The following is a 251,581-nucleotide window of genomic DNA, read 5'->3' as shown; positions in this document are numbered from 1 at the left end:
GCTTTCATGCCCATATGTTTATAGCACCCATATGTTTTTAACAATAGCATTACCTGCAGAAAGCGTCAACACCTGTCTATCCATAAATCTCCACCTCAATCTCACTTCTGCTCACCATACTTAATAGGTACTTTGCCTGAGCAGACTTCCTCCCTCTTTTACAAACAACACTTTGTAATCTGGTTTTTCTGGCTGGGTTGAAAGCATCCACGTGGCAGTGAGCACAAAGGGAATGCTGAAAAAGGATTTGCTACTTCCAGCATCTCCCAGGAGTGGGAAGAGGCATTGGAGATGGTAATTTCTTGCCCTCTCTGGTCCCCTCAGAAGTGACTTTGAAACTGGGACATCTAAACAGGGAACAAGAGTTGTTTATTACTTTTTCCACCTTGCAACATCAGTGCTTGCAATATCCAGGACTTCACAGGAAACACAACAAAGCAAAACAGATGAGGGCTTGAGAGATTTGCTGGAGGAGAAAATATTTTGTTCCTACCTAGGTTCTGCTTATACGTTTGGTATTAAAACATGTCTCTGGTTTTAGTAGAGAGCCTGTTAGCCCTTTAAAATACCAACCCTGGGCATGTGTAAAGGTACTTTAATGAAACAGAAACTCAGAGAACTTCAACTAATACCGTAAGTATGGCCAAAAGCCAAATGATTCTTTTTCGACACATAAAGAAAGTTTGGCTTGGTTAATTCCATATGTGGCCATGGAAAAACAAACAGTAAAACTGAAAGGGAGGTATGAAGCATCCAGCAACTGATCTGGGTGCAGAGAGATCAGAGAAAATCCTTAAGCAATACTCTGGTTATTTTTTTGTTGCATTAACTCCACCTGGATGGTCTTTTTTTTTTTTTTTGTGGACACTTACCCCATTTGCTGGCTTGCTGTTTTATCTGGCTTTTGTGGGCTTTAATGAATTTTTAGCTTTTAGCGAAATGGGAACAGAAAGAAAAACAGCATATCTTTACTGTTTCTTCAGATTTCTTGTTGCAGCAGCCTACCCTTCTAACATGTTATGAAACGGTCATTGTTACAATCAGGTTATGATGAAACCACACAATCTGAATTTTTACATATTCTTTACCTTTCTTTAACAATCTACACGAACCTCTTGCACGTGTTCCAAGGTTCTGAGTTCTTAGTTGGGCTTGACGGGTCTGTTATTGTTAGGAATCCTTACTCTCTTCAAGTTTCAGCATTTAAAGAAAAATATGTTTGATGTTACTACAGCATTTTAGAATGTTCTTTCTCCCAGTACACAGAAACACAGTAGGTAATTTCCAGAATTCGTAAAAGGAATTACAAACCTTCATTGTAATACGAGCCTTCTTTTTACTCAAAAGTGACTGCCAAGTTCTGTCCTGCTGCATATTCAAACTCAGATTAGACAAAGCCTCCTGAAATACTAGAAACAGGATTGAGAAACAGGACAAAGAAGGGCATGTGGACACGTCCACTCTGCTGCATCTTCTCTCTTTATGGAGGGGAACGTCTTCTGTGTGTGTTGGTTTGGCCCTGATTCCTGCTGGGATTTGTATGTGCACTTGGAACAACAACAAAATAATAAAAGCAGTGCTTTAACATTTGGAGGACTGCTAAAGACCCTAAAGGGAGAGTCAAATGATACATTTTTGCGGCACTTTAAGTAAAGGTTTCTGACACTGCAGAAACCTAAATTTTTAATGGAAACTGTGCCTCGGTATTGTAGATCTACTGACAATTAATACATTCAGTATCTTCTCAAAAGCTATTTTCTGTTGTAATGTAAGATCATTTTCACAATATGTTTGTGGGATCTGGCTACTAAAATAATATTTGGTAACACAACAAACTTAATGCAAAAAAAAAAAAAAGTTTGGTGGGATGATTTAAAAGTTCATCAATTATAATTTGGGCACTGTTCTTCAGGAAATAAAAACTTGTTTGGGTAGAAGGGCTTTTGAAATTAAATGACTGATGGGGCTCTTTTTGTTCTTACCCATGCAAAGCCAGTCACTACTCTAAAAGAGGAAGGGACTCAATTCTCTAAGAGGGGAAGGAAGCTGTGGTTTATCTTTTCACATGCCTCTGGAGGAAAATTCACTTTGCTGGAGGACAACACGGATGAGACCTTCCCCAACAGAGCTATCCCCGCTGCCCTGTGTGTGTGACTAGCAAGAAGCAAATTTTCAAAGTGTCACTAAGAGGATGGTAAAAAGAGCAACATTTCAGATTGATGTGGAGCACATCTGGGATTAAAAGAGCTTGTGTGGAGAGGATGGACTTACTGGGGTCTACACCGCTGGCACTTAAAGTCATGAAGAATACGACTGAGCTATAAATTGAAGAGCAGCCATTATGGCGAAGCAGCAGTTTGCCGTGAGCAAAGGCATAGAAATTCTGCTTTTGTTGACTGCAGAAGAGGCTAGAGTACAGAAATAGTGAGTGGAAAATGGACAGAGTGCCTTTTAAATAGGAAATGAGGAAAGAAAGGACACCAACAACAATAAAAATGATACAAAAACAGAGAAAAAAATGAGGGAGGGAAATTTTAGATGAAGACAGTGGCATACCAGGCAGATTGGACATCACAGTACCAGACATAAAATAAATGGAAAACACAAGAGTCACTCTAGCTGTATAAGGTAGGGATTTTTGCCAGTGATCGCTGAGATCGAAGGAACATAGCAAAAGCCCACCAGGTGACACGGGCTCTGCATGGACTGAAATGCTAGCTTTAAGTGTACATTGTGCTGAATCTGCAGAAACAGTACTTTGGGTAACAATCATTGACTCCATTAAATGTAATTTCACAGAGCAGTTGGACAAGGAAGTCATGGGAGAGTCTTTCACTTGGTCCTCATTAGTGAGCAAGATCTTCCACTAGATCTTCCACTTATGGCTGGGGTTGCTGTTCTGGTACTTACATTCAGAATTCCCCAGGTTTAACAAAGTCCAAGCATTACAGCGGCTACACCCAGCTTCAGAAAGAACAGAGATACAGACATGACAAAACTTGTGAAAAGGAAACAGAAAGGAGCAGCTTGAAATGGTAAGGATATGCAGCACAGCTGCTAACGTCTTGAGAAGCACTAAAAGAAAGCAGACACAGGACAGTGTGACCACAAGACAGGCTATCATAAGCAAGAAGTTGAATTCATCTCCAAATGAAAAACCAAAGGCCAGAATCACAAACTGATACATGAAAAGGAAAACACAGTGACAGAGCAATAAAAACCGTGAACAGCACCTAGCAAGAGAAATCAAAGCTAATATTAAATCCTTTCCAGATACATCAAGACCAAGATCAAGACCACTGGAGTCTGGTGGACCAAAGACATCTGCAGAATAAAAGAGAAGAGAGGCCAAAACATTTATAGAGAAAACCACATGACAGGCATATGCATGTACACACTGCAATAAGCAGGTGATTCCTGTACTTGAACCCTTATTTCTGAGAGAGTCAGCAGAGCCTCTGCCTGAACCTGAGCCTATTGAGAACAGCTGGAACCTAAAACATGAGGAGCAGAAATCCCCAGGAAATATGCTAGGCACCTGAGCTTCATAGGGAAGCGTGGGTAAGTAGCTGCTAATGGCAGCATGTAAACTTTCTCTTCAAGCTTTCTCTGAGCACAGAGAGCAGCAGTGTGACACCAATTTCTAAAATTGTTCTGGGGGCAAAAGGGAGGGAGACAAGGTGGATGATGCTGAAGGCCACCAGGACTTTGAACCACGCAAAGTTGCAGAAACAGCAATAAGGGCTAGAATTAGTGTGCAGTTGGATAAATAGGACCTGTTTGGGCAGCGTCAACACATAATCTCTAAACTTAGTATTTACCTTCCAGGCCTCTCAAGTGCTTTTTGACGAGGTCAGCAAACATGTGGACGAAAGCGATCTGGTTGATATGGTCCACCAGAGATTTCTTGGGCAGGATGACAGCTCCTGCTGGGAGAACAGATCAGCAGGCACTCCCAAATGGAACTTGTTGTTTGCTTCTTTCTGCTGATCTGAGGGTGTTCTGCTGTAAAGAAATTATTTATACCTTAGCTTTATCATTACTGAAAGTGAGATTGAAATATCTTTTGTTATTACCCACAGCTTACATGAGGCTGTGCCTTGAACAAGAACTACCTGTCTGTGACTCAACACTTGCAACAAGATAAAGTTTGTGGGTGGACAGTGCATACAAATGAGTTTAGAGAACTTCTACTTGTGCTTGACACTATGGGTAAATCAGAGAGAGACTACGAGAGTACTGCTATCAGCTTTTCATCACTACACAGTAGTTCAGGTGAGCTGGTTTCATGTTATCCTATGCAGAATATGAGAGGGAGAATTCAGAAGCTGAAGATAATGCACAACAGCATAGATCCCTTATGATTCAGATCTGCAGTGCTCTGCCCATGTACTAACCACTAATGAGCTTCTAGACTCTTGACTTTACAGTATATGTTAAGTTACAAAGTCTAATTATACAACATTTGGTAACTCCAGACCTCTGGAGATTATCTAGTGCAACCTCTTGCTTAGAGAGAAGGATCAGCCAGAGCAGGGTGCCCATAGCTGTGTCCAGTCACATTTGCAGTAACTCCAAGAACAGAGACTCCACTGCGTCTCTGGGCAGCCTGCTCCAGCGTCTGACCGGAGTAAGAAGTTTTTTATTTTTAAAAAGAACTTCATGTAATCAGCACAGGTCAACATACATCTTGTACCTTCACGGGAGGCCACTGAGAAGAGTTTAGCTGCCTCTTCCATCACACACCCCAACTCTAGGTATTTAGATGAATTAATAGGATCTCCCTGAGCCTTCTCTTCTCTAGATGAACAGACCCAGCTCTCTCAGCCACTCGTATAGCAAATGTTCCATTCCCTTAATCATCTTTGTGTTTTTTTGCTGGACTTGTTCCACTGAATCCCTATCTTTCCTGTACTGTGGAGTCCAGAGCTGGATCCAGCACTCCAGATGCATCTTCCCAGTGCTGAATAGGATGAATGATCACCCCCCTCAACAACTTGACAATTCTGCATTACAGCAGTCCAGGGTACTGTTGGGTCTTCTTTGTTACAGGACCACATTGCTAGTTCATGTTCAAGCTGGTGTTCTCCAGGACTCCCAAGTTCTTTTCTGTAATGTTACTTCCCAACTATTTGGTCCCCAGCTTAGGGGGAACTTACTTGCATTTGTCAGTGTGTGGGGGTATTACTCCCAAGTGGAGGATTTAGCATTTCCCTTCATTAAACTCTAGGAGATTCATCTTGGTTGATTTGTCCAGTCTGTTGAGATTCCTCTGAATGGTAGCACAGCCATTTCCACATACCAGCCCTCCCAGTTTGCAATTGTCTGCAGACTTGCTGAGAATGCACTCTGGCCCATCATCAAGAACTATTAATGAAGATGTTGAATGTCATTGGTCTCACTATTGACCTTGTGCCACTGATTATCATCTTTTGTGCCTAGCATTTCAATCAGTTTTCAGTTCACCTCACTGTCCACTTGTCCTGTCATCATCTTGTTAATGAAGATGCTATGACAGCACTGAAAGCCTTGCTAAAGCAAGATGATTAACATCCATGTCTCACTCCTCGACCATCAATCTAATTGTTTCATCACAGAAGGCTATCAGGTCTGTCAGGCATGATTTTCCCTTCATATGTCCACACTGACAATTCCCACTCCTCTTTGTATCCTTAATATATTTTGAAATTGGTTCCAGAATTCCTTTCGTTATTAAAAGGGGGACCTTTAAGTATCTGAGGGGGTGGGAAGGGCATAAGAAAGAAGGAGACAGACTCTTGAGATAGGACAAGGAGAAATGATTTCAAACTAATACAGGGGAGATCACAATTGGATATAAGGAAGAAGTTTTTTACAATAAGAGTGGTGAGGCACTGGCACAGGTTTCCCAGAGAGCTATCTCCAGAGACACTCAAGGTCAGCTGGCGGGGCTCTGAGCATCTGATGGAGCTGTAGGTGTCCCTCATCACTTCAGGGGAATTGGACCTGATGACCTTTTAGGGTTCTTTCCAACTCAAACGGTTCTAGGATTATTTACTCCACCACCTTCCCAGGTGTTGAGGTGATGCTGACCGGCCTTGTAGTTGCTCATGTACTCATTTTTCTTGATGTTAAGCCTGATATTTACTTTCTTCCCGTCCTCAGGAACCTCCTCTGATCACTGTGACCTCTCAAAGATACTTGAGAGTATCCTTGCAATGTCATCTGTCCTCAGCACATGTAGATGTAGCCCATTGGTTAGACTATGTTCCCCTTGCACTTAGCACTTGATCTGACAGTCTGAAGTCTTCAGAAAGACAAAGTGCTAGAAGTATAATTATTTTAATTTTTACTCAGGCATGAATATTGAACATAATTTTCATCCTACCTCCGAAACAGAATGATCCAACCTCTGCCTTCAGAAGTAAGTCCTTAAGGCAACAGTAGCTGTATTGGTTAAACTCAAGCATTTATCTTTAACCTTCAGTTTCACATTCTGCTTTTATGACCATGAGAACTGCAAGAGAGGACATGACAGACACTGCAAAGTTGGAATGAGCAAAAGGCAAGCCAAGAATCTTGACTTTAAAAGCAAAAGTTAGTGGAGACTGCAAGTCAGAGTGTATTTTATTCGTCTAGGAAAACATGTTTAAACATAATAATTGGACACAAAATAAAGCATGAACAGTGCTAGAGATCATTTTAAATTGAAGTTGACTTCATCTCATTTTTTAATAAACAATACCAAAGATTTTGAAAGGTTGTTAATGCCTTAATATAACACCATAACAATGCTGTAATTCAACGAGTCTTGGATAGTAATTTCATGTTTTAACCCAATACCAAACTAAAAATACAGCTTCTTCATCCATTTCATTACACCATATTTTAGCTCCTTCCTTTTATTGCTATTATCCTGAATTGAGAGCAAAATTTCTTCAAATTTAGTTTGAAAAAATATCTCCGGAAATTAAATCGACAGACAAATTTTTGGCAAAACATCTATCTCTCTGTCCTTAGAAGCACCTAAACAGTGATGGAATGAAGTACTTCAAACTGTTACTGCAAAGGGGTTTTTCCACTAATAATAAAACACTGATTTTGCAATTTGATTCTTGGAGTCGAGGACTGTTGCTCTGCTGTCATTTGGCCACATGTTTGTTACTGCTACTTTAGCTGCCTAAGCAATGCATGCCCACACATGTCCAAAATTCCACTTGATTTGGTGGTTTGTTTGTTTGTTTTTTCAGCAGGACCCACAACCTAAGGCATCTCACACAACCGGCACTTTACCAGCAGGAGTTGGGGCATTAATTCCTGTCGAAATGCGTGCATTTCGCCTTTGATCTTGAAGCGTACTGTAACGTATTAAGAATCGCATTCTTGATCACTCTGAAAAGGTTGAGCTTCATGCTTTCCAATAACAATACTCTAAGTGTCCATTTTACATAACCAGCTGCAATTTAAATCAGTCCTGGTAGGGACAGGAGACTAAAGCAGCATTCTGGAAAGGGCACGCTTTATAATGACTTCATTTCATCATTTGTAATAGCTGTCAATACACACACAGACAAGTTGCAGCAACGCAACTAGAGTTCCAAATGATGGGCAAGCTCAGAAGGCAAGCTGCTGATCGCCGTATTGCCTGCTGGCTACTTTTGCTAAGCCTGTAATACCACCTACAGCATTAGCAAGTCAAAAATACACACATCTCTGATATTAAAATAATTGTTAAGCAATTCAGCTTTAAACAGCTTGCCTAGCAACAACAAGACTTTTCCCTATCAGTCTGATACCTAAAATGACAATACACTGAATTACGAGGGAACAAAACAAAAATCAGTCCAGCATCACACGTGAGCAGTTAGTTTTAAACAATTACACATTCTGTTACATCTGTTTTGGCACTTGCTTGCTGAGAGCTGACGTCCTGTGCTGCAACCAATGCATCAAGAAGGGAAAGATCTGCAACGGGTCAAGCAAATGGTGGAAGTTGATTCTAAATTTCTTTTCTGACCCCATCTTTGTTTTTTGAGGCAGGATTTTTATTTTCATAATCATTTTTAATGCATCCTTTTCATTTTATAGCTAAGACTGGCCACAAGTTAAGCACAAAATTGCACTGTACTTAAACACTGCCTGTGTTTAACTTCTCCTGTACTCTGTTTGCACAACACCTGCATGTGCTGTGTAGTCACTTCCCCAATAAGGTGGTTCTTTTGTTGTTTTCTTGGTGTCCTTCTTTTTTAAACTTTTTTTTTTTTTAACCTCTTTTTACATTAGGTATCTGAATATTTATCACAGTACTTTCAGAATAACATTTTCTAAAGCAGAGTATAGAGTTCAATGTTCCTCTCCCAGCTTACACCTGTGAAATCTTAGTTTGCGTTATTAAAACATGTCCAGCAGGCTCACAACAGTCTTTTTTCACCTCTACGATTTATATCACACTAAATACCTAACTTCTACTAATTCCCTAACGTAATTCCTGAACATTAGGCTTATGTCAGCCTTGGGACTGCTGAAGTATGCTACAGGGAGAAAATGAGTTCTGGACAGTTACCCATCCTGTGGAATTCGGTCACATATGCAACAAATCATCTCCACCTTTTCCGATATAAATACAAGCCACAGTACTTCTTCTCAGAAGAGATCTACACTACTTTTGATGTTTTCTCAGAATGTTTCTCATGCACAGTTCAATCTACACCTCAGAGGGTTAATACTTAACGAACTGACTTCCCCAGCTGGCTTTGTTCGAAGTGCCGTCATCCTCCCGAATCCAGTCAACATCTATCAGAAACAAAGACCTTAAACAAAACATATTAGGCCTTAGCCTTCTCTTGTGAAGCTTTGGCCTCCAGCCAGAAAATTTTGTTATTTTCTATGCGAGCTTTATTTTTTTTTTTCCCCAAGCAGCAGCTAACGGATCAAAAGACCAATTGCTTTAGGATGCAATCATAAAAATAGTAAACATGAGAACTGACACAGCACTATGCACCTTAGATTAAGCCTTGTTGTGTGTCTGCTGTGGGTGTGTCCTTGTCTTTGGGAACACCTGAGTTGAAGCTTCAGCCTTTTTCAGCTTTCTATTGATTTTCTCTGTCTCTGGATTGAGAAAGAAAACCTTGCAGTGGGGTTTGGGCTCTGAAGGGTTTCTCTTAACCTCTCTGGTTTTGGGAGGTGACACAAGCCACCTTTTTTTTTTTTTTTTTTTTTTTTTGGTACTGTTATATTGACCATCAGGCATCCCAACTCCTGGGTCTGTGAGTAAGCTGGGAACACAAACCAAAACAAATCAGAACAAAGTAAAAGAAACAAAAGCAAAGAAAAAAGTTTGTTTGCATGTATCTCTTTATTTACATTTACTGGTCATTTACTGGTTCTGGGCTTTTGCTTTATTAAGCCATTCACTCCTAGTGAGCAAAATGCCACTCACTTCCTCCATCCTACATGTGGATTTTGGGTTCCCAGGGCAGGCTAGGTGCTTAGCCCAAACCAGCTGCTGTAGTAGGTCAGTGGGATGATTCAGCTGTGCTCATTTCAGAGCTGGCCCTTTCTATCATGAAGTAAGCCACAGATTTAACCAGAGGTGTTCCCCATGCCCCAGCTGTATGAAATTTGCATCCTAAACTCTGGCTAGAAGATAGTAGGATGAGGAATCTGCAGTCACACACACCAATATTTTCAGATCAGGATTACTCATGTTTACCCTGACTGAGCTGAAAGGGACATCCAGCAGCGTTCTGAATCTATTCCCCAGCAGCACTCATGCATTTGTTTATTTCCATACAACAGTTATCAAATTTAGCAGTGCACAGTGCTTTGGCAAGTGCCCCTACCACTCTAGTGAGTGCCTGTTGTACAGCCCAGCTCTACCCATGGTTCTCTTGTATTTCCTGCTGTGCCTTTAGCTGTTTTCTCCTTGCTCTAGCTGTCCCAACTAGCAGCAATAACTGATCCCTGTTCCCCTAATGCTTCTGCTTTCATCAGGGGTCAGTTCTCCTATCTCCCCACACCGGGCTTGGACTCACATTAGACCAAGTGGAAGAGCAATCCGTAAGTGCAGCTGAAACTGAACATCTGCCCTAAGCTTTTCTTAAGAACAAAGCAGATTTAGATGCAAATACCAGTGAAGTCCAAATCATCAACCAGACATGCTCTGGAGGGCCATGGATGGTATAGGACAGGAAAACAGAGCGCACACCACATCCTTCTCTTGCCATACCCAGTGGCCTGCACTCTTGAGGGCTGTACCTCTGGGCCAGGCACCCGGGCAGTGTGTGGTGACAGAGCCAAAGCCTGAGCAAACATTTTGGGTACTGTGTGGGGAGAAGAGCCTCTCTGCTATTTATTCCACACATATTTTAAGAGAAAGGCAGCTAAGGCATCAGTAAGAACACTAGTAATTTGTTCTCTCCAGAGGAAAGCCTGCAGGATGCTCCACTGCATTTTCACCTTTAACTGCAAGACACCTTACAGATTTTATAGTTGTAATGTCCCACACATTGAGCTCCATCTCCAGTATTTACTTTCAAAATAACTTTTAAAAGTAATTCAGTTTGCCTCTTAATGACCCCCAGGACAGAATATGCAGCAGCAGCTGCAACTTTACCTTTTCTCAGGTCTTTCCAGAAAGAATCTTTCTGATGCTGGGGAATTTTACATACTAGAAAGTACAACGTTAGGTCACGTAAATTGGTAGGTGTCAGATTTAAGGTAGGTAACAGGTAAGCAAGCAAGCATCAGCAAAAACTTCCCAAGAGAAACAACTGCAGCTAAAGCAGAATTATTTGCAGTCTGTGACAGGACTGTAACAAATTAAGCCATACGTAACTGGAAACATTATTTTACTTTATGTTAGTTTTTACCTCTCCCACCTCACGGACAGCATGCAGCATTGGGGATCTTGCTTACACACCTGAACGAAGCATCAAGCTCTAGGATGCAGTCCCACATCAAGCGTCAGTGAAGCCGTGCAGCACAAAAATCTGCTGACGAGGTAAGAATCAGTTCTTCCCTCAGCTATGTACATGCCTGCTCTCAGCTCCCAGCAAGGGCTTTTCTGGTGCTTCTCAGCTGCAATACACACAGTGTTTATGGCAGGAGGAAGTAGCAAAGCAGATTTAATCAGGTTATTACTGGGTTCAAAGGTTTATGATCACACTTCAGGAAAAAAAATGGCCTGAGTATATAGCTTGGTGAGATAATTTTCAGTATACGCTGAAGAAAAAAATACAGAATAAACAGAGACATTTTTTCCTACAGTGTGATTAGAACATTCTAATTTCTTAAAATGAAGATCTGTGTTAGAAAATCCAAAGACATACCCAGTCATCAGAAAAATCAATTCAGAGAAAGTTTTCCCCATTTTCCTCTGCTGGCATGCAGAGGAACGTAGATTTTAGCCAGCTATGCATTAACTTTAGTTATCTTGTATCTACAGGTTAGCTGCCTTTCTACTAAAACTATGGTCTGAAGCATTTATTTCCAAGAATCAGAATGGAGAGTTGTCTTGTTGGTTGAGTTTGAGAAAAGAACAACCCAACAAACAAAAATAACCATGGGAAATAGCGGGAACAGCAGCAGAATTCTCACTATTATCCAGCTTCATACTTTCAGAAGTCACTGCAGTTCAGAATCAGGTTATGAATTACCATGGTGCTACCTCCATGCACGCCAGCTTCTAAGATCAGAACCCAAATCACAGTCCTTCTGCAAAGAGATAATGGATATGGAAAGAGATCAGCAGCTCTTAAGGTGTGAACAACATACAGAATTTTGATGCATTCAGCAAATGAGCTTTGAGAAGCCATCATAAGACAGCTTCATAATGTAGCGGGCAGGTTTAAGGGATGCTGACCTCTGCAGGGAGTTGAAATTTGGGAGTTTTGCTGCGCATTTAACTAAACTTCAGAAGGATCCCTAGCAGATCCCTGTGATTTGCAAAGGGCTCACTTTGTCATTTTGTCAGCTCTGTGTGCACCATCTACTGGCCAGACTGGGATTGTGCTTCTGAGCACAAAGCTCTTTGTTAACTCAAACCACGTCAGCGCAGCGAACTGCTCCTGCCAGCGACTTCCTCAAGGGCTGCATCAGATTGTGAGGTCAGTACTGATCCTCAGGGCTTTAAAAAACAACAACAAAAAAAAAACCAAAAAAAAAAACATTCTACTGATTACCCAAAGGAAATATTATTATAGCTCAAGAAGAGTGGTTTTTTTTTGTTTTTGTTTTTGTTTTTTCTCTCTCCAGGATTTTGAACATAGTTGCCAAATGTGTGCAATTTAGCTTTTCATCAAAAAAGCCTGCTTATATATAAATGGTTTGTAGGAAAGGTATGCCACGATTTCATTACAGTGGGTTTATTATTACAAGAGACTGAGGATGCCTGTTGCTGCACTAAAAGGGGGGCAGCGTGATGGAAGAAAAATGTAGGGGGTGGGGGGTCTAAATTAAATTTGTGCAGCAGTGCCCAGGGAAGCAGAGCGGGTTAAGTCGCACACAGTACAAAAAAGCATTTCTTCCCTGCACTCCCTCTGGACTGAGGTGCACATATCTAAAGCAGCCTCATGGCCTCTCATCCTGAGCCAGACTCGGAAGTGTGTGCACACATGCAAAGGCTAGGGAAGAAGGACGGAGGAATGGAGGAAAGCTGTATAGCAGCCAGAAAGCAGCCTGGTGCAAGCTGCCCCTCTCCTAACACTGTAACCTGGGGCAAAGCCTGGGAACTGCTGCTGTGAGACACTAAAGCTGGCAAAAGAAAAAAACCGCAGCCCAAAAAGTTATTATTTATGCTTTAATTTCCTAGCTGAAGTAATACAGTGAACTTCACTGTTGTTACTATCACAGTCACTCATGAAAACATAGCCAAGTACTCTGACCAGGAACGGGACAAGGGATCTTGAGTTAAGGAAAAACAAATGGAAGCTAAGGTAAAATCCATAGAATCATAGAAAAGCCCAGGTGGAAGGGACCTTAAAGGTCACCAGGTTCAACCTCTCACAGGAAAAGGAAGCCTGGATGAGATTGCCTAGCACCATGTCCAACTGCATCTTGAAATCCTACAGTGAATTATCACATCCCCAAGGACAGTATTTCAGTGAGTGATAGTTCTCACTGTAAGATTTTTCTTATATTTAGAACAAGGAATAGGAAGTAATCAGCAATAACATCCTTCAGTGAATAACACCTGCAATTAGAAAAGTTAAATGACAAAAGATTTTAAAATAAACACTTATGACAGTGTTTCTTTGGATCAGTTTCAATGTATGAAAAAAAACACTGCTTGATGTACTTGATGTACTATTCCCTTAATCCAAGATCACCTACATCACAGTCAGTGTTAACATTCTCTATTATGATGTTAGGATTATTTATTATACAACTGTCCGTCAGATATATTAAAATGACTACAACATACTTCAAGGAAAATTGATAAAGTATCCATATCAGGTTGTTTTTTTGTTTTTTTTTTTAAATATACACCTTCATTAACAATGTCAAAATGTGACAGCATATGCATAACTAGGTAACAGCATAATAGCCTGATAAATGCACGTCCTCTGAGACAAAATATTTTACAATTTTGCAAGCAAAAAGCATCCTTCAAGTCACTCTGCTGCAAAAAGGCAACATGTACACTTGTCAGTGAATGCGATGAATGGAAGATGGTTGTTTAGGCTCCTCCAGCTGAAATTTAAACAGGTGAAATTCTTACGGGGAAGGGAGAGTTGGTCACTTTTTTTTGTTATATGCTGATAAGATGCATCTGCAGTCTCTTTAACCACATTTCTGTATCCTGTAAACCAGTATAAAAGTATTCTAGGTATTAAATAATTAAGAAAAATATAGCCTCATACATAGTTATGACATGAAAATACATTTATTTGGTCATGTCTAAAAAATTGCTACATGAAATCTAACTGGAAAGAAGTCATACATTCCCCTGTATGTGCACAAATAAAAACGTTGCATTTGGCCTTGTCTGCTTACTGAATTTTCACAAACATATCTCCATTTTAGGGTTCCTACTAAGTTTGGAATAGAGTGAGTCATCCCACAACAAGCCAACTAACCAACACAACAACATGCACAGCCATTCATAGCAGCTTTTAGAGATGACTAATGGCACGGTTATTCAATACTCAGATAACTCTTTGTGATCAAAAAATTTGACTTTTTTTTTTTCCCCTCCACTTTACAATAGAAATAATTTAGAAGTCCTCCATAAAAGGTTTTGATATTTTCACAGAAGTAACTGGAGTACTGGGTAAAGTGGTGGGAATCCACAGAACCATCCACTGTTGAGAACCGTGAGCTGAATCCGTGGGTCTTGCACAGCCATTAGCCAGGAGAACAACTGACCAGTGAAAGATGGTATCAGAACCATTAGCACCTTGATATAACCAGTGAAAGTGAAATGTGGCTCTTGAGCGTGTGTTACATGGCCTTACAGGACTTGGACAAGGGAGGGCAGCACCCTTTGTCAACTGCAGGTGTGGCTCTCCCTTGTATCATCCTTCTGTGTGGAGAGCAGGGTCTCAGAAGAATATATATAAACACTGCTTGAAGTTGCACTGTAAGTGAACAGTAAAGCAATTTATTACCATAACTTTAACAAGATTTATAGTAATGTTTTTCTTCAGATACTGCTCCAAAGCACCTTTGAAAGAGCCTGATGAGATTCAGTTTCTGAAATGACCAAGGTGAGAGATAACATTGTTTCTCTAGAAGTGCACCAGAAGTATCTTTACTGAATATATTAACTTCAGGACGACAATATCCATACACTACTGTATCTCAAGCATAAGGTATTTCATAATGTAAACTAGCCATCATGGCAGCACTGACACTCCCAACCAAAAGTAACTTTATCTCAGCAAACTTGGAAATCCACCTGCTAAGAATCCACCTTATGAAAAAGTACATTCTATGGATGGAATAGGTATTAGGAAGAACTAGTCCATAAGCCTTGGAGTAGGTTTCAGAGTTCCAGAATTCAAGGACAAGTTTTAACACTGTCTCACGAGCAGCTTTTTTGGTACGAAAACAAAAGCAAAGAGGCCCAAACATCCCAAGGGAAGAAGCTGCATAGAAATGTCCTCTGCCTGGCACGGACATGACTGCTCCACATGAGTGGTTTGAGATTTGTAGTATTGGAATATTTTTAGTTCACAGCTTTTCCCAAAGAAGCCAATTTCCCCATGGCTCTGTGCATTCTCACCACATTCTACTACAAAGCATAAGAGGTTCAAGTGCAGCAGCCCCTGTGTGCTCCCCAATCAGAGTGCAAGGACTCCTCCAGAAGCACATGCCCCGAGTCTCCTGAGAAGGAAGCACAGACCCTCTGCCATCGAGGAAGCCTGGGTCTGGTGCCTGTGAGAGCAGGTGTGACTGGTGCTCAGCTCCTCACTGCTCATTATGAAAACCTTTCGGAAACTTCTCTGCAACAAATTCACAAGGAGGGAAAGAGCTGCGGCTGCTGCTTTGCTGCTCTCTCTGCTCTTCCAGCACCATGTAGACATTCTCACCACCAGCTAAAAGGTGGAGCTGGCCTTGGACAGCAACTGGCTCACAAAAACAAAAACACTGTAGGATACGGAATTTAACACGGAATACAAAACGGCTTGCTTCTCCCCACTGATTAATTGTCATCTTTCTCAAAATCAGAAATGAGAATACTTTCTTCCAGAGCAGGAACATCAGAATTAATCTGTGGAAAATAGGCATTTCTGACCCACAGTATTCTGCTGAAGAATCTGTTGTTCTGTTTGTAGAGGCACCACAGAAAAATGGAAATAGCAGCCAGCATCACCAACGTTACGAGAACAGCCAGAGCAGCAAGTCCAGAGTATGATGCTGAAAGGAAAAAGCAGAGGCTGTTATTACACAAATGCAGTTATAACTGTTTGAGTACAAAAATGCAGATGTTCCACATAAAACACCATTAGTCTTTATATGTCATGCATTTTAAATTAAAATTTTTTCCATTATTAAATGTGATCTCACAAAGTATCACCTCAAAACGTGCTATTGCTCCTTATAAAAAAATTAGAAAGTAAAAAAAAAAAAAAACTTACATTTTTCAGAGGGTTCTGCCGCATTAAGATCTGAAATAGAACCCAGAAACCCCGAATTATCCACAGTACTAGCAAAATTTAGCATATACACTCAGTGTATCACTGATATTCAGAAGACAATCTACTAAAAAACATGCAAGAGCCAGCTGCTCTTTGTTGAACTTTACCCATGTTAATAGGATTACAACTGGTCAAGTAAAATATGACCTAGGCTGCTGCCTGTATAAAATCCCTTAAATTTTGTGGAATATATTAACTGACATCACGGCATAGATGAACAGCAGTATTTACCCACTGCAGAAAGCACATGCATAAGCAGAAGCGTGCAGTTGTGGATGAACCAAGCTATTGAGTCCAGCAGTGATTCTGGCAATTCGAGTGGACTCTCAGAACACTTCAGCTCCCTCACATACGTATCTTCTTACTGCTCACCGGAGTTGCCTGTACCAAGGGCTCTGCTCACATGCACAAGAGAAAGTTTGTCACAGCATGCAGTAACAAAAAAGATGCCCAGGCTCCTCAGAAGGCTACCCTGACTGGTTTGTTTTTCATGGATATTTTCTCTGATAGGAAACAAAAAGACTATTTAAATGAAAACTAAGAGAAACTAAGTGAGCAATAAAGAAAATATAAAACAACGGTTATGAGAACACGATCAGTTCCTTCAATGGAAGCACATACCTGCATCCTTTTTACAAACAAATCCCTTTATTTCTCTGCATGGAGATATTTGCCATACACCATCCGCAGTCCTCAGGCTGATACAGAAATTCCCCTTGAGATGATCAAATTCAGGCTCCCTGATGCCCCAGTTAGAATAATTTAAGGGAGAGCCATCAAACCAGGAAACTGTTTCATCTAAAGGCAGAAGTAATAAATCATTGTAAAACGCCATCGTGTTTTGATAAACATCTGTTTCAGCTGAACTCACCTTCGCATGCATGCTCACAATACTGTACAAAAGCAATGCCAGGCTACTATCCTGTGTGGCTACTATGTTCCTTTCTTTGTTGAATACTTTAAAAACGTACTACATGGTTAACACAGCCTACAGAGCTTCTTTAACATGCCAATAAAGGTACTCATGTACATGCACACATACCGACTATTCAGAATCCTAGTAACAATCACATCTTTTTACTACATTGTAAACAAATAATAAACAGTGAAAACAAGAATCTCAAGAAGTAACAGTATTTTGTAAGATGGTTATAACAGCATTAAAAAAAAAAATAACAATCCTAGATACATTCAGTTATCTTCCACACAAAACTTACTGTCTTTAACATGCAGGACATTCAGCCAAACCATTTTCACAGAATAACCAAAACTGTGCAACTCCTCCAGAATGAAGGCATTTTCATCTTCATCTTCGATAGTTAGAAGATTAGATCCTGCAGATTAAACACAGAACAGATTTTTTTTTTTTTTTTTCCAAACAATTCACACCATTAAAATGTAGCACTGCATTTCAAAAGTTGGTATGGAAAATCTTGTTTGAAAATGTTGAAAAGCCTGCTTATGCTTTATAAGTTCTGAAGTTTGCAACTAATAATACAAAAACTGTTCTCACTTGATTTTAAAACAAGTTTGAATGGGGATAAATGCATTTTATATCTTACACCAGAAAACAGTGTTTTCACAAAGAAAAGACCATTTTTTTTATATACGTTACCTTCAGTTTCATAGTTGGCTTAATGAGCTCCAGTAGTGTTTTCCTGAACCAGAGAAAACTCTTGCTGTGACTTCAGTTATTTCAGAAAATCTGTGTGGTTTTTTTTTTTCATAACTACATCACAATTACATTTCGTAGCTATAAAATAGTCACTTACCTTGATTTCTGCAGACTTCATATGCAGTATCAAAACTTGTGCCCTGCAGAACAGTGTTAAAGCTGTAGCAATTGTTTTTGAATTTGATCCAGGGAACATGTTTTTCTGAACATAAGCCCTTATACTCGATGAGTTTCTTCTCTGTGATAGAAGAAACAGCAAGGCTTTATTGGCACAACAACATACACATTAATATATAACATTCCACATGTTGTTTTGGAATAATGCTAATAAGCACACTATTTAATTTATGTCTCTATTTTTCAAAGAGAAAATCTAGTGGCTGCATATACTTGTAGTAGAACTGCAAAGCAGGTTTTATTTCAGATGAAAAACCTTGCAGGCTTGCAACAGTACTGTAAAGATATTTATCTAACAGTAACATGCACAGGGAGAGAAGCATCATATGGGCACTTAGGGCTACCCAGCATCTCCCAGAGGCTGGGGATTTCCAGGGGCTGCAGAGCTTCTCTCCACAAAGCCGTAAGGATAACTGAATGCCAGATATTAGGGCACAGAGGCAGAGGAGAGCTTCCCGTCAGAATGCAGCACTCAGCCTCTCCACTGTGCAATGTACTGTGCCAAGAGCCTCTCTGACTCAGGTGACTGCCATCATGAGAGCAGGATGCTGACAAGGACTCTGCAGTCCTGGGCTGAGTAGAGCTCCACACCTGAATTCTGCATTCCAAACAACCAACCAACCAACTCAGGTAATGAAGAGCTTTGCAGGAAACAAAATGTATTTTAGGATGCAGGAAAGTATTCTCATCTTTAGAAAAAAAAAAGTTGCAGAGTCTTCCATATGCAATCAGTGAAGATGTGACTCTAACTTTTCACTTTGCTCTAAATGCTTCTCTTTTCCTATTCCACAGTTAACAGCAATAAACTGAATTTACTTCCCTTCATGCTAGTTTGTTAACAATCAGCATTTTTCACAGATAGTATAGCGTTCATTGAAGAGAGAGTTTCCTTACACCTGTTTCTTTCCTACTGTAGAAGTTATTTCAATTTTCACATAGTCTAGACCCGATGCCCAATACTTAATGGGGGGAAAAAAAAATGGCTTCGCAAATAGGAGGTACAGTAAGGAAATAAACCAGTTCTGAAGGAAGCATCATCATTGCTTAACTTCAAATATTAATTTTCCTTTCATATATTGCCACTATTACTATACACATTTGCAGCTGCATAGATGTAAAACAAAACCTGACTGACTTACTTGGCGGCACATGGCAGACTGCTCCTGGCAGAATTTGTTCACAGCTTGTACTCTTCCAGTGCCCTGAGGTATCCATATAAACACAGCTGCCCAAGGCCTGGGACTCATCATCTTCCCAGAAGGTAAACAAGGATCTAGTCCCATCTGACCACTCAAAATTAAGCCCATTCTGCCAAAACAAATTTTAAATTATTTCTGTTAAGTACCATACTTTCCTTTCCAGGAGCATCTTGATCAGAATTCTTTTTACCTTTCTCCTAGTGCTGGGCAATTTTAAAGATTCTCTCAACTTATTTCTAGGAGAACACAAACTACATCTCAACTGCTGTTTTGTATGGTAGCTGAATGTCCGGGTCATTGAGTGTAAGTGATTATTTGGGCCATAAAGCAGCTCAAAATGAAATTTAAATTCAATGCTGACAGAATGCAGAAGAAATTTTTTTTTAGGGTTTTTTTTTTTTTTTTTTTTTTTTTTTTTTAGTATTTTCTATAGCTTTCATTTTTCAATACTTACTGCACCAAACTAGCTCTCATTAGTATCATGCTGCAAAAAAATGGCAAGGAGGCTGATAAAAGCTCAAGTGAGGGTTTAATTTCCAAACATGAACTTCATGTGACTTCTAATGAATGACAAAGCTCAAAGTTTGCTACTGTAAAAACCCAATTTACAACAAAGGATGCACAGACAGTGAAGCCATTACGCACATCTGCGGTGAACAGCCCGATCCAGTGGTTGTATCCCAGCCGATTCACAATGATTGTGAGGAAAGCCTGGTGGTACTGATCTGCAATGCTGACCAGCTCAGCTCCATTTGCCATGCAGGTCTTTAAAGCTGCAGACCATGTCAAATTCCCACGTATTAGCGTATATGTTCTGTTTGCATATTGTAAAGTATCTGGCACAGGGTACATTTCAGACGCATTGACAATATGCCTGGATGTGTCTGTTGAAAACAAGGAGGGTTTATTTTTATTTTTTTATTTTTTAAACCATACAATTCAAAGATAGTTGAAAAACAGCTTCATTTATTCTACACAGTAAGTTTACTCCCATTTTCCTTGCAATTGTGCCTCACGATAAATAATGTCAAACATGGCTGTGGTTTGCAAGAGCCACGTAAGTGCAGACCAAAGCTTGCTGGTTCATCTTATTTATTCAGTTGAGCCTCTTGGGGAGAGCAGCAGGAACTACCGCCTCCTTCAGAGACCTTAACTACAAGGTACAGATAAAGGTCACCACATAAAACCACCACCATGTCCATACAGTCCATTTTGATGTATGTTGCTGAGCACTTTACCATGCCCAGTACTGGAAAAATGCATGAGAAGAAAAGCCAGCCTACACCTGATTGGCCAATTGGCTGTTCACAGAAATGCATCTTCCAAAGTCTTGTCTGATCTGAGACTGCAAATTCAACAAGAGAATATTTTCAACAGAACTATCTCCAGTTTTGCCTTTTGTAATTTCATGTTGTTACTCTGCTTGCAAGGACAGACAATGTGAAATGTAATCTCTAGATCTCTGAGATATGCAACTGAAAGCTCAAAGTTAAGAATCAAATTTAACAGCAAAAGATTTTTTGACAAATTACTTCTACATCACAGCTATTGATTTATTAAATTGTGTAAAGCTAGTCTGCTGAAATAGCAAGTAAAATTGCCTATAAAGATCTTTTTAGCCCCTGGTTTTATAGACACCTATAATAAGCTACTTCTAGATAAAAATAAACTGAACTCAACAAGAGAACAAATGAGAACAGAAGGAAACCAGACCAAATGCTTACCCTGCCTTTTTTGGCAGACAAACCCGTAATTTTTCTCACAGTTTTCTAAGTACCACTTTCCCGTAAAATAAAAATTAGGGTTATTTGATACCAGTGTACAAAGTGGAACTTGTTCTTCAACATAGACGCTGTTATAACGCGGTCTCTGCAATCAACATAGAACCTTACATTAATTGTTAAAGACACCATGTAAAGCAAGGCATAATTATTATATTAAATGTAGAATAATAATTAGGGGAAAGGAACTGCTATAAATTGTTAGGTAGAACAATGAACGTTCCCATAAATACCACTTGGAATAATAGTCTCATAGAAAAAAATGTCACAAACGTGCTCTGAAGAAACTAAAATGTTAACTAAAATACTGACAAACATACCAAGTTAAATATAGTATACTGAAATGTGAAATTCATAATATTACTTTGCTCAAATCTGGTATAGAATATCAACCATATAGCTTAAACTGTGGTGCTTGAGTAGAATTTCAGAAAATGTGACTATAGCCATGTATTGCATAAATAATTGTCTGGATAGTGCCTTTTTTTTAAACCGCTAGCTATACCCATAAGGTTGTGTCCACACTTGTTTGAAGTTGCAAAAATTAAGAGAAGACTAAGTTACTATAACGAGTTAGGCCTTGTGTTTATGACAATCATGAATATTATGGATAAAACAATTTCTCAGTGTCCTTAAAGCCCCCAGAAATACTTACATGCACTACTTCAATGGGAGACCAGTTGGAATACCTTGGAGGATTTTCATTCATCCATTTTTCATAATCATCACCTTGGAAAGCTATCCAAACACTAGTTTTGCGACCAAATAGATTCATTGTTATGAAAGCTGGAAAATGAAACAAGAGTAAAGTATCAAGCATACTTAATTGGTAGCCAGTTAGGGATGGCTGAAGTCTCTTCCAACACATTAAAACGCTGAAAAATGAATTGTCAACCAGTGGTTTTATCTACTTACAAGAAAGTAAAAACATGAAAAGCATTTCATGATCATCCAGCTATAAATTCAGTTAAGATGATTAACTTCAGTTGGATCAGTATCTAGCCCAGTAGAGAAGTCTTCAAGAAATTGCTACAGTAGCTTGAACAACTTAAGCTGGGGTACAACTTCATTCAGGGTACTGACTCATTAAAAAAAGTTTCAGTTTTAGTTGAAAATAAAATTTCTCAAATATAATAGCCAATGAAATTCCTCCCACCTCCAAATAGGTTTTACAAACATATGAAATTCAAACTCAGATTTTTATGAGTAGAGATTATGAACATTCCTGAATATGCTGGTGCTCACACTTCTGACATTCCTAGCCTAGTACTCATGTGCTACGCTATAGATCACATCTTAGTAAAAATGAGATTGTTTTGGCAACAGCCTGCTGTTCTATTCTTTGTATTTCAGGAATAAAGGAGAGAAAAGCATTTACTAGTTTGTTTATAACGTTGCATCCCTGAGTGGAATTTGCATGATTTTTTTCCCTAAACCTGTATATATTATTAAACGTTTCTTCAAAGATGAAATTTTATTTAAGAATATTTTTGGCATTCTACCTTGTTCCAGTTCATCCTCAAGGGAAGCGAGGGACCCATCGTACCTACTGCAGAATGTCTGTGCAGAGTACCAGCTCCTCAGGTGCTCTGGATCCTTTGGAATTTGTATCAAAAAGCACTGTTTCATAAGGAAAAAAAAAATAAAATAGGAGGCTTGTTTTGTTTTTCCTTCCTCTTAAAAGCTTTACCAATTATTAAGATTTAATTATTAATTATTTAATATTTAATTATTTTATTTTTAATGTAATTATTTAATTATTGATAATTAATAAGAGTGTTGGATCCAGAGCCTTAGGCAACGCCCCTTGGTTTAAGTTTATCCTCATAGTGACTGCATTTTAATGCTGGGATAAATGCACTTACTTCAGGGAATATTTCCATTAAGGAATGTACATATTTTAGAGAAGACTGGTGAAATCGCTGCCTTTCAACCTTCAGTTACAAATAGACTTCAGTGTACAATTATCTTTGATTAACAACATTTGAAACCATATCTTTAGGCAGCAATCAGGGAACTGCTGTGTACACCAAAGGGTTAGAGTCTGTTTTTAGGCCAAACAAGACTTAAAACTGTGAAAGTGTCAAAGCCAAGAGACAGCACAGAATAAGCACGATTGTGCATCTGCTATCAAAAAGTCTAGGTAGCTTTTGCATAAATGTATTTCCTGGAACTAAAGTAAAACATTAAAAGCCTAAGGCAATTTCTCTGTGCAAAGCTAATGAACTTCTCTATTACCATATCATTATTCATAAAAATGAGTTCCCTGCTTTCAGAAAGGAAGAAAACCTTCAAATACCAAGTCTTTATCAAGTCCAAATTTTCTGTAATAATGGAATTCATTTTGAATAACTAAGCAGCAGGAAAAAGTGTTTTACTTTAAGTCCAAAGTGTAGCCAGCCCTTAGGACACATTCCTTGTGGATTCCGGTCTTTTGGAATCTCTTTCTCTATTTTCCAAGCATTTTTACGTTTACAAATACAAGGAAGAGAAACAGTACAGTTTTCATCATCCCAGCGTCCTACATAAAAAGAAAAAAAAAAAAAGAAAATCACATTTCAATATTTACTTGAGAACAGAAAAGGACGTTTTCTTAGCTAGCTCGGTTGTTGTGCAGAAAAGTATCCCCTTTATTGGTTAAGTCATGATTCTACAGCTAATATATTTGGACATAACATTTCTGTGCATTTGATGGTCCATGAATCTCATATTTTTACTGACAGTTTGATTTCATTAATCTAAAAACATTCCTCCACATTGAGTCACACAATACATCGCCTATCATCACATATTAAAAAAATCAGTTGAAAAGAAAAGAAAATGTACAGGAATTATACATTCCAGATAAAGTAGTTTGACCCTTTTTCATTGAAAATTGTTGGCAAGACCACTAGGTACTGACATCAAATGCTGTCCTGCTTAGAAGGAAAAATACGTATTTCAGCAGAACACAAAGCACTCAAACTATTGATCAGATCCCCTGTTGGTGGGTGATAGGGTACGCAGAAGTATCATGTAAAACAGAGACTAACTAAAATATCTGTAAGCCTCAAGCTTTTGAAAGTTATGAACCAAAACCCCAAGGTGATGTGTGGGTTAACAAAAATGGTTTTTAGCTTTTGATGCTGGCATTACAAGAGCGTAACTTTGTATTTGTGAGGAGAGATTTTTAAAAAGCTGCATATTTTTTCAAGCAACCTGACACGTTTACCTTATTCTATAAATCACGGATCTTCAGAAAACAGAGACTGAGAAATAAAAAAAAAATCACTGAATCTTGCAGTACTATATACATACATATTTTTTAATTACAGTAGCAAAAGAGAAATCTTTGTGATGATGTAGAGGCTAGCACTATCAGATAACAGAACATGGTACCCAAAATCCCTCAGCAGATTGGCTATGGGATTAAAAATAAGATAGAAACCCAAGTGTTTAAAGTTGTTTCATGATATAAAAACAGTTCTTAAATGGAGGAAAATTTGCTGCTCAGTCCATATGGCTCATTTGGTTACAAGAACTGCGACTGTGAAAACCAGGAATACATTAACATTTTTGCTGTGCCACACAATAGATTCTTAAGAAAGAATAAAGATTCAGGATCACTGGAATATTTATACTTTGATATTAAAATGCTAAATTATTAATGTACTTTTAAGTGCTATTGTCTACTCTTCGAGCAAATTCATGATATCTTAATGTTCTTTTCTTAACCATAAAAGCAGTTAAGCAATCTATAACCACGTAACAGGACTGTATACTTCTTCAAAGCAGTTGAAAACATATAATCTCCTTTGGCCAATAACAACCAATTCACAACTCCTGCAACAAAAAGAAATATAAAATAAACCTGTTTGTGACGAAATGAAGCCACATCTTTTCCCTGGTTTATGCAGATATCGATCTCTGCCTTCATTCCAGTTCTGGTATGTTACTAGTGATTCATCCTTCCAGCTGCACAGAAATGTTGAGAGTGTAGTTACACTTTTCCCTGTTGTGATCTAACAACACAGACCCTATTAAAGGTGTTTTTAATTGGATACAGGGTAGAAAGTGCCCATTTTTCAACTTATTGTTACAACAAACAACCAAACAATCAACATGTTGATAGTCACATCTTTGGCTTAAATCTTTTGTACCCCTTTCACAGAAACAAATGAAGGGTAACATATTCTGAGTGATATTTATACAAGAGCCAAAGTTGTCTTTTGAATATCCAACTTAGTCATCAAACAGTTTTAGTCCATCAAGCTGAATGGCAGCTTGTAAACAAGATGTGCCGAGTACAAATCAGAGCAGCTGAAGCACACTCTTACCGAAATTCATTGCTGATGTTTTCTGCATGCAATCCAATCCACCAGTGAACATCACTATCCGACAACTACAAAAAAATGTTTTGCCATACGTTTTGATAAGAGGGCAACAACAGTTAAACATTAACCAACTCCTAAAAAATCAGGCCCTGCTCATATTCAGATGAATAGTATCTCCTTTGGTTTCTGGTGGAAAACGTGCTAAATCCTGCCTGTCTTAGTTTATGTGACGACTCCCTCCTGACTTCAGCAAGCATGTAAGCAAAACTCAATATAGCCTTCGTTTTCCACTGGATTGCTGATGCACGTTCTGTAAAATGAGACTGTAAACATTGACAGCATATCTGGCCTGGCAATGACTGCAGTCTTAGGCAAGAACTAAGAAAAAATAGATGTTATTAAAATTATGTAGTACAAATATTTCCTTTTAGTATTGAAATGCTACTGGTTTTAATGTTTCCAGAAAATTTTCTATGCAATTTATACTACTTCTTATAGCTCATGTAACAGAGATGAAATTCATGTTGCGAAAGTTCTAGACTTCCAGTCCTAAAAGGCAAAGTATTATGGATAATTCACAGAACTGTTGTCATTTTAACAGTCATTTATTGCTGTTGCATGTCACTGACATGACACTGATTTAAACCATGAACGAACTTTGCTTTCAAGAGTAGTCTCTCAACAGCCACAGTTTGGGGATCTTTTAGAAAGTCAACAAAGGGGAAAAAAAGGTTTCAAATGCACAGGACATCATAAATGCTACCTTATCATTTAAAAGCATTCATTTTTCCTTCAGAAAGAGTGGAATTGCAGAACGTTGAAGCAGCTATGCAGTCCTTAGAGTCAGGACTTTATCAACTAGCAGTATACATGGCAATACCAAATTTAGAATACATATTTCTGATGAAGAATAGCCTAAGAAATGTTGTCTGGTGCGGTATTGACTGGTCCCCGAATTTGGCTTTTTATTCATAGCACTCAGCCTATGGATTACAATTCTTAAAGAAATAGTGAAAAATATGATTTTAAATTCTACATGAAGAAATCTCTATGAAGTTTTCTAACGGCATATTCAAATTTCATCCAGATTGCTGATGATTATCCTTAGACCTGCTTCCACAGGAAATCAGTTAGAAACATTTACGGACACACCTAGCTATACAGGGGAAGGCAGCAGGCTATAAAATATCTCTGTTATATTCTGATATGAAACTCAAAGGAAGTTATCTTAATATAAAATACAAATGGAATAATCTTGGTTTTCTCATCATAAAGCACTACAATACCCACTACTTCAGTTACAAAGCTGCTTTTGAAATACCTCCTGTTAGTAAATATGACTTTAAAGAAGCATTCTAATTTGTTACCTTCTTAATTTTATTTTCAATAAATGCTTGCTCCTCCGCAGAATTTATTGTTGCCATTTCACTACGAAGCCAGACACAAATGAACTCATACGTGTCCCAGTCTGTAGGGTTCACATGGAAAAGATACTCTGCCCCTTGGTAGTATGACCATGGCAGTTCTAGAAGACAAGAAGTATCAAATCCACATGGGTGTAAAATCTCACTGCAGTTCACATTCCTTGCAACACACTTGGCCCACTTCCAGCTACTTGGCACAGGTCAATATTCCACAACTAGTAGCAGAACTATATTTGAGATATTAAATTATGACAACAAATGGAGAACCGAGTAAATTTCAGCTTTACATTATATCCCATGTTGCTGTACTAACAGGGTTTCCTGGACTTGGTAAATACAAAGGCAGTTTCAATGCAACTGAGGACATCAAATTCCTGTGCCTACTACTGACAACATTCCTTTACTTAACAGAAGCAGTATTGTACATTTCAGTGTTTCTAAGCAAGAGCGGCAGATTTTGTTCACCAACAAGTTTCCACAGTGTTACATAATGTAAATTCTGTACCTTAAAATATTTTAGCTATTTTATTTTTAACAATACATCGAATTACACCTCCCAGCAATAATATTTCAAGATGCGAAAAATAAAATTTCCATACCAGCTATGTACCAATCTGGATTCTTTGGTTTAACACCTGCAAAAATAAAGATATTAGATCAAGAATCAAGAAGAGATACTGCTCTGAAATTGCTTTTCTGACACGGTGAGAATTTAATCAAAATCTTGAAGAATGTTGCTATTTTCATCCAGAAACAAAAGAAAGTTAAACACGGAATAAAATAAAAACGGCCATGCTTAATGAACAACATTTTTAGCAACTCTTATAAATCAGAACTTAGTTAACTTCTAACTTATTGCTGATCATTTCTGCCCATGCTATGGCAGACTGTCTGCACAGATCAGTCCTGGTACCTGACCAAATAAACCCAAAAGAAGCCTGTAGCTTTGCCATGATTTCACACAGAAGACCATTGGCAGTCTTTTAGACATTTTTTCTTGTCTCTTCTGAATTACAAGGTAGAGCAACATAAGTTAATTAAGGTTTCACCTTTTGGTATTTTGCATATCCATTCACGCTTTTCATTGCAGTGTGCTGGAAAAACTGTTCTATTTACTTTGAATACACCACAGTTTCTTGAGTCATCTTCAACATACTTGCTCTCCAGAAATGAAGCTACAACCTGAAAACAGCATACTTGTGATCATCACCAACAATTCAAGATTAAGCATTTCAAAATCCTATTACGGACAAAAAGAAAATGTATGAAGATGAATGTACGATAGGAACATGAAATGCAATTTCCAGGCCAGGAAACAGTGAAACCAGTGAAACACCTAAATTATGGTGGTGAAATCCTAAAAATGAGCCCTGTAATCATGTTTTTGTAATGTCTTGTTCAATTTTCCATCTTATATTAGACTCCATCTTCATAAAAAAATAAAATAAAATTTATAGCAATTAAATCTGCCTTTTTTTTTTTTTTTTTTTTTTTTTTTTTTTTTTTTACATGATTAGCAGTGGTTGTCCAAGCCTAACAGCCTTTGTTTTGGTTCAGCACTTGGCATGACTGAACTTTGCACTCGCATTCTGCAATTACTTAAATAACGATGGCAGAGCTGACATTGTTCCTAAAGACTGAAAACCAATTATAGTTTAAAGACTGATCCTTTTGCATAATCCAAAATCCACATGCTTGTTCAGAAAACTTTTAAAATGCATTGTGACACATCTTGGAGTAATCACAACATGCTTTGCAGGAAAGCACAAATCCACAAAACTTTGTAATCCTACCAAATTCCTTCTGCTGTTTTGCAACTCTTCTGTACAGGTGGCTCTAAAGACAATGTAACAATACTACTATTGTAACAATCACTTCATTTAACTGAAGTATGTGGGGAAAAAAAAAAAACCACAACAAAAACCCACAAACCAGAGCTTTGTTGGCCACCATTTATCTGTTCACGACTTATTTTTGGGAACTTAAACTTGAGAAGTTTCTGAAATACACAGTATACAGGTACTTACAGGTGTTCTGTCGGACCACTGCCACGTCCCTCCAGAAAATGGGTTTCTTTTATTAAATCCAATCCAGAACTGTCTCTCTTCTGTCCTGTGATGGAAGCAGAGAAATACTTTAAACAAACTTTCCTTAGCTATTTCATAAATTATTTTTAAGTAGTGCAAACACCCATATTCTTTTTTTTTTTTAAATTCATTATATCATACTACAATGTATTTATTAACATTTTAGTTTCCTTGCAGTAAACTCCTTTTGTTACTGAAACGTTAAGTTATATTTTTAAGAGAATCCGTTGAAAATAGGATTCAAATTGCAGAACCTCCAGTTCATCAGGGGATGTTACCTCATAAGAACATAACTGACATTAAGAGTCATTTGATGCCTACTGCAAAGATCATCTTCAAAAAGAGTCACGGTACAGTGTTGTTATTACACTTCTTTTCACCCATTTCTAAGTTTGTGTTAGTCAATAGTAGTCCCTTTTCAGACACTATTAAAGAACATTCCTTAGAACGTGGGTTATTTTAACAAGGGTTATCTTGAGCATATTAATCTGTAAATGTTACTAAAGCCTATTTACCTATCAAAAATTGTATATAATAAATTGTTTAAAAAAGTCTCTTCATAGACATGGGAAAAACTGGCAAGATGTGCTCCAAAATCTTGACATAATGCTTCTGCTTCACTCCACGTTCTTTTCATCAGAACCTTCTCTCTGTGAAATATCTGCAATAAAATAAACACTGCCATAAATGTGGTTGATTTCAGAGAGCAATAGTTTCAAAAGCCCATAAAAACTAAACATCGCAGCTCTTTCTACAATAAAGTTTATATTTCAAGCACAGTTCTGATTCAAGACTTAAGAATTTCATTCACTTTAAAATGTTATTAAAGGATGGTAACAATTTTTGTTTGCTAAGTAGAAAACGGTGCTTTAGCTAAATACTTCAGAAACAGTGTATTCCTAAAACAACATAGAACCTGAAAAATTTAAAGCACATTTGCCAATTACCTTGTAGCAGTTGAGTAGATTGCCTTCTGACTCCCATCCAAAGTAGCAGGAACTCAAATGTCTTTGAAAAGTAAGTTCAGGTTCTTCATAAGAATTCACTTTTTGCTTGCACAATGACATTGCTTTGAAGTTCTTACAGCTTTTTACCTCCCAATAACCAACAGGGTCCTGCCCTCGCATTGCCACACATCCTCCAGAATGACCTAAAGCACGGAAGCAAGCAGCAAATAAAGCATTTGAATTTTGTGAATTTTTAGTGAAGTGACTGTTTCACAGGCATTGAGTGCAAGGTAAAATCTTGATGAGGTCACAAAGGTAGCAAATTCTGTGGTCAGAGATCAGGTTGTAAACATGTTTTGGATGACATGAGCATATAAAATGAAACAACAAAAGAATCCTTTCAGAAAATGCAGAAAGGAAAACGCAATTTAAAACAGTAATTCAGTGAACTGCAGCAGTAAAGCAACAAATGTAGAAAGAAATTTAAAAGCAATTAGCGAAACAGCATCTTCTTAATATTTATGTCTACATCTTCAGGTATCTCTAAGTGGTTCATGTTTCAAAGGATGAAGAACTTAAATTCTAATCATCTAAAGACTCAAATGTTTGGCCACAACATCACTGGCCACATTTGAATCAATTTTCTACATATTAACTTGCTATTTCATTTTTTCAATTCTTGGAAAGTTTTCTTTGGATTACCATAAAACAAAATCTAATGGCACACCAAGTACCAGCAAAGTAAAGAGGAAGAATTAAAACACAGTGTTCTTATTGCCAGAAATACATCTAAGACAATCTCTGCCCTCTTCTTCTCTTCTTCATAAAAACAGAACTGCAAACTACTTGTAGTGGGAGCGTGTTTCTCCCCACAGGCTTTTTTTTTTTTTTTTTTTTTTTTTTTTTTTAATTCAGCACATGACTCACGTGGCTGATACTTGTTCCAGTTTGTGTAGCTTACAGAGTGATTTTTCCCATCTGTTGTTAGCCAAAAGTATTCTCCTGTGTTGTTAAGGTCTTGCAGTCCTATCCAAAAATAAGTTCTCTCAGATTTTACCACACTACGGATCATGCTGGTAATAAAAGCTTGCTCAAACCTAATAAAACAATCAAGACAAAATGCTTGTTAGTACAGAATAGGTCAACTGGCATTTTGGTGAGTAGATCTCATGAGACGACTTAAAACATCCAAGAAAATTATCTAGAAGTTACTTGATTTTCTTTACAGAACTCTGTGGAAAATTTCACAGATCAGTTTATGATATAGCATAGTTTTTCCTTCCTTTTCTTCTTCCTCAGCCCCCCTGCATTTGGGTGCATTCAAAGCACAGTAGAGAGAGTTCTCCTACGCTCAATGCTAATGCTGCAAGATGCTAAAATATAATATATTCATGATGAAGAGATATAAATTAGAAAATCTTTGTATGAAGAAGAAAAGGTGGCAGGGTCATAATAAGGTACAGAATACAGAAAAGCAAAAGCTTTGCACAGAAGTATCTTATTAGAACTAGACAGAAAAAACAACACTAAGGAATCAGAGCTGAAAAACTCCAAGCACCACCAAAAGGAATCACTTTTACATTCTCAAATTTCTTCATTAAAGCTGTATGAGACATTTAGAGTTTTTCAAATAATATATGTCTCACCCAGTAATCCATTTTTCACTTTAATGTAAAGTATTCAGATGTAATTGGTATAACACAATAAAAAACTAACAACAAGCTTCCTTTGTTGCTCCAACATTAGAAGTGGAAACTAATATAATAAACAGTATTGGCTACATCCACCAAAAATACAATAAAATCAAATAAACAGAAAAATACAGAACACACACTTCCAGCAATGTGCAGTATGCCCTTAGCTCACTGTGAATTTTGAGTTGTAACCACTTAGCTGCCCAGAATTTGTTCTTTATCCTTTTTGTAACAACTATTGCTGCAGCGCAGTATATTACTGCATTTATTGGGCACAATTGTGAAACCATCTAGCAGGCCAAATTCCCACCACTTTAAATCTTTATGTTGTCTTTCCCTAAAATTTTTAGCTATCACCATCTGATTGGTGGTGGTTACAGTACTTCTCTCTTAAATGGGTGTAATGTGATGGAAAATGCAACGACAGCAGAGCAGCAAGGTCCCAGGATTTGCTCAAATGCGACAGCCATGGACAGAAGTAAAGGAAAGAAACTTCTTACCTTCAACCTCAAGTATACAGGGATCTCCAGCAAGATCCCCACACCTCCACTGCCAACCCTTAAATGAGGTCTGGGGAGGGGTGGATCCTGGCCCCCCTCCTTCTGGTCATTCAGTGCATCGCATGTACCTGGGCTCCCCTGGGTTGGCCCTGCCTTCTCACCAGGTGCTCAGTCACTGCTTCAAGCCATGACTTAGCATTACCATTAAAATGTTTGTTTGTTTGTTTTTGCTGTTGTTTTGTGCATTGTTTGTTTTGTTTTGTTTTTTAAAATAATAAATACATATAGGTTTAAGTATGTGTGTAATCTACCTGTAATGGGAATCCAACATATATAGTAAATCATAAACAGACTAGAGAAACTTCAAGCATCTGGACATATGCAGAGAAGAAAGGCTTTGCTGAAGCTGGAATATGGGTAGACAGGAAAAAAAGCAAGTGTAGACAGAGGTCAGATGCTTTTCAAACACTTATTCTCTCCTCCCTATTTGCTGAAGATTCACATAAATGCAAAACTAAATAGAAAGATTCTTAAAACATTACCTGATCTGTATTAAAATTTTATGCATTTTGATAATAAAAGTTAAAAATACTGTAATTTTTCAGTATGGTTTTCCAAGTACATTAATAGAATTTCTTGAGGATGTTACATACCTCTGTATAAATTGTTTTGTTTAGATTCCTGAATGCTCATGTGTGGGCATTGCTATAAATCTAAATTAGACAAAATTGCTTTTTATTAAAATCATTGTCAATTAAAAATAAAGCACATCTTTTTTCTAGCTAATGTTAGTAATTATACTCAATTATCACACAAATATTATTTCATAATGGTAATATCTTTTGCCATGCAACACTTTCTGAAGTTAGAACAGCTCTTGTTAGAAGCATCTTCACGCTGTCTGATAGGATTAACTACCTGTTTGTTACTGATACAAGTGCAGATGGGCAGAAATAACCACTGGAAGCATGTTCAAAACTTCGAGGGGTACTGTCGATTTTGTAACAATATCCACCATGTCTTTCCCATCCCTTAAAAAAAATGAACATTTTTTTATAGATTATTATATAGTACATAGATATTAAAAATTTGATCCGCATTTGTCATTTCTGTCTGTTCATCATTCATAACCCTACAGCCCTCTTCCATGGCTCCAGAGCAGCTCCTCTCAAGGTCCCTAAAAAGTAGGTGAACTTAACAAAATTAAGTTTAAATCCTTAAAATATGGAGAAAAAAAAAAAGAAAAAAAACAACAACGAAAACAACAACAAAAAGAGTTTAATATACACATAACAGTGTTTTTAATGAGTATAGCAAAGATGTGGCAACGTTAAGGCACTTCCTCCACACTTTTTTTTTTTTTCCCCCCATGTTATACTATGAGAGCATTGCTTTGCTGACATAGTTAGGGGTGTATGCCAAGCCTCTAGGCCATCTCTCTGGCATAAAGCATGTAGTAGTACTCAATGGTTTACAGCTGTGTTAACTCACTGCTGATATTGAACACCTGAAGTACAAGGCAAACACTGTCCTGTCACATTCAGTTAAGTTGCCAAAAAAAAAAAGTTACAGCTGCTCTCTCTTCACATGAAAATGGATATATTTACTCCAGAAATATGCTGCCCTTTCATGCAGCAGTTCCTCCCAGATATTCACTTTTCCTCAGCAATCTTCTTCTCTTCTTCCTTTTCAAAATTTTAAAAGAAGAACAGCAACCATTGTGTTCTGATAATACAGAATTAAAATTAGGCATGCTCATGGTTTATCCAATAAGCCAGAACACACTGTCAGAGTGCAGTTTGTCTCACTTCTCGTTATTAATCTCTTATTAATTCATCCACCTCTAGTTATCCAGAAGACCACACCAGGTCCAGTGGGAGCTCTGCCTGCCCCAGTGCCCGTGATATACCTGCCTGGTGCTCCTGCCTGCACATTTTAAATAACCAGCAGACTACGGGAATAAGAAACCACCTCTGTACAGCTCGTCTTGAAGCCACACGGAAAAGACAACCAGGCAGCCTTGTTTTGCCTCTCCCATGAGGGAGCTTGCAAAGAGGAGCAGCAAGGAACCAGCACCAGAAGATGACAACTTTTGCTTAGGAATGTGTTTAATTGCTATCAAAAGCATGCTGGGGAGCCTGAACACAGCTCTGCTGCCCTTTACTGTCATCCTACTTCAGTGCCTGGCAGATGACCAGGCACTGTAACACCAGCTCCTTTGGCTTCATCTGAGAACACCACGTATGCATGCCCAGATGCTCGCTTTGCCAACAGAAATAAACAAACCTGTGTAGGAAATCTTCCCTGTCCGTACATCAACAAGCTGGGGTTTCCCTGACAGAGAGAGGCACCTGCGAGTGAGAAGGGCTCTTCCATGTGGTGGATTCTACAATGGGTGACAAGACAGAGCATAGCAGCTTGTGCTTTGGTGGGGATGTAAAGGTAGTGAGTATTGGGGAAGGAGAGGTTCGAGTATTGACAAAAAAAAAGCCCCTCCTGCACACAGCCTACTCATGGCCTGAGCGCGCTTCCTCCTGGTTCAAACTTTCGACATTGTTACCCTTTGAACAAGTTTCCCCTTCTCATTTACCTGTGCCCTGCTCTTTTTGGCAGGGTAGAGAGGTCAGAAATTGAATTAGCTGTGGGAGAGATTGTGGTACAAACAGTCAGAGCAACAAACCACCTCATCTGGTCTGCAACCACCCAAGTGCTCTGCAGGAGAGCAGGTGGGAAACGGCCAAGCATTTGTTCCCTCTGACTGAAGTTCTCCAGTGAACAAGTGTATTGCATCAAATGAAGCAAACACAGTCATCCTAACCTCCTGGAAATTTAAATTGGAAACAAATGGCAGTGCATAACCTTCCTCAAAAAGCTTTTTTGGTGCCTCAAGTCTGGAGAAAAGAAATTTGACACTAATCTTTATTAAAAATAATAACCATAATTGTGGAGTGACTGGAAGATGGTAAGCTTGCATTCAGGACAAGCACAAGTTGAGAAATTCCAAACTTTAAAGGCTGAGTAATCTGTCACTAAAATTGCATTCAGTGCAAATAAAGAGGAAGCGATGTTTATGGAGACCTCTCCTGCCTCCACTGAATTGTTTCACATGCGGCTCCTCGAGGGACAAACTAACTGAGAAACATTGTTCACATTTACCCTGTTCTGCTCTTCCCCAGACATCATTCGTGGCCACTAGTGGAAGACAGAACATGAGGCTGATGGACCCTTAGTCTAAGCAGAAATCCTGCTCTGTATAAGGCTTTATAGTTTTATTAGCAAATCTCTTAAAAATTCATTTCTATTTGTCTACCACAGCCATAAAGACCAATGTACAATTTAGTTCTAAAGTTATTTTTTGACTCACCAATTAAAGTACAGAAGATCAAAGAAAGTCACCAGCACCAATGCGTTCAGCTCTATACATAGAAGCTCCCAACTTGATTGTCAAACAGCTGGCAATTCCACAGTCTGTTTCAAAAGCTAGTTTAAACAAAATGTCTAAAAGTGCCTAGAGAATCTGACCTTTGCAATGAAATATTTATTGGTGTTAATATCCTGCCAGCTAAGAAAGAAGAATAGTTGACTTGCTAAGGGAAGAAAGTGCTTAGCACTCTTTTGTCTTTGAAAGACAGAAGTGTAGGTTTCTGCTGTAACTTAATATGGATATACTGCAAAAACTCACTCTGCAGAACCACAGAAAATTTTAAGAGTTAGTTCATGTGATGCACAAGTTATAAAATCAACATGAGATAAAAGCTCAGTAATAAAAGATAAGACTATAAAGCTTTGTAAAAATAAACAACTGTGCCTGAGGTCTGAGTCTACCAGCCCTTAAATATGAATGACAGTAAGAGGCTAACAAAGCAAGGGATCAAATGCGAGAAAAAAGAAAAAAAAAAAGAAAAAAGAAAAAATGGATAACTGCATGAAATAAATAGCTGGAGCTGATCTGGAAAATTAGGCCAATAACTTACAACAACATACAAATGGAATGTTAAAAGAGAGTAGTCAAGACAAAAAAATTGAAATAAAACAACTGTCAGTAAGGTTAGAACTGACCTCTTTTGATTAAATGAACGTGACTTTTTTCCTCATTAGAAAGAAATTTATAGAAATCAAGGGACTAATAAGAGGGTTCAGCATATGTTTTTAGTGGGTGCGGAACATCAACAAGCAGAAATTTATCCTGAATAGGAAGCCTGCCAGAGCACACCAAGCTACTCAAGACCAATGGCTTTTAAGTCTCACTCCTGCGAGATACTAAAAGTTCAAGTGCTGTTAGCTCCTAACTACAGCTGGAAATCCTGATGCTCTGCACATTTTTCACGTAGTCAGGACTACAAATTGTTCTTCACACTTGTTACACATAGAATTCTCAAGCAATAAAATATATTGTTCCAAATGAACCAATCATCCTAAATTCTCAGAAATTTTAACCTGGATAAAAGCAGTAATGTTGGACCTGAGCACTATTTCTGGGGAAAAACTGCATCCAGCTTCAAACAGGTCAGTTTCCAACTTCTTACAATTCAACTGAACTGAGAAAAAGGACCTAAAGGGTAAAGAAGGATAAATAAGCCAAATAGGATGTTTTTCTGTTGATAGAAAAAATGAAACTTCTCCAGAATTTCTAATAAAAGCTAAGAACACAAAACTGTTGTTTATACGCAGTGGAAAGGAATCAGGATAAATAAAAATCAAACTTCAGTATCTTATCCATTACCAGCAAAATGCAAAGCCTAGAAGTCTGAAAACCTATTGTAATGCCCTAGTTTAGTTGGCTCCTCTCATTTCTGTTTGAAAGTAGAAGGAATGCTTATGTACAAGTGGAAGAGTTCATTCTCCATGTCAATGAAACTGATTGTCTTTCACCCTGACATTCCTTTTAAATGTATGAAAACCATGTGTGGGTTGAGGCATCATATAACAGCCATTATTTGCACAGATGGCGTACAAAAGGGTTTTCACTTTTGATCTAGAAAAAAGTGGGAACATGGGTCACAACTGCTGACAACACAATGAGCCATGAGAGGCATCTTGGGAAAGCTTTTTATCTTAAATTTTTATTTACATATTTTCAAGGCAATTAGATTTTCCTAGGAAAACAGGCACATCTTCAGTACAAAAACAAAAAAACCCCTACCTATTTACATCCATACATTCTCCATCTACTTTTAAAGAATTCCCATATAATATTATTTATCAGTAAGGTTCCGAAACAAACAAACAAAAAGCCCCACAAAATCTCTTACCTCTGGACAACTCGATTCTGCATCAGAGGAAACACTGTTAATTTCTCCTGCTTTTTTACAAATGTAGAAAGATTTGTCTTCACATTTTTTAACTTTCCAGTGTCCCTCCTAAATGACGGGGAGAGGGAGGGAGAGAAAAGTAAAAAAGTATTATATTCTATACATACTCATATTCTCCTGCATATATATATATATATATACACACATACACACATATATTCAGATATATATGTGTGTGTGTGTATATGTTGCATATATATATACACACATACACACACACACATATATATACAGATATATATGTGTGTTGTATATATATATACACACACATATACACACACACATATGTATATACATATACATACACACACACACACACACACACACACAAATTAGATTGCACAATTTCTCTTCCTTTTTAACTTTTCAATAAAAGCAAGTAGCAGACTAGTTTTTCTTGCTCTATTCCTTTATTTATCCTTATACGGATCACTTCTTTTTAACAACACTGATTTGAAAAGTCCTGCTGACAATCATACAAAAGTGGTTGTCTTCTTAAATCACTCCCTTGGATGTAATGCATTTTAATTAACTAAAACCATGGGCATGCCAGACGCTTACCTTTCAGAATCACATAACGAACCTTCTTCCTAACTACTGCAGTATTTTATAAAATTAATCTTTATGTCCTTTACAGACCTTACTTAAAAAACTATGAAGGTTGTACAATATTCTTAGACTTCTATCAGTACCGGACATGTAATACTGAAAACAATGCTTGAAGCATTATATCTTGAATCTCCTTTTCCACTACTTCCTATTAAATGATTTTGTTTGCTTACATTTGCAAAATTAATCAAATATGGTTTAGTATATCTGAAACCAGAATTTTACTAACGTCTTATTTTGTGCTTCCAATGAGAGCTGACTTTTCCACGTCACTGTAGTTGTCTTATCTTTCCCATGAATTGAACACTTGAACTCACTACTGAAGAGACAACAAAAACTTCCTGATACAGCTTCTACACTTGGGTGAAATTTACTTCATTGAAAAACTGGATTATATTGCCCCTTAATCTAAGACATGTCTTAGCAAATTTAAGTACCATAAATTTTAGAAGTAAAGTAAGTTTATGACTAAATTAAGAAAAAAAATGGTCAGTGCCATGAGTTATGTACTGACAGGACGTAATCTAAGCTTACCTGAAAATTACTCCCAATCTTACATCACCTGACTGATTTGGGGTCAGTCTTACCACTGTTAACTTTCATAGTTTTATGCGGGTTTAGACTACTGCCTGGTTTTGAAAGGTGCCTCACAGAAGTTATAAATACTAACAGCAACACAAAATTGACACGATTGACCATTTTTCAGAATACGAATTTGAAGACTTAAAGACTTGAACTGATGAGTCATAAACTGTAATACACACTGCTACTTGGATTTTACATTTCTTTGTCTTTATCAAAATACCTACTAATACTGGCTAGCTTCCATTTGGCAAGCTTTATATATGTAATGCTTTTATTGAATACAAGCTCAAAATTGATGATTAATTTTTCTGTGTATCAGCACTGCAAAGTGTACTAGTTCCTAAAAGCAACGTTGCATTTATCACAACTTGAATATATTAGGAATAAAAAGACAAAGTCATACAATAGATCGTGATTTACAAAAATATGCACAGTGAGAAAATAATTTATTATCAACGAAAATAAAAGTGGCCATCATGTTCTTTCAACAAGAAAAGGAAACTTACAGGTCCTTGTGCTGAAACACACAGTTGTCCTATTCTTTGAAAGGTACTAGGTTCTTGGCTGTGCCAGTATGAGAACTTCACTGGGGTGCCATCTGACCACTCAAAAACAACTGAGACATTACTACTATATAATCCAATCCATGTTTCAGTTATGTTTTCTGTAAAAGAATAAAATATATTTTAATGAGGAAGAAAACATGCCCACTGTTCCTGTAGTATCAATGCTACTACTAAAATTACTCATCAGATTTCAGTAAGAATTACTCTAATTATTCATTCTTTAGACAACAGGGACCAACAACTGCTTTTGTACATCTGGCACCCCCCTTCAAAGAGGAATCTACCAACAATTAACCACAGCACAAACTTTGCAGCAAGGACAAAGCCAACCTGCAAAGCAAAAGACGCTCTGAATTGTTGTTACTTCTAATCACAATTCTTGCATAAAGAAAATTTTTGAGTGCTCTGCAGCAGTTTGCACAGAACTAGTCAATAACAGGAAAAGACAAAAGCCAGACTGCTGAAGGTTCATGATAAGGGTGGTAACATCAATGAAAACTGACCCCGTTCCATGAGGGAAATCTCTAACTTTTGCTATAACCGCTGCCTGCCATTTGCCCAGCATGGTCCAATGCAAATGCTACACTCTCAAATAAAGCGCAAGCAGCAATTTTACAGAAGCCTGGGTGTGATGTACTGAAACACCAAGGCAGCACACAGATTCTCACTGTGTTCCAATATGTCTATTCATTACTTTATTGTGTTTATTGGAGAAGGTGAAGCTTTACATTTTTAAGACTCCTAGAAAGAGCACATATCACACTTCCCTCTTCTGTAATCAACATTTGGATGTATCACATAATGTGGGCTAATGATATTCTGTGGCTGCACAGAAGAGCATCGCAAAACACTTCAAGCAACACTGCACACTTTAACTCCTAAAACTCACCACGTTGAAGCAAGTTATGGAGCAGCTCTGCATCTGCCATGGAGGATATACTAATGAGCCCGCTGCTGTCACTTTGGCATGAGATCAAAGCATCATTCCAGCTCTTCCCCTCTTTATGAAGTCTGTAGCAGTTGCGATTGTATGGGTACCAGCCAGCATCACAACGAGTGGCATAATACTTCCATGTATCTTTTAATTAAACATATAAAATTAGAGTATATCAGAAAATTAGATAGAATTACCAAGGTTGTACTGTGTTTATAATGCATGCAGAACTATTTTCTTAACTTATGCTGAAAACAGAGTCATTCCAAGGAGGACAAAACACATGCTCTGTGGAAAATCATCTACAAAATTTTTTCCCACCTCATTTTATGACTCAACCATTTAGGTTGTTAGACTAGTACAAACACTAATAGAACTGTTATTCCGTTTAAAACTTGTTGCATTTCCTTATTACCTTTGGGCCTGATCCAAAACCAGCTGAAACTTTTTCAGATAGAATACCTGTAAAGAGTGTGGGTAAGTCCCATTTCATTGTCTGAAAGAGGCAGGGAAACTTTTGATTTATCAGGAAAAAATTGATTTGTTTAAGTTTCCCATAGAAAGGGAATCTGAGCCATTCTATACACTAATATTATATTAACAATTTAAAAAATACGTGCACAATTCTTTTTCAGTATAAGAAAAGCATGGCACGCCATAAAAATAACTACAAATTTAGAGCTGCATTTATGCAACTTAATCCTCTGCAGGCAATTGGTGATGTCTATTCTAAGCTTAACTTTCAGCTTCCATTTTTAACTTCCATTCTAAGGCTACTTTTAAATTCAAAATTGTGGCTGTATTGAAATATAAAGAGACTGAGCATTTTGTAAGCCTCTGATAATGTAAGGAATCAATTAAATGCTATGTATATTGAAATGATGTGTCGGTTTTCCAAACTCTCAAGGTGTTGTCCAGGACTGCATTTGAGCAGAAGAAACTGTTACGACTTCAGTTAAGGTAAATGGTATTCAAGTTAAACTAGCAAACCCACACATTTACTGCAGCTAACATTCTGTTCTGATGACTTTATATACAGGTAGCTTCCTCTTGCTCTCCTTCCATATTCACAAAAACGACTCATTAACACTGAAAGACTTACCCAGTGTTTTGTGCTCTGTCTTATTTAAATATTTCTTGCATACAAAAGGAAATCCAGATTCACATAAGTAACTTTTCCAGCCATATTTCAATTTTGAACTCATCACTGCACAATGATTTTCACCAGAACGGTCCTCAGAAACATCTGTAAACACATTTTTTGAGAAGCACGCAATTACAAGAAGTCCATTGTTGTAAAACAGTGCTGTACTCGTATTGAATGAATGTATAACCAGCCCTGTACACTCAAACTTCCAGCAGTGTTAAACTAATGCTATGGACAGCTTAACATTAACCACCACTTACACACGTGGCAATCTTTCCAGAAGTGTCGGCTGCTGCTGTCACGTGAGGCTGAAACAAGTTGTGGTGTCAATGTTACACGTGCTGGAGGACAGACCTCAAAATGCAGCAAACCAAGTCGCAAAGCTCACCTTAATTGCATGTTACTGTAAACAAACTAAAACTCCTTGTAACAAGGTAGAACATTAGAACATAGTTATTAAATATGCAACCGGAATCTCAAAACACCCTTAAAGCAGGTAACAGAAGGCCTAGATCATTAACACTGGACAGATACATCTCAGTGGATGTCCCATCCCTAGAAGAAGCTTTAGTTCATGAGCTGAGCAAATATTTCAACAGAAAGTTATACTGATTCACTTGTTTCACTTTTCAAATGTAGCTGTAAGAACAGCACTCCCAGCTGCAGTTACAGAGAGCAACAACGACACAGCTAAAACAAATCCATACCTGCTCTCCAGTTGACAAACACCAGTGGTGCTCCATCTGACCACTGCCAGCCAGCACCTTCCTCTAGCCGATTCAGGCCTGTCCACAGCACATTATCTGTGATGTTTAACTGTCCTAGAACAGACAAAGTAGACAAAATTATACTCCATACATTCCCCATCTTTAAATATCTACAGGTATAGATATGCTTCCTGCTACAATAGAAATAAAACAAAATTTCACATTGGTTTCCAGAAAGCTCATGCTGTTCTTTCTGTCTTATCACTTTGTTAATCAACACAGAGCTGAGGAGGAATAAACTCAAAGGTCTATATCCCTTCAAAGGCTGCCCATTCTGTATAAGCTATTACTGACCTTAGAAGTTAAATCTGCAACAAACAGCTGCAGAAATGCCAGCCTGACTCGGCTCACCATCAGACACAAACCAAACAATTTCCACTCTCTCTGCAGCCTGCATATATATATATCAAAAAGCTAACAAAATGATTTTTAAAACTTCCTGTCAGCTTACATCCTGCCATTGAAAACCAGCAATAATGGGAAGGAACCTGAAGCCACCTTTCATAGCACAGTTCAGTTGCCTGTTCCTTCACTTGGTCCTCTTTGCCAGCACTGAAGCAGCATCAGAAGACTGCCCAGAACCAGCCTGAGACTCATTCTGCACAGAGACCTTAGCCAAGATGGAACTCCAAACAATCATAAAAACAACTTTGTCTTTATTTCCCCATAGAGGTTGATCTACTTCGAGGCTATCACCAAACTGAACAGCCAGCCAGTCCCACCTGCGCACCTCAAGCACGCACCCACTCATAGCGCTAGCAGCACATGGGGCCTACTCACGGCTCAAGTCGCTGACGTAGCTCTGCTCTTCAGGGCTAGTGATGCTGAGCAGGTCTCCTCCCTGTGCCTGGCAGGCTGCCCGCGCCTCGTGCCATGACAGCACGGCTGATGGGTTGAACTGGTAGCACGCGTGCGTGGCCGGGTTCTCCTTCCAAAATGTGCCGCAGCCATGCTCTGCTAAGAAACAGGCTCATCACCAATAGCAACAAGACTATAAGAAGTATGGCACAGTCAGCAATTTATTTAATTAATGACAGTAGCATCGCAACAGAAGCATGATACTCAACCCCTCCAGTATCCCTTTGTAAAAGTGCATACAGAAGTAGGGCATTAACTGAATAAAATACCACTCCATTTCCCAAGTGGTTGACAAATCCTTGGGAGCTGCTCTGCAGCTGGTGGCAATTTTCACAGCTCCCATGATGCCAGCAGAGCCACATTTTAATTCATACCAGCTGATCCTTGCTTCCTTCAGCTGACGTGCAATAAGCAATGAGTGCCTCACCCAACTTGTGATGAAGCAGTCTCCTTCTATCTGGTACTCAAGAGATTAAAGCTACTATAATTACAAAACGTAAGCAGGGCTGAAAATACCCTCTGATACAACGGCTCCCTGGAAATTCCCATTATGAAATCACATTTCCAGATGTTTACAGCATGCTTTGGAACAGAGATCTGAGACACAGGCTGAGCTTGGAGGGCTTTTCCAAACCAACTCTATTGACAGAAGATAATATTTTGCTTATTTGTGAAATAACCTACAAGCTGCTATGTGTAGTATTTAATATTCATGAACAGTATACATCCAAAATTTTTTGTACAGCAAATATCTTCAAAAATCTGCTTCCAAGTGTTTTAGGCCCAAAACATAAGTATCCAAAGAGTGCATGGATTAATAGGAAGCTGAAAGATGTGATGAAGTCAAAAGCAGAATGTCCTTTTGCAGGAGAAATGCTTCCTTTGCACTGCGATGTTAAAGAGAGATGCGGCTCAGCAGGGCACAGTCAGTGGACAAAGCAGTGAGCACCTGCCATTTTTTTGCTTCTCCCTGGAATTGAGCTTTTGGGACAAGGACTTGGGTTTCCAAAGGCCAAACAAGGCAAATAATGATAGTCTGCTACATTCTACTCCTACTTTTATAAAAGGGACATTCATTCCCCCCTCACAGAAGGGAAGTAACCTTGTAATCCACAAAAAAGCATGTCCTACATTTATTAAAACAGATCACAAATACTCTAGGAGTTTAAAAATAATAATAATTAAAAAAAAAAAGATAAAAGTGAAAGGAAGCTATGACTTACCAGCACTAGGACAAAACCCCCATTTTTCATCTTGTTCATAGTGACTTGTTGTGGCACACCACTCAAATTCCTTTCCATCTCTGGTGCATTCATAATACCATTTGTTGTTATACTTAAATGGAAAAACGCATGGGAAACCAAAGGAATTTCCCAGCAAGGTATATGTTTCTGTAATAAATGAAACACAGAGATTAGAAGAACACATCCACAGAAATTTCTTCTCTCTCATATTTCATTATTTCTGTTTATAACAGCAATATTTAAATGTAAATATCTTAGGTTATTTTCTAATTTGAATTTATAAATGATATCACAACATTATTAGAAGTATAGGCAGCATAACTTCAGTAAGCAGAATTTGGAAATGTTAAGTTGATTACATTTATCACCATGAAACAGGACAGATTCTCATAACTTACTGCAATTAAAGAAAACAACAACGAAAGCAGAGCAATTATCATATAAATTCTGCATTTAAATCGTAGGTACCATAATCTGGACATGCTTGGATGCAAGATCTGGTTTTTTTTTTTTTTATTTCCTAGTATATGACAAATAAAAAATCTAGTATAATTTCCTCTGCTCCTTCCACTCTATTTTAAATGGATTTCTAACGTTTTTTCCATTCTTACTGTCATCCTATGGGAAAGAAAATCTGAAAGACAAAGGAATATTAAACAAACCATTTAAAATAAAACCATTTAAAATAAAACTTCATACCAGGGAGAAAAATAATCTAACTAAAGCACTAATTTTACACAATTTTGTTATCACATCAATTAATGCCTTATTAACTACTTTAAACAACGCCCTACTGCATTTTGAGTACTGAGAGAATCAAGTGCAACTGCAAGCTGTAACAGTATTACCTCTGTATCTCCTTAACCCCAGAGCACGTGCTTCTAGGAAAGGTCAGAGGACCACAGCCACACTTGGAACGAAATTGTTTGCCAAAGATTCCGTGTTGATATGCTAAAGATCGAAGTCCTCTGACTACAGAGGATGGACATGCTCCCAGCTTCCCAGAGGTTTCCAGAGTTAATGCCTGGCTGCACACACACGAAAAATGCAGTTCATGGATTGTAAATCTCCTTCAAAGCCTTCTGATATAACAGATGATACAAAGAAAATGGATTACAAGAAACGAGGCTTGCACCTCTGTCTGCTATCACTCTGCTAGCTACAAGAAATTATCTCCTTCCTGGCAAGAAAATAAATTTGCCAGCTCCAGTCCTCTCACCATAGTTAATGCATTGTGTTTTGAAGGCAGGGATCTCCTCAGCCTGGCGGACTAACAGGCTGCCTTGTACTTATCTGTATGTGCTGAAGTGGAAAGAAGAAAACAGAAAATGGAAGTGAGAGAGACTTTGCTTTATTTTGATCCTGAAACTCCTGGATGTTGCAGACCTAGGACTAGACCAGATCTACTTCCATCTTTCTGAGTGTACATAGCAAATGTGTAAGGCTCTTCATGGTATCAAATGTTTTCTGTCTGGTCTTAAGCACAGACTCTGCTAGGTTTTAGAGAAGAAGTTGGATACTACCATGCTTCCACAGGCATCACAGCTCCCAGAGGAGCTGCCTGGCAGGGAGCAGCAGCCAAGCCCAGCTGCACCTGAAGGGGAAACCACCAAGACCCAGAGCTCCACAATCCCAAAGCCACGTTTAAGTGGTAAAAATCAACAGCTCCAGTCTGAGACATGCTGTGCAAACATTAGGTCATTCTTCTGAAGAAATGCTGTAGGAGAAGTTGAGGAAGGGGTCAGAGTGTTCCTGTCTGAGGCAGTTCATGGAAAATGAGCTTATCTTAGTCCTTGTTCCTGGAACACTGCTAAGGTCTGCAGGTCTGGATCCTGACTTACACTTCTGTGCCTTCACTAGCTGTACAAGATGATTCATCACAAGCCTGATTTCTGTTGCAGAGTTTGACATGTTCAGAGTCCAGGTGCTGAATGTCGCAAACTTTTGATTAATGCACACTGCAACCGCAGGTGACCATCAGAGATCTGAATTCCAAACCCTGTATCTCTCTTTGGGTTTAATTGATAATGAGAGCTAACAAACAGAAAATCCTTAGTTCAGCTTGAGCATTTGAAATAGGTGTTTCCTGGTTTGCAAAGGTATGAGTGCTTGGGGAGGATCAGGAGGAATCGTGTCATAGAAGAGGAGAAAAATTAACTCAATTCAATTCAATATAGCATATTAACCCAATGTTCCTTCAGAATTACTTCTGAAAATTTTCCCCTACGCATTTATATAATAATATTTTATTTTTACCTTGGAACGGATGTTCACAAAGGTCTTCATCGTAGGACATGTACTGGATCCACTGATAATTAGATTTTTTTTGGGCTATAATACGTTTGCTATTTTCAACAGCTAATTTGTACTCTGATACACCAACCAGTGCTCTGCCATCACAATTCCACCATAACGAGTACTGATTTGAATCACATTCAAGCATAGTCAATGGCTGTTCTGGTCTACTGATGTTCAGTCCAAGACAGGTACTTCTGCCTATGTTGAAAAGACGACGATTGGATACCCATTTCCACAGCATGTTTTTGGAGAGCTGGCTGCAGTCTTCCAGAATCAGGCCAGCTGTGTCCACTTTGATGCATAAGTTGGAGTCTGAACTTTGGATAATAAATATCCCTTTATCTGTACAGGGAAAAAAAAAAAGAAAAAAAATAGCAAAAACATCTCAGTCTGTAGAATGCTGCGGATGATCAAATAGTAGTGGAAGACAAATCCTTTTCTTATTTATGAAGAAAGCAGAAAATATCCACCAGAATGACTGACACTTCAGAAAATAACAATACTGATCTAAATTTACTGCCATTTGCAAACATGTGGACCATTTGCCAGATCACAAGTGTGAGATTAGGACAATATATCTCAAGTTGGTCATCCAAAAATACACAGTTCTTAAAAACATCAGTCACATTTGAGGAATTAAAATGCCATTTGCCAAGAAATAGTCAGTAATGCAGTACAGGTTTAAGTGTCACAGCAAGTTATGCTGTGAGCTGCAAAATAGTTTTCTGTGGTGGACTTGAGATTCCAATTAAGGTAAAGGTTAAAAAATTTAAGGAGAAATCGCTGTGCTAATTCCTCACTGTTTGCAACAACAGAGGCATAAAACATACACTGCATTGTAAATGTGATATAGAAAAGGCAGGATTTTTCTCAATCACAACAGCCCGTGCATGTTGTTCATCTACACATGACCGCTTGGGACCACAGCACACATGCAGGGTTAGCCTGACATCTCAGCTTTCTTGGAATCAAATAGAAACTCACTGAACTCTGTGACATCATGTTGTAAGCATGTGAAGAGTCAGCTATTTAAGGTCTTCTGAAGAAATGCCTAGCTGAGCATATAGACTGAAAAGGAGAAGAACTGAGGAACTGGAAACCAGCAAAATACAACTCTGTAACAGCTCAGCGATTTGGTTTGTACTGAAATCCAGTGACAGTTAACCCATGGAGTTCCTCTCCTATTACAGAAGAGATTTTATGCTTCAGGAGATTATGCCTTGAAAATCTGAGTAGCATTTCCATTTTGCCATGAAATTTTGCAATAATTATTCCTACCATGTGTGCTTTCAATCTGCTGTAATTTACTACCCCTAATGTCCTGAAGCAGTAATAACAAAAAAAGATATTCCACATCTGGAGCATGAGAAGAAGAAGCCCACCCAGATGCTGTGTCTGGTTTCAGCCCCTATAATTTGGGTGCAGCTAACCAAAAGAAAGGCCTCAGCCAGCAGTAGGACAGTGCTGTATGACAGACAGATAAGAGCTCACCAGCATACAGTACATGCAACAAGCAGGATATAGGTTACAGTGCGATGTTTGGTTGCAGATTCTGCATAGAGCCCATGAGCACTCAGACATACAGAGAGGACAGGTCATTCTGCTAGCTCTGTCACTGGTATCTGTGACACTGTGACAGATACCCAAGGTGGGCCTTTGCTTTTGCGTTTTCAGTGACTTTGTACAGCTTGTGCTTCATACTTCTTGTCCAACCCAATCCACAGGCCACACAGGCAACACAGCCTCTATCCACAAACATAGAAAACAACATCAGAGAGGGGTACTGTTTCTTGTGATAGGTTCCTACAGCAGCCTTATTTTCACCAACCAAGAAACTACACAGTTAATTTGCCAGGTAAGTAGAAGTCGTTAACCCCAGTAAACACTGATTAATGAGGTTAACTCATCATGATACTGGAATTCACATATAAAAAAAGTTCTTATACAAATTCCCATGTAACAACATCCTGAGTATGTGAGGAACAACAACAAACAATCCAGAGATGAAGAGCCTACAACACAAGTGACCCAAGACAACTAGCATGGCTACAACAAGAGCAGATTGTACCTAACCAATTTGGTGGCCTCCTATAATGGAGTGACAGCATCAGATGACAAAAGAAAACCAGCTGATGTCATTTATTCATATTTCTGTAAGGTCTTTGACATGGTTCTACACCACGTCCTAATCTCTAAATTGGAGAGAGGTAGATTTGAAGATTGGCCTACTTAGGGTGTAAGGAACTGGCTGGACAGCTGCAGCCAGAGAGCTGTGGTCAACAACTCTAAGTCCAGGTGGAGGCCACTGACAAGCGGTGCCCACTACTGGTCTATTTTGGGACCAGTGCTCTTCAACTTTACCAATTTTAAAGACATTGGGATCAGCTACATCCTCAGCGAGTTTGCTGATGACACCAAGCTGAGTGGTGCAGTTGATACAACAGAAGGAAGGGATGTCATTCAGAAGGACTTGGACAAGCTTGAAAAGTGTGCTTATGTGAACCTAATGAGGTTCAGCAAGGCTAAGTGCAGGATATTGCACTGGAGTCTGGGCAATCCCAGATATGTGCACAGACTGGTAGAAGAATTCATTGAGAGCAGCCCTGCAGAGAAGGATTTGCGGGTCCTGGTGGACAAAAAGCTGGACAAGAGCCAGCAATATGCTCACACAGCTCTGAAGGCCAACAGTAGCCTTGGCTGCATCGACAGAGGGGTGGCAGCAGGGCAAGGAAGGTGACTGTCCCTCTCTGCTCTGCTCTCATGAGTCCGATCTGTGGTACTGCAGCCAGGCCTGAGGCCCCCAGGATAAGAGACACAGATCTGCTCAGGCAGGTCCAGAGGAGGGCCATGAAGATGGTCAGAAGGCTGGAGTGACTCCTCCTATGAAGAAAGGCTGAGGGAGTTGGGCAGTCTGGAGAAGTGGCGGCTCTGGGGAAAACTCACTGCAGTCTGGCAGTACTGAGGGGAGCTTTTGAACAGGAGGGACCAACTTTTTCAACGATCATATGGTGATAGAACAAAGGGGGAGGGGGAAAAAAAGAATGGTGATTTAGGTGAGATGTTAGGAGGGAATTCTTTACTCTGAGTGTGGCAAGGCACTGGCGCAGGTGGCACCAAGAAGCTGCAGATGCCCCATCCCTGGGAGCACTCAAGGCCAGGCTGGATGGGGCCCTGGGCAGCCTGATCTGGTGGGTGGCAACCAGCCCATGGCAGGGGTAGTAGAAAGTGAATGTTCGTTGAGGTCCCTTACAACCGAAAGCATTCTATGATTCTATGACAAGTTGAGAACCCTCGAGAAAACATCTGCATGCCCTTATCGGCAAGATTCTCAAGAGCTGCAGCGGCTGCTGACAGAAGATAAGTTTTATACAGACCTCACAAAAAAACCCAACTGAAGTGTGGCAAGCAGACAACTGGAGCAACACTGTGGCCAGGGACCAGGAGGTGAGGTTGCAACCCCAAGAGGGCCCAAGGAGAGAATCCTGTACTTGAGCACATGACATTTCCCTTTGGAAACGCCTTCCTCCTACAATCCATACGAAGACCAGGTGACAGCACACAAGTGCTGTGTGCCAGAATCTGTGAGCACTGAGCTGGGAGCTGAGCATGCACCTCCAAATTCCGGGTACTTGTGTTTACTATCGCAAATAATGCATAATAGAGCTAGGAGCATAAGTTATCTCCACTTCCTTCCTCCTCACCTCCCACATCCTTCCACCCCAAAAAGCAGAGAAAATTGCTGGTGTGGCAATAAGGAAAACAACGGGAATTTATTGGGAGTGCGGAAAACGTAACCGCGTGAGCTTCTGGACCAGGTGCCGGAAACCAGCGAGCAGCGGCACCGGCGCCGAGCACCGGGCGGCACGGCACGGCACGGCTCCGGGGCTCCCTCGGCCTCTCTCCCTGCCGAACCCCCGCGGCTAGACCCGTAGGACCCCACACGGAAAGCCCGGCCGCCCCCACCCGCAGCAGGGACGCGCACCCCACGCACGGCCGCGGGCCGGAGAAGCGGCCGCCCCTCCCGAAGGGTCGCCCCGTGGCCGTCACTCACTCCGAAGGGAGGGCAGCTCGTCTCGGCCGAGGGCGGCGTCGCCCCGCGACAGGCTGCGGCCGCCCAGCAGCAGGCAGCATGCCAGGAGCAGCGCGCCCAGCATCGCCGCGGCTTGGCACGGCACGGCTCGGCTCGGCTCGGCTCGGCTCGGCCCGGTGCGCGCCGCTCCACTCCGCGCCGGGCGACCGGCCCCGCAGAGCCCTGCCCCGGGGAGGGCAGAGCAGCGATCCCACCCCGCGGAAGGCGGGAGAGGTGCGGGGCGGGGGTGCGCGGAGGGGCCGCGGGGCACTGCCGCCTCGGGTCGCTGGGGCCGGCTCGGGGGGGGAGGGACGGCCGGGAGCACCGGGTCGCACACGAGCAGAGCTGCGCGTGTCCCTCTTGTAGGCTGTCAGAGCGTTCGCTCCCCGCGCTCCGGTTCACTTATCTTAGAGGGAGCCATGTGGCACCGGGACACTGGGGAGGGAAACCGCTGAGAGCGCAGTTCGCCTTTATCAGCGTGCCGCTCTGCTGCAGCACATCTCCACGGATGCAAACTTTACGCAGGCTTCGTTTCAGCTCGGCCAGTTTGTCAACTCAAGGCATTTTTGACGTGGGGAAAAGTAATTTCCTAATTCCGTTTTCTACATAGCTGTCCTTGAGTGGAAAGCTCTCGGTAACTCCCCTACTTCAGCATAGGTTCAGTCTTACAGAAGCTATGAGCAGCGGGGGAAAGGCGAAAGCAGAAGCTCGGAACTGAAGATGGCTTTACTGGAATCTGCTCACAACTCAGCTGTCATCAGCATAGGCTGGTTTCTGCGTGGTTCTGTATTCGCAGCAGACATATTGGTATAGAAAAATATACATCGATGTGTAAACACAAACACACCCTGCTGGGACACCTGCACCTCCCGTGGCCTCGGTCCCTCCATGCCCACCTCAGTCATGGTGCGAGGCTGGAAAACAACCGCTGGGCTTGGGCGGTGTGTGAGAAGGAGCTGAGCAACTCAAAGCAGCTCGAGGGCAGGAGGATTTTCTCCCCGTGTAACACGCACCCTGCCTTCAGAAGGCGGGAGGCTGCCAGCCCGCAGCTGCTGCAATGGGCCTCTGAGAGCAGCAGCTTTCAGAGGAGGTCAGATTTTAGGAGAGAAGCTCATTAGCAAGCAGGTTTTGAGAATTTGGCCCCTCTTGCCTGTCTCAGTCTCTTCAGGAGTATTTGGTGACTGCTTTGAATCCAGAGCTTCAAGCAGGCTCACGGGCTCCAGAACACACAGCAGATTTATTTTCCTGCCTATGAAGGCAGAGGTGCCACTGGGCAAAACCAGGGCTGCTCTGGGCTATGGGAGCAGCAGCACGGGGGGATTTTTCAACCTAGACCAAATATATTTGTGTAAATGACAAATTAGCAACTTGCTCGTTCTGAGTAACTTTACTTCCTTTTTTCTTTTTCTTCATTTTTCAGATTTTCCTTCTTGAAAAAAAAAATTAAAAAAAGAATCTGTACCATCTAGGAACTGTTCTGTTCTTACTAAACCAGTAAATTCCTACTAGTGCAGCTGCAGTTGCACTGGGTATTTCTAGCTGAGCTATTCTGTGTTGCAGTAATAAAAGATCATTGTGGGCATAGGGGTTTGTAAAACCAACATGATGATCTGTTTTTTGAGGATCCTTAATTTGAACAATTATTTTTCCTCATTTTATATATTCTCAGGATTCATTTCTCTTGCACTTTTAACACTGTGGGGATTTTATATTTTTTTTTCTTCTGTTTGGTTTGAGTTTTTTTTTTCTTTTTTTTTTCCTCTATCTTTTTTCAAATCTACCATAACCTAAAATAGAAGCCACTGAGAGTTTGTTACATGGTAATTATATTATAATTATAGGCTTGATTTTTAATTTAGTTTTGGAGGAAGTAAGCCTTAACCTCTCACTTAAGAGGACCAACAGCAACTAGAATTTTGAAGCCTGAAGTTTTCCAAACACGGTTAACATCCAACTGCTGAACACTGAGTAGAAATTTCCTGTTTCTTCATACATAAGGAGCTTGTTTTTATTTATACTCCTACCTCGTCTAAATGTGGAAGCAGTAATGAAAAAGCCACTGTTGAGTGAAGTTGGCCTATAGAAAAATAGCATTTTAAAAATATATATAATAACTTGAGAACTTTATCTATCTAAATACCAGAATGTCTTGAAACAATTTTATATTATGATTAAAAAAAAAGCAGCGTGAGTAATAGGAGCAGGAATTGTTTGCAGTGAAAATCAGCTTTTGGTCCTCTCTGCTGTTTACACAGTGATAGGCAGAACAAAGTGCCTGAATTAGAAATAAAGAAACAAATTTCTACCAGCATCTTCTCAAAGCCAAAGCTTTGTCATATAGCTTTGCAGTGTGTAATTATTGTGCTCTTGTGGCTGTCAGTGTCAGCTGATAAGTACCTCAGTGAAAACTGAAGAAAAGTTTCAAAGCATGAACCATCCCTAGGAACCAAACAAAATAAAAAGGTATATAAGCCTTCAGGGTATGATGCCTTCTAAATTACATCCCACGACTATACATTATGCAATTATATCAATGTCAGTAGATACAGTGCACTGTGAAACTCAAAAGAACATGATCTTAATGTGTGTCTGTAGAATACAATAGGTTTTAAAATACAGCTCTATCAAGGATGCAGAGGAATGCCCTCCGCCCAGAGCAGGAAACTAGCAGACATCAAAATAAATCACTCTTCATTACAGATTAAAAAAAAAGAGGGGGGAAGAAAAGGAGAGGTAATATTCATACAGAACAGAAATTATTCACTTTGCCATGTGGTTCCAAAGATACTACTGTTATTACACTTAAAAAATTAATGTATCTTCAGCTTTAAACAAGTTGTGTGCTTCAGGTGTTACTGTATGTAAAGAATGCCTTACGTAATCAATTGGACTTCCAGAAATGCGTTGCTTACACAATTCACCCATTAACTCCCTTCCTTGAGAAGTGACAGAATCACAGATAAAAGAATATCCAGACATCTTTTTCACATAGCATCTCAAGAAAGGTGGAGGCGGATTTATAAAATTAGCTACTACATGCCAAAACACGAGAAATTTGCTGAGTTTAATCAAATCATGTGAACAAACAAACAAACAAATGTGCTGAAATGGAAAATGAAAAAAGAATAAAAAAGCATATGCATTCAATTTTATAATCTTTATTGAAGGTTCAATAATCCTTCTTTTACAGAAAGTTGAGGTTTTTACCTGTTTCTTGCAAACGGACCAAGATAAGAATTATCTCCTTTTTACTTTCAGATTGTGTGTGTTACATTTTGTCAGACAGTAATTTCCTTATGGCCACCGCAAAAGAAACCTGGACTTCTGCATAATGGTGGGCAACACAGAGTGTACCATATGCTAACACCTCACACTTGTATGCCAGGCTCATCACCCACTGGCTATAATTATAGACCAAGGTTAAATGCAGTCTGGGCACATACAATACAGGTTAACATATAAATCAAATGAAAAATCATCAATTCAATACACATTACTGAAAATACCATTCTACAATATATAAAAGACACACAAATACCATAAAATTGCTAATGATTTTTATTATTATTATTATTATTTAGTTTAAGTCATCAGTTAATAAAATTCCTATTAAAAATGTTTTGGCCACTCTCAAGGTCCAGCCCCCAGGTCAAAACAGTATTTGTAAAAACAGCAGAAAGACATTTTCATCCCACTCACCACACACCAACCCACTCATAATTTGGTGGAGTTAAAAAGGAAAAAAAGAAAAGTGAACTTTTATACAAATACTACAAGATGAAAGTAATATAATTAATAAAAAGACATGAACACCACTATATTTCTACAGTGAATGCCAATTACAATCTTGAGATCTGGTTATTTTTGTGGGGATTTTTTTTTTTTTTTTTGTAAAAGATGTATGATCTAAATTAATGCTGTTAGAAACTCGGTTCATTCCTCAGTAGCAGAGGGCTTTCTCACCAAGCCATTCTATTTACTCTCTTCTAATTGTAGTTATTTTCTTCCTGACAGCTTTGAAGGTGGCACAGCGCATTTGTAGTACTCTAGGTCACAGCACAGAAACTGCAGAAGATGCTGCCCAATTTCTGTACATCTCTGATAATTTGCAAAGAGATTGCTAGGAGATTTAACTGAAGTGTAAATATTGTCTCCCTCCCAAATCGGATCTTTGCTGACAATCAGAAGATGTAAGTGATGGGAGCAGACTGCAGAGTTTAGAGAAATGAAATCTCTTATAGAAACACAGAATGCAGACCAACAAACATTTCGTGTGAAATGTGAGCACTACTTTGATAACAATGTTTGAATATGGAAAAGTAGTTCAGTGTTGAAATGGGTGACCTACAGAAGAAGAGCTTTCAACACTCACACTGAGCTGCAGAATGAGCTTTATCAGAAACAGAACTTAAAAAGATATTCAATAAACAGTGAGTATTTTGTTATACTTTAAAAAGTAAAAAACAAATCAAAACAAACAAACAAACAAAAATACTAGGTCAGTTTCTTTCAGAAAAATATTGACATTCAGTGTCTTTACTTGAAAAACAGAAGAGTAACAGATTATTCACATGGGCTAAATCTGGATTTCCCTGCTCCTTTGGGCAATCCTGGCCCAAGTGGAATCTGAGACAGCCCAGGGGCCAGCTTTACCTCCAGGGGTTTATCTGTGTACCAGGGAAGCAGGATTTAGCAACTTGCACTAATATCTTTGGCAGTTTAGTGGTTGGAAACAGGAGAAAGCAAGGGAAAACAAAGGTAATAAGGAGAAAATAAGGGAAAATTTGTCTATGCACACTTTCATTTTGAGATACGCAAGAGTACTGAAGAATAAAGATGTAATCTGTAATTAATCTGTTCCAGTTTAATGACAGTCATCATTCCCTTCATACTGAAATCATTTTGTATTTCTTATGTGCTCATCACAGCACCTTCTTCCCAAAGGCATCAGATACTGTTTATTTCTCTTTGCACAGAAATATATGCCATAGGTTCTAATCCACTTATAGACAGCATTAACTGGTTTGTTTAAACAAAACAATCATTGTAAACCAAAACTAATAGTTTCACTGAAACTAGATCCTCATCTGCAGCCACTGATTCCAATAGGCTTTGGATCAGGCCCTAAAACAGGCATGATAGTATCAGTCTCACATCCAGTGGTTGTAGATGATACAGAGACTGAAGTTGCACAGACTTTGTAAATATTCATTACAAAATGGACAACAAGTTTTTAGATCAAATGCATAATTTACCACAGGGAATGTACATAACCATCTGTGACTGTGCCAGTGTATCTTTGTTTTCTAAGTCTTCTCTTCTGAGTACATGCGTTTTGACCATCTATTCCAGAGCATTAAAAAAAAAAATGATGTTAAAAAGTAAACTACACTATTGTTAGCCTAAAATAGCCCAGAATTGTAACTTTTTAATCCATTGGGTTAGCTGATGTTGTTGAGGGTTCTTTTCTTAATGTCAGGATACCAGCATTATAATTTAAGAAGTTATGGTGAGTAATTAGTACCCAGTTAAAAGTGTGATTTAAAAATCCTCAGTAGCGGCATGGAAATTAATAGCAGGTGGAATTCACTGATCTATTTATTGCTTAGTTTGAAAAAAATGCCCCAAAGAGTTGAATATGTATTATTTCACACATCAACACATGGTTTGGTTGCTGGGCATTGAAAGAACCTCTCAGTTTAGGGTTTCTCAACAAAAAACTAGTGTCTTTGTGATACTAAGCCTTTGTGCATAAGCTTTCCATGCATGTAAAGAGCTAATGCAGGAGTTCATGTAATGGTCTAGCATGAGATGTTTATTTTGAGTGCCCAAACAGGATGTGAATGGTAAAAATCCTCTGATCTAAAATTTCTCTATTGCAGTCTCTAATTTGCAAATATTTCTCTTTTGCTCTTGATCCTCTCTACTGAAATTTAAATGAAAGAGGGGGAAAATCTTTCATACCTAGACAGAAAGCAATTATGTGAATTAGGGCTTGATTTAGCTTTCCCTGAGATAATCTTAGGGGTTTGATTCTTAAACCACATCAAAGAGCAACCAATTCAAGGTCAAGGAAAGAGGGAAGTAGGAGAAGAAGGAAGAACTGGAGAGGAGTACTTCTATATACCTTAGATACATGGAAGTTATGCCAAAACACACATCGTTTGTTTCTGATGAAAACCTGTTCAGTTACAGAGTCAATACGAGAAACCACTGACCTCCATAATTTAAGCAGCATTTATCAAAAATTTACCTTATTAAATGTAAGCCAGACCACCAAACAGACTGGTATAAATACATTCCTAAACATGAACATATCAGATTCAGTGGATGAACAAAGTCATATACAGCTCAGTATTAATGAGCTAATTAAAAATATTAGATGATACCATTTTTCTGAAATGGAAGTGGTTTAATATTACAGTTTTTAAAAAATATATTTCTATTAACCTTTACTGCTATTATTACCTATAGCTCTTCCACCACAAGATACATTTTATCTAACAGAATGATTATACTACTGCAGTGTGCAAACAAAGAGCACATAATCAACTGAGAAGAGACAAAAATTAGTGTTTTTAGATTTCCTGACACTAAAACTAAGTTTGTAGGGTTCAAAGTGCTAATAGAAATCTGCAGCCATGGCCTCTTTTTGCTTTTCTTGGTTCTTGTAAGTTACATTTTTGAAAGTGCTTGTTGAACCTCTGTACAGTGGGTTTGTTTCCTAAAAAAAGAAAAAAAAAAAAAAAGAAAAGCAAATAATTCAGAGTTTAACTGTCTTCGGCTGCAAGCTTGTGTTGCTGCAAACCACCATCTTTAATTTTGCTGGAGCAGAGAGGATGCCTTCCTTCTACAGGTTTCTCTGTTTTGTATCTATGCCAAGTTTTATCATCTGAAATACCTTTGGAAATAAATCGTGTGGCCTCAAAAAGGCATTGTATAACAATGTCTTTTGTTTCTCTGAAGCCTGCTATCTTACCATTTTGGTGCAGTGTAAAAACATCCTATATTCAATGCCACAGTCATAATTTTATAGTATCACATCCTCCTCCCACTGTTACTTCCCCACTGCAAAGTGTTCTGGTCTTTCTTTGTACAGAAGTTATTTTGTACTTTTCATCATTTCAGTATAGACTTTATTTGTGTTCTGATATTCCAAACCATAAAAATGAGCCCAGCCTGAGGCAGTGCAAGTCAGTGTTTGGGCAGGAAGGCCCTAGACTACTTCCCAGATTAAGTTAATGCACACACTCGAACAATACCTTACCAAATAGATCTGATCTTTGCGAACTAAACATGACTGAACCATTCTAAAAACACAAAGAATACACAAACATCGAGAAAACAGCTGTGAGATGGGAGGTGCAACTTGTCAGAGCGTTCTTGTGAGAGCCACGCCAACTACTACACACTGAGAGAAGGGCAAGTCCCACCTGGGCTCCTTCTACTGGCTTCTCACCATTCCTTTTGTGTCAGAAAATAAAATATTTCTATCTACTGTAGTCTTCCCTTTCCTCTTACCATGCGTCGCCCTCCTGAAGGATTAGGAAAACATTCTCAAGAGGCCTTGCCTGTGACAAACTAATTTTTCTTGTCACAGAAACCGAAAGGCAGGCAGTGTCCCTTCTTGCAGAAATGTTGCAATCCTTGGTTTTGTAGAGGAGTGCAACTAAGTAAACTGTAGCATATTGCATATCCTCCTGGCACCCATCAGAAATGCTTACTCAATCTTTTTTTTTCTTCAGAAAGTCTGAAAAGTTGTAGAAGTATCACAGAAGAACAAGAAAGCCAAGGACAAAGGGGAAATAGGAAAAAGGAACGTGGTATCAGCTTGCATTAGACCTATGCAAGCTATAGATAGAAGCTAAGGGTAGATCATTCTGTCCTTTTATATACATTTTGGACAGCGGACACTGCTGCGTAAGCTGTTACAGAGGGCACTGGTAACCTCTCATTTGTACAGCAGGCTTTGCATCTGAGGAGCATGCTTCTGGCAATTACACAGACAGTGAGCAACTATGCTCAGATTAATCAGAAGTGAGATATTAATTAAAAAAACAAACAAACAAAAACAACTAACAAAATGTTATCTACTCAACTTACATGTGGAAGGAATTAAACCAGAAGGTTGAACTCTGGCTATTTTTCATCCCTAAATTAAAAGTAATGAAAATCTACTGGTAAAATCTATCCATTTAAAAGAACACAACCAAGACTCAAATAGAATTTTTAAGGGCATTTGTGCCTCATGAAACAAAAATAAAGAACCTCATGTAAAATTAGTGCATTTAACATACCGTTTGCCATTTAACTTTTGATTTTTCTGCTTCAAACTTGGCCACTTCTTTTCGGTCTTGAACTGACACCATCAATTTCCATATACAAAGTAACACAATGCCAATCAGAAGGATAGCAAGGGTGACACCCACCATTATCATTGGGATATTTGGAAGCTCTGGGCAATCTGTGGAAAGACAAACAGTTATGAGTGTAGATATCCAATCAATAAGTTTCAGGCAATTAAAGACAACCAAAAAGCATTCTGTTCTCATTTGCTGGAAGCTGAGCATACCTTTTCCTTCAAGTCCATATTATTTTACTCTTATCAGTTGGCTAATTGGCTGAAAAATATTGCCTTGAAATGTAAAAAAAAAAATTCTTGCTAATTACTTCCACTGCTATTTTGGCACATTTAGCTGTCGTGTCTGAATACAGACTCAGATTTTGAGGAGGAAAGTTAGAACATTATTTTCAAATTTATGTCATCGTATTTCTAAAAAATAGGAATATTTTGACAAAATCATGAATTTTAAAGTATACAGCTGAAGTTTTACTTCAACTGACTCATATTCAGACTGTTGTGGAGAAAACCTATATACATATATAGTCCTAGCTGCATATGTATCAGTGTAAAGGTACCAATGATATTGAGAAAAAGGAGGAAACTGCATTTCAGTCATGAAAACAAGGAGGAAAAAAACATTAGATTTGCTGAAAAGCAAAAAGTACTAAACTTCACCAAATTCTGTTGAATCTCACAGCAGCTGAGCAGAAATCTTGAACTACCGTGTTCAGGAGAACATGGTTGTACTGCATCCGAAATACTTAGTTTGTCTGTGACAGTCTTGTAGAAATTCAGTGTCAAAGTAACAGTAGGGAAAAAGAACTTTGTCCTGTAACACTGCCAGAGTGACAAGTTCAGTTCTTTGAAGGAATTTCACATTTCATGTTTTCCAGTAAGATTTATCATACAGCATTCCAAAGACAAAAAAAAAAAAAAAAAAAAAGTTTTTGCTTCAACAAAACAAGATGTTTGATTCAATTAAAATAGCACATAGGAAGACCGTCATCTGCTTCAGCGATGCAGAGGGAGGCTGGAGGGAGTTGTGTTCACCTAGCTGAAGGGGTAAAGTACTTCACTATGGGCGACTTGAATTTGATGAGTTGTTAGAATGGGAGCCAAACAAAGTACTAAAATGGTAAATATTTTTTTAAACAGAAAGAATGACTTCAAACAAAGACACCTGTGTTAGGCTTCGAAACATCACAGATGACAAGAGGCAAAGAGAGAGCTAGACTAAAAGTAAAAAGAAAGTAGTGAATGGATTTAATAAAGAGAAAATCTTTCAGTAGCTTACCCTTACGTATTAGAAGTATAATTTACAAACAAATGTGTTTCTTTAATTTAAATGTTTGTTATAACTTCTTTCTTCAGTCATAACCTATATAAAACCAGACTATAGAAGCAGGATTTTTTTGTGCAGTGAAATCACCATCATTATCACATGTATGCTAGAGAAAAGCTACACACAGGGTTAACAAAATATATGCCGTTTGTACCAGCTAAACTAAGTTACAAATCTGCATGGCTTTCCATGAAATAGAATCAATATTTGGCACTGAGACACTGGGTGTGTCAGAAAAAAAAATGCATTTTATTGCCTGGAAACCAAACTGTTTGGTAGCTGAAAAGCGGTGCCTGTGTTCTCTCCTGTCCCACAAGATTAGGAGCTTTACTGAAATAGTAAAAGTAGTGAAATAGTAGTAAAAAAAAAAAAAGAAAGAAAGAAAAAAAAATATATAGGATGTAAAAAGATCTATTGAATATCTGTTATATAGGCAGTGCATTCAAAATTGAATAATACAGCATTAAAGATAATTACAAAGATATTCCAGCATTTCATCAGGTGGGCGATGCAGTCAGATAGCGTCTTTTGAGTGTTTGCCAATCTGTAAAATGTATGTTATTTCAAAATGGGTTATCGTTTTCTCGTATAATCAAAGGACATTTGTTATCATCATCTGCACAGGACTTTAGAAAAGATAACAAACTCTTGCAGCTCTGAGAGTGATAAAAGGTTTATTGGTAGGAAACTTGAGGAGAGGTGAAGTGGCTTGTTTCATGCCATCGAGAAAGCCTGAGTGCAGAGTTCAGCAAAGTCTGATTAACCCAATGGATCATTCTGCCCATTTTCCATGACAGACCAAGCTTTTATTTTACTGTAGTAGCATTAAATAAGTGGTTTGAGAGGTGCTCTTTTGCCTGGGCAGAGCAAAGCTGCAAACACAAGGAGGTGCAGTGCTGTTTAGAAAAGCTCAGTTTCTTGTGTTGCTGGAACTGATTGTCGCTCCCATCTGTGTTTTCAAATTAGATGTCACGTAGAAAAGGTAACAAAACTGCTTACCTTTTTGCTTTATGCTGTGAATGACTGTCTTGCCCTGTTCATCTACAGTCAGAAGAAAAGTGGTTATACATTCGTTCTCCCCCTGTAAAGAGCAAGGAATGGATTTATCCTCTGAAAAATCTGCAAAGGAGGAAAAAAATCATCCGTTAGATCAAACGAAGTTCAGCATGCAAGTTATTGCATGAGGTTGCTGGCATCATGTTTATCACAACCTCTGTATAAAGCAAAGAGTATAAGAAGAAAACAGAAGTACCCTCAGAATTTCAGTGGAAGTGCTTCCAAGATGCTTAACAGGCAGCTGCTTGGGAAACATCCCCAGTTATAGGACAAAGTATGCAATATGTTCTCTTTGGTTTAGAACTACTTCTCACATGCCTAGGTTATATTTCAGAAGTAGATGGCACATACTGAACAGAAATGGATGTGGATAAAAGGGCTGCCATTTATTTCTTCCTTCAAAGGCAAGAGGGAGGCAGGAGAAACTGGTTGTGACAGGCAGTATAAAGAAGGGGCAGTATAAAGCAAAGAAGAGGACTGAAAATTCAGACTACAGGTCCACAAGTGCTGTGGCTGAATGCTTATTATGTTCCCATAAAACCCATTATTTAAAGAGCATTGGAAAGCTAGGTATGCTTTCAATACATTTTTAGAAAAAAAATCTTAGATTTCTATTTGTAGAGGCAAAAAGGACAGTAAAGTTCTCAAACATTTGTTTAAAAAGAAATATATTACCTCTATACAATCCTTACACTGTTTCTTACCCAGTCAAAACTCCTCCTGAAATGTCATAAGCAACTATGTCGAAAGTATTTAGTTCTTGGACTTGAATATCAAGGAAGAGTAATGAAATGTAAAATAGGAACCTGACAAGAATAATAGATTTTAAAGAATCTATCATGCATAAAGAAATAAATGCTCACTTTTTATCATAAGTAAAGCGTAGAAAGAGTTATATAGCAAAGAGTAGAAGGAGTATGAAAGTGCAATCAGTTGACAGTCTTTTTATTAAGTGAGAGCCATATCTGGTTGGATGTTAATGAAAACTTGGTCTTGATCTGTGATAATTTTGTACTTAATCTGTTGCCTTGTCCAGAGCAATGTGTTAAGGTGACAGCTGGACAAGACATGCTGATTTGTCAAGATTTGTTTTTGTTGACTGAACGCACTCAATTAATGACACTCTCTGCCAGGTCACAGTTCCAGTAATACTATCACTGGTTTTGCAATATTTGTTGTTTCCCAACTCCTTTAAGCAAGCAGATCCAAAGAATCCAGTGAGGGGAGATTTAGACTAGATATAAGGAAGGCATTTTTTATTATAAGTTTAGTTTAGTTCAATGTCATAACTGGAGACCATGGGATGTAGAAATCTGAGTATGTTCACGGACATAGAATTGAATGAAAAGATGCCAGCTTAGGAATCCAACTTATGCTTAATATTTTTACTCCTCTGATGTTATTTCTAGGACAAGAGGTACTGAGTGAAGACTAAAGAATAGACAATTCCTAGGTGCAAAAATTCACTCAGATAGGTAAACTTCTCTTTGCGGCTTCCCAGCTCTTGTCATTGTGTTGCAACATATGTGTGCAAAAGAAAGAGTAAACCTTTTTATCTAGCCTAGGTGTATTTATGGTTTTCAAAATGCCACAACAAATTAAAGAAGCTGAAATACAAAGCACAAAGAAGCATTATGCTACCATATAAAATCATGATAAAAATCTGTCTTAAATACTGTGATGATCTAGATAAACTTTTTTCAAAATATTTTTGTTTAGGGAATATGGTTTTGATTTCAGGATTTTTAATTGTATAATTTTTTTTATTTTTTTCCCCCTTCAGTACATCTTAATGAGGCTACCTTGTTACCAAAACTAATCCTCTGAAGTATTTTACATGTATTTAAGACGAAACATCTTCCTTACAAGGGAAATACTTGCCACTTTCAAACTCTGTATTACAGAGGAATATCATGAGCAAAAAATAAAGCTGGAGAGATCTTGGAAAGATATGTATCCATGAAATGTTTTCATATATGCAGATGGGTTTCCAACAGTTTATAAGATTTGTTCTTTATTTATGCATACAGTATTCTGTGTTACCATTGTAAGTATTGTGCTTGCCTAATTTAATGCTAACACTAAATCTGTGTTGTGTATAATGCATGCATGTCCTACCTCAGCTACCAATTGCTTTTTGCCATAGGACTGTATTTCCTTTATTCAGAATAAATAGAGCCTACCTACTGTACAGGCAAGCACATTCCTCTGTAGGACTGAAAAATGCCCTGATGCACTCTTCCATGTAAAGTTATATTTCTTACCAAAGATAATACTTCATTCCAGGTCAGTTCCTGCTGCGGAATTCCTATTGATGGAGTGCAACTCTGAATTACTGTGAGTAACTGAAAGATATGCTTAGCCCTTAGGACACCAGAAATGTCTCAATAAAGCCTGACAAGAAGAACAACAACTTTGCCACAGTTAAAGGATTGTGTCTGCAGATGGTAATCAACCATCTGCATAAGGACTGGAGTCAGGTTTTGAATTTGTATAGTAAAAGAAGCCCCACTGGAACCTATGGTACAGGTGTGACAACCACAGGGACTTTCATCAGCCAATGATTTTCAGGAACTGGTACTTAAATTCTGTTCTTTCTTACATAAGCTTCTTAGGAAGTAGGCGTGATCCAATGACTTAATTAACCTGGAGAGGTAATGCCAGTCCTGATCTGCATTTCCTACTTACAGCAGAAAAACTGCAGACAGATTGCTTTATGAGGCCTAATATAATTCCACAGCAGAAAAACAAAGCTACTTTCAAAGGTAAAATTACCAAAAGTGGAAGCTATCACTGATCACCCACACACAAAAAAGAGATTGAGTATACAAACCCTCTGCAGTGCTGACAGTTGCGTCAACTGATTTGCATTTTTCACTGCATTCTCCCTGCAGCTTGTCATCAGAAGCCAAATGACATTCCACACAGCTCCTGTAGAAAATAATTCAGCAGCTCATCCATCTCTGTCTGTCACAAAGTCCTGATATAAAAGCAACTACATATGCATCTGCATTTTAAAAAGAATCTAAACAAAAGGTCTTGTGCTATGGATACAGTGGTTCTCAGAAATATGATAGGTATTGCCACCAAAAAAAAAAAAAGAAAAAAAAGCTATCCAACAAAAACAACGCTACCTGAATGAAGGTATTGTGAATAAGCTCTCTCTTGTCCTCTTTCTCTCCCAGCTTATTAGCTACCAGACAGAACCCCAGGCAACATTATTCATGTGGGACTATCAAAGACATGAGGTTACTCAGACATAACATAACATTCATTTTCAAGTATAAATATTCTGAAGTAAGCTTACACTAAATACCAGCCCAAGGAATGTCTATCAGACGAACAATATTTGAAATTGACTTCAGTGAGATCAAGCTGGGGCACCTACTATAAGTCTTCCTTTGTTGAAAGTCTACTGAATAATGTATTTAAACACAGTTCAGGTGTCTCAACAGATGTATCTCGAACATGATTGCTTGTCTCAGGAATTACTTAGATGCTAATTATACTAATGCATTTATTGGAAAAGAATTTTCAAATCATTTACTTCATTTAACAGAGTGATGGCTAAAATATTTTAAACTGCGGAATCTAAGCCAATTCCATTAGAAGTCTGTAAAAATCTTCCCAGAAATGCAATGTGAACTTTCATAAATCCAGAGTTCATTCATGGGGAGAAAAAGGGGAAAATGTAACAGAATTCATAAACGAAAAATTTTGAAGAAGAATATATCTTGCTGATTCTGCACAATTAGCTTCGGTCAAGTTCAGGAGTTGAGACTCTAAGAACAGCCCCAAAGTACTGACAGCTTAGAGAAAGGAAAATAGAATAACAGCAACAAAACATCTCAGGAAAACCTGGCCATCTCCTGTTGCACTGAGTCACACATATCCATGAGAATATGCTGAGGCTGCTGAGATTATCTTCTCATGATGGAGATGACCTTAACACTCGCTCTGGAGATGCTGAATAGTAAAAGCGAGAAGGTAATGGGATATCCTCTATCTCATGGAGACAAATAGAGTGTTGTTGGTGTTTTTGCCATGTTTTCCATGTTTCCTCATACTATCGCTCTCCTTCTCACAGCCATTAATCTCAGTCCCCTCTGACCTGTCCTCCTGGCACTCTCGGTTACCCTACCCCCGTCTGCCAAGTGTTACACTGGCTGCTCCTGCCCCACATCTCAGCAAAGGAAGTGACTGCATGGAGACAAAAGATCTGATACTGCATAGCGTATGTATGTTTAAATAGGCTAATGCAATGCTCATCATGTAATTCAATACTTTCTATTCCCTGGTAAACTGGGCAGAGCAAAGCAGCAGCATTGTACTTTGTGTTTCAAGCACCTGTGTGCAGAAGTTTCTTTACTTACACTGTGTTCACTATGGCCAGTGCGCATGAGCTTTGAACAAACTGGTTGGCTTGCTTTTGTGGGTCAAATGTAGTACTAGCATAAATGGTGATTATATTGTGTGCCACAGAAGGGTTTCTTAGCTCAGCTATAGGGTAGACTGGAAAGACAGGCATGAAAATGCAGTGGTGTAGAGCTGGTGTGGAGGAGGAATGGGCCTCCACTTTAAGCAAGTAGACATGACATAGTCACAAAGCAAGATAGTTGGGCCTCCTTAATTCAATCAAGATTAACTCAATTTGTAAATATGCATGTGCAAAGCTTGAGCAGACAACGTAACCTTATTAGTTCATGTGTTTGTGAACAGTAATGCAAATTCCAAACTTTATGAGTTTCTTCCCTACAAGTCCTCATTAATTTGCCCTAGTGACTCTGTTGGGATGGTTTCATTCTGCATTGTGGACTGGAAGGAAACTGATCTGTATTTGTCTGATGTTATCAGATAATGGTGCGATTCTGATTCTTAGTATAGCCAGGGACAGTACTGGAAGTGTATTTTACTTGTGCTGCTTGAAGGTGATTAAATTGTTTTCTTCCACCTTCTTTTTTTTTGTTGTTGTTTTGTTTTGTTTTCACAAGAATCATACTCTAGTTGATGTGTGAGTTATGATTACTCCTCTCAATAGACAAGAAGCTCTTGGGTTCCGATCTGTAAATCCAACCTGTTGTTGTGGCAATAAACACATTGCTGAGGCATTTTGGGAAATAGCTCAATGACATCAAAATCAGACATAAAAACAGCACCTTACCTTCTGGAACTGCAAGGGTCACCACACAGCGGGCATTTTTCACACGTTTGGCCTGAAGCCCCTGGATGTATGCACACACACGACCCGCAGATGCATTCACCTCTCCCACTGCACAGCATTCCATCCTCAGAAATGCAGGAGCTGGTGTCAGTTGTGCAATTACAGTATTCACCAGTCCATCCACTGTGGCACACGCATTCGCCACAGTCACAGTCTCCATTGCCTGGAAAACCATTTATTATACTGCAGCTCAGTCTTTCAATATGGATTGGAATGACAGCCTTTAAAATCATTCTTAATAACAGATATTTTCTCTATTCCAACACTTCTCACTCTTAAACCTCTTTCTTCCTCCCCTTCGTGTTTCAGTTTTAAGCTAGTGGATCAAATTTTTACTTAGACTGGCTGCAAGCCAGCGCAACTCCGTTCTCTTCACTGGAGTCTTACACAAAGATTGTTATCTCCCAACAGTGCACATCTTAATAGGTAAATCCTGTTTCATTTCCAGCAGCATGAATCCAGCCTATCTATTCAGCAAAATCTCATTGCTGGTTCCTGCCAGTTCAATACTATTCCCAGTGTTTCAGTAGAATCACTTCTGATTGATGATTGGAGAGCCCAGGAAAAAATGACAAACACAACTCCTCACATTCTGATTGTATCATACTCACAAAAGCCCAGAACAGCTGGAATCATCTAGGTTACTGGGTTAAATTTATATAATATATATAAATCAGAATGTGTCCCAAAATGTTTAAGAGTGAAGTTAATCAGAGTGAAGTTGTACACTGCTTCACATCAATGTATGTCAATAACTTAATTAAACTCCTTTAAAGCTACAGCCATTACAACCACTAAAAGTCTAACCCATTGTGACGGAGGTGGGTAAAGTCCAATAAAGCGATACCAGCTTCTATGAGCTGTGGTGTGGCTAAAGATGTTCCATTAAAAAATTTCAAAATAGGGTAAAAAATATATTTTAAATCTAAGGATCATGCTATTTTTACACATACTGACTGTAATCAAATATACAACAAAGAGAGCTTCACAGGCTCATAAATAAGAGGGATACAACAGTGTTCTGAATCACAGACACTAGATACAAGCCACAGGGAGCTTACCTCCACACTGAAGTCCTCTGTGTCTCACACACGAGAAGTCATCACACTCACAGTGCGCCCCATAAACTCTTCCATACATGGATGGGTGGCAAACGCACTGCCCACAATAGCAGCTGCCTCTCCCGCTGCAGGAGCTCTGCTCCACGGAGCCCTTGCAGGATCCAGTGCTGAGGGCATTCTCATCACACTCGCAGTGTGGACCCATGTACCCGGGGTGGCAGACACACACTCCGCACTCAAAAGTGCCTTTCCCCTTGTTGCACTTAGAGCTGTTCCTCTCAGCCTTGGCCTGGCAGCTGCAGCTGCACTGGGGAAGAATTTCCATTTCCAGCATGTCACTGAGACCCACTGGTTTTATCACAACGTGCCTGGTGGTTTTATCACAAGTGGGCAGATTTATGGTCACATTGAAAGAGACCTGGAAGAGAAAATGGTGTCTGCATACATAGACTGCAGGATATTCTGGAAATATATGCATAACATGGAACAAGAGTTTCCCTGCTTGAAGGAAGATTATTAAAAAAAAAACAACAACAATAACAAAAAAAAAAAAAAACAAAAACAAACAACCAAACTTTCTATATAGGTTCTTTAAATTCCTATGAATTAATGTTTTTGGTAATCTGTTCCTTACTTACTGTGTCTCCCACTTTCACGTGAGAGCATTTCCTCTGATGTGGAAAAAAGGTCCCATTGTTACAGATGGCAGTGAAAGAGAGATTGAGTCCTTCTGTGTCCCCAAAGACCTCCAGCTCTACTTCGGACCTCAGCTCCTTCAAGGAAAAGGAGTGTGATGAATGAAGAGATAACACTGCCACTGTTCTGCGTCTGTGTGATGCAGACTGTAACTTATCCCAGCTACACAGGAGTAAATGTGTTTGGTTTTGGCACTCTATTTACATACTCTATTGCAAGAAAAATGGTGACCGAGTGAGACAAAGAAAGTGCCAACAGAGACGGCTTTCAGCTCAAAGCCACAGAGTGCTATCAGTTTAATATCCGGTATTACGGTGCTTATCTCCTGCTCCTGTAGAAGAACAAATCAACATTTTATTAAATCATCTTTCATTACTAAGTACTCCGTTGACTAATACAGGCTTTCTTTAACTCTGGTCTTACTGAGGAATGGATTTGTGCCTCTGTTTGCTTTGCTAGCACCAGGCGTTTCTTGATTAGCCAGCAATCAATATTTCTCCCTTGTTATCTCTGCTCTTAGAATCAAACCTCACAATATCCCTTCCAGCCCAGCAAGCTCCAAGCTCAATTTTGCCTCAGCATGGGCCTCTGTACCTTTACCTGATGTTTGCAGGTCAACAGGCAGAGCCTATCCCCACAATTAGCTCACAGAGCCTAGTGGCTCTCTGTTCTCCTTTCTCTCCCAATAGAAATTTTGGTTTCCTGAGTTGCTGGTGATGTTTCAAGCTGTGTTCAATAGTGTTGTCATTTCTTAAATAAATTTGTTAAAACAAACTTTCATTTCTTAAATGAAAAAGGCTCTTCAGCTCACTTCCTGAATGTTCTCATATCTTCTTTGTTAAAATATATTTAACTTCAAAATATTTTTATAGCAACTTTGGTTACACAACTTAGCCTTAATCCAAAGCCTGTAGCAGGCCATGGGGAAATTCCCTATGACTTAATCAGACCATCAATCCAGTAAATGGAAATTTTTCAAAAGCACCTTAGCAATTACAGAGCAGAAGTCTCACTGACTTAGCTTTGTGCTCTTGCAAGCTTAATTGCTCTACAGAACACCCACTGTACTTCAGTCAGGGCATGAGGATCTTGCTGATCTTCCTTCAGTGAGTCATTCTAGTAAAGGCATCAGGATGATTCACTGGAGTAAAGGTCTGGGAAGGTTAAAAAAGTGATATTGACTGAAACTAAAGGAGAATAGTTACAGACCTACACAGACAGGATCTCCCTGTCCTTGTACACATCCTGGATTCTCTGGAATTTTTTCTTGGGGGTGAGGCTGGGTTCTTTTTTAAATGTCTTTTGGAAAATCTGGTCAGTAAACCAAAGCACTTTAAAAAGGAATAGCAACACATCATGCAAGGTGTATTCACATAACATCCAGTGCTCTTTCCACCATGCAACCCACGCACTGGCCATCAGGCTGTTCATGTTGGTAGCTCTGGATGAGTTCAGTTTTCCCCCTGCATTTGTCCTGGAGTTGCTTATGCTGCTATTGAGACAATGTAGAGATTCTTAGATAATGGTTTGTTTGGATTCCCACCAAAGGACCAAATACAGCAAACCTTAAGGTAAAACTGTGAGACTTTGAATGTATTAATGTTACATCACTGAATATTCTCTCAGATGCAAAATTACTACACCCAGACAGAGTACATCCACGAGAGAAAGTTAAATGCTGCTGAACACAAACGTATAATACATTGAGTCGTGGTGTCTGTACCAGGTCACTTGTGATACCCTCCCAGTTTAAACGTATTATTTCTTTGTGTTATTGTTGTGTAAGTTAAAAGGGAGCAATGCATTGAAAAAAAAAAAAAAAGTTAAATATTTCTAAAATGTTAAAATCTTGAAATAACCTCAATCAAAAGGCCTGATACCTGTCTCAGTGCAACTTGGAGTGCAACTCTGCAATACAAAGCCAAACAGAATAAAGCAGGCAGAAATATGCTTTCAGGAGAAAATGAATCATACTTAACATGAGAACTCCTTGTAATAAATATTTTGACAGCTCAGACTTTCTTGACTTGTTTACTTCTTCTCTGAAGCTTTTTGATAACAGTGCACGGTAAATGTTATTAACAAATCTTGTGTTTGTACAGCAAAGGCTCTAGAGCACTTTAAAAGTGTTAAAAGATAGAGGCTAACACTACTCATCTGGGAAAATAGTTATTTACTCTGTTTTTGTAGGTGAAAAATCATAAACTCTGATTGTTGAATTGCACTGCTAGGAGTACTGTAAAAGGACTACAACAAAACTGGAATATGTCAAATAAGGTGTTTTTCAGTGTTTCCTGCTTGGAAAGGTTTCAATCATGAAGCAATAAGGTTGTTAACCTTTAAGGTTAAGCGTAATAAAATGGGCTCTGGGAAATTTTGAAATTGTGACATGTTGCTACTCGTACAGTTTGTACTCTGCGAAACATATATGAGCTCTTAAGAACCTATGAGCAACTCAGGTGGATGGCCCAGACACGCTGTACCTGTGCTAGGACAGGATGAGCTGTGGCCCAGAGGCAGGAGCCCAGCTCCTATAGCCTCCTTCCAGCTGCTCCAGGACAGACCATGCACCAAACTCCTTGCTTCCTCCAGATCCTGCCCACAGCTGGCTGAACCTGGGATGGAGCAAATGAACTTTGAGCTGCAGGAGACAGAAAATATCAGCATGTTCAAAAAGAAGAGTAGAAAAAAAAAGGAAAGAAAAGGAAGAAGCCGGGCTAGCATGCTGTCCCTTGTCACCGTTTCCTATGGCCATTGGAGAAAACACAGCGCTGGGCTGGATGGATCATGCAGGTCATGTCTTCTGCTCATATTTCTTAGGAAGGATAGGCTTATTGTTGTTCTGAGATAGAAAGGAGAAATGACCTTCATTCTAACTGGCAAATATGAACAGCGAGAATGTCAAAAAATAAAAATCTTCCCAGCATCTAACAAGACCGAAGTTGCCATAACAATGCAATTAGAGGAAATACTGTTAGGCACATAATACAACGTTACAGTAAAATCACCAGGACATCTCACCGGGACAATTATTTTATATTTTCCCCATACTTGTTGGACAAAAACTGGTGTTTCAGTTGTTAAAGGCAGTAACATCTGTCCTTCTGTCAGAGTCCCATACTCAAGAAATCCAGATGTGACAACTGACAGGTCAAACTCCAGAGGTGAAATCCTGATACCACTGCCTGTTTATGGTTAACTGTACTTCTGAAATTTTTTTCTCCTCAATCGTTAAAATGCATAGACCCCACCAAAAAAACAAAAAACCCTTACTGTTCTTTGCTCATCTAAATTTTCCATAGGAAAGAAAATCTTCTGATATTTTGTATTTCATTTTAAAATCACAATAAATTATGCTGCACTTAGAAGACTTAAAAAAATTGTTTTGCTTTTCTATTATTATGCCCAAAATAATTTGGGGGGCATAATAATAACTATATTATGCTGCAGGTAAGAGGAAGATCAGAAAAACAAATCAACCAGCCAACCCAGAAAGAAATAAAAAATGCCCTTCACAAAGCATTATTTTTCATTGTAGCCAAAAGTTAGAGCAAGTTTTTAATAAAAAGGAGGGTAGGATAAAGAGAAAACTCTGTGACATATTGGCATGTAAGAAGATGTGTATATATATATATATATATGTATATATATATACATATATATATCTGTGTCAAACTGTCTAAAAACATTCCCTGAAGGAAAAGGGCCAGGCAGCCAAAATGCATTTTACAAATGAAGAGCAGCTCTGTATTTACGTTCCTGTCATATTCACCGTCTTTCTCAGTATTATCAAAACCAACCCATCTGAGACTTCTCTTGCCTCTTGTGTTTTGCTTTTCAAAAACCTCAAAACAGCCTCACAGGGGCAGCATCAAATTGCTAAATCAGAGAACAGCACTGATCACAGGGTAGTGCTTTTTCCCCAGACATTCCTGTGGAAATGTTGGAGCATTCTCCAGGGACTGATAGGAAGGGAGTTATTTCTCTGCAGAAGTTTTGAACAGGAAGACATGAATTCCTATATTAAAGAAAGCTTTGATGCAAGCGTGAAATAGAGGACTATGAGATAGAAGACATGCTGATGTGAATTCTGCATTCCAGCACAAGTAAAGAGAGACAGAAGCACACAGGAATTTTATTTGGAAAACCATGAAACAGATAGCTTTGCATAACAGAGCAGTCAACCTTAAGCATTCACGGCAACCCCAATGAATGGAGATGTAACATACTTTGGAAATACATGCTTACTGCATGCAGAATATAGGATGGATGCACAAAAAATGCTTTTCAGTAAAGCGCTGCGACAAAGCTGCCTGTGCCAAGGTACCTGCCTGCCACCAGCTCTGTCACTCTCTGTACTGCACTGCAGAGCAAAGCCAGGTGCTAGTTACGCAGTGCCCTATTCCATTTGCTCAGCAGTAGTACGATCGCTAGCAGTTAACATGAGTTAATTGTGAATTGTATGACTAATGGGGGTGTCTCACTGCTGCGAGTCTAAATCTTGATTGTTAACAATTTTCAAATGGCAATTTTTATTTCCTAATCTACAGAGTGATTCTTGCCAGAGCATTCTGCTAACTGAGCATTTCAGTAGAAAGCAATAAGTTATCAGTAAAACTACTGGTTCTGCACTCACTCCATCCTTGGAGCAAACAAAACTTCCCCTGTAGAGGTCAGCAACTAAACATACAAAATTGTTCTTGTCATCAGTGCTGAAAAAGAATCAAAGGTGCTTGGATTTAGCAAATTGCACTCTAATTTTGAAAATGGAGACATGTAGAAAGAAAACAGATTATAATAACCTTACCTGATATGCAGCAATGATCAGCTGGAGAATATTTCCAGAATCCTTCTGCAGTCGACCAACAGTAGCTCCAGGAATAAGCTTTGCATAGTTCTGAAAACAGTGGAAAAAAAAGAAAAAAAAGACTAGTTGACAGAGTAGGTGACAAGGACCTGCCATCTGGAAATGAATGAATTACGGTGGAGCCAATTGAAATAAATAATAGTGACGTTTTCAAGGACTCTGGCTGATCTAATGGCACACTTGTCATATTGGAAGAGGTCTTATGGAGAAGCGTTAGCTTTTTTTCTTTACCTTAGAATGAATATACACACAACAGTTGTGTTTTTCTTTAAAAACAAAACAAAACCAAAAAACAGATTCAGCTACTCAACTGTTGCTGTAATATTCAAGTGCCTTGGACACTACATTCAGTAACAACAGACACTTTTTTTTTTTTTTTTTTTTTGCCTTTCCGTGCAACTGAGCATCTTGAATTTTTTTTATAGGAGGACACAAATCTCTTAACAGAAACCTTATAGTTAAGAGATTTCTACTAAGGACTACTAGAACTTTGAACAAAGACACTTAAAAATCTGCTTCTGGTTTCCAATTGCTGTAACACCCCACACATCTCCCAGTGACCAGGGGCTGTAGCTGACTGTATGTTGACTTTATGTTAATAATATAGCACCAATTTAATAATTGATTTCAGTGGAAAGTTTCTTCTTTCCTTTCTGCTCTCCTTTCCTTTTTCATTAAATTCACTGTGATGCTAAAATAACATCCAACAGATAGATTTTAAATATACTTGGTTAAAATTTATCTTGGCTGATTGTTAACTACATGAATTTCAGCTGCTTGTACCTATGTCTTTTGAAAATAGCAAACAACCACAGCTAAAAATACACCTTGTAACATTCATTTTTCTTCTGCAATTTATCATATCAGTGCTGTTATTTTAACGGAAAAAAATCCAGAGAACTATTAATAAATATGGATAATCTGATAGCCTTATATCCCTCCTATGCTTCACATCTCCCAAAGCACTGTGATTACTTTATACACTATGTATGGAATACTTGTCATTCGTTGCAATTCTGAAGTGCTATTGTAAATCAGTGGGATTAACTGCATTTTGTGTTACAGCTGGTGACTTTGCATTCCTGACTCCTCTTGTGCTTAGTGCTCTCTCAAGGATTCTCAGAATATTGAAACACTGCATTTTGTAGATGTGGACCTCTCATGAGCTGATTATATACTGGGAGGGAGACAATAAACCTGGAATTTAAAGTCTAGCACCCTTTTAATCTGCAGCATGCAAAACGAACAGCAGAGGTATTCTATTCCGAAGGCTTTCTCCTCGTAGAAGAAAACTTCGCTGCATACTGATGCGAGGATGATGGTGCACGCCCAGTGCAAGTGTGACCCTCCAGTTCCCTGGTTAAATCCCACCTCTCAGCACGTATTTCCGTTTAACCATTAATGGAGGCAGAGTGATGCTGTTATATGCTACCACCATAAAATTATCCAGAGAATGCCACTGAGTTCAGTCTTCTAGCAAATATTCATTAAAAGATGAACTGCATTTTTCTAGTAATTCTCTCTACACGTTAGTGAAATCTGGGAATTATATCTTTGAGCTCAGTAGGGTTAAATTTAACTTCCAGCAGTGCAAATGACAGAAGAATTTTCAGCATAAATAAGGAGTTGTGTCAAATTTAATAAATAATCATTTGAAATTTTGAACAAGTTTGAAGATTGGAGTGTTTTTAGTCCAATTTTCAGCAATGAAATACAGTTTGAAAAAAAAACTATTTTCAAGCTGTAATTTCTTGTGATGTATTTATATATATGTATTCAAAAAAGAACAGTTTCTGCCATTATTACACTGAGGAAAGGCTAAAGAGGGATTTTTTTCCCCCTCATCTACTTTGAATAAATTTTAAAAGAATTCTGTTTGAAATCAAATGATATCAGCACTAATAATAATTACTTGATGGAACCTTGGAGAGTTTTCTTTTATACCAAAATGAGATTTAAAGTTCATAAAAATGTCACAGAAATATTCACAGGTATTTTCTAATTGAATAGATTTAGAGAATAAATACATTTCCTGCTGCTTTGGTAAGGAGATCAGCGGAGACTAATAATGCAAAACATTAGACAAATGAATAAAAGTTATTTTAAAATAACTTTTTTTTTAATTAATTCTTTTTAAAAATCAAATCTCAAATGATCAGGGCTCAGTGTAAGAACTTCTGCTCTCTTGCATTTAATTTTGAGTGGGCTTACTTGCGTTTCCAAGTGACTGCTTTAAAACATGGCCAACCTGACAAGGAGAGCATCAGACCTCAACCTTCATCCTCCTTGGTTATTTCTATGCAGTGGATGCGTGCTTGCTCGAAGGATCAAAACTAGAGCCTGCTATGTTACAGGTGCGTATATCTTGTGTGTGTACAATCTGTGTTCAATGGTATGCATACAGTTCAGTGGAAATTAACTGAAAATTCAGTTCAAGAGGATCAAAACAGCTGAATTATTTTGGGCTAAATTGTCGGGGATTATATAGGACTAGAAATATTAAATATGTGTTTGCCAGTCTGAACACTGAACTTAAGACTACTGGAATCCATCAAGTTTATTTAAAGAGATGCTGACTGAGTCCTCATAGTCATTTTAATGCGTGCTTGTCCCTAAGAACTGAATTATAAATAATAATGGTCCATTTTGGGATCTGATATAATTAGATGCTGTGTACAAGAAGATTTTAGATGAGGCATATGGATATATATTACAGGATAATCAAGTTTTGGAAGGTTCTCTAATGAGGAGACTCCCGAACAAGTGTGGTTTAATGGTGATGACCAGGTGCCAATTCAGCCTCCTCACCCAGCTCTTCCAAGCTCCGTCAGCACCGGCCTTAGCTCAAGAATAGACATCACTGCCTTGCTTCGTTCTTTTTGAACTCTTAAGTGTGGATAACTGCATGTCTACATTTGTATTATAAACTAGAATCCTGTTTGTATGTCCTACATCAATCATGAAAGGAAAAAACCTGTACTCTGAGAACTACATATAATTTTTATGTTTGCTTTGTCTGATTTTCTGTGTCACCTACAGAATAGAAAGCAGAGCAGAACAACTATAGAAATCCAAATAAGTGATTGAAAGCAGTACTGAAAAGATGAAAGAAGCAGATAGAATATATTCAATGGGAATTCTCTATACCCTACAAGATAGAAGATAGCAGCTTTTTTTCTTTTCTAACTAGGAAAGTAACAAGAACAAAAATTCTACAGTTGGTTTAACAATGGCCTGCATTTTTCTTTAGCTATAAATCTCCGTTTAGTGTTCCCAGTGAACAAAGGGTGCCACTTGATAACTTTGATATTGGTATAACACTGACACAGGAAACTGAAATAGAAAACTGCTGATAAGAACACTGTTGGCCAACTCTGAGGGTTACCACCTGCAATTTCTAAAGGAAAATATAATGCCATCTGTAAGAGAAAAGGTTTTTTTGGGACAAAATATAGCTCTGTAAATGAAAGGTACTTCCAAAGAACCTCCTAGAACAGTCCCTATTTCTGCAGCTCCTATTGACATTGGTGAAAATATTTCATTGTTATTAATTGGGCCCCTATTAATGGTTGAACAATAATGAGATTTAGCTAAGTTACTTAATGCAAAAAAATTTAACTCATCTATGCAGGTTCCTACTGCATTCATTAGTAAGTGATTGCTTTCTACTACTCTGGATTTTAATTTTCACTCTTCAGCTCAGAATTCAATATACATTTTAAAAGTGCTTGAAGGTGAAGAGTGCTTCCTTTCATTCCTAATGTTGTGATCTGAGAATCAGTTTCTGAAAGATCTCACTCATGCAACTTTTGTCCAACACTTGGAATATTATCTTTACTCAGACAGCTCTACAACTGGATCCAGTCACAGAAACACTGGAAAGTATTCCTTGGGCCACAGAGAGAACAGAAAATAGAAACAGAAAACAGTACTGATGAGTACCGAAAGAAAAGTAAATAAAATTCCCAGATCAGTGGAAAAAAAAAAAAAGAACAACCCACATTATTTCAGAGTTGAGCATAAAGACGTATGTATTTGCATTCTTGTTTTATTAAAGGAATAAAAGGCACAGTTGTCCTTAGCTACTCTCACAAATACGAAAGGCTAATCACAGATATGGTTCCAAATAGTGTAGAAATGGCTCATTTGTCAGTCCTTGTCTATTGACTTGAAAATTACAGTATGATTCACCTTGACATCCAATTTAAAAATTACATAAGAACATCAAAATCAATACATGAAACGGCATTCTCTAAGTAAAAGAGTCTTTCTATGATTCTGATATATAATTTCCTAGATATTTTTATTACATAAATATCTTGCAGAATTGGCTTCTAAATACTGGAGTATATCAGCTATGAAAAATAGTGAACCTATTAGCAAATATTGGAGAACTGAAGATTTTAGTTTACTCACCTCGTATGTGTGAACTTGTTCATTCGTGACAGCAAAAATTACCAAAACATTGTTTTGCACAAGTTTGTCAATTAATTGTCCAATTGTGGGATACTCCTGAAGGCAAACAGAAGAGAGCCACATTAGTTTCTTCAGGTATGTCCAGTTGCTAATTATCACTCATAAAACATAGTTAAGTGACCATAATTGATACTCTATTTGCCGCATAAAATAAACTATCGTTAGTCATTAGGTGTATATATTATATAAAAAAAAAAAAAGTGTGTGTAATTTCCTTGCCTTGTTTTATGGATGTCCCTTAGAGGGAAGTATGGTGTTACTCTCCACACTGGGACTCTTGGTTCAGCTGCATTTGTGGCACAGCCCGAGGAGTAGCATTGTGCCAACAGAACAAGATATGTGCACACTAGTTTTGATCACTGAATCTTAAGCTGGAAACTTTTATTCTTTGAGCAGAGTCCTTAACATTCTGAATTCCTGCTGAATTCACATCCTTCCTTCCAGGGAAGTAGATTAATGCAAATTTTGTTATCCTTGCATAAGGTAATACTAGTCAGCCTGGTTCCACATGTTTTCTAGGTTAGCAGGAATAAGAGATACAATTTTTTTTTTTTTTACTTTTAGTTACAATTTGTCACAATTCCACATAAACAGTTTTCTTGTAATTAACATTTGCAATTAAAAGTAAAGTAGATAATAGTAAATGTTTAGCTTCTGCATCTTCTGTGTATTTCAGTGATTAAGGTATACTTCCACCAGGTTTTTATTTGCTTCCTTGAGTTGAACAAAATTCAGAGTGAATTACCAGAATAGTTGACATGGAATATTCATTATTGTGGTCCAAATGACAGTTCCCATCATTAGGAATAACAATTCCTGCTAGCTTGCTGTCCATCCCAAAGTGGGAATCGGCATCACTCACAAACACCAGTAAATGCAGAGAGTCATTCCTCCATCCAATTTTTTCCTGTCATTTAAAATACATTAGCTCAGTAGGCTGTATTACACTCACAAGCAGGAAAGCATTAAAATATTTGGAGAATAGCATCTCAAAACCAATGAAGGGGAACATCTTAAAGAGTGTATCAGAAACATCACCTATTCTAAGAATGAGCATCATTATTTTGAAAGAGCCTATAGTTTTCATTCTAATGTCTTTGCTAATGAGAATTTTCTCATTTTCGTGTTTATGAAAACATGTTGGCTCAGTTCAATTCGGTCTGCTTAATACTCTAAGCATAGCTAATCCAACATGTTTAAATAAAAAAATTATTAAAGGAACTGACCCAATAATTATGTAGTTCATATTCTATTTTATTCCTGGCAATTAAATAGAAACAATAAAATATGGCAATATTCATACATGTTTAACATGTTACAGCCAAAAGTCTTTTCACATAAACCTAATGAGGCTCTTGGATCACATTAAAAAAAAAAAACAAAACAACAACAACAACAAAAAACAAATAAATGAAAATAATGATCTACTCCTTTGAATTATAACCATACAATACTGGAAGTGGAGATATACAGAATAACTAGTATTATACCTAGAATTTTCAATTACCTTGCAAACAGCTGCCTGCATAATTGCATCAAATCCTCCCTCTGGAGTATCTATGTTAGCAGAGATTCGCTGTCCTTTTACAATTTCATTGAATCTTTCAGCATCATTTGTCAGTGACAAAACATGCTTGTATCCAAAGGTGGGCAAGCACTCATAAGGCACACTTCTGCAAAAGGAGTGAGACAGCTCATGGATAGTGCAGAGAGAGAATCTCTACAGTGGCTACATGGCAGGCCTCGCTGGATTAGTTTTTGGTTTTGCATCTCTCTTCCATGCCCAAGAGTAAATGAAACTGCTGTTCTGTGTTGGGTTTTAGTTTGAACCCCTTTAGCATCACAACGCCATAAAATTTCTCTCTATATAAAAATTTACATACATACATGTATATTCTAGCAAATAAAAATAAATATATAGTTATTCTAAATATCTCTTTGCTACTCTGTTAAGCACATTTGTAATTAGCAGCAAAACTATAGAGAGCAGAATCACTCCCAAATTCCTCTCTTCATATAACATAACAGAGGTTGGAACTTGATGATTCTTGGGATCCCATCCAACCCAAGCCATTCTATGATTCTATGCAACAGATTAATGGGCAGTGTGAAGCTCAAACAAATCTTATTTCCCAAACTGACTCGGTTACTATTGGAGTAGGGAAGGGATTCCAACGCGGCTGTAAAATTGGATTTTACCATAAGGATTAATATTATGACTAAATGTTGGCATGCAAACAGATACAGGTACTTTCCCTGCCTACCTGCAAGGATTGCTTATTTCTTCAGCTGTAGTTTTGATAAATGGTGAAACTGGTTTTTCAACAAAAGATCCAAAACCCAGTCTGAAGTTGCTTGTCAGTTTCGACATTTCTTTGGAAAGAGTTGAGCCTAATTCTTTTATTGTATTCAGGTCATCATCCATGGAAGCTGAAAGATCCATGAGGTAATAGAGATCAATTGGATAATCTTCACTTTGCCGAACCTTGATCTGGATTGTTTCTTCATGTCCTGTGAAAGTCATGGGAAGATGGGATACATCTTAGTACTTATAAGAAGTAATGAGCAATGCCACTTAGTTCATGAACTTATATATGGAGAGAATTATTTAGCATTTTAAGTCACCTGTGCAATTAACAAATAACTGGTTGGGCACTGGAGCAGCTCCCCAGGGCAGTGGTCACAGCCCCAAGCTGCTGGAGTTCAAGAAGCATTTGAACAGCACTCTCAACCATATGGTCTAACTTTTGGGTGGTCCTGTACAGAGCCAGGATTTGGACTCAGCAATCCTTGTGGGTCCCTTTCAACTTGGGATACTCTATGATTCTATGATAACTTTACAAACTCTCGGGCAACAAAAATCTCAAACTGGTTATCTAGAAAATTAAAAGCAATCCTGGTGTATTTTCTAAACTATTCCTCAGTAAGGCCCTAGCTGTAGACTTGCAACTGATGGCTGTAATTTAAAGATACGAGAACATCCCTTCAGCTGTATGCATCTTTAGAAAATCTAGATATGAAGATCATTAAAACTAAAGGTAGCACTTATAGGATATGCCGCACGTATTAAAAAACCAGAGTGTGTACCAAGTTTTATTCTCAGTTGTAGTACTACAGTGTGACCTAACTGGGTAATTCTTGTTTCTTTAGCCCAAGTTTTCTACAGGAAAAGAATCACGTCTCAAAGACCCCAGAGTAGGTATGGAATGCTTCCATAAATGTCACTGCTACCTTGTAAATCCTCAAAGCAAGATTTTTATACTGCCTCTGAGATATGCAGTCTGCCAGAACTGCAGAGGGAGAGGCACAGAGACAGGGCTGGAGAGATATGGGGGCTTTCCATTCTTTCACAGCTACCTTATTTCCCAGAGAATAGAAGAACTGAACATTAAATCCTTAGTTTTATGATGGATCCAGCACTTCTGAAAGTATTCCTTCCAAACTTAACAATTATCCGAATAGTCAAACAATTCAAATTCAAACACCTGAATAATTTCAGATTGAACATCGATATTTTATCTTTATTTTGTTGTCTTCTTTTTTTTTTTCTTTTTTTTTTTTTTCCCACCAGTCTGAGTGTATAACAGCATCTCAGTATACATCATGAACAGGAAAAAAAAACACCTGCATTTATGACCTGAGTGACTTACCTGGTCGCAGCCTGAGTGTTAATTTCTGAGGAGAAATCTGTGTAACATCGGAATTGTCCTTCTGGGTTGCTATAGTTAGAGGCTTGTTTCTGTGAATTTCCACTTCTGAAATGGGAAATTCAATGAAATTCAACTGGCATCCTTTTGACAAAAGGTTTTCTGGAGTATCACACCTTCCATGAATTCCAACCGAGTCTGTGTAATTCTAAAGCAAACAGGAAAAGGGATGGATCAGTGAAATATATTTACTGACCAGCCACCAGCAGCAGCTGACAAAAGGTCAATCCAATGCCGAAGAACTAGAAACAAAGGTGCAGGTTATACAATGAGTGCAAACTAGTTCAGAAGGAGATCTAGAGGGCATCGAAATCTAAATTTGCCCTCCATGGGTCATGTCCCACAGCTGTATAATTAATGTAACTTACACCAGTTTGGTGTCCTGGGAGAAACTGCTCTATTGTTGGGGAATGGGAATTATGCCACTCTCACTTGGTTTCTTGCAGCTCTGGGAATGGGAACACAAAGCCCTTCTGAGCCTGTTGTTGTAAGGAAAACGCTTACAGGTCTATCTCACAAATTCACCAGCCTTTCCTAAGCAGTTTTGAACTGCTGGAGGAACATCATTTAATAACAGGAGAACAAATAATAAATTCCTACAGATTTTGTGAGAAAATGGAGGTGCACAGAATTCTCTGGACTCTGTTTTCCTTTGACCTACTCTTTCTCCTCAGCCCTCATTTTACTCATTCATTGAACCAACAAACACCGTAACTCCCCTCTCTCTCCAGGACTTATGGGGCTCCCACTACTCTGATATGTCCACTCACATCTGGCTCAGCATCCTCTCCTACCTCCCTCATCCATACAGGGAATTGCAAGCCTATCGATATCACCTGGATATCTTGCAGTTGGTTCTGGTTCCTCATTTCAAAGCACTTGACATACAATTCTTCCTGCAATGCAAACTCATATTTCAAATACAACATGGGCATTATCCCACGTAGCAGTGAAGTTAGTGGTTTGTTTCACAAAGAGGCTTTGATGCCTTATTACCATTTCCTAGAGCAATGTCTAGAATTTAGACTTGCAGGTCAGTCAGCTGACTCCTGAATTGAAAACTGCTATGGCCAACCAGGCTTTTTGGCGAAAGCTGGGAAATGCCTGGCAGAACTAACACCAGAACACTCACTGCCTTATTGATGGCCATGGCCCATGGCATGGGACAGCTCTTTACTCCCAGGTTTGATTGAACTCAGATTGCTTGCCCATTACACCACAAATAATATCTGAATTCAGTCACTGAGGATCTTTCTACCCAAAGCAAAACATATTCACTTTAAACTTATTAAGAACAGAATTCAGCCTTTCCTTGCAACCAAAACTCATGGCTGATACTTGTCAGAGATTGTGAACAGCAATTTGTAGTGCTTCAGACGAAATCTGATTATCTTGCTCAGAGAAGACTCTCACCAAGCCCTTCTTCACTACAGTACACACAGAGACCAGTGTTACAGAGCTTTCACAGGGAGAACTATACCACCTCCTGTAGTTACACACTTTCAATTGTTGGCTTTTTGAAACGTGCATGCAGAGGTAAACTCATGTTTCAAATATACCTAGAAGGCACATTTTTATCCTATAGAGGATTTTTTAAGTCAATACATTGTTTTCCATTTTCTCAATGTATGTGGCAGTATTTCAAATCCTGATCAAATTTCAAGAAAATCCTGTTTCTGTGGTTGAGTGCAAACAGAAACTCCTGAAAACACACTATGTTTTGTTGTTGTCGTAAATTGGGTGGGTTTCTTTTTTTCTTTTTGGAGTGTGTTGTTTTGTGTGTTTTCCCCCCATGGTAACTTTATATACAAATTGCTGAATTATATTTAGCAATCTTCTTCAAAAAAAGTATTCTTTGATCTTTGTAAGTTACTTCATACAGCAATACAGTATTCCTATCCTATGCGTTATTCTGCTGTTTTTAAAAGGTGGGAATATGTTCTGATTTACAGTTCTGCTGCTACCATGAAAAATATTCAGTTTCTCACTATTTCTGGCAATTTTTAAATTACAATAGCTAACTTTCTTGTCAGAATTAATTAACTAGGACCTAGAAGACTTGCTAGAATTATGGAGATATTTATCATCTTTCACAGGGGAAAATTTTAAAAGCAGAGATGGTAATTGGCTTGCTTGGAGTTACACAGAAAGCCTGTAAGAGATCTGTAGGAAACAAATCCAAATATTTATGTTAAAGCCCTATGTTTTTGCCAAAACACTTGCACCTATGTCATAATTAATTAGAAAACTGACACTATTGTCCTATTTGAAATCAGCCAGAGCTGATACGACACAGATAATAATACAGCTTAAAGTCTGTACTTGAATTCCCCTTTTGATTCCCAGGAAGGCATCACTAAGCACTGCATGCATTACAAAACCACGGGCTAACCCAGTTAAGTCAATACTTTGTCACTCAGAGCCACTACAAACATTTCAAGTTTAACTTTGAAATTTTTGGTATCATCTACCTCTTGGAAACACCAAGCACAGTGCGGTCCGGAAAGCAAACAATCTTCACAAGTCACTCCACTTTCCAGAGAACAGGTCCCTAAGTTTAAATCCAAGAAGACAAAAAGGTTTTAATAATGTTTAATCATTCAGTCTGTGATGAATCTGCTCACATTGAGAACATAGGAAGAAAACTATAAACATTTAGCCATACATAGTGTTACTGATAAAGTCCTTCCCTAAAGATATTTCTATTAGTAGAACATTAACTCTGGGAAAAACAAAACAAAACAAAGAAAACAACAGCAACACAATTGCTGATAATTAACATACTTTTGCATGCTTTATAGGTGCCCATTCACTGAGAATATAGGAATGTGCTACTGGTTTGCTCCAGTGCACTCGATAAATTTTTCTGTTTGTTTCTGGTATGGGGCAAAACATTGTCAGCATAACCAAAACACCAACGGAGACACCAAACCCCAGATTTATGTATGCTCACTCTCTATACCTAAAATTGCTTCACCCAGGTCTGTAGATTCTTGATATTATTTTAATTTGTTGTGAAAGTACTGGTGAAACGTTGAGCCGCTTGTATGTTATTAAGCTTCTCAGTGAATCAAACAGTGATTAGTATAACCATAACTACTCAGATGCCTACCTATTTCATACATATTGCGCTATGTAATGTCCACATAAATCATAGACAAATTCACAGGGCTGCTCTTCAGCAGCATGTCAAGAAAACAGTCATCAAACAGAAAGTAGCAATTAAATACGGGAGACAAAAAGCTATTTAGTATCAACTTAAAGCAAGAAACAAAGCAAAAATGGTTTTGAAATGCATCTCACGGCCCCTGAGTCTTACCTTGCACATCATTATTTCTTTGCAGAAATAGGAAAAAGAGGCAAAGCAATTCAATCCCCATTCGTTTTCAGTGCTGGCTGTGTGACAAAAAGTGTTAGCGTGTTAATTATCGTCCACGGAAAGGCAGAATGTCGTAAAAATCATCACACATTCCCAAAGTGTATGCTTTCAGATGTCACCTACAACAGACTGCGAGGAAACTTCAAACCTATCAGCACAGAGCATGAATGAAAATGAAAACAACATCTACCGGGGCAGGTAAAGACGGCAGGCTGTACATAGAGGTAACCTGAACACGGTTATCACTTCCTTGTTTTCCTGTACTCCTTATAAGGTATACAGTCAGAAGGAAAATTCATTCAGGTGAAGACTTCTATCAATTCCAGTTACTCTGGGTCCTAAAGCAACCCATCCAAGAGCGTTTTTTTTTTGTGTGTGTGTGCATGTCTGTGTGTGTGTATTGAGCCACTCTAAAACAATTCCTTTAATTGTTCCCTGAGAGAATATGTTAGGTAAGAGATCGTAAGGTTGCTAAGTGAATATACCTGGAGAGATGTAAAAATCCCATTTTTTCAGATTCCCTGGTGTGGAGGGAAGCTTGTAAAGGCAGCTGTGGAAAAAAAAAAAAAAAAAAAAAAAAAAAAGAACAGAAATTATTCAGTTGTTGCAGCTGAGGACCCGGCTTTGGTTATTCAAGATACAGAACACGTTGATTTTATTAACATTACAAACTGGAAAGGAAACGCTGCAATTGTGACTTTTTCTTAATATGCAGAGGAAGGAATAACTGCATTCCCAGTTCTGAAACTGACTTGAAAGAAATCACTTCAGCTTCAGTCCCACAAAAGTGCCCAAACATTCAGCAGAAGTGCAGCCCAGATAAAAAAATATAAAAATATTGCTATCTCTTCCCCCACCAACCCAACTAGAAATGGAGGCAAAATAAGCATTTCTTACATCATAAAAGGAAATTATATGTATTATTTCTAGATTTCATCTAGCTTTTATGTTTTGCTACTCTCAGTTTTGAAAATGATTTGTTCAGGACAACTCCTCTCTCATTGTGAGGGTCTGCAACTGGCTCTATGCACTGCAGTGTAAAATTGCAATTTCATTAGTTGTATTGCTGATCTGTCCTTATAACCTCTTTTTCCACCATCAGAAATCCCACCAAAGCAGCAAAGCTAGCTTGTGAAACTGAGCTGCACTCATTGTGAGAACTGACAGGATCAGACCTCCCTTTTCAAACCTGGTGGTAGCTGCAATTTTGGGGCAGGATGTGACAGTAGGGATAGGTCTATACTAGTAAACCCAACATGCCTGGAAGCATTCCTGGGTATGGAGGCCAGCTGGCACAGAAAGAACCACGTTTATGCTTGCAAATTGCCTATTGGGACCGTTCTAGCAACCAAATTGTGCCCAGAAATTGTTTGCAGAGAGTGTTAATTGGAAGAGGTCAAATTCCTGCCAAGGAAGCATTTTAACAGTTTCATAGCATAAAGAATTTCATTCTAGTGCCTGGAAATATTCCCAGGCACATCCAATTTTACTAATATTTACACAGTCCACAGGTAGTTTCATAGCAGCTCCAACTGGATTACGTCAAGCCTACCTTTGCCCTGCCCTCATGCTCACACCCCTTGGCTCTTACTGGTGTCCAAACAAACAGTGAGCTGATTCAACCTCATCCAATAAAAATCCACACACCTTCTGTAGGCAGGCTGATCTTCACCTGGCTGAGTTCCCTGTCCTCAGTTGCTGCCCACCCCAGTACGAGCACCAGTTTGAGGAGAGAGGGAAGCAGACAGAGCTGGCAGCGGGATGAGAATATGGCAGTCTGGTTACAACCCACCTTAGGCTGTTGTGGAACCACACCTTAACATTTCTATTTACAACAACATTCCAAAGTCTCCTTCAATTTCTTTCTATACCTAGGAGTGTCTTGCTCACCTACGACAATTTCTTGTGGCATGAAAAAAGCATCAATTAAATTATGTTCTCTTAGCTGGTGAGGATGCAAGTCTATGAAGGACAATGACTGTAGTTACATGAGGTCAATAAGAAATGGAGTCGACTGAAAATGTTTGCTCATATGAAGACAAAATCCTACTGTAAGTGCCATCCAACACATTTTATTTCCTTGTCTTTAATTTACATTTGTGTGCATGTCCTATAATATTGTTGCTATGCCTACAGCCTCTCACAGCTCCAAAAAACTAGTGCTTGCCCTTTCAGTGTAGGAGTTCACTTTGCAGCTCTTACCAGCCTCCGGCAATATGACAACACCTCAAAGAGTGTGCTCAAAGGACTACGTGGCAGTCCTTCAACTACCAGATACCAGACACCAGCAGTCTGCAAGGGTAAGGACCAGCCAGCTGAATAGCTGGCAGTTAGAAAAAGCTTGTTTTCAGATTCAAAATACCAAAATTTTAAAGAAAGAATTATACAACCTACATAAAACTTACAAATACTGTTTGACATTATTGGTTCTCTGTTTGTGTAGTAACATTTTATATAGGTCTTGGCAAGGACAGCACAGCTGGGGGCTAAGTGCCTGCCTCTGAGTGGGATGGCTTCCAAATCTGAATTAGTCTTATCTTCAGTAAAACAAATAAGTTTCTCCAATTTATTGAAGACAGGCCTCTCCAGATTGTCTGTAGAGCAGAGAAATAAAAGGACATGGCAAAACAGGTAACAACAAAAACAAACACACACAAAAAAGAGAGAAGAACCAAGTTTCACTTTGGCTTTTAAAAACTCACACAGTGAGAAGATCGTAGGACTGGGCAGAGTGGGAATGACAACTTCACTGACACTGATAAGAGAAGTCTTGGGCAAGGCAAATAAAAAAACCTGAGTGTGAAGTAGATTAAACTTGTTTTGCAATGTCACTAAATATCTGATGTGATATCTAAAGATAATGCGTCTAGGAAGTTCCTCTACTAATGTATTGTTTTATTGGCTTGAGCTGCTACACATGCCAGAAAAAATGCAATCTGGAATAGTCACGCTGATCTGGGGAGGATGTGTAAAATCTTTGGGGTCATGGTATTGCTTGATTCGACAGCATTTTCCTTCTTTAAGAAGTTATGTAATACAGCCTTGTTCTGTTAACCCAAATTAGAGGCATCGGCCCGATGAGGCGTAACAAAGGGGAGATTACAGTACAGACAGTGCAAATATCACTGTTTTTATCCCCCACTACATGTTCATTTTAGAGCAAGTTCTGATCTTACTTAAATCAGAGTTATGGTTTTATAATGACACATTGCAGCAGAATATAGCTGTTATCTTGTGTCTTCAGTATGAGCAACACTGAATAATGCAGGTCTGTGCTTCTTTAAAAGGTAATAAAATTTCTATAGAATAAAATCTTTACTGCATATTTTTCCCCATACCTGGCATTTATAATACATGAAGATAGCACAGAAAGATATTTTGGTCATCCAGTCAACCTTTAGTACATTCACCAAGGAGTAATTAACATTGAAGAGGGGGGGGGGGGGCAGGGTGCGGAAGGGAAGAAAAAAAAGGAAAATTTTCTGGATAGGGGATAAGAAAGTAAAACAATATTAGCCTCAAGTTGTATTTCATTAATAAGTGTTCTTTCCTCTAAAAGCAATGTCTAACATTTCTGACAAACTGAGCTGAATTCAGTGGTGAGACTGGTGATGGGTCTCTAAATTTTCACAATGGGAGGTGTTTACTTTCATTCAGATCTAAAAGTTACTTCATTTTAGAAAAAATACCTCCTGCAAATAGAGTATAAACTGAGGTAGTGTGATTGTAGAGACAAGGAGATCAGACCAAGAGGCAACAACAATTTTCTCCTGCTGCACTAGACAATACCTGCAAGAAGAGGCATGTCGGGTCCAAAGAAAGTTTAACAATCAACATAATGCCCCAAGTTCATTGGACCAAGGAAAATCTCTTGAATTAGAAGAGATGCATATGGAGAAGAAATTCCTGTAGATGATCTCTCAGACTCACAGCTCTTAATTTGCAATGTTCCTCTCATATACAATCTCACTCTCAGAGCCTAGAATAATACTGAGTAATCTAAAATCTGGATGTCTCACAGGATGAAACAATTGTGTGGGTATTTACAGAGGTGTGGGAAGTGCTTCCTGCCCTTCAGAAAACTTCTGTGTTTTCCTGCCCAGCCCTGTAGAAATGGAAGTAGTGAGATGCAGATCAGAGTTCAGGTCAAACTTTTTGACCAAAGAGATAGTAACTGAAGGATGTGCAAAAGTCTATAAAGAAGTGATACAAAGAAGATACAGGTTTCATAGCTACCCAGTTTTGTTAATCTGTGCCAGGATAGGTGCGTATAGCTGCAACAGAAAACAACCCCAGTCCGAAGAAACTGCTGTCAGTATTTGAGCCCTGCAGAAACGACACAGGGTGTGGTAAGTGGAGATATGAGTGTCCAGCAACTGAGTTCCCATGTTTTGACTTCTAGTGGGCTGCACGAGCTGAATGGCTGCAGGTTGGGCAGGAAGGTTTCCCTGCAGCCCTGTGACTCAGGCCATGACTCATGCTTCGACCTTCTCTTGTTTCCGGTGCAGTGTGCTGCTGCTACACAAGGGCAGAGTGAAGTCAGCAAGCCACCTCTTAGCAAACAGGGAGGAAGTAGGAGGGATTGTTCACCAACTGTGCAGCAAACAGCAGGCAGACAACCCAGGGTGTTTTCAATCTGTGTTTACCTTACCCACAGCTCTGACCCAGCTTGTTACAACCAAGGCTGTGAGCAAATCTTCGTTCTCAGTTTTCTTTGAGTGATTTAACAGTCTGAAAGATCTGTTTGATTTTCAGATTTGAATAAATTCTCACTCAAACCCAAATAGTCACAGCTCTGAATTGCATCAGGGCTCAGATGGAACTGGTAGAAAATCATGTGGTTTCCTGCTGGGACCTTCACCCATTCCACAGCATTCAGAACACACCAGGAACTTCCACATGGCCCACTGAATCTGGTCTGGGCTTCTGCTTGATTCTCACAGTTGCACTGCACATCTGTTTCTCTCTGTGTTTTAAAAGCAATGCTGGTGGGACCCCAGAGCAACACTCAGTGCTGTGCTGGTGGCTGGGATGGCCCTGAGCATCAACATCAGCTCCACAAGATTTAACTTGACAGTGATGGTGACAGAGCACTGGAACAGGCTGCCCAGAGAGGCTGTGGAGTCTCCTTCTATGGAGATATTCAAGACCTGTCTGGAGCCTACCTGTGCGACCTCCTGTAGAGTACCTGGGTTAGCAGGGGGGTTGGACTCAATGATCTCTCGAGGTCCCTGCCAACCCCTGCAATTCTGTCAAGCTGTTACTGTTAACTGCATGATGTCAGATCTCTGCACTTGAACTAGAGAGCTCTCTGCAGATTCTCTCTTTCAGATGTACACTGAAATCAAACTCTGCCTCCTGTCCCTGTTACAAAGGCAGTCCTGAGACACACAACTTCAACTGCATAGCAAGAAGTGCTAAGGGTGAGCAAGACGAACTTGGTGACAATGCCCTGCTTTGGAAAAAGCCAGTAGGAAACAGTAATTATGATGTATTCATATCTGACTTATCTAGATAAATTCAAAACTACCAGGCTGGGATTCAATCACTGTTTAAAAGTACTTTTTTCCACTGGGATCTTACACAGAGAAAATGTATTTTTAGTATAACTGACCTTGTATACTTAGGGGTACAGAACTCCAGTGTTTTGCTGAGACACAGGGACTGAAAAACATTAATCTAAAATAGCCAAAATAGATAAGCGCATTCAACTCAGCACTCAGCTGCTACAAATGGAGAAAATGGGTTGACTGAAATGAGCTGGATTTATGAAGCTTTCAAGGAGTTATTCTGAACTTTGGAAGCATGGTTTCTATTCACAGGCATGCAGAATTCAGTACTCTCTTCCTGCCTGAGGGCCCAGGCACTTGGTGGAAAGAGGTGGATTTGGGGTTTCAGGAGCTCTTTGTGCAGAGTGCTGCCATCTGATGGCTGCTCTGCTGCTCTGGAGCAGAGAAGGATTACCTGACAACCTATGGGCATAACGGTGGTCAGTATTAACTCCACTACTGCCCATGGGCAATATTTTGTCTCACTCTGCATTTAAGAACTTTTGGAAACAGTTATACCTTTTTTAAAACAATTTGGTCGGTTATGTTATTATCTTAAAGTTATAATTTTTTGGTTAGCATAATTTTAAACACTTGAACAAAAACCACACCAGACCAAGAATATGCAAGTAAAACAATCACTAGATAAAGATAAAATCAACTAACTCAATTTAAATTGCCCTGAGTAATACAAAAAGGATAAGGCACAGCATGTTTCCCTAACAATGCTTTCCAGGAATTCCAAATGAATCATAGAATAGCTTGAGTTGAAAGGGAAGGCAAGGATCATCAGATTCCAAAGCCCCCTGCCACAGGCGGTGTCACCAACCACTAGATCAAGTACTGGATCAGATACAAATTCTATCAATAATATTTGATTGATACCTTCTTCTTACTTCAACTATATATGACAGCACTGCCTTGCTTTGGCCGAAAATTTTACAAGATTGGAATAACTGTAATTTAAAACAATTAAAAATTTTTCATTCTTAATGTTTTGCAGCATGCCAACACATCACAGGAGGCCATAAAGTCACGTTTTCTTTGTGAACCAATAGATTAACAGAAATTTCAAAAAATACTGCTGTTATAGTAACATCATAAGATTGCTCAGACTGTCTCTCTGGCAGAGAGGCAAAGAGAAAGTGATTCCACTCACCTTTATGCTACATGCAAGAAATCAGTGAATTCTGTATTATCCCGTTTAAAGGCAAGTGAGATCCATTTTGCTGCAGTACCCTCACTCACATTGGTTTGTTCCTGTTACTCTTACTAGAAGACCGTTTCAGAGACTTCACTCTTCTTATGGATGGAGACCCTCTAAACTCCAGCCAAGATCGACTAACTTTCAATTTATATCCATTTGTTTTAGTGACAACATTGTCTGGTAACTCAAATAACTTCTTGCCCTTCCTAGCATTTGCCCTGCCCCTCGTTCCCCTCCCCTGGATGTATTTATAGACAGCAATTGTATAGCTCTCATTCTTTGTTTTGTCCAGTGGTACTTCTCTATGTTCCTTCTGAATTATGGGGACAGACTCTTCCAGGACTCCAGAAGAGCTCTGACCACTGCCTCCTACACTGGTGTCTGTACTTGCATACTCCTTGCTAAGCCACCTACAACATATCTAAGGAGGATCGTTTTTGCCACTTCCATGGCTCCGTTGCAGCTCTCTGAACATCCTTCCATGGCTGACCAAGACGTTATGCCCCTTCTCCAATCTCCCTTGGGCCACATTTTGTAACAGAAATCATTTTCATTTTATGTTAAATCCAATCCCACACCTCCAACTCTCCAGTTCTCCCACTCCGCCTGTGCAAAGGTATGGATGTTTTGGTTGTCTGAGCACGCCACTTTTAGCAGCAATGAAAGCATTAATAATTTCAGAGGTTAGCTGAAACCAGGATTCTTGGAATTCTGTCTGTAACCTCTACAATTCCCTGTTATGAACAGATGGTATCCTACATACATATTCTCAGCTCTTATACATTTTATCAATTATTGTTTTCATCCTATTCTACTCCATTTTATCTACATGTCTTTATTTATTCTTTTTTGCAGAATGTATATAAAATTTGCACATGGTTAATTAATGAATCTATAGGGAGGTTGCCTCTTCTCTACTCTTCTCTCTCCTTTGTTTTAGCAGGTCTTCTAAGTAGAACTTGCTTCTGTACTTGTAATTTAATTTGCTGCTTCTTTCTTCCTTTCAAAATGGGTTATGGACTTCATCCAACTCTGAGCCTACTCTGCTCTTTGGATTTAATTTTCAACTTTGGAAATGTTAGTTATTACTTCTACAGATACTTCCCATCTTGTTTCCATTTTTCTACATGATCTACGCCACTCTTCACAGAAAAGAAAAAGAAGGAAAATAATTATTCATTTTTGGCAGTATCTACATTATTTTTGATCCCTACTCCATCCTTACCGCATACCAGATCTCTTTTTTATCTTTTTGGTATATGAAAATTTTAATCTTCAAATTCGGTTTACAGAAGGTAAGTTTTAGCATATACAATTGCACTTTTCGTTTCCCGAGACAGTTGCTTCCTCTATAGCTTTCACTCTCTTTGCTAACTCCTATTACCTTTTACTGGGGATTTATTCATCCAGCAAAGTGCTAATATCTTTTGTCCTTTACTTACGGTGAGAAGTGCAGATTTGTTATAATTAATATTTAATTTAAAGAAATCCTAATGCTCAGATTTGGAACTTCCATCCACGTGACATCACTAGCAGTTTCTCTAGTTTCTCAAAATTTGTCCTTCTGAAGTACTGCATTTAACATGCCTATTTTTGTTTATTCTTTCAAATATTTTCAATTGAGTTGAGATAACTTTAGTGAGGCTATTTTCTACAACCAGCTGCTCTATGTCATCAGTACCTAACAAAGACCACCTAGAATAGCACCATACCCGTCCAGTGACTGCTCAGTGATGAAATCTGCCAGATAACACACCCTGGAATAACTGACTCTGCTGTTATCGGTAACATTTTCTTTATTTCTGTGCCGTTAAAGTTTTCCATAATGACACAATGCTTGGAAGTCATCTCTGTTACAGATACGTGTAATCATTCTTCAGCAGTCCTTCAGAAGACCCTTATTCACCATATGTTGCCCCAAAAGTTCAACAGCTTTCATCCTGCCCTCATAGTCTCTGCATTGTGCCCAAGTGATGACTTTGTTCCTCTGCTTTTGTTTTTAGCTTCCCTAATAGCCTACACATCAGTTTAAGAGCATACCAGTCACGGATTATTCATCTGCCATGTTTTGCTGTCCTTGAGAGATTCAGGGCCCTGCACTCCTAGCCTGTGTCTCCTTGCACACAGTTTCTGTATACAAATATCTCAGCTTGGCTTTTATGACACTGTGCTTCCTTTTTTATTTTAAATGTCATTGCTCACATTCCTTTTATTCCTGACATCCAGGACATTTGCCTCACGTTCTCACCCACGTTTAATGCTTATTTTTCCTGCCCACATTGCTCCCATCTGACATTTCTTTCTTCCCACACCATTTCCTGCTTTTCAGAGCCAGCCATGGAAATTATTTACGAGTGGCCCCCAAGCTTCTGTCTATTTGCTTTGCTTCCAATCCTTTTATTGTTATATGCATATATAAAGGCATATTTTTTCCACATATTATTTTGTAGTACTGTTACATGATTCAATTATGTTACAGAATCACAGAATCATTTGAATTGGAAAGGACCTTAAAGGTCAACCAGCCCAACTTCTCGCAATGGGGATATATTGCTATCAATTACAGCAATCCTAATTGCAGAAAAAGAATACCACTCATGTGCAGATGGAGTTCAACTGCTTTCTGTGTAAAGTCCTCTTTCCTCTCAAAAGAGAAACGCTTTACTACGCTCCCCATAACAACAATTCTTAAGACATCTGCTACTCTTTATTATTTCACATGCTTTAACACACCCTCTTCAGGAATGGAACTCTGTGGTGGATTTTCCTTCAGGACAAACCTACTCAGACACATATCCCATTTTGTGTTCTTCTCAGTGCTCTCTCCTTTCCCCCTTCATACTACAGCATGAGGTGATGTAAGGTTGTTTCATTCCAGAAATGACGTGTTGCCACAGAGGCCAACGTGGCTGTTGTTTTATAAATGAAAACAAACAAAACAGCCTGTATGCACACGCCGCATATGCATCTGACTGGAATAACATTATTTTAGCTCAAAATTACATCATAGTAGTACTAATGACTTTATGTTTATGGGGCAGTTTTAAAACAGCTTCAGATAAGAGAAAAATATTTTTGAATAAAAGGGACAGAGTGAAAACTTTAATACACTTCTGAACTTGAGTAACGTCAATGGTTTAAGTGTTGGTAAAAAGTCTCATCAGTTCTCCTGAGGGGCTTTTAGTCATTTGGAGTTATCCATTACCTGAAACTATGCGAAGAAAAACATTCAAAGCCAACCTACAAGACATTGTTGTGTTAGGGAAGGAATGCAGACACTGAGTCATGGCTGCAAGTTATTCGTTTTACAGCAGTCAGTTACGATGCTATTTTTTCCAGCTTTACTCTTTCTTTTGATTTCCCATATGTCACTGACCTGGTGAAGGACCAGGACTTCTTTAAGTCAGCCCGCCCACCTCAACCATGTGAGGCACTGGGGAGTCAACCTCAGGGTCACTTTGTGAAGCATGTTAATCAACCTGACAATTACCATGTGAGATATGAGAGAAGAAATGAAAATCTGTGCATGGATTGCAAAATGGCTAAGAAACATTGCTGACAAAACCTGACAGTCCATTATGCAATTTCTTCCAGAGGAGAAGAGAAGTCTTCCAGCATTTATTCATGAAGAGTGAAAGCTTTAGAAATGACTATACTGGTAGCTTTAGTATCTGAAGAACTGGTTCAGAACTAATTCAAGATCAGTTTGCACTCCTGACTAATAAGACTGATGCCTGTACAAAGTGTGCTGAATGCAGTTTGGAAGAGGAATCTGAATGCCCTTTTAAATTGTGGATCAGTCACTGTGCTCAATAACATTAAAGAAGAACAGGAGATACCAAGGAAGAACTCGAGCAGGTTAAACTCTGGTGCTATGGCTGAGCCCAGAGAATGTGTTGAGCCATCTATGTGCTATTGGCAAACCTGCAGGGAATGCAGCTCTTGGGCTCACACTCAGGGGGAACCCCTTTCTTTGTGCTTTCTATAGATACAGTCAGGAGGAAAGAGACTTCAAAGTTGGATCCAGCTGTTTCCTGTTACACAGGACTAACCTGGGCAAGAAATTAGTTATACAACTTAGCCACTGTTAATTTTATGTCTCAATTAATTTGGTGTAATTCAAAGTTATGGCTATTCCAATCTTGTTCTGTAGTGCATCACCTTTCTTGCACACAGGAAAACCACAAATCCCACTTCTGTCTGTTTCATGTTAAGCTGAAGAAAAAAAAAAAAGGGACAGTAAATGACCTACAAACCAAAAACCTGTTAATAATTTCAAGCAAGATTACACAATGAATAGCCAGCAGCAGAGCAAATGTGCTAGGAACAGCTTGTGGAAAGTACAGGTCTCTTGTCCCTGTGATGCCATCATTTTCGCTCTCATTTTAAAAGAGCTAATCAATATTTATGATTTAAAACTTACAGAAAAGCAAGGTCACTGCAGTTTTTTATTCTACTACAACACTTGACTACAACAATTGAGTTACTAGAACCTGTTGCTCACTCTTCTTGATACCCATGTAACACCACATCACTGGTAAAGCATTCATTTTCACAAGGTCTTCCTCAACTTCAGTTTGCCCACATGATGTAACAAAACCTATTTTTCCTTCATTCTTAATTCACTTTGTAAGTTCTCTTGTGTTACTGATTTATTCTTACCATCCTTGCTGTGGTATTTTTCTCTTCTCCTCTGCTTCTTCCTCTCAGTTTTATTTGTTATGCTTAAATGTCAAGGAACAACAGTGTGATTTAGCTACTGCTTCTGAATTTACATATTAATTAAATCTTTCAAGACTTGACCCTTGGCTTACATTCTTCATAGCAGATTATTTTATTCATGATTCTGGTACTGCACTCATTCTACCACTGTAGAGATGAGGATTGCTAAGGGCAGACTGCTCCTATCTTGCATCCCGAACCAGTCCAGGCTCAAATGAAGCACCATGAGCTCCCATCTGGGTAGCATGTGGCTAAGAATCTTTCAGCTTATGGTTTCTATTAATACCTTGAATAACAGCACAGGCATCACAGAGCCCTCATTTCTACAAGAGCAACAGGTAAATGCTGCCAGAACACGCAGTTCAGCAATTGGAACAGGGAATTTCCAAGTCCAAGCCTGAATGCCTGAGCAGAGAACAGCCAAGCACAAGGGATGCAGAAGACAGGAAGCGGTCAGAGGGGAAGCAAAGCTTGCTGAAGCTGATTATAAACAGCCAGCTGAGGTATTGGCAGTAGTTTTATCATCCATTGCTACTGAATCATTGGAATTGATACAATTATGGCATTGTGGGACTGAAGAGGGCAGGAAACACCCCTTGGTGCTGCTAAGGATTGCTGCTACAAGTAGCTTTCCTGCCTGAGGGGGGAGGGGGAACAGCAGCAGCTGCACTCCTACCCTTTAGATGATTCTGCTAAGGTAAAAGCTTTTCCTTAGGAAAAATCAGGGGAAAAAACCCCTTTGTTTTATTAAGAAAAAGCAATGCCTATATGACCTTAATAAGACACCTCTGCAGAGGTAGCCAGGAGGCTCTATCACAGCAGTGCTGTTCCTGGGCACTCTGGCAAAGGCTCATTTCAGGAGCAGCTTGTGCTAAAGGAAAGCCCACTATGTTCAAGCTCTACCTCCCAGCTGACAAGCTTGCAGATGGCTGAGCACTGCCTTGTCATAGCCTTCAAGCAGTTGGTGTCAGCAATAGAAACAAGCCCTAAAGGAGAAATCTGTCCTCAGGTTTGCACCTCTGTATTTCTGAGAAAGGGATGAGAAACACTGTGAGAGAAACGCTGCCCTGTTCCTGCAGGTCTGCTGAACTCCCTGCAGCTGCTCTGCTTGGTGCTGGAAGTAAGCGCTTAAAAACAGACCAGGGATAATCTGATGCATTAATTTGTGGGATTTCTTAATGTACGAGATACCAGAGAACAACTTAGACAGGAGTTCTGGATGCTGTTGAGATGCTGACCATGTCACAGAAGTCTGATTTATGACACATATTCCCATCCTCCTTTCAAAACAAAATGCTGTGTACAGGCATCTTTTGAGATCTCCCAAAACCCTTAGCAGACAGTGTGAATGCTTTAATTAAAGCTTTTACAGAGAAGTAGATCAGGACTACTGTGTCATTTTCCTCCCATGGCATGTTTCTACAAGCTGATGCAGAGTACTGGGTCGATGAGATATATCAATATTATAAGGCACACCATGTGTCAGGCCAAACACATTAAAGGCTGATGTTAAATTTTAACGTAGGTCATGAATCACTCAAACTTATTCAGCCATCCAGAGTTAATATGAAATGAGAAGTATGACTAACAAGTTTGGTGAGGTTTCTGTTAATGTGGTTTTGGTTTTATATAAGCAGGATGAGGAGTATGAATAAAGGTTCAGATCAGACTAAATTGACTCTAGTCATGTAGGAACGATGCAGACATTTAGATCGTGGTGAAAAGAAACTGACAGTTGCATTTTATTGGAGACCTCATCCTAGCTCTGAGAACTAAAAGTCTGACAATTTGATATAGGAAGAGTCTGTTAAGAACACGAAGCTTGTATTAAAAGAAAAACTGAATGTAAAAATGCTGTTTAAACAAAGAATAGGTAATGTTCTAATGGCATGCCACTTTACAAAGTCGCTCTCTTTTTGACCACTTACTGACTTCCTTAGCTAGATTTTCTCAAGGAGTGTCCAACAATAAAATCATTTTGATTTAGATCTCAACTACACCACTCAGTCATGAAGACACAAAGCAGTGACACACTCTGCTTGCCTTCACTGACACTAATCAAAGGCCCTACAAACTGTAATAAGTATTAACAAAGTAACAAAGTATATTTCTGTACTTTGGACAATACGTTATTATTCATGGTTATTTCACTCTATTGTCTTTATATCTACTGGTTATATTTCCTTCATAGCTCACCTCTGTCTAGACCAATACAATTCCTTACAAAAACAAACTTAATCATTACCAGACATGCAAGCTCAGCTGGGCAAATATGTGACATTCTCTAACATTTCTCATCAGATCAACAGTTTCCCTTTCTATTTCCGTAGGATGGAAATATTCTGTTCTTACAAACAAAAAGCTTGATTTCCTCCTTATTGTAGGATATAAGTTGAAGAAGCATCTCATGGTGACGGTCCCTCTTCCTGCACATTTTTGCTAAGTTTATGGTACTTCAACATTTACATCTGGCACTGAGGACAGCATAGAAGCATTCACAGACTCTACAGCTGCGCCAGAAGTGAGAACTTTCAGGACATCCTGCACTGCCAAAGCTCTACAGTGAAAGGCCATTGTTTAGAAATGGCACAACTGTTAGAGATGATGGCACAGCAAAAGGAGCGCTGAGAGCATCACAACCAGAGACGTAAGTAACAGGTCTATTCATAGAAGTGCTTTTCCCCAGGGAATGGAGGCTCGCAAGTGACTTCATTAACTGCTGACAGCAGGCAGACTGCACTGTGCTGGGAGTGAAAGGGAAACAGTCATCAGATGGCCCCAGCCACAGCTGAGGAAAGGCACAGAAGAGATAACTGGCAAGTGCGGTGCTTTCCCCCCATCCGGAAAAAGTTAGTCACATCCCTAAATTTACTGCTCTATTTCTTTCCTTTTGGCAGAGCAATCTTTTTGTGTACACACTTACTGTTTGCACAAAGGGTGCTTGTGCTTCTACTGACTAAATGCACTCTTGGAAACTTCCCAGGTTGTGGAAAGTGGGATGTGAATTCCAGATGGGTTGTTAATTGTAAGGAAACCCTCCAAATATCTAGGCATTTATTACCTTTAATAGCCAAAGACACCCAAGCAAGTCCTGTTATCCATCATTCAGTGCTGTGCTACATTTGACCTCTTCCATGCTGTAAATCCTCCCTGTCCACACGGCCAGCAGAACTTGTGCTTTCTGTATCTCCAGCACATTTCTTCACAGAAGTAGGGTTGTACAGACCAGACAACCTCTATCCCTAGAGTCCCCCACTCTTTTGCAACCTTAAAAGCATTCATCCCTCCCAAGCCTACCCTGAGGGTGCTGAGTATTTACCTAAAGTTTGTTGTCATGTTGTACAGACCACACTATTGGCTAACAGCTGGAAGCCAAAAATAACCATTTTCTACACACAATCACCTCCTACTCCAAAACCAAAGATACAGAAAACAGTGTCTGCTTACCGCCCATCCCCTGGTACACTCGAGCATTTTTGGGTGCAGAGCAGACCTGTCCAACACTGCAGCAGTTCTGCACAGCAGCTCAGATTCCAGCTGGGTCACAGGGAGCTTCTCTTTCTGTGCATAGCAGTTTGTTACTCCTTGCCAGCCCCGCAGCTGAGACTTCTTCTGGAAAGCATGCACTGTCCTATTTCTCCTAACTTTGGTTTTCCCCTTGTGCTCTTCACACTCACTGGGTGCCTGAATTTCAGAGATCAGTACTTTGATTGCTGACCATTTTCTAGGATCCACAGAGTGGAAAACGTGCTATATCGTCTAGAAAGTTTGAAGAAAAGTGGCCTAAAATGCCACTGGTCAAAAGACCTATTCTTTCAGAGGAGGCTCTGATAGCCCTTCGTAACCAATGCAGCTATTTATAGGGATGGTGACAGTGTGTCTAACCCCACAGCACAATGAGCATGAGACGGTCCACACAAGATGTGATGATAGAAGCCATTCATAAAATCAAAACTGGAATTCACATGCTGAATGTCAATAGTGATTTAAGCAGCCACTTTCTTGCCTCACTCCCGAGGGAAGAAATAAAAGTCCCATTGTCCCGTTCACAATCTCTCTGTAATAATGAATCCATTAGCATAGTGAGCAATGTTGAAGCTATTCTGATTTTTAGAAGTTCTTTTTTGTTCATGTAATCCTATTTTACTCTCTTCCTGAAAGTCAGCACTTCTGTCTCCCAAACATTCTCTCTCCAGCCAGGTCACATGCACTTTCTCAAGGTATTTCTTTCCTATAAACCAGCCAGTAGGAGCAGGAACACCCCAGCGTGCAGGGACAAAAGGCCAGGGGAAGCAGCGTAAGGAAAGGAAAAGCAAATAGAGAGCAGGCAGGCTGAGGTCAGCATCTAGCCCAGACCCCAGTGCAAGCTCCAGAACTCCACTCCACTAGCCTCAGCACCAGTTAGAGACGCCTCACCACTGTCGCATCTCTCCCCCTACTGCAATAAATAAAGCTAAACCTGACCTCTGCCAACCCCAAGCAGGACTTCAACAGCCACCCCACGTACCTGGGGCACAGCTGTTCTGGATTACACCCAAAGGTGGGAAGGAAAGAAGCCCCTTGCTGCAAGCTGTGGGGGCTGCTGGGGTTACTCTAATAGTAGCATGAACTATGCTTGTATCTGCCTTTGACTAGACATTTTTTTAGGCCTGAGATGGCTTTCTATTAAGTGCAGCCTGTGGTGAGAGGGTAGTGGAAGGCCATCTCTACCAGCACCTGCTGAGGTGGTTCAGAGGGAAGGGAAAAGGCAAGCGAACAAGAGACAGGAAAGGTTTGGAGAACTGGATATAGACCAAAAGCTATGTCAGATAATGTCAAAACAGAGTGCTAAGTTGCACTGTAAGAGAAAAGTCCCTTACGGCAGACTGGAAAAAGTGGTGGAGAGCAAGTTTTACTAAGGAGGAGCAGTAACACTTATTGCCACCAGCAGTGCTATAATGTGATGGAAAGTACAGCAGTAACAGCAGGATGGCAAACTCTTTCATTGCAGCAAATGAAAAAAAAAAAAAGAAGAAATAAAGAAAATCTGCTTACCTTTGGAAGGCCTCACGTAAATAGGAACCTCCAGCAAAATGCCCTCCTGTTCACTGCCAACCCTTAAATGAGGTCTGGGAAGGGGTGGTTCCTGACTCCATCCTTCTGGTCACTCAATGCACTCCATGCACCTGAGCTTCCCTGGGGTGGCCCTGCCTTCCCACCAGGTGCTCAATCACTGGTTCAGACCATGACTTAGTATTTCTGCTACACTATCTATGAACTTGCATTAAGGCTTTCTATTGATATATCCCCGGGGAGCTAACTGGTGCCTGAAGTTATACATCAACAGTTGACTTGAAGGCCAGAGGCATCCAAAGACCATATATGTTGGAGGGACGCAGCAAGAAACCCCACCGTGCTGTGGTGGCCACTCCCTGCCCACCTCTGGCTGTCAGCAGCCTTCTGTCAGACACCCATCAGTCATGGCTTTGGCAAGGTATGTCACCAAGCAGCATCTGCCACACACCAGGCTACAGTAGGTCATTAGAATCAGATAACTCATTACAACTGATGGAGTTTGTTGTTGTTCATAGCATTTTTATTTACTGAAACCAGTGTAACCTCATCCTAGGTGCATCTCCTGAAACCCTCCTTTCAATACAACAATCAAGATGCTTTTTTTTTTCGCTTTACTTTTTTCATGTAATGATTTCAGGAGGAGAGGTATAAAAGCCAAGAAAGCAGGATGCTAGATGCAGGGACAGAATTTATGCCATCTTGTTAGTTTCCATACAGCACCCAAGTACAAGCAGCTCAGCTTGACAGTGCCTGTTGTGGCACTTACAATTATTAAACCAATTTAATACAGAAGTTGCTGCAAACAGTAAAAGTGAGCCTTGCCATCTTCCAGGGCTGAGCTGAGTCAAGGTGAAGAAAGCAATGCCCATCAGCAGGATCAAGACAGTGAGTGGCTCTGGGGGTAAACATTAGAGCTGTCTCACAAGCAGTTCTTGTATGTATGAAAATACATTTAAGGTTGTTTTGTTTTGTTTTGTTTTGTTTTTAATGATTCTAAAAAAAGAATTCACATAGAAAGAGACAGGGAAAGACTTCCCTGTGCCCTTCCAACACAGAAGCTGAATTTTGCCTTTTATTCCTGGTGGAATTTACAGCTAAGAACAAGAACTGAGTTTGTCCTTAGATGTGTACATCAGGGAAAAAGCATTTTTTTCTGCATCCATGCAGATGAACAATGATGGAAAATAGGAAGGGAAGAAGAATTTTGTTAATATACATGTCCTAATGCACAAACAATAAGTAAGACCTGAAAATACTTTCACTTTAATAGAATGCAGGCTCTCCATCCCTGGAAATGCACTGTTTTCCTTCAGAGCAAACATTCATTCATTCTATACACTGCCCTGAGCCTCACAGCTGCAAGAGCAGTGTCAGCAAAGCAGAGGATCTCATATACAACAAACAAATTACATCTGAAATTACTTTGGACAAGCTCAATGAAACCAAATGCCATCACCGCTGGTGGCCATTCCCTTCACCAACCATAGGACTTTGTCCAGATGCATCCCCGGAACACCTGGGGTCCAACAAACCCCCATGAGAACTTCATCAGAGCACAGAAGATAATTTTGTATATAAATCTACTATGTAAAATTAACTTACGGAGTTACCTGAATCTTTTCTGGGACCAATTCTTCTGAGCTGTACTTATTTATATAAGATCAAAGTTATGACCAGATATCTCAGGCCTGTCTTCCCAAAGATATTTAACTAATCTGTGGCTGAGATTTCAGGCAACATTCATGCTAAATGAAGTCATATATGATTTTAGATCTCAATGGGCAAATATTGCCTGCACTCGATTTGTAGATAGGAAAGGATGCTGGAGGTGGTGGTGGTAGCAGTTTGTGTGTTATTACTTCTATTACACTACTGCCTCAATCAGAAACAGATCTCTGTGGTAGGGATCACGTGAACATAATTAGACACTACTCATTGAACAGAGACATGGCGTATGAGAGAACTTCACAGCAATAAAGGCAAATTTTGGGGTGTATACCCCACACAGAAGTTGCCAGAAATGAGGCATGGTAGTGGAGATGGGCTGAAAGGATGCTAATGCCTGTAAAGGAACAGCAGCACAACACAGTGTGGGCAGAGGAGGAGTGTGTGTGATGTGATGGGAGTAAAAAGGCTTCAATTCTGCTCTTTGGTAAAGAGGACCTTTCATTGTCTGCCCCAGGTTGACTGCACTGCTGCCAATCATCAGAGCAGAATCTGGTATTAAATGTCTAGCATTACTTTATCATAATCCTGAGTGAAATGGAAGGCAGCATTAGTAGCCTCAAAGAATGAATGAGGAAAATATCCAAAATCTATCCAAATGTTCATCATTGTTCAGACATCTATCTGTTGTGCCATGCAGTGAGTGACTATGGGTGTCATGCGGGACTGAGGCTCTGGGAGATGTCACAAACCATTCCAGTTGAACTGAAAAATTGCATTTTTCAAATCATCCTTCACGCAGTAAAATATCTGAAAATGCCAAAATGGGATCAGGCTTTACAAATGGACTAGAATATCTTTTATTTTTTAAACAGAAAACCAAGAAGGTTGAAGTGATGCATAGCTCCAACAACCCTGAGAAACAGCTAATGTGTAACTTCATACGTACTGTTTCCACAGCCAAACAAATATCTGGAACACCTCACAAATTAAAGGGCACCTTTCATGTGATTTACACAAATCATCAAAAGACATGAACTGACCGATATTTCAGAATGAATTGCATTCTCTTTCTCAGAGTCAGCATCAATGTTTTAACTAGAAACTTATTGGAACCACATTGTCATTATTTATTTATGTATATATTTAATTAATCAGTTGCACTGTTCTTTTATTCCTACCTGCAAATTACAGCAATAATGGGAGCAGACGTAGACCGTGTGCTATGCAACGTTTAGCACTACTTACCATTCAGGACAGACTTTCCAATTCAGAAAGCACAGAATGCATGGCCACACCCACTGTCAGAACAACCCTCCTGGACATATCATTTATCTCCATCGTGGTAATAAAGAGATTCCTGGCATTCTGGCATTAAGAAACCAGAAGTAATATATTAGTTTTACTTTTCCTCTGCTACTTAAAAATGAACACGTATGATAGAGCACATAGTTTAGAAGACTATGAAGATAGTGTCCTATCCAAATGACAGACTGCCTGGTTGATTTACATGTAATACCAAGTGCTCGTATGAGAAAAGGTTAAAATTAGATTGACAAGCAAATGTGCTACCAGACTGCTGGCTGACAAATGGCAAAGTTATGCCAGCGTATTACTTATTCTGGAGGCGCCCGAGCAGCAAGCGGGAGATAGTAATTCATGTGCTAGAATACATTCACGTTCAGCATAAACAAAGAGACCCCAGGGTCTGCAATGGGAACATATTAACTCTAAGTAATTTCTGTCAACAAATAAGTCAGTGGTAAAATCTTATTAGATATGGAATCTGAAAGACTTGTGTTTTCTGAAGTCAAGAGCAGGCTGCTCTGCTGTCGCTCAAATGAGATCAGAGCAGTGCCCTACAAGGACCGCACTGTTCTTCAAGAAGCTGGCTATTGTGCTGTTCTCCTTCCTCCCAGCACTCACACAGTGCCCTCACACATCAGCCACGGGACTTTTCATGGTGGCTTTTGGGCTGCAGTCTGACTGCATCTTGGTCACCATGGGAAGCAGCCTGGTTATCACAGGGCCATGGAGTCCTTTGAGCTTTGAGTCCTTAGAGGCCACCTAGTCCAACCCCCCACAATGAGCAGGGACACCTACAGCCCCATGCCCTCTCCCATCTCTTAAGAAAATTCTGCCGAGGCCCATGCAGCCAGCTGCCTTTAGCTCATTTACAGGCATCAACTGAGGAAGAATTTTAACTTGCTTTAATAATTAGCAGCTGGATAATGGTGATAATGAACAATTAACACCCAGATGTGCCTCAATTTGTCTACAAACTGGAAATAAGATTCTGAAAAAGATGAAAACAAGATAATTACTGGCAGCTGCTTCTTTGTAACTCATCCTATGCAGCCTAATACAAATAAACTTTCATTTTTGTTTCATTATCAGGTGGACAGTACAAAACTGGATCGTACTCCCTTTGGCATTAATGGAAATTCTGCAGCTCACTCCCATGGAATTGAAGGTTGGCTGCAGAGTGAATTTCTCAATATGTGAACGTGAATCAATTAGGATTTTACAAAGCAGATATCGCTTGAGCTTACCCCTCATTGGAACAATTTTTTTGACATTTTGTTAATATGAAGCTATCCTAAAGCTTTAACAGACCCAAGCCCATTTGCCAACCTGTTTCCTTAGGGAAACGTGTTCTAATTCCCTTTCAAATAGCCATGACAGACAGCATGTTAGGGGAGGGAGCTAATTGTCCCCATTAGTCATCACCTTGTCAGGATGACTGGCAGCCAGGAGACATCAGGCGTGCTCGAGGAGCTGCAGCCAGTTAAGATCTCCTCGGTGTGCACTGAGAGACACCCCAAGGTCTGCTGCCCCTTGGTGACACCTGGAAAATCCGTCAATATTTTATGCCGGGTCTTTAAAATTCCCAATAGTATTTTTTTCTTCTCCCAAAACTACTGTCAGGTAATGGGGAGGAAGAAAAAAGGTGAATCTGAGGTTTGAATCACGGCATGGTCCCACTCTAGCCTCCTCTGCTGAGGTATTGCCCTCAGTGATGGCGATGGCCAGGGACACGCAGCAGCAATTTGTTATAATCTGAAACAATCCAGTAGGGTGCAAAATAGCCTCTCTAAAAAGAGCATTCATTTCTGGAAAAAATTTTGCTTATTGAAGCTATGAGATACAGAATGGAATTTACCACCAGAGTCTTCACAAGTAGCTGTCAGGAACAGCTATTAAGGTAGGAATTAAACAAAATTAAGATCTCACACAAACAGTTGTAGCTCCAGCGAGTGCGCTCGCACTGACAGGCTGGTTTCAGTCCTCCAGGCAAGAGAGGCAAGAAGTGAGAGACGCTCGCAGAGCATCTGCTCGTGAGATCAGACAAGTCTGTCTCGTTGGCAGAGCTATTGTCCTTTGGTCACACCAACCCTAATTTGAGTCCTGCTTGCAGCAGCATAGAAAACCTGTGACAAACATAGTCTCGCTGGCATTGAGGTGGCTGCCAAAAGGAGATCACTGAGAGTACTCAAAACTGCAAAGGGGGAAAAAAAAACACAGAGAAAGAAAGCTTTCAGATCCGAAGTTTGCAAAAGAAAATGAAGTTATTGGACTTTCTATTTTCCTCCCCAGTCCTGCTTCCAAATAAAAAGAAATCCTCACAAGTTACAAGCACACGCCTGGATCGGGTCCTTGCCCAGAAGTACAGGTCTGTGTCTGCACACTGTTTTGCCTCAAGCTGGGGTGTACGCAAAACAGAGAAATACTTTATATTTCCAGACTTGCAATATTTTGTACTTCTTATTCATGGCTGTCTATGAACTGCCCTGTTTGTTCTCGTTGCTCTTTAGGTCTTTTATTGTATCTGATACAGCAGTGTGGCTGATCCAGAAATGATTCATCTAATTACTTGGACGAGTGACAAAATCCCTGGCAGAGGTTAACAAATGCTTCTTGTAGTCCACATCTAAGAATCGGATTGTGTAGGACCAAATCAATGGCCTTGCCCTGAGCACTGCAGTTCTGCACAGAGATAGGTACCCTGCAGAGCCAGAGGTGAGTACAGCCCTCTGAAATGTGTCTGCAAACCAATTTCTCCTGACAAACAAAAGGCTTCTGAGACTTGAAGCTCCAGCACTTGGTCTGGACTATGGCTAATTTATTCATTACATTCAAGCTGTACAGCAGGTAGAGACAAGGCAGCAAAAACAACCATTATCTCTGTTACCCCCTTCCCCATCTCTATCAGCACTCTGGATAGACTGATAAAAATTCATCTTTGGTGATCACTGAAGGGTCTTCTGGAGTGAGCTTTGTGTAACAAGCAGCCTTTCCTGTGTCATTCCAAATGGTGCTCATACTTTCGGTTGTAGATAAATTTCCTTTAGCCCCTAGGGGACTCCTTTATTTTCAGAGCTTTGATACCTTCCTGAAAAGGTGTTTGTGCCTTTTACACTTTGTTACGGATGTGTATATATCTGTCTTGCCTCTTACAGAGAAAAAACAATGACAAAAATGATGCTTCCAAGAGTATATGCCCACACACTGGCTCGAGTTCACGGGTCTCTTCGGGGATGAATCTTCGTGGAATCGGGAGCACTTGTATTTTATCTCACGAAGATGGCACGATGCGTTCCTTTTAGTGATTCGGATCTAGAAGAGCAGCACCACCATTAAAGCCCACGAACGGGAGCTCACCTTTCGGATCGCTCCGGCTCAGAAGGAAGCTGCCCTCTGGTGGCCGCGGTGCTCGCTCTCGGGTGGGAGCACTGGGGGGGGGGCCGGCGGGTCACTCCCCGACACGATCCCTGCAGCGACCGGAGGAGGAAGCTGCGGGCCGCTGGGGTCACCGGCACACAGAACCCTCCGGGCCCTGCATCGCTCTCACGTGCCAGTCCGCGGGGCCGGATGCGGTGCTGAGCCCGTTCCTCGCAGCCGATCGCACGGCCCCAGCGGGAGCAGGTGCGCTGAGCGTACCTCACTGCAATGCACGCAGCGCTGCCTTGTGCCCCCAGTTGTTCTCCCAGGGCTGGCTGCCTTCGGCTGCAAGGCAGTTTCAGGAGAAGAATTCTTGGAACTGCTTAATTCTTCCCCCCCTTTTTCTCCATCACTCCCGTGATTCAAGAGCCCAGTACTGCCTGACCGGCAGCGTGCTGCCGAACCTTCCTCCTGCTCACATTGAAACTGTTCTGCTGACAGCTGCAACTTGCTAAGCTATGGCAAGCGAGCAATGCATGGCTGGAGGAGGTCAGGAACCTAAAATACATGCAGCTGGTTACTTCTTCAACATTCTTTTTTGTTGTTGTTGTTGTTGTTGTTGTTGTTGTTGTTGCATTGGTCTCTCTTAAAGCAGCTTAAATTGAACTGTTCTGTCCAGGCAAAAAGCAGTGACTATTGAAGCTCGTTGAATATTCATTCAGCACTTGAGCAAGGTTTTCTTGACACCAAGAGGATCCAGAATGTATCATTCCAGCCACCAACCCACCGTGTCCAAAGGACTGGCTGCCCCTGCACCTCACAACCCATCTCTGACACAGCCCAGATGTCTTCTTTTGGCCTTCTTTTTCTGTTACCCTTATGCACTTTACAGATATTGCTTGAATGCATCGATCGTATTTCATGTGTTGAATTTCACATATTTAGCTGGGAAAATCACTGGGAAAAATTCCTATTGCAAATTGCTTCTTTATGATCAGTGGAATGCATATGCGGAAATGTGTTTCCCTTGTTACTTTTTGGAACACTACCACGACAGTCTGTGAAGCAGTGAACACTGAAGCAGTACAGCTGCCTGTGCAGGTTGGTCTGAGCACCTGCAGGAAGTCTTTAGGGTGCCACATCCCTTCAGTCACTGAGTTTGCAACATACCTCTTTCTATCCCAGTGAAGCTGCTGGAAAATATCATATAATTCAGTTGAAAGGAGACTGATGAAATTGAGCAGAATTCAGAAGAATACTGATGTAACAACCATGGAGTGAAGGGCTACTGTTGAAAAAGGCAAGACAGATAACGCAAGCAGCCCAAGCTTGCCTGCTGACAAGTCATCCTTTCTTCTGTGGCAGATGAAAAAGTCCAGTGGTATTTTCCTGTGATATGGTTTCTTGCTGACTGCAGAAATAGGCTGCAAGGCTTTCTCAGACAGTAGATGCAGTTAGAGCTGTCCTGAAAAGGAAACTTACTCACTCCACATGCAGGCTTTTACTCACTCCCTCTGGTCACTGCATTGTAAATCTTCACTGTTCTGACATCAGTTTGGCTTTCCCTAGGAGACGGAGGAGATGCTGCCAAACAGAATAGGTTTTGTATATTCTAACCCCTATTCTGGATAGAATTAATGGCCCAAGAGCGAAAGCCAAAAGCCTCAGATTTGTTTGGGTTAATCAATGCCAGAATTTGTTGGCTAGGAAATGGTACAGATGATCTTTCACAGTTGAAAGACTACGTCAGTATTTCAAGCGTTTGGAAGGTAACAGCACACATGTCTTAAAAGCCATCATATAACACATGGGCTTGCACAATAAGGCATTGCTGGACAGGGTATGAATGAGCATCTTATTCCAACGCATGTGAAAGTTTGCAAATAATTTTGGAATGGTTGATCAAAGCAAAAGGAGCAGGTGCAGTGCTGTATGCATGGGAGGAGTAGGAGTAACGAACGCACAGAAAGAGTCTGGCACACAAAGTGGATTTCTCATGATGTCAGCTGTTTCTAAGGAGAGTGAGTTGGCACTGTTTCGGTCGATCATCCAGGTTGTCTGGGGTGGTGGAGGCACCGTGACATAAATTAACCCCAGAAGGGAAAGCAGTACTTATGATCTATTCACTGTTACTATTATTTTTGTGAAAACCTGACAGAGAGTACTGGGAAAGTGTGCCTTAAACTATTGTGACTTATGTCACAATTATTCTAGCCCAATATACGCAAACAGTCATTAACAGCTCAGCTGATCAACAGCACTTTGTTAACTTGCAGCTAGTGTATTGCTTGCAATAATTCAGCTCAGTTAATTTAGAAAACAGAGGAAAGTAAAATATTTTATTGAACCCCTACAGAAAGACTAGCTTCTAATCACTTACAGCCAACAAGCAATAGGGTCAGTCCATAATCCTGCACAAAGTATTTCTGTTAGGATAAAACCACTGTACATGAATACAATGTTTATTGGTATTTGTTAACAGGACTGTGTTAACAGCATGTTTGCAAGTGGGGTTCAAAACCGAACTGTGAGCATCGGGGAGGAGTCGATGTTTGAACAAGGCAGCAGGTAATAGATTAATTTTATTACATATAATAAAGTATATTACATAAGGATATTGCACTATTGCAGATTGTCTGATAGAAATGATATGCAAAGGGTACTTATACGCAAGCTTTCATTCTTATCAAATACAGCTGGACTTACAGAGAGGTAGGTTTATCATAGCACTAATTAGAAAACCAAATAGATAGAGAAAGCCTTTCCAACCCACATTATTCTGACTATTCCGTAAAGCTTTTGTAAGGAAGCATTTGTACTTAACTCAGAAGGGCTGCTTGTGAGATTAACTTGATATGATGGTGAAAGGAACAATGCAACAAAACCCCTTAGAAGTTTGCTGTATTCATCCATTATATTTTACATAGGCAACATGCTGGGCCAGCATTGAAATTACCACAAAAAAGCAACCTGGTATTTTTTCAGCTACAGGAGACTGGTCCTGTTAGTAGCACAGAGTATGAGGTTTTTCTTTCTTCATTGATAAGAGCCATTGTTGTCGTGGACATCTTTATTGCCAAAGCTACTGTAAATTGCTGTTTTCTAACCTGTAGGTGAGTCCCTTTTGTCTGTTCCACCGAAAACAGTCTCAATATCTCAGTGTCGTGCAATGGAAGCCTGGGCTGTGCCTGTAGGGCAGCCCCAACCTACCCATCTCACAGGCTGCCTGCCCCAGTGCAGGGCTGGTAGGGTGCTTGGACTATGTCAAAAAGAGGTGGAGAACGTAAGAAGTGCTCTTTGGGGCAGCACACCCCCTGCTGCCTGGCAGTGAGTCCCCAAGTCCCCACTCTGCCCCCTGGAGTGCCCATGGGTCAGAGCCTGCTGAGCCAGCACCACACAGCGGTGCGGGCCCGGTGAGTGGCAGAGCCTTCATGAGCTGGAGAGATGCACTGGTTGATATTTAACTTGATTTTGTTTCCAGGCCTTACTTTGAGCAGGGCAGCCCTCTGATACACGGCATCAGCAGTGTGCTCTTGCCAAAAGGATGATAAAAATCAGAGATTATCTTTAGGGAAAGAGGTGCTTACAGAATGCAGCTGGAAGAGGATCACTCAGGCTGACTTTGAATCCTACTGAAGCATTGCACTCCAGAATGGGGTATTGCAGCTAGCTCCAGTGCAGCTGGAACAACTAGGGCTCTTCTGGCTACAGCTCAGTGCCAGGAGCTACCAGAGACCTCTGCCCCCACCCCTGCCCCGCATCCACAGCACAGTGTGAATGTGCACCTCCCATAGGAACAGGAGCTCTTGCATTCAAACAGATACATTCGGCCACGTATTTGTCACGAGTCTTTTCTGTTCTGTCTGAAAGAGTAAGGAACTTGTAATGTGCTTCAAAAGAGTTTAAATGTGATCGTAGCAAAAGACAGAGGGCAAAACCCGCACACCAATGGAGCATTGCTGAACACTTAGGCCTAAAGGCAAAGGTTCCACCACAACCTGGTTGGCTTTTTTCCCCAGTAAAGGAATAGCTGAAGGAAACAGATGATACGTTGTTTTTTTTTTTTTTTTTTATCTTTTTTATTCAAAAGTTTTCAAAGAAATAAAACAGAAAAAAGCTAACAATCTAATCAAATTTACAGTTCAAAAATGTCTTTTGGCGTTTAACAACAAGTCCTAGGAAACAAAACTACAGAGTTATCTTGAACCGGACAAATAAGTTACCACTGGCAAGTTTGTGGCACTAGTAAAACAAAAATAAAAAATTAACTCTCTTGATCATATAGATATCTCTATGAAAATCTTTTTTTTTCAATCTGTACAAAAGGTCTTTCTTCATAAATTAATTTTTTATAATTTAATGGCTGTCTACTATGTGATGTTTAAGTAACTGATCATTTCTTTATGTACAGAGGTTAAATTTCCCAAATCTTACCCAGACAATGAGTATGGCACTTAGTTCAGACGTTTTGGCAGCAGCTCTTCCCTCCCTCTAACACAGCCAACATACTGCGGTTCGAAGTAACGCAAAAGTATCAAGTAGTGAGAGATCCAGGCATGGAAATCCACCCGACCCAGGGAAGGTGCTGCAGAAAGTCTGGACTTTGACAAAGCAGTAATATTCCAGGGAGCATAGAACCAATAATACCACAACTTTTCAAAAAAAGAAAAAACAAAAACACATCTCTTACGACTATGTATTTCACTAGAATCTACACTTCTCAGAGCAGCAATTTACTTTTGAAACTATGAAATGTCACCGACATCTATACTCCAATACTCACACAAAATTTAAAAACTAAAAAATACTCGAAAGAAACAACTGTTAGCCCCAGCTCCTGAGCCGGGATGATTTGGTCTGTGGAAACAGGGAGGGCCAGCAACCTGTCCCAATACAAAAGGAAATAAACTTTGAGGTAGATAACTGATCATATACAGCTGACCAGAGAAGTACACAGTTTTGGAAGACAACTTAATTTATCGTTTGATTTAAAACATATGCGATCGTAATAAAGAGCTTTAGTAGCAGTGAATTATCTAATATGTGAAGTACAAATAACTGTATTTATGAATCAGGAATTTCATAGTTTCAAAATCGGTTTTCTTTACACTTAACACTTGTAGTGATGATGTAAAGTGTGGCACTGCTTGGATCCAAGTCTTCCTTCATGCTTTTGTGTCCATACGTCAATTAAAATTATAAAACCTAAATGCAAATGTACAAAAAAGGCACATTCTCCTAACCGCAAACTGGTCCGGCAAAAATAAAGAGTACAGAAGACGTAATGCTGAGACAAATCAAAATTATTGGTTACTGGCTCTTTGTTCTTTGGTAAAGTTACCTTTTAAAAGTGCCAAGTCTTTTTATTTTTATTTACCTACAATAGAGAGCTAGTACCCAATCAATTATGCTTCTCCTCGCATCTCAGCTTGTGTTTGAAAACGAGTCCTTTAGCTTTTGCCATTCTGCTGCAATAGCAACTTTTGTGTTTGCTAAGTCTCAGTACGATCCTCATCCTAAAGCACTATCATTAGTATAAAGAAAGGACAAAAACATTCGGTGAGATCCCCACCCCAAACTCCCTATTCTACCTACGCTAAAACTAGAACATCGAGTTAGTTTCCAAAAAAAAAGGCAAAAAAAGATTTTACATTGCATCATACAGCAGAGTTCCTAAGTCATCCGAACTACCAGAGGGAGCTATCGGCTTACGGCCTTACAAACGATTTATCCTATTAAAATTTCCCCATCAGAAAATGTGTTTCACACAAAACAGTTTTCCCCTCTTGCGTTTCACTACCTTACATATTATGTGAAAAATCATTAAAAACACTTACTACACATTAAAAAAGCCAAATTTTCAGCAATTTTTATTGACTACCTTTAAAAGCCCTATGCTGCTGTTTTACAAGGCATAATAGACCAGCTCATTTGGTCAAAGCATTCTACACCATTAGTTTGGACTACTTACTGAAATAGCTACAGCATCGAAAGATTTAAGGCAAATTGGAATTCATAGAAAAGGATAAGACACTTCACACTACATTAAAAGAAAAACAGAAGGCTAAAAGACCAGACGCTATAACTGCAACACTGCACTAAAGCAACACTCACACACTGCAAGCACAGAACATCATTCTAGATGTTTTACTATTTTAAACTTCAGAAAACCCATTTCATACAATTAAAAAAAAAATTAAAAAAAAAAAACAGGAAAAAAAATAAAAGGAAACAAAGGAAATAAAAATAAACCAAAACACAAATTCTGTCATGCACATGAATAGTCTTCGTGGTCATCTGTGCATACCCAGAAATTTGAATTTTTTTTTTTGCGCCATAACACTTGATAAAAATTTTTTTTTACTAAAATAAACCTGTTCATGGGAACAGCTACTAGATGAATTTAAGGTTTTTCTTATGCACCTTATAGAACTTATAGCAAAAATAGTTTTAGTTGATTTCATTATAAATAACATTTTCAAGAACCTGTGCAAAACTGTCAATAATTCCTAAAGCACAATTGATCAGTAAAATCCATGATTGTTTCAGCCTTTGCACCCTTCTCCAGGCCAGGTCAACACCGGGCATCTGCAACACAGAAAGGTCAGAGCTACAGCAGGGTTACGAACTGCATTCATTTTGCTAACGTGGCTGTGTGCAAGCTACACCACCTCCTCCTCTAGACAGCTGGGAGCAGACTGAGTGAATCAGAGCACAAATCTGAAAAGCAAAGCCAGGTGGCACTCCAGGTGCTCAGCGCTTGCTGGGATATGGCTCTCTGCCAGCATGTGGCCTCCCCAGTGTGCTTTCCCCCTTTACCTCTAATAAAGATAAGCATGCAGAATGCCCACCGAGGAGCTGAGAGGCTGCGTTCCAAGCTATCTCCCTGCCTACCTTCTTGTTTGTTGGTTGCTTTTAATTGACCCAGAGCAGATGAGTGAGTGAGCCTACTGCTGCTGCATCCAAACGCTTCCATCTCTGGATGAGATGAGAAGAGGGAGGGTGTGCGCAGCTCCCCACAGCCAAAGCACAGGCAGCTCCCGTGCCTCCATGCTGGTTAACATTTAACAGCAGTTCGGGGCTCATTAAACATGAAGGGAGGCTCTTCCATTTGCTATCAGATTAAGTTATCAGATGGACTTTAAGAAACATTCAGCTAATGAAAAGTTAATACAGTTTTGGAATTTTTCAAGGAAAGGCAGTGTGTTAATTTAAAGTTTGTACATTCATGGGTGCATATTCAATTATATTGGGCTATTTTCAAGTCCCTTTGACTATTTTCACATAGCAGCAACTTGTCAACAAGAAACAATACAGCTATTAAGTGTAATCATTAAGGGAAATGCTGGGTATTCCCGACAGACTGCACTGACTCATGTTAGTGTGCTGGCTGTCATTTGCCACTTATTTATGGCAAAATATATCCCAACTTTTAATAGCACATCTTCAAAAGTGCTGTGCACGTATTTAGAAAAAAGCTTCCAACAGTGACAAAACCACAACAATTAAGAGGCCACAGTGTTCCCTGTATTTAGGGCAAGAAATAACCATCAGTTCCCTCCCCTTCAACTGTTCTGATAAATGACAAGTTCTGGCATGCTCTGAGGACAGAAATACCAAATGCCATACTCTGGGGCTGAAATCAGCTGAGCAATATTACCCTTCCCCTTGTGCCCACACCCACTGCTGCAGATTTCCCTGTGCAGATCAGTGCAGGCAGCAGAGCTTCTCTAGGAATAAAATCATGGAGGATTTTATCACTTCCAGCAAGCACCCACAGCTGCTCATAGAGCTCAGTATGCTACAGAGTCAATGTTAGACAACGTTTCTCAGGTTATAGCGCACCTGATCCCTCTTCAGGAGTCTACATGCTGCTCCTCCTATGGCCCCCATCTATGAGAAATAGGCTGGCACATTGCTGGAGGTGTGGGGATCCCATGCAGGATTCTGTTGTCCCACCTACTACAGATCTCTGTTCACAAGGAAGCTTTATGTGCCCACCAGGAAGACTTAAGGGCAAAACAAATAATTCTTTGAAAAGTGGTTAACACCAGCCAATAGCCTTGGCATGGGAAACATGCAGGAGCCATGGCTTTAACACTAGGAGATGGAGAATGAGAAGAGTCTGTGGCTTTGCCTCTCCCTGCCTTGGAAGAAAACCAAGGATGTGGGCTTGCTCTAGATGCCGGCGTTTGGCCAGACTAAAATAATAAACACAGGTCATATGTTGTGCTATGTGGACTGTGCCAGCTGTCGAATGTGCAAAGTTTCCCAATTGGTTTGTTTCTATCTTCACATACTTGAACATGTAAGAAGCTGCTATGCCAATAATAGGGATGAGAGCAGTGTTGTCAAATAACACAGTTGACCTGCAAAATCAAAAGTGATGGCAAAATGTGTGTACTGTTAGATCTGCGCATTTTAAAGAGAGCATCACACCAGTGGGAACCCTTGCACGTAACTTTTTTGGTTACGTGGAAGGTTACGGGTTTTTGAGTACTTTAGGAATGCCAAGAGGGCTGTGAAAAAAACCACTTCTAAGACCACTTCTCATACATACTTGAAGCTGAATGGAACTATTCAGCATTAGGTCTTACAAAATTTGATTTAAAAATTATGTAGTCCAGTTGTTTGGTTTACAAAGCACTCAGAAAAAGATAGGTTAGGGAAAAACTAACTTCCAGTAATTTAAAGCATGGAAGATGAAGGAGGGGATGGTTAGTGCAAACAGCATTTTCAGGATAACAATCTACTGAAAGAAAAATGGAATACAGAAGGAGTTAGGATAAAACTAATGAAGGGTCAGTACGGAATGCAAGCAGAGACATAGGAAACCTGCAGCAGGAAAATAAATAATTAACTCTGGAATTAGAGCCAATCCAGGATCTGGATTAAAAATCAATTGACAAAATTCTGGACCAAACTGCTACTTCCTAGAATAAAGGATGGGCAGGGAAATTTGCAAGAGTGTCAGCAAAGATTTCTAAAAGACCAGAACCCACCCGCATGCTCCCTAAGTCTGTTGTGAAGTTGCTTCCCAATCCGATACAAAGGTTATATATACAAACACATTGTTATTCTTGTATACCACATGCTGTATCCAAGATTAACAAATTAAAATAGAATATAATCCACATACGCTATAGAGAAAGTATCAAAGTGCTGTTATTTGTTTAACATTAACTCTCTTTTTCCTTTCCCTTACTTCTAACTCTGGCCAATTCATGTTAATTTCAGTGTTTGTCCCCAGATATTATCAATGTTATTTATATGATAGGTGCAAGAACTTTCAATACAGAGTACTGCATCTTATGAAAAAAATATATATTTGAATTCACATCTTTCATGTGACAGGAGGAGCCCCTACCTCACAGTTACTTATTTTGCTGATACGTATACGGAGAATGATCACTGGACGTCTCTACCGTAACCTGCTGTTGACCACTGGCTTCCTGAAAATGAAGAGGGAGAAAAGATGTGAGACAAAAGCAGACAGCATTGCCTGCAATCTGTATTTCCATGCAATGTTTGCAATTAGGTCTTCAAGTCTAAAACCTTTTAAACATGTCAGAATACATGCACAGTTACAGCACTTTAGCTGGCAATACTCCTTGCAAAAAATAATAAAAATAAAATAATTTTAAAATGGTGTATTTGTATGTCTTATCTCTGGTCTTCTGTATCATATACTCACCTCAACAGGAACCGCTGCTGTCTGGACATGCGTGTATTGGGGTATGTAGGCTCCTTGCATAGCTGTTGTGGCTGGCATGTACTAGAAGGAGAGACAGCACGTTAAGCTGAGCTGAAATCCAATGAAAATCTAAGAGTATTCAGAACACCTGTCACGACACCATGTAATAGATATTGAATGTTTCCCACACAGACTTTTGTGTCTGAAACTAAGAGCCTTTTCAGAAAACTGAGGTGTTTTTGTTTTTTTTTTTAATACCTGATTTAGCTTCAAAAACTAAGTAAAGAATTTTTCTCTGTTAATCCCTACACATACACATATATATTAATAACTCTACTCAGAAGAGAAGAGTTTTTTTGGTTTAGAGCCTGGCCTTCATCTCCTCTTCCTGTCTAGTTTTTGCTCCACACAATGTATAGCTTTCAGCTCTCTGATCTCCTGAAGAACAAAAACAACTGTTGTTTCTTTTTCACTCTGGAGTCATCTCCTGGGTTCCTTTTGTTTGTTTTATCTATTTTGCTTACTCACTATATCTGACTAGCTAATAGACTGAATAAATAATGCTGAATCTAATTCATATATGGAGACAGTTCTTAATATTTTATCAAATGAAGATTTTTTTACATGTAAATGTACGGACATACTGTTATCTACACACAATATTTTCCACTTGCAAAAGTTCTATTTTGTATTTAATTGCTACATACTGTTCCAGTACTGCCTAATGAAAGATGACTCATCTGCTGCGTCAAAGGGCTTATCATTGATGCAGGCTGTAGTGACATGGTATGGTCCATGGAGGGAGTCAGTACAGCACCCTATGAAAACAAAGAAAGAAATGATGAAGGCAACAATCACATTTTAATTATGTTTTTAATTTGAGAGTCTAAGTAGGCGCTGTCCTTTCAAGGGGATATACTGCATGAATTCTCCTTAATGCAAGGCACTGACTCAGCACACAGCTCTTGGGCACTCTAACATGGATGTGTTTTGCACAGCTTGGTCACAGGGTAAGTACTGCATTAACTTCCTATTGAACGTAAACAGATGCACAATGCACTTGAGACACCTGCTGCAAACATGAGTTCAACTAGATGTTAACTTTACAGTAAAACTTGGCACATTACCAGGTACAGATTCGCTTAGTTTGAGCTTTGGAATTTCAGGCTTTAAGAAGCATCTGTCTCATCTTTAGGAATAGAGGCTTTGGAGGAACACTTGTGGTAGGGGAATGCTACCTGCACATGTCATGTTCACACACAAGACAAATCTTAGATGAGGGGGTCAGCAGAGCTGCAAAAATACTTGCTTATCTATACAAATACCAGCTGCCAGGATGGCTCTATGGCTCTGGGGCCAGTTTGCTAACTTAACAAAGTTACAAAGATGTGAGCATTTTTAAAAACTCAACATTGCTAAATATGTCAAGGCACGCTTGTCAGGTTGTCAGAGTTATCTGAAATGGAAGGTTATCAACTGATTTTATTTTACTAATCATGTTCTGCAAAAATATATTTCCAAGCACTCTGTATGAGTTATGCTGGCAGAAGTGTTGATTAAAATAGATGGAGAGTCAAAATCAACAGAAATAATCGCAGTGTACTGAAAGCTAGGATTTTCAATCTATAGCTATTCCTTAAAATGAAAGAAAAAAACAAACCAACCAACCCTACGGAGTGTAGTTGGAAAAACAACCATGTGACCAGCGTAGATGAAATGAGTCACAGGCACATCAAACACTGAAAGAATTTCCTGTCTGCAGACTGCAGGCTTCTCTGCAAAGCAAATGAGTAAGACAGCACCAATTTCTGCACAGACCAAAACTAAATTTACGTCAAAAAACTAGATCGTTATTTTTCAGCTACGAAATCTCATACTGCATATCTTCAAAACAGATAGATCTCACGGTGCTATAACATATTAACTCGTGTCTCCTACAACGTTAATTTGCAAGATGGTTTTTAGGAAATTCCACGCTGACAGAAAAGTTAAAACCAGTTTGTGTGTGTGTTTAACATTCAAGAATTATAAATACAACAACAGTGAACTGTGTGAGAAGGAGACCAGGCTCAGTATCGCCTTCTCTGCATGCACGAGGAAATGTTTGGCCACACAGATTTACGTTCTCTACTCTGCATGGAGAAGTTAACTGACATCAGGACAATATCTTTTCTATATCTGGAAACAGACTTGTTTTTCACTATAGGAGGGCCTGTTATTATTTGCAACGCTCCTATCAAGAAACCCTATGACTCTTAGATATAATAGCACTCAATTGGCAATTGACGTAGATAAGAAGCAAAACATGTGAGAGAACAGATTAGAATACTTGTCAGTCTGGTATAGACACCACAGCCAGACGTATAGGCAGAGTAGTGTTACTCATGCATGGTGAAGCCAAAACAGGTTATCCAGGTTGTCTCAAGTGAGTGCCCCTGCTGCCATTCATATCGCCACGTCCATCTGTCTGGCACAGATTATCCAGACTGAACTCCTGTAGATCTATTCTAAAACCATGGGTCTTCTATTGCAGCTTTCTATCAGTACACAGTATGTAAAGCATTGGTAACTGCAAAGTGCTCATTATTTTTAAAAAGGAAAGAAAGGTTCCTCAGGATGCCGACATGGTAAATCTAGTTTTACTCATCACGTCAATACCCTGAAGGCAGCTTTCTTTTTTTCCTAATAAAATGAGTCCCAGTTCAGGTTATCATAATCCTTTCTCTTTCCCATTTTCATCCATGATTTAATCATTATGATGTAATTGTCAATTATCTGGAAGTAACGGGGTTGGAAGAGGCCTATTCCCTTGTTGTTTAAAATATGCAAATTGTTTACACCACAATGGAGAAGTATAAAAACTTACTGGGTGCTGCATTATATATGGTTGAGGCTGCATCCAAGAAGGACTCTGAACCTGGAACAAAATTGGTATTTTATTATCCACTTCAATTAACACTGTACTATTCCCCTCTTGTTGCAGCTAGCATATTTTCTCTCCAAAAAACCTGATTATCCAGATGCTTAAACTGAGGCAGGTTGCCTAACTTCACATGACAAGGTAAATTAAAAGGAGTGAAAAGTACATTAATGGGTTATATGGTTTTCTTATTTAAAAAGAGCTGGTTATAACAGCTCTTTGAAAAAGCGTGCTGCAAGAAATATGAAAGGCAAGATGACAATGTCTCTTTTTCATCTCTGGTAGTGCCATATGTGTAGGATAAGGCAGGATCTGACCTGCATGGGGCATGCAGACCTGACTCACCACGGCTGCCGGAAACTTAAAACCCCTTAAACTCTTCACCTTCTTTCCCAGTGTCCTGTGAATAGGACAGGCAGACAGACAGTCTTGAAAAAAAACACAAGGCGGGGTGTTTTTGGCAAGATGGAAACATTTCTTCCGTCCTCTTCACATTCATTTTCAGTTCAGAGCAATTTTTTTTAAGATTATTTTTTAATCAGTAAAAGTGTAACAAGGTGTTTAGAAATTGAATGGTAAAAAGTAAAACAGTTGAACCCTCCCTTTCCCCAGGCAAAAACTTAATGGCAAAAATTCTGGTACAGCCTGACGAAAGCTTTGGCTAATCTACTCACGCTATCATAGTAACTGGCTTAGTTCTGTCATTTGGGTATACAGGAGTTGCAGAAACAACCACTAGCTAAAACTTTTTAAAATTTGTTTACCTTTAATAAGAATAAATCTAGGAACAGGTTATATCATGCCCCAAAGAAAAAATAAGTAAATCATGCTTTTACGATACGTTCTGTTCTGTAGGTGACAGAATGCTGCAAGTTTCAGTGGGATGGATCAGTAATGATGATGTGACTAATGCCCAAACTGTGAAATATTTCTGGACAAGAATCTCCTCCCTCCCTACCATAGAATGCTTCCCTTTCATTTTCAATTTGTATTACTGCAGCACTTTAAATAACATGACGTCAATAACTCCATCCACACCTATTTAAGCTCCATGTGACATACACCAAAACACTGGTTATGACACTTTTAGAAACATACGTTACTGCCGCCCACCTCTCCCAGTAAGCCCAGCAGTGATCCCGTGTTCCCTACAAGCATGTTTCTATGCCAACTTTCAACTTTTACTTGGACTCAGAATGTTCAAGAGTCTCCTGTTGATTCATAATTTATATTTTAATAAAAAATTCTGATAATGCTTTTCTGGGTATGAGCTTGCTGCAGTTTTTGAGATATTGCTGTACAAAGCGGAATGGCTCCATATACTGAAAAATACATCAGTGACACTGCCTGCCAGGAGCAAACACTGTGTTGCATAAATCATCTCAGAAATTAATTCCAAATGAATCCAGCTGCCCTCTATCCCAGGGCACACCACCTACATAACACTTTGTTGGAGCAGGAAGGCATTAGATCTCCTGACTTAATACTGGACAATTCTTCCCCACTCTTCTCAGATGGAATGGGAGAGGACATGGTTATTTCTGCACAGTAACCAGATGGTCCACGGGTAGAAAACTTGTGTGTTAAATAGTAAAATGCCAGATAGGTAATCATTTAGGTAACACTGTAATAATGCTCATACAATCTGAACTCCAAACTCCTTTCCAAGTATCCTCCTCTAATGTTAAGCAAGTTTCTGCAGCCTTTTTAGCCAACCTACGTAACACATGACTGCTGGGCTTTTTTGCTCTGAAACCACTTGCAGAAACGTTCAAAATAATGGATGGATATCTCTGAAATAAAACTTCAGTAAACCAAAAAAGATTTAAATAAAGAATAATTATTTTAAAGGTGAACTATTGATAATAAAAGAACTTGGTGAAGAAAAAATGAAAAATCATGCATGAAATGCAGAAGTGGCTACAAACTCTTAGCCATCACCACAATTTAGAGAGCGTTTTTGGCAAGACAACTGGCATCCTATTACTTTGCTTTGCTTCCTGCAACAAACACACCTTCAGTTTTAAAGGCCTTCATTTTCATGCTGTACAGCGTGAAGAGGCCTCCTCATTAAAAGGTAGCATGACTGGAGAATGCAGAGAACCAGATGTAGCAACTGATAAATAAACACAAGCTCCAATGAATCACTACAGCTCCTAAGTTCTAAATACAAACCTGGTATGTGGAAACTGGAGAAGCAATATATGGCGTAATAGATGTTTGAGTGATCATTCTGTTTGCTGTAATACTGTAGGGTGATGGATAAAATCTAAAAAATATAGAAATATTTATTAAATGCCAGTTCTACGCATCTTTCATAATGCAAACATTTTTTTCTTAATGTGCCAGCACTTAACATACCCATTTTGTAAAGCAGCTGTGGTTGGATCATAAGTGAGTGTCATTCCAGCCTTTAAAAAAATAAGTGGAAAGAGAATTGACATAATTCATCTTGCTTGTAAATGATTTCTCATACTCATTAATTAGCTATATTAATTTTAACTGAAAACTTGTACTGATACAGTTGATTATCCTATAGTTAGGGAAAGGTTAATTGACAGAAGTAATTATAAGTAAAGAGAGTCTGTGATATTGGCTAAAAAGTTTCCATCAAGAAGAACAAAATGCAATCTATAAAATACCTGGCTTAGATAACATATGCGTGTTTAAGAGGTGGAGCATGAGGATGATTATGCTAGGGCTACACTAGGCATATAGTATATTAACTATAAAAATGAACAAGGAGCCCACTTTTCAGAAGACACATTTGAATTTTGTTGTTTCATACATGAGCTATCCAGGCTTGGTAATCACAGTAAGCCTATGAAAGTATTATCTTGAATATTAAAGATTAAAAAAAGCCGCAACAAACAGAAAAATTTAATGCTGCACTGCAGTTTTAATCTTCGAAAATGGCTGTGCGCTTCAGTTCTGCATGAACAAAAGGAATCACTTACTAGATGTAAATAAAGTTATGTTTCACATAGCTTTGTAATATCAGAGATATTTCAGATATACTCTTGACCAAAGCAAAGGAGATTTTAGTGTTCACTTTAATGAGATACAATTTGATGTTTTACATTTTGTTTTTTTTTCTCTTAAGGAAGATACAGTTAAGCAGTTTATAGAGTTGCAAATTGTCAGGTGAGGGCTGCTTGCATTTTTAATATGCCAAAGAGCCGAGCCAAGAAGTCTCAGTGCCTATCATTTCCGTAAGTATTCATTATTGTACACCCACACTAGAGCTTGAAGGGAGGACTTACAAGTCTCACCTCGCCTTCTCTGTGCCATGCTCTTCCATTCTGTATGTATTTATTCTGATTCTGTCTCTTTTTCTGTCCTCCATCGGCAAACTTGCACAACAAAGGTTCTGCAGGAACTGAGAAGGAAGGAAGAGTATTACTTGCAGTACTGTTCATCCATAGGGAGGTACAAGTACAGAAGGTGAAGAACACGTATGTGAAACGGCTTTCAAAAATTTCTTCTCCTCTTGGAGGGCTCAGTGATGTCCCAAAGCTTCAAGTAGTTCTGCTCATTGAGAACGACCAGAGCTGCACTGTACTTCCACTTAATCACATCTGCCAGATTAGACTGGACACCTTTATCTCCTGTCACCTTGCAATGAAAAAATGTTACAACTTTCCATTCCCTTTCTATCTCTGACCTATAAAGAGCATGCAGTGCAACCACAAACTCTTCAAGATTTTTCTTTTATTACATTCTTTGCAAAATGCCATTAAATGGTGTCGCTATATGTTTTTTCAGTTTTGGCATAACATAATCCTTACCACAACTTCAACACCTGAAATGCAATCAATCAAAAAACAAAAGTTAGCACAGTGCTCTTTCCTTAAGACTGGCTTAAGCTGCAACAGCTCTGTGTACCCGTGGCTGAAGCACAGAGCCACATCACACCACACCCTCCCTAATCACAGGGTGGAAGCTCTATTATGACTTGGATGTGAACACTTCTCTGCCAGTAATTCCTGAGACATGAGCTGTCTAAGCTTTAAGGTGACACTCCTCTGAGCTGTTCTCTGTTTGGAAATACCTGAATGAGACGAGGCCGGATCTGACAACGTGCAAATGTCCCAGTGCAGATTAAACACACAGGGTTGGGGGGACTATGTGTAAAAAATCATCCCAGACGAAAATTTTACCATATCTATATCCTGCAATAAAATCTATTAGTAAAACCACGACCAGCACTGACCGTGCCCTTCATTATGCCTGCATTTAAAAAGGACTATTGGTACTTCCCTAAGTCAGAGGAACAGTGAGTACTGAAAATCTTTGGGGACCCAACAACCCAGCCCAGAATCTGACTTCCAAACTACTGGCACAGCCATAACACAGCCCACTGCCAGCCAAGTCATCGCTGGTTTTGAATGGCACACATGAAATACTGGCTCTGGTTCTACTGAGAAAGAAAAATATGCACTTCCTACATGATACATCACTGACAGCCTTCTCTAGGAAAGCTGATGGACTGGAAGGCAGAGCTGGAGTGTGGCTGCTTGTCTCATCCCAGGACGGATCACGTGCCCTTCAGAGATCTGCACTGCTGTGGCTCATATGCTGCTATTCAGCAGCCACATAACCTTTATCTCAGAGAGTCGGACTTCATTGTACCTGACAATGGAATTAACTTCATATGGATTGCCTTACAGAGAATGGTAATTAAAATCCTATAACCATAAAATAAACTAGGAAAGGTTTAGGCTAATAAATGGGAAAAATATTGCAGACTATGGAGCGTGGAGTAAATGCCCAATGAAGTACCAGAAACCCTCAAGTAGAAGACAGAAACTGGAGAATAACCTCTTCAAAATTTTCCATTTAAGGGAAAATGCAAAGGGATTTTTTTTGCATTACCAGAACAGTTCTGTTTTGGGGTCTTCTATCAAGAGTATTCTTGGCATATTTGGGGCAAAAATGCAGTGTATCAACAGCCTGAAGGACAAATTGATGTTGCTCATATCACAGAGCATTTTAATCTGCGTTAAGTTCTACTGGAATAAGTGGGAGTTAATCACAGAACATGTTACTGAACATGGCTAAAGACATCAGGATCTGGTCTGAAATTATTTTTTCTTGACTTTACGTGGTGAGGAAAAAATTAGAAAGAGAGCACTAAGATATAAGCAGTTAAGTACTCAAAACAAAAAAAGCCATTTGCCAAGTTGAGTAGAAATCTGGCTACTTATGAATTACTGAATCACAGAATGGCCAGGGTTGGAAGGGACCTCAAGGATGATGAATCTCCAATCCCCCTGCCACAGGCAGGGTCACCAACCACCCCATTTAATACTAGACCAGGCTGCTCAGGGCTCCATCCAATCTGGTCTTGAACACCTCCAGGGACAGGGCATCCACAACCTCTCTGGGCAGCCTGTTCCAGTACTTCACCACTCTCTCTGTAAAGAATTTCCCCCTGACATCCAACCTAAATCTCCCCCCCCTCAACTTAAAACCATTTCCCCTTGTCCTGCAGTTATCAACCCTTTCAAAGAATTATTTGAAACCATCTATTATGGTGAGAAGCACACATGACTTCCAAAATACACACCAATTTTTTGGAAGAGATAATAAAAAAAAAAGTGTCTCTAGAACAGTATGCAAAGGCACCCAACAATATTAGAGGCTTCTAGCCCTGTGATTCAGTATTACAGCACTCACGAATAGTAAACACTTTATTTAAAGCTATATTATATCTTCATTAGAAGTCCCCATAGTGGGTTGTACAAAACTCTTCTGAAAGGGTTATTTGAGCTTACATTTTCCATCATTGTCTAAAGATAAAGATCATTTATTTTGGAAAGTCGGAGCAAATCTGATAAAGTGTTTGAACACAGTCTTCATTTAAAAAGCCTATTTTTAGAATAAATGACATTTTTGTCATTAGGTGACTGAATATGATTTAATTTTAAATGATGAAAAATTGATAGAGGTATGATAGAGAAATGATAGAGAATTTGGAAACAGACCCTGACAAATTTAAAAAGAAATAAATAATGGGAGAAAAATGATCTGTATCTGTTGGACTGTGTGTATGTAATATCAGTGCATGTAGACATGAGGCCCCTCTTCCCACAGAGAGGAGAGGAGAGGAGAGGAGAGGAGAGGAGAGGAGAGGAGAGGAGAGAGAGGAGAGAGAGGAGAGGAGAGGAGAGGAGGAGAGGAGAGGAGAGGAGAGGAGAGGAGGAGAGGAGAGGAGAGGAGAGGAGGAGAGGAGAGGAGAGGAGAGGAGAGGAGAGGAGAGGAGAGGAGAGGAGAGGAGAGGAGAGGAGAGGAGAGGAGAGGAGAGGAGAGGAGAGGAGAGGAGAGGAGAGGAGAGGAGGAGAGGAGAGGAGAGGAGAGGAGAGGAGAGGAGAGGAGAGGAGAGGAGAGGAGAGGAGAGGAGAGGAGAGGAGAGGAGAGGAGAGGAGAGGAGAGGGAAGGGGACGGGGAAGGGAACGGGGAAAGGGAAGGAAAAAAGAGAAAAAGAAAGAGAAAAAGAAAGAGAAAAAGAAAGAGAAAAAGAAAAAGAAAAAGAAAGAGAAAAAGAAAGAGAAAAAGAAAAAGAAAGAGAAAAAGAAAGAGAAAAAAAAGAAAAAGAAAAAGAAAAAGAAAAAGAAAAAGAAAAAGAAAAAGAAAAAGAAAAAAGAAAAAAGAAAAAGAAAAGAAGAAAAAGAAAAAGAAAAAAAAAAAAAAAAAGGAAAAGAAAAAAAGAAAAAGAGAAAAAGGAAAAAGAATGCAGCTTGCATTAAAAGGAAAAAAAAATAATGCAGTAGACTGTCTATTTCATACCACCAACTGCTCTGAGAAGGCTATATAGCTTTCGTCTTCCCTGATTCCAGTTCAAGATCTAAATGCTGGTAGAGAGGACATCTGCAGCGAAAAGCCTCAGTTTTTGGCTGCTCTTCCATCCTTGCGACCTGAACACTACCCATGTTCATTGCTTTAGGAATATAATGACAGGTGGTCATCAGAGAAGGCTCAGGAGAGATAACCTTTCACAGGAGCCGAGTAGGATCTACTGATTTCCCTCCTACAGAAGAATAATCACAGCCTTTAAGAAATTGATTTCTTCAGTTTAGCCTTCCTCCTATTTCTCCTAAGGTATGTAAGATGTTCTCTCTCTAACACATATAAACATGAATATATTACATATACACAAGAAAAAGCTGCAGCAAGCCCTACAGACCAGTCAGGCAATCTTTTTTTTTGTGTAGTCCAGGAAGGAAGGGAGAGTCATTTTTACTGTTTAATTGTTGGGAAGCGTGCAGGCCCAGATGAAGGGAACTGCTAATCACTCGGTGATTTGTCTGTATGTGCGAGACAGGGAGGCACAGCATAAATATTCGGAGTAGCATTCACAGCTAAGAGATGGTTGATTTAAAAGGCTATGACTTACAGTGGATTTATGCATCTCTGGCAAAGATATGGAAAATGCCCGCTCTGCTGATGCTTAATGAAAACTAGCAGACACCTAAATAGGATGGAGATGATGAGATACTGCTGCAGAGACAGTCTACAACCACACACTTTTCAGTGCATTGAGACCTGGCTGTGGAAAGAACAGGGCAGATCCCCCTGCCCTGAACCGCCCTCCAGGACCAATATCTTAACAGAAGAAACGAATGAATAAAATGTTAGTGTAGAGAGAAAATACTTCCCTGCCATACTTGTTGTGCACATGTGTACATTAGAATTCAACCTTCGTCTGCTCAGTGTCTACCCAAACACACACCAAGTGATACAACTGGGCTTCATGTTTGCACTCTTGACTTTACATGGCTAATTTGACAACATTTCAATAATCTCTGCTTTCAGATATTCAAAAACGTAATACAAGTTTTAAAATACTATTCTCGTAATGAGTTTTCTGTTAAACTACAACTTTTAAAGACTTTCATTATATATTTGCTAGTGACAAAGCATATGAGATTAAAGAATTTTAACATTAAAACAGCATTTTAATGATATGGCAAGCCTGTACAGCTAGAAACTTCTGCCAAATGCAGTGGGAATTAAAAAATAGGTTGTGCAATCCAAGATATCAAATATCAGGAGCTTCGTAGGTTTCAAGAGAAACAAAATACATATTCCTCACACCATCCTAATCTTCACTTATACACAGCATTCAGGGTTACATTTATTTAATAATTTACACAGGACTTAATAATTTGTCGCAAGAGTGACATTTTGATATTTTGAGTGGTTTAATAAGTATTTTTCTTTTCATTTCCAATGTTGGTGCTTCAAACTAAGGAGCAATTACAAACTATGAGAACAAGAACAGGAAAAGCTCCTAATTTTTGATTTAATGGGTAAAATCTTGGTTTAATGCCTTCAGTGTGACAATCAGAAGTTACACCAGCACAATGACCTCTTGATACCCTTTGGCTACGGTTTTCAGACAGTGGATCGTAGATTATTTCTAAAGGGTCTGTAAAAGATGACTAAGAAATGTCAGTTTATGGTCAAATGGCTGAAGTCACTTTATAGATTTCTGCAACAATAGATTTCTGTATAATTTCAAAGGTAAGCAAATAAGAATTTCAGTAGTCTATTTTCTTTCCTCTCCTGCACTAGACAGGTAATTAAGACCAAAACCATTTCAAATGGTGTCTGCCACACCTGGTACTCTTCTCCCTGGCCTATGTTAAGAGCGTGGCAGGAGCAGGGCTCTCACACCTGTCCCCAGCTTTCTCCCTGAAACAAAGTGCAAGTGATCAGTGTCTGCTGCAAAAGGGAAGGGAAGGGTGGGACATGGATAATCGATGACCTCTGGGTCATTGCTGTCACCTATCATTTCTGAAGCAAAAGCAAAAATACTATGGGTTGCTTAGCAAGAATGCTCTCTGCCTTTTTTCCACTGAAAAAAATGCATATATGCAAAACAACAAAAAAGCTCTTTTCAGTAAAAGAGCTACAAAATAATCCAAGAGGCAGAAAGCTCTTGTAACTCTTCACCTTATAATAAAAAAAAGTTAAGAAAGATGAATACACTCAGACATACATACCTTGGTGTGTCCTTATGTATTCTACAGAATAACTGCTTTATGTAATTATTTATATAATTATTCTCATGTATCATCATGCAGCTACACGCTTCTGCAATAAGGAGGAGATGCCTTTCATGATTTTGCCCAGCAGATCATTTCTGCAATTGTTATAGATCCAGCACCAAGCACAAAGATAGTGAATATTAAATATATTTTTAAAAGGATGCTAGAAGTATGCTATGTCTGTCTGTACTCACTACTCTTCTTCTGTGTTCTGCTCAATAAAGGATTTAATCTCTCTTTCTTCCCCTGTACCTCGCGAGATTTATGTTTCATAGGAAAAAAAAAGACAAACTTTAAATAACTCACTGAAATCAGTAATTCTTTACAGAGAAGAGTAGAACTAAATGCAAAAGTACTTTTCATGCGTATAGGAATAGCATAAATATTCAGTATAGAAGGGTATGAAATACAAAAATCAAAGCTCTGAGAGAAGTGGACTAGATGTTAACAATCCACAATCAGAAAAAAGTATTGCAATGACGTGCCTAATGAAAGTACAAACACCAGATGAGAGCAAGCAGTGAAATGAATACACCATTTCTAGGGGTTTGAGGATCATATCAACTTGTATTGCATTTGAAATTGCTCTCTGAGTGAAACCTTCTACTTCCTGACAGAAGACAAACAAGGATACACTAAATATTGAATATACTTCATTAAGCTACTATGGAGTAGAGAAATAAAGTCTGAGCAGCTTGTTGCATCTGGCTCCAGCTTGATTCACATCATCAGTGCTCAGTGTGAGGCATTTTGTCACTCAGAAGTTCTAGTCGCTGCATTTGTGAACCCCCTGTGCTACCCTTGGCCCTTGCAGACTCACAAAGGAATTTCTGTTCTGTCTTCCTATGCTTCACATAACCATGTTTAACCCATTCTACTTTTTAAGCCCAAACTTAGTTAAAACAACAAAGACGCATTATGAAAGCATGTTTTTGTTAAACAGATGTTCCTCCTCCCACACCTATTTCATTACAGGCCTTCTCTCCTATCCTCCTCGTCCTGATAACAGTGTTTTTATAGCCAGCTCCCTTTGCTGATTTTAGCCAAGTTTCGAGGACACAATGTTTTAATTTAAACATAGAAAATAAAACCATGGGACTGGAACTATGTATTTGAACTTGCTGCTCTGTAACCCCAAAAGATGCTAATCTATTTTGAAACATTTTCCTAACCTTCGTTTGTGCAAGAGCTTTCCCCGCTGCATCCCTGTCTCTGTGTGCAGGTAGCCTAAAACCACAGCTGCCCCGTGGCTCTGCCCCACTTTTTGGCAGAATGTAGGGTATTGTCAAGCTGCAGCCTCTCATAAGCCTGCATTATTGGACACATGCCTGCTATGTGGTGAGGACCTCCAGGAAGAAACGGAACTCCATAAAAATCATCCCATGGAGCAACAAAACTTCACAGCACCAGCATGGAAAAGTACAGCTAAATACAGCTGAGGCTATAGTCTATACAACAGCATCGGGGATCTTGCTTTACATGACTCCCCTGTTCACCTAGTCATTTGTAAAGTTATTCAGCATCATGGCACATGCAACTCATTTCATTTAACTGAGAATATGGTTAATGCGATGCACTCGATAGCTCACTCACTGAGAACAGCACAAAGCAAGTGAGAATAAGCACGCTAAAAACACTAATACGAAATTCAATTACAGTTTTTTACTGGCTCTAATTGAACAGAACCCCCTATATGTTAATTTGAACTCTTGGTTTCTCCGTACTTCTTACTCTTAATTATGTCCAAGCAATAGCGGCACTGTAAAAATAATCATGGAGGGCGGATCAGAGCACAGTCAACATTCAGAGAAAATCACCCCATTATCTCTTTGCCCCTAGAGGGATTTTCCACCTCATAAAACAGATTGCTAAATATATGAAATAGAAAAATGAATGTTAAAGCCCCTACACATAACAAAGTTTCAACAAAATAATTGTAGCCTTGACAATCAATCCCAGCGCAGAGGGTCTGCAAAAGCCAGCAAAGTCAAAGCCCTGCATTAGATTAGTGCTGGTGAAGGGAGTGGTTTCCTGTGCTCTGAAGTAGCTTGCCATCCCTACCGCAGCACAGACTGCCTCAAACTGGAGTAATCTTTTAGGGATGAGGCATGTATGCAGCCTTACTGAGCAAGCTGGATTCTTTGCTGCGTGCTGATGGCTGCTTCCCTCTTCCTCTGTGCCAAGGTCAGGCTCTGGCAAACATTCCACCAGTGGTATAAAGGTGGTTCAGTAACCACGTCAACTATGTAGTTTGTAAAATTCCCACTTGGGACCCTGAATAAAATGGCTACCAAAAGCAGGCTGGAATGTCAGGCATGCATTCTTTTCTCCGATGTTATCCTGATTTCTTTCTGTTTTACTCTGCTGCTCTGAATTTCTTTTCCTCATTTCTGAGTTAATGGAATGCTATGTTTAATATTTTAGAAACAATGCTGACAAAAACACTGGCACACTGGGGAACTTGATGTGACAAAAGAACTGCAGCATCTCTGCATTTTGCATTGCACAATATTTCTAGAATTATCTTTGTTGACCTCCTTTCACCTTCCTGAAGAACCTCAAAGCTTGCTCTGACTTGAGAGTAAAATCTTCCAGTGAATGAAAACGTCTGGCATAAAGGCACTGTTACAGAATTTAACTTTTCTAATCAAATCTTTTTTTCACACTTAGTTTGGAAAAAATCATCAACAGATGGCAAAAGTAGTTCATTTTTCACCTCTTTACATAGATAAATTGTTCACGGAAAATCAGACAAATTCAGTTCTGATGCACATACAACACATCCTTGTCTCCTGACTTCAGCTGGAATTATGTGGGATATAATTTGTGTGTAACTGGCCTAAGGCGTCTTAGCTGGTCGTCTACCTGCTACGAGAATAGATTCCTAGAAAAGAATTAGTGTAGAGAAGTGATATACCACATTACAAATGAGCAACTATTACAGTCATCCAACAAGAAACAGTTTAATTTTTATAAGCCTGCCTCTGAATGAGAAGCCAGATACAACAATCAGTCTAACAGGCTCCCACTATGTAAGCAGTAACCCATCTATTCATCTTGTTAGAAATACATGCAACATACCAGAAACTCCTGCTGGTGTCTTTATGAATTTTCCATTAAAATGAGCAATCACTGCTTCACATTTTTCTGTTGATTCCATCCTAGAAAAATAAAGAATAATTTACATAAATTAAATGCTCAGATTTCCATATTTCTGCCTTTTTTCATGCACACTTCTTTCTTTTTTTTTACTTCACTCTTGTGACTTGCTTTCCCATATTAGAGCAATGGAGAGGATGTTTTCTAAGAATACACTACTTCAGAAAGGTAAAAACTAAACATAGTTAATATTTTATACAGTTTAAGGTCAAAGTTAATGCCACGCTGCAAATACAATACTCTTATTTACTCAGAGATTAAAAAACACAGATAACTATAGTGCTTTTGCTTTTTGAAGAAAGCAGACCGATACACATTCTTAATTGAATTCTAAGCATACACGATGCATACAAAAATAGTTAATGCCATTTTTGATAGATCCTAAAGTGATTGTACAGTTTAAGTCAAACACAAACATGCCTGACTGCATGCCCCAAACTGCCTTTGAACCGTTTCGTTTCTATGTATCATCACAACTAAACGATGTGCCTGTCCCTCATTTAATCATCGTTACCTTCCAAACAGGAACCAATAAAAGAACAGCTGTGGCAGTTACTGAGAATCCAGCATCCTGAACAGGTTAGTGTACTTATGTTGTCAAAACTAGCCTTAATAGACTGGGTGGATTGCTGTTGAGCTACTCTGGTCTGGGAGTGGCTCCAAAGGTTGCAGCTACATCCTTCCTTATAATGCAAAGTAGATGTGTCGGCTCTAACAACCAAATTGGACTAAATTGGAAAAGACTACTGAGATGTGCAAGTAAAATGAAACTTATTTTAATAGAAGAATACATTTTGCAGCTGTCTGAAAGATAATGTTTAACATTAACAGGGGATTTTCTTTTCATTTGCTTACTGAGTTCTTTAATGTGGATCCAAAAATTATGCCCAATGACCTCAGCAGCAAAGAAGCAGTGCAAAAACGAGTTAAGCTTTGGCACCTTTTTAATTCTGATAGCATTTCTCCACAGACCCATGTATGATGAGATGTCATCATACATGAGAACCAAAATCATCAAAATGTCAGACTAAACAGTTTTCTTTATGGTTTCAAAACCACCTTCTAGGGAATTTACAGAAGTTCTGGATTTTTGGATCTGAACCAAAGAACTGTAATTTTTTTTCTTTCAGATGAAACAAACAATTTAGTTTCAGACTTGAGTCTGACTATATTATCCTGGTGAAATGCTCCCACAAACAAGAAATGATAATCTTTATTTTATGTTTATGTGTTTCTTGGACAATTTTAAATTTAATATTTTTAACTTTAATACTTATGCAACAATGTCTTAATATCTACCTTGCAAAGGCAATGATTTTTATTAGATATCACAATAACAGCTCATTCTGTAAATACTGTATTATGTATACGTGTATCTATAAAAAACAAATACAAAAATACATATAATACTTAATGCCTATGTACACATAAAAGTACAATCTTTAACACAAAATCTATTGACAAAATAATTTAAAACTAATATTCCATAACATCTTCAATAAGAGCAAGGTTTTAAATACACACAAGACTTTTGGACTTCTGCACAGAATTTTAAAACTCTTCTGGCTATATCGGAATAAAAGAATTCCTAAAATACCACTGTGGATTCAAGGTAGAATTAGTAAGCATTTTAGAGAAAAAAGGCTGCATAGACGCACACAGCCTACCAAATCTTAGCTTGAATGTTACTGGATTCTCTCCTTCCCAGTACCTGCACATAGCACTCCCCTATTCTCATTAATGGAAAACTCCAATAGAAAATCTCCAAATTTTGAATTCCATATAAGTATTAAGCAGGACTTAATTAGATATGGGAAAATACCAGAAAGATACGGAGAAAACTTAGATGAAGAAGCCCCAGAACAAATGACAGTATCAACTACAGAAAAGGCAGATGCACACAGACGGAATATACGGGAGCCATCCGCTAATTTATGGAAAATGACCATTCTTGTTGATTTAGGATGCGTACTGAATCAAGCTGCCAAATATTTTAAGGTAAAATTTAATGTAAATGAGTACAAATATTTTCTTTCCCAAATGACGCTAATGAACCAGACAACTCCAAGTGACGATATTCAAAAAGTGATTATGAGTGGATTTTCTCGCAGGAAGTAATGAAGAAGAGGGGGTAGTAGGGTGGTTTTCCCCATGGTTTCTTGTTTGGAATTCAAGCCTCACAAGACAGAAATGTCACAGCAGACGTTTCAGTGAAACACTGCATAACACTTGCTTCAGGGATAGAGAAGAAAGGAGAAGTACAACAAGGAGGAAGTACTAGAGATGAACCCTTATTCTTGTCAGTTGCCTACTAAGAACAATAGATTCAAATTCAGCCATATAAGCAAAATGAGACACAGCCACATTTTACTAAGCAAAAGATAAACGAAAAAGCTCTTCTTGTATCTAGATATCCCTATTCTGGCCTTTTCAATTAACAAGGGAAAAATGCTGCCAGCATAGCTAATGGCACTGAAGTACCTGGCAAAGCCAACACCACGGCTTGTCCCACTCGAGTCACGCAATATCCTCGTAGAGATAACCTGCCCAAAGGGCTTAAGCATGTTCTCAAGCTCCTGCTCGTCCATTGAAAGTGGCAAATTGGAAATGTATAAATTCGTTGGATCCTGTTCTTGTTGCTGAAACAGAATTAAAAAACAACTGTTATTACACTAGCATTGAGAATGACATTTTGAACACAAAATATAAGAGCCATTACGTGTTATCTACTGCTAAATAGTTTTACCTTTAGATCCCTTTCTAAAGATGATTCTCCCTAGCATTAGCAATCTCCATCTTTTGTCACTGTATATTGCATTCCTAAGAGAAGCTCCCCTCCTCTTGGTATTAAATACTGCTGACAAGGACATTTTGAAGTGAAGATAAAGGTGAATAATTGACTAATTTATAGTGCATGTTACAACTTCATGTTTCAGATTCTTTTGGAATGAAGCAGCAGCAAAATCAACACAAGGGAAAAATGACAAAGAAATATAAGAGTGGTGGAAAAACTACAAAAAAAAAAAAGAGATGTAAATTAAACACACAGAATTATAGAATGAGAATACAAAAATAATATGCGGAAAAAAAGAGGTAATGCATTTAAAACTGGGTAAAAATATTTTCATAAGAATAGCCTAATGTACAAAAAAGTGGGACATCACTCTCTTCTCTCATACACGAACATGTTTGAGTTTTCTTAATAGTTTTATATTATGTTTTGAAACAATAAAAAAGTGTTCCAAAAATGTCTCTACGAACAGACAAAACAACAGAGCCAGTAGATTATTAGGGCTCATATTAGATATGAGAGACAAATCTAGGCACGTCTGCAATTCTGCTAACCTTATGGCTATCTACTTTTTGTGGTATATGTATGTAGCAAGAAATTCCATCTTAATCGAAGAAACATTTCTGTTGAAATCAATTGTTTCAAGTGTTTGTCAACAGATTTTCCAGCTGTGGTTAAGGATGCATCTCTTCCATCTTTCTCGCACTACTAATTGATGGCCGTACTCTTATTAAATACATTCTTAATCTACACAGATCTGTATGATTTGGCCCTTACAGTTGTGCAAAACCTTGATGTCGTCATTGTAGCTTTCTGTACACATCTAAGTCTCTACTCAGAAGAACTTCACTGGCATTAGAAAAGAATGATATGAAACAAATGTGATTTTGTTAATATAAGCCTCAGTGTATTTTCATTCTGTGCAAGTGGGTTAAGCTACAGAGAAGTTTGAATCAAAACAAAAAACAAAATGAAAAAAACTCCTACAGGAATTAAAGCATTTATTGAAGCAATTATAGCTGTGGTGATACCTTCTTATAAAGAATAAACATCAATCTGTCATTAAACTGCCCTTGTATTAATAATATCTCGACACCTGTAGTAACAAATCATGTAATTCATTAGTTTTCTGTCCTGGATATCATCTCTCAGGTGGGACTGGCATTCTGTGGGGAAAAAAGGGCCAGATGGCTAAGTCTTGGTTCTTTTAGGCACAGAAACAAATTCTTACACTCCAAAAATAAAGAAAGTTAAAACAGTGAAGCAAATCCTATGCCTAAGGACTCACATTCGTTGGTTGGTTTGTTTTTTTTCCCATCTGTATTCAGTTAGAAAGGCCTAAAGTTTTCCGTAAGGCTTTTTTAAAAAAATTCAGAATCAAAGGACCTACAAAAGGGAAATGTCCCCATTAATTTTCCCTCCTGATCTGCACACTACGCCACTGATACATGCGTGATTTCTAGCCACACTGAAATCTTACGTAGCTTACAGAGCACCAACTTTTCCAAGTGTCTGAGTGTTGTCCTAGGCAGTTCCTTTACAGTCCATTACAAATGTCATTTAACTACCATGTATGGTTTTCTTTTTGTTGCCGAGTGGGAACAGCCCCCTCTCCCTCAACTCCCTTCCTCCCCCTTTAGTAGTGAATGTGTACAGAAGGCATAGAAGCTTGTTGTTTAAATTACCTACAAACATCTGATTTGTCTTTCATATTAGAAAAATCAGCAGAAAGAGAAGGTGAAAAAATGAACTCACAGGGAACCAAGATGCCACATTAATATTCATTGCTGGACAATGTTTGACAGTGAGGGAAAAATCTGTGTTATAAGACCTACATCTCTGACATATATTTTATGTTTCCTCAGCAAGGAACGTTGGATGAAGAGAGTTTTCAAGTTTTGTAGAGCTTGCATGTTACTCAGATTGTTGTGGAGAATTTTGGGTTATATCTTGAGATATGTAGGCTTACTTTCTTCTTTAATGATCAATAATAGCTTTATATACACAAGTACCCTAAAGCTTCTGTAAATAACCTAAAACAATATACGAGTTGGAAATCAGACCCTTTGAATATTTTCATCCACTTTGCTAATTTTTTTTATTCTATAATAAGAGAAATCCTTAAATCCTCAATATTATTGAAATGTTCTCATTAAAAAGTTTAACAAGCATTGGAAAGATGAAAAAATAAATAACATTTTGTTTGCACTAATAAAAATGCAATTCATGTGTCAAAAAAAGAAAAGCTTAAATTCAAAAAGAATTATTAGAGAAAGAAATTCACTTAATTGCAGAATGACGGGGAAATTGGTTTTATTTGGGTATCTAGGAAGATCACATTCCCCTTACCCAGGCTCCTATTCCAGCCTGTGGGGAAACCACCTTTCTGCTTTATATATATTCTGTAAAAGATGAGAGGTCACAAACTTTCCTTGCCAAAGGGACATAAGGCCTGCTGCACTTCACTATATGACACAAAGATCTTTCTTCACACATGCTGGGAAGCTCAATTCTTGTACCTGTCCACCTAACAGAGAGCTTCACGCCATACATCATGACACAATGTTGTTAGAACATGAAAATGAATGTTAACTCTAAAACAGTGCAAGCAACTTTAGCACTAGCTCAAATAGAAAATCCCTTTGGAATTACGGGGATACAGAACCAGTAGATGATTAGGGCTAGTATTACATGTGGCTGATAAATGTATGCACATCTGCAATTCTGCTAAGCTTACGGCCATTTACTTTTTATGATACCTGTATGTAGCAAGAAATTCCATCATAATCAAAGAAATATTTCTGTTGAAATCAATCATTTCAAGTGTTTGCCTGCTTCTGCTTTTGGTCCTTCAATGGGACCGACCACAGTGGAAAAAAAGTGGAAGATACTTCTGGCTATGCCCACAGCTGGTAAAGAAGGCTGAGATGGGAGACGAAAGGCAAAAAGAAGTTCAGCGGATCAGGCTGTTACCAAGAAATTGTGGGATAGTAGCTGGAATTTCATTCTTCTCTAACCGTCCCAGAACAAAATAGTTAAAATGCCAACAAACACATGCCAAAGTGCACTGAGATTAGTTAACTACACTGCAGATGCTTCAGCCCTCGGCAGTGGCAGCAGTTCAACCATAAGAGCAAATAAATCAGAATAAATTAATTTAATACACTTCTTCATTTTGCTGGGAAGAATAAATAAATAAAAAAAAAAAAGGGACTGCCATTGGTACTCTGTACAAATAGCTGTTTTATGATACTGAGGTAATACCACTGGCGTGGACATAAAGGAAGACCAAACTCCTTTCTACAATATATCTGAAATTTTATGCAGTTTGGAAGCAGAAAAATTATACCTATTAGCGTGCAAAACACCTCCTCTTCTCCATTAATTTCTCATGTCATCATGCAGATTCCATCACCTCCATAAGATTAAATCTTAAAACAGTTATCTGGGTAAGTGTGGGGAGACTACAAGAAGCAAGTCATTTCCTCTCCCTTAGAACACACTGGATTTCCAAGCTGACTTCCAAATGGCAACCACAACCAGGACTCCCCATCCAACTTTATCCTGTCTAACACAAAAGGCACTGTACAAACAGATGTTTGCTTTTATATAAGAATTTGGCACAGAAAATGGTTAAACAGTTAAAAATTCAGGAAGTTTGGAGAGAGACAAACTTTTTCATTCATCCCTCTGTCTGTCTCTGGCAAACAGCAGTTTAATACATTAAGTTTTGTGACTTCCTTCCTTACTGAAATCGTCCCACCATAACTTGGTTTACACAGTTATTACAGTTCTGTGTTAGAAAGGAAAATTAACTCCTTGGATATCTGACTTTCTGTAATTCAGCAAATGGGTGCAATGAAATACCTGCAAAAATAAGCATCCAACTCAAACCTTGCCTTAGACAGCAATCATTGCAAGTGCTCTCAAAGGTAGATTCTTCTATGGTTAAAGTCCATGAAACCATATAATCATCAGTTTTTACCTTAGAAAATTTAAATCTCATGAAATCATTTGTACAACATTAAGAGAACGATCAAAAAGAATAACGAAAATCAGTGGAGAGATTCCTACTCAGGATAGCAAACTAGAATATAAACCAGTGAACCACTGAAATTTCTCTTTTTTTCTAAATGATTTAGGAAAATTGCTTGAATCTTCGAATCTCATGAAGGGTTTCCTCAGTTAACACGGCCTTCAGTGGGTTCCGAAAGACACTGAAAGTGCTCAGGTCACTGCAGATTTTGGGCAATATCAGGGGATTTATGGGCCACCATGAGAGCACACATTACTGAGGAAACTAGGAAGTCTTATTTTTAGCCATTTGTGTCAGCAAGTTTCTATCGGTCTTTTCTCACCAAATACCTTTAGCTGTGCCTTCAGAAATTCAGAACATTGCTTCTTCAGCTCAATGAACTTGTTATCCCCAAGTAGCAGTTGCAGCTCTAGCTTAATCTGACTACAAGATGTGCCATTTCTCATAAAAGAGATACAAATGGTCAACTGCTAATGTTCATTTCTGTAGAAAAGCGGCGATCAGGAGTCCTACATAATGTGAAGGGTTCTGCCATCATCTGAAATAAATTAACAAGAACCTCGCTGTGCGTGTGGATTTGTTCCTAAATTGCAAGCAAGAAACTTGGCAAAACGATAAGACATCTGTTTTCTCTTGCTCTGTGTAAGGTCACAGATAACAGATAGCCATTCAGAAACATGTGACTAGGAACTGCTCACAGCATGGAAGATCCTCCGGCTGATAGGGAAGGGATTAAATGCTCATCTGCCTTCCTATAGAAACTACTTTAACACTTACAATTGGTCTGTGTCTCACTGAAAAATGTCTGTTTCAGCCACAGTTTTAATACTATCTGACCACAGCCTGCTAACAAGACAATTCATTGGAAAAATCACTACTACAATCTTCATTTCTTAACCAGAATTCCACAACAAATGCATAGGATTAATATGCTAGGCATTTTAATTCATTTTCATAGGCACATCTCTATTATGAATGGGAATTCTGGAAAGTATTAACTATAACACTGTGTACAAGCCTGCAATTAAATCCTGCAACCACATGTTCCTTTTTTATTACTCCTCACAGTTCTTGCTTGCACCCATTGCTCCAAGGGCACCAAATGCCCCCTGGCAGTGCTGGATATTGCTCATGGATGCCACCGTTTCCAGCAGAAAGCTAAATGAGCCCACCAAGGCTTCTAACTAGATGATCATTACAGTCCTTTTCAACACAGGCCACTCTATGATTCAATGATTCTAATAGGGCACTCATGCCTGGGCTGAACAAATCACAGCACTGCTTGGCAGATGAGGTAAGACTTTTGTGAGCTGAAGCTGTGTACTCAAGGGAAATGACTGCTAACTGTCTTATTTAATACAAATGCAATTCCTGAAATGACCAACATTTTGCAAAATTTGGCTTACTGTCAATTTATTGTAAAATGATTTTTAAGAACATGAAATTTGCAGAAACATTCACTATATTTAAAACGACTACCTTCTAGCTTTCTATTGTGGCTAACTGAAATTTAGGTAGAGAAATGGGGAGAAACTGATCATATTTACTTAAGACAACTATAGGATTTAAGACTATTGCCTACAGAAAGTACCACAAACTAGGTAAAAACAAAACTTCTCTTACCAAAGCGTTGCTAAAAACTTCTGTAGAAATCTGCTTGAGTTATCTCCTCTTTGCCTGTCATCTGCTCTTTGGCACTCAGAATCTCAGATGCAGAATAAAGACTACTGCAATATGCCCACCTTTGCTAGTTGGATTAAGTGCACAAGATACCATGGTAACCTAAATTTATTTTCTTACTTTACTCTGCAGGAACAAAAACCTGATTTAATTCTCCAGAAGGTTGCCACAATGACGACAAGTACAAAAAGTAATACATTATTAAAAGTCATACAAGTTAGCTGTTTCTCATTCTTGCTAACTCAAAACCATTTTCCTCATCGGTGATGTGAAAGACTACCCTTAATGAATTATGTTTAATAGCTGCGGAACAGCCTTGACTTCTGCTCAAGAGATGAGGACAAGTGACTAAGCAGTCCTTTTCTTCCTCAAAAAACATAGCTGCTGTGCAATTCACACTTTATTTAGTGTGACAGTTCAACTTTTCCAAATATCTTTGGAAAAAAAAGACATCTCAAGTTAGAATACAAAAGTGCTCTTGCACTGGAAGCAAAGACATAGGTACCAACCTACTGGGAGTGCTTCACAGTTCTGCCTTTCAACAATTAGTAAAAAATATAAAGGAGACAAGTTTGTGTTACCTCTGAGTTCTGGTGCACCAACATGAAATCAGACAAAGGGCAAATATTTATAACACATTAAAAACACTTCTACATTTAAGAGAAAATTTGGTGCATTGTTTTGAGGGTCAAGAGACTTATCAGGAAAATATGAACAGTTTCTCAAGACTGGTGGAATAGTTAGTATATGCTGATAAAACTTATTTTGTATTGTTACCATTGGGCATTTTCTAACACAACTAAGAAAATGCTCCGAAGGCGTGTCTATTTTTTGTACATTGCTGCAATAAGGGAAAGTTGTGCATGCTTGAAATAAGGGAAATGATTTGTTAATGCGAGATCTAATGCAATAAGCATACACATACTTACTTGTTCTAGTGGAAGGAAGGAAGTGAAGACTTTAAGGAAGAAATTAAAAAATTTTGCATCTGAAGCCCTAACCCCTAATAATGTGTGATTGTGGGGAAATCTTTCAATGGATAAACAATGATTCTTCCTCCAAAAATGCACATTAGTAAATGGAACAACAACCTTTGGCTCAAATTAACAAATGTCATTGTCCTCAGAAATCGTCTAAGTCCATGGACTACTTTCATGAATTCTGTTAGAAGTGACATAAATTAATCAAAAATAAGTTTGTGCTTCTGTAGGGAAAAAAAAAAAAAGGAGAGAGAGAGAGAGAGAGAGAGAGAGAGAGAAAGCAACAAAAAAATGGAAAATACAATCTGGAAAAGACTGAATATCACTGTAACTGCATAGCAAAGTTGTACACAGAGAAGCACTAAAAATCTCATGAACACAGAAAGAGAATAGAGAGGGCAGGAAAGAATATGAGGTCTTTGAGAAAATCTAGGGTAACTGTCTCATTGAGTCTATAGGAATTGCATTGGGTTCATACGGTTACATTACGTTGAATGGAGGAGACTCCTCTAATATTAAGGACCAGGCTGAAATACATTTGCAAGAGCACTGAACTGTGTGCTAATGGTTCCAGTGATACCCAAAAAGCATGAAAAAATCTCTGCTAAAAGGAGTAACTCCATATGTGACACAAATTTAATAGCTATAAGCCTTTCACTATATTATCTCAGGAATCAATATACCCATCCTGAGCTAGAAAATATGCCTATGCAAGTCTAACTGTCACGTCAAGAAGTATATTACATACCACTCAATGAGCTATGAGCTGCCACAGCCAAGCTGCTATTCTAGCTAGCTCATAGTATCTCTTCGATGTCATCAGCATGATACAGATATTCTCATCTGGCTTTATCTGGGCTGCAAACACAATCATACTCTTGAATTCAGTTTGCTGGACACAAAGATGTCAAAAACTATGTTTTTTATAAAACTTTTTTATTCAGTTCTTTTTTTTTTACCCTCTACATTTATATACTGGTTTACTTAAGAAAAATAGGAACTGAATTAGATTTTCCTGATAAGAGAGTCACTTTTCCAACCACCTGAAACACAGTTACTTTGGAGCAGAGTTAAACATAGCTGAATACCATTTAATGGGACAAAATCTCCTAACAATGACACAAATGCTGTATGTTACATTCAAGATCAAGAATTGGGTTACTCATATCTCTGTGACTTTCAGACTTTATTAACTCTAAAACACTCATTAAAGGTTCTCAGGTTTTAAAATCTTCATTCAAAATGCCAACATACCAATATGCCAAGTAGATTTTCTATATGCACCTACCCTCCTATACCATGTCATTTGCTATCTGCTCTGGGTGGCACATAATCCTACAATTATTTCATTGATTTTACCTTTGGGGTGGGGAGAGAAAATTCTCAAATAATAAGCATCCACCCTTGTAGCAACCATAACAACTTTTCTAACACAGATCAGTAGTGTTTCTTTATGATATTATCTGTACTGATCCTATTGAATGAAGTATTTGGGACTGAATGCTGGAAATACACCAATGAATATGAGGAAAAGGGGAATTGCTCATCACCTCCATTTTAATTTTCAGTCAAAAAGCTACTCTCATGCCCTGGTACCACAAAAACATTTTCTGTGAGATCTCAGCAGAATTGCCTTTCCAACAGGAATTTCAATTTCAACTGTCACCAAAAGATATACATTTAACCAGCACACAGCAAAGATCTTCCCAAGTTGCTTAAGTGTAATTATCTTAGTAAAGTTTTCCAAATCCAGATCTCTGAAAGGGCAGAATAATTGAAGACACAATGTTTCTTGAGCAGTGCTCTAGCACTCGGTTCCTTAATCGGCACTATCAACATGACATCTCCCAGAACATGGCCAGTTCCCTCAGTGACCCTCCTCTCAGGATATAGCCTGAAGTTGCTTGTCAGGCCCCAAGCCGTCCAAGTCTGCTCAGCGATAGCCAGAAGTCAGATCAGATTGGAAGCAGACAGCAGAGTACAGCATGAGTTTACCCGGAGCATAGAAAAAGCTCAGAGTCAATATTTGAAGTTATCTCTACAAAGCAAACAACAGAAGTTTTGATAAGTACAATTTAGACAGTTTCTACTAAACTGGGATTTGTAGATGACCTTGTTGAAAAGAAAAACTTTTTACTATATCTGTATGTAGTTACAGTATGACACTGCAAAAAGGAATTCATTGCAGTCAGATTCAGGCTTCAATAGTAATTTTTTTCCTTCCATTTCATTTGTGATCCAAGAGGGAGATGTGAAAAGCTGGGTAGGAGTGGAGCTACTGATGGCCATGGGCAGAGTGTAGTGATGCTTTCCCAAACTGAGCTGATAGGCACACACCTCTTTGTGACTGAAGCAGCTGCACTGATCAGTAAGGAAATCCATTGGCACACAGCTGGCAAAATGTTCTCCAGATCTTTCAGTGTGACATTCAGGCTAATGCCAGAATAAACGGTTTCATTGCAACATGACCGCTTTATAATACTGGCTTTGTAGTGCACAATAGGGTAATATCAAATACATAACCACAAGTAAACTTTTATACACTGTAATGCATATGAAGAGTCTGATCTTTGATCTTGCCAAAACAACTGGAAGTGGATGGTGATTCTCTGTTTGGCACATCCAAGTAGAGATATGATTTTTCAGACAAAAGGAGAGCAGCAATGTCTGTCCACCTCACCCCAGCCAAAATTTCAGTGGCTCAAAATAGAAAGACAACAAATCAAAGCACTTAAACTCTCCATCACTTACGACTGCTTGTCGTAGCACTATTTATTGTTGTTGCTTTTATTTTTTTTCCTCTCTTTTTTCTAAATTAATAATTCAATCACTCTTATCGTGCTAAAAAGTCAATGAACAAGTTTCACTCTGATGCCAACTTTATAGTTACAGATTTCCCACAAGTCAGCAGGATTGACAGACTCAAAGTGTCAGAAAATAGATCAAAATGGTCAAGTATTATGACACATGCTTTTTCATTAATGCTAACAAAAAGAAATATTAGCAATTTTGCAACTAACTAGCAGATGAAATGATTCAAAAAATATATATGGAAAAAACTAGGAAACTATTCATTAGATTACTACAGAAAATAATTAAAGCTTCGCCTACTCAAGCAGACAATCAGATCAGCTAAAATTCTTTATTAGGAAAATAAATCTACTTGTACTTTTTCTCTCCTCCTGCCTACATATTGTATTTGTAAGATGGAAGACAGAAACGTTGAAAAATCTAGTGCATATTTTGAAGTGATTACCTAAAAACTAAATATTAATTAGAAGTTATTTATTAAACATAGATAAAATACTATAAAAGAAAAAAGTCTGGTGTTTTTTGGTAAGCATATATGTTTGTACTTGGCTCCAGTGAAACATGCATTAAGTATGAAACATACGGTTTCCATTTTGTAGCTCTGGAACCTATCCAAAGACATTTTATGTTGTTAGCTTAACTGTTTTCCTCAGCTGAGAAACTGTGGAAAATATCTCATCTGAAAAAAATCTGCACCTAATGGAGAACTGCAAAAGATTTGCTAGATCTGCTATGGACTATTAAATTAAAAAAGGTTCTGAGTTTACTGTTTAATTACTGAAATATTTTTATTTAATTAGAATATAATTTTCAAACTCTAAAGAAATTTTGAAACTCTAAGGAATCTATTTTAAGAGGTACCACAAATTACATGAACAGATTATGTTGGAAATATTTTCTTAATTGAATAAATTTGTAGTGGTAGCTATGGCTATAGCATTATGTTGGAAATTGGCCATCTGACCTAAGACCACCATATGACAAAACCATTATTAATGTATCATCTCCCTGATCTTATAGATTTACAAAGCTTATCTTGTGGAGATAGAACTCTGCTCTGAAGGCCATGTCAAGTAATAATTCAACGCAGAGACCAGAGATCAGTAAAAAGTAGAACATATTTCTTTAAATTTAGTATAGCTAGATTTTGCCCCAATGCAGAATAGGTTGTCAAAGAGTTGGCTAGGAATATCAAGAAAATCTCAGCACAGATTTATATTTTACTTTTATTAATGCAAAATACATTAAAAATGCTGAAAACAAAGTCCGTAGGTTAAATTTTGCTTTGTTGCACTTAAGAATTCATCCACAAATTGCAAGGCTGTTAGCCTCAGTAACAGCAATTAGACGATGTATATCATCTCTCATATCTGTCTGCTGGAAGCTGTGGAAGCTAGCTAGATTGTCCAGAAATTAACATGATGAATTTAATCCATTAAGCATTCTGTAGTTCTTATTCCTAATAATAATATTCCTAATCTTTCTTTTTCATTAAGTCAATGGAAAAGCAGTATAAATTAAAATAGTGACAAATCCAACCAAACACATTTGGAGAATTTACCAGACTCTTTTTTCTTTATTACGTCAGTTGAGCTGACTTGGGATATGCCAGCTGAAAGTCTCATTTTGTTATCTGGTGGCTTGAGAACTGTGTTCTCCATAAACGTCTTGCAATCTGAGAATTCACGCTGCCAATGCTCTCCTAAGGTATAAGCTTGTTCTTCCTAAACCACTGCAAGAGTTAGCCATTTAATTTAACTCACCTTTGCCATTTGTGCCTGGACTCCACTAGCCTTTAGAGCAGAAACTGCCTTCTGAGCAGCTGCTGGGCTGTCGAAGTCAACAAAGCCATAACCTGAAACATAAAAAACTCTGGTTTTTCTTCAGATTGCATATTTAATCAACAAGGTAGTAATCAGCTTTTAATCAAAGACTTCGTATGCTACGAGCGTTGTTATTTAATACAATTTCTTTGTTGATTCTTCATGTAGATCCCAGGAAAAAAACACCACTCTACCCAAGTTCTTCCATCTTGTGATGATGGAGACCTACTGTACTGGAATAAATCAATTTCCATGCTCACTAACTATCAGGATTTTGTCTAAATCTAAGAAATAGTATGATACTTTGTTTTGTGTTATCTGGTACATAACCAAGAAGAAGAAATATGACATCATAAATTTATTTCATAGAGTTCACCAAGGAAAGCATAATCTGTTAATTTTTCTGAAGTACATTCTTAGTCTGGTTTGAATAAGTGACCAATAAGCCTTCAGGTTACAGGTCATTTACTCAGAACTGGGAGAATAGGTTTGTTTAAAAGATGCATATCTACTGCACCATAATCCAGTTATTTCATTGTATGTACATAAAGGACAGTTAAAATAGAAAGTGAGTGAAAACCCACCTTCAGTGAAATCAAATGAGTTTTTCCTATCATTACTGAAAATAGAATATAAGTAAAATAGTTTTTCTATGTCACATGATGGAATATTTCAATGTTAATATAAAACTGAAGTTAATTATAACAATTTATATATATATATACGTGCAACATTTTTTTTTCTTATTCTGAACAACAATATACAGTTAATAGATTGCAATGCATTTGGACAGCAATATGCCTTGGTGACTACAGACTGCAGTTTTTAATCCCAAAAAGATTATTGGAGTTTGGAGGCTGCTTCCCTTATTGCAAGCCTCATTCTGTACTTTTCAGCCCCTCTCCTTCCCACCATTGAACCATATTAAAAAATCCCTCTCCAATGTTTAAACTGGGATAAAATCAAAAACCGAAAAACTGTAGAGGAGTAGAAAATTCAATCATTTCTTCAGATGGTAACAGTATCTTCTTACAATATGTCTATACTGAAGACAAAAAGGTTGTGCAAAGATATTACTGAGCCAGCTTTAAAGTCCTTAACTTGGGAAAAACAACTAGAGTAACCTTGTACATGAGAGCAAGCTTATATAACCTGCCAAGAAGCTGAAGAAAGCAGCATATTGTTCTGTGTAACATGTGGTGTTGTGGACTGTTAAATTCTGACATAAAACAGAGTCAATTAGCTCATATCAAGTTTTGGGCTGCCAAAGCAGGACTAGTTTTCCATACCCACGCTAGCGTAGGTTATCACTACCACCACAATGCAGGGTGCAATATAGATGGAGTTACATACTGATACCAAGCATGTCATCAGAGCTGGCTTTGCCATCTTTTCAATGATACGTAAACTCAATTGCTCACTGCAGTTAGTTAGCTTAAGTTAGTTTAAATGCTGTGGTATGTTTTTTTGGCAAGAGCCAGAGATGTTGTCAATCTCTTGATTAAATTCCAGTTACATCTCTGCATTCTGTCTACTCATATTCCTACTGCAACTCCAAAGACTTGGAGGAAGCTTCCCCATAGCTTCAACTTGTCATACACTGTTACAATAGACATTAGATACTGCTTCACATGTTGAGATTTCAAATCCGTATTGGAAAAGTCAGCTAAAACATCTTAAAATACTAAAGTGAGAATTTCTGTGTTTAAATCTTTGAAGAGACAGGATCAGAAGCAGTATTGCTGGCAGAGCTCCTGAAGTCTTCAGGAGCTGGGAGAACGGGCAGCCTTAAATCAGCTGCTGTCATCAGTATTAATGGACAGAAATAACTGAAAAGGGTGATCACTATTTCCTAGTCACAATGTGCATAGATGACATCTGCATGTAAGCTGAGGAAAAAAATTTAGAAATTTTGGTTTCTGCACTTAGTCCCCCATTAACAGCTTAAGATGGGGACCCAGGTAGCTATGTACAGGAGCTGCACCACTGCACTGTTTCCAATTCTTCGAAAAAAACAAGACTTGATTAATGATAAATTCTTGTCTCCTGCCTCTACCTATCAGCTTCATGCTCTTTCATGAGCTTTACACTCATTAACATTGCTAAATGATCTGACTCAATTCTTCAATTTGCTTAGAAATTATCTTCTTAATTGTAAAAAAAAAAAAAAAAAGAGAAAGAAAAAAAAAGAGAAAAAAAAAGTAGTCTACAATCTGATATTTCAGTGTCTGCTGCCGTACCTCCCACCACGCACACTGCTGGGATATGAGATTACATCTCACTGTAATTGCAGTGAGTGCTGCAGATCACCGAATGGACATACCCAACTTATCTAAAGGAGGTTGTGTATTTTTTCCAGCTGCAATTACTTAGGTGAAAATGAACCCCCTCTTTGCTCCCAACACACTGACTAGCATATACCTAAACATAATTACACTACTGGAACGTGTAATTAACCACTGCTTTAAACTGTTCAAATTAGCGGAGCTGATTTCCACAATATATATTTTTTTCAGATGCTTAGTACAATCGAACGCTCTGCTATAAGCTTGCCTGGCTTCTCCAGGCCAGAGGAGAAAAGCTGCTTTTAACTCCATTTTAGTGTTTCAAGCAGAGGCCGACTGGCAGCCAGCAGTGTGCGTGTCCGCTTCACCCAGGGTTGGCTGCACCACTGACACAGGCGGGCTGCCAGCTCCACTGGAAACAAATGTACTGAGCATGCTGACCATGGGCAAACAATAAGCCTGTTTTATGAGCATCACTGGAGAAAGGAAATCAAAAGCACTTAAAATACAGCATTGGTTTATTTTATAAAATCAATTAACTAGTCAATTATTAAATAGTCAATTTTATAAAACCAATCAATTAACCAGGTGAATGTAATATAAAAGCAAACATACCTTTGCACTTGTTCGTTGTCTTATCCAAAATAGCCTTTGTGGATACAATTTTCCCATACCTAGAAAGTATACGTAAAGAAACATGTAAGGAAGAAAAAAAAAAAAACCCATTCTATTACAGCAGACATCCCATTCACATTGTTTTACTGTGTCTACCTTCAATAAGTTGCAGTAGTATATAAACTGTATATTTATTTAATGAAAACTCATATGTAGATAAGAAGCAACAAAAATGATCAAATATTTCAAGTGTGATCAGGCACTCCTCTCATAGAAATACAGAATACATTGGGTTGGACCTTAAAAATCCTCCAGTCCCAACCCCCTGCCATGGGCTGGTTGCCACCCACCAGACTGGGCTGCTCAGAGCCTCATCCAACCTGGCCTTGAGCACCTCCAGGGATGGGCAACTTCCCTGAGTTCCCAGTAGCACACGAGAATCATAAAACAAGCCAAAGAAGAAGTGCTTTAAACAAAACATACCAGGTAAAATCCTGGTAGGCACAAGAAACCAAATTTTAGGGATAAGCTCTCCCAGTCAGTATATGTACCAAATAAAGCAGACAAGAAATGGTCTCGTCAGCGCTAGTCTTGGTAATAAGATTAAAAAATAATAATATAATATTTTTTTTAAATTACTGATTCAAACCCAAACCAATGAAACCTCTCTTCTGGGAAACTGACATGTACGAATCATATTTCTAGAAGCTGATCATCAGAGCTGATAAAGAATTTTCAGTATGTTTAAAATGGAAAATTGAAATGTAAACAGTTTTAACTAAAAGCAAAACATCCATCAGGAAAGTTTCAATTTTCTTTTTGTAAAGAAAAAGACATTCATTGCCTGTTTGCATCTTTTCAATAGCTTGGCAGCCCAGGCAGCAATCTGCTATGCAGCCCAAAGGTGAGCATCCAGAGAACTAAGACAAAATTAAGTAAACAGACAGACAGAAATCTCAGATACAGGAATGACTGCTGTTTGTGAAGCGCTCTGCAAAGTTTGCCACTAATAGCTCTTTTGACTCTGATGGAGTTAAACTTGATGAATTTGGTGAAAACTTGCAACTTGCATTGGAAATCAAATCCCATTTTTTATTAAAAAGTAAAAAATAAAAAAGCAGCTCAGAGACGCTCATTACAGAGCAAAGTAGCATCTGAATCAGAAACTGAGCAGAGGTTCCCAAGTTCCTTACCACAAGCTCCTCTGTTTGTTTTGAACTACGTTTGACACAATCTGGTTAGTATATAACAGAGGAACGATGAAACATGATTTTATTTTCATATGAGAAAACACAAGGTAACATTACATCAGTAGGTATACCTGAGCATTGTGTGCCAAGAGGTTCTCTGTCACTGTACAAGAACCAAAAAATGAACTGAAAAGTATTAGAAATGTTATCAGCAGAAGAAAGTGGAATTTGGGGAAGAAAGAAGTTTCGCCAGCTCACTTGCTAAATATAAATCCATCAGAGTGGCAGTTACTGAGTAGCATTTCCAAAAGACATTATTTCAAAAGATGACTGATGGAATTTCTGCAGAAGCTGTATTAGTCTTAAAAGTTCTTCAAAATATGCAAGAAGTCCAATAAATAAAATTATGTTTAGATACATAAGAGTGTTCAAATAGCTGTTTACTTGTAAAGTTGCAGTTATTTAAGGGTGAAGCCTATCTACAAAGTGCTTTCCTCCTAAAGAACAGTTAAATGTATTCTTCAGTCTTCATGACCAGTTTCAGGCTAATGACTTACTGTATGACCTCTGTTGGCTGCAGCGAAGTAAATCTGTAGCACTATCCACTAGACATTAGTGTCCTTATTGTATTTGGAACTGCGAACATCTACACTGACAGAACACAGAACTATCCATCTATAATCTAAAAATGTATGAGAGTCTATGAAAAACTGTATATGCTTAAATATATCATGCTAGAAGTTGTAGTAAAGCAACAGAAATGTTGCCTAATAACTGTAGCACATATTTCCTTATTAGCAGTCATTCCATATGAGAGGTTTATACTCTGTGAGTTCAAATTTCTGAACTTTTCTTGTGAGCACAGGGTAAATGTATGCATTGTAAACACAAGAGAGGCAAATTGTTCAGGAAGAGTGATCTTCAAGATCTGCTAAATTCTCCTGCCCCAGCACTAGATCTGATGCCAGCATTCTCCATATCCTACCAGCTTTCCCACTGTCTTAATGTGAAAAGTTACAAAACCTTTGAGGAAAACATACATGGAAATGACAAACAAAATGAAGGGTGATCTCATCTCTGCTAATGTTTCAGGTTTTGAAAGCATAGAAAGTGGTAGTGAAGAATACACTATTCGGTATCTATGTAAATAAAACAGCTGTAGTCCTCAACCAATTTGGTGACTGAGGGGAATCAGGGATTGGCTTTGGACAGCGCTGGCCCAGATACTGATGCCAACAGCACCTAAACACATCAGCATGTCTGTTCCTTAAACCCATCCCTGCCTTCCAATGTACAAGACCACTGGTGATCTAATTCACTGTCCTGTATAATACAGCTCTTGCAGAGAACCAGCTGCCATGGAAGGCAGCCAAGAAACATCAGCAGTGTGAGTCTGGGAATGCACCAGAGAAACAATGTAACAGTGGCACCCATCACCAGGAATTTTCCTGCGATGTTCCCAGTAAATACTCCTTCCAGGTGATAGCTCTCCACTCCTCATGAAACACAGAAATGCAGTTTGCTCCACCTGAGCCTGACCTGAGGAGAACACCCTTTCCTTGCTTCCAAATGTGGTCTGATAACAGGGGAAATTACTCTCTACAGTTCCTCATAATTGCTTCCTTCAAATGATGACTATCATGAACATCTACTTCCTTCCTCCTAAATTCTGCAATCCTAATATTACTGCTGATATAGGTTCCTACATTCAGATACTCATTTGCTAGTGCAAATGCAATTCAGATCTATCAGAAATCAATGATCTACAGAATGCATTAAAATCATCCTCCAAACTAATACATATTGCCTGCTTACAAAAATGATGCTAGAGGTCTTGCCACTCCCCTCAGAGCTTGAGCACATCTTCACTGGTGCTGCTGCCCTGCTACTCCAGAGCCCTCCTGCAAGCTTGATGAGACTTGCTGCTGAAGACAGGGCAACAAAGCAACACAACGAAGTTTTGGAGACAGAAAGATGTTTTCAGCTTTGCATCTCTCTTCTCATTTTCTTAGGTACTGCACTTGTACTAGCATCAATTAATGTATTAAGGAAGATAGGACACAGGTAAAACTCAGGCAGATAATTGCCAGGGTGAATTGATTATGAGACTAAAGGGGCTATGTTCAGTAACAAGCTGTATACTGATGTAATAGCTATCTATTGTACAGAAGATCATGACAAACGTATATTTGGATTTCAAGGACAGACTTGTCTGAAAGCCAAGTTAGGGAGATATGCAGTACTGCTACTTCACAGAACAATGTTCACCTTTGCTTATTACAAACTCTGTGCAGAAATGAAAGGATAAGTCCACCAGCCCATATACCCTAACATTTACTGCTAAGCAACGTGAACCTCAAAATACAGCAACATACCTTTGACTTAGATATTTTTAAAGTGGAAAGCTTGAAGCAAAAAATCTATATGTACTTTAAAAAAATCACATTGTTCAGTAACATGATCAAAGGCAGTACAAGTAACAAGATCTATTACATATAGCTAGGAACACTTTATGGATACTTAAAACATCTCTGAAGTATAATTTTGGCAACCTCAATGATGGAGGATGAAAGAAAAGGGTCTTTAAAAAACTGTACACCAATCAAACTGAATGAGTGTTTATTTTTCTCCCTTTGTACATTTGCTAGCACAATGAATGCACTTGTGACATGAGGGCGAAAAGGTGCCATGAGAAGCATGGCAAGAAATGGGAACAAAGCAACTTGAAGGCTCTGCCACAAGTGCCACTTTGAGTGTTGAAAGAACTTATCTGTGTGTGCATTAGGGGAGGTACAGTAAGAATAGGCTTTGAAAAGCTAGACAGGGATTGTCTGGAATTGTTTAAATCTTTGTCTACAGCTTAACACACCTCATTCCATCAAGATCACTATTTCCCTTTACAGTATTTTCCAACTGCGAAGGTTTTTCTACCACCTGGCTTTGACTCGGACCCTAACACACCAAAAGAACCCCTGCTCTTCTGGAAAGCCCTTGCCATTTAGAGCTGCTTAGCTTCTCCAACCAGTGATGAAGATAGGCTGTGCCCTCTCTTTTGTTGTAGAAGCCCAGTCCTGGTGCAGAAAGAGCATTCCTAGAGACGCTGCTGTTCTCCCCTGTGATACTATAGCACTGTCAGAAGGCCTCCACACTGCAGAAACAATGCTGCAATGCTTTTGTGTTTATTTTAAATTGTATTTTAGAACTTAGCATCTTACCAGTGCCCTTTGCAGAATGCTCTTTATTTTTAAGAGTCAGAATCAGGTGGTAAAGCCAGGCACATATTTCATAACATATAAGTGGTTCTGAGTACATGAATTCATATAAAGCAGACTGTGAAAGGAACGAAGACCTGGCTCAGCACAAAGATTTTGGTGAGCAGCCAGTGTCCTCGCCAGGTGACCCAAAGACATGAGAGAGCCAGCAGGGCCACATGGGAAGGTAGATCAGTTAATGCTAAAATACATTGCAGCTGCTGCACGCATCTGCATCAAAATAAACCTTACTTTAGCAACTAACATAAAACAGGTAAATCAAATGGGAGAAATACTTGTAAAGAAATTGCTGTATACTAATTGTAATACAAAAAGATGCATACACACAAAATGTAATACATTTTTTCTTGAAATGAATATTATCCTACTGTATGACCCCAAATGCATACAAGTAACAAATACCGATTTCTCCAAATCAGTCAACTTTAAGCAAGCATCTTCACTTTCCCAAACTCAGAGTATCCTATTTTTAATAGTAAAAACTTATTAAAAAAAACAATTTACATATAACTAGGGACCTTTGTAGCCAAGTCTGTATCATGTTCTGTACCATTACTTGTAGTGGAAGACCAGCCAGTTCATTTTCACTGAGATCTAGAAAAAAGAAACCTGAGCAGTCTATGGGAAAGCCTCACCTATGCTGCAGTTCTCAGCCTCTCTGCCTCAGGTGGTATCAAGAAAACAAATTCCCTATAACTGACAAAAGAGTCACAGAGTTGCTAGCAAGAGCTAACTTGGCGCAGCTGGCTCCCATACCTCACTGCTCTTCCAATGTTCAGGGTATTTCCAAGCCAACATAGCAGCCATGGGAACATAATCAGCCCCAGTAATCTTTCCTCCTGGATCCAACAAACATGCTCAGAGCAGTCTGAGAGTACAAAAGGTTATATCTGGCTCCCATACCTCCGTCTCTGTTGCACCTTGGAAAAGAGGTGTACCAAAACTTATGCTCTTCCTTCTCTTTAGGCTTAGAAGACAAGTACTTTTGGTTGGTTGTTTTTTTTGTTTGTTTGTTTTTCCATACAAAATCTTCTATTTTCCCATAAAGAGAATTCCAGAAAAGCAATGTGTAAACAATAGTCTTTAAGACAGTTTACTACAATCCTGCTATTTAATTATGGGTAAATATTCTGTTATTAAAAGTTGATAAAGAAACTTATTCCATTCAGAAGAATATGGAGTTTGTAGGACAGAACAACAGGCTGCACAAACTATAGCCATATGGTTTTCATTTTTAAATTCTTCACCACATTTATGCCCTAGTGTAGAAGGAGAGATCAGAGGAACGTTTTGTTCTTGTTTTGTTTTGTGCTGTTAGAAGACACATTGCTCTTTGATAAACTCTTTGGAACCACTTACTGTATGGTCATCCCAGACCTAAACATTTGCTCACCAGATTATAATGAGTACCTACCACTGAAAGTTGGATCAGCCGTTTTTAGTGTGTAATTTAACATTACAAAAAAACTACGTTTATACTTTTCTTATTTTCATTTGCATAGTTAATAGGGATGAATGATGTAGCTTACTACAAGTTATCCTTCAAAATTATTCTAGATTTGCTTAATTTGTCTTATTCATAAAGAATTCCTATAGCAGCTTCAAATATTGAAGCACTGGGTTCATCAACTCAGCTACATGTGCCCTGGTTCAGGCATCAGACCATATATCTCATTATGCACAAAACAGGACATCCTAAACTAAACTAAAGCTAAAGCTTTGCTTTGGTGACATTTCTATTGAACGGTCATGTGGTCTTGACAACGGTAGTTCCTTTCTTTCTTATTACTTATCCCTTTGACTCTTCTGTACTTCAGAGAGAAAGCTGGCATGTTCAAAATATCCAAGTATCTCTAACTGTTGTTTTGATTGTTTTACTCAGGAAATAAATAATAGCTAACCAAGCAGATTAGAGTTTATTATGATGGAAACCAACTACTATTCTGTTCCACTTTGAAAATTTCTAAAATAACAGTTTGCCTACTCAAGAAAAATACATACATATATATTATATACACACACACACACACGTGTGTGTGTGCGTGTGTGTGTGTGTGTGTGTGTGTATAAAAAACAAGTTAGGATCTACGTACTAAAAACAAAACAAAAACCACAAACAAACATTTGGTTTTTCAATAGTCTTATACGCAGCTGTAAATTCTTTGCAAGGTCAAGAAAATTTGAAGCATACACCACCATCATTACTGATGCAGTTACCAACATCAGCACAATCTAAACCAGTATTACTTGGGGACAAACAATCTTTTTGTCAGGCTCAGTACATTACAATTCCAGATTTCACTATGTAAATAAAAGCGGCAAAAGCAGATGCAAAATCAGATATGCTATCAGCCCTTGCAGTTATCCATCCTTAAAAAAGCAGATGCTTAGGATAAAGGACACATACAATTCTTATCACAGTGGTATGAACAGATGCCTTCTTAGTTTCTTGGACAATATTCATTGTAACAGATAAAAAGTAGTATTTTATGAATAGGTTTTATAGTGTTCAGGCTCTACACAAGTGTATTTATTTCTTATATTGATAAGGAACCAGGATTTCAAAACTATAATGAATAGAAAAGTGAGACACACAGGAAGAAGGTTTTTGAGATTATTTTTTTTCAACTACCCATTTTGTTTTTCTTAAGAGTAGTTATTTCCTGGTTCAGCAGAGTATGATCTGTGAAGATAGGAAAGAAATGCTTTTAGAATCAGGAAATGTTTGCTTCCTCTTGTTCTATAGAAATGTGAATAATCTCCATCCATTGCATAGAAACTGAAGGAAAGTCAAGGAAAAGGGTGCCATCAGCATCCTACAGCTATTCTTGTTGTATTTTGGAAAGGTTTTTCAATTAGCATGTTCTTTCCTGCAAAACTTACTGATGATCTTAAAAGTATGAACCACTGTGCAATGCATACAATACGCTTTTTTGCATTACAATGTGCAACAGAGGAAAATTGCTTTTTTTGTGCCTCCGCATATTTTAAACATTTAAGATTATTACAGTTGACACTAAAGCAGCATTCCCAGTGTTTGTGGCAAAACAACAGATTTCCAACAACTCCCTGAAGAGATTTTTTTCTCCATCAATCTTAAATCATAAAAAAAGAAGAAAAAAAAAAGTCTAACAGCAGGTTTACTTGTTTTGTTTTTTTTTTTTCTTCATTACATTAAGGATTTTGCAATATATAGAAATGGATTTGATGTCTTTGCTCAGCAAGCTGAGCATATGCGTCAACAGTGCGCCCAGGCAGGCAAGAAGGCCAAGAGCACCGTGGGGTGCATCAAGTATGGCACTGCCACCAGGCAAGGGAAGGGGTGTCCTTCTCTATACTGCACTGGTGTGGTCACAGCTCACCTGTGCGCTGTTTGGGCATCACAGTACAAAAAGGACATAAAAGCTATTGGAGAGTGGCACTGAGCTCTGCTCTCTGTGACAGCGACAGCGTCTGAGAGAACGGCACGGAGCTGTGTCAGAGGAGAGGCAGCTGGGGATTAGGGAGAGGCTCCATGCCCCAGAGAGCAGAGGGCATAGAGCAGCTCCCCAGGGCAGTGGTCACAGCCCCAAGCTGCTGGAGTTCAAGAAGCATTTGAACAGCATTCTCAGCCATATGGTCTAACTTTTGGGTGGTCCTGTGTCGAGCCAGGAGTTGGAATCAGTGATACTTACGGATCCCTTCCAACTCAAGTTATTTCATGATTCTATGAAAGGCAGTTATTCTTTTGTACTGTGATGTCAAGATCATATTAAAAAACATCCACGAAACCTCCCCCTCAAATAGCTTTTTGAGTTATAATCCCTTGCAACTCCATCAGGTATTCCTCTCCATCAGGTCTTGAGAAGAATTCAACTGATGGCACTGTGTGAAAAGGACATAAGAACAGGAGAATGGAAATAATGAGAGACCAAAAATCCTAAGTATAAAATCTTTACAGCAGCATGGTGAGTGCTGAAGGTTTTTTTTGTTAATTTCAAAATTAAAAATAAATGTAATTTTGAATGAAATGTAAATTAATGAAATGCAAATTTCAAAAACTAAAAACAAGCATGGCAAATTCTGAAGGATTTACAAGCATCTGTTGCCTTAGTCATTTCACTAAAGATGTGAATACGGATATTTAGCAAAACTGTGATTAATAATCACCCACACTTTGGGGTGAGATTTATCAAGCCCTATCTTTATCGACCTATCTCTGCTCAGCTGCAACATGATTTTGACTACTAAATACGTGGTATTTTCACTGAAGTTAGCGACACCCTGACTTCCCTCCCCTCACAACATTATGCCATTATTAGCCAGCATTTAGAAGAGGTCACTCATGCTAATCATCCCTTTTGAAAATTCTACTCTTCAATTTTCATATAATCATAAAATGAACCAAATACTAGATACTTGTGATGTTCAACACATGTATAGCAGCAAGCTGTTCAACTTAATTTAGTGACTTCATCTTTAACTTCCATTTAATATTTCATAGGCTAGTGAAATTACAACGCTCAATTCAATGGCAGGGAGAAACTGCATGAATCTTACGAAAGTCAGGATACCAAGAGGCTGGTCCCAAATTTGCTGATTTATACATATCTGTTTGAACTGTAATCAAAAAGTGTTTTTACCAGCAGCACTAAAAGAAGGAAGAGGTTACATGCTGTGAAGAAAAATGAAATTTCAAGCAAGGAACTTAGACAACTGATCCCACTCGGTGTTTCTTACAGATGCTGTCCCTGCAGTAACCCAGCCTGACTTCTGACAAGCTGATGTGATTTAGTGTAATCTCTGAGCCATCTGCTAAGGCTGTCTATCAGCTCAGTAGCCTTGTTACTCCACAGTTTATAGGTTAAGCAGGATAAATAACCTATCAGAAACACAAACGAATTTGCCTCTTTGACACACTCTGAAGTGCAAATATTATCTAAGTAACCATAGCTTTCTTTCTCCTAAACTGAAGAGGAAAAAAAAAAAAAAAAAAAATCACAGCAATGCATTAATCAAAGCACCTGTTCTTTAAGCAATTATGCTTATCATCATCTTTACAGTTTGTGAAATCCACATTTAGCAGTAAATACTTTCTACCTTCTTTTTGCCTCCACACTTAGGAGTTTTTCGATTTACCGATGGTAGGACTGATGTGAGAAATATTTTGAAATGCGTATACTTCGCAGACTCAAGTTCAGCTTTCAAACATCTTTTTGCATAGATGGATGACACTAAAAACATTACTTCCTGCCAGCATGTTACTGAGCTTGAAGATCAAATTAGTGTAAGACAACTACAGCCATTTGTTTTTGTAAAAATAAAATATGAGGCATTGTTCCTCAAAGAACATATTTTACAGTTGGATAGAACATGAAATGATGTGTGTAAATTATTATTAGATCAAATGGCTAAGAAACTAAACTAATGCTATACTACTTCTACCACAGTATGCTGTGACAGATACAAAGTACTCTTACAGTGGAACTATAACAGAATGCTTTAGCGTAAAACACCAAGCAGGATTTTTAATACAAAAACGATTTGTCCAGTTGTTCATCAGACTACCACAAACAAGTCCCAGAATTATTGCAAACTAATTAACCCATGAAGACATTCAAGCAATAAAATGATTGGTAGACAGTACATCAGCAGAAAAAAAACCAAGATGTCTGCCTCTTGCATCCTGCTTTGCAAAGCAGCCTGCACTTCCCAGTCTGCACCATTCAGTCACCAGTTCAGCAAAGCAAACTTTGGAAAATCCTCATAAATAAATACATAAATAAAGACTTTGGAATTCTCAGTTAACCCACTTTTCAGCACTACACAGTCATTCTTAGTGAAATAAAACACAAAATAATTGAAATTTTCTAGGGCAGTTTGCAGCACTTTGCCTCCAAATCAGCTGACAAGGGAAGGGGTCACAGCTTCTTACAGCTACAAAATATAACAAAGCTGTTATATTTTAAGCCATTTTAAGAAAGCAAATATTGGTGTCCTATCTTAACACTACAGAACAGACACAAGTATGTCTGCATAAACAGCAAAAATACAGGAAAAAAAAAACCCACAATTTAAACAGACCCCCATCAAAAGCTGAAAAAAAAATATTATTTGAAAATAAATTTGCATGGCTCATGTGGCTCACAGGAAGAATATAAAAAACATTAGAAAGCATAAAGTTTCACACAGCCATGAGAGCATGAGAGATTTCAGGGGTTTTTGAAAACCGTAATTCATTTGCAAGCAAAATAATAAAGTTCTGAACAGGTTTAAATTACAAGTCCAGAATATTATTTCTACGGTCTGGCAATCCCTTTTATCCACCACCCCCCCCTCCCTTTTTTTCTCATTACTGAAAAATGATCGCTAATCAAGACAATGATTTGGGAAGAAGAGAAATTAAACTACAGATAAATGCTAATGCGTATTTATGAGCCAAACTCATGGCAGCTCTGCAGGCTTGCATGTATTGATTTACCACTGCTAGCTGCTTTAATCTGAAAGTAAGGCTGTATTTCTACACCCAGGCATAAATCTTGGCAAATTCCAGCCTCACCAATTTTGCAGAGCCTACACTAACAGCTTGAAAGAATAAAACTAAGAGCAGTTCTTGTTATTCATAATTTATAACTCTTTTCTCTTGCCTGTGCTAAGCAGTACAGATCAGATTTGGAACATAAATTAGTCTATAGACTGTACACCTGAAGACTTTTTTTTCCCCCATTTTAATTCCTATTCCCCCTTCACCTAAGCAAGCCAAACTCACTCATTCTCAGCGTATAATGCATTGTCCTTTAATTTGTTGGTTTGTTTTTACCAACTTACCAATACTTTTTTCCCCTTAGTCAGAACAGTATCATTCAAAAGGTGTTACTCTGGCTACAATCTAAGGCAGTATTAGACTACCTGCTATCTAGACAGATAGACAGACAGGCACCTATTAATACTACGAGCCTGTATATCTGCAGATACTCTTTAGTTTATTCTTGCCTATTAGTATCACATCTAGGAAAGATCACTAAACAAATCTAATACCTTCCACGTAAATAAGCAATGCCCCAAAGAATATGTAGGCCAAGACTTCAAAGCCATGAAACTGGAGACTGCCAAAGCACAAGGGCACATTCAGCCACATTTCATCTCCTATGCATTGACCAACTCATGAGCTCCAAACAACAAAAAACTTCCTCATGTATTATATAAATATATACAAGTGCGCACTATCTATATGTACACCCACAATGCTTGTTGTTGCACATATATCGTAGGGAAGATGCTTGGTCACTGGAATAATACCCATAATTAGTATTTTTATTTTTTTTAAATACGTTCTGGTTTTATAGTACTACGATGACATAAAAACAACAGCACAAACCAAGCTGCTGGATTAAAATACCTTCTAGATAAAAATATCTATTTGTTTGTGACTGAATCTTGCACTGATTTATCACCCAATCTTGGGAAGTGCTGGCTGCCCCTCTCCTTTCTGGAGAACAGAAGAGGGAAAAAAACAAAACACTTCAATACGTCCAAGTAACTTCTAGGCCCACTGAACTGCATTTGAACAGTGCTTCTTTTATGAAATACTCATAGTAACATCCTGCTTTCAACAGCTATTCAATACTGGAATTAACACCTCATTAAGAAGCAACTGTAAAATTAATATTAGAATCTGATCTCCTTTAATTTCTGGTAACTTTATGTCAATCATGCTAAAATGGCACTAAATGGACAAATTATTCAAAATCTCTACTAGACCTTTCCAGCGGCCTTGCCCCCATAATAGCATGTAGGTTTGATCCCTATTTGAATATGTTTCTCTACTCTCCATCCCAACTGTGCTGAATAGCAAATATCTCCATTTCAATGGGGAAAATGGCTGGACTAAAGTAGCTTCCTCTGGGGGGTCAAAATGCTTCAGAAAGGCATTTAAGTGGCTGCACGTTATTGAGCGGAAACATCAGCTCACATATTATTGATTATAGCTGCATGGCTCTGTTGAAAAGATGTCTGCAGTAGTATTAAATGTTGAGATAGAGACACAAGAGTGTTATGCATTAAGAAAATTCTATCAGTCTGTTGCCAAATTTGAAATACATGAGCAATCACAAGAAGTAACACAAAATTTAACGTGCAACCTTTGCAGCTGATGCATCAGGTCACATTCAATGACACTTTCTCAGTTTCACACTTCTTCAGATAGACAGTCTTTGGAATGTTGATTGAAGCAAGCAGGAGGCAGAGCTTGATTTCTGCAGTTTTACAAAGAAAATGTAATAGATACTTATCTGAAAATTTGCTTTTGGTAGCTTAAAAATACCTTTTTCTTTAACAACACCATTAACCTGTTCTGATCCCATCACTGTAATAGCTAGCCAAGTACAACCGAAGTCTTCTAGAACAACCACACATTCAGCCCACTCTTACTTGCAAGCTGCAGGCAGATGTACAGACACAGTGTGCTCTGCATTACCAGATCATCATGTAGAATATGCCTGAGCTGGCTGAAACAAATGTGATCCCCCAGACTCTTATCTCTAGTGATTTTTTTTTCATTTAATGACTATGTCAGACACCATCATGGAAGGGTAAATCCCACTTCGGCCAGTATGCACTGGGGAGTTCTTGGACTGATGGGCTGGGTTTCACAGTGAGGAAGACAGACAAGGGAGGTTAATGCTTGCTGGGTAGGAAGAACTCAGCCCACGGGTAGCTGTGCACGGGGGACTACACACTGGGACCAACTGGACATCGAGAAAGCTGCTATCATGCAGTTACCAGTACCAACTGCAAACTTGGATAGCAGAGTAAGACACAGTTTCAGTACTGCTTAAAAGGAACAGGCAGGGCAATTTCACAAACCCAGAACACCAGAAAACACATTCTGATACAGAGCCAGGAAAAATCACCCAGCCAGTGCACTAGCACAAGCTAACGGACAAGCCCAAAGTCAGCATAACTCTGTATGATGCATATCATGACAACTTTCTAACACAGGACATCAAGGTAGTTCACATGGCATGGTCACAGTGCTTCTGGGCTTGGCCAACCCATACAGATCCTTAAAGTGCTATACAAACATATAACTTCTACTTGAAGATGGATCTCGGTGTTTATACCTCACATTCTAAAATAGCTCGTTCACTAATTTCCTAATCAAATTATCTAAACAAGATGTTTAAGTCAATCCAAATAGAAATCTTAGATTACTTTTGATGAAAATCACTCAAAAGCAGGAAAATGTAGCAGATAGATCTCTTTCCCAGAAAGAACTGAGAACGCTAAGAGGCAATAAATCAAGCGCCACAAATCCGGCCATCAGGAAAGAGTTAAAGAGTATCTAGGTCAATTTACAGCCTTTCCTGCACACCCTGGGCTGGCTGCGTATCGGAAACGCTGTGTGGGAAGGCCAGGGAGATGAACTCACAGACCCTGAGTGACTCAGCCAAGAGAAATTTAATGATACTTTGTTTCTCTTCAATTATCTTTGGGATTAAAAGAATCCACACCCTCAAGATGAAACCAAATCAGCACAAAAGGATGAAACAACAGATTCACACATCTTTGAGTCAATGGGGAGATTTGTTGGAAGCAAATTAATTATTACTAGGAAAGGACCGAGACCCTGCCTGTAATACGCTACACGGTGTACATGGTACTGTATGTCCGGGAACTGCCTGACGAAAAAGCAGGGGAGCCAAACACTGACCTCGGAGACAGGAAAGCAACTTGAGAGAAACAACCTCATGTTTCCTCATCCCTACAGAAGTCAGGAGTTATCCAATGTCTCTGGCACAAGCATGGGCAGAAGACAACCACAAGGTCCTGAGGAAAGCAGAAGACCCAAACACAAATCCAGCTAAATCCCTGAGGAACAGTTAACATTCCAGCAAATTCTGTCACGCTGAACAAAATGGAGGTCTGGAAAGGACACCAGTGAACAGAAAAAACATTGCTCTCAGAAATATCCGTTCTGGATTACAAGGCAAAATTACAACAATTCACTCTTTCCACTGCGCTTGAAGATGATTTCCTCCCCCTCCCTTCACTTAGGGAAGGACAAAGCAGGCATGCCAACTACCGTGAAAGGGAGAAAAACGCTACAATGCCCTCAGGGCACTGGGATGTCTTCTGTCGCAGGGACTGACTAATTTTCATCCAGAGAAACAGAAACTAATTTCTCCATGCAAAAACAAACAAGTAAACAAACAAAAAAAACACCCTAAGTTTTCTGTGGTGAGATCTCATATATAAACAGCAGTGGATCCCTTTTTTAGAAGTGCTTTTCTGGTATTTTTTCAAAGTACACCTCAGGTCAGCTTGTCAGCTTTAAAAAACTAAGCATCTTGGTTCACTACAATATATTTTGATATATTCTGTTTTACTTCTAACAAAATTACCTCATGGGATTAAAAAAATAAAGAAATTAACATTACTTTCAAAACTATACTGGTCAACAACCAGTTACCCTTTAAAATAGCATCTTGCTTAGGTTTCACCTGCAACCATGGATTCCAAATAGATTAAGAGGGGTTGGACCCAATGAGTTCACGTAGAGGACTCAGACTTGAAAATACAGGCATTATCACTTAATCATTAAATTTTAAGTAGCATTGTCAATACAAAAGACCAAAAATCCATCAAAATGAAGCAGCAGTCCCAAGTTCCATACTGATTTAGATCAATTTAGTTTGCTTCACATCTTTGCTTCAATACAAAATTTAGTGACTAAATGGAAACGTAAGAGGAAAAAACAGAATTTTTCTATTCTATCAAAAAAAAAGAATCAAAAAAACTTCCTTACTCCAGCTATCTACCCAAGAGTATCTTAACAATTTGGGCTTGCAATCTACCAAAACCTACAAACTTTTTGCATCTTATCAATTCTACCCAATTCAGTTGTCCAGAACAGTAAGCTTGTGTTCCCTAGGCCATTACAGCAATCTCAGCTCAAATGGTAGACGAGAAAGAGTTGATCAGTGTCAGATAGAGCTGACCCATCTCCTGAGACAGCCAGTTTTCCAAAATATTTCATAATATTTGTAAAACCATATAATTCAGAGCAGGTCTCCTACACTTCAAAGAGAATTAAGAAATATTTAACTGCATAAGCAATTAATGAAATGAGTGGAAAAGCCTTTATAATTCCTCATGAAACAAAGTAACATGCAATTCACTTGGGAAGAAACAGAAGGGGACAGATGACTGTGTATTTTTATAATGTCATAGCTCTGAATATTTGGAAGACGTTCAAAAAGAATTGATCCTCATTTGCATAGTAAAGAGTATGTTCCTGCTGTGTCCCTGGTATGACAGTAAATAGCTTTCAGTGGCAGTCATGGCTAATGGCCTCTCTCATACTACATACTTCTGTACTGCAGCACGAAAGCCCTGTAAGCTGTGATTGTCACCTGGAAAAAGGAACAGGGATGAATACTTTCCCTCTCAGTATTTGAGATCTTCAAAATACAGCAAATAAACCTTTGGCAACAAGTAAAAAAGTCTTAATAATGAAGTTCAGACAAAGCCTACTACTGTTCTGCAACACAGCAAAACCAAGCATCAAGCATGGAGCGTTGAATATGAAATATCTGAGAAACAAGACACAGGTAATTTACAAACACTCCCTTTTGGATCTACAAACAGCAACATAGAGAAGGAAATAGACAGTGCCCCATCAGTTCCTTAGGATACCCCACCAGGCTGATGCCCACATGCCAGGCAGGGAAAGTCTCCTCTCTCCGCCAAGCAGTTCTTCCATTGCACAGCTATGTTATTCAGGGGAGGTTCCTGCTCTGGGGTACTGCACAGCTACAGGTTGAAAGAAGATTGGAAAAAAAAGAACAAGCCAGAGAGCACAGAATTTATCTGGCACATTGCAATTGCGTAGCTCAGCTTTCTGCTGTCAAACAAATACTAAGTCCAAGCTATGGAGTGCTAAGTGGTTTTAAATCCTAATGCTGGCAATGGGAGCTGTGGGCTCCTGCAGGTGCCTGGTGCTTTCTAGGATTTTGTCTTTGTGAGCACACTGCAGATGAACAGAAATTAAGCTCACCATTGTTTTGGAGGCACATGTGAGCTTTCTGTTCTCTGTGAGGCTCATTAACACAAAATGAAAGAAGTGAGAAACACCAATTCTTTGGCAATTTCATTTACAAGCTAAATAAATAAACAAATAATAAATAAATAGAACTGGGTACTGAAGTGCAAGATTCCGCTGGTTTCCAGACTCCAAAAGCTCTTAAGTTCCCATATCAGCATCATCCTCAAAGCCAGAAGTGGCTTAGCTCTTCTAAGGTTTAGGTCATTTTATTTCTGACATCTAGGGCTTGCAAATAAAATATTTCAGATTTCTCCAGTATTCATTTCTTCTGATTTGCATGAATCAAGGTTTTATATCTTCTGTGACCAGAATACTTACTTCATTCCTGCATTCACTCAGGCATTACAGAAAAAAATCCTTATTAATGCTCCAGAACAACTTGTTTATGTTCCCAAAGCTTGTTAGTGACTGCAACTGAAGCAAAAAGTCACCCTGGGATTTGAAATACTGATCATGTGTAAGGTATAACTGAAGTATAAGTGAACCACCTTCTCCTAGCCAGAAACAGTGACCCCCTAGTCTGTCTTTTAAAGATAGTGTGTGCAACTGCATAGTTGCACAGAACACAGAGAAAAACAAACAGAGAATTTTGCGTTATTTTTTTTTCTATGACAATAGTGGAAATTATAAATCAATATTTAAATTACTCAAGTAATGTAATTATTATGTTAAAAACCAAATCATTAAGTGAAATAAGGTGGAATTTTTACGTTGGGGGATTTCTCTTGGAGCAACAAAGCAACAGATTTCAAATTTCACCTCTTCTGGAAAAAAAAAAAAAAGATTTAAAGTGAGCGAAACAAGAAATGGAAATTGAAGGGTATTACAGCAGTATGAATTTGAGCACGCTTCTCCTGAAGTTCTGTTAATGATTAATTTGGCCCACACAGGTTATTTCAAGTGGAATATTTGTACTAGGAGCAGTGTCAAAACAGACCTGAAATCAAAGTCTTCTCTTTGTGTGTTCACGTTGGTGCTTCTTCCTCCATTTCCATGCATCATAACATTTTTCAACATCCAAATTAAAATTTGACTTTTTCCCCAGATTCTGAACATCTCTGCAAAGATTACATACCTAACTGATGAAATGTTAATTCTTCTCCCAGCAGCCCTTAAAAAATTTTGTTTTCCAGTTTGAATTTTGGGGAAGGCACTGGTCAAACTGAACTGAGGCAGCAGACATTTGCTGGATGCGAAAACAAGGACAGAATTTTGGAAGTTGTGGGAAAACAATTGAGGATCTGGGTCTGATGTTTCGGCATGTTTGTTCATCTTCATTGGTTTGTTTGTTTTCAGAGTAAACACTGATTTCCTCAGTTAAAAGTTTTGTTGGATGTAGCAGATCTGAACTGACTTGTTTACCTACATTCACTACTGATTTCATTCCGTAGGTAAAATACAGATGTTTATTATCTGCATGTCATGCAATCTGAGAGTGTTACTTTTTGAACCGTAAAATGTAGCTTGGCATCAATGTGAAGGGAAAAACAGTTGAAAGGTTCCAGAAAAAAAAAAAAGAAAAAAAAAAAAGGCTGGTCTTAAAATGTGTCAGCCTCAGCTGGCTCATTTTTTCCTTTCAAGGAGTTATCATTACATAATTCAGAGCTCAGCAGAAGGAACCTTTAGCAAGCAGCCAGACTGCACAAGATTTCTAAGTTATATGAAACTGCATGAGATATGAGACATCAGGAACGAGAACCAGTTTGCAAATACAGACTGTGCTTTCAGCTCCCGATGCTATTCCAAGGGAAAGGAAAGCTTCACGTCAGCATGCTGGAGCAGAACAAACCCAGGCTCTAGGCTGAGAGACTCCCACCTCAGTCATTAGTGAGAGACAGTGCCATCCACCTGATGGGATCCACTAAAGAACATACCAGTGCTTGTTAACACTTCCAGTTGTCGCCGAAATTAAGCACCCCCCTCAGAAACATTCTTGAATTACTGGTTATTCTGATGAACAACTGTGGTGCTATCACCTCCCATCTGAGACCGGCCCCAGCCACAGTGGGGGGGAATTGGGACTGGGACCCTGATCAAAGGCATTCCAGCAGCTGCCACAGAGCTTTTTTTTCCCGCGGCTCTGTGATAGTGAACAAGGGTCGCATCTCTGTAGAACAAATACCTGCAGACTTGCAAATGCTTACACATTTTACAGGCCCTACACTACCAAATCAGCTTTTTGTTTCCCAGCCTAGAGATCTTCCACGGTGGTAACTTTTGCAGATCTGTTTCCCTAACGCTCCTTTTACAAGCAGCTGTGGCTGAAGCATTCCTTCCCCTCCCCTCGCCCCCACTTCCTAGAGGAAATTCCATGGGATCACCTCCTCTCCAGCCCCACGCTGCAACCAAACTCTCAGCTCCAGGGAGAGACGGGATTGTGCAATCGCTGGGTCCCTGCCTGGGTAGCTCGAGGGCGGCTCTGTGCACTCGGAGCCACTCCTTCCATCTAGGAGATACAAAGGAGAACAGCTTCTTGCTGCTAAGCTATTGCCACTGCATGCAATGCCGTGTTAGAAAAACTTCAATCTTTGCTTAAACTTCAAGTTTGATCATAAAAAGTAAAAAGAAAATTAAAGCTATCACATTTCTTTGGAATTCAAGAGATCTCAAGAGATTTTTTGCATCAAGAGGATAGTAGTTCAAAAGATAACTTGTTTTTTTTCCCCTCAATCTCTTGCAAATTGGATTACTCATGATGATAATCTAGAATAAGGTATTATTGTTCTGGGAAAAAAAAAAAAAAAAAAAAAAGCCCACCCTGGAACTCCTCAAGAGAGGATTTCAGCATGGGTTTCATTTCATCATGAATACAAAGCTGGCTGATTTTTGTCTCATTAAAGGGCAAATTCAGGGAAAGAAAGAAAGACAGAGATTCTTTGCATCAAGCCAGCCTAGTTGCTTTGTAATACTATGACTACTGAAGGCAATTACTGAAAAATGGAGGAAATCACAGTTCCCACCCACCATCACCTCTGCAGCCAGGCACAGCTCCCATGGCACAACGCACCTATGCCTCACCCCTAGGTGTAGAAGTCAGGCCTTGACAGCACTGAGCTCTGCAGCCTCTACATCACAACCAGTGGGTGAAGGAGGCAAAACCAATGCTATTTCATCTCTGCAACAGGGAAAGGATACTTCCTTTTGACACCAACCTATTAAAAGCGCATCAGCTGAGCATCTGCACCCACCTGGCAGATGGCAGCGTTACAGAGGTCCTGCCCTGCTGAGGGCTGGGCAACGCACCTCTGCCATCCTCCACAATAGAATTGCTCCAAAGAGCAAATTAGTTGAAAAACTACAATTCAAGGAATCCTGCTGCAGACTGCACATACTGAGGAAAGCCCAAATCATGTCACAGTACTTGAATAAGGAATAAAACAAATGACGATGCTTTTAGCACACAGCTCAGAGTCAAAGGTTTATGGATAATGTGCTGCTGAGTTGCTAAAGACTTCACCCCCTCCTACAACCAAAAGATATTCTGTAAACTAGGTTATTTATTCAGAGATGCTTGCAATAATACTACTTAAAACGTTAAAGCATCCATAAGGCCGTAAATGAACTCATTTGCAGGGGACTTCTTTTCACTCAAAAAAAAAGAAAGGACAGGCTCCTCCTCCAGTATAAATGGTTCTAAAACTGATCTCTGAAGGAGCTGTATCGGGGACAGATGGATCACAATTATATGACATGAAATATTGTTTCACATAACTATGAATGCAATAATTCACTGCATCTGACAGACAACTCATGAAAGAAAAATGCAAGGAAAAAAAAAAGGAATAAAGGAGAAAGGAACTAAGAGAAAATACTTTAAGAAATTGAGAGGTTGGGTTTGAAGTCAGCTTCCCCTGCCCTGCACCACCTCTCTAAAGGAGTCATAATCACGTGCTACAGACCTCTCAGACTGTGAATGGAGCAGCAGCCATCTGCCAAGACCTCTCCCTTAAAGGAGTTAAGCACACAAGATGGTTGGATTGCTTCCTAAAGCCCAGACCTGTCTGATTTCTAAAGAGATACGCTGAGTAAAATTAGTAGATTTCTTGCTCTTAGCTGACTGCAGTGATGACAGCTCCCAGCTACAGTAGATGTTGTGCTCCAGTTCACAACTTCTCAGCACTGAACATGTTTGAAGGAGATGGGAAATGGCAGCACAGGGAGAGGTCACAAGTACATGACAAGTATGGAATGTGAAAATGTTAATACACTAATGGCTGTCACATGACAAAAAATATTTTATTAAGAGAAAGGAATTGAAGCAATTCTTAGATGCTCTTGCCCCCAAACAAAGGGAAACACTGGAGTATGCATATTAAAAAAAAAGTTCCTATGCTGTGGAAACACTACTGGATAGCACATGTGACTCAAACGCTTCAAAAGAGACGTCAGCCTGCTATTTGTTTTATTTGTGCCTGTGTTCATTATGTTGAATATTTAGGAAAGAGTCCTTAAGTGTATGATTTCCCAAAGCACACAAAGCAAAGGCAGCCACCACAAGGATCTGGTTTTGCATTCTGACTGCCTAGGCACAGACCAATGGTCTGTCGTGGTAATTGTATCACTAACTTTGTTACCTTAAAGCAGCTGCTTTCCTTATTGTAATCCCATTAAACATCCACATTATAATCATCCTGCAATAATTTAAAGGAGAAGGCCTAAGTGAAACTGTCCAGAGCAAAAACTGATTTCAAAACTATATACAGATGACAAACAGCTCAATAGAAGCAACAGAGAATAAAAAAACTGCCTGGAAAGGAGCAGCCCAGAGGCTGGGCCAGCTCAATGATTTACACTGAACTGAACAGGTGGAACCTGGGCTGAAACTCAGAGCTTGAAATCTCACCCTGGAACCGGGGGCTGTCAGAAGGAGGAAGGCATGCTGCATCATCTGATGTAACCATACGAATGGCACAAAAGGAGATCTCTGATGACACGAAGCACTACAGAGATGTCATGCTGCAGGCTAATCATAAGCAAGAAAGTGGAAAGCCCCCACGGCTTAGGAACCATGTGGCTTGCGCATAGAGGTCATACACAGCAAAGCACAGCGTTTGGACTCTGGAAAGCACCTAGAAAACATGCCAGAGTCAGACACAGGTTCCTGGGTACGTCTCCTAAGACCCAGGCACTAAAGTCCCTAATCACATAAGCAGTCTCAATGACTTCACTGAAGTAAAGTAAATGAATTTTATCTCTTTTTTTCTTTTTTATACAAATCCAGATATTAAATAAGCTACAAGAAGTGACTGCCCCATAGTCAGTGAGTATGAATATACAAGTAAAGCCTAAATAATGAATTTATAATAAAAATTCAGACAGCAGCTGGCCAAGGTGCATCACGCAGGTACTGTCCACTGCCCCACAGCAAGGGAACACTGCTCCAGCAGCCCTGTGAAAGCAGTGGGGCATGGCAGGACTCACTCAGCACAGACTCTGCTATTTGGGAAAAGAAACTGCTCTGCAGAGTTGGATAGGGAGAGGGGAGCAGAGCAAGCAGCTGCCGAAACCGCTCTGCACCCACGGTCACTGCTAAGCTTGGGCAGCTTCCTGTAGGCTTCCCCCGCAGGCTGCTACTCCCATCTCTCCTTCCTCTGCTCTCATCCTATTTAGCCAATCTTTCCCATGCAGCCTCCCACAGAGGAGTTGCATCTGTGGGCCGCTGAGCTGCTCGCTTTGCCTGTCCTCACGTTGCCAACGGTGAGCACCCACAGATGGGGTGACTCAGGCATTGTCCCCTCGCAGTCAGGGCTGTTGTGACATTCCTGCTGCAAATACAACACCTATCTTATTCTGCTCCTGGCATGACTGCTATGAAGAAATTTGTTTTCTCCGTGCAGAACAGGAGCAGCAGGCTTGAGGCCGAATGCACTATACAGAAACATGGCAGCTTCATTGCCCACACAAAGCACTAATGCAGCCTGGAGACAGCTGTGCTCCCAAGTAAGCCTTCATTGCAACATCAGAGCATGCTCTTCGAGCCTTAGAAAAGAGAAAGCTTCACCTTACAGCACCAAAAAGAACCACATAGGTGAAAGTGGCAAGCAGACCTGCAGGTAGGCCTCAGCATAGTGCCGCTCTGCGCTTTGTTAACTGCAACCGTAAACACTGCACAGCTGCGCTGCAACGGAAAAGCAGGCCCAATGCTTCTCTAATTTGATAAGAGGTTTCACCAAAAATAATTACCCCAAATATAAACATGGCCAAAATTAGCACTACTGGCTAATTTTGTAGTGGGCAGGAACTACAGCAAACATATTGACTCAAGGAAATCGGAGTCTCTGTGTGGCCAGACTCACATACACAAAATTCTGCAGAGTTGTCTACATTGTATTCCAGGTGATTTTATTGAAACTCTGCAATAATCATTGCTGAAAATAACTTTTCAGTGCAGTGCATGACAAGTCCGTGATGATGAGAGGGAAAATCTTTGCAGATCTGGCATTTGTAGTGACAATGACGTTCTTCAAACGTTATTTCCTCAGCCCACAGGTGTTTTTCCATTTTGTTTGACAACAAGACAGAAAGCAAAGCCAGGGAATTTTTTCTGTACATCCACTGACAGCTGCTGAAGCCAGCCAGCTCTCTGCTGTACACAAAGCAGCTCCAACCATTCCCCACAGTGAGCTCAGCACCAAGGTTATAATTTGTAAATAATAGAATCTATTTCCAACACCATAGAACATATCTGCATCTCTCTTCAGTGATATGCATAGAAAAGATTATTTCATAAAGTTTTCAAAAATTGTAAGCATCTGAATAAGAAAGGTTATTTCAGAGAGGCTGCTGGTTAGTACCAGGTGCACTTTCAGGAATCGCTTTGCCTTCTGTACCCTGGAGGCTTAGCTTTGTAGGAAGGAACAATTTTGCATCTGAAACTTTCCATAGTCTAAAAAAGCAGTGATTTTCTGTGAAGAGAGAGTGCAGTCACTTCTACCTTACTGAAACATCCATCCAGTTGCTAAGGGGTTCTGCTGGCAGAGGAGTGCCAGGCTCCTAATAGATTACCCAGATTTTTGAGAGATGTTCCAAGTCTAAATTGCCTGGATATCTCACTTGGTTCCTCAGCAGAAATGGAGAATGTTGCTTCTTTTCCTCCCAAGTCAGATGTTTATCTGAAAAGCATCTCACAGAAGAAAAGCAATGACCTTCAGAGTGCTTAAATTCACTTCAGAATTCATTTTGTAACAGTGATATCTTCTAGAGGCTTTCAGAGAAAGATTTAGGAGTAACCACCGCACAATAGTAGTTACTGAATATCTGCAGTGCAAAATAACCTCCTAACTCTGCCCTAATCTGAGTGCACAAACCAAAGTTTTTTCATCATTTCAAAAGATGAAAATTGGGAGGGGAAAATCCACTTCTGTTAAAAAAAAAAGCAGACAAACAAAAACATTTATAACAAGTTAAAATTCAAGTGACAAGAGGCCATCATCAAATGGGAAGCTGTAAAAATGTATACTTTCCAAACAAACCCCTTCAAAGTTGGATAAATTATGTATAATATGGGTTGCATTTACTGTCCACAAAATGACCAAATGGAAATATTTTTAAGACACAATAGCAAGTGGTCTTTATTATAATATTAGGATAATTGATGTAATCACTACCCTGAAAGTCCAAGTTTTGTTTGAAAAAAGAAAAAAATAAATTATTCTTTATAAATTATATGAGAGATTTTTTGCAATGTTAAAGACCAAACACATTTCGTGTAAGCTGGGATCCAAGACTTGCAGGTTTCCCTGGCTATTTTGCCAACTAGCGCTGTGATCTTAGGCACATGTTTTTACATATCATAATTCCTTATCTGCTACAAGAAAACATTATTACTCAGAGTTTCAGACAGTGCTGTTATATACAAATCCCAGTGATTCTTCATTCATTCAGAACGGACCTGGATGTTTACTTAAAGGTAGCACTGCACAAATACTGGTTTCAAAATGAACCAGAAAGTGTACTGCACATTTCAGAATCGCTAAGTGCTCTAAAAAGTCAGTAAAACATCTAAGATGATTTTAAACAGTATATACACAGCACAACTGAGTACAGTCTCTAGACATCTGGCCCATATTTAAAAGTAACTCAAAGGCAGGTGCTGCTGTAAAGATGAAGAAACAAACCCAAAATCTCACACAAGCAAAAATCTCATGTTAACAACATTGCCTAAAAACCTCCTGCTAAGCCAAGTCTCCCTGGATCTTCAGGCACCAGAAAGTATTCTCGTCCGGATCCACTTTTTAAAATCATAAATGTACTTGCACAGTAATGTACAGCCAATGTAAATTAGCCTGAAACTAGTATAAGCTTTCACACACATTATAATTTACAGATACAAACAATTGCTTGAGGAGTTTATAACAACAGATTATGTTAGCAGTGAACAGAGGAGAATTTCTACTGCAAGTTCTTAATAGCAGGTTTCATGCTCAGGTGTTAGTTTTCTTTTATCTGTCATATCAACAGCATCAGGAAACAGTTTGGGTGACCACAACTTTTGCTCAAGCAATAGATTTCTTCTGTTCACCACCACACTTAAACATCCTTTGCTTCTCCAAACTGCCAAAACCACTTTTTTTCCTATTAATTTCCATGGAAGCTAAAAGTTGCCATCAAACTAAAGGATGTGGAGTTTTATTAACAAAAATAATAATAAATCAGTTTTTCTCCCCTTATAATCCAAACACTCATTCAGCATACCTACTACAAGCTTATAAGGTATGATTTTGTAATCTGTATTTAAGTATAGTACTTACGGTTGGCATAATTTTACCAGGTCCTGATCAGTGGTGTTTGGAGGCAGTGCTCTGATGTAAAGGTTTGTTTTACTTAATTGATCCCATCCTGAGTTGCTGCTGCTACTACTGTTGTTATTACTGCTGGTGGTGCTGGGACTAGGAGGAGCCATTGGGTGGGCAGGTACAATGGACTGCTGCAAAGGAAAAAGGGTGTTAGAGTGAACTGCAGAGAGCAATTGCAGCATGCACATTATCTCAGTCTACAGCAGCTTGGTCGCCATTCCTAGCACTGTGCTACAGCTGCAGTAGTCACTCCTGGATTCTAAACCCACTTTCACACTGGGTTTGGGACAGAATCTGTGGGCATGTCTGACATACCCAGCTCTCAACTGAAGCACGCTCAGTGCACGACACAGATTTAAGTTATATATAAACTCCGCTGAATGTTGCTCATAGGATTTTATCTTTGTTGTGGCATCTGATGTGAAAATGAAGAGAGGCTGTTCTAAGAGGTACATACTACGTTTATTTCCTTCAGACTTCCACATCGTAAAGGGTTATTGTGGTAGATGTGAAGATTATGGTATTTCCTTCATCTATTCAGAAATATAAAAACAGTAAGAAGCCTCTTTTGTCCCTCTGCTGCCTTTTAGTACTTCACGTGACACAATTTTATTTATTTTTAAGATAGAGAGAGAGCGCACAGACAGCTTAAGGTGTAGACTTTTGTTGTGCACCTCTGTGGAATTACTGTTGTTCATCTCAGTATTTGTGAGTTATTTCAATAATCTCAAGAAGACGACCATATAATTCCAAACAATCAAAGTTTGAGAAGGAGATAAGCACATAAACACTTCACATAGTTCTCAGAATATCTAATGTAGTTGTTCTTAAAATCAGACCCCAGTGGAACTCAAAAATGCTCACGTGGAAATCTGCAGTAGAGCAGTCTTCATCCTTTCCTTAAGCAACAGTATGGAGGTCACGGTACAAAAAGTACTAAAACCAGGTATACAGGGTTGTAAGAGAGAAATACTGGAACACTACAGCTCAGGCTGCAGGTAAGTCTCATACACAAGGTCCTCACTGACAGAAAGGTCCACTGCATGCAGCCCCCTTCCTGCAAAAGTCTGATTCTCCACAGCTCTGAGCAAAGAACATCCTTACAAGCTGCAGAGGTAATGCGGAGGAGAAAAAAGAAAAAAAGTAAAGAAAAAAGAAGAATACAAATTGAAACACAAATGTGCAAGTGTAACTCCTTTGCTCTTGCCCCTGTGCCACCCTCCTCTGCGGAGTTGCACAAGCACTTCTGTGCCCATACCCTGAACCGAAGAATTAACACCCCGCTCTGGCTGACTGCAGCAGGTAGGTGCAGCTCAGGCTGCCCCAGGCAGGGAGCCACGCATGCACACAGGAGTGGCTACAGCTCGCCTTGGTTCCAAGGGCTCAGGGAACCATTTCGGAGATAACCTTGGGAAATCAGAAAGAAATTGGGAGTGGAAGCAAAGCAGAGAAGCCTTCGATCAGATACTTCAGGTTAATTACGTGTTTCTTATTCATGTTTCCCTGGGAAGGTTTTGAAACCTTCTAATTCAGTGCAATGCAAAGCTTATTATGCAGCAATAATAGCCTGGAACAGCAAACTGCAACACATGCTCAATGCAAAATCAACATTGATATGGAGAAATGATGTTGCCTAATGGAACTGAGCTAAAAATGAAAGAAAAAAAAAATGAAGAAAAAGAATTAAGTACATTCACAATCATTTAAAATCCCCAAACTGATTATCAGTATTCCATTGCCACTGAGCTGTTTCATGTGGTTCATGCTTTCATTGTTGCTTTGCGGTATGCATGATTTCTTTATTATTATTATTATTATTTTTAAATCAATGGTTTTAGGAACAACAACTCTCTTTCAAAAGATTTACACTGCAAGCTGAAAAGCAGATACGGAATTTCTTCCAGGCTTGATTTAAAATGAGAACAAGATAAAACCCTCCCTCCAAGTCTGTAATGGAAACATCGACGGATACTAACTACAGTGGCATGAGCCAGGCCATGAGAGTGCTCTGCTTCCCGTAACACCAGGCAATTACTTGCTGTGTTGAAGCAGTGCAGAATGACAGAGCAGAGACGTGGCGCAGTGCCGCTGCTCTCACAGCCACTCACACAGGCACCCAGCGCCACGGCTCCGCCACGCGCACCGCCCCGCACGCACACCTACACAGCTCCCAGAGAAGCGAGCACGCACGGATCAGTCACAGTGCCAACTGGTAATCACTACCAGAGCCTTCATTCTGTTCTGCAGCACCCTCAGTTCGGTTTTCAATACTTGCAGTGTTTTGCCCTTCGAGGCTTTGGTTTGTTCCGCTGTGGAACTGCAGTTCTGTATAGTGCTGTCCCCAGCTTGGCAAAAGTAGGAGAGGAAACCGAGCGTGCATGTGTGCAGACAGCAGCAATCCTAAATCTCTCTTCCTGCAATATATAAACACTGTGTTCTGAGAAATTTAAACTTCTGTTTAAGCACGAAGATACTCTATGCTAGTGGTTACATCCAAACACCACGGGAATGTAAATGTGATTACAGTTGTCTTCCAAAGTTTACAGACAGAAGGTTTCTGTCTGCTTCCACACGAACCCATACCTTCACCAGCCCTAAAAGGCTTCACAAAACACAGATGCTTGACACACTTCTGCAGCTTGCAGAACTCTGCAGCCCAGCAAACACAGACAGCTATCAAAAGGCCAGCAACTCCTGAAAGCCACACAGTTCATACATGTTTTTTACGCTGAAGCTTCATCTTAAAATCCAAACCACTGTTTCTGCTCTGTTCCTGAAGGACACCCTGACAGCCAGAGGCCCCTCTTGGTTTGGAGTACTTTGTGTCTCCCCACCCAGCTGCAGTGAGGCTCACTATGCCAGCAGAGCAGCTCTGTAGACGCAGTTGCATCACCTCCCAATGGCACAAGCTGAGCCGATAGAGCTCGCCTCCTCCACCACAGCTGCATCCCCACCTGGGCTGGTGCCAGCACAGCGATGTCAGCGAGGATGCATGACTTTTTTCCACACCCCTGGCTAATACAGCACTCACTGGCAAGATGTTCTCCTGCGGAGACCTGGCCAAGGGTTGGGGTTGTTTGTTTGGAAATAGCTTTCATGAACATAGACTGAAAGCTTTGCAAAACTGAGTGCGGGCTTTGTACAGTTTGTTGTACAAACTGTAGTCTGCTGCTAGGTTGTAGCTAAAAGCAGCTCTTAAGATTTCATCACATGGGCTTCACTACAGCTTGCAATAATGTAACCTAAGCAAAAACATTGTTTTTAATTGTTCACTGCATCTTAAATCTCTGGACAAGAACAGAGGAGGAAGAAGAATATCAGTCCCTTTTCCTAGTGATAATGTTCCTGCGGGTAACAAACAAACTCTCCATGCTGGTTTCCCATTTCTTCCTCAGGTTCATTCCCAAGGACAGCCAGGCCATTCTCACTCCAGTGCAGCACCCTTCCCATCACCCTCCCCCAACAACTAAATGAGAAGCCCAGCACACTGCAGTGTGAGCTCCCCCAGCCCCAGCCAGCAGTGCCAGCTGCCACCGCCCTGAGGCCCCGGCCACCCCAGCCCCGCTGCAGCGGCTGTACCCCACAGGTACGGGTGGGAAGGGAAATGAAGGGAAATGCTCGATCTCTGAGGAGGACCCCGCATGAAGGGCAGCCGCCTGCTTCTCTGTGCAGAGAAGCGAAATGGGAACGATCAGAAGCTGGAAAACCAGCTGTAGAATATACTCATCTTTATATGAGCCATTCTTATCTCTCTTATAAACCGTTCCATGCTTAAGGATTGGAAATGAGTCAGAGCAGGATTTTGTCCGACAAGGAGAAGAATCTTCTTTTTGTCAACAGGAAAAACACACACAAAAAAAAACCACCCAACCCAAAAAAGAGGAAAAACCCTGAGAAATTCCTTGGACCTATGAGCTGAGCGATGCTGATCCCTGTGGCTTTCAGACTACAAAAGTTGAAGGAAACCCAAACAAGCAGAAGATACGGACCTGGATAACCACTGTCCCACAACAGAACACAGTTATTATGGTAGCAATCCATTTAATTCTGTATCTTGTGTTATAAAAGCACATTTATGGAGTTATATAACATGCTAGCATTTAATTACAAGTTCTTTTGCACAATGAAAATTCCTGATGGGAAAAATACCGTGACTTACCAACAGAGCTAGTTCTCACACATCTACTCTAACTCAAACCATAAATTACAGTTTGCATTAGCCACCCGATTTAGCCTGAACTTCAACTTAGGTTACCTCGCTACTGGTGTTTGCCCAGCATTGTTCAGGTGACTGCACCTCAAGTACCTGCTTTCCCTGCCCTGCTATGCTTAGCTTCTCTCATTTCACTAACCAGTATTTCGAAAGAGACCTTCAGTAACTGGCATTGATTTAAAATCATTTTAAATTTTTGTGGATGTGTGCAATGGTCATATAAATTACTGAAGGACATAAATATGGAAAAATTATGGCTAAAAATTAAGCTAGGAGGTGAATGTATTTATTTATGAATTTCACGTGTACAAGCCTGTGCTCAGGAAGATAGAAGATAGTATCTAGTGGAGAAAAAGACTATCACATTTAAGCATCTTAGGAAATAAGAGATTGTCTGGAGTGAAATGATGTTCTGAACTTCAGGAACAAATCCAAATGTTCAAGAGGAACAACAGAACAACAGTTCTGTGGTGAAAACAGTTGCTTTATCAATTTCCTTTGGACCAGGAATCATTAAACCTTGACCACTCAGCCTCAGCCTGCAAACTCACAGCTGAAGCGAGGATGCCATTTTAAGTGTCCCACACTACTCCATCTCACATTTTCCATCATTGTGTCTGAAATGCTACAGCAAGCAAAATTCCTGGAGGCCTCTCCAAGTCCTATTCTCAATGGATGCGAGTCAACCAGTAGAAATAGAACGATCTGCTGCTGCTGCTGTCTGCATTCACATCTCCTCCCTTAGGGTAGGTTCTCTGACTGTTGTTCTTCAGTCTGTCAGTACTTGTCACAAAGATGCAGCAAGTCAGCTGCTTTCTAAGCATTTTCAAGATTAAGCCAATAAAAAAAACGTAGAGAGAATCTCAGCAGCTTTGTCCTCCAAATTCCCATTGAGAACTTTTTTTGGGAGAAAAAAACATTGCACTTGCCCCCTCTTCCTCCTTTCTGCCTAAAGTTCATTTGCTTGGAGTGAACACAATCTCAGTGATGCTGTAAGAGCCAACAGCACAGTTCCAGCAAGGGCTGCTTTACTGCATGAAGCCGAGACCATGGATGCTGTGTCTCATGATTGCACAGAGCTAATCGCACACCCCAGATCCAAACCTGCTCCATCTCCGTTTACATAGTGAAGATGGCTGCCGGTGCTGCAGCAACAAGGAACAAGTAGGGGTTGGGGAGAGGCAGGACTCCGTGGGTGGAGGCTGGCATCAAGCAGAGACTCTCCCTATGATGAAACTTCACAGACAACCCAGAAACACCTGGAGACCCAGCCCTGGGTTTCTCAAAAATAAAATAAATAACCCTCTCTAAACCTTCCATGGGTTGGTGTGAAAGAGCTGTGCCCAAAGTATTATAGCTGGCACTCCAATAAAGACAGACAGCAAGAAAAAGGCTGAGAACCAAGTACTTAAAAATCAAGCTAAAGCCAAGTCCTGCAGAAATTGTTTCAGACAGTATTTTCCATACTGAAAGAAAATATAAGGAAACAAAAGACAAAGATAGACAGCATATCTCCAAAAGTAAACACAGTTTGAAGGAGTCATTCTCATCTTGACCTTTATTTTAATTAATATTTTCATTCTTCTCTGGTCCACTACGTTTTAACTAATCTGAGCTATCTTGCCAGTCAGAACCAGAAAACTTTCTGTCAAAACCAAGGGAAGCAGTCAAAGCACTTTTTTTCCAGAGTAAACTAGGAGGCTTTTTCTTGAAATACAGAAGCGCGGGAGTGAATAGGTGCTTTTCTTCGCCTCCGTGTAAAAAGATGTTTATGGAGAGTAGTTCTATTAACAACGAAATTAGACAGCTTGGTACAAACCCTTAGTCACAGCTCAGAGGCTCCTAACAATTTCAGCCCTGGGCTGTTCTGCTGCTAACCCAAGACCTCTCCCCACTGACAGCTATTTTGCTTCCTTTTGCTCAGGACAGTTTGAGGACAAACCACTGGTCACACTAACAGAGCAGGACTAAATTTCTCACCAGAAAGCAGCGATTACCAACAATGGAAGGTGTCATTCCAGCTTGTTACACAATGCTACGTTCTCATCATTTTAGAGAGCTGGAACTAAAACTATTTAAATTGCATTCACTAAAGTTCGATAGAATGGCAATCTCCTGCCAGTAAGGAAACAAGCAAAGCTCCAAAGCCACATATTTCTTTTTTTATGAAGAACTTGAAAAAGTGGGAGCATAATCACGGCAACACTGAAGTATGTGACAAAACCCACGCTAATTTCATCCAGTACATTCTTTTCCTACAATAATGATTTAATTTTTTTTTTTAATTATTATTATGTTTAATAAAAAAGGAGCTCTAACTTGGGGAAGGCAGGAGAGGCTGCAACAACATTTCAAAAGGGGAAGGAGGAGCTCCTCCTGGCTCAGGTAGCTCTTCTCAGTGATAATGAGAAAACTTCAAAGCTCCCAGGAGCTCAGCTCCTCTATCAAGCTCATCCCATCCAGGATTTTTAAGTGCTTCACTGACTGACTCCCCTCATCCAGAGGAGAATAAAAGACAATGGATCCAGGAAATCAGCTGTGCTGCTGCACAGAAGCTATCACAAAGGAGCAAGAAGGCAGTGCTGAACTGGCTAAGCCCCCATTCCTCTGCAGAAGCTATTAGTACTTTCCTCTTCTGCTTGCTCATCACGAATCACAGCATCCTTGTCCCTCTGCTTTAGACTTGGATTCCCTGGAACAATGTGTTGGTACCATGCCCTAGCTGTGACAACACCGTAAACATATTCAATGTAAAATATTTGAGTTTTAGTTTCTGCAACCTGAACAGGCTGGAACAAGTCAACGGTTAATCTCAGTTCAAACAACAGGAGAAAGTCAAGATGCTGAAGTACCCAAAGAAAGAGAGGTTGGTACTGAGATCTGCTGGACAGAAAAACACGTACATGTTTTTGTGGTTAGCCCTTCATTGAGCAATAGACATAAAAGAATTCCCTGCCAACTTCCTTCTTGACTCCAGTAAATACAGAGACCTGCTTCCTTCGGTGCAACCAGCCAAGGCTTTTGCTCAGGATCCAGACGGAAAACAGTACTGAATCACTAGACTATGTTGAAGTTTCTGTTCCAGGCTGAGGATTCAATCCACAATTAGAAGAAAACACATCCCTTTATAGAGGAGCTTAACTCACATACCAATGCATTCAGGCAAGGCTCTCTCTGGAAGTCCAGCATGTGGCACAGAATACAAATATCAAAAATAATTCCTTCCTTGCATTACACACCTATTGGTACACCTTACAAGCAGAGTATAAAATCCAACAACATATGCAACGAAATCCCAGAGGTAAGCATGTAGAGGGGTGCTCGAAGCATCGAGGGCAACACCTAGATGGCTTAAGGCAAAAAAGTGCAGAAATAAGGCATTTGCACATTCCTCCAACAGACAACTATTTTAAGAGGTGACAGTGTAAGAGGTTTAGACATCCCGACACTACATGCTCACAGCAGTCCCTTCTCACTGTGTGCATGACTTTTCTTAAACATTCATAGAACAGGAAACTTCTACTCAGTGCCACCATTTAAAAACTCTTCAGGCGTTGGCCCAAAGCAGATTAATATCAAGCAGAGAGAACAAGTTTTCAGGCAATTGTTCTGCTTCATGAAAGCAGCTTAATTCCCAGGATATGAAAAAAATAAAGTAAAATAATGAGCAAAACTGCAGCTGACACATATAGAACCTCATAAATAATAGTTTCACTTCTCAGTCAGCCATCTCATGCCTTGCAATTTTTATTTATTTATTTTTTTTTTTCTTTTTTTTTGAAGAGGAAGAGGAGGACCCAGGGAATTTCACAGCAGTCGGCCGAGCTTCAATTCCCGGAAATATTCTGGAACAGATTATTAAACAATCAATTTACAAGAATCTGGATGATAATAGAATGAGAAAAAAAAAGCAGACAGAAAAGATCTGTCAGAAACAGATCACATCATCAGAACAATCTAATTTTCTTTGCTGCCAGGATAACCAGCTTAGCGGGTAAGGCAGAAGCAGTAAATATATATAGATCTTGACTGAGACCTCTGACACTGTCCCACATGATATTTTTCATCAGCAAGAAAAGGAGATATTGCCTGGATCAGCAGTTCCTTCCTAATGCACTCTGCAGCAGAAAGGGCGGCACAGGCAGGGGAGCAGCATGAGCAATGCGCTCATCAGCTGCTCAGCTCACACTGCCCAGGGAGGGGAAGAAGCAGAGCAAAAGGCACTGAGAGGCACTGCTGATCCCACCACTTCCTCTTTCTCCCAGCCCTTCAATGCATGGTACATCCACACCTTTTTGTTTTTAACCACTTCTTAGTGAGCAAATCTGCCCTATCCAGTACTGAAGATCAGAAAGTGTAGCAACTCCTCACAATAGAGAATATTGTTATGATAGTGGGATACTTCTATCTTTTTTTTTTCCAAAAAGAAAAATTAAAAACAGTCTAATATCTCCTGTAATCAAAAATCCAAAAGAAAGATTAAGGCAATTAATTCCTATTTGGCAAATTTAGAAATGATTGCGCTGAGAACTGAAAATAAATAGCATGCTTATCCCTTTACCTTACTTCATTTATAGCATAGCTCTGACTCTTGCGCTAAGGCAGATCCTCAGCTCAGCTGTGACTTCATTCACCTTTTCTGCCATCATCTAGTTGGAACTTTTGCCTCCACTGCCAACAAATGGGGCCATGGACAATATTCAACATAATCCAAAAGTGACTGCTGTCAAGTATCTATGTTTACGACAAGTTAAGATGCATATTTTTATGGACGCAGGTAATTAAGTTCATAGTTTCATAAATGGAAGCAGTAAATGAACTCATGAAGCCACTCCCCCTTTTCAGCAATTTGGAATGTCATCCATCATCTCATCCCAGCAGCTGGCCAGCTAACTCCATATCTCACAAAGTTACTGCCTGCATTCCAAGTACCACATTAGAAAAAGCATGCTACAGATACAGAGATAACTTGGGCTTATCCAGAGAACCGCTTGAATATCTGTAATACTGGCAGCACAGTAACAGCATGTCTGACCAACCTCTCCTTTAAGAGAATACAGGAAAAAAAAATGTTCTCATAAAAATTCCACATGAGAAAAAAAAACAAAACAGAGCACTTTCCTGAAGTATTTTTTACTGTTCTTCTATATTACACGTAATAAAGATTTCTATTAAGCTCTCATAAATATTGTCTCTTACTTACAAAGCATCACAGGCTTCATGAGGCACGTAGGTAAACTTCACAGTTTTTGATTTCAGCCTTTCTTACATTTTTTTCCCAACGAAAAAAAAAAATCCAAATTCTCCTCCTTCCCCCCCCAAAAAAATGCAATTTCAGCATTCTGCTCATCTGGACAGCCTACCCACCTTCCCTCCATAGACAGCAATTACAGGACAGAAACAGCACAGCACTGAAGATGCATGTCAAAAGAAGCATCTGCTTTTTTGGCAAACTCCACACTGTTGGTGGCACTTGAATTATTGCTACACTGTTTGTCACAGGGTTAGACCACAGATGGCTCTTTTGGCTGACATGGGATCCGCTATGTCATTTTCTGTTTATTGAAGTTAAGAAATAAATTGAAGAACTTGTGCCTGGCCATGTACGAGGGAGTCAATTCGTATTCACATCTCTTTGTCTGCAAATGCGGGTCCCATATGGGCAGGGTACCATACCAGCACTGCGGCAGCATTGTTAGTTTGCACCCCTCTATGCTACTTCAAAGAACAAAACATATCTTCTCTTTGGCAAAGCCATCATTTTGCTGTGCCAATATTTAATGTGCAGTAACCCCCCAGCCTATTCCTGCCTCTCCTGCTGTGTTCTTTGAAGAAGCGGATGGGAGCGTACAGGCAGCTGGCTCCAGTCCTTTCTGCTACATTCCTAAATCTTAATCTGCCTCTGGCAGCCAGCGCCCATCTCACCACAGCCAGCAGCATCTGCAGAAGGAAAGGGCACAAAAAGCCCTCCAGAATAAAAGCCAGTTTGGTAACACCTCTTCGCCAAGACCGAATCCAGACAACCCCAGGAACACATTCTTTTCAGCTGCATAATTTATGCTTTACACTATGGACCAGTTTAGTTATTTTATACTTCCTGCTCTGTTTGCAAATGTTTTTCTTTTTTGAAACGCCTAATGCATCGCATCTCCAGACTTAACTACTGCACAGGCATTGGCAAAGGATAAGGTAGCAGAGAAACACTGCACAAGTGCAACATGAGGGTTTCCATCAGCCTGGCACCGAGTGGTCCCACCCTGTTGCTCAGCAGCTTGTTAAGTGCCTGCAGTAACACCCATGTAAGTAAGAAGGGCAACATCTCACACTGCAGGAATGAACGACTACTGAAAGTGCTGGACACCAGGGATATGTAACTGAGCACCACTGCTTTCCCTGCCTGCTCCACTACATGGTCCTTTGTAACATTTCTCTGTGTTTCAAAGCTGACTGCTAGTTTTTCTCAGTACTCTTGTAAAGATTTAGAAGTAATCCATTGTTTCCTTTTTCTCAAAAACAAACAAAAACACAAAAAGAAAAGACTTCTGATTGCAGCTTTGATTTCAGGAGAAAAGTTTGATTTTCTTTCTTTTTCCTGAAAACAGTCTCTATCTGCTACAGTGCCATCTCTCAGAGGATGCAAGCAGCCACTGACACAACTGCAGGAGAAGCTCAAGTGTTTAGCTTTAACAGTGACTGCAGCCCCTTTGGTAACAGCCCTACTCATAGCATGTTATCTGTTCCCCAAATGGTTCAAAGTTGCCTGTCCATCTAGCACAACAGATACAGAGATCAGTAACAACTCTCTTACAGCAGGATCCCCGTAAGATAAAGCTATAAGGCAGTCCAGGTCTACCATCAGGAATTAACAAGAGCAAGATCAGTGGCAATTTTTCAAATGACTCCTTATGTAAGGAATTGCCAATTTGCTGCATTTACACATGTCAGCCTTGTTCCACTTTCACCTGTGGTTCTGCCTCCATTTGCACTCAAGAGTTTTATACATTCCAGTACTGTATAAAACGGACAAACCAGAGAGCAGAAGATATAATGTTGGCAAACCTTCCAAAGCAAGGCTTCTCTATAGAGTATCATGGAGCAAATTCTGCTTGGTTTGCACATTGCAACAAACATGCCAGCTTCCTCTGTGTTTTAATGAGGCTGTGTGTAGCACGTACACGGCTGCAAATGAAATTCCTGAAGTCTTCTAAATGACTCCCGAGACACTCTACATAACATCTTAAACTTGGAAGCTCAAATCACACTAGGAAAGAACTGGAGTCAAACATTATTGTTTTTACAGTGTTTGCTCTCCTTGCATCGTTTCCCATTGCACAACAGGCGCTGCAGACCCCATGCAAAGGGCAGTGCGGGTGCCTGTCTGCACCAAACCAGCACAAGAGGGCTGTGGAAGTGGTGCCCACCCACAGCTTTTTGTGATGCAACTGGAGCTGCAGTGATGCAAGAGCTGAGGAAGAACTGCATGTCATGGAGAACCAAGTCAAACAACTGGGGCCAGTGGCTATCTGTTGCCTTCTGATACTTCTCAGAAATGACTTTTCTTACAGCTTTATAAGAAAGTCCACCACAATGGCTTGCTTACACCTTTGTAACAGTGATCCATTTCTAAAGCCTGTGACACAACAGACACATTCACACACAGGACCACCCTCTGCCCATCAGGAAAAGAGCGATTCACTCAACTTTCCCCACATAGCATGTGGCCATTTACCTATGCACAGGCACCACAGAACGAGTCTAAAATCAATTTAGCATGACTACATTTAACCCCTGGAAAAGACAGAAACAAAAAACAGCTCCTCTAGTCAATGAGTTGCTCAGACAGATACCCAGCAGATGCTCCTACTATTGAAATGCTGCTTTGGAACAACTTTGGAGACATTGTAGACAACCTCAGACTGCCTGAACTGCTCAGGAAACACTGGTTGCAAAACACATAGCTTGAAAAGCAACAAGAAACTTTGAATGTGTCTCTCTAATTTGTTATCACCATACTGCCCACACACATAGCAACAATATCAGTGTTCTTTCAGACCTGTTCATCCCATTCACCAGGATCTTGAAACCAATTAGAGATCATTTGAATGCTGATCACTAAGGCAGCATCACACACCACACTTCCTACTTCTGCAGAAGCCGTACATCCAGCCCAGCTCCTGCAGGGGCTGGTGGTCCCATGCCACAAAATGGTAGCAATACAGCTTTGGAGAGCAGCTGGCCCCAGAAGGGATGATATCTGCTTCTCAAAGGGCTATGAGCATCTCTCCCTCTGCTACATTCTAGCCATTTTTATTTGAAACCAAGTTTGGAAGCTCCGAACTCACTGTGCACCAAATCTGCAGCCAAGACAAACTACTTACAGATAACTATGAACTGTTTTTTAAATGACCATTCAAAGAAAAAAAATTTTATGTTAGCAGTATTACTTCAAGGATATTTGCATTCTTTTCATCTACTACTTTCCACTACTTTAAGGATCTACGCCCACAATGAAGGTAATCCAGAGCATCAAATGCCCTGGGTCAGTCGAAGCCCTCCCCTAACAGCATGCCGTCCATTAACAGATCTCTGACCCTGCAACAAATGCAATAATGTGGCTCTGAGCCAGCCCACTTTGGGTCAGAGAATGCAGAGGCAGAACAAGACTGGGGGTACGAATACCTCTGCCTGGGGCTGCCAGTGAGATTACCACTGAGCATCATGCAGCTGCATCCTTAGTCGTGCCTGTTGCCATTAATTACTTGCAGGGGTCAAATGTCTACAGAACTTCACATCTAATTCCTGGGGTCAACGTATGCCATAGAGAAAGGTAACTTAAATCAGTTCCTATTTAAAAGACAAGCTTTCAGACTAAAGACAGTTTAGGGTAGCTAGCTAGTCTGTGTTGTGAAAACTAACTCAGGCAGCAGGCACAGCCCCATAACCCAGAGAAATTGGCTTGAGAAGTCTCTTTAAAGCACAAAGTTGCTGAACATTGATTAAAAACAATCTGGGAATGAGCTCTTTTGAACTTTCAGCCAGAAAAAAGAAAAGTGCGACACATTTTGTTAAAAACTATTAGGGAATCTAACCAATTAATGCATTCAATCCTCCTTATGCAAAGTTATTTTAAAAAAAAAATGTTAAGTGCTTCCCTGAATGAAAGTGATCAAGGATTTAGAGATGAGGAGGAGTCTTTCTGTGCATGGAAGCAATTCACCACAACAGTGAACAGATCAGATCTGAGGACTTTAAGAAACAAAGCCAGGAGCTAGCTAAGATCAGCCTAGCAGAATCCAGAACCCAGCCTGATTTTATAACTAGTAGGCTCCTTCTCTTTGCAAATAAGGAAACTTGGATTCCTTCAGCAGGATGACAGTCCTGAAGCTGCAAAGGAAGGCAGGATTAGAACCAAAGACTCACTCTTAAAAAATTGGGGTGAGATTTCCATAGGTAAGCAAGCTCTGGTGGAGCTCCCCAGCAGATTCCTATCTGCACCAGTGGGATCACTCATCCTCACCAACCTCTTAGTCTGACCGCGTCTGCAGGCTGAGTAGGAGAAGCACAGATGGCCGAAATTTTTCAAATGTTGTTGATTGGGTGTTTCAAGCAAAAGAAAAAGTTAGCTTTCATTAGTTGTGAAGTAGAAGCTGAACTTTCTGGGAGAAGTAGGATTTACAGCCAGACAAGGAAAAAGGCAGTAGAAAGGAGGGCAGAAGGGGCTGTCACAGCTGTAGGCAGGCATGGAGCCCGCAAGTGGCTGCTGAGGGAGAGACCACAAACTGCAATCGCACTTCAAGAAACAGCTCTGTAAGATAGCTGAAAACAACAGCTCTGTCCTCACTGGGGAAAAAAGAAAAAAAAGAAAAAAAAAAAAAAGGGAAGCTCAGACTGCTTCTTTCACCATCAGTGTTGACTCATGGAAATAGTAACAATACAGCATCAGACGGTCAAACAATCAGAAACGAAACCAGCTTCAGTTTTACACACAAACCACAGCAAATACATTTGGTACCCACGTCTGTAACTAAACCTTACAAATACAGCGACAGGCAGCGTGCACGAGCCCACCTGCTAAATCTTGGGTGAAATCCTGCCTGTGTAACCACATGAGGTGATGCTGCTCTGGCTTTAGGGTCAGATTTAACTTACAAGCTTATCTGAAACAACTCTGAGTTAACTATCCTTCCTTACAGAGCTGAGACGGTTATCCCTTATTGGATCCAATACTTGAGAACCGCTGTAAACTTTTTTTCTGTAACAACAATCTCCTCCAACACCTTTGTGCATACTCTTCCAAAAAACCTTTTGTCCTTCTGCCTGTTTTATTTATTATTTCCTGTTCTTCTTGAAATTTGGAGTTCTTATTGGAATAATGCAAACAAAAGGCTTGTTCTAATTTCCTTTCATGGTACTCATGAAATTTCTCGTGTTCTCCTTTCTAATTTGAAACCTCTTTCTTGCTTTGAACTAAGAGATAAACATATATATACACACACACACTTTGTAAATTCCAATAACTCATGTGACCAGCTTTCAGTTCTAGGGGGAAAATGATTTTAAGTGGTTAAGAAATTTAATTCAGACATCTGAAACTCAAGCAATATAACACAGACTTAAAATTAAAATGTCGGCGACATCATAGTTCATGACAATTAATGATTCCATCACAAAATTTAGTATGCAAGTTAAATTACAAATGTTTAGCAACTGTACACTGAACAAGCACAGGATAGTGTTCTTTGCTGTGTGTTAAGTTAAAGGAAGCAACATTCCAAATAGCTGTTGGGTGAATGTCTGCCTGCATAATGAATCACTCAGACACTGCAGATCGTTGTTAATTCTGAAATGAAAATTAGGAGAATTAGCTAACACCTAGGAAGACTTCCAGATGTACTGCTAATACAACACTAAATACATGAGGAATTCCACAGCCAAGATCGAGTGGTCCTGGCAGCACAGATAATAGTATAGCTCAAACATACAAAGAATTATGGCTCCAACTGCAGAAGGGAAGCAGGCAGTGCCTCCAGCACTCACCAGCATATTTAGACACACGTGCGCTGTGTATGAGCCCAGCTGGCACAAACAACTGCAGCACCTGTGTGCAGCAGCCTCAGTTTCTGGAAGGGGCTGTTTCACTTGAACAGTGTCTGGTGCTTTGGAAACGGCTGATGAACACTTAGACGTCAAACACAAGTCAGAAATAAACTATGCCATTTGGGCACAAAGCCTGGTCCATCCACACAGTCATTGCGTTCCACTCCTCAGCACAAGAATTCAGTGGAGGAATCTCATCTCCGAACACATCAAAAAATTGCAGATAAAAGAAAATACTCCAAATTAATGATCAGCTCTTAAGTACTGTAACAAAAGGGTATCTCCAGGCTAACAGCAAACATTTTAAGAAAATCAATCATTTGCCTCTACTTCTTGCACAAATACTGTTCTGAACAACTGCTTTCAGCATTGTTCTATTATGTGCACAATTTCAATAAATAATATTTTTAATCAGAATATTCAGCTCCTACCTATGTCAATCTAATCAATCTTCACAATTTTTGGATGTTTAATGCTAATAATCTTGTAAGCCATTATTAGTTTGCCACATTAGTCCCAGTAAACTGAATTTGGAGTGCACCTTACATTCACTAGAAGAATAAACTGAAACATTTAAGAATATGTGATTCAATTGGAATTCAGAATTAAAATGGGACAACAGAATTAAAATGGGAAGCCTCACTAAGAAGGGAAAAATATGAGGTCTTTTAGCAGGAGAGATGAGGCCACAGAACCACTACAACTACCTGGATTAAAAAATGTGCAAAATCTAGACCCTGGAACTTGAAGGAATTATTCCTGTTCTGAGCACTATTTCAATGTCTGGACTCTGCCTTACTGCACACTAAACTTCTGCTTAGAAAAGAAGCCTACTACTAAGAGAAAAACAATATATTCTTTTTAAAAGTAGAGTTCTAGGCAGTTCTACCAGTCTAATTCCTTGCCAAAATGAATTCTGTCATTGTTATTAATCTGGAAATATCAATAAGAGTATTCATGTGAACATTCACATAGACTGTGAAGAAACTACTCACACAGCAAATGATGAGCAGAATTTGAGCATGAAGTTTTACAACTCTGAGTAATCTGCCTTATCTTGAGCTTTAGAAGACTGACTTAAAACTAAATGAGGTTCAGCAAGGCTAAGTGCAGGGTATTGCACTGGGGTCTGGGCAATCCCAGATATGTGCACAGACTGGTAGAAGAAGTCATTGAGAGTGGCCCTGCAGAGAAGGATTTGCGGGTCCTGGTGGACAAAAAGCTGTACAAGAGCCAGCAATATGCTCTCACAGCTCTGAAGGCCAACAGTAGCCTTGGCTGCATCGACAGAGGGGTGGCAGCAGGGCAAGGGAGGTGACTGTCCCTCTCGCTCTGCTCTCATGAGTCCCATCTGTGGTACTGCAGCCAGACCTGGGGCCCCCAGGATAAGAGACACAGATCTGTTCAGAGGACTGGAACATCTCCTCCTACACAGAAAGGCTGAGGAAGCTGGGCTTGTTCAGTCTGGAGAAGGCTTCGTGGAGAACTCATTGTGGCCTTCCAGTACTTGAAAGGAGTTTAAAAACAGGAGGGGGACCAATTTTTAACATTGCCTGATAGTGATAGGACAAGAAGGAATTGATTTCAACTAAACGAGGGGGGATTTGGGTTAGATGTTAAGAAGAAATCCTTGCTGAGAGTGTCGTGAAGCCCTGACACAAAGCAGCTGCAGATATCCTTCCCTGGAGTGCCCAAGGCAGGTTGGATGGGCTCTGGATAGCTTGAGCTTGTGGGTGGCAACCAGCCCACAGCAGGGGTTGGGACTCGATGATCTTAAAGGTCTCTTCCAATTTAAGCCATGCTGTGACTCTACGATCATTCTATAATGAAAAGTACATCTGTATGTATGATCGTGTGTGGGAGTTCATATATATGGATACAATTTTTTTTTTATATTAAGCTATTTAATAAGCCCAATAATTATAATATTAAGCCCAATTACAGTAATAACTGACCCACTTTAACATCTTACTACATTTCTGAACAAGATCTATGGGAAGTAGGAAAACCATCGTCATCAAATACCTTTTGAAGAGTCAATCCAACATGGTTTACCTAAGATTATCCAAAATGTCTTTGACAAGACAATGCAATTTGAACTTATGTCAGTACCCTACTGTACTGTAGTGTCCCTGAATAACCTTTATAGGTGTGGCTGACCTTGCACTTTTAGCATCACCAAGACAATGACTGAACACAGAACTTTAGAAAAGGAAAAATGTGGAGAAGGAAAACTAGGGGATTCTGTAATTTTGGAAGAAGTTCACGGGGAACAGTCACACACATAGAGAAAAGCATCTTTTGATTGAAGGATAAAATCAAAGGCTAATTCCATCATTTTGTATATTGGAATACAAAGCCATATGTTAATAACACTGAAACAACAGTGGCAAGTGAAACACTCGACATTCAGGGGTTGGACCCTTCCAACCTAAGCCATTGTATGATTCTATAAACCTGAAAGAACAAAGGGATCAAGAGCTTCAGAGCCAGGTACTCTCATCAGCTGATCATAAGATGTAAGGAATGGTTACATGAAAAGACAAAGTGCCTTCTCTAATGACTAAGCCAATTTTCAGCTGTGCTTGATAGACCTAAGAACAGTATGTTGGCAATGTGACAAAATCTGGTCCAAGAGTTAACCTGATTTTGTCACTATAGCAATTAAAATACCAACAGAATGCTGAAATAATTCATGACTTCCTTAACCATTTCCATTTTGCATTATGCTTCACGAGACTGCGGAGTACCATTAGTAGGAGTGGAAGAAAATCACTGCATTTTTCTGCTAGTGCCACAATATGCCTTGAAGTTCACCAGAACTTTTAATGAACAGATATTCTACATAATGGATTACATCTTGATATTTTTCACCATTAAAATTACTCAAGCTTTTAAGCATACTCCATAGCTTCTCAGTACCATAGAATACTGCTATTGTTTTCCTTTTAAAAATTCTCCAGTTCTGAAATATTTACACACATGCATACGCACTGGAAGGACTGTTGCCCTAAGACACTAAACGATTACTTATCTATCTTTTTGTTTAAGCTAAACATTGTAGAAATGTTTTTGAAATAATCTGGTTTAGGTAAGCATTTCTCATAAGTAGCATCCAGAGCCACATTTTCAGAATGCTGAAAAAAGGCCGAAAACTGTCACTGTTTCAGAGGTTAGAAGCTAAGTATTTAATAGAACTGCTTAACTCAAATGTTTTTTCCAAATTACACAGAAGCATTTTTAAATAAGTCTAAGTACTACTGTAATGGGGATCATGTAAGCCAAGTAGATTGGATGGAATAATATTAAAGCAATTTAAATACCATTTGATTCTGCTGACTGTCAGTCTAATACTGACCCCGGATACACCAACCATTCATCTCAGGTTTCTCATGAGAAGAACTCAAAGGTCTTCTGATTCTCTGTCTCAATAAGCACTTATTCACATCTGCAGCCTCACCACAGCCAGTGGCACCACTGGGTAAGTAAATACACGATGGCATATGCAAGTGTCTTAAAACTCAGACACACATTTTCAGACCTCTGCTTGAACTCGTCTGGAACACAGACCACTAAACACTTCAAAGGACCTCAGCCTGCTGGTGGTTGCTTCTACATGGACAGAAATGTGCACAACTGTTTGCCCAGCTCTGCCAAAGCCTGCATTTATTTGGTGGGGGAGCTGCCCTCCTGGACTCACACAAGGTGTTCCTGGCCACCAACAGGAGCCAAGAGAAAATTCCTCTTACAAAACAGTATAAAGCACTATTAGCAAATTATGCATAGAGGTAGGAGAAAGAAAAACACCACTCTAAAACTTGAAATTCATCCACCACAGCATGAAAGCCCAACCTCCTTTGCTACACGCCAGCTGTCCCCTTAGAGCTGGGCAGAAGAGTGCTCAAAGCCGGGGGGCAGCCTTGCACCTGGCTGTGCCTCAGGGACACCAGCACTGCCCAAGCAGAAACAAAACCACCCAGATCTAGTGAAAGATGCTTGAATAACCCTTTACTGACTTAAAAGACCAACATAATCCTCTACCCCTTAACCTCAAAATGAGTTTCAAGTACAAAAGGACATAGAGAGTCTTAAAATCAGAGGCTTCTCTGAATTCAACCTGAGGGACTGGGGCTGCACAATAACTAGATTGGCGCTGGGAAGACTGGCAGTCGTCTGCTGCAGTGCTACATACAAGGTAAAGGAAACTTTCCTGCTCTAGACTACAGTGTTTTGCCTTCTTTCTCTTCACCAAGTTTAAGAATCTTCCACTTTTTGTCTGGAGGTCTGTAAATGTGGACTTACTTACATTTGATTTTACCCTCACCTACCTCTGTGTTTTGAGTAATTTCAGATTACTGCGCTGGCAAGCATTAACTGATATGGTACTGTGGGTTAGACAAGCTTTACAGCAGGACTCTGAATCATCTAGGAGGAGTCGAGTACAAGAACATCACTTCAGAGTTTTAGAGATATGCTCACTGCAACTGCCATCCAAACTCCTATCCAAGAGCTGCACTCCGTAGGGACACTAAAAATGAAAGCACCACACAGATCTCAGATATCTGAGAGGACTGAAGTCTAACACCATTATGCTGTAGTACCCAGATGTAGTTAACCTATGGAATCGCATTTCCACTTTATTCAAGCAAAGAACCATATGGTAGAGGAGACTCAGAAATAAAAACAAAATAATAGAAGGTAATAAAAATAAAGAAATCCCCTTATCTAAATGGAGAAACAGATAAGCTGCTCAGAATAGCTTGTGAAGGGGTCACTGTCAATAAGAGACACTGTCAAGAAAAAGAATGAATGATAAAGTTATGTATATTTAGTTGCTGACATAAAATGCTTCATTCCACGAATAGGGAGATTTCAGGTGAGATCAAGCTCAATGCTCACCTGGCACAGCTCTTTCTTCTGCTTTTCAATCAAGCAACCAAGGGAAATCAGGCCCAAATTGGGCAGCACGGAACAAAGCATTGTTTGTTCCCACTGCAAACTTCTGCAAGTTCTGCAGTTCTACCAAGCTAACAAGTTCTACCCAAACACCCACTCTATTTGACACATCTTTCTGAAGCAGATCACTTTACATGAATAAGGCACAGATCAGTGATTCACTAAACTAGTACGGTTAAGTGAATGGCACTGCTTTTATGAGGATACATGAACAAGGAGGTTTTTTGGTTAATATTATATATTTGTAATTACTAGCACTGATCTTGCAACAGACAAAAGAGTTGATGTATCATGCTACAACACAAATTCAGAAAAAAAAAAAAAAAAACTTTTGGAACATTGGAACTGCACTTCTCTTTTAAAGAGCTTATCATGTTCCAAAACATTTGCTAGATATTTTTAAACCTGCGCATCTCAGTGTATGGGTATAAGGCTTTACTGTTAAAATCAATTTACGCAAACAGTAATAAACACTACTAAATTTAATTCACACTGGCACAAACCTTAAGCATCTTTGTGTTTGTGTAAAGCAATCTCCCCCCAGCACAGTTACTTCAACTGCAGTTTAAAGCCATTGTGTGTCAGCGCACAGCTGCAGCTCCTCTAGTGTAACTACAGTCTCTGGAGGAAAGCAGAGCCAAACCCTGCTAATCACAGCAACCAGCCCCTATAGCACATGATTTTTTTGTGGTGTATCTGTTTTGCTAAGTTGCTGGGTTAGGCGGCTTGTGCTTATCTAGCACGTGGTTCTCCCCCACGGTTCTCCCCGGTTTGTAACTCATCCCTTCCCTTTCCTGTTGCATCAGGAAGCTGCAAATACAGTGGCTTCAGCAGGGCTGCTATAATTACCACAATGCACTGCAATTCTGAAACGTATGCAAAATAAGTAACAATTACTTAAACGAGGTTCGTGGAGGCATTCAAATGTGGTTCTGTTGGCTTTCTAGAAATCTTCTGACCAAAGTGCTCCAGCCAAGATCAAAACACCTCCACGTACCTCTTCAATAGGTAGACAGCTTTATATGCCTTCATACTGACCTCTAAGTGAGATCTTTTAGAAATAATCTGATGTAGAAACAGAGAAAAACACCTACAAGAGCCAGGAATAGAGCCGGGAGGGAAGAAGTTAAAAAGTTCCTGTTCTTCACTGACTTCTTTTGTTATACTCCATCTCACTGAACAAACAAACATCAGTTTTAATGAAAGCTTCAGAGATGGAAAAAATGCTGACTCAAACAACTATCTTTTCTTGTTGTTACCTGATAAAAACAAAAGCATGTCAAACTACTATCGTTATTAACTCGATTGCAGTGCTGTGCTGATGTTTTAGGAGCCATCTCCAGCTCTTGGGAAAGGCTTTTCCCCTCCCTTCCTTCCCCTCTCCACCCCACCAGTAATCCTAATTTAAAGGACCTAACCCTTCGGAAATGTGTTAACTCAAGCACTTTTTATTTATTTATTTATTTATTTTTATTTTTTAACAGTGGTAAGTTTCAGGAAAAAAAAAAAAAAAAAAAAAAAAAGAACCCAAAAGAAAACAGTAGATGTTCGGGGCCCAGCCTTCCATTTTCCCTTCCACGTGAAGCTTAATGACAAAGATACGAACTTTAAACTTCCAAACAGATAAAAACGTACTATTTACCCTGTTAGAAATCCTAAACAAAAACTTTAAGTTGCCAAATACAGATAAGACAAACGTATCGCTTTTCATCATCTGTACCATCATGCCTGACAAGATAAGGTGCTTCCTTTTATTTCTTTCATTCACGTTTGACTTACAAGTATAGAAACCCACTGACTGAGCAGTTTTGCTCCCTGGAGAATAAAGCAGTTATTTAAAAAAATCTTAGAAACACACTTGTACACTCTAAATAGCTGATACTTAACATAAAGTTGAGTCTTCTTAAACCAAGGTAGGCTGTATACACTGCATACCATTTAAAGGGAAACATACCCAGCCAGTGCAAGCTGATGAAGCAAAGTAACAAATTCTTACAGTTCCAAATGAAAAGGGGGAACCCAGCAATGGGGGGAATCCAGCAACAGGGGGACAGGACCTGCCTCACAGGTGCCATGTTGGGCAGTCAAGTCTCGTTGCTCCTCGGAGCTGTGTGTTCTGAATTATGGCCACGGCAAGTTTAATGAGGTTACGTCCCTCAAACAGACACCACACACCATGCGGGAAACTGAAATGATGAATTACACGTGTAGCTGCTCCGTACTATAAACCTACACATACAGTTAAAATGTCATCCACGTTTTTACCCTAAGATCAGCCAAAGCTTTCTCCACTCAGCCCCCTTTGGAAACCCACCTGAACCTTCAGCCTCGAACAAAACCCGGCCTGTGGCACAGTGCCTAATGTTAACAGAGCCTTGTGAAAAGATTAACCAACAGCTTTGTATACTCCTTCAAACAAGCCTAACACTAAATCAGTGTTAAATTCCTCACGTGCAGCTACACCCAGTTAATCTGCTTGAAAGCAGCAAACTATGTAAATCTACTTTCATTGGGGAGATAAATAGGATGCCCACCACAAGGCGACAGCAGCACTGTTAGTGGGCAGCCTGCTCTGTGCCCCCCAAGGAGCCCCACTGCACGGTGCCGCAGTAACGTGGCTGCTGGATGCAAGGAGCAGATGGCAGGAGAAAGCCTCGTTTTCCTATTTATGATAATTTTACAGTGCGTGGAAATATTTACTTGGGAGCAGCGCCTCCTGATTTCCATGGGAATCCAAAGGCGGGAGCAGGCCGCAGCCAGGGAGCCCAGCACGGCTCAGGCTGAGCAGGATGCCGGGCACTGCGGCGCTGCCTTGGCCGTGCGGATGCACACATGTGCATTCTTTGCATAACTCGCGTAACCTTGCGAGCAGAGCTATTAGATTACACCTACCTTGTTCAGAGAGGACGCATGGCCACGAGCACTATGATAGGCTGTTACTGCAGGTACTGCATGGGCTTTGGGCTTTAAGGTGACCTGAATCTGCATTTCAAGGAAACTATCAGATGAGCTGCTACTCATTTCAACCATGCTTAATTTATACCACCAGCGTAGCAGGAGTTTGATTATTTTTTATAATATGCCCTATTAGAAATACAAGTAGGGAGACCATAATTTGGTATTCTTACTCTAAAGCTCAGAAAAAGATCAGGCACTACCTCATTGCTTCTGACTCCAAACCAAGAATGCCTACTGACTCTTGTATGCCTGAGTTGCAAAGCAACAGATAATGAGCACAGCAGCGTTAGCACCGATTCGTTTACAAAATAAAACAGAGTTCTTTGTGGAAACAGAGTATGGGCAACACTCTCGACCTACTGTAGCTCACCAGAAGTCAATCAGTATGTTAAATGAAGGCAGAATTTCACATTAAAGTGTCTTAAATTAAACTGAGAGTTTTACAGTGCATTTAACCAGCAAATAGCTCACCCTTTCAACACAGTATCCAGTATTAAGCTACCTGAATATGCTGCAGACTGTTTAGAACATAACAGGAGAACACTAAAAATGACGTGCTTTTCCACCACTCTGACACCATATATGTTACAATACAAACAACGAGACACAAACTGCTCAAAATATTTTGGTTTCATTTTTAAATTACCCATTTCCCCCCAAGTTCCCATACTTGGGTCTGCCACATAGCTGCTCCTCTCAGCTACTTTTCTTGCACTAACTGCATCCAGTCTCTTAGGCTAAAATACAATTATAATTCAATTGTCAAATACGGGTTACACAGAGATGCAAAGACTTAATCTGGACTATTTCTAATTACCGGGAAATGATGAAAAAATTAGGCTTATAACGCTGCTCAGCATTGTCTGACAGCAGCTCGCCTCTACAGGTGAAGTCTGAGTGAAAGGGAGATCAGAAAGTCAATCTTTATACGACCTCGGTCTACATGAATGAAGTTAATGGGAGTTTTCCAGGGACTTAAACGGAGAAAGGCGCAGGCCCGGCTCCTTGTGTAGGAAGTGTTTGAGTGGAGAATGGCTACACGCTAACAAAAGAAACCTTTGGTGCCCGGGGTCTTAAGACCACATAATACCCCCGCATTCATTTCTTTCTCTGCCTATTGAAAGAATAAAAGGCTCTGTTTGTTTTTCCGATTCAGGCAGCCCTTTCAGCTCGCTGAATCCAAGGAGGGCACTGAGCAGAGCGGAGCGCTTATCAGCGCGCTGCAGCACGGCGGGCAGCCAGCGGCCCCGCGGCCGCGCCCCGGCCCTACACCGAGCGGCCCCGGGGGGGCATCGGCGGAACTGCCTTCATGTACAAAGTATGCCGAAGCGCCGGGCGAGATCGTCCGCGTGGGTGTAGCCGGGGCATTTATTGAAAACAAACCAAAACCGGCGCACACAATGAGCGTGTTTTATTACGCATGGACTTGAACACTTCAAGCACAAGACACAGAGATAACACCGCACACTGTTCGCAGCATCGGCAGGGTGCCGCTGAGATAACATCCACGCGATTCTTATCGAAAAGATATTTCTACAAAACGGGGGAGGAAGAGAAAGAAAATCACAATTTTTGTAAGCCGTCCCGGTGAACCCAGCAGCCCAACTTTCTCTCCACCCAGCCCGCAGCACTAAGCTGGCGGCTCGCCGTGCGTGTCCACGGAGCGATGCCACCGCGACCCACGGCCGAGGGCCTCCCGCACGGGGCGGGTGCGCTCCAAGCTCGGCCCCGAGCTCAGCCGCCGCAGCCAGCGCGGGCCGGGAGGTGCCTCCACCTGGCAGCAGCGCTGCGCGGAGCGCTCGATGAGCCGTGTCGGCTGTGACCTCTCCTCCCTTCACCCCTTGGGACGTAACTACAGAGCTTGAAAGCGGAGTACTTTAAAAATACCGAAGATTCAATGAAAAAATGGTTTCTTATTAACATTAGGACCTTAACAACGTTTCGAGGCAAAAAAAAAAAAAAAAAGTTAAAAACGTGGCTGAAGAACCACTGGCCCAGTAAGGCTGCACTTTGGCTGTTTTATTTCCAGCTGCTAAACAAGCAACCAACCAACAAAACGCTTCTCTCAGTACAGCTCGATAGATTCGAGTGCCCCGAGTTTATCAGGACGCTCTGTCTGCCCAGAAAATGTCACAGGATTTCCCTTGTGTACTTCAAATGGGAGAGAAGGGGAAAGCCTGCCTGCGCCGGCGGCTCTCGAGAGGCTGCATGAGAGCAACAACGGCGCCTGAACCTTTTGGGCAGCTCCAAGTTTCGCTTTACAGCGGGTTCCGACACGGAGCAGGGCTTTTGTCACTTGTTGCCGAGCCCAGCGGGGCCCGCAGCCGCCCGGCCCGACCGCTAAGGTCACCCGGCGAAGGCCTCTGCTCGGGGCTCGGGGCTCGGCGTTCGGCAAGGTCACGGCGCAGTTCGTACGGGACTTAGGGTGGGTTGGAAGTGGGGTTCTTTTTGCAAAGCCCAGCTCTGCAGAAGCGAGCAGCGACAGTCACCACCCCCTCCCAACGGAAAAAAAAAAAAGTATGTGCATGTGTGTGTGTGTGTGTGTGTGTGTAAAAGCGGGTGTGGGGGTACCACGAAGCCCCGCCGCCCTTACCTGCTTCCTATAAGGCGTCCGGCTGCCGCCCGCCGCGCTGCTGTTGCTGCTGGGGAAGATCATCGCCCCGCCTGATCCCCGGCCGCCCCTCGAGATGGGGAGCAACTTTGGCGGCCGCCGGGCTGCGGCGCGGCGGGGCTGCAGGGCTCTCCCCGCCTCCGTGCCTTCCCTCCGGCTGCGGCTGCCGCGCGTCCCCCCCGGTCCCCCGCCCCGCTCAGCTCCGCTCCGCTCCGACCCTACCCCGCCGCGGCCGCCCAGTCTGCCATCAACGGGCGCTCATTGACCGCCGGCGGCTTCCCCGGCTCGGCCGATCCCACCTCCCGCCGGCCTCAACCACCGCCCAGAAGGAGGGAACGAACGAGCCCAACCGCAGCGGGGAAGCGCGGAGCGGACGAGGCGCCCGCCCCCCACCCCCGCGGCTGCGCGGGCGGCGGCGGCGGCGCGGGTTCGGGTCCGAGGAACGGAGCGGGGCGCGGCCCCCGGGCGGCGCGGGGCGGCGGGCGCGGTGGGGGCGCCCCCGCGGAGCGCAATGGTTGCGCCTGGGGGGCGCGGCGGGACCGCGGCGGAATGCAACTTGCGCCCGGCCCCGCGTGCCGCGCATTCCGCCGCGGACCCGCGGTGGGGTGAGCGCGGCTCAACCCCGGCTTTGACCTCCAAGACGGTGCCCGTGCCCCCAGCCCTGGCTCTTCCAGCTGCTCTTCTGGGGGAAAAAATACAACGAATGGGCCTTTTCCCCCTCACCCCTTCTCCCTCCCCCCCACCCTCCCCCAATCGAAGTGTCCGGGCTTCCCAGGGGTGGGAGGGAGCTCAGGGTCCACGTAACCCCGCGGTTCCTCTGGGGAGACCAGATTGCTCCTAGCGCAGTAAAAACAGGAATATGTAACTCAAAAGTTTTGCTTTGTTGCAGACAGGAATGCAGCTGGGGGAACATCCGGTCACAGCCCTCGTGGAGGCTCCTGCAGAAGTAGAGGAGAACTCTGATTTCTTCCCAGAATCCAAGTCTAGGAAGCAGTGCAGTTATGAGGTGAAGAGAGGGAAGCTGAAAGAAAGAGCCATGCGGGAGGAGGGATTGCCGGGCTCACCTCTGTCCCCCTGCCTTGCTCACATCACGGTGCCGCAGTGCAGCCCTGCAGCCGCCCACAGCTGTGGGCCTGTCAGGCCCTGAGCCCTGGCCACTGCCAGCAGCACTGCTCAGACGGCACCACCGAGCACCTTCTGGTTCTTCCTCTTTCTAATAGAGATGTGGCCCCAATCTCACACTCACATGAATTACAAAGGGAAACAGCTGAGAAAAACCAAAGACTTGCCAGGTAGCTCTCTGCTACTCATGTAGCACCCCGCTTCTATTTACAAACACCATAACCTGTACTGTAACTAGAAACAATCACCAAATAGTTTGGCATCCCACTGTATTGCTGCCACCACAGTACGCAAAGTGCTGCCCCTTGGCAGATGACATTCTGCATAACTTTCCTTTTTTTCCCTCTTTCGCGTCCTAAAATGGATCTCTTTCAGCTCAGCCTCGGCTCCTCAGCACGGCTGAGGGCTGCCAGCACCGGGCCAGGCAGGCAGCAGCCCCATAACGTGACCCGGCAGCGGCTGCTGCTGGAACGCCCGCTGGGGCACGTCTGCATGGTGAGCACTGTGCTGGCGCCGCCTGCCCGCCCCACGCTGCGAGCACACGCTGCTGGGGCTCCCAGTGCTGCCAGACGGTGGCACAGAGGCTTGGGTTAGGGTAAAGCCGCAGCCCTTACTCTGGCTGTGGGGCAGCTTCATGCACACCGTACAGCAGCATTCTTTGGGATGGCTGCTGAGGAAGGCACCAGCTGGGCAACTGATTCTGGGTGAAACATTTTTTTTTTCTTTTTTTCTTTTTTTTTTCCCCTCTGATCAGATTAGTTTTCCTCCAGATCATTTCCTTTGTCTGGTCAGCACGTGGCTGCACTGCAGCTTGTGCTGGTACAATGGAGGGGGTAAAACGGGAGCACAGACAGGCAGGGATGGGAGGGTAGGTATGGCTGCTTGTTCTGGCGGCAGCAGCAGATTAGATGGGCTTAATCTGCTCGTGTACCTGCGGCTTAGTTTGACAGAAATGTAGCTGTGTGCTCATGCCTGCCCTGGGCATAGCACAGGAGTTGATCCATACACCACTCTTACCTGTTACAGGCCGTGGTCACAGATGGCACAATCACACTCAGAATGGAAACGCTGCCTTACAGCAGTGCATACTTCTGCTCCAAGCTGTACTCCCAAATGAGGGATAAGAACCATATTTTTCTGCATGAAGAGGGAACAAAGCCTCGATCTGCTGCACCTATATCAGGACTTTGTTGGCTGGAGCAGCTGGAACAACCACAGCTCATCCTCCTAGGGAAAAAACCTCCATAAAATGCCAGTCACCCCCTGCTTCCTCTCCTCTCTTCCTGTCCCACAGCCCAGGCCAGCAGGAGGGATGCACACGCTGTGCTGTGCAAAGGAGCTCAAGGACATCTCAAAGCAACAGCTGAGATGCTGCCTTCCTGTCAATCTTGCCCGGCCCAGCCCGGCCCTGCTGCCACCCCATCACCAGTGTCTCACACCACCCATGATCCCGTGCAACTCTCCTCTGCTGGACTCAGTATGTGGCACATCTTCCTCGCCACCCTGCTGTCTTTTCTAATGTACCATAAAAACACACATGGCAAATATAATCCTATAAACATCTATTGTATCACCACCAAATTATGCTTATATATTTTTGTTATAAGAAAATGCATTATAGAGTTTTACAGGACAAAACCCTTGGTGTCTTATCCTAAATGCTAATCTACCTATCAACATTTTCTGTTTGTTTTCCAAGGCTTGAGTAACCTGACTCCACTTTTGTCTTAAAAGTGGTAACAGCTGCCTTCCGGTACCTACACTGAGGTCACCGAGACACAGCCAAGCCCTGTACATCATGGCTGGAAGGAAAGGGACAGCAGACATCAGCTGAAGGCTGCCTCCGCTAAGAAGGAAAGAAGGGTAATTGTCGTAGGCGACTCCCTTCTGAAGGGAGCAGACCCATAGGGAAGTTTGTGCCACCTGCCACCTCTCCGGACCAGGGTCAGAGACATTACTAAAAAATTTCCTGGTCTGGTTTGACCCTCTGCTCTTTACCCTTCATTGATAGTTCAGGCTAGCAGCGATGAACTCCCTGAGAGAAGATTGAGGGCTACTAAAAGGGACTTCAGAGTGGAAACGGATCCTAGCCCAGGAGCTGGAAAAGCTCGCTGACAGGCTTATGAACTAGGTATGAAGGAAGAAGGGGACAAAATGTGCCTTTCTAGAGATGAGTCTGGGGGAACAAAGCAAGGACAGGAGTGAGGCAAGGGGATCAAATGAAGTGCATCTGCACCAGTGCACGCAGCACAGGCAATGAACAGGAGGAGCTGGAAGCCACCATGCAGCAGGCAAGATGTTACTTGGTGTCACGATAGAAACATGGTGGGATTGCTCCCAAAATTGGATTGCTGCAATGGATGGCTACAAGCTGTTCAGAAAGGACAGGCAAGGACATGCAAGGAAAGAGGAGCAGCTTGGCTGTCTGTGCCAAAAGAGTATTTCAGTGTTGTTGAGCTCAGGGCTGGAAATGATAAGGTTGACACTCTATGGATAAGGATCAGGAGGAGGGCCAACAAGGTAGATATCCTGGTGGGGGTCTGTTACACACAGCCTAACCAGGATGAAGTGACAGATGAGGTGTTTTACAAGCAGCTGGCAGAAGTTGCACAATTGCCAGCCCTTGTTCTCATCGAGGACTTCAACTTCCCTGATATGTGCTGGAAATACAATACAGCGCAGAAGAAGCAGTCTAGGAAGTTTCTAGTGTGTGGAAGATACACATTGCATCAGGAAGGCTGGATGCTCCTCAAGAAAGAATTCTTAAAGGTGCAGAAGCAGGCTGTCCTTGAGTGCCATTAAGACGAGCTGGAGGGGAAGAATACTGGCATGGATGAACAGGGACCTTTTGCTGAGATTTCTGTGTAAATTCCTGTGTTTTAGATTAAGTAGATAAGGTTCTAGGTAATTCCCTGCACTTTTCAGATGTACAGTGATATACTTATTCCAGATACTGGTAACTAGTTCCCCTACGTATTTTCTGGGACGCAAGCGTGCCTTGTTTGCAAAGAAGACTCAGTTTTACTCATTTTGCAGTTCCATTTGTGGAACAGCCCTGCACATTGGCAGGCAACTGACTGGTTAGTTACAAAGGAGCAGCTCTTTTTGTTCCTAAAGGAAAAAAGGTGACCAAAAGGCTAGGAATATCTGCGTCAATTGTCTCTACAAATTATGTTCAGAGCTTCTCTAAATAACCCAGAGTTGCTTATTTAGAAACAGAGACTACTTGCTGAGCAGATTTGGTGCATTTTGGAGCTAATGTTGTGATTAGTTGTTCTTTTGTAGATTCAGTCCAAAAATATAGGTTTGCAGACTGGGTAAATACAGAAAGATTGCTCTGGAAACCTGGAGACAACTAGAAGTCCTCAAGGATCTTTCATGTAACATTTGTCAATCTTAACAAACAGTAGACTGGAAAACTGACCTACTGCTTTAAAAACAGTTCTACACATTTAAACTGCTACTTCCTCATTTCTCTTCTAAATCAATTCCACGGCTACCTTTCTTCATCTCAAGCTCACACTGAAGCAGTTAGCTCCCACAGGGCACTGCCTCTGCAGGATAGATGGCTCCTCAGCCCCGGATCTGCTTTAAAAAGGAAACTTCGTTCTGTTGCAAAGCCCAAAATCAGAGATGGGATGGGATGTCCTGAGCCACCTGGCTCCTGCCCGGGCCAGCAACGCTGCACCAGGGCCTACTGAAGCCCCATCAATGAAGGGTGATTGTGGGCACCTGATTTCCCCATGCTGATGGACCTGGAGGACCTATGAGCTTTTCAGCGCAACCTCCTTCAGTTAAGGATCCACTCTCATCACACCTTGTCATATGCAAAAAGATACAAAGCATGGGGGCTGGAGGCTGAGTCACAGAAATGTAAAAATGCATTCAAATGCCCTGTGCAAGGAAATGGTTTGCAGGGCTGAACTTTGGGAGATATTCAGCATTTCCTGAAACGCGTTCATGGTGCTGTATGGGAAGCTACGTATTACACAGAAGCAGGTTTTTAATTTTAGCATTAAACTCATCTATTCAGAACTGAGAAGAAGAAAAGCATTTACAATGATCAAAGGGACAAAGGGAAGCTGATTTAGAGATAAATATTCTCCTCATTGTCTTTGTTATTATTTAAATATTCCAGGTATGCAGATTAAAAAAAAAAAAAAAAAAAGTCTGTATCCTGCTAAGTAAGGAAGAAAAGGAAAGGTCGGTAGAAATGGGACATACAAAAGCCATGAACATTCTACCAAAAACTTTTTGGTAGAAAAATAAAATTCTTAAGAAGCAATGGCTTCTGCAGAAGTGCAAAGAACACAGTACTGCACGCACAATGAGAGGCTGTTGTTTAAGGACCCAGTCTTCAAAATAATCACAGGAGTAAATTCAACAATAAGAAAAGAATCTCCATGAAAATCAGAATAAAAAGGAGGAGATAAACAATCTTTCCCAGCTGTACTGTTTCAAATATTAGTAACAAGATACCAAATTATTTATATTCCAGGTCAGAATCTAAAATAGCAATCCTATTTTATCACTGACTATAAAAGACCAGTTCGGAGTCACTATCACAGATTTCTGTATAAACTCATCATTAGAACCCATCAACTCATCCTCCCTGGGAATCCTCCCACCTAACTCTTTAATTTTCCCATCACCTCTGCTGTGTGGTTGTGTTTTTCTTGTGCATTCTTTTTGTTTTTTTTCTTTTCTTTCCCCCCTCCCCACCCCCCCAAATCCAACAGCTCCCTGTGATACAAAGACCCGCCCTCTGCTCCATGTAGTGCACATTGAATGCTGCTGCTTTAGCCGCTGGGTTTGTGCTTCCCGTGGAATGTTTAGACTCCTCCTATTCCTTTTAGCTTGCACTTCATTCCTCCCATGCTTCCTTAAATGTTCCTGGAAGGACACTGCATAAATTGCACAATTAAATGTAATTGTTGTCATGCCTTCAATGATTACTGGTGTTAAGAATATGAACATAGAGAGCAGCACAATCTATTGTTAATGCCATGCCAGCATTTTACATTATGGAATGCATTATATATTCTTTGAAAGCCATGACAAGATGCTACTTTATAGAAATATTTCCACTGTCAAACAAACACCCCCTTCCTAAACATAGCTCATATATTCTGGGAAGCACATGTAGGAAGGAGAATTACTGTAAAGTATCGTTATATAACAGGAATTTAAGGAAGCTGCTCATAATTGGTAAATAAAACAGGACAAAATCCAATCTTAATTTGTGGAATTAACTAAAATGACTCGAAAAGATCTAAATTCTGCCATTAGATAATGGTGCCAGGCACTTATTTGAAGCTATGAAGCAATAACAGTCTGCAAACAGTTGCCAGATTTATTATAGAAAAAAATAATAAAGTCCAAAATGACAAAGTATATTGGTTTTTTTTCTGTGCAGGAAGTTGTTCATCATTTCACTTAAAACATGTAGCTACTAAGAAGAGCTCTTTGTTTTGATATACTTCTGTGAGTTTTTTACATTTTGAGTGGAGTAAAGTTATGGACAGAAGGAATGCAAGCAAAAACCTATCTGCCAAATATTTTCTAGGAAACAATCAGTGACTACACAGTTTAATTTTTTCCATGTATTTTACATACTTACATTTTTAATATAAAGATTCACAAACGGTGAAGAAAAATATGGGAATAAATCTTTTTTTCTAAAACTTCAGAATTAGTTTGGTTCTAAAGTAGAGTTGCATTTGATGGTTTTCCAACGGAAAAGAGGTTCTTTCTATCCACAACTTGTTCAGTTTAGATATATGGAAATTTTTTGGATGAAAATATTCAGGGCCAGACTGGAACTTACCTTTTAGCTTCTTATTGGAATCTTAGAAATAAGAAATGAAATAAATTAATGGTCATCTACAATTAAAATATATTTCAAGATGGAGAACAGTTGGTGACACCAAGAAGATAAATCACTGTGCAGTAGTTAGAGGGGAAAGTCTGACCAAAAATCAGCCAGATATCAATTTTATTCCTTTGTGTGCCATTGTGTTGGTAAGTGCATGGAACATCTTCAGCCAGATTTGTCAGTGCTCTGTACTTATGGAAAATAAAAAATAGTACCCTTATTTGTTCTTTCTACATCTATAAAATGGGACATATACTTGAATGAAACACACACTCTAGGCATTACAAACAGATTTGGTGATAACACAGTGAGGAATGGGTCATCGTGGAAAATGGAAAAGACAGAAAAAGTCACTTCCAATATGATACAAAAAGGGTGGAGTTATTGTCACTAGCACAAGGCAGGCTCGAGGAAAACCTCTGCTGCAAACAGCACTTGTCTTCTCTGTGCGGTGAGACGAACCAGACTGGAGACTGTGTACAGTAGGTGCATACATGTTGACATCTTGGAACAAAAACACAAAACACCTCTCTTTCCAAACAGTGTTGTTGTCCTAAGATGACTCTTCCTGCTATTTTTTTTCTTCCCCTAGGAGGAAGTACTGCTGTATTTGTTTGACAAATACTGGTGGTCAAGTGAGGAACTGGCAGCCGCACCTACTGACAAGTGCTGTGCAAATTTTTCCAGCCCTCACACACCTCCCTGTCAATTAACCTCATTTCTGACCTGCAAAAGTCTTTGCCGTGCTCAGAATCCCCTGAGCTCGCTGACAGCACGGCGCTGTCCTGCGGTGCCAGTTCCTATCATCTCACCTGGATGTGAGAAACTCATTTCCATGCAGGTTTCAAGGCAGCGTATCCATTTTATCTGTTTCAAAATTATAGCCTTTATCCTGCAAGTTTGCTTTATAATCACGTATAAACAGAAAGACATTCATTTATAATACACAATCTGATTACAGTGACCTAATTTAGAGCAAGAAGGAAAGAAACAAGATCATGTGACAGGAGTTGAGCAAATATTCATCTGAGATTGAATCTTATCTCATTTGCAGTATCTTTGCAATAAAGGTATCTACATAAACCTTGATATAATTGTTCCTGAGTATCTGGTGCAGCTCGCATCTCTGACAGGCGTTAGGGCTTCCCAAAGAAGCTACAAACTGAGCGGAGGGCTGGACCAGAGGCCCCCAGAGGTTCCTTCCAGCCTCAGCCTGTCTGAAGCAGCTTTTTTTCCCCTAAAACACATGCTCTCCCTCTCTGAGGTCTGAAATTGCAACTTGCATTTGCACAAGCTACACAATACCACACAATACTGAATAAAATAATCAACATTTATCCTCAGAATCAAAAACCACATTTTTAAAGCGGCCTTCAAAGCCTTGATTTTATTCCATGATGCTTTTTGCAGCAGCCCCCAGGTAAGTTGACTTTTTCCATTTCTGTTCAGTGCTTGTAGCATTCACCATTAGCAGCATCATTTCAGTTCCTGTAATTTTAAATTCAGAGATGATCTGAATATTTATGTTCAGTAATCAGTAAATTAATCAAGATGGCTAGGACAATTTATTTCAGGGAGTAATTCATAGAGTTATTTACTAATTGTTCTATACTGAGTGTCATGGGCTGGCAGCAGCACAAATCATAGTGGGAAAATATTTCATGGCATCATAATTAAATTGTATATTTATTTTGGTAAATAGATTCTTAAAGTTGTTTCCAACGTGTTCCCTCAAGTTGGATTCAAGCTATCCATCACCGTATTTCACACCCCTGTTCGCCAGCATCAACGGACATATATCAAAGACGTAGAACAAGAGCCTGGCCTGGACAGTGGGAGCTTTACTGATGGGTCCCAGGCCTCACACAGAATGAAAGCTTTTACACTGTGCTTTATGAATGACTCACTGCATGTAATTCCTCGGGGATGCTGAAAAAGTGGAAACCTGTTCTGTTCCCCCTTCTGTTCCAAGCTTCATGGCCTCCGGCCCTCTGCACAACCCTTTGTTTTTTTTGCCTGCTGATTCACCTCAGCCACCTAACAGAAATCTTTCCTCTTTTCAGTCACAACAGGGAGCTGAACTGGGCCGTTGAGCTGTCCAGCAGGGCCACCACAAGGTGCATGGCAGGCGATAAAGGACAGCATGCTTCCCTTTACCCGTGGAACTGTACTCAGAGCGTTTTCCACTGGCAAACAGCTTTTCAACCAGATATTTGCAGTCAGATTCCCAGAACTGGAGGTTATTGCCACAACCAGACTCATCCGCTTTGCACGGATGGGCTGCACAGAGTTGGGTGAGAGAGTCTAGATAACAAAGGAATTAGGCTGAACTCTTGCCCTCAGCTTGAACATTCTTTGAAGTTCTTCCCTGCCTTGGCAGCTCCTTCCCCTATCTTCCCCTATTACAGCGCCTGTTGGAGGCTCTGCATAGCCGAGATTTTCTCAGTTCTGGGATCTTCAAAAGGAATTTTGCACCGAGCTCCCCCAGGACAGTATCCCCACAGCATTCCAGTTCCAGACCACACAGTGGTCCACCTGACTGTGTGGATTCCTGTGCAGAGCTGCACACCCATGGGGTTCAGTGCCTAGGGAAACTCCTAGCAGAATGCGCTCAAAGGGCTTCAAGACAAAAAGGATTTCAGCAAGTGGCTGCAGGGGCCTTCTAGGATGAGGTCCTTGGAGGAAGTGGATGATCTAGTGAGAGGCAGAATTGGATAACTTTCTCTATATATTTTGACACAAATCCATGAACATGCACCCTTGCATATATGTTACATTTTTTTGTTGTTGTCTTTCCATCACAACCACTAAATAACATCTTCCCACTTCAGGACCCTATCCAGCTTGCCCTTGATGTAATCCAGTAGCGCTTGAATGAAGACAACTGAGTACTGTCACAATATTGCTCTCAGCCCTAAGACAGACAATTCTCTCCTCACTGTTCTAAACATCATTGAGAAGTTTCATGAGAATATTTGTTTGTGTAATTACAGATTGAGCTTTGCAGTATTTCTCACAGTCATCTGCCAGATATATTATTTAACTCAATTGGCCAAAACCTAGGCCAAATATACTGGTAAAGCACAGACAAAAAGATGTTTCAACAGACAGATGGATTTGGGATACGTGCAGATAGCACGACTGCAGAACACAGACATGTACTCTCAAAGAGAGGAGAGGTTAATGACTTCGAAGGGCAAACATACTTATTCCTTCATTGTACCTTCATTGTAATCAGTTACTCTACAGCAGACAGTCTCATTACTATAAATTGCAACTACAGGCATTTTTGCCTTGCAAAGGAATTCATACAAACATGTCAGATCATGTCAGCTGAGACGTTATATAAATCAGATTCTGCACAAAGTGAAATGTATTTTTTCACTTTTTTTTGCATCCAAGAAATTTTAGACTGTTTTATGAATAGGTCCCACTGCTTCACAACTCAAGAAGTTTTATCAGAATTACCCACACCATTTAAAAGATACGAAAAGAAGGCTGAAACTCTAAATATGCCTAAATGCTTGTGTTTTAATCCCCTTGCTCATTACATTTCCAGAAAAGTTGCTAAATCATTCTACAGAAGGGTTGTTCCTAACCCTGCCTCAGACTATTTAAAAATATGTACAACTTATACACTTGTATGTATGCAACCTGGAAAAAAAGGAGCATTCTTACATACGAATGCATTGACAAGAGGTATGTGTAATGAAAATCTTTATGTCATTTTCCTAATTTCAAGAAAGTTGCAAGCTCCTCATACCATTTGCCCATGAAAACTACCAACTTTTTTTGCCATGAGAACTTTAGCTTCTTTTATCTAGTTCAGTACTCAGTAATTTCAGAAAGACTAAACCCTTTTTCCTAGTGAAGAAGTACAGTGTGATAGCTCATGTCAGTAAATCATGCAGGCACATGAATTTGCAGGAACTGGGCCGGAGTGAAAAAAAGCCAGAGCTGCATGAATCCCCCGGTGACTGTATTCCATGGGCCACACATTGGCTGGACTGGTACATTTCACCAAGTCACCTCATTCACACAATGGAACAGAAAATTAGGAGAAGCTAAAACTTTGAGATATAAGTGACTAAAACTGAAAAGCAAAGTCCAATCTGATTCTTCTCAACAGTTTTTAAACAAAAAAAAAAAAAAACACATTCTGTATCAAAATGTAAAATTTGATCATACGAGTAGAATGACACAAAGTAAGTATCTCACTTTAAGCTCCCTTAGTGCAAAATAGAATACTATAGAATACTGCAAAAATCTATTTATTTTCCTAAGAGTTCAGGTTAAGTCTTTGAAATGTCATCAGTTTAGACAACCTTTAATTTTTTTCTTAACAAAACAAAAGACTGTCTTAAATTAACAAAAATGTTAATTTTAGAATGCATTACCATAACATTTTCATTTCAAATAAAACATGATATTATAATCTATATTCTCCACTATGTATTTTAGATTCCATGGCTACAGTTGGTTTAATTGCCTGAAGTTGTCTAATCAGTGATTTTCTATTATGTCTGACTGATAACATTCAGGAATTGATGTCAGAACACCAGAGCTGCTCTTTGGCAGTGCAGAGGCTCCAGGCAGTGAGCCACACAGCGATCACCAGCTCCTTGCTAGCTGCTGGAAATGGTTCTGTGATCCCTGCCTACAGATCTCAGCTGCTGCTGGACTATTGCACTGTTTCTTGCTTTTTTCAAGAACTGTAAGAACTGTAAACTATAAAATAAGCACTCTGAAAAGGGAAAAAAACAAAATCAAAAACAAGTCATGCCTTTTCATGCTGAGAAACCCCATGCTTCAGATGACGCATAGAACTTAATGCTATTTACTGTACTACTATAATTATTCAGTAGCTGATCAAACCAATAAACATACATTTTGGCAGGGCAGGCACATGTCACAGGGAGCAGATGTGAACTCCTGGCTTTTCAGAGTCTCACTCAGTTGTGCCTTTGGGAGCAACCCCCATCCACGAGGTGTCTCCTCCAGCACAGCCTCCTCTCCCCAGTTTCGTATTTCCCAGCAGACAGTATGGCACTGCCTCACTGTGCTCAGCTCCTCATGGGGCTATGTTATGGAGGAAAAAAGTAAACTGATACAGTTTAAATCTAGATCAAGAAATAGATTTTATAAATTGGTTTCCCAGTTCTGCTGTAGAGCACAAGGACCCTGGATAGACCTGGGCACTGAGATAGGAACCCTGAAATCACTCCTGCTGCTGAGAGCTGCACTGCTGGGGTGCAGCCAGGCTGCAAAGCCCTGACCAGAGTCAAAACTGAAAGCAAACAGCTACTCAGAGCCTTAAGCAGCAGAATATAAAGTATTTCAGTTCCAAAAGACATCTCCAAACACTGAATGTCCTTAGTTTGGTCTTGAGATCTCGATTACATTTGCAAATGAAATCACCTTTGCTTAAATCCATACTTCAGAGAAAGACACTGCAATGCATTATATGGTTGGAAACAAATTAACAAAGAGCAGAAAAATGTTATTTATCCATCTGAGTTTATCTGAGTATCAGCAGTTTAAGAGGCACAGTGGAGATGTTGCACATTTAACAAAAAGCTTAAGTCTACAAATTTCCTCACGTGCACGGCAAATCTTTCTTTAAAAGCTGAAATCATGGTTACAGTAACTTCCTATTCAGTCATTTCCTTAATTAAACCATTGAACTTTAATGTGAAATACAGCCATTACCAAACCAGAAAGGAATCTGAACAATAACAATCCACTCAAATGGGCAGCGCAATAACCAAATGATGTAAAGAACACTGGCTGATACTTTTTGGTCTGAATCAATTACACTGAGATACTGAATCAATTCCCCAAGATATAAATCAAGTTTTAGGAAACTCAGTATTAGATCAAAAACACACTAGCCGCATTGGTGTCATGCAGTGAAAAATCACCACAAATGTGCTCTCTTTAGTAAAGTGCTGGTTTTTTGGTTTTTTTTTCTCCAAGTTTTTTTGAAGGCAATGGTTTTAGTCCAGCGATACACATGCTACAGTGTAGTCTCAAACATCTAGACTGCTCTGTAACTGAAGATTACTCAGGATGAGACTTATCTTGGGCACTTTGTCTTCTTTCTATTCCAATATCACAGCCCTCAATGGTGCCCAAAAAGCTCCCAAATGCACTAAATGCTTTCATTTTAAGCAGGTTCCTTCCTTTGGACGATCCCTGCATTCCTACCAGTCCCTGCATCCCATAAATGACTTTAGCATCCCCAAGGACATGGGCCAGCACTGCTCATCAAAGGCAGGGCCTGCTCCCTTAGCAGTGCCAGAAACCGGCCGTGCTCAGGACTGCCGATGACTGCTGGCCTTCAACAGCACAGCACGGGATAGGTGCTGGGAGCTCAGGGAAAGACTGTGGGTACTGTTCCGTCTCTGGGACTACAAATTCTACACAAGCAGCAGAAATGCAACCATGCGCTTATACCTAGTCTGTACTGCCAAACGGTCCCATAGGGCACAGATCACGGGACCAGAGCATCAAGCTCTGATGCTATTCACTCTTTTTTGTCGCCCATACAGTAATAATTATGCATGTCGTTAGTCACCTGGCCAGCTCACATTTGTGGGTGAGGTCACATTTGTTGCAGGGAAGGACATGATCTGCTGTTTGTAGAGTTTTAGGGTGCTGGGGCAGAGTCATCCTGAAGACGTAAGGCTGCCAGACAATCAAGCCAACAGGACCTTTGTTTTTGAGGGATTAGCAGGCCATTAAAGATAAGAGTTTGAAAAAGTTGGGTGAATGCTATCAAAATTCTAATGCCTATCATTTAGAATATCTAACCCCCATCCTTACATTTCATCAGGCACATCAGCTACTTGGAACTGATAGATCCAGCGGGGCCTTTAGAAAGCACCACACCTCCCTGCTCAGTTAAACTCACAGTTCAAACAGGGCTGAGATGAAATCTAAGCGTTAAGTTTAAACCTTGCTGCATAGGTTGACAGCCACTAAAATGGGCATACGATACCACTGCCTACAGGTTTTCCAGGTATTTCCATACTTCCAAGAACCAAAAATAATAAACAAAACGTCAGAGTTAAGAGATTACTTCCAAGAAGACAATGACTTGTTTAGGCTGTGGAGTAAGGCACAATGATGTTCTCTCCTCTGTTTCAAACAGGGCTCTTCCAAACGTTTCTCTTAGCTGATTTTACTCTCAATTACTTGCTTTTAAGTAAATAACATTCAGAAATATAAATATTTTAAAGGTCTTTAACAGCAGTATTTTGAAATGCATGTTGTTGGCAGTCTGATCCAGCTCCCAGACAGAGGGATTTTTCTTTTCCATGTATTCAACAGGAATGGTATCATGTTGCTAACAAGACAGCCATCTGATTTACACTCGGCAACCCAAGTGGATAGCTACGGAGATAGCTGGATTCTTCTGTGGGTAGAAGAAAACCAGACAGGTAACATGGAGCACTGGGTGCTAGGACTAGGGCCTGCTGATTGCTCTAGGTGGCTGCACTTGCACACCAAGGCTGTCTCTCCAGCTCTGCCAGCAAAACATCGTGTGGGAGTGGGCCATGCCCTGGCGCACTGCAGGATGGTGCCTCTGCATGGGGAACGCCCACAGCAGAGATTTCAGATAAACAAAAATCTTATTTTCACAGGTGTAAATACAAAGTGATGACTTCTGGGTCTAGTTTACAAATCTGACGTGGAATGAATTTCTGTGCTGCTATATGCTTGTAAAGCACCAGAAGTATCAATGGGATAGTATTTAAGTAATAATAGTCACAATAAGATTGTGAAATTCATATGGACTAGATAAAACCCTCTTAATCCTGCCGGATGATACCATGGTAACTGACTGCCTATGTCCATGACATTCAGTAACATAGTATTACTAACACTACTTTTACGTTACAAACTATTAAGATAAATACTTTTCAGTAACTGTTTATGAAAAAACAAACAAACAAACAAAAACAAAACAAACAAAAACCCAAAAAACAGCTCTAGTGTAACAATCCTGTTAAACAAACAGACTGACAGAGATGCTGAGACTTTGTTTATAATGAAGATACTTTATTAAAGAGAAACTAAATCTCCTGCTAGGCTGAATCTTCAACCTGAATGGGTTTTTCAGGTGATGGAAGCAAGCATTGTGCTAGGTCCCGGCCTGATTACTTCCTGCAGGGATGGTTTTGTCATTGTGCCACCACCCCTCCCCAGCGACTCCTAAACAATCCAGGGTCACTGTGTTCTCTCTTTAATTAGTATCTCACTGCTTGAGGGAGGAGAGAATGTCAAGGAAAGAAAGAATGAGAAGACACTGTAAACAAAGGTCCTTGGGGGCATCTTAACAATTCGGACAAGGAATGGAAAAAATGCTCCATTCTTCTGTTGGCAGTAAAGAGGGGGAAAAATGGTTGTGGGCAGAATTTCAGTTTTAGTTGTATGAATTTGGATAAAAAGAGAAATCTTGCTAAAAAGAAACACATTTTGTTCCCAAGATGGCTTTACGATCCATCAGATGAGTATATGATCTACATTTTACAAGAATGCCAACCAAAAACATGGTGCTCCAATCAGAAAGCAGCTGAAATCCTATGGCCTGTTCCTGTAAAAGCCATAATTCAGCCAAAGTGGGATGAAAGCATTTTTTTTTTATTTGTGTTAAAACTTCCAATGTTTGGGGTTTTTGTTTGTTTGTTTTGTACAAAAGCATTTCAGCTGAAATGAGTGGCTACTCATTTCATTACTGTAATTTACACCCATATTTTCCAGGGAAAACTACAGATAATCTACAACTGAAGTAAAACAGCATTTGAAGCAGTAAGAGCCCCACCTCTTTACGCTAGATAATTCACTTGCTCTGGCAGTTCTCTAGACTAACAAATCAGAAAATAGCAAACATTACTGAAGTTAAAGACTGTCCTTATCAAATAAGAAAATTTGTGCACATGAGCATATGGCTTAAGAATTAAAAACATATGTTTTTTTACTTTCCTTTACTTGCGTACATAGAGAACTAAGTTCCAGATAAGGTAGGACTGCAAGAACCACCAAAGCACACCTATGACTGACTCCACTGCTCAGCACAAGGATTTAAACATTCTGTTCCTCTGTTTGAAATTTAAATACTACTATGCAACTTGGGTTTGGTGGTTGTACTTCTCAGCTTTGTGTTTGAGCCCTGGATCAGGAAGTCAGATGAATGACAGAATTATAGCAAAAACTCTTCCATTGCAAGAAGCTTTTTGTTTTGTTGTGCATTTTGTTGTGCCCCCATGCCCCGAGCAGGCGAGACACCACAAGGTGAGTTTCAGATTCATGGGTGTAAGCCTGGCTGTGAGCTGATTGTTATTTGGTGGTTTATAGTCTGCACCACATGAGAGACACTTACCAGTACTCAGCTAGCACAGTTTCTACCTGTGGACTGCATTTAAGTATATCCAGAATCTCACATTTCTTTTAAACATCTAAAAATGCAGAAACCTCTCATCTCTTCTATGTGATACTATAGTGTTATCCTAAAGAACAGCCTGGCTTTTAATGATCGATTGATTGATTTTAAATAAAACAGATGTCATTCTTAAATCCCTATTTCTAAAATTAGTTTCATGTTCATGACCAGACTTGGGGGGATGCCAAACGCTGAGGGCAGGTATTGCCATTCGTCATGCCCTACCTCCTTCCCATGCCTACCTCATGCAGTCACCACAGAAAATTCTTCTTAAAAAAGAAAGCAAAAACAAACAAACAAACAATCCTAGCAAACAAATGCACTCTCTGTCTGAGGGAAAGTAAAAAACACATTTGAAATGTATAAATTTTAGCTATAAAAAACATTGACATTGATTAAAGATTTCCATAGTGAACAATTTACAAGAAATTACCTCAGCAGGGTGAATGGATTTGGTTTCATAATCACAAAGTTCCCTAACTCTATGGTATTATATTCCAAGCAGGCTTGTATATTAAGTTTAATTTCACTTTTTTCAGGAAGTAATTTTACTCAAGATTGAATACAGCTGTTAGAAGAGTTCACTGTTCCAGAAACGCTTCTACGCAAACTGGAAAGAAAAGCAAAAAAAAAGTGCTCCATGAGGTGTGGATTCACATTCTGGTTCTGAAAGTATAGAACACATCAGAGAAGACAAGCTCCATGTTCAGAAAATATTCCTGAAGAAACAAAGTCTTCAAATATTTAAAGAATGGGAGAAAAGTCTGGGTAATGTGCTTGATGACTTACAGGATTTGCTCAATGTTCTCTGACAACACAGAGCTAGAATACTTGCTGGCTTTAAGAAAAGAAATGGTGGTAAATACACCGCCTCTCATTTTGTTCCAAGCATCAGTATTAAAAACCCATTTACGGGTGCTCATTTAATGTACTACTTCATCTTGATTCTGTTCTTTTAATATGCACAGCAATGCATGCTGGCATACAGAGCAGGGCCTCTGCAGAGGAAATGCTGCCAGCTAGAAACACAGGATGTAATCGAGACCACAAGAGACACATACTCAGTTATAAATGTAACTATGCTGGAGGTATGGGAAAGAAAAAAAAAGTCCTATTTTTCACTGCCAGCTTTAATTGTTTCAGTGACATTCTCCCGCTCTCATTTTGTGCCAGTATAATGAAAAGAAAAATAATCAAACTTAATTACATTTGCAGCTAAGATAACTCCAGGATGCAGCATGCAGCAGGGCTGCTCCCTTTTCTTCACAGCAGCCTCTCTTTTGCTTTACGCACCTCTCCTGAGGAGCTCCACTCCTTATTAAATGCCATCTTCAGCAGGATGACATTATCTGCTCAAACTAGGCCCAAGTGCATAGCCTAAAACGCTATTAAAAGCCAGTCAGGGGAAAAAAGGGGGAGGGGGGGGGAGAGCCTGAATATCAAAAAAGTAGTGGTTAATTCAAATTTAAGATGAAATACAAACTAAGAATCAAACTTCCCATCAGCATCTGTATCCCAAACTACAGTTTGTGAGAACGGGGAAGTAAAGCAGACAAAAGCGGAGCAGAAGCTAAACCAATTAATTTATTTTCTACTGCAAAACGTCTTCCCTAACGCCATGAAGTGCAAATGAGGTTTCTAAAATGCTTCAGGCTTCGGTCTCAAGCAGCATTCACCACCGCACGACTAAGACGCTGCAAGCAGGCATCCACCCGAGCAGGCCGAGGCGCGGCGCCCCGTGGCACGGTCCCAGCCCGGCCCCAAGCCTTCGCGGGGCACCGCCAGGCGGCATCGCGGCGGGCAGGGCCCAGCGCGGCGCCCCGCGGAGGACAGCACTGAGCGGCCCCGCCGCGCTTCTTGGTCCCGTCCCAACACGGCCCCGGGGGAACAGCCGCGAGCAGCTCGACTCCGAGCACAGGCTCTGCTTTCCTGCGGAGCGGCACGGCGGCTGCGCTGTACGTGCCGTGGAACTTTTCCGAGAACTTCGGGGCCGGCAGCCATCTTGTCCGCGCGGCACAGCGCCGGGGGCAGCGCCGGCCGCTAGAGGGAGCTCGCCATTCCCCGAGCTGGGTGAATAAAAGCCTATTCAATGAGGGAAACTGAATTTTGACTTCTCCCGAAAGTTTGCTGTGATGTATTTGGAGCACCTCGCCACCCGCCCACAGCCTCTGGTGCTGCCAGCGCTCTCCGTGACTCATCGCAGTATATAAAGCCACCCGGAAGGTTGGAGGCTATCACCGTTACGCAGTATTTATATAAACTCACCGGTTCGTAACACGCTTAAAAATAGCATAGAAGTCAGAACTGTCCCTGAAATATTTTCTATATGCATATACTTAGTCTCAGTAATAGACCCACACACATGCACACACGTACAGATGCAGCCCACGAACACCCCCTGCTCAGCCCTCGCAGGGCTCCCTGGCAGATGTGCTGGAGCAAGGGTTGAATCCCGGTTTTGCTGAAGGCAGTGGATATTTTACCTCTGAACCCAGTGGCAACTAAAAGCTCTGGATGCACTTTTCAAAACCACGGCTTCCAGGGCGTCACACACGTGTGGTAAAGAGGCATCTCCTGGGACAGCCCATCAGCCATGGAAGCAGCTGGAGACAGACACAGTCCTTGGATGTGTTTGTCGGTTAATTTCCATCTACCCAAAATGCTCTCCAGCACCTTCACAAAATGGGTTTCGTGCAGTAGAGCTCTTTATCGCCTTCATCAAGTGAACCAACAGCAGAACGACAAGACCCAGTTTTCCCTATTAAAGGCTTCTCCTTTGGAAACAGCTGCTCTAAGGGACAGAAAGCTACTTTGCAGGAAAGCTGGAGATACATAGTTGAGCAGCTAAACAGAGCTGTTTGTGACAACAGCGTCATATGCATTTTGATCCTACACTATAGGCTTTTATTTCAGCATCTACTGAATTCCGGTTATTACCCATTTCATTAAATCATTAATAACAGATTGCTGATATACTTGGAACATGGCTTATCATTTTAATCAAGTATTTGTTACCCACAGTTACAGTTTGCTATTCCTCAGATTCTAACCTGTATACTAATTTTGAACTTTCTTTCAAACAGTAAAAATATGTAGGTATTCAAAGTTCACACAAAACAGAGGTGAAAACAGCCAACCAAAGGTTTGCCCTTAGGACATAAAAACTCTCATGGTAAGGAGGTCTAGTGATTAATAAAACCACACTGGGATGCGATGCACATTCTGTTCTACTGCCACTGTGTGATTCCTCCACTGTGCATTCATTCCCCTACACATACAGTCCTGGAATCTTACTTTAAAGCTATTCTGGACCTACCAATAAAAAACAAGGTATATTAGCACAATATTAGAACTATGTTCTTTATCCACTGTTACTTTTACACACATATTTCAACATTTGAAAAACTGTTTTGGCAAACAACTTGAGCAATATTTTTCTACCCTTGAAATTTAAATAACATTTGATGTCCTGCAACTTTTTATTTGATCCAGTATTATCAATATTGACTTTAAAGCAGTTCTCTCCATACATGTGTAGAGTGCAAAACAGATAGTTTTGCCCATGTATCATGCTACCTGTTTGGGATCTCGATGCTTGCGCCAATCTTTTCTAAGTAGTTGATTAATACAATATTTGGGAAATCCAACTCAGTTCTTTTTCTCCACCTTGCAATGCTTTTGATCCCTTCATAATGTATAAGGGGAATTAGAATACTTGAAGTATTTCAGAAACACTGCTATTTAAGAAAATAAAATCTACGTGAAATAAAATGAAAAAATTGCATTGCATAGGCAGTTGACTAGCATTGATTTAAACAGGGTCAAGAAAGCCACTAGGTAGAATGATGTTTAAATTCTTGATTTAACGTCAAGTCTTGATACTTTCATTATTTAAATGAACTGGCAGTCCACAGCAAGTATTATAAAATAGATATTGCTTACAGAAAATTTGGAAAATGGAAATATGGAGACAGACATCAGACAGGAAGCTTTGCATTTGCTGCCTGCAAATGTACCCGATAGGAACCAGATCTTACATAAGCATCTGATTGTCAAATATATATATCTCTCTGGACAAATTATATTGGCAGGCCAGTCTTGCAAAGGAAAGCTGATCCCAGTCTAAAAGCAAATTAGGGCAAACAGGGAATTAAACAGTTGCAGCGTAATTCTCCCCAAAAACAGAAATCTAGATTTATTTCTCTGAAGGCACTGAAGAGTTTTAACTAAAAGGAAGGTTTAGGAATTGCAGCGTTCTAGGAGGCACCCCTACTTTCTATTGTCACTTTCTACTGTCTTGGGCACTCTTGGACCATTATTTTATCTTCATTATTTGCAGGCTACTTAAGATATCCATTACTGGAAAACTAATGACTAACAGTCTGGGATGAGGGATATCTGGGACCTGACTCATTGCTCCCCACGCTCCAGGTAGTCATTTATTCTGGTGTCAGGAGACTATTGAAGATATGACTTAGATTTATTTGAAGAGTCTGGATAACAGACATCTTATGACCACTTTTTTTTCGGTAGAAGTAATTTGATGTAGGGCAGGGTAATTAAGAGCCAGAGCCCCTGTCTGTCCAATTTAGGAATACAGAGGAAAACCACGATTATCAGCATAAAACAGTAATTCTATATTTCAAACTTACTCATTAAGAAAACTTATTAAACAATGCTTATTTAAAATTGCATATAGTAAAAAAAGAACTACATGCCTTAATCCAGATTAAATTTGTTATAGAAATTCCTTTTTCTTTTTATAAATACCAAATTGAGTTGGATACATGTCACAGGATTTACAAAAATGAACTAAAATAAAAATACTTAGCTTCACATGCCATTTTCAAGTCCAGCAGAGTGAAGAAGAAAGGAGCAAACTGTTATTTACTAATTTCAACTTAGTATTTTCATTTATTTAAAAATAATAGGAAACTGACTAATGGTAAACTGCCAAACCTGAGCACATGGAGGCAATGGCAAGGTCTGCTTTCACATAGTACAAAAGTGGTCATAAGCATTACATTACAGACATTTATCTGAAGAAGGTGGTATACATGTCATGCGCCATCCCTACTTCTGCTCTTGAAGTTCCTATCACTGTATTTGGGCGTAGTGTTTCTTCTTGCAAATGGAGCTTCCGAAAAAGAACGTCACTGTTTTTTCTAACTAAATGTAGTAGCATTATTTTCTCCAGGGTACAAGGAGGTCTGGCTTGGGAGGTGGTAGAGCCAAGCCCCCTGCTATTTCTAATCGAGACACTCAGGCACAAAACACTGCGGGTTTTTTCTGTTTTGTTTTAACCCAAGTTAATAATTCCCCCCCCCCCCCCCCCTCCTTTCAGAGCTATATCAATAGATAAAACCAATCCTGGAGATAAAATGAACAACTCCATGGTATCACTTTCATCCAAATTCAGACAGAAGTTCACAGCATAAAAGAATGCTGACTATCTTGATCTATGTATAGATTTCCCACTCACTTAGTTATAAAGAGCAGAAGTCAGGTCAGAAAGGAAGAGAATTATGGAAATAGTTCAATACTGACTTGGAAATGGTGGCTGAACAGCAGAGACAGTTTGGATTTAAAATGTTATCCTGCAGTGGCTGCTATCCTAGACAGCTTTAGGCTGCATTTGTCTGCTCTTTAAGAAGAAAATGGTGTCTTCAGCTGCAAAATGCAGATCTTTCCTGAGACAAGTAAAGAACTTAGCCCCACGTAAGCAAGAACTGTGACATGAACTCATATGAAAAGAAGAAATGTGGATTAGCTATCGATTCTTCTTCCATTTTGCCCCTTTTAGCCTGTGATTTTGCCAACAGTGGGGAGCACAGCACAGGGATCACTCTTAGGGAGGAAGAGACTGTTGATGGAGTCAGGCACAAGGTATTTCCTGAATTTATTATTTTCAAGTACAAAGTTTTGAAAGCCTGTTGTCTGCTATTTCAGACAGCAATTTGTTTCCTCTATATTTGAAATGTCAGGTCTTGCCATGCAGCTAGAAGTTGCGCTTTAAAGAAGTCGTGCTTTTGTGTAGCACACAAGAACATAAATGCATAAACATTTTAGAATAATTAGAATACGTTATAGTTACGTACGGGAATATGGTATTTCCATAACACATCTTAATGAACAAGATATGTTGTCATTTCATTATAAAACACCCATTAATTCTTACTCAGTTTTCACAGTATTAAACAATCCAAGGTTTCATCTTTCCGCAAAAGATGGCCCCAAGAAGGAATGATTCTTTTGGCTAATTGTTTTCCAGACTAACTCATTGAGCACATTTTTCTCTTACACTTAAGTTAGTAACAGGATTTATTTAACATCTTTAATTCTTAAAGCACTGGACAAATAACGAACCTCCTCAACTCTATTAATACTATTAGTATTTATTATTACTGATCACTGCTGTTACTGAGCTATTCATTTACAGATGGTAGAACATCTGTAACCATTTTAGGTGGCCATCCTCAAGAGTAAACAGAAGACAGCAAGCTTTGAAACTTTTCCCCGTTTGTGCATTAGTGTTTAAAAGCATGTTAATTAACTCAGCATGAAATTGAATACTTGGTGTCTTAACTTCACACTTAAATCTTTTGCTCATTTATGCCATGTTCAACCTCACTGACAGTGGCCAACAGATAAACGTCATCTACTCTTAGGCTTTCCAGCCTAAATAAAGAATAAGTAGCAGCTCCCAAAGTTAGCTGTAACCTATCATTCCAGGCACCAGTGGTACTGAAGAACAAATCTGTCATTCTCTACCTTCTTATGGCCTTAAGATCTACCTAGTGCTTCAAGGGGTTGTCTTGTCACCAATCCCTGGCAGTTGCTTTAGTAGCTCTAGAAATGACACTACCCTATTTCTATAGAAGGTGGTACATCGTTGGGCCCTGTTAATTTACTTCACTCCTACTTTTGAAAGCTTGCCACTCCCTCAAAAAAGAACAAATACTCAATTCTTCTCTTTCTTTAAACTCCCTGCTGAGAGTACCAGAAAGGGTGACATCTGAGGCAGTGGCCTGTGTAACTACGATGAGTGCAGGAGGAGATGGGCTTCTCATTTCATATTACCAGCACAAAGCCATTGAACGCTGACAATTTTGTTCACATCCTACAAGCTATGACTTTATACAGTAACACAATGTTGGAAATCAGACATATTTTAGTGAAATAAAGATTTTTTTAGAAATCAATTGCAAATGAAATCTAGACATGTCAACATTGTTTCTGCCTTTATAAACTATACTCTCATTCAAAAATCTTAAGCATTATAAATGGAGAGATTATATATTAGATGTAAAGTAAGTTTAAAATGAATTCTCATGCCACCTTTGCTGTTGTTTTGTTTTTTTTTTTCTTCAAAACTTATGAAAAGCAAAGACATAGAGAAGCAGGCCACAGAGGCAGAAGATTAAAATTAAAAATTATTTATTCTATGTAGTTCAAATCAACTTTTTTTATCAGCCAAGAACAAGATAAAGAATATATTCCTATCTTCCAGAAATCAGGGCATAGAAATAAGGACAGAGCTTTAAATATAGTAGGAGGCATTCGATCTGGAAGTTGGAATCGTAGAATCATAGAATGGTCTGGGTTGAAAAGGACCACAACGAAGTTCTAGTTTCAACGCCCCTGCTGTGTGCAAGGTCACCAACCACCAGACCAGGCTGCCCAGAGCGACATCCAGCCTGGCCTTGAATGCCCCCAGGGATGGGGCATCCACAACCTCTTTGGACAATCTGTTCCAGTGCGTCACCACCCTCTGGGTGAAAAACTTCCTCCTCATATCTAACCTAAACCTCCCCTGTCTCAGTTTAAGACCATTCCCCCTTGTCCTATCATTATCACCCTCGTAAACAGCTGTTCCCCTTACTGTTTATATGCTCCCTTCAAGTACTGGAAGGCCACAATAAGGTCTCCCTACAGCCTTCTCTTCTCCAAGCTGAACAGTCCCAGTTCCCTCAACCTTTCCTCACAGGAGAGGTGCTCCAGCCCTCCAATCATCTTAGTGGGCCTCCTCTAGACCCACTCCAAGAGCTTCACGTCCTTCCTGTACTGGGGACCCCAGGCCTGGATGCTGTACTCCATATGCAGCCTCACAGGAGCCGAGTAGAGGGGGACAATCACCTCCCTCTCCCTGCTGGCCACCCCTTTTTTAACACAGCCCTGAACACAATTGGCCTCCTGGGCTGCAAGCGCATACTGCTGGCTCACATCCAGCTTCTCATCCACCAGGAAATCCCAAGGAGCGTCCAGAGACCACGCACTTATAAATCTGAGCTAGGTCCTGCCACTAATTTGGTATCAGGGATGACAACCACGTAACAACAATCCTCACAAAGGTTTCTGAAAGTACACCCAATTATCTCATTCTAACATTTTTCTTATTAAATGATTTAGAATAGTATTTCAAAGTGATCTTTATTTAATTATAATTGAGCTTTTAAAATCTTGAAAATTAATTGTGTCAAAGAAAGACTTAGGCCAGCCTGAAGGAGAATGTTTCCAACTTCCTGTTTTATTAAAATTTGTAAAAATGTTCCAGTTCTAGGGAACAGCAAATGCATTGCCTTTCAGTCCCAGTTTTCAATTGTCAGCAACACAAAAAATGATCTATTCAGATAGTTCTTGTTTTATTAGACAAACGTTTGAAGACATTGTTAGTCCCCTACACTATCCAGCCCTTTTATCCACTTTATAAGGCATAAATACAGAGATTAGATGTGACTGTGTTTGAAATCATTTAACCGAATCTGTGCTTTGAGGTAAAATAGACTCCCTCAAGGTGTTGGGATGGTAGAGAATGCTAGCAAAGCTTCTTGGCTGCAGAAAGACCTGTGGCACACTGCTTCTCTGTGTAGTCAGGGATCACCAGTATCTCGGCCACTCGCCATGACTTCTATTTTATTTTTAAGGAATCGCAGTTATGAAGTGCAGTGTGCCATGCCCTATATCCATGAATCAAAAGACCTATTTACAAATACAACAGATAGGGTGTCCTAGTCTTTGCAAATTTGAGTTCTCCACAAATATAGCACGTTTTCCTCATTCCATTTTCCTTTTATGAGCTTATATCGTGTTCTGTGGCATGAAGATGATTTCTCCAGCAGGAATAGACTGACTGGATTATTTTTTAATGCTCTGCAACTGCAGTCATTAATCTTTACTCAGGAGAAGTAGCTCATTTTTCCCCTATTTCCATACTTTGAGATTAAATTCATTTCCTCGTTTCATTTGTAATAATGAAAATAAGTATCTATTCTTTATGTACTTCATTAAGCCTTTTACAGTGATTGTTGGGCTACTTTATACCAAAGGCTAAAAAATCCTGTATTAGAATACTCTAAAGCTGTAGCGCAGGATTTTCTTCAGAAACTCCCCAATTCTAGTCCTGGTTTCACAATTACTTTTTTCTCCGCTGCAGCACAAAAGCAGTTTTTAACACTTAATTTCTGTACCCCATTCATACTTACAGATTACAGGGGACTCTGACAAGGCCATATTCTCTGTGGTAATACTACAAATGTAAAAAGTGAACACCAGCCCACATAAACATATTCACCTCCATAGGAAAAAGATCTTGATACACGATTATCATGATTGTTCTCAGACTCACAGAACACAGATCTAATGTTTTACTTTGCTGATCATTGGTCATTGCTTTCTCCAATCTTAAATGAGAATCCAAAAAAATTCTTAAACATTTCTTTCAGCAACAGTACTAGCATAAACATTTCCCCTCTTATCCTGCTTGTTCCTGATATTCATTTTTGCTGCTTATTTTTAACCTGGACTGATTCCCAGTTCTATTTCATTGTATGGCCCGTTAACAGCCTATCCTGACATTACTGATGGAGTAATGTGGGGAGAAAGAATGGCTGATGACAAAGAGGGATGCTTCAAGTTGGTACTGCCACAAAACTGTACATCCAAAAAGCACAGCTTTAGTATTACAATGCATCTTCTATATGAGGGGATAGTAATCTGAACTGAGCTGTAGACATCAGAGCACAAATTATGAGCACTTAACATTCTCCTCCTTAGACCCTCTACTTGTACCAGCTGCTTCTGTTGATAACATACAGCCCAAACTCTGATTGTTGACTACTGGAGAGCAGTGAATATCCTTACTGCAACTGAGGCTTTGATAGATGAGCATTTGCAGATCTTCCTTTTGTAGTTTGAGGTATTGCTGCCTCCAGGTGTCCTTTTTGCTCTTCTGTCAAAATCGAGTAGAAGTGAGAAGAAGGGAATGCCTGAGCCTCGGCTGCTCCCAGTGCAAAGTGCAGTATCTCACAGCTCAGCAGCCTTTAAGCTTTCTCCCACATCTCCCTCACACAGGACTAGGGTTACTTTCCAACTAATCCACATCCTTACAGTAAGGATCCTCCTATTCCCATAGGACAGACTGAAGAGGAGGTTGGAAGGCGAGCCTTGATGTACTCTGTTTCTCCTCAACTGTATTCCCTTGGCAGCACCATACCCAGTCCCTTTCCCAACTAGACTTTTTTTCAGTGAAGATCAATTTCAGTTCCAGGTATGTTCCTTTTTCACTTATTCCCTACAGCAAACTTTCTTCTCTGCTGCCAACTAGTTATTGGGAGCACAATGGTGTATAACCAGGGGAAGTGAAACTAAGTGGTAGTGCCAAACTGCAAGAAAGCAGCTAGGGCTGCTGTCCCCTCAATGCTGTCTCTCCTCAAACAGCTATGAATTGGGGAGGTGAGGCTCTGTAAGGCCTGTGGTTAGCTGGGGACAAGAATGTCTGAAATCTGTGTAGCAAGATTCACCAGTGTTAATCTCGAAAAAAAACATAAATTATTGCTTGCATAGGAAAAGTTTAAGAAAGCTTTTTTGCCATGTTTCTCCATTCTGTTACTGAACCAGCATTGAGAGTTTTGTGGTCAGCATTAGCAGCAAGGAACCACAGCCCATTGCTGCATCAATGTTAATGCCATTTGTGACACATTCTGAGTTATGACTCTAACAGAAGAAAATGCCTCATGACCAGAATTACTTGGGTGGAGCCTTCAGCCAAACAAAAGCTGAACACCAGCCAATCGATGCTTTCTCTTGATGATTTGAAGTTGTAATCTGATTATGAAAATGAACCTTAGGAAGGCATCAAGTAATCTCCAGCGGAGGACTGTTCTTAAGACCATACAGGGTTGGGCAGTTTAATGCAGTATTTTGTAATAATTCATTTGCAATTGATGATTGTGTCATATTTAATACATGGTTCCCTCTAAACTCCTATATTATTCACAATACTGCTGGGAAAAAAAAAAAAAAAAAGTTTACTGAGAATTGCTACAAAGAAAATGTTTTTTACAGAGAGTTTTTCTGCCCGTACTGATCTTAGATACGTTTTCACCATAGTTTTAAAGACAGACATCTTCCAGAATTAGAAAAAAACAAACAAAACTAGCTCTGGTTAAGCACAAGTAAATAAACAAGCCTTTTGTACTGCTATTCCCAAACAGAGAGCTTACAAGTGTGCTACCTTCCGATGCCTACTCAGTGTGTCAAAAGATCGACTTCCAAATCCCTTCTTTCTACATTATTTTTTAGTCCTACCCTGCAATTCCATAATGCAAAATGGTGCTCACATGTAAAATCTTCAGTAGCCCGGGCTATTTTGATTCATCTCTTCAGTGAAGGCAAAAGGACTGAAATTTTCTGCTTGTGCTGGAAAGTCCTAAAAGTTTTAGTTTTTTTTTTTTTTTAGTTTTAATTCTGCATTTATTTTCACAGATTTTTTTTATAATCCTGAGAACTCTCATGTTCTTTCTTTCCCCAGTTTACCCTCAGGTTACACAGGATACATCTACACTGTCTTCCCCCAACAGCTCTGAGGTTACTCGGTACCCACAGAGCAGCAGCCACTGAGCTGACTCCTCAGCAGGACCTTTAGGATGCTTCAGGATAAGCATTGCCCCAGCACTGTTTCTCTTCAGCTCAGAGTTAAGATCAAGCAAGCTTATGCCAGCATGAAAATACCTGCAGATTCTCCTTAGGGGGTTTTATAGCAGCTGCCCTGCTAATCGAGGAGCACTGGGGGATCTCAGGAAATTATAATGAATTTTGCTCTGCAGTACCACAGCAGTCTCTCTGTAGCTTTTGCTGTGAACCAAGAACTCATCGATTACATTGCTGGAAAGGAAAATGAGAGAACACCCCCACTAAATTAGAGGGTTGCTAAAGAAGGGTAAATTGCATTTTCTATGTGAGGAGCATACCCCAAGGAAATAAAAAAGAAAAATATGAGAATCCTCTCTCCACTGAGAGCTGTAGAATTAGCTTTTCTCACTGTCTGGGTAGCACTACTGTTACCATTTGGTTTATAATAAAAAAGTTTAAGCCTCCCTTCATTTGCCATTAGAACTTCACTAAAGGTGACAGGCATTTCATTTTCCTCTAAATCCATCTGTGACACGCATCGGCGCCGCGCTCTGTGCAGCAGGCGCTGGGGATGCCGGGAATGCTCGGCCATGCCCAGATCCAGACCTTGTGTTTAAGCCGCGGCTCCTGCCAGCTGGAGACACATTTAACATTCCCTGCATGACTTGAGCAGCTCAGCCACTTTCCCACATTCCACAGCTGGCCTCCCACCACCCTGCAGCCTGCGAGCATGCAGCACAGGGGTCATATCCTTGCCATCAATTCTCAAGTAGAGCTTGCTATTGAAAATTCAGGAGAATGCTGCTTAAACTACGATGGAGCCATGCGGTCCATCTCCCATATGTCCCAATTTCCCGAAAGTGGCACAGCTATGTATAAAAAGTACTTTCCATTTGTTTGTCAGCTCCTCTACGTTATATACAAGGTCTGCATATCTTGGGAGCCACAAAATGGTTGGGCGGCAGCCCTGCAATGTTACAGAACAAATCCTCACTACTGTGAGTAATCCCAGTGCTTTACAACATGGTACTTTTGGAAAAAAAAAAAAAAAAGTCTTTCAGGACTGCATCCATGAAAGTTTATTGCTAATAGTCCTTTTCTTCTGACTGCAAATTCATGCTGCTTCACATGGATGCCTCATCCTTTTCTGTCCTTGTGAAGAAATTAATTAATTAAATAAATAAATAAATAAAGGGAGCATGGAGTCTGGAGGTTTAATTTTTTTCATTACCACACTTCATTTAATGAGAGAAGGTGGTTTGTATTTACTTTTTTGTAATGTCTATAAGCTCAACCATCTCGTCCCTTTTTTGTTATGCTTTTTATATGATGAAAAAATGAATTTCTGGAGTAATGGATTTCTGGGAGAATTAGTGAAGACATCCACAGTCATTAAACAATGAGATTTTATGACAGCAATGTCTTGACAATTCATTCTTGGAAGACATCATAAAAAAAAAAGCAAATAACAGCTATTCAAACAACTTAAAGGTTAGACATCAGGATTTTATGGAGACGACTGGGAGGGAAACCTATTGTGTGATTTGTATCTGGATTCCTCATTTATCTAATTCCAATCACATCAGTGGTTAGAGACTGTACAAATAAAGTTGCTTGCACTGAGTTAAACCTGGGGGCGTCGGACAGAAAGGTCTACAAACACATTTTAGTTTTCCCTGGAAACAGTGAGCGAGACGGAGCGCACAGATCATTGACTTCCTGAGATACAGCACAGCACTGTTAACAACACCAAACTGGCCTGTGCAGCTGATGGGAGCACCAACTGTGTGCACCAAGTCTACTGAGGAAACTACAGAAGCTGGTTCATGCATCTGAACAGGGAGCCAAAGCAATGCCGGAGTATTACTTGTAGATCATTTTAGGACACAATTAAGACCTCATGTCTGTTCAGCACCTTGCCCTGGCCCCAAGCATACACCAGAAAATACCTATTAGAATATGCAGTTTATTTGGGGGCTATAATTCAGTACTTGTTATAACACTTTATTAATAGAGTTAATGTATTAAAAAATTCAGACCACGATGCTATCATTATAACAGAAAGACATCTGGCCAACATTATGAATTATCACAAATCACATAACACCCTTCCCCTTACTTTAAAAAGTTAAGTCAAAGGTGAAAGAAAAGGGCAACTAAAATAAAAAAATATCTTCCCTTTACAGTTAAAAAAAAAAAAGGGGGGGGGGAGAAACATAATTTGTACATACTATTCTCTATAAATCCATGTTAAGCTACATTGCAGTTCAGGAGTTACCATAACAAGTAAAATACGGTCTAGCTCTAAACGCACCTAATGGAGATTTATCATGGATGCAGTGACAAGCCCTTATCTGTGCTGGGCTGGCTGGCACCAGCACACAGAGCAACCAGCTACAAATGCATGCCATTAGGTATTATTAAAAGAAAAATGGGCTGCCAGTGAGAAGGTAGATATATATTAGCAGGCAGAGAAAGTTGATTAAGACAATTATTTACAGCTACAAGATATTCAGTGTAGTACAATTATTTTTAATGCTTAAAGGAAATTTGATGATGGCAATTCAAAGTGAACCAGTTGCAATGGCTTTCAGAGTCTACCCATTTATTCACTAGGCACAAACCCACTCAAATTGGTGGAAATACTCTGGATTGAAGCTGGTGAGGGTAGCTGTAGACCCCAACAGCTTATCCATGGGGCCAATTTTTGGAGGTGCACATAACTGCCTGCATGGTGTTTCTGCATTTTTTACATTTCAAAATGTTTTCAAGTAAGATGCTGAGATGCCTGGCCTCCACTCCAAGATACAGAAAGCCTTTGGTTTAAATTTAGTTTTTAAATTGATTTCCTGTTCATTCAAACATTCACACAGAATGATTAAGTATCAGCTCATATTAGTTAATTAAAACCAAATCATTGCATGCCCCCTTTAAAAACACTGCTAGTTCTGACAGTAATGAGGATTGCCACAGCTCTCATACCAGTTACTTGCATTGCTGAGACCAGTGGCTCAGACTGGCCGCTGGGCATCTCCCATCTAGCACATGAAGAGCTCCCTGGGAAGGTCTCCCAGTGAAGCCCAACCATTGGGTACCAGGAAGATGAGAGAGTAGGCATGGGGAACAGGTTTTCTACCTCCATCTCCCAGAGTTGGCTGCAGGAAGTTTTTCACCTGCCAGGGCACACTTCCCACCCTATTTTCCATGCTGCTTGGAGTTATTTGGAACTGCCAAGGACAGGAGCAACCAGGAAGTTTCTGAGTAAGCAAAAGCAGTGAAGTTTGTTGGGATAAATGTTTGCTACTTTGCAGGATGTGTGCCTCGTAGGAGTCATGATGCACACACATACACACACAAATCCCTATCTTAACAAGCAGGCAAGCTTCCGTGGCTCACAGTGGATGCAGCTGTGACTCGCAGCAGCGATTTGCTTTCAGGTTTAGCATTTCCTTTTCCTCACAGCAGCCCATAGTTCTTGCACATCTAAACACCAGCCACCACCAAAGCCCTAAGTGTGCCCCGCTTTATCTCCACCTTTCAACCAAAAAGCAGAGCACCAACTGCTTTGTGCATACAATGAATTGCTCTCACTGTCCATTAACTTATAGACTTAGAGCATAAATATATTAATTCTGCTTTGCAAGCCAGGGACTTTCTGTGGATTCCCAGACTATATGATGATCCATCTAAATTAAAAAGAACTCACTAGATACCAGAGGAACATTTTTGTATTAAAAATAGGAGAGAAAGGTACTGGCAGTAATTGGCAATGTAATACCAACCCCAACAGGCTGAAAGGCCTGATTCAAAGGAAAGTAATTTGAGAAAATTGATTTTAATGGTAGTAAAATTCCTGAATATTCAGAAACAAAAATAGCTTCTGGAGGGTGCTTGGAATAGCCCCACCTACAACTGATAGCAAACACACGGTAGGTTTGCTAACGAATCTGTTTATCTCTACTCACATAGGGACCGATGCACGTCTCCTGATTTCGCTGCAGGAAGCAGCAGTACTCGCCTGCTGCCACTCCCAGCTGTATCCCCATCCAGACTAACGAGGTGCCATGCTTCCCAAAATGAAAAAAAATATTCCAGAACAGACGCCACTGAGGGTCTGTGAACATAAAGTGATGATTATTCATCTTGCCACCAGCTCTAGTAGAGTAGAATATAATTATTCTATCATAACTGTAATAGACTGCAATTTCAGAAAATAGTGTGAATAATTTTTGGTCAATGAGCAGTAAAATATGGCTCAGTGAAAGCGAAGAGAATGCATCGTTCAAACATTTTAATTACAAGTGCACAAATATTGCAAAAATCTTTTATTACTCAATGAGCAAGTACTGTGATGATCTGAAATAGCACAGATTAACATTATTAAATCAAAAAGCAAGAGTCAAAAGGTCTCACTTTTTAAAAAATAGATTATTTGAAAGAAAACAGAATTGAAGCATTCCTATTTATAACTTGCTCATAAGCTTTGAACTGGACTTCTCTTCTGGATGCTGATGAAAGTCCTGAGCATTTTTCATATGTAATAGAATTAGCGCTCAGCTTTCTGCAGTGTCATCAGCTGCCTGCAACCTACTTAATTGTCCTAGATTTAAGCAAGTCATATACTGCACATTTAAATTCATATCCTACATTAGCTTCCATTTTTACCTGCAGCCATTAATATTAACAGTTATTCATTAAAAGTATTCCCTGAGTTACGGTGTCTACATAAGCAGCTCAACAGAAACAGAGTACAGCAAATTAATGAGGTAGCGTTAGTTACAAGCATATAAGAGCTATTTTGACATATTCATACACAAAATTAATATCCCAATTTTTTAAAATAATTAGAAAAAAGCACAGACTGATTATAAAACCATATAGGTGATTCTAGAAATTCCTGCTCTTATAGTGCACAACACAATTATTTATACGACTAATGACAAGCCAATCTGAAATTCCAATTCAGACTACCCTCTTTTAAAGTCTACCAACGGGCTCTAGTATAAATCTGTTTGCTTTTCTTGGGTTATACTGCCAAAGAAAGGATGAGTACCTGGATGACTATTAGTCACAGGCATAAGGCTTTACAAGCACTATCAAAATTAATTTCCCAACATGTCAAATGCCCATTATTCCATGTCTGCAATCCACATATTCAGATAGGTACACATTCACACTGCAAAAGTGAGTTCATATTTTACTACATCCCTACTATCATTTTCTTACATCTAGTTTATTTCTTAAGCTCTATTGGTGAAAATGTAAAGTTCTGACCCCTGGTGAGCACAGCTATCATGGGATAGAGTTACAAGTGAATGTTCTCTATTCCTGTTTATGTTGTAAGTTCCAAGAATGACGATCATATGAGTACAATGGAGGTCTTTTAGCCATATGCTGACACAAAAGAAAAGTTCAGCTCTGTTGTTTAATTGTGTATGCTCCAGTGCTAGGCAACTCTCCAGACCTTACTGTAAACAATCTTTAAGATTCATCCAGATCAGCATGATAACAAAGCTTATGCTTCTTACGCTAAACTTTACATGACAATTTTGCTACTGCAGGTTTGTTTGTTTTTAATATTTAGCTATACTGGAACACAGACATCATACCAGGCTGACCTTTCTATTTTAAAGAATAATGAGAAGCTCCTCCAGAGCCACAGTCTAATATTATTTTTATTACATGTAATTTTCCTGGACAGAAAACAGATTTGTTACCTTTTGCTACCTTGCCTAGTGAATATATTCATCACAGTCTAATAAATGGCAACAATAGATTAATAAAAATGAAAGTGCATGCTTAACAAACATGTTGATGAATATTTTAATGGAGCAAAAAAAACCAATATTTCTACAAGGTATATGGTCGTCCGAAAATAATCATGATCCAACAAGTATGCAAGCACAGAATACTGTAAAACTGGCACCATTAGCTCTAACCTATAATCATGATGAGAATATTTTTGTTAATGTAAAGACATCTTCCAACTACAAAAATATACAACTGAGGCCTAAAAAAAAAAAAAAAAAAAATAGGACATATGTGCTCCTTCAAGGGAGAGTTATTAGAACTGCAGTCTGGGTGTGTGTAGGCAGACAATTATGAGACAAAGAACACTACATTCCAAACTTCAGTTCAATAAAAGAAGAGAGTTCATTTACTGTTCAAAGGACATCATTTACAGTGTTCCAAGTTTCTATTATATAAGTGCTTCTGTATTATATATTCAGCAAGGCAGCGAAATTTCACTGAAGAAACGACTACTAGATTTGAAATAAATGTATAGCCTTCATGTGAAATTCCTCATCAGGGATGAGTACTGCAAGATGTGCTTTCTGTAATTAGTGTCATACTGCAACGTAACAGAATATCCACTATAATATTTCTCCAGCTACATACCTCTGAATACTTAGGCAAAGTCCAACACAACTTCATAATAATTACTTTTGTCAGAATACAGAAAATGCAGACCTATGGTAAAGGCAGGACAAATAGTTTGGGCTTGTCCTACAGGGATCAGATAAAACTTCAAATTTGAAATCATGTGAATATTCTTAATTATCTGATACTTCCAAATGCTACTCCTACGATTAAGCATTTTAAGAATTGTGGCACACTGAGCTGAAAACTGATAAAATTTGATATTAGTGAAGTACTAGAAAAAGATAGCATCTAATTTTGTTGGAAATACGGTATGTACATATATAGTCATTTTGACAATGAAATGTACTTGTTGTTTTGTTCCCCACCAGGTTTCTAACTAGTCTGACATTATCTGACATTATGCCGGTTACCCAGCCTAATTACTCTCTTCTACTAGTAATATATTTCATTCCAACTATTTCAAATGTGTAATTTGATTCTCCGTTCTTAGCTACATATCAGTCATGGGATACATTCCATAGTTATGAAGTATTACCTTGAGAGATTCTGTGGTTCCCAGCACACAGCCAATTTCTGCCCCGGGATGCAAATGTGCAATTCTCTTTGAAATCTAGACTTAGCTGAGGTTTTTTTGTTTGTTTGTTTTTGTTTTTGAATAAAACACTACTCTACATTACTTCTTCAGCTTCATTCCCCTCCAATTATACAGCTATTACAGAGCAGAGTTTGTGTCTCACGCCAATGCTTTGTGTAATTAAATTAAATACATCTATGTGTATATGTCATGGTAGTTGTTGTTGTTTTTTTTTTTTTAATAAAGTTAGGCTACTTCACATCCATTTTCTGTGTAGTATAGCTTTTATTTATAAACCTATTATTTAAAATAAAGGTGTTCATATATTTATGGTATACACATTCAAGTAGTTACATGTATGCTTCCCTACTGCATAATCTAGAAACTTTCCAAAATGAAATTAAATTCCAGACTTTCATATAACCTCAGTAGTCACAATCTTCAAGAAAGAAGACATCAAAAAGAATGCAGAGAATCTCATCTGCATTCTTCTAAGTGTGCTGGAACCCAATCCTGAATAGTGCACACAGGCAAAATTCTCAGTTAGAGAAGTGAATGAATATTCATTATGCATTTATTTACTTCTGGTATTATTGGATTTAGCCATCTAATTAAAACTATTAAAAATATTAATTAGAGGACAAATGCAGTTAATAGAGTTTTTGTTTACATGAGCTTAGTGCACCATATTTGCTCAATTAAGTCTTGTCTACACTCACAAACTCACCAGAACTACTCCAAAATAACCTCTGCTAATGGACATGCAGGTACATGGACATCTATACTGGAATTCATAACACTCACTAATTCCACAAAACTACTTCCTTAACATTACATTTTTATTTCCTTAAACTTTTATTATTTTTTTCAGTGTGGAAAAGCTCTAAATCTTGTTAGCATCAATATTCTGCACCTTTGATAACTTTTACTCTCTAAGACTCCAATGCGTTTACATCACTGTTTCCAAATACATGAAACTCAGTCTTGAGAAGTAGGAACTAAAGTCTCGTATACCCATACAAATTGTATCAGATTAAAGGGAGAGTAGTTAGGAACACTTGTAAGAAACTCCATGAGAAGGCAATCACATTTCAGAATAAGAATGCCTTTTCTTACTTAGCTGGCTTTGAAAGTGGATTAAGCTGTTTTGGACAATGGTACTCTTATTGAAGAAGAAAGCCCCACTCACTTGAAATTATTTGGGGATAATTATTCCAGAATACTTAATAAATCCTTATACCTGGCCTCCCACCAGCACTCGCTGTGCTGGTATTGTGTACAATGCCTGCAAAGCAGTTGTCTCTCAAAGAACCCTACTGTCAGAATCAAGCAATTAGATGCCAAAAAGCATTCTTGGAGGATCACTGCACATGAGAAATACAGGACAAAACTATGTGCTGACAAAATGCAGGGATTTTATCACTTTTTGTAGGCTGGCACCACAAATACAACTACTGGTTAAAAAAAAAAGAACAACAACAAGAAAACAAAACGTCACAAAAAAAAAAAAAGATTAAATCTGAACAAAATAAAAGTTATCTTCTTTCAACCAGTTTCAGGAGAGCACACGCAAAGTGTGGAATCATTATCTACTGTTTGGACTCCTTCCTCATAAAACTAAAGCCTTCTTTGGGCTGTACTGATCCGTAGCGGTAGGCCGGCAGAAAACACATGCTCTGTGTTACCTCACTGTAAAACCATCATTTGCATCACCTCCAGGAGTTACCACAAAGCAGAGAGGCATTCTGGCCACCACACAAAAAATATGGATTAAAACATGCAAACGTGTCCCATCTCTGTTTGAGGAACAGAAAATGCTGTTCTCTGGTGGCGACTTTAGCACTTAAAAGCTGCTTTTGGTCTTGCTTTTCCCTACAAGTGATCTTAATCTGAAGAGAAAGCCCATCTCAGCTCACCAAAGCAGGCTGTGCTGTTATTTCTAGCCTGAGCTCAGGCTGCCAGCAAGGACCTTGGCCTCGGATTTTCCATCTGACTGACACATGACCAGAGCAGCACGCTCAGACACAGAAGGGTTCTGGCATTGCACCCACAGTACAAATGAATGATGAAAACTTTAATATGAGAAGGCACAGCTCTATGTGCAAAGTTTAAAAACATGAAAATATGTTGTTATAATTTCACTTGGGCTGCTATAGACTGTATAATTTCAGCTGAACTCTCTTTTTCTTTTTTTAATATTGAGATGGGTGCTTTCTGATTTCTTTTGTTTAGCCACTTTTGCCAAGAGTAGTGTGTGATACAGCTTAGTGATAAAATCTGCCTGCCAAGTGGATGCCAACTGTTTCTGCATTTAGTCTTTACTATACCGTATACTTCTTGGGCTTGGATTGATGCCAGACCTACCAGGATAAGAGAATTTATAAAAATATTAACTATTAAGAAGAAGAATAACATCACGACGTCACTTAAGAGTGTGCTCAAGTAGTCCTTACCTATTTTCAGAGTAATAAAAAAAAAAAAATTAGAAATTACAAGAAATAAGATGAAATAGCAAAGGCTGACAAGCTTACCTCTGTAAGGTACTTCCAAAGCATCACAGTATGGCCACACCAGTTTAGAGGCAAAGGTAACTGCCAAATTTATCCCACAGATATCTTTTGTCCTCTCAAAATCTACATGAAACAAGACCTTTCCCAGAGGTTTTGCCTGTCTATCTTCCAAAATTCAATTGTTTTTGTAGAATAACCTTTAATTTTTGCTGAACTTTAGCAGTGCCCAAAGCAAGTCCTTGCAGAATGCTGTCTTAAATCCCCTTTTGTGGGAAGGCAGCTCTCCCCAGGCAGCCTGGCAGCCAGAGCTGCCTTCTCATGCCATGCTCTGGCACACAAGGCTCAGCCTCTCCGCTCAGCTCTCTGTCCTTTCTGCCTTGCTCTTTTCCCTTATCTTTTCTCTACAGCAATTTACCTCTTTCAAAAACTACTTCTCATGCTTTCCCTCTGTCTTGTTTTGTATTTCTCACTTAGGTTTCTTTCCCTACCTCAAATGGCGAAACAAGGCTAAAGAAATGGGCCTACAGCCAGGTTTAGAGACGATTTAATCCACTTTACGGGATAGGCTCAGTGCTGGAGGTGTGAAGAAAGCCAGACCAATGGGCCCAGTGGATCACCCCCAATTCTGCGTTCAGGCCACGAGCCCAAAGATCTCTGCTGCTTCGTTGAAGCTAAACTATATACAAGTGCAGAAACAAAAGTACTTGGGTATTGTTATCGAACTGGTGTCTTGATTCTTTCTTCCCTTTTTTCCAGATACTATTCCTAAAAGTACCAATTATCAAAAGATCCTCACATAGCTGTGAAATGCTTGCCATTCCCAGGCATGGCTCTCAGTTTTCTGCTCCCAGAAAGCCCAGCTCAGTCTCCTGATGTCCTCCAGTAATTAGGGAGTAGAAATGCTCAGACTGGTATACAGCAACCCCTGATACTCGAAAGCCTTCTCTCTTCTATCTCCAAGGTATCCACAGTAAATGGCTCCTGAATTCAGCTTTGGCTGGCATAAACAATACTCTGGTACAGACTGGAGATTCTTTATTTACTTCATTTAAATTGAAAAAATGGGAGGCTGTAGTGAAATAAATACGATAATGTTATAATGTTTTTCAAGATTAGTTTGCAAAAAAAAAAAAAAAAAAAAAGATGAAGATCCTCCTGCATGATTTTTTTTGCAAAGACAAAATTCCGTGGGCATGAAATTAAAGAACACATGGATCTCACTATCAGCGTCAACAGAAGGACCATAGTATTAATTTACGACAAAAATCACAGCGAAGTATCCATTTTACATGAATGTTTTTTTCATCACACACAGCCAACAACCCAAGATATTTAATAAATAATACACACACATACATACATCACTAGTTTGCCCAGTATCTTGAATTACAGACCACTCTGCAGAGTAGATACCACATTGTCAAGAATCCGAGAGTAATAATACCTGGTCCATTAAGGAAATTGAATCAACAGCAAGTATTTCCTAACAATTGGCACATAAATCTGAAGTAAACTTTATATCTAGCACATTTCAAAAATGTGTATATGCAATGTTAGCAACTGCTACCAGAACACAGGGATCTGCAGCAATCTCCCTTGACAACAACAGCTGGTTGAGATGAAGCACACTTTCTATTAATGACAAAGATGGAATAAATGTTTGGAGAAGACACTCAGATAAAGTCCTACTCTTAAGAAGATGCTCTCCATAAAAATACAGGAACTGTGTTGTTCAACATATATGTATTTTTAGACTTGATATAAATATCAGCAAGAGGAGCCATTTATGCTAATCTTCACAGAGATAAGTAACAAGTAAGCATGAAAAATGGCCTACTGTATTTTCCACGAGTTAAAAAAATGAGTATTTATTATTCATTTCTCCACTATTCAATTATTCACTTGACACGGAACTCCACCTTCATTTTTAAAAGAAAGAGTTAACTGATACATAATATGTATAGTTGCTTTTCTGCATCTTTTGGGGCAGTATGACAAAGTAAGCGTCTGTCATTCTTTCATTTTTACAGTGTGGGTGTTTTTTTTTCTCCCAGAAAGATGCATAGCTACTTTGCATGTAAGAGTTAAACTTTAGATATCTTTCTTGTCCCAGGCATACAACTAAATAGAGTCCAAAAATAGCATTTAAAACTCCTTGGAGCACAAATACATTATATGCACAAATATCTCCTCAATCCTAAATTTTTGTAAAAATCTTCAAATTTATGTTCAGATAGCCCAGCAACAATCAAGGTAAACAAGCTAAGATGAAGAAAGAAATAAATAAGTGTTCATTAAGGTAATCCCATTTCCTTTATAATAACTTGGAGCAATAATGCCACTGTCCAGCCTCAAGGAAGTCATCTGAAGGCCAATCATACGTCTAAATATATATTCTGGCAACAAGCAAGGAAACTGATTTTTGAATAAATGAATAACCACAGTCACATCTTAGCAGTGTGGAGGAAAACAAAAACAAAAACAACAAACAAAAAAACCCTGACATTTGGTGGGGTATGTATTTTTTTTTCTAATCATCAGCTTGGCTGCTAACTAAAACTGGTTGTTTGTTTGATTGTTTTTATTGGGTTTTTGTTTGTTTGTGGTCTTGTGTGGGTTCTTTGTTTTTATTTTCCATTAGAAGCAACATCTTAAGCATTAACTTCAGGGTTTGGGATCATTAAAGCTTCCGATTATCATACCTTCAAGTGAAAATCCTTAGAACACATGAGGGAGTGAGTATACAAAACACGCTTGAGAGAAGTCCTAATAGAGTAGACTAGAGGAGCTAGATGAGTGGGTTGGAAGCTGTTCAGACATCCATAGATTCTACCTCTGGTGAACTTACTGTAATTTCCAAGAAAAGACATGTGAGATACAGCTGAACTGTAAAGGAAGGGCAATACACTCAATCTTCCCATTTTCTCTACCAGAAAGTCAGAACATTGCTCTCCTGAGTCCTCTTTGCTGTTCCTGTAAATACTATCTGTAGAGAAACAGGATTTAATTTAGAGTTAATTGTTGTTGTTGTTGTTTTACTACTATTATTTTTAATCCATGTGCAAGATAAAAACTTATCAGCAAATTCATATTTGATGCAAGAACAAGAAGCATCAGCCTAAAGAAGTAATTTGGTATGAGAAGATGTACACGTCTGTCACAACCTACAACATCATTTTTTAGCACTATAATGCCCTGACAGCAGAAAAGTAAACAGACAAACATAAAATCTTGAATTTTAAGCAGCTTGTATATGATACTTGCTGAAATGGGATAAAGGAATTTACATGCTGAAGAGATTATTGAAATGACATTTGCATATTTGTAGAATACACATAAAAAGAAAAAGATAATTCCTTCTATACCTTTCCTTTCCAAATGCCATACCACAGCTTACAATGAGGAAACACTGAAGGAACAGTTACTTTAGAGCCAGTTGCACTGATGATACAGTTACCAGAGAGTACTTTATAGGATAACAGCTAACTTAGTTTGTTCGGGATGTCTGAAGGTCATCCAGTCCAACTTTCCCTGAGAGCAGCTTCAGCCAGAGCAGGTGGCACATGGACAGAAACACTGCAGTCTCTCCCTGCCCTTGTTCAGGTGCGTGGTCACCCTCATGGCAAGAAAAAAATTCTTCATATCTAAGTACAATTTTCTCATGTTACAACTTGCACTTATTGCCTTGAATCCAACTCACTATTCTGTGAGAAAACTACCAGATCTACAGACAGGGGAGGACAGCAGATGTCATTCTCACTGATTCCAGAAAGGATTTGATATTCTCTCACTTAACACTATTGCACCCAACGCTGGACATTATGGTCTGGATGAGTGGACAAGTAGATGGGAATGACACTGAAATGGTCAGGCTCAGAGCACCCCCAGTTAATGGGTCACTCCCTGCCTGGAGGTTAGCAACCAGTGGAGCACTGCAGGTGCCTATTTCACAGCTGGCCTGCTTAGCACATTTACATCAGCTTTGCTTTACACACATAGCCTCTCACACCAGGACAAGCTGGGGGCTGCTCTGCTGGAACAGGCCTTGGGCTGAGCAGCACACTCCCAACGCAGCCTCTGGGGCGAGGGAAGAAATCGAGCTCTTCTGCTCTGCATTCAACAAAGCAAAATAACTCAGCTGCGTCAAAGGAACAACTGACTATTACTAATTTGTTTTTCCACCTGGAACAATCAAAGAATCTGAACTTTTCGACAGCTGACTGGATCAAAAGAGGTAAGAGGAATTCTGGAGGCTTTGGCCCTGTGAGCAGATATGTTCCCCACTCCACAACACCCCTATAAATTCCTCTCACTTTAAAATGCAACTGTCTAAAGCAAAACTGGGAGAAACCAGAAGGTCACAGGCACTATTCAAGGAACCCAAAGTTTCTATCACAAACGTTTCCTAAATGTTTTTTCTAGGAGACAGAATGTTTTAGCTAGTACTTTTCCAAATGAGTCACTAACACCCTTGTCTTAATTCTACAGCTGCTGCTAATTTGAAGTGCCAGCCTTCTCCCCTCTCTCCCCAGAATGAAATAAAATATCAATGCTGCACTGTGCAGAAAATGGAAAGTTAGATGTAACTTTATGCTACAAGGCCCCTGGAAGCCTCATTTACTTTCAATTCTTTCTTCCTCACAGACCTACACCTAACTTAAGTACTCTCAGCAACTTATTTCACACTTTCCCCCACATTCATTTGTTGTAAGAATGAAACACAGACTGAACTGTTTCGTTTTTAAACATTCACTGCACCAATTATCAAACTCAATTTAAAACAGTAAATGAGAAATAAATTCATACAAAAATGATGCTAGTAGCTGTCTCCTTGCTTACTGTGCATTCAATAGATATAGGTTGCCTATGAGCTATGTCATATCTTCCTTTGGTTTGGGTCCTTCATCCTTGCTTCTAAGGACATGGAAAAATTTGTAAACAGAGAAGCAAGCAACAACATTTTGTTGTACGAAAGCAGGAGATGGGTGGGTATACTATTTTGGGGGCACGAATTTATCCCACAGCCATGAAAATCTCCAGCTCTTCAGGTGTCTCATTAGTTGCTGGACTGCAATACATTACATTTGGGAATTTGGAGGTTAGTTTTCTTGATTCAGCTCCGTGAGTGACCATGCCAGTACTGGCAGTCAGGAAGGGGCAGGAACGAGTTGCCCAGGGCAATGGGGAAAGACAAGACTGCCCTTTTTGGCTGCTGTGCATAGCTATGTAAAATTAAAGTGATTATGTAGCTATGGCCTGAGGGACAGAAGAGGTCACAGATACTGCCACAGCCTATAAACTGCCATAGAAATTGTGTCAGCGCATGTTGCCAAGAGACAAGCCAGGGAATTCAGTTCTTAACCTCTAGTAAAAGCCACAAAGTGAAACCCATTCCTGCTAACCCTGGATGGCGGACCAACCCCTCACTCTCAGCGCAGAGTCATGTGGAACACTCTAGGTTAGCACTCTTCATCTACTTGAAATGACTTTGAAGAAATTCTCACAGGCCTTACACGTATAGTAAAGCTTCAGAAATTTAGCTCGAATATATTTCAAAATATTTTCATCAAGTCAGAGCAATTGAGCATAAATACGGCATAAATACATACCATGAACAAAGCAAAGTACTTTACCAAAGCTATCGTGAAAAATGTGAACCGTGGTACCCATGTCCAAGCCAAGCCTTTAGCCTCCCTAGTTATGAGACAATACAAGTCAGCTTAGAAGTTAACAAAATTACATTTAAAGGCAGAGTTCTGTATTTTCAGCAGAGGATTACTAAGCAAGTACATTAAGGCAGATAATAATTACCGCCTATTAGCTACAGTAAATATGAGCTGAATTTGTTGTGTGCCTGTGTTCTGACTGAGACAAATTAAATTCAGATAAACAGATTCTTATCAGCACATTTGTCCAACATTTTTCACTTCTCTGAATAAGCAGGTGTTTTTCCCACAGACAGCTATGACCACAGCTTTGCACAGACCGTAGAACACATATGCAATACATCAAAAAAAATGATTATACCATTTGTGGCAAGCTTTTGGCTAGATTTGAAAATGTATCTTGTATCTTTCTCAACTAAAAACATCATTTCAGGAAGAACAGTGTATTTTTAAATTGTTATTTATTCTTGATTCTGACTACTTAGAAGGCTGCAACTGAAAAGGCAACTGTACCAAACTGCATTTTCCAGTTTAGTCCCATGCCTTTGTTCAAATCTCTACTGATATCACAAGTGTACTTCATTAGGAGCACTGAATGAGTAGCATCAATTATCTTTCTGAGTAAGACTGATGGATCTAGAATCAACATTGATAGCACAGATTGCTGGGCTACAAAGCATGTTAGCAATTCTCTCAGGTTTTTGTTTGTTTCATTTTGATTAATTTATGTACACCCTAAATAGATATGTTTCTGAAACGTATTGTTTCATGGAAAAATTGTTTTAAAGAGTGCTTTACTACATTGTGTTAATCTCCACTGGAAATTTTCAATAATTTGGCAAATCTCTGTGTTCCTTCAACATGAAGTGAAAACTTAGAAGTTTACTCACAGGAAATTTCATCATTGATTGAGACCTGCAGTTTTATGCTCAAAGCAGAAGCAAAGCATTTTGAAGAGCGCAGTCCTCTTTACAAATAAGAGTAAGTCTCCAAACAGCACACTCAGCTTTGGTTTATGGGGAAAACTATAGTCATTACCAAAAGTAACAGTAAAGTTGTGAAAGAAAACATACTTTAAAGCACTATTTTATTGAAAGAAATTTAACTTCTCCCCCACAAACTTACTGCACACTTTTCATGACTGCCTTGGGATACCACACTGAAGGCAGAACTAAAAAATACATTAGTACAAATCAAACATGCCATACAATTCCCATCTCCTATGGTTGTTGTCCACTTACTGCATAGACCCTGATTACCAAAAAAATGATCTAAACACAGTTTTGGAATATACCTGGTGCCTGCAGAGAAAACAACTAAGCACAACAGGAAAACAGGACTGAATAAGCTTTTTGAGCCTTTTCCAAGCCATGTATTGGTTTACCACTTCTGTGTAAAAGTCAATCCCATAATATTACTGGGCTCAGGATCTGACTCATACACCAGCAGTAAAGTTACTACTGAATCAAGGAGAGGGACTGAGATTTTGTTGACATTTGTTAAATGAGGCCAATCATGCAGTATCAAATTAAGCCCCAAGCACAGCGTACTCCAGGGATGAGTTTAGTCTCAAACTTCTTGAAATTACAAAGCTAATAAGAATCTGTCATTTTTGCCATTAATGATGTGAGGAAAATATTTTTTCTTTGTAATTTGCAAATTCAGCCTCTAAGCGCATATATATTTATACTATTCCTTCCCCTAAGGAAGTTGCATTAGGGCAGGAAAGTCATGGCTTTTTAAAACATCTCTGAAAACAATTCCCTAGCAAAACATACAAAACAGGCACATCTTAAGGGCACCATCACTGTCTCTCCTTGATCACAGCCTTGAGCACACCATCTACGTGTTACACTGCCTCACTTTGTCTCTTCCAAAATTATGAATAGCATGTTATTGCAAATCACCTCCAAATTAAACATAATCAGTAGATCCCAAGCATGAATCAAATTTCAAAGAAATAAAACGTTGCTCATTTGAAATCAAAAGCAAAACTCACTGACTTCAATGAAGCCAGTCTTTATGACTAAGATACTCTGAAATGTTTCTGCAATTAGTGTATTTTTATGATCATTAGAGTGATTTACAAAATTACAATGGTGATGCACTTGAACACACGATACATTCACACACATCTTTCCTCACTCAGCCAAACAATGCCATGATTCCAGTGTGGAGTACCTGGGCTCAATCTCTGAGTTATTGCTATTAGCAACGTATCTGGTTACGTCCTGCTTCTAACGTGTATTTACCCATCAGACTTATCTGACATTACATCTCAAGAGAGGCCCTGGCACAGAATAATTCAAGGCAAAACTGGAGTATTTCAAGGCAAGGAGGACAAATGCATGCAGAGCAACGTGCGAACTTTGCCTGATCCATTTCTAGTAAGGATTCAACTTCTGAAAATACAAGAATTATCTTTCTGAAGAACATATTTCTAGTTCACAGCAAGCTACCCAAACTAAACTTCAAAAGTTAAAAGGAGCTGTAACTGGGACAAGGACAGAGATTTCCACTCAAATGAAGGTAGCGGGAATGATTATATAAACCAGCCATTGAGATCAGTCACAAAAAGCCAGTGGCCTCTCTGATGGATGAACACAAGCACTCCCAATTCTGGAATGGATCTTTGGGAAAAGACAAAACGCTGTTCATCCGGAACACTCTTCCCTTCTCCATTTTTTACATCCCCTGAGATTATTTAATGGAGCTGGAGGGATCACTTCCAGTACTTTCAAGTATTTCTTAAAATTGGTATAGATTACATTTCTTTCCACAATGTGGTGCCCTTTCAGAAGGAGTTCTTTGGGTAGTTACACCTACGGAACACAATAAAACCCTTGCCTTGCAGGAATAGGAAAGAACACGTTCAAGAGGCTAATGAGGCTAATGGGATCATGTGTCTGTGTGGAGTCAAAAAAGGTCTGCCTGCAGCAAACCTGTCCTTCCCCACACCCCACTCCTCAATGGATTTCCAAGCCCTGCCCAGAACCAGAGAGATGCAGAATTATGGACAATTAAAAACTTCACAAATGTGTACATTATTTCTATCAGACCTTATAAACACATTCACCCATTCTCTGTGTTCCTGTAAACCCAACTTGCCTTTCACTGTGTATAGATTTTGCACTCATAGTGCATATGGAATAAATATAAACAAAACTGATTAGAACTGGTAATCATCCAGGTTAGTTAAAATCAGCTCAGAAGCCAGTAATACTTTTTAGAGGGCAGCAGACCTGTGCTGGGCACAGAAAGCTGAGGAAAGGCAATCAGCAGCAGCAAACCATCAGGGTGTTCTGCAGCTTCTGCTCTAGAACCAGCAGCTTCTCCATCTGTCTGTTAGCTCTGTGCCCTGAATGCTGAACTGTGGATTACCCACAGCCTCCTAATAAGAAAGTTTCCTAGCTGCTTTGTAGCATTATTACAGCAAGGCCCCTTTTACCTGCTGTCCCACTTTGCCATCAACAGGTTTGCACAAAAACTCAATGTTCCCATTTTAAAGTTTGCTGTCAACAGCCTGAAAATACATTTTTGACACGATAGGATCTGCCTGCTCACCTCCTGTTTCCATCCATCCACAGAACTGCCTACAAACCTACACACAGTTCTGAAAATATTAGTTCTTCTTCTAACTACCAGGGCACTCATTTTGTAGCCGCCAAATGACACACTTAGAAGGACCACATAAAGTAATTTAGCAAAATTCACACTGTTTGTGAATTGAGTCTAATACTACACGAAAGAGATAGAATACAATCATTATCTATTATCTATTGCTATGAAATGCCTGCACTTCAAATAAATCAAGTTCTCCATAAGAAACATTGCCTTTTTCTACAAGCACTTCCTTACACTAAGAAAATCTGCTTTATGATGCAGAAGTCTATCACTAGAATTAGACAGTTAGATTGTCACATTATTCTCTAAGGAAAAACAGCAATATGGACAGCTAGCACAAAGTCTTTGAAAATCAGTGTGCATTATGTCCCTGAACTCCTTTAGATATGTAGGTAAAGGGAAACAAAGCAGAAATTCCCATTTGTTTCTTACTTGACCAAAACAAACAAGGTATGGCCTAGTGATGCCCATTTATACTTGTTTATCTGCACTCCAGCTGCTTTGTTATTGTTACAACACTGCCTGGCATGTCAGAATGGCATTTAAGGTTTAGTAAAGCACACACATTTTAATTAGCAAAATTTTCTAAAATGTTGATATCCATTGGACTTAGAAATATTTTTGATGCTCTCTGACATGCCAAGCAACGTTACAATACAGGAACTGTTCTAAAGCATATACTTATTAGAAGATGCAAAAAAAAATTAATAGATATTAATTAAGTAAAATAGGGTAAAAATGGTGTAAGCCCAGAAAATGCAAGAGGTTATAAAAGCTTTAACTTGAAACCATTTCAAACTTTCTAATTTCATTGCCATGATGATTTTTCATATTAAAAGCCTTACACCTTCTTCCAATGTTTATTTTGTACATTTTATTTAAGTCTGTGTCTTCCCTCATCTCTTTCAATGCTGAACTCCGCACGATTAAGGGGAAGGAGGTGCTGAATCACAGCAACTGTTTGTATTTCTTCCCAGAATATCTGACTGAAACAGCTTCAGGCTTCATGGATAAGATTGTGAGGATCATAACAGATAAACACAACATCTGTTTTTAAAATTTGCAACATATTTGGTAGCAATTAAAACAGTTGACCATATCACATTTAACCCTAAGAACCATTAGCAGTGTGCAACATCTAATGTATGAGTATTTCTGAGCTCTCAATGGAAAAAAAAATAGATAGATAGATCCATCCTCAAGTAATTTCTGTCATCTCCTAATTATCAATTTGTGGTTTATTAGTCAGCAGATTTTCTTACATCACTTAAGAAAGGACAAGATGGGAAGCAAAACTTCCAGCCTCAGTATCAATTCCTTCCCCCCGTGTGACCACGTACCATCTATCATCCATCACCCATCACACAGACAGCAAAGGCTGTTCAGTTCTATTCTAATGCAGGTTTGACAAGAACCAAAGGCTTCTTCAGAATTACTGAAATATTTAGAGTACTGGGCAGTGGCTTTACTTAGAATCCAAAGATATACCAACTGGAAAAGATGAATTAAATTATTTTTTCAGAGAGAGTCCATAATGAGATTTCTTCCATTACTGAATCCTACATGCTCGAATGTCAAAACTCAGGGTTACTGGCCCTCCTGCTCCAACAAGGGCCCACCTGTTCTCTTTTATTCCTTTTTTTTTTTAAACCAAGATCTCTCAAAAGAGGGGACTTCAGGTCCCAGATATTTGATTTCATGTGTGTAGGTCAAACGGCTGTGCGCTCTCCCTGCTGAAACAAAGTAACGTGATTTCAGGCCCTATCATTTCATAGCGAAGACTGCAAGATGCTTTGAAGATGTCACTGACTGTAACGCAAATCAATATTAAATTATCTGAACAGGAAACGTTTTCAGAAGATGGTCCATCAAGCTTTCTCATAGGATCATGGATTTCTAGGATCATACCCTAGTAACTACAGTAAGCTATTAGAGCTCTCCTCCCTCTTCAATTATTTACAGGTCAGGAAAGCCAAGTGACATTGCTTTATGTATATTCAGTGGTACGGACTCGCTTCCTAACTTACTAACGCCGCAGAAAATCAGAAAAGTAAATGCTTCTGAACAAAGGCATTTTCTCATTTGAGAATGCAGATATAGGCGTGCATTGGAGAGCTGAGTGATGCAAGGGGCTATCTGCCAGGCACTGTACTTTCCTAAAAATAACGCATGGAAATGTCCGTATCTAAAGAGTCCTGAAGCAACTGCTCTGCGGCACAATCTGTAAATGGTGACATGCTCTCCTATTTAGCCCGGTGTCAATTACACATGTAAGAGATAATTACTCACTTCAAATCACCTAAAGACCTTCATCGTATTTCTGTCAATTTCTGTATCCATGAAAGCACATTTCAAAGGTTCTTCACTGCTGACTTGTAAAATGTCTCATGACTGTCAGACCAAATTTATTTTTCGGCCAAGCACTATAAATTACATCTCACAATACAGTATCACAGGACACAATAAACAGAAGAGCCTATCATATGTGCAGATAAAGAGAATTCTTGTCCTCTCACTGCCATACAGGCCGGGCACTTCCATGGAGGAAAAAGGGAAGAAGGAAAAAAAAAAAAAAAAAGAAGGAAAAAATAAAACCACAGCACAGTTATAACCTCTAACAAAAAGTTCACACATTGAAGCCTCATATGGGTCCGTTTTGATTTGTGAGGAGTGAACCGGTGGTTAGAGAGGCTTATGCTAAATGTTCCAGACAGCTGATGCAACCACCTCTGCATCTGCCAGTTTGCAGCGTGATGCTTCTAGAGCAGCGTAAGGGCTGGCTGCCCTAACAGCCTCAGAGGAGAGAGGGGAAAAATAATATAAAAGACAAAAAGCTGGGGATCCACCACCGCTAGAACTGCTAAAATCCGTTTTCCGGCGCACGACAGCTACCCGCGGACAGCACAATCCGTCGGCAGCTGGCTCCTAAACACCTTTTCGAGCCAGTTTGGAAACTGCGAGGCGGCTGCTCACAAAGGTCCAACTCCTCAGACAATGCGGACCCGCTGGCGCTCGGCCAGGCGGCGGTGTCCCCATCGAGGCGGAATGACGGCCACCACCGGCGCACCGCTGCCGTGCCCCGCGCCCCCCGCACGGCAGCGCGTCCCTTCCCCGGCCCAAAGCGCAGCGAACAGCAGCGGCTCGGGGCCGCCGCCCGAACTCTGGGTCGTTCCCCGCGCAAAGCGAGACGACGGCGGGGCCCGCGGAGCTCCGCTTCGCCGAGGGCGTGCGGGGGAAGGGTGCGCCGGGAGGACGAGGAGGGTCCGGAGGGCCGGCGGCGAGGAGCCGGCAGGAAGGGGCCGCCGGCTCTTTCCTGTCTCCGACCCCCGGACGATCCCGCCCGCCCTCCCCCCCCCACGAGCCGTGTCCGCGCCCCGAGCCCCGTCCGGCCGTGCCATACCTTCGCCTGCAGATACTGGGGGTAGTAGTAGGTGGTGTACTGGGGGTACATCTGCTGTTTCCACACTTTGCCCATGAAGCTGGAAATGTAGCCTGCAGTGCAGGGTTGGGGGGGCACTTTAGGGGGCTCCGGCCGCCTCTCCGTCTCTCCTCGCTGGCGGCGGCTGCTGCTCCTCGGCCGAGCGCGGACCTTCCTCCTCCGCCCCGAAGCCACAGCGGAGCGGGCAGCGGGGGCAGGCGCTCTCGGTCTCTCTCTCTCTCTCTCTTCCTCCGCGAGTTGCTGCCAAGTCCCCGCCCGGCCGGGCCGAGCAGCGGCGGGCCGGCTGCGGAGCGGGGAGCGCTCGGGGCGGCGGCGGCGGTACCAGGCGGCGGGGCCGGGCTGGTGGCGAGCGGGAGGCGGGAGGGAGGGGGCGAGGGGCGGCGCTTAGCCCCGCTCCGCGCCCCGCCGGGTGAACCCCGAGCCCGGCCGGCAGCGGGGCGGCCCCGGGGACAGCGCGGTGCCGAGCCGCGGGGAGCGGAGCGGGGGCTCGGAGCTTCGGCTGAGGGAGGGCTGCGGTGATCGCGCCCGCAGCCGGCGCGGCTCTGACCTAATTAGCCGGGTTGGGCTTTGTTACCGCCTTTGTGCGGCTCGAAGCGGACCGGTGATGCGGGACGCGGGCTTTCGGGAGGGCTGGGGACCGTTTCGGACAATTACGTTTGGCTGGCGACGAAGGCTCTGCCGGGCTGTTAGGA

General features: G+C 39.9%; 4 protein-coding genes and 1 long non-coding RNA gene across 11 annotated transcripts; 2 read left to right on the top strand and 3 right to left on the bottom strand.

Moving 5' to 3' along the window:
• The first annotated feature begins 3,435 nt into the window (after positions 1-3,435).
• Positions 3,436-6,807, top strand: LOC146543990 (uncharacterized). The gene is made up of 3 exons (XR_014884383.1): positions 3,436-3,561; positions 4,083-4,275; positions 6,337-6,807. It is a non-coding gene; the product is annotated as an uncharacterized LOC146543990 (long non-coding RNA).
• Positions 6,808-12,764: 5,957 nt separating this feature from the next.
• On the bottom strand, positions 12,765-50,536 carry PLA2R1 (phospholipase A2 receptor 1). Of its 2 annotated transcripts, none has more exons than XM_085228163.1 (30): positions 50,290-50,536; positions 46,197-46,580; positions 43,920-44,087; positions 42,619-42,795; positions 41,779-41,892; positions 41,027-41,170; positions 39,880-40,068; positions 38,931-39,088; positions 37,171-37,278; positions 32,837-32,949; positions 30,652-30,821; positions 29,725-29,927; positions 29,293-29,438; positions 28,718-28,802; positions 27,740-27,872; positions 27,290-27,325; positions 26,634-26,791; positions 25,270-25,334; positions 24,804-24,907; positions 23,332-23,474; positions 22,456-22,573; positions 21,609-21,739; positions 20,897-21,041; positions 19,818-20,056; positions 19,113-19,281; positions 17,894-18,034; positions 17,339-17,455; positions 16,743-16,919; positions 16,062-16,091; positions 12,765-15,840 (listed from the first exon to the last, which is right to left on the bottom strand). In XM_085228163.1, exons 1-30 carry the CDS (start codon positions 50,390-50,392, stop codon positions 15,626-15,628), a joined length of 4,383 nt encoding a protein of 1,460 aa, XP_085084289.1. In that variant the 5' UTR covers positions 50,393-50,536; the 3' UTR covers positions 12,765-15,625. The 2 variants fall into 2 exon arrangements, with proteins under 2 accessions (XP_085084289.1, XP_085084288.1); XM_085228162.1 differs by having other exon boundaries at positions 42,619-42,792.
• Positions 50,537-53,449: 2,913 nt separating this feature from the next.
• Positions 53,450-99,729, bottom strand: ITGB6 (integrin subunit beta 6). Of its 3 annotated transcripts, XM_085228165.1 has the most exons (17): positions 99,382-99,729; positions 84,942-85,006; positions 84,397-84,473; positions 83,549-83,628; positions 81,021-81,225; positions 79,635-79,881; positions 78,878-79,043; positions 78,116-78,277; positions 77,311-77,406; positions 72,835-72,924; positions 67,970-68,104; positions 67,332-67,749; positions 66,211-66,433; positions 63,883-63,980; positions 60,993-61,112; positions 58,605-58,771; positions 53,450-57,031 (listed from the first exon to the last, which is right to left on the bottom strand). In XM_085228165.1, exons 3-17 carry the CDS (start codon positions 84,455-84,457, stop codon positions 56,930-56,932), a joined length of 2,370 nt encoding a protein of 789 aa, XP_085084291.1. In that variant the 5' UTR covers positions 84,458-84,473; positions 84,942-85,006; positions 99,382-99,729; the 3' UTR covers positions 53,450-56,929. The 3 variants fall into 3 exon arrangements, with proteins under 3 accessions (XP_085084291.1, XP_085084292.1, XP_085084290.1); XM_085228166.1 differs by lacking the exons at positions 84,942-85,006; positions 99,382-99,729 and adding an exon at positions 84,580-84,686; XM_085228164.1 differs by lacking the exons at positions 84,942-85,006; positions 99,382-99,729 and having other exon boundaries at positions 84,397-84,710.
• Positions 99,730-111,367: 11,638 nt separating this feature from the next.
• On the bottom strand, positions 111,368-251,249 carry RBMS1 (RNA binding motif single stranded interacting protein 1). 4 transcript variants are annotated; one of them, XM_085227572.1, is made up of 14 exons: positions 250,851-251,249; positions 174,461-174,636; positions 149,164-149,222; positions 146,204-146,295; positions 134,624-134,781; positions 132,065-132,144; positions 123,194-123,309; positions 122,292-122,341; positions 122,106-122,199; positions 119,877-119,927; positions 117,718-117,828; positions 117,011-117,091; positions 116,684-116,768; positions 111,368-113,926 (listed from the first exon to the last, which is right to left on the bottom strand). In XM_085227572.1, the coding sequence occupies exons 1-13, from the start codon at positions 250,923-250,925 to the stop codon at positions 116,691-116,693; spliced, it is 1,221 nt and encodes a 406-aa protein (XP_085083698.1). In that variant the 5' UTR covers positions 250,926-251,249; the 3' UTR covers positions 111,368-113,926; positions 116,684-116,690. The 4 variants fall into 4 exon arrangements, with proteins under 4 accessions (XP_085083698.1, XP_085083696.1, XP_085083699.1 ...); XM_085227570.1 differs by having other exon boundaries at positions 111,368-113,904; positions 250,851-251,248; XM_085227573.1 differs by having other exon boundaries at positions 111,368-113,904; positions 123,203-123,309; positions 250,851-251,248.
• Positions 200,417-207,502, top strand: LOC146543989 (uncharacterized). Its single transcript, XM_085228190.1, has 4 exons — positions 200,417-200,449; positions 200,541-200,945; positions 201,230-201,346; positions 202,489-207,502. Exons 1-4 carry the CDS (start codon positions 200,417-200,419, stop codon positions 202,708-202,710), a joined length of 777 nt encoding a protein of 258 aa, XP_085084316.1. The 3' UTR covers positions 202,711-207,502.
• Positions 251,250-251,581: the final 332 nt, after the last annotated feature.

This window comes from Meleagris gallopavo, chromosome 7 (assembly GCF_905368555.1).
Source record: "Meleagris gallopavo chromosome 7, MGAL_WU_HG_1.1, whole genome shotgun sequence".
Lineage (NCBI taxonomy): Eukaryota > Metazoa > Chordata > Aves > Galliformes > Phasianidae > Meleagris > Meleagris gallopavo.
Note: the sequence above shows the minus strand (reverse complement) of the source record. Positions and strands in the feature narration are given on the sequence as shown.

Coding starts and splice junctions, on each gene's coding strand:
- ITGB6 (XM_085228165.1), bottom strand. CDS start 84,457: ATGGGGATTGAATTGCTTTGCCTCTTTTTCCTATTTCTGCAAAGAAAT. Junction 83,629..84,396: donor AAGAAATAATGATGTGCAAG/GTAAGACTCAGG, acceptor ATTTAAACTTAG/GGACCTGTTCTCTGGAAAGT. Junction 58,772..60,992: donor TCACAGCATAAAGCAAAAAG/GTAAGCAGTTTT, acceptor GTCTTTCCACAG/ATTGCCCAGAGCTTCCAAAT.
- PLA2R1 (XM_085228163.1), bottom strand. CDS start 50,392: ATGCTGGGCGCGCTGCTCCTGGCATGCTGCCTGCTGCTGGGCGGCCGC. Junction 26,792..27,289: donor TCCAGATTGGTACATAGCTG/GTATGGAAATTT, acceptor CTTGTCTTCTAG/AACTGCCATGGTCATACTAC. Junction 25,335..26,633: donor TTGAAAATAAAATTAAGAAG/GTAACAAATTAG, acceptor ATTTTTTTGTAG/TTGTCGGATAGTGATGTTCA.
- RBMS1 (XM_085227572.1), bottom strand. CDS start 250,925: ATGGGCAAAGTGTGGAAACAGCAGATGTACCCCCAGTACACCACCTAC. Junction 132,145..134,623: donor CGTGGTGTTGGCTTTGCCAG/GTACTTCAGTGC, acceptor TTATTTTTCTAG/GATGGAATCAACAGAAAAAT. Junction 123,310..132,064: donor GACACCAGCAGGAGTTTCTG/GTATGTTGCATG, acceptor CTTCCTTCTCAG/TTCCTGCAGAACCTTTGTTG.
- LOC146543989 (XM_085228190.1), top strand. CDS start 200,417: ATGGGGAGCAACTTTGGCGGCCGCCGGGCTGCG. Junction 200,946..201,229: donor CGCCGCGGACCCGCGGTGGG/GTGAGCGCGGCT, acceptor GCTTTGTTGCAG/ACAGGAATGCAGCTGGGGGA. Junction 201,347..202,488: donor GGAAGCAGTGCAGTTATGAG/GTGAAGAGAGGG, acceptor TACCTGTTACAG/GCCGTGGTCACAGATGGCAC.